Consider the following 235,875-nt stretch of genomic DNA (forward strand, 5'->3'; position numbering starts at 1 on the left):
CTGAAAATGTAAAGGATATATGCATTTTAACTGAATATAGATTTATCGCAATCAGTTATGGTTTTAACCTTAAGTTAGACAAATAAACATATATTATCAATACCCGGAACAGCTTTGATACTATCAAAGGATGTTTACGACAAGTTACGGTCTATGTCGATATAACAGCAATCCAACGACAAAAAAAAAAAGAAGAGAAAAGACTAGTAAGATGGAAAATATCATGATTTTCAATGCCAGAAAAGTGCGCAGAGAACGAGTCATAACAAATATCGAAAAACAAATCATCAAGACTGAAAATATGAGGGTCGTGACTTGGGACATGCACATACACATAAAGCATGGCTCAATAAGAGTTTGAGGCACTTGATCCTCGACCCACCTTTTTCAGTAGATCAACGGATTAACAATGAAAGATGATAGCAACTAACATTTTTTACTGGACAAAAACTTAACACTATTTGACAAAGCATAATCTGGATACAAGAAAACAAAAATGCATATTTAAAACTAGTGATCGTTCCCTTGCTATTAAAACTGAGGATAATAAGGGTATTCAACGCACTGAATACTTTGCCCGTGCGCCTATATCATAAGTGACATTCAGAGTATACTTTTCTTGCTAATTCAGAAATTATGCTGTCTTGTTGTTTTATTTGGTAAAAAGTTGATTATATTCTATGATACATAAAGGCAGGAAACTCGTTCGTCTGTTCGTGTTGTTAATTCTTTAGTTTTCTATGTTGTGTCGTGTATACTATTGTTTGTCTTTTTCATTTTTAGCCATGGCGTTGTCAGTTTGTTTTAGATTTATGAGTTTGACTGTCCCTTTGGTATCTTTCGTCCCTCTTTTGTCATAATAAATAGTATTCCAAAGATATTTTCATCTGGGAACATTTTGAATGTGTTGGCTATTAGATTCAAGGACTGACTGTACTTGTTGGTCTGTTTACATTGGACATTTATTTGATTTTTATAATCTCTTCATCAAAGTGTCCAGCTCAGACATTCGATTTTTTTTTTCGTCAATATGCATTTTCGTCTGATCAATGACAATAAAAGCAATGCAATCATAAAAGTATATTTTACATAAATTACAATAAACGGGAACTAAATTAATGATTTATTACACTTCATCGACGAATATTTTCAAATATTCTGCTCATTAATGTTTCAATTCAAAAGAAGAGAGGAGCTAAATTAAAGATATAAAATATTTTGTTGTTTTGTTACAATACCAGTTCTGGGAATTCTGTCCATGAACCAATAAAAGTTCTAAACAACCATATTGATATTGTCATTAATTTGAAAACTACTATACTGGACTTGTCAGCACATAACTCTTGTAATGCTAGGACTATGAATACAATCTGATCTTAGTGGATAATAACATTTTATTCAATTTCTTCATGCTATGCATAATTTTATTTTCTATATCAATAAACCAAAGGGGTGAACATAATAATATGTCGACAGCATTATAAAAATGAAAAAAAAACAAATAAATAGATAGACAAACTTGTCAACAAATAATATACAAAAAAGAAGTATTGAGCAACACAAACCCCATTAATAGTCGGGCGGGGGGATGGGGATGAGAGAGGTCAGGTGCTCTGGAAAGTAAATCATACTGTGCTACCATTAACTGACAATTTTCCAAAGAAATTTAATGAATATATACATGACATTATATATAGTCTCATCCATTAATGCTTCAAAATATTCTCATTTTGTTTGTGTACTTTTAAGAGATAACTCAAATATGTAGAATATTTGTCTAGCAAGTATAATGAGATTTGAACTATAAAGCTTCTTTTTGTATAACATGTCTATTTAAACGTAACAAAACTTTGTTATACATGTATCTTATATTCAAGATACACTGATTCAAAGCTGCATTATTGTGTAGATGATATTTTAAATGCATCTTTTGAATTGTTTTTATTGGTATCCTCTTTTATGTTACTCATTCAGGTAAAGCTGGGACTATAACTAACAATAATCCTGTTAATATAATATCATAGTATGTTCCAGTGTAAAGTTGAATTTAGACTAGGTGCGCTACACTCCATAAGTGTCTGAATCGGGATGGTGTCAACATTTCTGTATTCTTTTCATTCATTGGCAATATTTCTCTTAATTGTTTTGCTCAATATTATCTATTCTCTAAATTAAAGCTCCCCACTATTTTCCATTTTCCATTTTATTTATTTTTTTACTTTAAGTCTATATTCTTACCCCCCCCCTTTATTCTGCATCATTTGTTTGACCATTATTCTCTTTTCTGTTAGTCCCTTTGAGACACTCCTGTATTCAAATTTATTGGTTTGATATTATAAATTGAACATCAAGACTACCTGGTTAAGGTTAATCCAGAAACATGCACGTGTCCCTTTGTACCAAAACGGTATTCTACATATAAGGCGTTACTTCTTTCAAATTTTCTGTAATGATTATGTTAAATGACTATCCCATTACATCATACACGTAGCAGCTCGTAAAACAGCTTCACCTTCAAAATTTTACATTAAATTGTTTAAATCATTGAATTGAATGATAGAGTTTTTCCGTTTAAAAATCACCAATCCCTTTTACAAGATGCCCAATCCCCAGGGGTGACTGTAGAACAGAACAATGGTCACTTAGGTCATCTTCCAATCGGCAGTAAAACTTAATCGATGACGACGATGGACATACATGAACCTTTGTTCGTATCTTTGTGCTCGTTCTAAATATACATGGGCTATTTGCCACTGGACATTAAGCAACCAACCATTAATCGAACAATTAAATCTAAAATTTCATTTTCACATAATATATTTATAGTAATTCTTTATATGTTCTCTCATCCAACACTAACGCTTTTGTCTTGCATAAGTTTTTACAGAAAATATGTAAAATGTATTTTTTTTTATCAGCATTGTCTTTTAATAACAACAATACGTTATCGCCTATTGCAATATCGCCAATATGTCAAAAAGTTGTAATATATTTGAAGTATGATAATTATATAGATACTCTCACATTGATACCTGTAGATATTAAATAGGACCAATACAATTCAATTGGTCCCAGTTTTTGACAACTTTCTGTTTTCTTGATGTGGGTAAAATAAATACAAGAAAATTTGACCTTCTTCTTTGTGTTGTTCAGAAATAAAGAAAGGGAAGAAAGTTGGTTCAAAAGTATTTATGGTTGTCAAATTTTATCATTTTGCAAATGAGTACTTAGTGTAACTGTTGGACCTTCCTTCCTAAAGCTCCCCTTAATTTAACTAGCTTCTGATCAGTAGACCCCATTGAAGTCATTTTGTATTTCTGTGAGAATTGAGGTGAGAATGTGTCATAAAGAAGACCGAAGAGCTGAAAACAGACAAAAGCACATAATAAGTCTTTAACACAGCGAGAAGGATGGCTTCAGTTGGCCCTTTTAAAACATTAAAGTATACTAGTTCAGTTAAAATGGTCGTGATACATGTAAAAAGGTACCATTATTATGTATGATTGTTCGATTTTCTGACAAATTATCCCACAATGCTGATCAATCAAGTGACATTCCGAAAGTAACAAGGCACAGCTATCCATGTAATGTACTATAGATAAGCATTCTTTCAAGGGACAATATAGGAAGTTGTTTATTAAATTCCGATGTTTTAAATGTTTATACAGATCCTTCAGTTATCGTGATAAACTGTATTGAATAAATGTTGAGCTTGAGATAATTGTCAAAATAAATCATTTTCTACCTAGTTGACATGCCATTGAATCCCGCGAAATGATGTAGACCTAAAAATTTGAATGGTGGATTCACATGCAGTTATTAGTAATATCTAGACCTGGGAACAGTATATCTAACAATATACATGTTCCTGGCTAAACCTAAAAAAATACACATTTTATCAATTACATTTATAATTTAGGTATATAAAATACTAAAATCGATTCTTACCTTTAAAAATTCCAATCAAAAACAACAATGCAACATACATCCTGTCAATCAAATCAATTTCATGAAGACTACAATAATTCTACCTTCGATTGTCACACCCTTTTTCATTTTCCGGTTTTTAACGAACAACGTACTCCTGGTTGAAACATGTCAAAAGTGTATCGCACACAGACATTTAAACAAACAAAATACCGTTATTTTAATTATTGAAATATGTATTGTATTTTAGTATCGCTGCATGGTTCAATGATAAATGCACAAAGTCATTCATTTAACTAAATCAGCTTAAGTGAATGGCACATAATATATATTCCTCGGTAAAGTTTAAATGTCCCAATACTATAGTTTTGCAAATATTCCGTAAACAAAAGCGATCACGACTGTCTTGGATCAATTAAGGTGAAAATGTTAACGTTAAATCCCTTTTGAAAAATGGACATTTAAATTAATCGAACCTGTAACATGGTCATCATATCAATATTTATCTACCTGAACAGGTGTTTGCTAGTTAATCTTCTTTACGAAAAAGGTAAAACAATTTCTATATATCAGCATTGTCCCCCAATAAAAAAAAGTCGGACATGGTTTTAACATTGTGCTTTTGTTACATGTAGTAACTTACATTTTAAAGAACACACACAGCACATGTATATAATTTATATGAGTTATATTCAACTTGAACTGATTTTAAATCAGGGGTACATTGAAATCAATAATTAATGATTGTCGTTTCCAAAATTGAGGCAATTCTCTATTGTATACATCATGTACCTGCAAACGTGGGATTAACCATCGCGTTCGCAGATTCAATATCGAGTTTGTGCTAGAGAAGTTCGCAGTTACTTTTCTCTTTTCTAGCAAGCAATGTTCAATAGCATTACATCCTTATTAACCAACATATTATAACAAGTTTAACAGTATTCAAAATACAAACAAAACATTTAAATGGACAGAAATTAAACTTGATATTGTAATCATATATTATTATGCGACAATAAACTTTAAACTGAGTGTCGTAGTTTATACTGTGAAAACCTTTCGATGAAATGACACCCCAAAATTTTCTTTTATATATTAATACTAACGGAACCCAACCTTTTTAACCGCCAAAGTATTTCACGTGCATATATTATCCATATAATATTATACCCCAATATAAGAACCCGTAACGTTCAACAACTCTCACTAACCAGTTTCGAATATATAAATAGTAGTATAACTACAAAATGTATAACACAGGGAAACCCCCAAGTCTCAACGAAAAGAAATTTAAAAATGAAAACGACATCAAAGCCTTTAAAGTAAAAGAAGAGGGACGAAAGATACCAAACGGACAGTCAAACTAATAAATCTAAAACAAACTGACAACGCCATGGCTAAAAATGAAAAAGACAAACAGAAAAACAATAGTACACATGACACAACATAGAAAACTAAAGAATAAACAACACGAACCCCACCAAAAACTAGGGGTGATCTCAGGTGCTCCGGAAGGGTAAGCAGATCCTGCTCCACATGCGGCACCCGTCGTGTTGCTTATGTGATTACAAATCCGGTAAATAGTCTAATTTGGTAGGTCAAATTCATGAAAGGGAAGGGGATTGTAGTTACGACGTAAGGAACATATCCGATATCATTTGTGAAACGGTTATTCCATAACGGTCAAACAACTCGTGATGGCGTCCGTAAAATTTACGAAGGGATGATTTCAACTTCACCATTTGGAACTCTTGGTTTAATAGCTTCCTTGTGAGCAGTAACCCTCTATAAAGAAAATCATGATAGGAAATGCAAGCACGGGAATATCGTATCAATTGGGAGATATATACCCCGTATGCAGGTGCTGCTGGAATGTTGCTACTTAGAAATGGAAAGTTCACAATTGGAAAGCTGAAATAATCTCTTTTGTCGTAAAGTTTTGTCTTCAACCGACCCTCATTGTCAATTTCTAGATGTAAGTCAAGATATGAAGCCGACTTAACTGGATCTGTAGTATCCTTTATCTCCAATTCGATGGGATAGATGCGATCCACATAGTCACCAAATTTTGAATTGTTTAGTGAAAGAACGTCATCTATATAGCGGAAAGTAGAATTAAAGGATATTGCTAACTTCTTATCTTTCTTCCTAAGAAGTTCCTGCATAAAGTCAGCCTCATAATAATAAAGAAACAAGTCAGCAAGTAGAGGGGCAAAGTTTGTTCCCATTGGGATGCCGGCAGTCTGTTGAAAAAATACGTCCTCCAAACGTAACAAATATGTTGTCAATCAAGAAATCAAGCATCTTGATAATATCGGTTCCAGAGAATTTTTTGTTTGAATCAGAGTGATTCTTTACAAAGTAGAATTTATTCCTCCCTAAGACAAGATACTTGTATCTACGTTGGCTATTCTTTTTTATGAAGCAAAGTAATACCAACTCTTTTAATTTGTCTTTTAGTTTGGAATGTGGAATACTTGTGTAAAGAGTAGAAAAGTCAAATGTTTTGATACTGTTACAAGATGAAAGAGAGTTAGATTGTATGTACTCTAAAAGATCTTTGGAATTTTTAAGTATCCATATCTGATTCACGCCACCTCTAGAATAGGCAGTTTCACAATAACTTTGAAGCCCGTCTTTGATTGCTGATAAAATAGATGTTAATAATTTATATTTAGAAAGGGGTTTCGTGGAGAACTTGGAAGACCCAGCAATATACCGTTGTTTGTAAGGACACTTATGTAGTTGAGGTATCCAATACAGCGATGGAAGATCCAGTTCTTCATCTTTGGTTGAAATACCAAAGGAACAAAGAACAGACCTATGATTATCCAGGATTTCCTCTTTGGTAAGTGTCGTGAGGGTATATGTTGAGTTTCCAAGTGAACTGTCTATACCTAATTCGTTTATCAAGCAATTAATGTAATGACTTTTACAGACAAAAACGATGTTATTTGGGGCTTTGTCTGCGAGCAACAACATATTTATCATGGAGGTCGGATAGGTGTTTAGCAACATTTGGGTCTTTGAAGATTGACGTAGCATGGACATTGATGGGCTCATTCAGTTTCTTAATTCTGATTTGTATTAACGACCTTACTGCTTTAATCCATTCGGATAGAGTGTCTACGTCTTCCTTCTCGCGCTTAGCCCATTGCCTGGCATAATCCTCGACTGAATCCATCAAAATTTTATAGTTGTATTTCCAATTGATGGATTTAGGCTCACGGTATTTCGGACCTTTTGATAACACGTTTCGTAGAGAAGTGTTATTAACAATGTTAAGGTCACCGGTAATAACGTGGCCCGCAGGATTATATGTGAATTGGGAACTAGCACAAGTGCAATCAGGAGGTTTAGACTTGAAGTCGTCAATATCGAGATCCTGCAAAACGCGTTTGTAGTTGAAAATTTTAGTTGCAATAGGTTTGGTATAGGTATAAGAAATTATTGGTACAGACTGGTCTTTGAAATAAGGAGGTATTTTCGATTGAACTTATTTATGATGAAGGATATTGCCTAGGTTGACGCCATCGAGACCTTTGTTGGCAAAGGAAAGATGTAGAAAAGATCTTTTCTCTTTTTCATCTTTTCCAATGCGAACTGGCTTGAACAGTCTGTGACTATCAATATCCGAAATTATAGCTTGTAGTTTGTATTGGTTTGAATGAGGGTTTGTAACAGTGGATTCCAAACATAAATTGAACAGAGAATGAAGTTTTGAAAGGGGTAATGAATAAAGTTTCGTGCGAATGTGATGAATACCTAACGGTTTTTGTATGCATGGCAGAAGTCATTAATAGAGACATCATGCAGAGAGGGTGATGCATAATGACGATGACCATGACTACGTCTACGTCGAGGAGTCGAGTTGAAAATACTCAACACATTCATCGAGTTACACGAAGGACTAGATAGAATACCTATACCATCAGTTTTGTCATTGCATCCATACGGTGTTGCAGTTCCCAATTGTCTAATCCAGTAGTCTTCTTTACAGTAATATTTTAACATCCCAAATCCATTTTTAGAGGGCTCTGACCAGATCACCCTACATTGAGTTTCTTGGTTCAGCATGTTCTGTATCATTTCGGCGGGAATGTCAAACACACAGTAAAACTTGGAAATATTTCTGCCGTATACTATTACAGCTGTACAGTTGCTAAACAGCTTTATATATGTACAATTGATATACAGCTTTACAGCTGTACAGTTGATATACAGCTTTATAGATGTACAGTATATATACAGCTTTACATATATATTCATTTGTACATTTAATATGCATCTTAAGAACACATACATCAAGATTACTTAAATACTTGTACTAAAGTACCTCTAGACAATGCAGAAAAGTAAACGCATAATAATGCGCACATTAAAATTAAGTTCAAGAGAAGTCCGAGTCAGAAGGTGTAGCCAAAGAAAATAAACATAATGACAATAATATATAAATAACAACAAACTACTAGCAATTGACTGACATGCCAGTTACCAGACTTCAATGAAACTGATTGACAGATGATGTCTTCATCATGTGAATCTCAGGCACAATCCTTCCCGTTAGGGGTTAAGTATCATACCATCATAACATATATGAGAATAACATAACCTGTGTCATGCCAATAACTGGTTTTTAAATAAACGTGTTTAGTTCCGATGCACAGACCCTATAAGTGAATCAATATTAACGCCAAAATATGCAATATTTAATGACCTGACAACAGTATCGTAACTATATCCCTTCTTAATAAGTCTATTTACAGGTTTTGCTAGCTTCTGAGGTGAATACGTTACTGGCATTTTTGTACTTTATAAAGAATATTTCTATAAAAAAATTTGATGTGAAATACCTGAACGTATAAGAAGTCTACATATATATTTCTAACGACAAAATATTTTCATATTATTAACTTATGTTCTAAAACTTCTTTCTTTTAAATAAGTATTCTGAATACTTATTTAAAAGAAAGTAATGAATAATTCATTTAAGAAATGAATTTATAACAAGCGATTAGGAATGTTATTTTACACTTGATAATGACCGCGTTTTTATAGACCGATTACTAGTCAAACACAGAACTTACGTAAGTAGAAATCTCTGTGGCAAAAATTCATCGGAATGCCCTCACAGTCATCGCGATGTAAAAACCAAAGATGTTGACTGTATATGAAAAAAAAATTAGCCCAAAATAAAGTTTACGATTTTCGAAGCCTATCATTTAAATCGTGTAATGTAAAAATTTGTATTTCATAATAACAAGGTTCCACATATTCCAGTTTTAATTAAATAAAGCAAGCATAGCATCTATCTTTAATAGGCAAGGGTTACGATCCAAAGGATGGGACAGGATCATCAGAGGAGGGGCTGTATCGTTAGAGGAGGGGACCGGAACGTAACTTGGCTAACGAAGATCGGTTATAATACGTCAATTGGACAACAACCTAACGTTACAAATATCCAAAGAATATATATAGGGAACAAATAATTAATATAATAAGATGGGGTATATTTGCTAAAGAAATTACTCTTCACAAGAGACCAATCAGTTGACACAGAAATTAACAACAATAGGTAACTGTACGACCTTCAGTTGTGCGTATAGCCGATACCGCATATTCTGCCTCGAAATGACAAATGAAAAACATTTCTAACCTGAAAACTGACGGCCTTATTTATGTACTTATAAAAAAAAAATGAAAGAAAAACAAACATGTAATTCAGAAATAAAATTAACAAATCATACAGAATGTGGCGGAGTTAAACATGTTAGCGGAATACGAGCTCTCCTCTAACATGGAACAGTTGTGTAACAGAACAACATAAGCACGAGCTATAAAAATCAGTTTAAAAAGGCTTAACTCAACAGATGGAGAAATAAAAAAACATTCAACCAAAACAAACACACAGTAGACGTGGCCGGGTACTTGTTCACCCCACCAACAAAAGACATTATATACAAATCTGAGATTACTCGCAGTCACTAACATCTAGTTCACAGGCAAAAACAACTAATGAAAATCATACATCTAAGATTAAATTATCAATCAATTTTGCATAAAAAAAATCTATGTGTTTAGTTAAAGACGTCATCAAAAGTCAGAAAAACATGAACTTGTGCAATTCCAAGTTACAGGTATTGACAGATTGTAGAAACACGAATGTGTTGATGCATTCTTCAATATTCATAGTCTAAACAAGTTGTTAATGAATTAAACAGAAAGTTAAAATTGTCATTTACAACAAACCATTATTATCAGAAACAAACTTTCAGATGTGAAACAAGCCTTTTTCAATTACACTATTAAGAATTGTTCGACTTTTATTAACCCTATTTGGCAATTCTGGTTTATTCTCTTATTTAAAGTGAAGAACAGTTTCTAAAGTTTTACAATATATACAATGTACATGTTTTCCAAATCTGATGTAAACTTCATTTCAAATTGTTTCGTTTCCCTTTGGGGCATGATACGATTTCTTATTATTGTTGTCGTTTGTCTGGGACTAATAATGTCATGAAATCAAACCCGTATGTCTTTGCCAATATTTCTCATTTGATTTGTTAATATTTAGACCACTATATAAACTGTGCCAAACATACTTCCTTTATAGTACAATATATATATTTTAAGACATTATCTATAAATATATATATTCAGTTTGAATGCATTTCCATAAAACGTTTGATTGTTTTATATTTTATTTAACCAGGCGACAAGTCACGATACAGTGTGCATATAAGTGAAAGAATTGTTTTACTTGACATTTTCGTTCTAACACCTCGTATAAAATATACATTGTAATTCTTAATAATTGTAATTTGTAACAATGCGTTTTAATCTTCTGTTTTTAATTGTCGCTACAATTTCAATTTGCTTTATTAAATTAAGTTCGGAGACATATGAGGCTTGGTATCCAGAAAATGTGGGTAGAACAGACTTGCTCTGTCCGTCCAGTTGCAACATCAGTGAAACATCACTAGGAACCTCTGACAGTGGAGAAGCTAGAGATCAGTGTTGTGTGTGTAATGCAGTGCCTTCCTGGCAGCTTTATGGAGATATTTCTTTTCTTAGGGTGGAATACGTGAGAAGGGATGGCACTGCGCATCTTCTTGGAGATAGGGAAAACAAAACAAAGCTCGTTCATCACAACGGATTTATAACTTCGTTCCCTACAAATATATGTGAATTTCCTAACCTCGTTTTCGTTTCCTTACAAAACAATAAAATCTCGACAATTGGAAATATTTCGTGCATGATATCGCTTGACACGTTAGATCTGAGCTACAACTCAATACATCTCATCAACAATAAAACTTTCACTGGGTTATCGTATCTTCGAATTTTAAATTTAAATAATAACTATATTGCGACTTTAGAGCCGTTTGCTTTAATTGGAACGACACTGGAAATTTTTCGAGCAGATTTTTCTTCGAACAACCTGACCCAAATTGACATATCTAACTTAATTTCAGAAAAATATATTTGTAAGTATGACTTTTCAAAAAATAATATTACAAAATCGGTCAACGATGCGAATTTCTCATTAAATGGGTATAAAACTTACAAATGTGGATTTATTGATTTGAATAATAACAATTTTGAAAGTTTCGTTGACTTCAATGATCTTGGTATTGATGACATTACAAAATTGGGTTCAATTTTGAAGTGTGGATTTTCTATGCAAGCTATGAAATGGGACTGCGACTGTAAAATGGAACCATTTTTGGAACTATTTGATGACGTGTTATCAAGAATATGGCGCGATTTTTTTAACCTCACTTGTTGGAATCCACCAGAATACCGTAATATGTCGATGCCTGGTTTTGCGAAAAACGATAATCTCCACCTTTTAATTTGTAATATGTCGGAAGGTGAAGAAGGAAAATGTCCAAGATACTGTCATTGTTATGCTCAACCAAAGCTGAACAGGACTGTTGTTAACTGTACAGGTGTAGGATTAACAAAGTTACCTTTATATATGCCTGATAAGGAAAATCTTACAATTCTAATGGCTAATAACAGAATTGAAATGTTTGAATCAAGAAACTATTTCAATAGAACCCGTGTAATAGATATATCCGACAATATCATCAGAATATTTGCAGAAGATGCAGTATCAATGTTGAAAACTGACATTGTCTTAACTATGAATAACAATAGCTTCAAAAAAATACCGAGAGAATTTCAAAAATTTGATCCTTGCAGTAAAGTAAGAATGGGACAAGTTATCCTTGATTGCGATTGTAAGGATATTTGGATAGGCGACTGGGCGGAAAACAGAAATGTAAAACAATGTAACAATTTGACAGAGATTATTTGCAATACGAGGAATGGTCATATTTCTTGGATCCATTTGACCTGGAACGATATTTGTGGTTTTGAAAATTATGACCTTTTTAGAATTTTTTCTATCTTGTTTTCAATTGCACTTTTGGTAGCTGTGATTTCTTCAAGTGTCTTTTACACGTTTCGATTCGAACTATCGTTGATATTCAGAAAGGTTAGATCACGTGATCAGTGTCGTGTGAAACCATGGCTGCAGTACGACGTACTTTTCTCTTTTAATGAAGAAAACGATAAAGTAAGAAAATGGGTTATTAATATTCTAGAACCACAATTACAACTGGCCGGATATAAATCATTTTTGTCTTTAAGAGACACAATTCCAGGTACATTAAAAACAGATGAAATGATCTATAACATTAATCGAAGTAAGAATTATTTAGTTATTCTTTGTGATGACTACCTTGATGCTCAAGAGAAAGAAATGGAATGGAAATATATATGGCATAGTTTTCACAAGAACCTTGACCGAAATATAGTTCTTGTTAATTTTGACCAGCTAGAGGCTTCTGATATTGTTAATTCAAGACTAAAGGCATTTCTGAGGCTAACATTAGACATTGATTTTGCTAACAGGAATAATACCTTTCTTGAGGATATCCAGGATAAGTTAGGTCCGCCTATGCGTTATGGCCGTGTGTTGAGAAATGCTAAAACAAAGTATGTGACGAAAACAGAACATGTGGAATTAAATATATGAAAGAGTTTAAATTGGAAATTATGTTTTGTTTTATCGTTATAAGGAACATATTATATATACATGTATTATCATGTAAATTGTTTTCAAATAATTTACAGTCGGGGACTAATGATATTTCGGTTTCAAAAGAAAATTACAATTATAATGTTTTTTTTATAAATAATCATACTGCAGACTTGTCAATTCCTGGTGATGGATAGAAAGAAAATATAACTTTTGTATGAAAATGTTAGGATATCAAATGTTTTTATTGTGTTGCAATATTATTAAGGTTAACACTCTTAATATGCTATGGAGTGTGACAGTCAAAACTTGTTATGTTTAAAATCAAATGCTAAAAAAGATAGCGACCATGTTCCTTTTTAATAAAATTATATAGGTAAAAGATAACTATTCAAAAGAAGAAACAAACAGAAGTTCGTTCATCTGTCATATTTACAGTTAAAAATTGAGAATGGAAATTAGGAATGTGTCAAAGCGACAACAACCCGAACATAAAACAGACAACAGCCGAAGGCTTTCAACCTTGGTCTACAGATAACTTTCATCAACAAGAAATCTGGTGTAAATTTTCAGTTTACATACTTTGCAAATATATTCAGCTATGTAAAATCAGACAGGCTTTACATAATAATCTTTCAGTAAGGTATTATTCAATAAGGGAGTGTACGAGCGTGAATGTGATTTAGTGTTTTCTATTTCTTGTATAGAAAAGTTGCATTTGTAAACTTATAGATTCGCGTACACGTAAAATCTTGCTAAGAAAAGAAGATAAAGTTCATTTTCCTTTTGATTGTAAGAAATAATAGTATCAACAATCCTTGTTATTGTGAATTAATATTGAAACAATTGAGGAATAACCTACATATTGACGTTTTTACTTGTTTTGTTGTGTTACAGTCTTTAATCAGCCATTATTATATCTCTTGTTATTCATACTTAACCATCTGTAGATTTTGTATATTATTACTTTGATATAAGCTTCACATTAAAAGTCAGTATAAATTAAAATATAGAATCTCTTTTATTAGCCATTAATGTTGTTTGTTTGGGAGATACGGTGGTGGGTCTCTCCTTGCATATTATTATCATTTCACTGTTTAACTATTATGAGTTGTGATAAAATTATATTTAGAATTAACACTTAGCAGACATCGGAACAACAATTACAGATATTTAGCCGGTATATTTTCTGCATGCAAATAGAGGCGACAGTAGCTCGTTTACCGATGTTACCGATATATTTTCTGTATGTAAATTGAGGCGACAGTAGCTCGTTTACCGATGTTACCGATATATTTTCTGTATGTAAATTGAGGCGACAGTAGCTCGTTAACAAATGTTACCGATATATTGTCTGCATGTAAATTAAGGCGACAGTAGCTCGTTTACCGATGTAACCTATATATTTTCAGTATGTAAATTGAGGCGACAGTAGCTCGTTTACAAATGTTACCGATATATTGTCTGCATGTAAATTGAGGCGACAGTAGCTCGTTTACCAATGTTACCGATATATTTTCTGTATGTAAATTGAGGCAACAGTAGCTCGGTTACCGATGTTACCGATATATTTTCTTTATGTAATTTGCGGCGACAGTAGCTCGTTTACAAATGTTACTGATATATTGTCTGCATGTAAATTGAGGCGACAGTAGCTCGTTTACCAATGCTACCGATATTTTTTTTGTATGTAAATAAAAGCAACAGTAGCTCGTTTACTGATGTTACCAATATAGTTTCTGTATGTAAATTGAGGCGACAGTAGTTCGTTTACATATGTTACCGCTATACTGTCTGTATGTAAATTGAGGAGACAGTAGCTCGTTTTACGATGTTACCGATATATTTTTGTATGAAAATTAAGACAATGCTCGTTTACCGATGTCCAACTTTTGTCATTCGGTGTTGGAATAAAGATAACTATCAAAAACTGAGGAATTCGAATGAACTTCAACAAGAGCAAGACTTGGTGCCTCGACAGAGTAAGTGTCTCATTGCTATCGTTGCATCATCAGCAATGCAGACGAATTGACAGTCAAGATGTCATAATAACAGGATACACTTGGTTGGAATACAGAGCAGACGACCATACTGGTTCTTATGATCTAAGTCCACGAAAACATGTAGAGTTAGATCTGCTTTCCCTTCCGGAGCACCTGAGACCATCCCAGGTTTTTGGTGGGGTTCGTGTTGCTTAGTCTTTAGTTTTTAGTGTTGTGTCTTTTGAATTATTATTTGTCTGTTAGTTTTTTTTTTATTCGTTTGGCCATGGCGTTGTCAGTTTATTTTCGATCTATGAGTTTGATTCTCACTCTGGTATCTTTCGCCCCTCTTTTACGGTACATAGTATCAATTAACCATATTTTGATGGTGACCGATCGAAAAAAATACGATGTGTAGATTTCAGTTATTCTTCCTTATAGCTCTATGAGGGAAGCTATTGTGTAGGAGCGCACCACTGTTAATGCAGTCCGTTTAGTGTGAATATGCAAGCGCTTAAAGTATAAACAGATATACGTAAACACCATACCATGGTCAAAGGGTAAGCTTCTGCTCAGAAATTGGAAGTTAACGATGAGGAAGTCGAATCCACACGTTTGTGATAGATTCTAGTTTGGAAGTCTTCCATCTGTGCCAATTTCAAGGAAAATATAAAGATATGTAGCAAACCTCCTACGTTTGTTAATGCCGTTAATCTTAAGTTCACTTGGATATACGAGATGTATTCTAAAAGCACTCGTTCAAGTATTATTATTAAGTAAAAACTAAAATCACAAAAGTACTGAACTCCAAGGAAAATTCAAAACGGAAAGTCCCTTATCAAATGGCAAAATCAAGGGATGAAACACATCAAACGAATGGTCAACAACTGTCATATTCCTGCCTTAGTATAGGCATTTCCAAATGAAGAATTCAAAATTGTGGATTGAACCTGGTTTTATAGCGCTAAACCTCTCAGTTTTATGACAGTCACATGCAATTCTGTTATTTTTACAACGTCCCTGTAGTATTTATGTTATGCCACCACCACATTGTTTGATGCTTTGCCAGTCAGCATTTCATATATTTGATACCAGAAGATAACCCATATAACAGCTTGAAAGTGTAAAATGTTATAAGTACCTAGAAATTACTTTTGTATCTAGTGGTAAATTTACACAGTGTAAAGATGATCTTTACAAGAAATCTTTGAAAGCTTGTTTTGGATTACAACTGTTACTGTTAATAATGCCTAGCATCATCAAATCCTAGTGTCACAACTTTAATGCACCTTTTTTACCATACAATTAAACCTATTTTAATTTATGGCAGGGGAATATGAGGAATGTTTTAATCACTTCAGTTGCATGTAAGAAGAATATTTTAGAAAAGCTTTATTCAAAAGACATATCTTAAAAGTCACACACAACATTCATGAAGTATATTCTTGGGGTTATCAGAAAAGCAAGTAATTTTGCTGTTATATCTAAATTAGGAAGATTTCCTGTATATTTTTCAATTTAATTAGCAATGTTAAAATATGCTCATAGGTTAGAGAACACAAAGGATGGTTTATTATATGATGCATATATTTTCAATAAAAGGTTACATGCAAACAATATCACTACATTGTTTTCTAGTATTGACTATTTAATGACTTACGAAACTTAAATGTAAGTGTTGGCCGTTTATATACTATAGTTAATAATAAATTATGTACAAGTTTTCGTAATGATTGGAAGAATTTATAGAAAATACTGTTGAATCAGGTAGAGGTAAATTCTTGAACTATTTTTCAACTAAACATTTATTTTGGTACATAAAAATATCTACAATTAAAAGAGTTTAAATATAAGACAAACACTATTGTTGCGTATTTTATTTCACGAACATCCAGTCGGAGCCCAAGATATCCGTCGGGAGATCCTTCAGGAGATCCGTCCATGAACCGACGAGGATTGGTATATAAAGGCCGGGGATACCGTTACGTGAGAGCCAGAGAGCGAACATTTGTAGAGAAAGGATTACATCTAGTGCTATAAAGAGTGACGATTCGCAATGATACTATTTGGATTATTTAAGTGAATATACGAGTTTGATGGATACAGTAGTTTAGTAGAAGATATGTGCGGGTTAAAACATTACTGACAATCATTTGATGTATATTTTGATTTATGTGATTTTAGTAATAGAAAATATCAACTATTTATTTTGTTTGACTCTATTCTGCCTTGCTTATAAAGGTTCACGTTACAAACTGGTGGCAGCGGTGGCATCGATGATTCCGGAAGATGAAATAATACAGTACCTTCAGTGCAAGATTTATTATGTTTAAATTGTGATGGGAGATTCAAACGGAGACTATACGAAATATGGATTTCACTTGTGTTGATAGGGATAATAATAATCAATATACTCGACCTGGAATTTTTACTCCTACAAATGCGGGTTGGAATATTAATCCGCCCTACAGTCAGACGACACCGATGTTTGTTTCACAGGATCAGGATCAGACGACTCCGCCTAGTAAAATACCTTCTGTGTCGAATCAATATTCGTATCCGGTTATGACCAGTACACCAGTGACCGAGCAGCTTAATCATTTGAGCGGCAATAGCGGTAATCTAGCAGGTGAAAATGATTCAAATGGATGGAAAGGATTTTTCCTTAAATGGATTTTGGGAATTGTGTTCATTAGTGTATTGATAAGTGGTGCGGTAAATATGTATCCGTGGCACGAGTTCGTGTGCTGGTTAAAATTAAAAGACGTAAGAATACATTGTATGAACAATGTACAGTGCAGCCGATGGATAGAATTAATTTTACTCCTCCAGAAAGGACTTATCAGGAAAAAGATCAGAAATTGTCATTCGAGCCAGAAGAACATTTTTGAAGTGAAAATTCAGCTAGACAGTTGGAAATGCATGCGAAAGGAATCTTTGATGGGACTACCCAAGATGTTTGGTCCGACTTTTTGCGGTATTATGAGAACATTGCTACACTGAACGGCTGGTCAGATGAAAGAAAACGCATGGTTTTTCTTACTACATTGAGAGGTCAAGCAGAAGCTTGTGTGCATGGATTACCCACAAGTGATATTATTAACTGGAACTCTCTTTTACAGGAAATGGAATTTCGCTTTGGGCACTCTTATATTAAGGAATCGTATCTAGTAGAAGCAAAGTTGAGAAAACGTAAATCTAGAGAGACTTTAAGAGACCTAAGACAATCCATTGAAGACCTGTACAGACGCGCTTATCCTGCTAGTCCAGACACAGTTCAGGAAAATAGTATAACGACTTTCCTTGACGCCTGTGGTGAATCATAGGGGTTTAGACTATCAGTTAGACGTTCTCGACCCAAAACTTTACAAGATGCTGTGACGAGTGCCATGGAGGAATAATGTATCAGGCTTAGTAAAAGGCACACAAATTCGATGAGAAAGTCTGTGTATTCCGTTCAAACAAATAAAAAGGATCAATATTCAAGGAAAAAGAACGATAATTCACAAAGAGGACGACGCGTCCCAAATACCGCGAATTACCGTAAAGTGAAAGTGGAAGATATCACTTGTTATAATTGTGGAGAAATTGAACATTACAGAAGTCAGTGTGGTCGACTTCTAAGGGAAAATATTGTTCCGCCTGTGAAAACGGACGGAGACAGGGCAGTATCGCAGTTAAACGGAGCACGGTCGACCAGAAGGCCATGTTCCGACCGCAGCTCATATGAGGCCTAGCACACATGTGAATAGTGATATTTCCAGAAAGGAAATTATGTCTAGAGGGGATATATGTGAATGTGCGGGATATTCACTAGACGATTCTAAAAGGAATATTTTAAAAGCCATTCGCGAATCCCATGACAGCCAACCTGAACAGGAAAATCCGAATAGTGAATATTTAAAAACGAACGACAGGCAAGATAATGTAGCCGTGATAGCTAGTGTGAATGGAAGTTTAAGGATGATGATAGATGGAATGATTGAAGGATCCGCTATTACATGGAAAGTTGATACCGGATAAAGGAGAACATTTATCCCAGAACAGAGCTACTATAGTATCATGCCGGAGTGTAGACCTGTGCTGAGCCGAGTAGATACACAATTTGAAACTGCAGATGGAAGTACACTTAATATTTTAGGCACGGCTGTAATGAACATAAGTTTTGGTGAATTTTGTGCTGCATTTCTAATTTATGTTGGAGGTGTTATAATTAATTTATTAGGTGAAGATTTTATTTCTAAATATCGATGTCAATGGAATTTCGACTCGGGATCATTAGAAATTTACGGATTTACAACTCCGCTTGAGCAAGACAGTGTCAATGTGCGATCTAGTCGTGTTATAGCAATGGAAACCATAGACATTCCTGCGAGACATGAAATGATTGTAAAAGCTAAGCTCACTAGAGAAGTTTATGCTGAAAACAATTCAGAAGTGTTTGGAATGTTGTGCCCTGATAGTAATTTCATGAGGAAGTATGGATTGGCTATTGTAAGAGTTTTAGTGAATGCATCGCGTTCGCATATTTATTCGAGATTCAAAACCCTTGTGATACCGATATTATTCTTTACAAAGGCACTCATATTGGATTGTTCGTTCCAGCTCAGAAAATTGTGAGTGACATTGGATTGGTGGAGGAAGAGACCGTTTGTAATGTTCGTGAAATGGACACGGATCCACAAGAAATTCCACAGTATATGGCGGAAATGTATAGTAATGGAACAGAAAACCTCACAGAGGGTGAAGGTGAGTGCTTTAAGGCAACCCTGCTGAAGTACAGAGGTATTTTCTATGATCCAGCAGGAGAACCAGGAAAGACAACAATTGGTATGCACATTATCAAATTGAAAGAAGAAATTCCAGTAAAGAAACGCCCAAGACGAGTACCTCTTTATAAATGTCAGGTAATTGAAGATGAAATCAAGAAATTAGAGGATAAGAAACTTATTGAAAATTCTTATAGCCCGTGGTCTGCAGGCCTAGTTTTAGTGCAAGAGAAAGATCTTTCATGGCGGCTGTGTGTTGATTACAGAAAATTGAACGATAAGACGATAAAAGATGCCTATCCGATCCCTAGAATAGAGGATAACATAGACGCACTCAGTGGAGCAAAGTGGATGTCAGTTTTGGACCTGAGTATGGATTATCATCAGGTTCCGATGAATCCAGCAGATAAGGAAAAGACTGCATTTTCGACACCCAGAGGTGGGTTATACCAATATGTTACGATGCCATTTGGATTGTGCAACGCAGGAGTTACGTTTCAAAGGATTATTGAGACAGCAATGCGGGGATTGCAGTGGCATGTTCTAGTTTTGTACCTAGATGATATTATAGTGTTTAGTGAAACATTTGATGAACATTTGGTTAATTTGCAGAAAGTCTTTCAGAGGTTTTCAGATGCTGGATTAAAGCTAAAGGCTGCAAAGTGTAGTTTTTTTTAAACACGAGGTAGAGGATCTCGGACATATTGTGTCAAACGAGGGGGTGCGGACGGATCCTTCTAAATTACCGGCAATAGCCAAAATGGCGTCTCCAAAAAACGTTTCCGAATTAAGATCTTTCATTGGACTAGTTTCTTATTACAGAAGATTTATCATGGATTTTTCGAAAATTGCTAAGTGTCTTTTTGACTTATTGCAGTTAAAAGCTCACTGGGAGTGGACAAGTGGTTGTGAACAGACTTTCCGGTAACTTAAAGAAAAGCTTTCAAGGACACCTGTATTTGCATATCCAGAAATCGACGGAGAAGAGTTTATATTAGATGCAGATGCGAGTCATTCTGGAATTGGACCAGTTCTGTCTCAAATTTATCGAAGGTTATTATATAGATCGATGTGATTGATCACCTGTGTAGGATTTTATATTATATTCGTTAATGTGTGTTTCTGGAATAGGAATTCCACAGTCCTGGAAAGGGGTATTGTTGCGTATTTTATTTCACGAACATCCAGTCGGAGCCCAGGAGATCCGTCCATGGATCCGACGAGGATTGGTATATAAAGGCCGGGAATACCGTTACGCGAGAGCCAGAGAGCGAACATTTGTAGAGAAAGGATTACACCTAGTGCTATAAGAGTGACGATTCGCAATGATATTATTTGGATTATTTAAGTGAATATACGAGTTTGATGGATACAGTAGTTTAGTAGAAGATATGTGCGGGTTAAAACATTACTGACAATCATTTGATGTATATTTTGATTTATGTGATTTTAGTAATAGAAAATATCAACTATTTTTTTTTGTTTGACTCTATTCTGCCTTGCCCATAAAGGTTCACGTTACACTATGTAAGATAAAAATTAGTGCACACACCCTAAAAGTAGAGACGGACAGATATGCAGAAACCTTTATAGAACAAAGATTATGTTAGAAATGCACCTTATATAAAGTTGAATACGAAGAACATTTTATTTGTCAGTGTCCCCTTTACAACTATTTAAGAAAATAATTTTATGTTAATATTTTAATAGGTTGTAAACATTTTGAAAAGTTAAGCACAAGTGCAAAATTTAATTGGCTTTTTATTCAAGAAAACCTAGAGTTATTGAAACGTATTGCAATCTATATTATTAAATGATTTGAACTGAGAAAACTATCAATATAGTACAAATATTGATTTATTTAAGACGTTGAGAATATTTGCCTGTTAATAATAGATATAAATTGTTATAAAATTGAGAATGGAAATGAGGAATGTGTCAAAGAGACAACAACTCGACCAAATAAAAAAAACCAACAGCAGAAGGTCACCAACAGGTCTTCAATGTAGCGAGAAATTCCCGCACCCGGAGGCGTCCTACAGCTGGCCCCTAAACAAATATATACTAGTTCAGTGATAATGAACGCCATACTAATTTCCAAATTGTACACAAGAATTTAAAATTAAAATAATACAAGACTAACAAAGGCCAGAGGCTCCTGACTTGGGACAGGCGCAAAAATGCGGCGGGGTTAAACATGTTTGTGAGATCTCAACCCTCCCCTATACCTCTAACCAATGTAGAAAAGTAAATGCACAACAATACGCACAATAAAAGTCAGTTCAAGAGAAGTCCGAGTCTGATGTCAGAAGATGTAACCAAAGAAAATAAACAAAATGACAATAATACATAAATAACAACAGACTACTAGCAGTTAACTGACATGCCAGCTCCAGACTTCAATTAAACTGACTGAAAGATTATGATTTCATCATAAGAACGTCAGGCACAATCCTTCCCGTTAGGGGTTTAGTATTATACCATCATAAAATATATGAGAAGAACATGTTATGCTTTTTTTTTAATATGCGTGTGGCCATGATCAGGCTGTGGATATGTATATCAACATTATAGTGTCAATTATAAAAAATAGTGTAATAAACTACTTTGCTCTTCATGGGCCCTTAAATTGGAATAAAAATATCTGGTATCTTATCTTATCTTATAAATAAAAACAATATTGGAAGAAGATATTAAAAATATTGTATTCTAATTTAGTTCAGCAGTTTTCATTTAATTCGTAAGTTGGCCCAGTTGGTATGCCTTAATTCAGAACGGTTTAATATCATTATTTTTTTAGTGGGGCGAACGGTTGGCAGACCTTTATTCAAGGGGAATAAACTCCTTCTTATAACAATCATAAGTGGACGAGTTGGTAGTTAAAACAGATGATTTTCGGGCTCATTTATTGATAAGGTAAACAAATCTTTAAATCAATATGTTAGGTGTGACTTTCAAGTATTAGATCTGTTAGAAAATTGGCATGTTCAAATTTGTTTTGGGGAAAATAAACAAATATTTAACATGATAATTAATAAAATTTTGCAGTGTAAAAATATATCGCATATCGGGAACAATTTAACTCCTAAAAATAACTGGAAATAAAGATATTAAAGAGATATATGACAGAAACTAACTGTTATAAAATTATAAAACGCCAAACGGGTAGCTTGATAAATACCCGCCCCGATGCCTTTAACGCATATGATGCTATACGGGTTTTACCTGTTTTTGAAAGCTGTACGATGACATGCAATTGTTTACACCGCTATCATTTGTTTAAAGTTAAAATAATTGCGTCATGGGCAAAACATTTTCAAAAATAAATCTTCAAGACATCATTTAATATTCAACCGATATTTAAGTAAATTCATAATATGGTACGAACGGACCCCAGGGGCGACCGTGTAAGATGAGAATGCGTTTGTGGAGCGAAGCGGCACCGTCGACGTCATACATGTGACTTTGTCAGTATTTATATATTCTTTTTTATGTTAATATGCTTAAATCACGTAATTATATTTCTCTCCTTTGAGACTTTTATGCGAAAAATGAAGAAAGCACTCTGAATTTCTGACCGTTCTTATTTCATGTTTTGAAGAACGTTTTGCATCACTTGTTTACATCGTCAAGGGTGCTTTCATACACGCCCGCGTTCCAAGGTCGTCAACGCTATTTTTTAGATGACCCCTGAAAGCGACCGTTTTCAAGGCACTCGTCCTAAGAAACATGCGTTAAAATATGCGCATTGTTAAAGGGCCGAGCCACCTTAATGCCGTAATCTTTTCTTCTTTTTTTCATTACTTGGGCGAGTTTGCAAACCTTTATTCATCGGGATTAAACTCCTTTTCATAATAAGGGAGAGTTTGAAGGACCAACTTTCACGGGGTTGTACCCTTTTAATAAATGGGACGAGTAGAAAATAGGCGGTAAGGTAGAATGTTGGGCGATTTGAAATGGGGCGATTGACAATGGGGCGACTTGTCAAATCCAACCCTTATCAACATCCGGTGTATTTGTACTTTCATTTTCGTTTTGATACTGGTCAAACCCCAGTCATGTTTCTACAAAATTTTACTTTGTATTTGTCAGGATTTCTGGTAAATTACACCGCAAGCTGTTAAGTGCACACACACACGCATGATGAAAAGTAACAGATTGATTAATTTAAAAAAACAAGTCAATTTTTGAAACATATCAAATCAATCAGTAATGTCACTAAATTAAAGAATTTACTTAACTACATAGAGTGATGGTCTGAAAATTTATTAGAATATCACATATAGTATGAGCCACGCATTACCTGTGAATGGGGACAAAGTCTGTATGAATTATTTTTTTTGTAACTTAAGGTTCATCATAAGGAATTGAAAAATATGGCCGTGTTTACACCTCAAAAATTACTATGAGTACAGACAAACTGGTACATTCAGGAAAGTTTTAAGGCATGGCAGGAACTAGATATATAAAAGTTATATGAAGTCTACGTTTCAGAAAATGAAAAACTTACCTGCATTTTGATGTGCATTTTTTTCCAGTCTGCAGAAGATAGCAAAATAAACAAACACCCGAGTTTCATTTGATACGGTCCACTCAGTTACACAGTTTAAACCTGTTAAATCACCTATTATTTACAGGTGTCTATTGTCCATCTATTGTCCATTTAAATCAATACTACTCACAACATTCATTATATGAGGGGAGCTTCTCAATCGTTTTCACTACTTAGTTAATTTTTGCACCTTCTGAAGGAACGAAAAAAAATGGATAGCAAAATCTAGAAAAGTTAATAATTTTCTGAAACATAAAATGCATTTGAAATTTATATATCTAGTTCCTGCCATCCCTTAAAACTGTTGCAGGTGTATAGGTTAGTCTGTACACAGAGTAAAATTTGGGGTGTAAATACGGCCATTTTAGCCAAAAGGTTATGATGAACCTTAAATATTTCCTTGAGTTCCTTTATTTTACTAGAATACTTACAGTCTCCTGACAACAAGACCGGCAGAAGGAAGTAGTTTTCTGCATTCTGCGCAGATCTGGGAATTCAAAACACGTCATAAAATCATTTGAACGATTTTGAGTTCATTAGTACAATGAAAATTTCAGGAAATTTTTCTGATTTTTTTTCCTGATTTTTCTACTGTAATAGGGGTTCGTCCCCATATTATCCATATGGCTTCATGTTCAATTTAATTTTAATTGCATATAAACATAAATTACTGTGGATTCAATTTTAACGTTTTCTGTGCCATGGGCCGATTTTAGGCCGATTTGTATAAACTACGTTGACTGCCACGGGCCGATTTTCGGCCGATTTTTTTTTTCTTGACGTCGAACAATAGGTTTCAGTGACGTCGCTTTTTTTGTGTACTGTGGGAGGGGCTACGGCACGCTGCTTAGTTGCATGCAAAGTGCTTTCAATTTTTCATTAAGCCGTGTTGGCCATACTTTTATGCAATTTTTAATTTGTTTTAATTTGTGTGGATTTTCTGCTGATTTTTCTTTTTTGTATTGTATAAAAAAAAAAATCAAAGAAATATTACAGTTTCACTAAATAATGATAGCAGTCGAAAAACCAATTTTGATGCACTGCATGCGCAACTTTTATGGAATAATGATTCTTCAGAAGTACGCTGAATCGAAATCAAACAATACAACAAGCATAAAACATTCAATGAGCGAATTCCAATCCAAATAGAATGACCGATTAAAATCAATTTAAAAAACCCCAAATACCATCAAGAAATAGGTCAAATAGGGTAATTTCAAAAGTGCTTGTCATGCTCCTGGTACAGAGACATCTTTATTTGAGGGATGAGAATTCGATGCAATATACATGACTAATTTATGTAATTGTAGTGGGTTGTCTGAACACCTGCTATAAAATAAAAACATTTGATAAGAAACAAAAAATGTATTTTAATCATGATTCAACACATAAATGGTTGTCTTGACATTCCCGGTGAACACCTTTTCCGCAAACTCGACATACAGTCCTACTCCTCCTTCGACCCCCGTAACCATTTCTGTCTGAACATACATCGCAATCTTTTTCTCTGTGACCGGGCAACTTTCTGATCCCGTTTTTGTTCTTATTTTGTCTATTGTCGTCTTGGTTTTCGTTTCTTAGCACCATGTGATTTTTAGCGAGATCCTCTATCAGTCTTTGTGTGAAGGATAGTCTCGACAATTTCGGATTATCGGAAGTGTTTTCTTTATAAATAATGTATGCATTTATTACCATACGGTGCATAAGATTAAAAACAACCTTTTTCCAAACCTTTAACGTTTTTCGTCCATCATTGTAACTCTCTGTCATCATGTCAGCCAAATCTACGCCCCCCATAAATTTATTATACGAGCAAATCAAAGCCGGTTTATCATTTTCTTGTGCTGCTTTAGAAAAAGAGGATATGATTCTAACTTGTTTTCGACCATTCCTTTCTTTATATGCACATAACAGAATTCTTCCTTGTCTAATATAAATGCTCTCCTTTTCCTGCAAAACAGGATTCTTGATTGTGTTTGGCATTTGCCGATTAGGGCGTAATGTTCCAGTGAACAATGTTCCTTTTGCTAAAAGCTCTTTAGCCAGATTAATTGAGGAGAAAAAACTGTCAGTAAATAAATGATAAGCTTTGTTAAACAATCCTGCGGCATCTAACAGTTTGTTGACTACGTAAGCACCCTGTAACATTCCTTGTGGTGTTGGGTCATATTGTTTGCCTTTGTAAACACTGATTTGACAAATATAGCCACTGACGGCCTCGGCTAATACCCAAAGTTTGACTCCAAATTTCGCCGCTTTTGAAGGAATATATTGTATTATTGATGACCGGCCTTTAGATGCGATTAAGCTTTCGTCAATACTTAGGTTCTGTTTTGGAATGTAATGGTGTTTCGACTGTCGATTAAAAAGATCAACAAAGCACTGAAATTTTGATGTAGGTGAATAATTATCATCGTTCCGATTCGGTATTGTATTATTATCTACGATATGAAAAAATTTCAAAATGCTCTGAAATCGATTTCTAGAAAACATGTCACGAAACCAAACAGTATCCTGACTTTTAAATTTGGTGTTCAAATATTCTGTAATGGATGGTTTACGTATGAGGCCCATGTTAAGTATTACTGATATAAATCCTTTCATCTCATCTAAAGTTACAGCACCAACTTTAAACCAGGAATGAAGACGCGAAAATCTTCTTATCCTCTGCTGACTAGTGATGAAGTCTTGTGCATACCTGTAAAAAAATTGACAGTATAATTGATATGAAATATAAAAATAGTAAAAACAATCTTAGAATTAAAACATGTTAACATTCTCAAAGCGTGACTTAATAAATTATTAATTCACGAATGCTCGTAGCCCATTCGGTAATTTTCAGTGCTTTTTTGTTAAACGTCCAGCGTCAAATTAATGTGTATATTTAGGACAGTAGGACGAGAACATATACTCATACTAACGTTAAAAAAATTCCTCTACTTTGTACTAGTTCAGAAGACATGTCACCTCACTCTGACCTTTTATTGAATCAGCAAAATCATATACCAATTTTATATCTATATAGATATAGGAAGATGTGGTGTGAGTGCCAATGAGACAACTCTCCATCCAAACAACAATTCAAAAATTAAACCATTATAGGTTAAAGTACGGCCTTCAACACGGAGCCTTGGCTCACACCGAACAACAAGCTATAAAGGGCCCCAAAATAACTAGTGTAAAACCATTCAAACGGGAAAACCAACGGTCTAATCTATATAAACAAAACGAGAAACGAGAAACACGTATATATTACATAAACAAACGACAACTACTGTACATCAGATTCCTGACTTAGGACAGGTGCAAACATTTAGTTTATATTATATTATGTATTGAAACGACCGGGCAAAGTTAAGAAAAAAACAAAGGCAAATGTCTTCATAATCGCAACGTGTGCATTAATATATCGTACTGAGTAAACTTATGACTATTTTCATATGTGAAATGTAACATAAAACGCAACAGTTGTTGAAAATTTTACCTGTTTGTCTCTCTGACAATGTGTCGTAGAAAATCAAGTGTCAGAAACAGCAAGAAGTAGTCGATAGGTTTAGCGTCGGCAGCAGGGACATTCTGAGGGCCACTGTTCTCTACAAATCTTTGGTCGTGTAAATAGTCAATCTCCGGAGGTCTAACTCGAAACCAAGGATTGGCATTCATTGGAACATCATTCATCTCATCTTCAGATTCTGAGCTACCGCTTAAAACTTCAAAATCACCATCACTCTCCCCGTCTGAAAACTGCTCTGAATCACTGGAGGTGGCCATATTTGATTCACGAGGAATATGACGTCAACCGATATATTTTTACATGACGTCAAACATTAAATCGGGTGATATATTTTTGGGCCAAAAATGAACTTATTTGCGCCAATACTACTTCTGCGCCAGTCCATTGAAAAAATATAGGTACCATTTGCACAAATAAAAATATTCATCTAATTTAGCCAATATTTTGAATGTAGCATCTATTTGGTTTTTTTTTTTATATATTTTTGATATATCAACTACTTCCAAAATGATTTTTTCCCTTGTCTCGGCCTTCGTCCGGGCTTGGGATCGGAATTTTACCTACTGAGTTGAAGTCTACCGGAGCCATGAAAATTATTTTTGAAGGTCATTTAGATAAAATATGTTGCTTTTTGTTTGCAGGCGGTTCTTAAAAATTTTGAATATTAGCCGGTTCTATGTCTGATTCCGAGCCTAATTCACTAGGCATTTTGTTTGGATATCTTGCAAATTTGAACATCAATTTATTATTCGAACGAGCAAAATATATTCAATACAAAGTAAATAATGTACTTTCAGAAAATGTTTTTTTATTAGTACCAAAGTTGAAAGAATTTGACAAATAGTAAAATTACATGCAGAAAATAATTATATTCACCAACAAAAGAAACACATCAACTCAAGTGGAAAATTTTCAATTGTCTATGACGGCATTATATATTAAGTAACTGTGCTTGCAAATGGGCCCATACATTTACACAATGCTTGTTGCTGGGGTCATTTGTTTTAAGCCGGTGTATAGAGGAAAATTCTTCTTTTTCAAATTGTTTTCATTTTGTAGTAATGTTTCAATAGTTTCGGACCTTTCTCATCGATGTTTTTATAAATTGTTTGGAAAAGAAAAAACAAGGTGGAGAAAAAGGGAGACTAGTATTCAGTTTCAACAGCGTATCCCTTTTCAATCATTAATTTTTTAATTGCAAAGATTACTCTTCGTGTTTGCAATTATTTTTTCTTCTTTACTTTTGAACATTTAAGCCACAGTACTTGTATCTTGATAAAGAAAATGCGTAACTATAATTCTTCCGTTTTCAAAAACTCTCCGAAATTTGTTAAATTTTGTATCAGTATAAATTGTAAAAATAAGGAAATGTGTAATGATTGCCAATGAAACAACTATCCACTGTTTATTTGAACACTGTGGAACCATCTTTCAACTAAAAAAACAACGAAACTTACTTTTAGTTTAAACAGTATTTATTAATGATATATATTACAATGTTACATAAAGTTCAAATAAATGATTCGGAAACAAGTGTGAAAAAAACTTATATAAATCCGTCTCCCTAAACTTACGTTTGCCCATGGAATTTTTAAAAGTCATTTTTCATAAAAGTATTACCGAAAAAGAAAATAATATTTCTACGCATAGAGAAGCAAGAGGTCTCAAAATTGTCAATCAATCACTGAAAGACGTCATACCCTTTTACTCAAAATCTTATGACGCGACGTTATTGTTAACGTCATTGACGGCAAATATTCTTGTGTACTTTAGAAAAAAACAAGCTTGGCAGTAAACGGAAAGTTGCGGATTTTTTCCTGGCACTGAAAGGGTTAAAATTATTTATCATGATTATCAATGATTATTGCTAGTCCGAGATTAGATTACTGCAGGGACTTTTGTAGTCCAAATAATTATGATGTCTGGCAAGTGTAAGAAGGCATACCAGAAAAAAATTAAATGGCCTTGCCAGACGTCATAATTATTTGGACTAGGACTTTCTATATTAACTGGACTGATTTTAACTGATAACTAACAATGACTAAGCCGATTGTTTAAAGTAACCACCCAACATTTAACAATAAACTTAAGTTTCCTATCTCTGATATAAGATGCTAGTAGTTATTTGCATATTTCATAGTACATTGTTGTTGTATGATTATTATTGTTTGTTATTATAAAATCTGAATAATAGCCATTTATGATGACAAAAAATATAAGATTTTGAAAGAACGATGAATCAATAAACTAAGACGTATTGTTTTGAAGAAAGTCCCAGTTGTGTAAAATTATTTACAGATCAAACAAGATGGTGGCTACTGAAAATTCAACAAACAAAAACCTCAAAGTTCAGTGATTAATAATTAAAAAATGATTAGAGAAATGTTTTGAAAAACACCATTTTACAGTGACCATTAAATAACAAAATGTATAAAATTTCTTAAAATTGTTTTTTGTTAAGTCATAAGAAACGTATGACCGGTGAAAAATAATGTTCTTCCAATTCTTAAACCAATGCATACAAACATCATAAACTTAGTCTTCTGTGCTCGAATTTATCATTTTTTTCTTGTAAATTTCGTATAATCCTCAATTTTTTTTTCAATCGGTCAGTGTTGTTGTGAAAATATGTCAGGTAATTAAAGTTCGTGTTTTGAAGCCGAAGTTTAACGATTGTCACCTGTTTGTCAACAATTGATGAAAAATAAACAAAAAAGCATGGAAATTGAGCACGTGTTTAACATGTAAATTCAGATAATAGTACATCCATGCGTATTGTGGTCACCAGATTTTTACGAGATGGGTCACACCGAGGTCACCTTGCATACGGAAAATATATCGGGGGAATAGCTTGCTGGAAGGAAGCAATTCAAATAAAGTAAACTTCTTCTAAATATGAATAAATTAAAGAATTTTCTTCAGAAAAAAGAAGATGTACATAAGTCATGTAAGTTTTACAATGAAAACTATCCGTTGAGTTATAAAAAACATATGCATTATTTTTTTTTGATTTGAGGTTTCTTATGACTTTAAACTTGAACATATAGTTATGAAGAAACCCTTGTGAATGTGAAATGATTTTTAATAAAGTCACCAGACATCAGCTACAACCGAGACCAGTCTGATTATTTGTAAAGACATTCTTATAAGTGACCTTGCAGTCGCGTTAATATAGAAATTTCCTGATTTTTGGTAGGATATTATTTTTCATTGATTATACACAAACAGGTCAGCCATAATTTTAAATGTTCAACAAAGCATATGCTTGTATGCACATATTTGTTAAACCATAAAATCAAATAGTATGAAAAAAATAGTTTTGCCATAACACACAAACATATGAAACCACGAAAATAATTGAATCCACATCAATGTAACACATAACTATTATTTTTTAGGATTTGTTTGGAGTGAGCATGATTTTTCCATTGTTGTCAACACATGTGAGAGACTTGGGAGCATCATCAACTTTGGTTGGTACTATAGGTGAGATTTAACATCTTCATATATGAACAAAAAGTCAGGGGGGGGAGTTTGAATAGAATGTGTTCTTATGTATAAATGGTTATCTTACACAAATATTGCATTCACATATATATATATATATATATACAAGTTGCAAATGGTTTCGTAAGTTTTTATACATGAAAAAAATGTACAAAATTTGACAATAATCAGGTTCATTTTCATATTGCAACTCAATCACTTTGGCATTGTGACAATAATAATTTTCCTGGTATCTACAAATTTCATTTCTCTCTGTCTACACAAAATTTTCAACAAGAGTCAACAATCTATAAAATGTGTCAGAAACAGCAAAAGACCAAAACCAAAAGGTTATCAAACTCAACATACGGTCTTAATTAATAGACAGATATGATACACCATATTTAAAATCACTTTAATTGTAAAAGAGGAGTTAATAAAATTTAAAGTAATTTTCAAAGATCTGACATCCTCAAAGTGTTGAAAACTCACATAAGGATGTAACAAAAGAATACCTTGAAAGAATATCCTGACAGATCAAGTTTGAAAGGAGTAGGTCCGGTAAGGACCAATTTTGGCCTCAAATTTCAGGTTCATTTGACGAAAGATGTTGACCACTTTTTAAACACTTAAATGCCTATTTTATTTGATTCAATTAATATATGTGAAAGATTTTAACTAATTTAGTCATTAAAAACACTCCAATCAAGCTCAAATATGAAAAATCTACCAAATATGCTGAAAAATGTCACTTTTAAGATGGTTTTTGAAAATTAGTATGGCGTTCATTATTACTGAACTAGTATATATATTTGTTTAGGGGCCAGCTGAAGGACGCCTCCGGGTGCGGGAATTTCTCTCTACATTGAAGACCTGTTGGTGACCTTCTGCTGTTGTTTTTTTATTTGGTCGGATTGTTGTCTCTTTGACACATTCCCCATTTCCATTCTCAATTTTATTTGTCAAAAATGAAAGTGGCCGCATCTGTGTTCATCTTCAACCTTTATATATGTTATGTATTATCATCAAATACTACTTACATTTAAATATTTTGGATGAACACGAATGCAGCTACTTTCGTTTCACACAGAAACTGTCTAAAATATAACCAAAATGCTAGAATTATGAAGATTTCAGTAATTTAGCATGACTTAATGGTGCTAGTACTTGATAAATGTACATCGTATTGTCAAAAACAGCTCATATTTATGTAGTAGAAGCATTCTAATGTCCAATAAATAACTTAAAGTATACATTTTAACAATTTTGTAAAACTGCAATATTTTGGGGCCAAAAAGGGGTCTTACCGGGCCTACTCCTTTGGTGGTGTCACTATTCTCAAGATATTACTATTTATTATGTTATACAAAAAAGGTGTCATCCCTGTGTCCAATGGCCACATTTTCCATTTATTTGTAATATTATCTAGTATTAATTCAAACTTGTTTAGGGTGCTATAAACAGTTTCGTATAAAAAACTAGGGGTTATTCCCCGACTAAAAATAGACTTGGAGGGAAGTCCCTTTTTATCAACATAATTGGTAAAAAAGTATCATGTTTTTTATATTTGATTGTAAAAATAAGTTAATTAGCTTCAATTAAAACAGGTTGAATGATTAAAATAATTCTTAAAAATTAGATTAAATACACATGTTTTAAGGGGAGACAAACTGTAAACATCCTGTTTTTTTGGCAGTGAAAAGTGCAAAACTTATTTGCACCCACTGCAGCTCTTTTCGGAGCAGGCGAACGTAGCCTGAAGCATAAATTTTTAGAAAGACCAGGTAAAAACCTATGAAATTCATACAGTTTTGAATATGAAAAATGTGCATGTATTATGTCTGCATGGGTGTGCACATGGCCTGATTTCATGTTTTTTATGCATAGATTAGGCAATGTTTTTCCCATTTTCTCTGGATAAAACTTTTTGGTACTATTATAAGTACAATTTATTTTTATTTCATTATAAACTAGAGAAAATTCTGATTCTAATGATATCTAGTTTTATACAAGTATCTTCATTAACATTAACACCACTGTCAACGTATATTTGTTGCACCTAACAGAAGTTCCAGTGGAAACTTTATTATAAACAATGTCATAATACCTGTACCTGATGGAATAAATATTCTATACTATTTATTCCGTTAGGAACATCTACTGTAATATTTATTCCTGTGGAAGTTATATTCCAGAATATTTTTTCCATTAGGAACTTACATTATGAAGCAACTTCTATTCCGTGACACCACTAAGGGTCAATTATAGATGGTCCCTCAAAATATGACGTCATAGAAAAAAAACTGTTGATTGCATCCTTAAAGGGACAAACATATAATATAGTGAGGTTTTCGCCAAGAAATGTGTTAGTGAATGGACTAAAACAATTCTGAAAAATATTGTATGGCATATGTACATTAATTTTAAAGCATCAGTTTGGTATATATATTTAATGCAAATATTACAGATTTGTACATAGCAACCAGATATAAGAAAACCAGACTCTGTTCAAATTTTGAAGTTTTTCAGCTTATTGCGCTGTCATGATACTTTTATTAATTCTCTCCTATATATGGAACCAAAAGTTGCACATGCAAAGTGTTGATTTTTTCTTCTTTGGCCTGTACTACTGATTAGTGTAACATGGATTTTTTTTCATTAATTTATATTTTTTGTACTTTTTATAGTTAAAAGGCTCCAAGTATCATATATAAGAAATACACTTTCAATATTTTTCTCAACTCAGCTACAACTTAGTTCATATAATAATAGGGACAAAATATGTTTAAAGTAACTTTATTTATGCTTATTTTACAGTTTTTATTCTAATTATTCAAAAGAAACCCAATTTTATGTTTTTTCTTTTTAAATAAACTGATGACAATAGGATACAGGAAATGTTTGGAATATGGCAGTTAAACTATTTGCCACTGGCCAAAATACCACAACAATGCGACATATAAAATTAGCTGTAGTTTCACCATTCGGGGTCACAATCCTTAAAGTAAGACATCATATTAATCGGTATTGTGTACAGATTCATAAAAGCCGAGAAGTTTTTATATATCGCATACAAGGTTTTGCTTAAAACCAGGACTTATACTGCTATCATGGTCAGCTAATAACTTCACACAATGATTTTATTGTGACTTTTATCCACAACCTTTTGAATAATATGGGGTTAATCAATTATATTTCCCTTTTCATATGGGCTGTGGTATCATTTCTTGGTTCTTAGAGCCTTTGGCTAGTGCCTTTGACTAAATCATTCACTCCCTTTTTGAAGAACGAAAGAAACCCTTAGAAAATATCAATGTAGTTTTAAAAAATAGAAAAAGATAATAATACAAAAATGTATTAAAATTGATCTGGAGTTGTCTCCCATAGACCTAGGACTATATAATTATATAATTTCTCCAGGACACAGTGGCTTCCTAAATAACTTCAAGTTTTGTCAATAACATGGTTTTTACACTTGTATTCATGTTTTTAGTTTAAATATACTTGGACCGATATGGAAAAGATCATGATATAATCTATAAAAATTATATCCCTGCTGATCCTGCAATTTATTCAGTTACCTTGACTTTTATAATCTCCTATTATAGGGGCTTCATAGGGGATATAGGCTCTTAATCTCTATTAGTGTTCTATATCTACTTCACCTGACAGATCTGTGGATATAAAACACTAAATATATGAGCCTGACTAACATATGTACAAACATAATTGGTACAAAATATTTCCTGAAATATTAATAAAATTGAGAATGGAAATGGGGAATGTGTCAAAGAGACAACAACCTGACCAAATAAAAAAACAACAGCAGAAGGTCACCAACAGGTCTTCAATGTAGCGAGAAATTCCCGTGCCCATTTGAATGTTCAAATGTCAACCATCAGTACATGAAGCACAGATTATCTAAGATAGAGTCATGTATAGTTGAACACAAGTATGAATGAAATGTCAATATAGCCCATTTAAATGTTTACAACTGGTTCAGTTGTTAACAGTTCAGAATCCCTCAGAATCAAAATTATGTATTGGTATAAATACTGGTGATAGATGTCTTTATGTTTTTTTGATAGGGTTGCTGCCTCATCAACATTTATTGCAAAACTCCTTTTATACATATGATAAGATCCTGGTTTATGTCTAATTAGATCATATCCAAATTCTGCCAATGAACTGAGATCTGATTCTTTGCTTATACCAGATACTGGAGTTGGATGATATTCCTTGGAAAATGATATGTTATTACATATTTTTTTTTATTTTAAGAAGAATATTACATTTTCAGACTTAACAATGAAGAAAATACTTGTCTAAATGAAAGACATAAAGTTATTTTAACTGATATTTTATTATTTCCTTTTATTTTAAGGTTCTATCTATGGAGGAATACAGCTAATTTCCAGTCCACTTGTAGTAAGTTGAAATATAGTTTTACCTATACCTATTTTTATTTAATTTTCTTTGATCTTATATTGTGATAACTTTTCATATCATGCTACTGGAGTGATGTGGGTTTTTCTCAGTCAAGAAGAAAGAGAATGTATTATGTCATAGGCCTAGAAAAACAGCTATTGACAGATTAGCAATGGTTGTTCAAAATAAGATAATTGCATTTATGTTTTATTAAGGGTGTACTTAGGTGATCTTAGGTGAAATTAAATAAATCAAGAATTTAAAATTGATACTATAAGCAGGGAGAGTATTAATTAAGGATCAAATTAAGCTTAAAATATTGATAGGTCATGCAGCTTCTTTCCAAGATATTTGATTTATAAAATGTGGCGGGAAAAGGCAGACTTGGACTTTTACCTTATATTTGCATTGGTATTATTTGAGTCTCAAATCAAAAGAAAGAAAATCAAGAATCTGCTTAAATTTTGTCAAATGACCTTAATTATGTTTTTGGAAAATTAAAAATCTAATTAAGCTAATTTTGACATCATGAAAAGAACACTGTAGTTTAAATTTTCAATTCCATATCTACTCATTCAGTCATTGCTTACTACAATATGTTGTGGTAATAACCATTAAAACTTTAGCTAGAAATAAGGGTCATTTATTTAAAAGCAGCAATTACAATTGTTAATAATGAAGTTTTAGTTAAAATCATAATAAAAAAGCTATGATTACAAATGTTGTATTGCTTTTTAAGGGAAAATGGAGTGATGTGTCTGGTAGAAGATTTTGTTTGTTATGGTGTTTATTTGTTTTTTTAGGGAAGATGGAGTGATGTGTCTGGTAGAAGATTTTGTTTGTTATGGTGCTTGTTGTTAACAGCTTCTGGCTATGTTACACTTGCAATAGCCTCCACATTAACTTTTGTCATGTTAGCAAGAATCCTTAATGGTAGGTAGATGATACAAGTAATAAGCATTCGCGGATCCAGGGGAGGAGGGTGTGTGTTCCAGGGATTGGAACAGCCCTTTTTTGGCGGATCAATGCATTTGAATGGGGACATATAGTTGGAACACCCCCTTTATCCTGGGTTGGGAACCCCCCTTTTAAACTTTGCTAGATCCGCCCCTGATAAGTGATACTGAACAGATTGAACATGTCTCATTTTCTGTGTGAATTATGGATATGAAAATTTACAGGAATAAATTGAAGGTACATATGTCTTTGATGATACAAACTGATTTTTATGCCCCACAGAAGGGCATTATGTTTTTCAGTCTGTGCCTGTGTTTGTTCATTTGTCTTTCTGTTCCTTCATGCATCTGTCCAGCTGCAGGTTCAGGTGGGACATCCATGTACTATGGACACATTCTTGTTTTAATGAGCTGTTTTAGAAAGAGTGAAACAATTACAACCAAGTCCCAGTAACATACCTAACCCAACTTATGAAAATCCCCATGGGAGTTTTAGTGAGCCACAACAATTTCAAAGGTTACATTTTTTGTGTCTTAAATTCTAAAAACATCTGTTAATTTTCTTTTAATTTATACTGATGTTGAGAACATCAGCCTTTTCCTCCTTTATTTGCACGATTCTTGTACTTAAATTATTGTAGAAAAGATGAAACAGACTATGTAGCTAGAATACCAGGAAAAAAATTCTTGTGTAGGAGTATTAAAACAACTGTTGACTTTTCCAATTTAAAGATATGTACAATCATACATGTATAAAGGACATTAACCTACATTGAGTAAAACATATTTTAATAGTTCCAGTTTGACTCTTTCAGGGTTTAACATCTCATGTGCTTCAATTTTTGTTTTGCCAGGATTATTTAAGCACAGTCAAAGTTTAACCAAATCACTGTTAGCAGATATAACACCTATAGAAGAGCAGTCAGCTGTATTAGGAACATTTAATGCTGCCTCTAGTTTAGGGTTCATCGTGGGACCATTGATCGGTGGACATGTAGCAGAAACTTCAAATGGATTCCAGAAAGTTGGATTATTAAGTGCTTTTGTTTTTATAGCAAACAGTGGTTAGTATTGCCACATATTAAAAGATTTATTCTATTAGGAAAAATATTTGTATATGTAGGAAATATCTGCCACTGCACATTGAACAAACAACAGTCAGAGGTGTACACCAACTTACATATTTTCAAATGACACTTTCATTTTGCATTGAGCCCTTTCTAGCACTTTTATTATGCCCTGCCGTAGCAGAGGGGTCATTAAGTTTTACCCTTGTCTATATGTCTGTCCGTACATACAAAAGTTGGTTTCTGTTCTCTTACCATGCTTACTGTAGTTTGACTCAACCCAATCTTAAAAATCTAATACACAATGCTTATTGCCACAAATTACAGATCAAAGTTGAATTTTGGTGGTGTCAATTTACTCATTCAAGAGTTATGCCCCTTTACAAATAAGAAATTGCTAAATTTTTCGTTTCCGTTCTCTAGCTTAGGTTAGCCTTCCGTTCTTTAACTTAAGTTAGCCTTCCGGTCTGTAACTTAAGTTAGCCTTCCATTCTCTAACTTAAGTTAGCCTCAACCAAATGTTATAAAACTTATACACTATGCTAACTATCACAAAATACAGACCAAGTTTGAATTTAGGTGGTATCACTTTCACTGTTCTAGAGTTATACCCCTTGGTAAAAAGAAAAAAAAATCGTTTTGCTTTGAAACTTAAACATTCTTATTGCGATTTATTTATATACCAGAAAATTCAAGTTAAATACTTGTGACAATTTGTTTATCTGCTATTTTCCTACAAGTAATGTAATGTAAGAAATTCCTTTAGAAAATTGATTGGTACTGGTAAATGACTATGATGATGGTTTGATATTACCTTAATTGTGATATGGAAATCAACCTAGTTAAGACATATATATTCCATTGCTGAATGCTCACACCCACATTGCATGACTATCAAAGACACCAGTCATTGGTCCAGTGACATGAAAAATGTCATCTAAAATCAAATAGTTACACTTATTATTTTAATTTTCTTTATCCACTTTAATTGATATTTTTGTGTTTTCAGTGTTAATATATATGTGTGTAGAAGATCACAAGAAGACAAATTCTGAAGATGACAAATTAAGGCCTGAATTAGAAAAATCCAGAAAGAAAGTTTCATCAGCAGAAAACAACTTCAGTCCCAGAATATTCATAGAGACATTTCATTCAGTTAACTGGACAAAGCTGTGGGATCTATTCTTAATTAAATTCTGCATGGGATTTTCAATTATATTATTAAGAAGTAACTTTTCTCTAGTAATGAGAGAATCTTTTCAAATTACTCCAAAAACAATTGGATACTTGATGTCTTATTCTGGATGTGTATCAGCGTTTTTTGGCCTATTGGTAGGGCATATTGCCAAAATATATAATAATGATGCCAAATTGTTTATGCATATGGCAATATTTCAGGTTGTTACTTTATTCATGTTGTCAATCATCCATGAGACCTTTTGGTTGTATGTGTTATTTCTGACACCTCTTAGTTTTATAACTACTGTTTCAAGAGTTGCAGGAACAAGTTTGACTATTCAGCGAGGAGAGAGGAAAGAAATTGGGACATTGTTGGGTTTTAGTCAAAGTGTGATGTCCATAGCCAGAATGTTAGGACCATTTATTTCTGGAATAGTATTAGATATAAACAAATCTGGACCTGCTTTTATAGGTGGTGTTGTAACATTAATTGCTGTTCTAATAATGGTTGTTCGCCCACAAGGAATTGTAGAAAATAGCACAAAAATTGTGAAACCTGACTAAAATTTATCTTTCAGAATATGTTATATTGATCTCCAATTTACTGTTATAATTTTGTATTTTAAAAATTGATATGCAAGATTTACTTTTTTTGTGTATCACTCTGTTAAAGATGTTCGCTACTTTTTTTTTGGACTTTTGTCAGACGTTCAGAATCCTCTAGTTTTTTTCATGTAGTACTATTAATAAAAAGTTGTGCTAGCTAAACCCCACTTTCTTTTCTTTATTTTTATCACATATAGTGCTAAAAGCAATTTTTTGAAGATTTTATAAAATAATTTTCATAGTTTTAGAAAAAAAACTGTCAACATGGTCAATGTTTAATGTATAAAAAATCTAGAGATGCCAAAAATGTTCAATTGATTATTTTAAAGATAAAGAAATATGCCTGTTTTTTTGTAATATATAGTTCCTTTATTTATATACTATTAATTTATAAAAGTCTTTGTGAAAGCTCATTATTTTAAAACAGAGGAGAAACAACCTTAACTCAGTAGCAATGTGCAATACAGTGAAGGTCTAAGGTTAATTTTTGTAAATAAAATCTGGCGTACTAAATTATAATCCTGGTACATTTGATAACTATTGACGCAAAGAATTCAGTTTTCAAACTTATTTAATAGAATTAGGTCTTTCAATTTGCTCCATTTTATTGGTGACATAATCAGTGACATTTGAGCATTCAATCACATCCTTCCCTTCAACAGATTCTGTATTTATTACCATCATGGAAAAGAGCTAATTTGACTTTGTTTCCTTTAAAGTTTCATAGTGTGCATGTTTTCAGAGTTTCATTTTAAAATGGTGTTCTCACAGGTTTAAATCATATTTTATATATGTTTGAATAAAATGATGTTGGACCCTTGACTGACAGGTCAAGTACCATCTCAGATAGGTTTCACTGAAATTAGCGATGACTGAAGTTTTGATAAAGCATTCTTCAATCAATGTATACTTGACTTGTGAAATAATAACGGTAGTTCATTAACTTTAAAGAAGTTTTTAAGATATTGGTAAAGACAACTGCCTTTGCTACATGAAAAAGATGTTTTTTGAAAGTACACCCCTGCTACCTTTTTGTATGTTCTATTTGTGTACACTAAAAATTATTATAAGCTGAAAAGTTGATAAAAAAAACCCAGAATGAAGTGTTTTTATGTGTCTTTTTTGTAACTTTACTTTGTAAAGTAGCTATCATATTTTTGGTTAATTTCTAATATTTTGTGAAATTCCTGTCAGTTTATTAATTGTTTGTATTGTAAATCTCTAGTTTCCTTTAAAAAAAAAAGAATACAAAGTGACTATTGAAGGCAATTTATTAAGTTTGAAAAAGTTGTGCATGCCAAAATAGCTTTAACAAAATTTACAATTAACTAACCACAATTATATAGATTTCAACGAAAAGTTGTTATACGTAACTTTTAACAAATTACACATTTCGTAGGAAAACTAAGATAGCAAATTCACATTTACAAATATTGATCAGTAATTAACAGTTAAAATAGAAAATCAATACCATTTAAAAAAGATAAAAATAAAAAAACTCTATACTGAAAACATGGAACTACATTATAAATATGTTCCAGAGAAATATTCGATGATTCAACCAGTTTAGTATTTATTTAAAAAACTATATTTCAACAGCTAATTGGTCATATATATATGATAAAACATGACTAATACAGTAAATAGCATAGACATGACTGATTTGATATGTAACATGTCCCCTCAAATCTGACTGTTTTCACTTCTGAGATGGTTACATAGAAATAAATGAAATAAATGATGACAATATAAATATGTTTCAACTTTTTAAATTGTTTGAATGTGTTTAAAACTCTATTGTATTAGTTATTTATGCAGAGACCTTACACTTTTGGATATATAGAACAGCAGGTGTTGTAGGGAAATAATACTAATTGTTCATTTCCTGGAATACTTTTGACCCATGATTGTTGATAAAGAACTCGTAAGCAATATTTACTATGTCAACAAACATGATCATTTGAGTTTAAAGGGTGATGTATTTTTGTAAGTTTCTTGCAACAACCTTAAAGCTTTTATTTTGTTTAAATAACTTATTGGCTACTAGCTGTTGATTGAAAAAGCATGAAGCAGAAAATATTGTTCTTAGGTTTATTTATTATAACTCAATCATGGTGGAAAAATGTGTATGCACAATACTAAAAAATGTTGTTTCCTATAATTATATCTCCTAGCATCCTATCGTAATATCGTACCATACTGATAGATATTTTGAAATTTGAAAAAAAAAAAAAAAATATATAAACCTGGGACCATTTATAGTTATCATGTATTTTTCATTTAAAAAAAAATTGTTATATCAAATATATTTTTAAATTTGATGATGTTATATCTGTGATAAAACTTCTCAACATTTCATTTTTCTATAATAAATGATTGTTTCTTTTTAATTTGTCTTTTTAACAGTGTTTTCTCATTTATAGAATCGTTGTAGTAACAATACTAATGGTAATGCTGATATTTGACTCCCAAAGTAAGCAATGTTTACAAGAAGTTAAATCATAAAAATACAGAACTCCGAGGAAACAGAGTGATTCTAATTAAACGGCAAAATCAAAAGCTCAAACACATCTAACGAATTGATAAGAACTTCAATATTCCTGACATGGTACAGACATTTCCTTATGTCGAAAATAGTGGATAAAACCTGGATTTTAAGGCTAGCTTATCTTCTCCCTTTCGCATCGAATTCCAACAGATCACTGTAAGATCAGATTTATAAACATGATGCTGGTCAATTATTTACAAATATAATCTTTTAAGGAAAGAATGAACTCATTGAAGATGAAAATGTATATAAGATTTATACAGTTTATGGTTACGTTACTTTGTATATTTGGAATATTTAAGACGGTTAAAATATAGTCATAGTTTTTCCTTGACACTTTTCAGTTGTGAAGACCATATTTTGACCTCTAGAAATGTTTTGTTTTTATGTGTCTTTTGGTACATATGTTTTACCTGACGACTCATATTTAAAGGCATGTGTTATTTGCATGTGTATCAGACATTGTAATGTATAGCATCTCCAATAAACAATCAGAGCATAAAATACAATAACAAAGATCTTGAATAAGAGAGCAGACGGTGAACAAAACATGGAGAGGGGCAAAATTGTATCTCAAATCAATAGTAATGCCAAGACATCAACATGAGACAATTTCGCTAGTTTTGTATTTAAAGTAAGAGGTTTCAAGTTCAAGTGAAAATAGATAAGCTTAGTATAAATTTAATTTTTGAAAGACTTATGTCATGGATGTTATTTGAAAGATGCATCAGTATATTGATATTCGAATCAATATACCAAACAATGACCTCATTCTTTTCTCCTTTTTATATAATTAAGTGACTGCACTCTGTTTTATATTTAAGCATACACAAGATCAGCAATGTAAATAATTAGTCTCTCAGACATTAGAAATTGTAATGGAAAAAAGTAAAATCACAAAAGTACTGAATTCCGAGGAAAACTCGAAACGGAAAGACGCTAATCTAATGTCAAAATCAAATGATAAAACTCATCAAACCAATGGACAACAACCGTCATATTCCTGGTACAGGCATTTTCAAATGTATAAAATAGAGTATTAAACCTTGTTTTATAGCACTCAACCTCTCACTTGTATGGCAGTCGCATCAAATTTTCATTATATTTGCAACGATGCGTGAACAAACATGACATAAAAGGTAAAATAGTCAAAATATTGGTACAGCAATCATAACTGTGTCACAATCTCAAAAGTTATTGCTGTTCGTTTGCATAATGCCACAATAAACATTCTTGTTTAATTTTCTATCAAAACATTAAATGAAACGGTCATCATTGAATACAATTATTTTCGTATACTTTCCTTCAAGTCAACTCAAATACAATTAACAGAGGCTTATATCAAGTGAACAATCATCATAATATATAATTCGTCTTTGAAGTCACCACCTCCAAGTTAATCAAGTATGATAATCATTAATGTACTGAGGTTCATAGACCAGACCCAGAGTTTTGTCTAAGCTTTGTGTACTTGAGGTTTCAGAATCAGTTTTGTTGTCGAAAAATATGTCTGGAATATGGACAGATAACTGGGTTGCATAAGATCGACTTGGCACACTATTAGAATCACTACATAAGGTAACAGACCTTTTAGACCCGAGAGAATGTTCACTTGGTCTCAAGTTAGTAATGTTAGACCTTGATGAGTCTGACGACGGTGCACGAATAACCCCTGTGTCATTTATTGTTTCATATAGAAATTCTGGTGCTCTTTCTGTGTCTGTATCTGTTCCGTTTTGTCCATGATTTGATCGTTTCACTTTTAATACACCCACAACCATTAATGGTAGTATGAAGATGCATATAATTGCAAGCACGAAGATCATAATCCATAGGTAGATTGAAAATCCTGTAAAGAAAGATTTAATGTATCCATTAATTCGTCGTAATAAGGGTATTAAGATTCAAAATATGTAAGCATCAAAATCATGCGGAAATGACATGTCGCAGAGTTGGCTCAAAATTTGTTATAAAAATGTTCTAATAATTGAGATATACCAAATTCTATATCAAGTTCCACATACAATTTTGTGGTTGCTATGGTAACAGCTTGGACACTTGTTGGCTTTTTATTTATGTATCGTTTTGTTTTTGCTTATTTTTTTTAATGGAAGAACCTAATGCATACCTTGTGTCAGAGAATACTTACTTCAATTTGAACAGTAGATATAGGAAGATGTGGTGTGAGTGCCAACGAGACAACTCTCCATCCAAATAACAATTTAAAAAAGTAAACCATTATAGGTCAATGAACGGCCTTCAACACGGAGCCTTGGCTCACACCGAACAACAAGCTATAAAGGGCCCCAAATTACTAGTGTAAAACCATTCAAACGGCAAAACCAACGATCTTATCTATATTAAAAAAAAACGAGAAACGGGAAACACGTATAAATTACATAAACAAACGACAACTACTGTACATCAGATTCCTGACTTAGAACAGATGCAAAGTACACCAAGTTTCACCAAAATTCAAATGTTTTTTTTTTCATAAATGAATAAATTCAAATAAATAAATTAAAGCAATGTAAAATATAATTTGTATTCATATCATATATATTTTCCAACATTAAATATATCAAAAGTATTTGTCATAAGGTGGCATATTGAATTGCTATTTGTTTTTTCCCTTCTGTCTCAATTTTTCTTTCTTTCAAACTTTGAATTTTCTTTCTTTCAAACTTTGAATTTTCTTTTACTGATATTAAACACCAAATAACTTATTTACAAATGTTCTTACCGTTTAATAATAATATACATGTAAAACATTTTTTTTACCCATACCTTCTGGCTTTTGAAAGTTAATTTCCGTTGAATATTCTTCTGAGCCATTATTCTGTTGATATTCTAAAAAAAATCCGACATTATCTTATGTTAATACAATTTGGTGAGGATCCAAGGTTTTGGATGTAAGAAATATGCCGTCTACCCTCTTCCGCCACTGCAATTACTAGATTTGCCAAATTTGAAGGAAGTGATATGCATACCACTTTATCAATCTCTTTTTTAATTTGCATAAACTAAAAGCAGGATAGGTAAATCCATATTTAAGTAATATATCCAATGTTAGACGCGTCTGAATTTAAAACTCTATTTGCTTGACTAGTTGTAATAGATAACTGTGACTTTATTGTAAGTGTTGACCCCCACCTATTTCGGTTCATACAACGTTCAGACGCGATTGCAATTCGTTTTATTAAATCAAACTGTTCAATTGGTGAGCAATCGTAACTTCTGCTATAGAATAATCAAAGTTAAGTCACGAAAACATACTTAGTTTAAAGAACATAATAATCGAGAACACATATATTGGCAAGAATTTCCATATTGAAATCGAAAAGAAAGTTATGTATTCTTACATTAGTGTCCTCATTTAAATATTTCATCTATTTCTATGCAATTCATATATTACTGTGACTTTATTAAAGTGTTGCTCTTAACTAGAAACTAATTTCTCACATGATGCTAGCGCTGACATAACGTACCTCTAATAACTAAGCTGAAAAATAAAGACCTGGGTTTTCCATCTATTTTAGTGTCACATTTATAATTGCCTTTATCTTTATTGTCAACATCATTAATTTTCAAATTATACTCCGAAGGATTTCCAGTGATTTCAAATTTCCGGCTGCTACTCTCGTTGTATATTTTAGGACTCATTTGCCAGTCATCAGATAACACTTTGTTAGTGTCTAGATGTACCCATTGAGCAGACACATTATGTGCTAGAGGTGGACACTTCAAGGTTATTGTTCCACCAATGGTAGCCGAGATAACTGTTTCCTTAAAATGTTCACCTGTGAATATACAGATTTTTTTTTAAAGTTGATTAAAGTCGAAATTGAGTAATTATCTATATACTTATATGGTATTGCTATCAACTTGACTAGTTACACAATATTTATGTTTGCACGATAACCCGCCAGAATTTCCCTTTTTGCCATAAAGAAATATTAAATAATTTTAATTTTAGTTTTCTTTCATTGTTTTCGAAAAAGCAAAATGCACAAATTTGTGTAATTATTACAATCATTCATTTTTGTATACTAATATGAATATGTGTGTTTTTCCCATTTTATATGTTATATTCTAAGTTAAAGCTGATGGACAATTAAAAAGCTATGCTTTTGAAAGTGGATGACATGTACAATTGGACATATCCAACATTTATGTTATTCAATTGAAAACTCCTCACCAAGTCAGGTTAGTAACAGCTGCAGTTGTTCATTATCATTGTTCTTCTTTTGAGATGCTTTTGATGGATAATTTATTTCTCCTTGTAGGATGTTTTTTGTTAGTTTATTTTAGGTAATGTTAATGTTTGTTATTATTCATTACTTACCCATTGCAAACAGTGATGTTAACACAAACACAACAGTCGTCTTTGATTTCATTGCCTGAAATAACAATACTTATGTTTATACTGGTCATTATATTTAAGGACTATCGTTCGTCTGTGCATTCATTATTTCGTACACTAACATTCATATTGGTATGCATTAGAAGCAGGATCAATTTTCCCTGTTTACTATCATAATGAAGGATATCTTGAAATACCAAACCTGCCCCGTAAATCACGAGTTCCTAAGACCATAATTTTACAAAGCCCTTTGGTCGTACGGATATGAAGTGCAGTTTTTATTTACCTTGTACATGTTTTTTTTTACCTTTTTATGTCGTATTTTGTTACACCTTGTTGAAGGCGACTCAAGACTGATATATTGTGGTAAATTAAATGTTGAACCTTTAGCTGTAAAAAAAAATGAATATACTCCTCTCCAAACATAAGTTCTGGTCAATATACAAAATAATGAACGAAGGTGAAGGATGTATGCACTTTGATACATAGAGAAACAAACACGTTTAGCATTTACAACAATGTATTATTAGACTTTTATGTCGTGAATTATAGTTTTTCCACCTGAGACATATTTAGTTCAAAATACGTTTCAAGTTATAGATTTGGTCTTTTCAATTTTATCGGAGAAAGTGGTGTCAGCAAAGGCAGCCGATAAAAATTATTACATACCCTTTCTGTAAATAAAAAAGGAAGATGCACATATAATTTGTAGAACTTCAACAAATTGGCAGATTTTGTTTGTAATTGTATCAGACACTACAAAACTCTACATCATGTTTTTGATATGATAAAGTTGGTAAAAACATTTTTGATACGTTTGTTTTCCAAAATTTATAGGATTTCTACTTTCTGTCACTGACTTCATAAATTTTAACGAAATTTAAAGACACCTCTAACGACTCTGCCAGTGTTTCATGAAAAACTTAGAAGGCATCTGGTCCATGCTTTTAGTTCTAGGAACAAACAATTGAATTTAAGGGGGTGGGGTTGGGGGCGGTGTGTTTATACCTGAGACGGATTATATTTTTATGTAAAGTTAAGTGATATTGTGACGTACCGTTTCAGCTTTACGCACACGACGTATCTGCCAGTTTCATTGTAGATATATACCTAATAATGTTGACAAAATACTTCATGAAAAATGAACATCATCTTTTTATAAATGCATGTATTTCCTATGAAAGAAGCACCATACAACAATTGACACATTTTGTTCGGTAGGCTAAATATTAATGTGTACGTAATAATCTTTTTTAACAATGAACGTTGCGTTTATATTTCAAAATAAAGCAAATTTCAAACGAAAAGAACAAAAATATTCAAATCAAAATGATCAATAATATTATTGTTCTAAACGTCCATAACGTTCGCCCGAAATATTCAACTGTATCAAATGAAATATTATATTACTGTACCGTAACTAAATAGGTCTACCTATTCAATTTCCTCTCCAGAATCAACTGGACCGAGAAACACGTTTGTATCACACGTCGATTTCCTATCGATATATTTTTAATTGGCGATTTCCTTTTCAAGCCGGAAATAAATACGTTTGGTATATGATAAAGTTCACGTTTTTTTTTATTTCCCTTTCCGGAATTCAGGGATAAAACAATACCGTCATTTCTATAGTTACTTTGAATAATCAGAAAGATACAGTTGTGATACATGTATATCGGCGAAATAATTGACAAAAATGTATACGGCTATATCAATAAACAAAAATCAGAAAATAAAAGTTTATGCGAACGAAAAATCACACTACAATTGTATTAATTTATAACTAAAGAAGAATGTGTCCATAGTACACGAATGCCCCACTCGCACTTTCATTTTCCATGTTCAGTAGACCGTGAAAATGAGGTCAAACTTGAATTTGGAATTAAAATAAGAAAGATCATATGTTAGGGAACATATGTACTAAGCTTCAAGTTTATGTGACTTCAACTTCATAAAAACAAACCTTGATAAAAAACTTTAAATTGAACTTTGCACTATCATTTTTTTTTATGTTCAGTGGACCGTAAAATTGAGGTCAAAATTTGAAAGATCATATCAGTGGAAACATGTGTACTAAGTTTCATCAAAAACTACCTTGACCAAAAACTTTAACTGAACCGGAACGCACGGACGGACGAACGGACGAACGAACGCCCGGACCTACAGACCAGAAAACATAATGACCTCTTCTATCGTAGGTGGAGCATAATGATTAAACTTTGTAGACGAAACGCGCATATGGCGCAAATATAAAATGTCATTAGTTTAAACATATTTATTTATAGTGGATTGGGAAACAAGTTTTGCAACTTATATTAATCCCTCTCCACTTTGCGGGTGCGAGTGCTGCCTTGTAGCGGCATTAGCCTACTCTTTTTCGAAATCTACAAGGGTGTTTAAAATGTCATTGCTGGTATCTATGATGAGTTTATTAAATTTACAACCACTTGATCGATGATATCAATTGTGGAGTTTGTATTCTCCGAGGATATCACAAGTCCAATAGTCAACACTTCTGTTGACACGAGCTATTATTGATATGGGGAAATTATGAATTTCCTTTTTACCAAATTTAAAATTGAAATACTAAGTGTTTTCTACCTCAGGTAAATTATTGCTGTATTTGGCAAAAGTGTTAGAAATTTTGGTCCTCAAGTCTCTTCAACTTCGTACTTTATTTGGTTTTTTTTTGGTTTTGAGCGTCACTGAAGAGAATTTTGTAGACTAAACGCACGTTAGTCGCAAATATAAAATGTCAATCCTGGTATGTATGAGGAGTTTATTTACTACAATGTATATGGAGGAATATTTTTTACTTTTATCGTCCAAATCATTCTTTTGGGATGCAACTTTTGAGAAGTGGTTAATATGTTCAAAGGATCCCTATGCACATCTATACGAAACATTAATCAACAGATTGGAGAAGTACAGGACAAATAAACAAAGTAAGCTCGTCTAGCTGATTATATAACTCATCTGCTTAAATATTCAACTGTCAGCTATGTAACTCATAAATCATATTGTAAACTGACCTATAAACTTATACAAATATAGAGAGTATTTAGATTCGTAATCATTGTAAATAACAGGATAGCTAAATTATGATTTCGTTGTCCAATAATATAATGTTAAAACAAAGGATAATTTAGAAGATTAAAACACAACTTAAACTTTTTAATACTAAAATGTGAAAGGCCAAATTTCTTCTATAACATTCCATTCATAAAATTAAAAACCGGCCTCAATGTAACTATTGACGTAACTTTAGTTATTTTAATGCCTTTAAATACGACGGAGACAAACTCTTTCAGTCATCAGTTAAACTGAATTGAGGTATGGAGTTTGTATGTCAGTTACTGCTAACAGACCTTTGATAATTTATGTATCTTTGAAATTTTGCTTAGTTCATTTTGTTTCTCATTTTGACTACGGACTATAACTTTTTAAAACTTAGAATAACTGAATGAATTGCTGTGTGTTCTACATTGACTAGAGGCACAGGGGGAGTTACGATATCACAAAACATGTTTAACTCCGTCCCATTTTTCGATTTCACTGTCCTAAGTCAGGCCTTTCTTAGTTTTGTTTATTTATGCTTCATTTATGTTTCGAAGTTAAGCGTGATGTTAATTGTCGCTGGACTAGTACACCTTTTTGTTAATGGGCCAACTAAAGCCCACGTACAGGTGCGGGATTTTCTCTCTGTGTTTAAGACCTATTGGTGGCTTTGGTCTTTTTATACGCCCGTCCAAATGTCCAGCGTCCGTCTGTCTGTCCGGCGTAAACATGTCGCACCGCAATTTGAGAGCCACTTATCCAAATGTCATGAAACTTAACATATATAATTCTTATTTAGGTCAAACGATCTGTATACTTTTTGGTGAAAATAAGATTAGAACTTTTTGAGTTACGGGACTTTGTAACTAAATCAGGCTGCATTTTTCACATGCCGCGTCGTATCTAAAAAATGATTACACACTTCTTATTTATATTAATTTAAAGATATGTATACTTTTATTCAGAGTTATTGATTTTTTTGTTGGAAAGGGGTTTTCAAATGTCATGCTGTATCTCATAATCTATTTATGGTTATTGCATAAAACTGCACATACAAGACGACAGGCGTATCATGCGCCCATGGTGCAGCTGTTTATTCTGCTCTTTTGACGGTTCTCGTCTTGTTAATACATTCCCCGTTTTCATTATAAACTTATTATATTTCAATGGTGATGTAAGATTGGAAGAAACCCACTTTTTTGACTGTCTTACAACTGGAAAAGAATTGAAACAAATTCATTTCGGTATGTATAATGTAAGGTCTAAATCTTTTAGATATGCCAAATGAAACCTTTCTGAGATCACGCCCAGTTTTGATGGGGTTCGTGTTGCTCAGTCTTAAGTTTACTATGTTGTTTCTGTTTCTTGTGTACTATTATTTGTCTGGTTACCTTTTTCATATTAAGCCATGGCGTTGTCAGTTTATTTACGATTTACAGTTTAAACATATTTTATTGTTAAAAATGACAAAAAGATCAGATACAAGTTGTAAAACTTAGTAACAATTTCTTTTGATTTCTGAGTTTGACTGTTTCTCTGGTATCTTTCGCCCCTCTTTTAAAAGTCATTATAAATATAATGAACGTTGTATTCAATTTGGACCTGTTTATATACTTATATAACTGCGACTGTATCTTACATTAATTTGTAGGATCCTTTACTATAGATAATTTAGCTGATCTGTAAAAATAACATCTTCAAGTCTTATATATCATGTACTGTAGTACAACGCTAGATTAAAACTTACGTGGAAAGGTAATACCCGGCAACCGAAAGCTTCATTTTTTATGAAGGCGATCTGGTGTTTCAGAAACTTTGGTTCGAATCCCGGAGAGGGAAGAACACAACATTGGCGAAATTTTTAGGTTGATGTTTAAAAACCGCAATTTTTATACTTGTGCATGTAAAACAAATTTCGTTGTAGAAGGGTCTAAATACAGCACAAACAACATTTTGTAAAAGACATAAAAGTGAAAAAGTATATAGCACTAACATGATTTTCCAAAAGCCCAAAAAAGTGAAAAAGTATATTTTAACAAAACGCATTTGACTAATAAGTCGAACAACTGATGTTCTTAAACCCTGCTGACTGCCATTGTCGATTGCCAAATAAAATTGATCACAAGATGTACCAAAATGAATCTTAATATAAATTATATGTATATATGGTTTAATTCAAACATATTTATTTGTAGTGGATTGGAAAACAAGTTTTGCAACTTATTTTAATCCCTTTCCACTTTCTGGGAATGAGCCTACTCTTTTTTCCAAATCTACAAGGGTGTCTTTAACGTGCAATATATATGGCTCTCTCTTAACATGGGTCGGTCAATTATCGTCCCCTTCCAATGAACTATCATCGTTTCCTCAAGACCATACTCGCATAAGTTGTCAAGCGAAGCCGAAAATTTCAGGAGTCATCCCGAACGTTTGGAAGTCACTCAGTTTACTTTATGTTTGGGGAGAAGGCAATGCAAAACATTTGTTAAATAAAACGCTGAATGTCACTGATATATTTCGATAAGTACTCTTAAAATAGGAATATTCATATTATACAAATAAAGTTTTGATATAAGAAAAAATAAAACAATTTCTAAACAAGGTATATAATTTCACTTTTAAATTAATATGAATTCAGTACTTGCTTCTAATAAATTTCAGTGTACTTGAAATTATGGAAACTTTAAATGCAAGAAAATAGAAGTGAGAATTGAAACCGGCAAAGAAACAACAAATCAACCAAAGTGCAGAAACATGCCAAGGCAACCAATTTGTTTTCAACAAAATGATAAACATACAAAAAAATGTTAATGTCAGAAAATATCAACTCTTTTGTATGAGGCTGAAAAACTTGTTAGAACCCCCGAGTACAAAAAAGTTGATATTTTTCTGACATTGACATTATATTATTTTTATACTACAACTTTAATAAATAAGTGCACAGCTATTTGAATTGTAACAAAAATTTCAAACTTATTTTTATCACTTAATGAACCCATGACTCTGGAGAAAGTGTTCCATCATGAAATTGACATTGCACACAATATAGCTGTGTTACTATATTTAAGAAATAAACACAACTAGTTGGAGTTTAAAATCAAGCACCCATTTTTTGGCTGTCTTGTTAGTCATAACGCATACTTGTTAAGAAGGTCTGGTTTATTTCTTTTTTTCTTGATATTGAAAATGGATGACGACTTCAAACCAGGATTTATGACAAATGTAATGATATCAATTTTCCAGTTGCAAACTATCAAATTCTTCAACATAAACATATCCCATCTATTGATGTTTGATACCATATGTGGTTGTCTTCACTCACTTGCGATGTTTTGTCCTTTATCTTACCTTCTTTACATTTCTATGAATATGATTGGTTAAAAGCGTCCGCGTTGAGACCGTGTATATATTTCATATTAGGTTAGTAGGGAGGCGGGGTTTATTTCATACACGGTTAGTAGTGGTGTTACGTCACTTTATATTCCATATAAGGTTAAAAGGGAGGCTGGTGTATTTCATACACGATTAGTAGTGGTGTTACGTCACTTTATATTCCATGTAATGTTAAAAGGGAGGCTGGGCTTATTTCATACACGGTAAGTAGTGGTGAAACGTCACTTCATAAAAACAAAACGGTACTGAGAACAAGTCTTAAATGTTTTAACAGACGAAGAAATTGATAATTAAGATTGAAATGTATTCATAATACACATTTAAACCTAACAAGTTGTTATTTTTGGTATCTGTTTTTATAGGATCAATGGAAGTAGTTTCTGATAATAAATTATTAACCTGATAATAAATTATTCAAATAAGGCCTTCGAAAATAGTGGAATTAATTACTTTTGGAGTGTTAAAAACTCGTTGGAAGTACTTGATAAATTGCATGCTTATATTGGTGATTTTGAATCTGTTCAAAGTTTTGATTTTTCTACCCTGTATACCACATTGCCTCACATTCTCATTAAGAAAAATTTCACACACCTAATTAAATGCGCATTTAAAAAGTCAGAATGTGAATAAATATGTTCAAACTCTTTTAGGTCATGTTTTAGTAGCAATAAACAAAAAAACTATGTCAATTGGACATGCTTTGATACTATATATGCCCTTGAATTTTTACTTGATAGCATATTTGTTCGCTTTGGGGATTCCGTATATCGTCAGGTTATCGGAATTCCAATGGGGACTAACTGTGCACAACTTATCGCGGACCTGTTTTTGTATTGCTATGAGTTACAATTTAGGACAAAAATAAGCAAAGAACCATCAAAACAACATCTGATAAACAAATTTAATAATACTTTTAGATATTTGGATGATATTTTGGCTCTCAATAATGACGACTTCAGTATGTATATTAAAGCAATTTATCCAGTTGAACTTACTTTAAATAAAGCTAATACTAACAATGACCACTGCCCTTTCCTCGATCTTGATATCTATATCACTAACGGAAAGCTAAATGCTAAAATTTGTATTGATGTCTATTTATATAATGTATTATGTTTCATTGTAAAATACTAACATTAATATAATATTTTATTATATATTCTCCCTGGATGTATAATAATTGATATACAAGGATACTTAGCCTACTGCTGTAAGCTAGGTAAATTGTTAAACAGCATTTAGTGCAATAAAGATGATTTAATTGTGTCAAAAAAAATAAAATTACTAAAATTTATGATAAAAGAGATGATTTTTCATTTCCTATCGTTAATTTTCCATGTTTAGATGGTGACGTTCCCTTGTCACCATCTTATGGTGTTTATATTTTCCAACTTGTAAGATTCGCTAGTGTATGTAACAATGTTTTGGATGTTAACGAATAGACTGATTAAGAAGGTATATAGTTACGATACTGTTGTCAGGTCATTAAAGATTGCTTATTTTGGCGTTGATATTGATTCACTTATAGGGTCTTTGCGTCGGAACTAAACAAATTAATTCACAAACTAGTTGTTGGCATGCCACGGGTTATGTTATTCTCATATATGTTATGATGGTATGATACTAAACCCCTAACGGGAAGGATTGTGCCTGATGTTCATATGATGAAATAATAATCTTTCAGTCAGTTTAATTGAAGTCTGGAGCTGGCATGTCAGTTAACTGCTAGCTATATATAGTAGTCTGTTGTTGTTTTATTTTCTTTGGTTACTTCTTCTGACATCAGACTCAGACTTTTCTTGAACTGAATTTTAATGTGTGTATTGTTATGCGTTTACTTTTCTACATTGGCTAGAGGTATAGGGGAGAGGGTTGATATATCACAAACATGTTAAACCCCGCCGCATTTTTGCGCCTGTCCCAAAGTCAGGAGTCTCTGTCTTTTGTTAGTCTTGTAATATTTTAATTTTAGTTTCTTGTGTACAATTTGGAAATTGGTATGGCGTTCATTATCACTGAACTAGTATATATTTGTTTAGGGGCCAGCTGAAGGACGCCCCCGGGTGAGGAATTTCTCGCTACATTGAAGACCTGTTGGTGACCTTCTGCCGTTGTTTTTTTCTACGGTCTGTTTGTTGTCTCTTTGACAAATTCCCTATTTCCATTCTCAATTTTATCTTAATGCTAACAGTATTGAAAACTTGCTCATTTTGATAGGTCATTAGTCTAAATTTCACACGTTAAGATAGTCGGTCAGATAAATTCGTTACATGGCGAATCCTATCCATTGCCAAGTTATCGTACTATATCAGTTAAAAAAATGTATGTTGTCTAACCTTTAAACTCCAACCAGTGTTAAAAAGAGAAGGTTTATTGAAGAAATCATTTCCAAATAAGAAATCATTAACAAAGTTCAAAAAAAGTATTTCTTTGAAAAATAGCAATTGTTTAAATATGCTTCTCATTATGCAGATAGCAAAGAAATGTGTATCATTAATTAAAAACCGCTGCATTTGTTTGCACCTGTCCTAAGTCAGTAACATTGTTGACCGGTGGTTGTTTTTTGTTGATGTGTTTCATAAATGCTTTTCGTTTGTCTTTTTTCATAGATTATACCGTTGGTTTTCCTGCTTGAATCGTTTTAGACAATAATTTTGGCTTTTATAACAATTACTTTTCGATGTGAGTCAGCGTTCCGTTATTTTACCAACTATTGTTTACGCTTTATGCATTGTGACTTGGATGGAGCGTTGTCACATTGAAAGAAAATAAGAGTAATTGTGTACTGGAAATGTATGAATATTATATATATTAGTAAAATTACAAATGACAATAAAAAACTTTCACTCAACACAACATACATCATACACGTGAGTTACACGTTCAAAACTCATACTAAGTGGTTGATAATGATTAACATAAGGCGCCTCAGAAACAAGATCTAAGCTTGCTTCTACATTATATGTACTTGAGATATCAGAGTTAGAATCTGTAATGTTATCATTATTTAGATTTTTATCGACATTCAATGTATTTGGTATCGCTGAAGGTGATTCAAGTGAATACAATACATTTTGTACATTGATTGAAGAAGAAAGTGCAGAAGACCTTGCCATACCAAGATGATGTACTTGGAGTCTCGAAACAATTATGTCTACATTTGGTAATGCTGCTACGTGTGGATTGGTTACCACAGTGTCATTGATAGTTTCATACTGGGGATCAGTTTCGGTTCTTTCCAAGTTGATGTTATCATCTGATTCATTTGGATCTAATCTGATAAGTTTTAGTGCACCTGCAACTGCTATTGGCAGAATAACAATTCCAGATAAAACAGAAATGAAAATGACGAACCACGTATCAATAGAAAATCCTGTAAAAAGAAAGATTTGTAGTTGATAGAATGAATATAATTAATCTTGTAATTGACATGATTTTCTGTTTGATAGATAGATATATTAATTTTAAAGTACAACTTGGTACATATACATGAAATACAATACATAACAATTTTAAACATAAGCAGTCAATTAACATGTATATATATACCAACCAGCCATTAGAGGCTTTATATGATGCACTGTCATTTATTTACGAAAAATTATATAAATAAATTTCAAATCCGTTAATCCGTAATATATCAGCGGCTTAATTCTTATAAATTACAATGTAGTTTCAATATATCAGTTGTGTTTAATAATTAAATAAGAAAATAAGGATAAAAGTAACTTATTAATTTTGGTATGATAATGTAAGGGTTGTATGATTTGGAAATGTGGAAGATGAGAGTTGTCTCTCTTTGTATGTATCCACATTATATTAAAGAAAAAAATAGAAATTGAAGTTAAAGATAAAGAGAATGTGTGTTAAATAGTTTGTTGTGGGTAGTCTTGTATCTTTCTTATTTAAGAAGCTATTTGTTTTTATTAATAACTGTTTGCACTATATTTGTTGATTTGCGTTTCTACTTTTGTTTTTGATTTGGTTTAATCGATTATGAACATAGTCTATATGAATTTTGACCAAATATTGTTTTATAAAAATATGAATGGTGTTAATAGGAATTTGATCATACCATTTATACATAGATAGCACATTGTAACATAAACCCTTACTTGTTTTGAAATCTGTAATTAATTCATAAGTGGTTTAAATTTATATTTACAGATTTATTTTGGTAGATATTAATCTATAAGCATTATACCTTGAATCTTGTGATTGTAACTGTGTGTCACATTGTCTTTCGAAACAATAATGATATTCGTTTTGTGATCTAAAACTTCAAGCAAAACACATGTTTAAGTTCTACACAATAAGCCAGTTTAAACTAAATTTAAAAAAAAGTAAAACATTTAATAGCTTGGATAAAATAAAGTGAATTCTATATGATTATTCGTGTAATTCTTTCAGTAATTCGTATCGTACGATTTTTTTATTACTAACTTATTTTATTCACTTATTCTTGTATGTAAAACGTGAAGATCATATAACTATTTGTTATTTTAGAATGGATAAATGAAGTGTTTATGTTTTTATCATAAATTTTAATTCTACAACAAGTCATTTTATTTTCTGTCTACAGCTAGAAAAATAATATTATGACGTTTTTCTTAGCTTGATTCAATTATAATACAAAGATTTATTTATTCTTACTGCTTATTATCAAATTGATAAATCTGGACTCTGGTTTTCCATTTATTTCAGAATCACATCGATAAACACCTTCGTCGTCAATCTCAATGTTTCTGATTTTCAAATTATATTCGCCGGTACTGTGATTACCAATAATTTCGAATTTTGTATATTCCGCCTTGTTGGATATTTTAGGATTAATATCAGTGCCATCGGAAATCACTGTCTTAGTATCTATATGATTCCATTGGACATCAGAATGAAGATGTGACAGAAGTGGGCACTTCAGGGTTATCGTCTCACCAACAGATACATGGACAACTGTTTGATCTCCTGTGATTGTAAATATATGAATTTAGGTAATTTAGGGTTTATGTATGAATGAACCAGTGGTTGTTGGAGTTCTAGTTTATCTAAATTATTTGTAAAATAGATATCGTTATTAGATCCAAATGATTATCAATGATTGATTAAAAATAAACAAAAAAATTATGCATCAGCATAACGTATCAATTTAGATATGTAAACACCAAACGACAGAACAGATGGTATTTAATTGCAACAGTAGTATACTGCTTTTCAAAAGTCACAAAATATCTTGAGCCTATACATCGATAACAATTTGAAATCATTTCAAAACACTATCCATGTAAAATTAAGTAGTTCATCATTACAAAAGAGGGACGAAAGATACCAGATGGACAGTCAAACTCATAAATCGAAAATAAACTGACAACGCCTGGCTCAAAATGAAAAAGATACACAGACAAACAATAGAACACATGATACAACATAGAAAAACTAAAGAATAAGCAACACGAACCCCATCAAAACAAGGGGTAATCGCAGGTGCACCGGTAGGGTAAGACGATCTTGCTTCACATGTGGCATCCGCTGTGTTGCTTATGTTATAAAAATCTTGAAAATAGTCTAATTCGGTAGGTCACATTCATGAAAGGGATAGGGATTGTCGTTACGACGTAAGGAACATATCCGATATCATTTGTGAAACGGTTATTCCATAACTGTCAACCAACTCGTGATGGCGTCCGTAAAATTCCGAAAGGAAGGATTTCAACTTCACTATTTGGATTTCTGTACGCTTCAAATTCGGATAAAATTACATTAAAGCGGCAAATTCGAGGTAGGTGTTGTTTTATTTTCGATTATATAGTAGTAATCGAACATTTGTTGATTCATCAATTCAAAATGGCTGGTTCCTCCTTAGTTACGCCTGGTCAACTGTGGATTTGACGGCAACTTTTAGCCAATGAAAAAAGTTATTACATCCAAATTGCATTAGAATCACTTTTATGTAAAGTATCAAATCCTGGCTCTGTTCTTACTTCATATTTTACCTATTTTTCTTTAAAAGTTCACAATTTCTGCCTTAAATGGTCAGTGAAAAATTCTTGTAACAATGATATAATCTCCTTCTATATATCTAACATAATTTGGGTAATATATGACTAGTAGTATTTAAACAAAGCCATGTTTGCAAAAAATGTGTGTATGAAGTAAAACAGTCTGATATATGAATTTACTAAAAGTTAAAAGATCTGACTACTGGAATCCGTTTTATTTTTAAATTTTTTTTTTAATTTTTTTTAAACACAGTTTGTGTATATAAACAGAAGACCTTTATTATAATAGAAGAATAGCCTTTACAGGCTAAATTCTCTCTTAGAATACCCAGGAGTTAGGGGTGTTTCTTTGTTGTTTTCCCTTTCGACCTCAGATTTTCAAAATAATTTGGCTGTTTCTGTGAATATGGAATATTTAGATCATTTTTAGGATTGAAATCCCGATTGTTAGCATGAGGTATCTTTTGTATCTCTAGTTTGATTTGTTTTACGCCGCGGTCAAAAGAGATCCCATTCAAGTGATACGGCTTACTTTTAGTTTATCGAAAGAATAAAGACACTCCAACACCAATATGCATTACATATCTATAAGTTTAATTGACTGAGAAGAGTAAAAATAAGCACTGCTTTTCAATTAAAATTACTAATGAGTGCATGATATGTCACTTTTATTAAATGCACAAAGAATTAAATTTCATTCCATTGTATATGTAACTAACAGAACTATGACAGATGTTACTTTTAATACATGTTCAGAGCTGAAATGAAATAACTGCAAACACAGAGTTTTCGTAATTACATTGCAAATTATTCGTAAACGTTTACGAAATGATGTAAAGTTTAAAAATAAAACATAAGACTTGAAAAAATAACTACATGGCGCTGATTGGTACAGATATAGATAAAAAGCTACTGATAGTGTACTTACCATTCGCAAAACACTCTGTTAACAAAACTATGACAACTGTTCTGATTTTATTGATCTACAAAAGAAAAAAAGAAAAGTAGTAAATTGAATTAGAGTCAGAAAAGAAATACTTTGAACTGCATACAAAATTATCTTTTACCTCGATGAATATCTGCACACACGCATATATATATATATATACACTCAGACGTACTTATGAATATAATTATTTTATGTGTCTGTATCTTACATGAATTTGTAGTATCCTTTACTATAGATAATTTTGCTGATCTGTAACAATAACATCTACATGCCTTATATATCATGTACTGTAGTACGCCGCTAGATTAAAACTGACGTGGAAAGGTAACAAATGCCCAACGAAAGCTTTACCTTTGTGAAGACCAGGTGGTCGTGTGTCTAGCGGGACGGCTGCAGTGCAGGCGATTTGGTGTCACGATATCACAGTAGCATGGGTTTGAATCCCGGCGAGGGAAGAACCAAAAATTTGCGAAAGCAAATTTACAGATCTAACATTGTTGGGTTGATGTTTAGACGAGTTGTATATACATTATGTACACAGCCATGTATCACCATCATTGATGGCGATCCGATGGATACATCTGTTGTAGGGTTGTCACTGACTCAGACGTACTTATGAATATAATTATTTTCTGTGACTATATCTTACATTAATTTGTAGGATCCTTTACTATAGATAATTTAGCTGATCTGTAACAATAACATCTTCATGCCTTATATATCATGTACTGTAATACGCCGCTAGATTAAAACTGACGTAAAACGGTAACACATGCCCACCGAAAGCTCTTTTTTTGAGAGCCCAGGTGGTCGTGTGGTCTAGCGGGACGGCTGCAGTGCAGGCGATTTGGTGTCACGATATCACAGTAGCATGGGTTCGAATCCCGGCGAGGGAAGAACCAAAAATTTGCGAAAGCAAATTTACAGATTTAACATTGTTGGGTTGATGTTTAGACGAGTTGTATATATATATATGGAAGACCAGTGGTCTAGCGGGACGGCTACAGTGCAGGCGATTTGGTGTTTCGATATCTCAGTAGTAAGGGTTCGAATCCCGGCGAGGGAAGAACAGTAAATTTGCGAAAGCACATTTACAGATCTAACATTGTTGGGTTGATATTTAGACGAGTTATATATATATATTACCTCAGAAATAGATTTAATATTGTGGATATATTTTGAGTGACAGTTTTCTTCATTATTCAAAAACTTGTTTTGTTTAATTGATAAACAACAATGAAAGGGTGTTTATATTTCGTATTAGAAAATGAATATGACTTCAATACTAGTAATCTTTAATACAAAACATGATTTCTGTCCCATCTTGTTCGTTCGACTAAAGCAATTGTTTCTATTACGGTTAAAAAAAATCAGAACAACAAAACAAGACAAATAAACACAAAACGAAATAAAACAAACATTCAAACAAAATTAATTGTTCCGTGCAAAAGTTATATAATTAACTTCTTATTCTAATGAAAGTCGTATAAAAAATTTAAACCGCACTGTGTCATGTTCAAATTATCAGATGATTAAATAAACGAAATGTATCAACACTCATTTCTAAACAAACTGAGATCAATGCAAAACAATACTGAACATGTAATTACCTTCATATCACGTGTTGAAATTATTTCTTTCTTCATGTGGAAAATTGTCAGCTTTAAAAATAAAATAATTGCACACGTCTTAAATAATCAGCATTTTAAACAATTCACAATTTGCTAATACAAAAGCGGTTTCTCCATGTATATTATGATAGTTACATTCGTTTTAAAACACAACATTATTTAGACGTTATTGACATTTATCAACTCAGTATATTACTAGAACCACAAAGTTGGAATTTGAACACTTCCTCGTGACACAATTCATTTTTTTATTTTAATATTGTTATTTGTTATATTAATCTTATAACTTCCTTATATATGTGATTGAATTTGAAAATTCTGATATTGCAACTTTTAAACTATCTACTTGCAGCTAGTCCAGACTATCCGCTTGCATTTTTAGGTTCAAGTTGATTGTGGAATTTGAATAGGTTTGACTGAAACTTTGTATTCATAATTTTAACAGAGCAACTTAATTCAACTAAATCATTTTAAAATTTCTAAGAACTGCAACTCTCAGTTTTCAACTCTTTTACTTAAGGAATATAAGCCGATAACAGTCCATTCTATATTCAGACCTGTTCAAAATTTTAAAGAAAGAAAGAAAGAATTGTTCGAGGCTTATATCATACTTAAAACATTGTTTAACACGTCTAAAAGGGTAAACAAAAGAAAAAGCAAGCAAATGTTTATTTTCGAGTTTAAATTTTTTTTTTTTGAATAAACATCTTTTCATTAAGATATATCCTATATATTGGCCCCTTTGAAAAGTACCTCAACTTAGAGAAAAAAGTAGTCAAAATGAAAGTACAACTAAAGATTTAGTTGGTGAGTAAACGATACACGAAAGAAAAGGAAAAAGAGAAAGACGTAGAGTTATTCCTGTTTCTCCTTTTTCGTAATGATATTCTACAGCACACTGCTATTACTAAGTGAAAATGTGCCGCAATAAATCTACCCATTGAGTTTTAACCTACAATGACACAGTTATAAATTTTAAATAATAATAAAATTGTTTACGATTTTACAAAGAATTGTCATTTAATTCATGTACAGCATCATCATTCATTTTACCAGGTGACATGTATATAAAAATAGAAACAGATACATACATAGAGAATATTTTCCAGAAGAAAATGTCGAAAATAATGATACTAATAATTGTGATTGTGTCTACTTTATTAGTGCTAGCGGAAAGTAAAAGGTAAGTATATGAAACATTATTTTAAATGAAAAACTGATTTCACCCACATCATTAACCTGTACATCGTTCATTTCTGTAATCGGTTTTATACTCGATTCTTTTGTTTTCACTGTTATTCTTTATACTTTTGAACCCAATCGTCGTCTATTCTTTATATTTTGCTCATTATGTATTTTTGCCTTCATGCTGAGAACAGGTTTTAAATCTACGAAACACGACTCTCATTGTGTTACTCCCAGTGCATTGTTGTAAAAACATAATCATAAAACGCGTGCCTTTTCTATATGACCAAATATATCCGAGAAGTACGGCCCTTAGTTAACAGTAAAACACGTATGTAATTATTTCAAACAGAATATAGATTAAAAACAGATTTGCTTTCAGTATTTGATATAGCTCCTTGATTGAGCTTGTGCTTTTGCCTTTTGATTCCGTTTTGAATTTCCCTCAGAGTTAAGAATTGTTGTCATTAATGAGTCTTATGTCATTATGTAGACGAAACGCGCGTTTGGCGTATTAAATTATAATTCTGGTACCTATGATTACTATTTTACACCACTGGATCGATGCCACTGCTGGTGAACGTCTGGTCCCTGAGGGTATCACCAGCCCAGTTGTCAGCAATTTGGTGCTGACATGAATATCATTTATATGAAAATCAACTTGTTTTTGAAATATTTTTGTCTGTTTGTAACACAACTTTTTGGAATTTTGGGTCCTCAATGCTTTTCAACTTTGTACTTGTTTTGCTTTGTAACTGTTTTGAAATGAGCGTCACTAATGAGTCCTATGTAGACGAAACGCGCGTCTGGCGTATTAAATTATAATTCTGGTACTTATGATTACCATTTTACAGCTGACATTATTTTTATGAAAATCAACTTGTTTTTGAAATATTTTTGTCTGTTTGTAACACATTAAAATCGTTTATATAATACCACTACAAAAGGATTATTTGTCGTCCAGTAACAGATGATCTCTGTGATCTTCAAAGATTTATTGTTCAGTAAACTCATTATAGATACCAGGATTAAAATGATGAACTATAAAACCCATATTTGGTCTACACAAAAAGCATTACTTAAACTCAATGAAAAAAGTAAGCGAGCAAAATAATAGGTTTTGCCAATACGAGCTAAAGTTATCGTTCCATTGCGAATAAAATACTAAGTATTTTAAAAAAATAAACAGTTTATTTATAATTTTGACCACATGAATGATATTTGCAGATAATACAGAATTGCTGACTACCTACTTGTGAAGTGATACCCTTGAGGAGTAGGCATTCATGAACAGCGGCATCTACCCAGTTGCTGTGAATGAATTCATTATTCATATTAGGACTTCAAGTGACCTGCGTTTCATCAGTGACTTTACAAAAGACTTATCAATGATTCCTCACACAAAAAGGTGAAAAGCCAAACATAGTACAAAATTGAAGAGCATTGAGACTCAAACATATGAAAAGTTTATACAGCTCATGTAATTCTTTGGATCAAAAATACTAAGTACAATAATTTTTCGAAAAAGTAAAAGATTTGGAAACAGTTCATTTTAACTTTTATCATATTATGGATTACCCACGTCAATGCACAAGTACTGACTCCTATCTGGAAGGAAACATACACAAGCAGTTTTATCAACACTTGTATCAACATTGGTTAGGTATGAAAAGCGTTGATTTCCTAATGTACATTTTCTGACCAGAACTGTTCTATATTTATACTTTCCTATTTAGGTAAGTACAAAATATGACAGTTTACTTTGTCAGTTTATTATCGATCCATGAGTTAAAATGTTCCTCAGGTATGAATCGCCCCTCTTTTAAATTCTCCGGAGTGGCATATTATATGGATTATGCAAGTACGCAAAGTAGCCACATACGGTTGGAACTATAAGTTTAATAATACGTCTCATGACAGTTGCATCCATAGAAACTTACAAAGAACCACTCAATTAACAACTGCGTCATCAGGTATGAATGTGGTACGAATGGCAAATCAGTTAGCCTTATCTAACATGTCCTTAGGAAGAAGTGACACTAAAACACTCCTGGTAATCACATCTTAAATCAATGTTCGTAAAATTACATACTTCAAATGTGTATACATGATTCGAGTTTACAGGTTAGATTTTAAATTTCAATAGATAACAAGATGCATATGGCATTATTATATATAGTAAATCAATTGAAAGTCAATGCAGACTACGTTTTACCGTACTATAGTACATGACATATAGATCATTCGTAAGTTTTAATAAGTTTGAAAATTTGGAGGTTAGCCAGTTTCTTATACCAACGGGGTCTATAAGCATTTATTTAGCAGGAATATTATAAAAGTGATTCTGATTTGTTTGTTCCGAAAAAGGTTTTTTCAATGTCTATAACTAATTTGACATTTTTGATTCCAGACGAAAATTGTTCTACGCGGTTTTTGTTATTCTCCTTCTTTCGACTGAAGGAAAAATCAAATTTATCCGAACAGTTTAGGATTAAAAATGAGTAATAGAACAGAATAGTAACAGAAATGAAAATTAAATATAATATACAAATGGCATATATTGCTGACATGAAAATAACATTTCTTTAAAGGATTTTAACAGATGAAGCATAGTAAGATGGATTAGGATTATGTGCAACGTTTTATTACTCAAAAAAATAACCAATGTGAAAATGTGATATAACGTATCGCGTCAATTCAGAACGATTGCTCAATAGTATGACTTTTGAATTACTTTAGAATAAAGTGAGTGTCTGTATATGGAATTGTGAAAAATAATTTGTTTGCAGAAAAACAGAGAATTATTTCATACAGAAAGGTAAGTCTGAATAGTTTATTGCTTACCCTTCTGGAGCACCTGATATCACCCCGAGTTTTAAGTGGGATTCCTGTTGCCTAGTCTTTAGTTTTTCATGTTGTGTCTTCTGTACTATTATTTGTCTGTTTGTCTTTTTTAGTTTTAGCCATGGCGTTGTCAATTTATTTTCTATCTCTGAGTTTAACTGTCCTTCTGGAATCTTTTTCCCTCTTTTATCGGTTTAACCAACCAGGTAAAATGCGTATGCTGAAGTTTTTACAAAGTTTGCAAAACCAAAATCATTATCTTATCTCATTTTTAATGGCTATATTAAATGTAATATCAATGTCGACAGGAATATATGATCACAAATGAAAATCTCGCAAGGAATTACGAGATTAAAATGCGCATGTGACGTAAACCCGAAACAAGGGTTTATAATATGACCTGGTAATTTATCATAAGAAATGAAATGCAAATCTCGTTATATCTGCGAGATTTTCTTGCGCATGTAAAATTAAACCGGAACCAGGAAATAAGTGTTTTAGTCATACTTTTCTTAATTATATGACTAACCATTTAGATATGGAACCACTTGGAAAAGAATTTTTTGCATATTTGTTGTGCATATATTTTGCATACGGCAGGTATGTGTAGACAAGACTTCTTAAAATATCCGATCATATGTTACATTCGAAGCTTGTAGTTCATGAAATAAATAACTGTGAAAACCAAAAAAAGAAAGTTTTTTTCAACCTTGTTTAATGGCAATAAATCAAGGCGACAGTAGTGCAAATTTGTCTAAATCCATTTAAAAACCCCAAATAAGAATATCTAAACAAATTACGAGGATTAGAAACAATAAAAACATATCGCTAGTGAGCGTGGACACACGGACAGATAATATCGATACACCATGCTTTATGTCGTGTCGATCTTGGAAAACTTTAGTTTAAGTTACTGAACAATTGAGATATTCAAACGTCACATGATGGCACAAAGGGATATTTTACTGCATATATTCTACTTCAGGTTGTATCCTTAATCTCAAATTCACTTGAAAAATATGAAAGATAAATGAACTTATCATAAATATCGTAATTGCAATTGTGTACCGAAGACAAGCGAATCGTTTACAAAAGACTCCACCAGTAATATCAAAAAGTACAATTTTGCGTGACCTAAAATGAGATAAGACTTTTGTGTTTTAAAATGTCATCATTTGAAAAATTAAAAGAAATGCTTTCTTGTATTCTTTATACGAGGTTTGAATTTCAATTTGAAATAAAATACATTAAAGTATGTTGAAATGGAAAATGAATTTTCATTAGAGATTTTCTGATTGTCATTTATGCGTTGGAATCTCTTTACGTGATTTGCAGCACAATAAGTACCACTAAAATAACAGATACTGTCTACCTTATTGTTACACCTCAATTCGTTTTTTATTTTTGAAGTATTAATTTTGCTCAATCTCTAGTTTTATGTAAAGGGTTTAAAGGCATCATGTTTCAACCAAGAATGTTTCATAGTTGTTCTTAACCTAAAGTGAAGCGAATATGTATAAAAGTAGAGGAACACGAAAATATATGCCTTTGTTTTCTTTGTATTGTGTAAATTTGGTTGATGTTATGTTTATAATTAGCGAACTAGACTTAAAGGATAGAGTGAACTTAACTCATGAATTCTGGTCTGCAATCTTCGACCGTAGGCGTCCGTGAACTGTAACAAAAATCGTCTCCTCTAAAACTGCAGGATAAATTGGAACCAAAATATACACAACTAATTTAGTACCAGTAATTTTGATGTACAGTTCTGACGCTGCATATTAAATGTACATCTGTAGAGCTGTATATAAATTGTACATCTGTTAAGCTGTATATCAACTGTACAGCTGCACAGATGTAGATAAACTACATTCGTAAAGATGTATATAGACTGTACATCTGTAAAACTGTAAACAAACTGTGGATAGATATTGTATAACTCAAGATTCAGTGGTAGAATCTATATGTAGTAGCGTATACACAGATTTAAAAAATTGCAGTAAATGTACATTATTATGGAGTAACTTCAGGAAGAAGCCTTGTCATTTATTTGATTTTTTTGTCAGATTTTTCGAATCTTCTGGTTTTATCCATTTGAATGCCCTGCAAAAAGTTACCCGGTGACCCTAATTTTTCTTTTTGTAAATCTTTTACATGTATGATTTTAGTCATGTGTAAAAGTCTTTTAGAATATTAACTACTTTTCAAAAGTTTTTTTGAGATATTCAAGTTGTCAATGATAAAGCTATTATAAGTCTAGAAAAAATATTTTCCAGCCAAAATTTCAATGATTGACATCAACTCTCTGTATGCATCAACCAACAACTGGCAACATAAAAAAATTAATGTGATAGAAAAACTACTCTAACATCAAAGTTAGTTGCATTATATTACAAATCACTTTAAAATCTTAATCATCCCAGTCCTTCTTGTTGGTTGCTAAGGAACATAAATTTCCTTTAGCAACCAAGGAAAAAATTACCTCAAAATGACCAAATGTCAATTATGAACAGCTCATTTATTATGGCAGATAGCTTACAATAGTTTTTCATTAAATGAACAACAGAATATGCTTGATAAATATGTATTTATTATAGTAAATCATATATGGTGAAATACAGTATAGAATATCAGAGCTAATAGCTTTTTTACTTACTGTGGATCTAAAGCAAAAAGAGTCAAAATTGGTCCCTAATTTTTTTTTTTTGCAGAAATATAACCAAAACATGACTCGCTTCAATTAAAGATTAAGTATTAAACTAATCATTTATGAAGAAATATCTCTGAGCAAATATATTTTAAATCGATGACGGATAATTCAAAATGGGTCATATTATGGGTGTAAACTGTTCATGTAGGCCTATTTCTCATATGTTTGCTATCATACCAGACAACTTCCACCATATAAACCAACTAACATGTTCTATTGATGTTGGTGTTTTTTAAATATGTTTGTTAAATTGACTGAACTATGGTTGACAATAAAAAAAAAAACTGAATGCAAACCTTAAAAAAGAGGGGATAAAGGGGGTGTGTGTGTGAAGTGACAATTTTTTTAATTTTTTTTTAGAAATAGAGAGGTTCTTAAATCAAAGAATTTTGGGATGAATGCTTAAACAGATTTTCTTTAATTACAGAAATTAACAAAATGGGGCCATCACTACATTGTACTAGGTTCATTATATTTATTGAAAATTTGGATTTTATGTTTAAAAATTGGGGATTTGGAGAGTCAATTCATTTTACAGTGTTTACTTTGAGTAAGTTAGTAAAACAGTGTTTTGAATCAAAACTGAATATATAACATAGTATTTTTTTCTCAATTCAATTAAAATAAAGGTAAGAGGACAAAATACTACATCTTTTTTGAAAAACCGTAATTTTGAAATGACGTGTACTTTAGGCAGATGGTACTTGTAATAAGTATAAGTGGCAGCGCTACTGTTGTTATTTCGTATTCATACTTCATTTATTTTTATTTTTAAAAGAAAAAAGGTTTTGGTATTTTCTTTTAAGTGTTTTTTATATATATATATATATATGTTTGAACGTGGTTTCAATTTAAACTCGTATATATATACAATTGCTAATTGCCTTTATAGATATTTATCGTCGTTGAACCAACATGATTAATTCCGCATGTATTCAAGTTATTTTTAATTCTAGTGTTAACTATAAATCATTTTGTTTTGACGGTTTGAGTCAATTCCCATTTAGTTTCACATAAGTATATGTATCATACAAATGATACAGTTGTAAAAATCTTTTTAAACAATATATTTTATAAACAAGAATAAGAAAAATGAGAAATGATACAGTGCTTATGCCAAAATTAGTAAATTGGTCTTTATATATGCAAAATACTTTTATTAAAGAGACTTACATGTCAGACTAAACTAACAGGCAGATGGAAATGTTCTTTCTTCTTGAGCAAATCTTTCAAAAAAGTAAAATACTTCTTTTGAAAATTCCAATCACAATCCAGCTCTTTGAAAATTGATACAATGCATATGAAATGTGAAAAAAATAGGTTAATAGGTAAATTGAATAATATTCAGGCTTGAATAACTTGTATAATTCGCTCGTGTATGTAATAATGTTTTTTTTTCTTTTTACGAGAGAAATTTTATGTATAACTGAAAAATATTGCACCAGAGTCAAAACATGTACTTAATTTTATCATCGGTATAAGGACATCATTCGTAAATATAGCTCAACATGCAAACTTCTTATACATTCAGGTATTGAACATCCAATATTTTATGGAAATATTCTTTATAAAGCACAAAAATGTCAGTATTCACTTCAGAAGCTGACAAAACCTTTAAATAGACTTAAATTAATTGAGAAGGGATATGGTTACGATACTGTTGTCAGGTCATTAAAGGTTGCATATTTTGGCGTTTATATTGATTCGCTTATAGGGTTTATTTAAAAACCAGTTGTTGGCATGACAAGGATTATGTTCTTTTCATATATGTTATGGTGGTATGATACTAAACCCCTCACGGGAAGGATTGTGCCTGACGTTCATATGATGAAGACATAATCTTTCAATCAGTTCAATTGAAGTCTGGAGCTGGCATGTCAGTTAAGGTAGCTTTATGGTATACCACCATCTTGGATTGTACAATCACAGTACAAAATCGGTCTAGTTATTTGCCTAAATCTGCAAATTTGGAGACAGATTTGCAAATCAATGGTTAGACTGTTTTTTTTCTATTTAAGGAAAACTTGTTAATTAATCGTATTATACAAAATATTTTAACAAATAACATTTTTGGGGGGTTTAAAAATCATTTTTTTCAAATGGGCCATTTAAGGGGAAATAACTCTTTTAGTACAAAATTTATACTGGGCTAACAGGGAATTTTTTTATTTTTACTTGTAGCAAGAAAATTCTGTCTCAAAAAATATGTACTGGTGATCTACCTTAGTTGCTAGTAGTCTGATGTTATTTATTGTTATTTTGTTTATTTTCTTTGGTAACATCTTCTGACATCCGACTTCTCTTCAACATAATTATAATGTGTGTATAGTTATGCGTTTTCTTTTCTGCATTGCCTAGAGGTATATATAAGGGGAGGGTTGGGATTTCACAAACATGTTTAACCCCGCCAAATTTTTGCGCCTGTCCCAAGTCAGGAGCTCTGGCCTTTGGTAGTCTTGTATCGTTTTTAATTTTAGTTCCTTGTGTACAATTTGGAGTTAAGTATGGCGTTCATAATCATTGATCTAGTATATATCTATTTGTTTAGGGTCCAGCTAAAAGACGCCTCCAAGTGCAAAAAATTCTTGCTGCATTTAAGACCTGTTGTTGTCTGCTTTATGATCGGGTTGTTGTCTAATTGACACATTCCCAATTTCCTTTCTTAATTCTATTGAGTATTCTAACCGTTTAGAAAAATACGATCGCCCATTGTTGAGTTTTAGAACAAGACTTTACAAAAAAGCCTATGCATTAGAAATTTATTATAGTATTTCCCTTTCCTTGCTTAGATATTTATTTTCCTGAGGTAATAGGAACAACTTCACAAGTGGTTTTTCTTTTTCTGAGCTCTATTAGGCTTTCAATATGTTTCAGATGACTGATACACGATTTATTAAGTCAATTTCTGGCACAAGTGTACCTTGTGTTTCATAGTTGAAAGTTTCAATACTTAGAGTTTCAATGTGATATTTCAGTGTAATAAATTTCACAAATTATGTCCAAAAATTGTTTTAAAAATGGACAGTCAACATTTATAATTCAGTATGTCACTATCTGTGGAATACTTCAATGATAATTGTTGTAAAGCTGTCAAATAAGGAATAGAGAGCCAGAAAAAGTATAATCAAGTTGTCTCCTGAACGTTATTGCTACTACAGTTTTTTTTCTGTCTCTTGAAAGAAGATTTTCAAAAAAGGGAAATAACTCATTTTTCTAACGAAGAAGGTTCATTAAGACCCCTATTTGGCCCCAAAATATAGCAGTTTTACAAAATCGTGAAAATGTTATCTTTTGGCTATTTACTGGAAAGTAGAACGCTTCTGCTACAAATATATGGCATGTTTTTGACATATATCGGGTACTTGCAGTTGATCATTCTAATTTACTGAAATCTTCAAAATTTTAGGGTTTTAGTTAAATTTTAGACGGTTTCCGTCTGAAATGAAAGTGTCCGCAATCGTATTCTTTTATAATATTGAAATGTAAGTTGTATTTGATGATAATACATAACATATATAAAGGTTGAGGATGAATACGGATGCGGCCACTTTCATTTTTGACAAAAACCATCTCAAAAGTGACTTGTTTTGCATATTTGATAGATTTTTCATATGTAAGATTGAAACGGAGCGTTTTTAATGACTTAATCAGTTAGAATATTTCGCATTAACTATTTGAATCAATTGAAATAGACACTTAAGTTTTGAAAAAGTGTCCAAAATCTATCGTAAGATGAACCTAAAATTTGAGGCCAAAATCGGCCCGTTTCCATAAGAAAGGACTATTTTATCATGAAAATATTCATATGAAATATTTATTTACAAATAGAACCTTAAAACTGGGGAATTTCAGGGTAAATTACAATGACTAATATTCCTCTACTGACAACTTTCTGCAACATTTACCCAAGATTGTTTTTGTAGCATATTGTTGACAAAACATCCATAATTTTATATTTTATAGTCTTTTATGTGAAGATTTTAGCGTTTTCAGTAAAATCAGATGTAAAAAATCACAAAAATTGACAAACATCCTGCCGATTTTTGGGTTAAGTGTACCAAAAAAAATGTTTTTATTCGAAAAATTTGTCAGTTAACAGTTTAAATGATTAAAATGTTCTCTCATACCCATGAAAATAACAAAAAAATATATGTTTTATCTCATTTTTACCATAAAATACAATGTTAGCCATTTCTCCTTGCTACATACTAATATATACATATGATGTCACGTGGTTTCCATGGATTTCAGATTTTTTTAATTGATTTTTTTAATTTGACTGTTAGTTTGGACCATTTCAACTTAAAAAAAAAATAATCGAAAAAAAATAATCTAGGCAAAATTTTTCATATTTGGTCTATTATTACAGAGAATTGATGTTTAAAATATCTCGAAAACAAAAAAGGTGACCTATATATTTGTTTTGCTCTTTGTATTCCTTTATCAATCCCCTGTCTATATCTATACCTAAAGAAAGTTGTGGTCAAGTTCAGTGAGAAAGTACGTCACACTTAACTCCAAAACAAATAAATGAACTCAAATTAAAAAAACACACAAGACTATGAGTTATATTCTATACTTCACAGAAGAATACGCACACAGATCAGGTTGTTCGAACCAGGCTGTAGTTTTATTCATCTCTTGAAATAACATATATGCATTTCAGAGTTGGGGAAACAAACAATAAGATTTGATTTGAAAGTTTTATTGATGTTGTTTGGGTTTTTTTTTTTTTTTTTTAATCAGCACCTACAATGAATTGCATTCGTGTGAGAAAAATCTCTATTATATAGCAATTTTACCTGACCATATCGGAAAATAGGTATTTAGTCGGAACTTAACACGTACGTGTGATTTGTTTAAACCGGTTTTCGATAAAAATATACGAAGAAATGTCAAAATGTTTAGGACATAATTAAATCCGTATTTCGGTAAGATTGTGCAAGCATACGATTTTTATTGCGTCTTACACTTTGAGAAGCGAATAATCTGTAACTACTTTATTCAAATATTCTGTAAAAACGTTAATTTTGAACTATAAAAGTCAAGTGGCTAGAGAATTTTTCCTGAGGAAGTTTAAAAAAGTGCAAAAAAATATTTTTACAGTGGGTTAGCTTTTATTAGTCTTCACTATCTATAGATTAACAACTTTTGGTTATATTTATAATTCAGAATCATCATTGAAGGTGGAGCGCGATTGCGCAGTTAATTAATTATATGGATGTGCCATTTGTATGATGAGTGACATTCCGTGGTATTATGTGCCAATTCGAAAAAGTTATACGAGAATTGTCTCCCCTTAACAGGTTCATTTTTTTTATAATTATGTTTAGGTTTCTGATATAATTTTGAATAATTACAAAATGAATCAATGCAGTATATTTCAGTTTTTGTTATTGATGTATCAAAACAATTGATGTACGAATATAATTTCATAAATTTGAAACGTTTAAAATTTTTACATACCAATATAAAGAACTTTTTATCATTTTTCAAATAGACTATGAATAAAAATTGCTGAAAATTATTTGCCTTCATGATAGATTGATTGGGAAATGAGCCAGAGTTATCTATTTGTGATGACGGAGAGGGACTAGCAAGCAAATTTTGATTGCAGCTAATTCATTATTTAAACAAAGTTCCACTATAAACGAATGTTATTCTATACATATATAAGGACTTAGTTAGCTAAATCTACAAATTTTACTTGAAATTATGAATTTTTTATTGCAATAGATTAATATGCTACTCTATACATTACTACTTTGAACATAATCTTTTCACATGTTTTATATGCTTGGTACTGATGTAATATTTATTGCAATGTCAATATAATCAAGTTGCAACGTCAACTTGCTTCACAATCCGGGGTTAATAGTTGATTAAAAGTTTGATTTTTCAGGAATTATGTAGAATCACTAAACTGATTAGTGATTATATATAGTCCCCGAAAATGACCAGTGATGTTACATAATCACTGAACATTTTACTAATTAATTTTTATTATGATTTCGGGGATTATCAATAATGAAAAAAAAGGAAAGGTTTTACCAGTGATATTTTATTTAACTGTATAACAGAAGACAATACAAAATGCATGTTAATGAATCATTCTGATTCAAAAAAAAATTCTCTGATTCCGATATTATCAAGATGCTTGATTTCTTGATTGACAACATATTTGTTACGTTCGGAGGACGTGTTTTTCAACAGACTGTCGGCATCCCAATGGGAACAAACTGTGCCCCTCTACTTGCTGACTTGTTTCTTTATTATTATGAGGCTGACTTCATGCAGGAACTTCTTAGGAAGAAAGATAAGAAGTTAGCAATATCCTTTAACTCTACTTTCCGCTATATAGATGACGTTCTTTCACTAAACAATTCAAAATTTGGTGACTATGTGGATCGCATCTATCCCATCGAATTGGAGATAAAGGATGCTACAGATACAGTTAAGTCGGCTTCATATCTTGACTTACATCTAGAAATTGACAATGAGGGTCGGTTGAAGACAAAAGAGATGATTTCAGCTTTCCAATTGTGAACTTTCCATTTCTAAGTAGCAACATTCCAGAAGCACCTGCATACGGGGTATATATCTCCCAATTGATACGATATTCCCGTGCTTGCATTTCCTATCATGATTTTGTTGATAGAGGGTTACTGCTCACAAGAAAGCTATTAAACCAAGAGCTCCAAATGGTGAAGTTGAAATCATCCCGTCGTAAATTTTACGGACGCCATCACGAGTTGGTTGACTGTTATGGAATAACCGTTTCACAAATGATATCGGATATGTTCCTTACGTCGTAACTACAATCCGCTTCCCTTTCATGAATTTGACCTACCGAATTAGACTATTTACCGGAGTTGGAATCACATTAGCAACACAACGGGTGCCGCATGTGGAGCAGGATCTGCCTACCCTTCCGGAGCACCTGAGATCACCCCTAGTTTTTGGTGGGCTTCGTGTTGTTTATTCTTTAGTTTTCTATGTTGTGTCATGTGTACTATTGTTTTCTGTTTGTCTTTTTCATTTTTAGCCATGGCGTTGTCAGTTTGTTTTAGATTTACGAGTTTGACTGTCCCTTAGGTATCTTTCGTCCCTCTTTTAATGACAAGGAACACGAAATTTAATCCTAAAAGAAATAACGCAACGGAATTCTTCTAAGATCTTACACCAATAATCCGTTCACGGCTGCTGTACCTTTTTGGGGTATCTTCAAACTTTAATTCTCTTAGACATGTCTTAAAATCTGATTCGATATGAGGATAAGTTTTTTTTTAAATGTGGATAGTGTAGTAAAACTGATGCGAATCAGGTTGATATGCAAGTAGAAAAGCAGGGCAAATGTGCAAAAGTCGGTGTGAGACTATATTCTAGTGTCATACCTTGACCTTTAATTGTTTATTATTATGCATAATACCTGACATTTTTTCTAGTGATTATACATATATCAGTGTTTATACATAATGACTAACCAGTAATTCTATATAATTCCTGAAAATTCAGGGATTATGTAGAATCTCTGATTAAACAAAGTCACTGTTACATACATATGCTTTAGTTTAGATAGTATTTATTAATGAGAAATTAAAATAAAGTATCACAATGGAACAAGAAATTCAAATAGATATTTTGGTAAAAAATAAATTGGCAATACATTTATCTTACCACCTTTAGATTTATAGGGATAAGACTGTTCAAAGGACTACACGTGTTGACTTCATATATAATTGATATAGGGTGTCCTAAAAAGTATATGGTTATTTCCCATATAGAATAAGATACCATATTTGGTGAGTAAGGAGTTAAATAATAAAAAAAAAATAAACAGAAGTATCATCTTGAACAGAAAATATGAAAAATGCAAATATATTTTTTTTCGTAGTTGAGAATAGTACTTTTGTCAGAAAACAATTTTTCACAAGGATATTAAGATTTTATCAAAAAGACACGCTGACGTATATTTTCCTTAATTTGCCGATAAAAGTATGCGACAATAGAGGTAATTTGTGTAGTAATTAAAGAGATCTATATCAATTTCATTCTATTATCATATAAAAAAGAAGATGTGGTATGATTTCCAATGAGACAACTATCCACAAAAGACCAAAATGACACAAACATTTACAACCATAGGTCACCGTTCGGCCTTTGAACTATGTATTCTGAGCATTTGATCTTCGTCTATTTAAAATTTTTGAGTTAATTTTGAACTTGACAATATATAACGATAATTTCTATTATCCTTGTATACGAGTTTATGTGTGGGAGATGAATTGATAATATTAGTAACATGATATGTTTGTGACATAATACGATATATATGGGGTCAGTAATTTCATATGGGTTGGGAGCGACGCTCGAATCTCCATATGGATTTTATGATCCCGTGTATATCGTTTTAGGTCACTAGAACACCATGTTACGAATTTATCTTACCGATTGTCTTCACATGTGGTATTTAGACTTTTGGCCAAGTGATTAGGTCTCCAATACAAAAAAATATGTTTGAGAACCAACTTTATTTGTCTATACAAAAACAAAGGCATACAATTATAAAGTGTTAGCTTTTAATCTGTTTTATGAATGTATTTCAATCGTTCATTATCAGTTTCTTTATCTGTTTAAAACGGTCAGATTCATTTTTTGTTTTCAAAGGGAGGTAACCCCATATGGAAGCTTACCATGAATTTGTTAGGGCACCCGAAACCAAATACATATATAGTCACCACGTGTAGTCCGTGAACCAATCATATTCCCATAAATATGTAATAGGTAAGAAAATTATTCTTATTGAAATATATAATAAAAAGGTCATAACATGAATGGCATGTTTCATATTGGATGTTTTATCAACCCATGGTCAATGTTAGCTGTCCTCGAATTATTCTTCGTAACTCAAATTCTGTTCCCTTTTCACGAATTTGACCTACCAAATTAGACTATTTGTCGGGTTTGTAATATAATGAGCAACACAACTAGTGCCACATGTATTTATAATTTATCAATACAATTACGCCTACTGCCCCAATATGGAACCCTACTAACATAATATGGAATATACATGCGGTTGTTTATAACCAATTGTTTTCCTAGAAATGTATAAGTGTAAGATAAATATGCTTACACCAGCAGCTACCATCGTTTCATTTTGCATTTCTAAATCAAATATTTTATTTGAATACACTCAACACAACTCTTTGTTAATGAGTTCCGTTTAACAAACAATAGACCTATCCAAATTTACTTGATTTGTGAATGTTTGCTTCTTTGGGAGGTCTACGAAAAGTTATACACTATTAAATTAAGAGCTCGGGACAAGCTCCTCGCTTCCGATGGCGAAATGCATACCTTTTCTCTGACAAATCGATACTTTATTTTCATCATTGTTCAGCAACACATACATGCTTTGTCTAAGTTCTGGGTCAATAAAGTCATGCTTAATTAAATAGTATTGCTATACTTTTCTGATCAGGGAAATTCATCTAACATTAACCAACAACTCAGTGTTTTTGTTAAATTAGTTATCATGAATATTCTAATAGAATATATATCTTTATGCACTCATTACGTTTAAATTTCTGTCAACAAGATTTATTTCCATACTTGAAGGGGCACTAGAAGTCAAATTCATGAGCACCGATTTAAATCGGATTCTCATATTTTATTCATAGCCATGTAAAACATTTATCCAAATAAAAAAGTTCAAAATAAATAGTAAACAGCGCATGGGCTTGATAATATATAGCTTCGTTTTGTGTGTATTTTTGTCTTGAATCCATCTGATTGTTTATCGAGGTAACCTCTAAAGACCTTCGATGGTCACATAAGCGATATAAACATAAGTAAATATATAAATAGAAAAAGACTCGTGCAATTGGATTTTTCTAGGTCAGATTAAAAATATACGTTAGTAATACCTATATTAGAATGATTTTTCGTTGACGAATTAGTCATTCAAATGATTAACCTTTGTTTTATTTTCAATGCTTACAAAGCATGCACAATCCAAACGTCATTTATCTCTAGCTCAGGGGTTGTTCATCCACGAATTTGGCTCAGTAACCTGTGTTCTTTGTCGGTTAGACGTTCTAGTTAAGTTTTCAGTTTTTCACGTAACGCGACAGATAGATTAGATTTTAGATTGTTTTACTTTTATTGTTTGCTCGCAGCAACTTTTGCACTGTTCAACCGTGTTATTTTTTAATTTTAATATTTTGTGACTAATTTCAAAATGGAGACAAAAGTTCGATATTGACGATTTTCACTTTTATCGTTTTCAATAATTTGTTACATCTTCTACTGCGTTAATGAGATTTGAACATCGGTAACAGAGTCTCAGCATCAAGATTGATGGAATTCTATATTATTCACTGTGTGTGTCAATCTGTCTGTCTGTCAAGAATTTCGCTCAACGCAGAAACTCTATCACTTTTGAAAGCTTTTGAATATTGCAGTTATATATATTATGTAGATATGTATGGGAAATTGGTAAATATTTTTTGGGAAATAACAGAGGTTTTGTATTAAAATCATTAATTTAATCAAACATTCTTTTTGTGGTCGAATCTTAATAAAATCCTAAATATATTGATATGTATGATTCTCCTAATTTCCGGTGTTTAAAATAAAACATTGTGAAGATGAAATTCCGCCAAAAATTCATCCCATTGAAAAAAAAAGAACATGTACAAATCATAACGATTTTATCCTTGTTTTGAGCAATATTTACATGTAATCAAAAGTTGAAAAACAATCAAAATTAATTGTTGTTTAGTTTAAAAACATGCAGTATCTCTAACCTTATCAATTTACGTGAAATAATGCAGTGATCAATTTGCAAAATGTATCTACTGTTAACAATAATATTAAAATAAGTGGCTGCCAAATTACAGTAAACACGGATTAATTGTTAAAATGTAATACAGTTTGCCAACTATTGAAAGGAGTAGGTCCGGAAAGAGCAGCAGATTTTGACCGCAATTTTCAAGTTCATCTAACGAAAGATTTTAGACACTTTTTAAACACTTAAGTGTCTATTTAATTGATTCGATAAGTTTATGTGAACATTTTAACTGATTTAGTCATTAAAATGCTTCAATTTAAGCTAAAATATGAAATATCTATCAAATATGCCATAATCGTCACTTTTTAGATGGTTTTTGTCAAAAATTGAAGTGCCCGCATCCGTGTTCATCCTCAACCTTGATAAATGTTATGTATTATCATACAATACAACTTACATTTCAATATTAATAATGAACACGAATGCGGTCACCTTCATCTTAGACGGACGCCGTGTAAAATTTAACTAAAATGCTGAAATTGTGTAGATTTCAGTTGTTAAGCTTGACTTAATGATGCTAGTATCCGATATATGTGCAATTTATTGTAAAAAACAGCCCATATTTATGTAGCAGAAGCAATCTGCTTTCCAATAAATAGCTTAAAGATAATATTTTCACTATTTTGTAAAACTGCTATATTTTAGGGCCAAAAAGGGGTCTTACTGATCCTACTCCTTTGCAAGCAAGCACGGGAATATCGTATCAATTGGGAGATATATACCCCGTTTGCCGGTGCTGCTGGAATGTTGCTACTTAGAAATAGATAGATCACAATTGGAAAGCTGAAATCATCTCTTTTGTTGTAAAGTATTTTTTTCAACCGACCCGCATTGTCAATTTCTAGATGTAAGTCAATTAATGAGACAGACTTAATTGTATCTGTAGTATTCTTTATCTCTATTTCGATGGGATAGATGCGTTCCACATAGTCACCAATTTTTGAATTAGTGAAAGAACATCATCTTCATAGCGGAAAGTAGAGTTAAAGGATATTGCTAACTTCCTTTTTTTTCCTAAGAAGTTCCTGCATGAAGTCAGCCTCGTAATAATAAAGAAAACGAGTCGGCAAGTAGAGGGGCACAGTTTGTTTCCATTGGAATGCCGACAGTTTGTTGAGTAACACGTCCTACGAACGTAACAAATATGTTGTCAATCAAGAAATCAAACATCTTGATAATATCAGTTTCAGAGATTTTGTTTTAATTTTTAATTTGTCTTTTAGTTTGGAATGTGGAATACTTGTTTAAAGAGTAGAAAAGTCAAATGATTTAATACTGTTACAAAATGAAAAAGAGTTTTATGTACTCTAAAAGATCTTTGGAATTTTTAAGTATCCACATCTGAGTCTGGCCACCTCTCGAATAGGTAGTTTCCACAATAACTTTGAAGCCCGTCTTTGATTGCTGATAAAATAGATGTACTAGTAAATGATTTAGAAAGAGGTTTCGTGGAGCACTTGGAAGACACAGCAATATACCGTTGTTTTTAAGGACACTTATGTAGTTTAGGTATCCAATACAGTGATGGAAAATCCAGTTTTTCATCTTTGGTAAGTGTCGTGAGGATATATGTTGAGTTTCCAAGTGAATTGTCAATACCTAATTCGTTTATCAAGCAGTCAATGTAATGAGTTTTACTTTCTCTGCGGGGACAACAACATATTTAAAGATTGACGTAGCATGGGCATTGATAGACCCATTCAATTTATATCAACGACCTCACTGCCTTAATCCACATGGAAAAGTGTCTACGTCTTCCTTCTCGCGCTTAGCCCATTGCCTTGCATAATCCTCTACTTAATTAATCCATCAAAATTTTAAAGTTGTATTTCCAATTGATGAATTAAGGCTCACGATATTTCGGACCTTTCGATAACACATTATTAACAATGTTGAGGTCACCGGTAATAACGTGGCCAGCAGGAATGGGAATTGGGAATAGGAATTGGGAATTCGGAATTCGCACAAATGCAATCAGGAGGTTTAGACTTGAAGTTGTCAATATCGAGATCCTGCAAAACGTGTTTGTAAATGAAAAATTTAGTTGCAATAGGTTTGGTTTAAGAAATGATTGGTACAGACGGGTCTTTGAAATAAGGAGGTATTTTTGATTGAACTAATTTATGATGAATGATATTGCCTAAGTTGACGCCATCGAGACTTTTGTTGGCAAAGCAAAGATTAAGGAACTTTTCTCTTTTTCATCTTTTCCAAACATAAATCGATCAGAGAATGAAGTTTTGAATAGGAAAATTTCGAATCTTGAAAAGTTTCGTGCGAATGTGATGAATACCTAACGGCTTTTGTATAAATGGCAGCAAGTCATTAATAGAGACATCATGCAGAGATGGTGACGTATAATGACGATGACAAATGACTGCGTCTACGTCGAAGAGTTGAGTTGACAAATATTCATCACATTCACCGAGTAACACGAAGGACTAGATAGAATACCTATACCATCAATTTATCATTGCAACCATAAGGTGTCGCAGTACCCAATTGTCTAATCCAGAAGTTCTCTCTTTGTCTACGGAGAGTCGTTGATGGTTTAATTTTTGTAAAATGCGAACTGTCATAGAAACGATGGAATGATCGGGCTGATTGAAATGCTGGAATAGAATGTCGTTAGCATTGAGATTAATGTCTGATCTATGACCGCACATACGTTTGTTCAGCCTTCGTTTCGTTTCACCGACGTATACCAATCCGCAAAGGCTGCACTCTAATCCGTATAAATATTTGCACTCTAATCTAATAAATGTTTAGTTGTGGATGTTCTAAATACCGGCAACGATAAACAAAGTTTATCATTCTCACAATAAAATTAACGGTACAAATTTTCTTGCACCAGATGCGCATTTCGACAATACATGTCTTTTCAGTGATGCTCATTGCCAAAATATTTGAAATCTAAAGCTTATATAAAAGATGAAGAGCTATAATCCAAAAGGTCCAAAAAGTATAGCCAAATCCTTGAAAAGAATCAGAGCTTTGCATGAGGAAGATACATTCCTCAATTCATAATAATTTCTAATATTTTGTAACGTACCAGTATATAAACTTTGATATTCAAAAAAGGAGATCCTTTTCTTTTGGAAAACTACCGTCCAATTTCTAAATATAGATTCTAAACTTTCAAAAATTATTAATGAAGATCAAACCAGTTAAGTTAAAAATAGATATATTTGGTTTAATTTGAGACAAATTCTAGATGTAATAGACTACGCATACTCATACAATATTGAGGGGGGCATTAGTTTTTGTAGATTTTTCAAAAGCATTCGATTCATTGGAATGGGATTTAATGTTTGGGACATTGAAACATTTCTGGTTTTTTTTTGTTGTTTTTTTCAACGTAACAATATCTTTATTGCAATCTTGCTGTAACAAATTACTAAGTTTACAGCTTTAACTTAGTATCCCTCATGTTAGCTTACCAAATAGTTAAGGGAAGCACTATTTGGCAAGGTATTATTTATTCATAATATTAGTATTCATAACATAAAATTTTCACAAAATATATTCTATAAATTAATGTGATTATACACATACATAACATTTTGTTTCTCTTTTTCATAGTATTTATTTTTTCCGGAATCAACAGAGGGATTATGGACTGGGAAATTGAAATCTTGCAAAGATAACATTGTCGGGATAAAGTGGGGAGATAAACCTATTAAAGCTTGAGGGGTGTTTTTGGACATGACAAAGCAAAATTTAAATATTTTAACTGGAATGGTAAAATAGAAAAGATGAATAAATTATTCATGATATGGGTCAAACGAAATTTTTTAATTTTAGGAAAAACCCTAATTATAAAGTCTTTGATATTGCCTTTGTTTACTTTCTTGGGAAGCGTCTGTCTAACTTCAGAAAATTATCAAAAAGATACAGAAAACAGTAGCTAAAAATATTTTTGGGATGGGAAACCAGACAAGGTTAACAGAAACATGATGATTGGTCCATATGAGAAGGGGGGTCTAAAAATGTTAGACTTAAAAGTTATTTTGTGGCTTTAAAATCATCATGGGTAAATATATTGATAAATAGTAAACTTAAAATTTGGAAATTATACCATTTAAATACTTAAATTTTTCAAACAATATTTTGTCAATATTTAATATGAACTTTAGTGATATTAAATCTTTAAGATATTTTAAACATATTCCTGCGTTTTTAGTCCTGGTATCTATGATGAGTAGACGAAACGTGCGTCTGGCGTACTAAATTATAATCCTGGTACCTTTGATAACTAATTATTTTAAAGAAGTAATAAAGTCTTTGAATTTGATTGGCAGGGGCAAACTAAACAACCATACACATTTGTCGATATTAGAAAGAAAGTAATATGGGGAAATACATTTATAAACCAATTATATGTGAGAACTGGATAAGGAGTGATCTAATTTACATAGATGAAATCTTAGATGATAAAATGTCATTATCGAAAATCTACATTCTAAACAAATTAAAGTTCAAAATAAAATGGATCGCCGAATTTCACAAATTAAAAACATCTTTACCAGCAGAAAGGATTCAAGTTGATCAAACAGAAAATTCTGTCAAAACTACATTTAATATTCAGAGAAATAAAATCATATGGAAAAATAATTTAGTCGAGACTACATAAATGTTATAAAACTCTTTAATAAGTATAAAACTAGAGTCGCCAATAAAGATAAACAGATGGCTTAGAATCCTACCAATACAAGAAACTCTTAATACATACAATCTAACTCTCTTTCATCTTGTAACAGTATTAAACATTTGACTTTTCTACTCTTTACACAAGTATTCCACATTCCAAACTAAAAGACAAATTAAAAGAGTTGGTATTACTTTGCTTTATAATAAATAATGGCCAACGTAGATACAAGTATCTTGTCTTAGGGAGGGAAAAATCCTACTTTGTAAAGAATCATTCTGATTCAAATAAAAAATTCTCTGAAACCGATATTATCAAGAAGCTTGATTTCTTGATTGACAACATATTTGTTACGTTCGGAGGACGTGTTTTTCAACAGACTGTTGGCATCCCAATGGGAACAAACTGTGCCCCTCTACTTGCTGACTTGTTTCTTTATTATTATGAGGCTGACTTCATGCAGGAACTTCTTAGGAAGAAAGATAAGAAGTTAGCAATATCCTTTTACTCTACTTTCCGCTATATAGATGACGTTCTTTCACTAAACAATTCAAAATTTGGTGACTATGTGGATCGCATCTATCCCATCGAATTGGAGATACAGGATACTACAGATACAGTTAAGTCGGCTTCATATCTTGACTTACATCTACGAATTGAAAATGAGGGTCGGTTGAAGACAAAACTTTACAACAAAAAAGATAATTTCAGCTTTCCAATTGTGAACTTTCCATTTCTAAGTAGCAACATTCCAGCAGCACCTGCATACGGGGTATATATATCTCCCAATTGATACGATATTCCCGTGCTTGCATTTCCTATCATGATTTTCTTGATAGAGGGTTACTGCTCACAAGGAAGCTATTAAACCAAGAGTTCCAAATGGTGAAGTTGAAATCATCCCTTCGTTAATTTACGGACGCCATCACGAGTTTGTTGACCGTTATGGAATAACCGTTTCACAAATTATATCGGATATGTTCCTTACGTCGTAACTACAATCCCCTTCCCTTTCATCAATTTGACCTACCGAATTAAGACTTTTTACCGGATTTGTAATCACATAAGCAACACGACGGGTGCCGCATGTGGAGCAGGATCTGCTTACCCTTCCGGAGCACCTGAGATCACCCCTAGTTTTTGGTGGGGTTCGTGTTGTTTATTCTTTACTAACAGTTTGAAGTTTTTCTATTTATAAGTCATATTATGTATCCGGGCAGAGAACAAAAACTGCTGATGTCTTTAGTATTTTTGAAAATAAATTTAAAAAAGAATAGATGCATATGAATCAAGATGTCCAATGTTATTGTCAATTAGAAAGATTTTTTAGCATTGATATATCTCTGCATAAGACAATTATACATCCTTTATATTATTTTTTATAAGTTAATAAGTTGGATCAGCTGTTTTTTTCCTGGATAATCAGTGGAGTGTAACAGGGTAAATCAAGAGAAGTTTGGACTCTTGGTGATACAGCGCATAGACCCCGTATATACAGTATTAGGTCACTAGCACACTATGTTACTAATAGTACTCTCTTCTTTACAACACCAACTGTCAGCTAACGTTTATCGCACTTGTCTTGTTTCTTGAGCTTCACTTAATAATCTTCAACCGAAATATTTGTTCTTTTCTTGGTTTAAGACTTTTAGTGGTTTGAATATTTTAACCTGAAACAGGTAATGCAAATTTATTTTAGGAAGATAAGACAACTAAACGATAATTCAATTCATATTTAATCGTTAAAAGTAATTTGTATTCAAGAAGGCTGGCAGCAAATGTCATCTGCATCAAATACCAACACATCATGTACCGTGTCTTTGAATAATATAATTCATAAGAAACAACATGGTGCTATGTGAATTACAATCTGGGAACTTTATCCAAGACTTTATATATAGTGTATAATCATGAAGTATTATATTGACAATATAATACATCTATGTTCTAATTAAACATATATTCCTTTTTCAGCAACAGTATTGAACGGTTGTTCGTCCAAACTTCACCGGCCATATTTAATAAACCTGTAGAATTATTCTGTAAGATACATGGAGATTTTAACACAAGACTAAACAGAAAATGGGTGAGAGGTATTGACCCCCTGACGTACAACAACTTCTCTATTGATGATTCAAAATACAAAGAAAGATTGACAGATATTGGATTTGGCCTTCAAATACTGAATTTTCAGGCGTCCGACCTAAATCAAGAGTATGTCTGTGTGTATGGTTTTGACAGATGTCAATCTAATTTGACTATCAACATGGGTGAATTTGAGTGTAAGTATATTGCATAGGTTCATTTATAGATAATATCTTTAGGAAATGACAATACATCTTTTATCAGACGAACGTCATATACAATGCCAATTAACAGAATGTCAATTAAAAAAAGAAATTGTAGGTGTGAAATGATAATTAAGTGATATGAAATTCAAAACAGCAATGTCATAACAACACTAACTACACAGCTTTGCTGAACATGAAATATTCTTCTTTTTTTCAGTCTATCTATCATGGGATTTTAAAATCATCCTAACTCTTAGACAAGGAGTCATTTAATGTTAATACTAGTACATGTCAATTAGTGACTCAATAGGTGTATAAAATTACATGTTTATTGACCTGCTTTGTTGGTGTTATGTAGCTTTTTTCCCTATGATTGTTTTCCTCCAATTTAAACTAGCATGTTCCGAGGAAACTTGGCAATACGTATAAATAGAGCTACATTCCACCAATGTCCATCAAAATTGCACTGCCATTTATTGCAAATGTTACCGTATCATCTGTAGCAATAATTAATTACAGGAATAGTAATATATTATGTTTTTCCGCTCCAGTTGCACAGAAGAAAATTTGAAACAGATTTTGGTCGTTTTATTAAAATGTGTCTCACTTTAAAGGTCACTGAGGTTGTTAAGAAGCATATTTATTTTGTTACAAGATGCCGTTCGAGATCGAGAACAAAAAACCCTCATTCATATATTGGCGTTATCTAAATATTCTGCCTTTTCATACGACTGACATGCACAACCAACGAATATTGCATGGGCTCATTTGGTCACGTTACGCTGATTTGCAATTCCATTCCATTTGAGATTGAAATGTGAAATTGGACGGATATGGAGTCATGTTAAGGTAGCAATACACAGTTAGGAGTTTAGTTTCGCATTATGGCCCCTGTGGATTTTTCAAATAGGAAAGTTATTGTGTAATAAAATTCATTTTTAGACAGATAAGTGCTAATTTGGCCTTCAAAGATGGTTTATAAGAGCATCAATATTATTTTTTACATGTTTTATGGGCTGTTTTCTGTTTGACAGTCTGTATTTTCATAGCTAGACCGGCCATCGGTCCAGAAATTAATGTACTGTTTACAAACACTTTTTTTTCTACGCGAACTTTTTGACGCAATTTTACAAAAAAATGAGACGAAAGACATATGATTTCCATTGGATTAGCTGAATGATATATGTACACAGTTTCAGAAAAGATATTACTTCAAGCGATTGAAATTCTACTTTTAGCCAAATTTTGGGGAAATATGTGACATCTTTCCCGCCCCCTTTTTGCAATATTTTATAACAAATAAATGCAGATTGTTGCCATGGATACACCAAAAAGAAATTATATTTTACCATTTTATATACTGTAAATAAAATCTATGGAAGATTCTAATTACATACATATGCCCATATATGACACAAACAGTAAGCTTGATATTGCAAGAAAGCAATGACAAGGGAATGGTAAAATTCATAAGGGCAAATTTTAGTATTTTTTCCTAACTGTTTATTGCTACCTTATGGCATACTTACCAAGCTCAGAATTGTATAATTTAAGACTTTTCTTGCCACAAATCTATTCATATTTAGATTCAAAATCAACTTCTGAGTAAAATAAGTGTTTAACAATGACAATATGTGTCAATTTTATTGTTTACAGTCCATAGCAACCAAAATTAGACATTTTGACACTAGGCTTATATTTGTACTCTATCGGCTAAACACTTGTTTCTGATGGATTGGGCTGCCTCTAGTAGCCCAAGTATTGAACGCGTTGGTTTTTTTCTTGCGAATATATCAAATTATTGTTTTTATCAAGATTTCATGTTACATTTGGCATATATTAAATGTATAGTTAAATGAAATGTAAGAAATTGATTCCCTATCACCAAGTTTTTTAATCAAGTCTTTGGTATGCAATAAGCATAAAGATTAACATTTTTATACTTGAATTGCTAAATTTTGTACAATGTTGCATCATCAGAGATCTTATTATGATATTCAACATTAAAAAACTGACATAAGAGGTACAGTTTTTAAGATTTGGGTAAAAATTGAGGTAGGGACAAGATTTTACACTTTGACTTGTCACCTTTCTTAAAATCAGTTTTTGTCGCGTTTCAGTGTCAACTGCTAACCTTCATAACATATTCATTACTCAACCAATTTTCAAAAATTAAAGGCCATTTTACTAGTTTTAGCTAGCAGAACTCAGGAAATAAGTTAAAAGGGAGAATTTGAAAAAAAATATTTACTATTAAGGTAGCAATACAGTTAGGAGTTTAGGTTCGCATTATGGCTTTGTGGATTTTTCAAATAGGAAAGTTATTGTGTAATAAAATTCATTTTTAGACAGATAAGTGCTAATTTAGCCTTCAAAGATTGTTTATAAGAGCATCAAGATTATTTTTTACATGTTTTAAGGGCTGTTTTCTGTTTGACAGTCCGTATTTTCATAGCTATACCGGCCATCGGTCCAGAAATTAATGTACTGTTTACAAACACTTTTTTTTCTACACGAACTTTTTGACGCAATTTTACAAAAAAATGAGACATATGATTTCCATTGGATTTGCTGAATGATATATGTACACAGTTTCACAAAAGGTATTACTTCAAGCGATTGAAATTCTACTTTTAGCCAAATTTTGGGGAAATATGTGACATCTTTCCCGCCCCCTTTTTGCAATATTTTATAACAAATAAATGCAGATTGTTGCCATGGATACACCAAAAAGAAATTATATTTTACCATTTTATATACTGGAAATAAAATCTATGGAAGATTCTAATTTCATATATATGCCCATATATGACACAAACAGTAAGCTTGATATTGCAAGAAAGCAATGACAAGGGAATGGTAAAATTCATAAGGGCAAATTTTAGTCTTTTTTCCTAACTGTTTATTGCTACCTAAGAAGGCAGCACCACAAAGTACCATAACACGCATAACACGTATAGTATAGCCAATGCGATGGGACCCCTCCTATTATAAGCAGTCATGTATCCAAAACTATATAAAGAAATATTTTATCAGGGTGTATCATTTGGTTCAAAAATTCCAACAACTGTTACATGGACAATTCGACAACTATTTTTCTTCATTTGAGCTTCAACTAAAATTTTGGTATACCATTAGCGATTATGACCAAAGGAATTCACGTAACAAACCAAGGGTTCACACAGGATAATTGATGGGCTTATCACATCAGACTATGATTCAGATATGTATATAAATAAAGCATCTGACATTGAAATTATCCTTAATGATGATGATGTGGAAACAACAAATTTATTAACAGAATGACTATCATTCTCTAATTAATAGTTCGATACCAACTGACGTCACCGACGTCACAGTACTACAAGAGGGGGGGAATTAGCTTATCATGCTTTTAGAAGGTAGAAATAGACCTGATTCGGGTTTCCTTACTTCACACTGAGAGGGGTCACTGGGATCATGACTTTATTTTATGAATAATTAGATCAATCCGGCTATAGGACACCGGTTATACAATCATGTTCGCTCTATAAATACACTTGCATTGACAATCAAAGTGCTGGATATCACTCATGGAAAGATTAGAAGAGTAGTTTGCATTATTTCATATTAAGGTATGGTGGGGAAAATGAACATTTATAAAGCACTATTGCTGAAAATTGCATTTACAGCAGGTCTTTAGAACGAAACTTGCTTTTCCAGTATGAGGATAAAATGAGTTCAAATTAAATAATATGAGTCTCTAAATGTGCACAATTTTATTTAAACTGCAGTTTATATCTATTCGAAATTATGTTGCCGGTTCAGAATGTTTTAAAAAAAAACAAAAAAAATGCAAACATTCTTCTAGTAAATGTTATCAACTACATATCCTTGTAAGACATAAATTTAGACCAACAGCTAAAAGCTTTAAAGTGCCAACAAAAATAATCTAAAAATGATGTTTTGGGGCATTTTGTATGTTGAAACAGAGGTTATCATGGCATTGAAAATTAAAAGTTTTAGATAACCTTTTAATCAGATTTTAAAGCATTTTTCAACACAGGGCATTTTCATTTTTTTTTTCAATGTAAACTAATTAAAAAACTTATTTTATTGAAATGTGGATTCTTTCTTGATTGCAAACATATATATTTACTTCTAATAAAAATTCAAATGGCTAAAAAAGACATATTGATTGATGGGAAATAAACTAATAAACAATGGTTTGTTATAATTAAAATCTTATAAATTTTAAAACTGTTTCAAGCCAATTCCTGATAAAAAAGTAAACTAATCTAAATTGTTGATTAATAACAGATGATTATTGGAAATTTATCAAATAAATCATAGGCCATACTTGAATACATCTTTTACATATTCATATTTATATTCATATTTCATTTTTTTAAGATCTTGTTAATCCATTAATCATTTATCTTTCAGATATAATTTACAGAATCACTTTATGTTATGTAGATCAAAATAAATTGTCAATGAATAAATCTATCGTCCTTATAAATATCAAACATCTAATATACACATTTGTGTATTCAATTATGAGGTCAAATACTTGTGTATTAAGAATAAGATGCATATTAAAGTGGTCTGTATAATTATGTTAGACAGAGGTTGATAGGTAATGTGGTCAATTTCATTGGCAGTTTAGGAGGTGGGGCATTGTAATTAAAGGTCCACCTTGTCTCTGATTGTTTAGTGATAATGACAGTTGTCAATCATACTAGTGGAATCAATTCCCACTTACCTATTCAAAATGATTTTAAAAAAACCTGCACATCAACACACCTTAATTACATACATTCTTGAATGAACTGCTCCAATAATATACCCAGTTTTTTTCAGTTATTTGTGTATTATGTGCACATACACGAGAACCATAGGGAACTATATTTTAGTGTAAATACATTTAGTAACAGTAGCTAACCTGTCCTGTTGTTATGGAGGGTGGTGCCTAAGTAAAAATTTAGATTCTAATCTTTCCAAAAACATAGCAAACTTGTAGCAATATAAAAATGTGCAACAATATAAAAATACGAGTAATGTACCACAATAGATGTCCGTAGACAAAAATGGAACAATTGTGCCTGCAAATTATTGATTAAAGTTTTCCATCTCTTACAGTACATCCAGTAGAAGAAACAACCACGACATCATGGAATTTTACAGTGAGAACTGTGGACATACACATAACATTTTCTTTAGTATTCCCTATTCCACTTTGCAAAGTGATTTTAAATGTAAGTTATTTTGAACAAATGGATAGATATATCCATACATCACTTTAAATGTTATGGAATGATTCTAAGAACTTATTCGAATCTAGGGTATACGGATATTTTTAAAAATAAAAAAGTATAAATGAGTCACATTTAGTCATACACGTGTGCCCGTAATCAGTGGCTACTAAAAATAAGAACATCATTATAATCATGGTAAACCTTTAATGGTTATCTTTATCTTGAGAAAGTAGCTTATTTGCAGTAATGCAAAATACATTTATGGTCCTAGCTCAAATATAATGACAAGAGACCTTAACACAGTTAAGTACCAAGAGTTGAATTCATTCTTTAGAAAAGATCTTAATTATCATCAAGTTTTATTTTCAATGAGTGTCGTAACTACATCCACGACTCAATTCATACCTTCTGAATATAATGGATAACACAAAAAAGCTGATAAAAGTTTGCAACTGTTTTACAATTACATAACCAATCAACATAAAGTTCCAATAATGTTTTGTTTCGCAGGTACTTTTTTTCGCGAATTCTGTATTTCAAACACGTTCGGGGGTAAATATTTTCGCGATTTTATAATAATTGCCTTTCAGTTGAAAGGTTTGATTTAGATTCCCATGTATTTATTTTCGTGATAATAAACCAACCGCAAAATTCGTGAAAATAAATACACCGCGAAAATAAGTACAATTACAGTATTTCATTCGTCTTTAAGTCATTGCTTCACTACTAAATTATCTATTCTGCTTTTGTACATTTGCTAAAATCAAAACCTTGTAATATTTTTTTCAAAAAAGGTCTTCGAAAATAATGGTGTCAGAGTTTTATTGGATGCACTGGATAAATTGCTGACCTTTTTTATGTACTGTTACAAATCACAATTTATGTTTAAAATCAGCAAAACGACATCGAAACAACATCTGAAACAAAACTGAAACATTCACAACACTTTTAGATATTTGGATTTTGCTTTCAACTTCTAGTATGACGATTTCAGTGTGTTCACTGAAGAGATTCATCCTCTAGAACTAAATTTAAACATAACCACTACAATTACACTGCTCTTTCTTGGGTTTTGAGACCAATATCTCATACGTGAAGATTCACGACAAAGCAGATGACTTTTCATATTTCATATTCATTTTTAGATGGTGGGATTACCTTGAAACACTTGTATGGTATTTTTATATCTCAAATTGTTCGTTTTACTCTTATGACACACCATTTTTATTTAATTGGAAGCAATCTGAAAAATTACTACACCAGGGTTTTTGATATAACTAACTTCTCAAAACTTTTTCTTAATTTTACCATCAATACAAGAACATAATTCGTTAAATCATTTGTAGATAATTGTTTGTGATTTATTGTTTTGTTTGTTTTTGTTTTATGAACTCATCCATCGAATAAAGCATTTTGATACGCCTGAAATATTGTGAAATTTTTGTTGTTGACCTTTTCAAGCTAACTGGTTTTAATATTTGTTCATTGCTGAAAATATCACACTTATTTGGTTTTTTTTGTGTATTCCTGTTTTAAAATATTGACGTCAAACTCATAGATCGATAATAAACTGACAACGCCATGGCTAAAAACATAAAAAGACATACAGATGATTAATAATACAAAAGACACAACATAGAGATCTTAAGACTAAGCAACACAAACCCCACCAAAACCTGGGGGAGATCTCGGGAGCTCCGGAAGGGTAATCAGATCCTGCTGCACATGTGGAACCCGTCGTGTTGCTCATGGTATTACAAACCTGGTAACTAGTCTAAGTCGGTAGGTCACATTTGTGAAGAGGGAACGGGATTAATATGGACTGTGTCCTAAAATGATACGCAAGATGTTCTTATATAGATATAGGGAGATATGGTGTGCGTTCTTTATTTATTTAAAACTGCCAAACAAACATAAGCCTTAACGCCTTTAATTATTAAAACAGACTTTTTAAATGTAATTCAAGTAAACAAAGCAATTACATATATCTATATAAAACAATTTTCATCTTTCAGGACAATGATTTAACCATGTACATTATGACAACATCAAAACAAATTGGTTTGTTTTACTTTGCAACTGTAAAACTGGAAAAAAGTATTGAATCAACATGTCTGAAAAAATTACAAATCAAGTGCACCGTAGGGAGGACAGAATTCGTTGTTATAAATTATCATGCCACTACCAAAAATGCTGGTATGTTATAATTAAAATACCAATTTTGTTTATATCATTGATTGTTCGAATATCAACGAGAAAATATAAAACTCGGAGAAATAAAGACGAAATGACGAAAATGTTTAAATCTACTTACTTTTTTTTGTAATTGTTCTTTATTGAAAGTTTTGTTTCTCACATTTACAATCCTTATATCTTTCATTAGTTTATCTATGCTAATATTCATTATAACTCATTGTTTTCTGGCATGTGTTATTAACGAAAATAGACTTATGGACATAACTAGCTATGGGATATTATGAATAATAAGTTTTGGGTCCAGGTCAATAATAATGAAAATGTGGTTTTGCATTATTTTTAAAGGGATACCATTATGAGCTGTAACATTTCTTAAGCAGAAAGAAAATTGCAAGAATAGTAGATATTTAAGAATACTAATATATTGAACCTTAAAAGAGAACTTAAAACAATAAATGTGCAGTTCTGTGAGCATCATTTGCCACGCCAAATTTTTACTCATTTTGGTTTTAACACTGTGTATTCAAACATACAAAAAATACTTGAGTGAACATGTTCATAATTTTTACTTACATACCTCTTTTTTTTTTTTTTATAACGCACACTTTGTATGAACAAAACAATAAATGTGCAGTTCTTGGAGCATCATTTGGCCACGGCAGCTTTTTACTCATTTTGTTTTTAACCCTGTGTTTATTCAAACATACAAAAAGTACTTCAATGAACATGTTCATATTCACATACCCCTTTTAATAACCCACATTTTTATGAACAAACATATGTGTCATTAATACTCTACACCTTATTAAGAATAAATGTTTACATGTAGTATTTATTTCCAGGCAAAAGGCAAGTTGAATATGGATATGTGTGTATTCTTATCGTATTGATGCATGCAATTAATTCAGTTTCATGGAACAATTAGACTAGAACAAGTAAGTTACATCAAACCTTGACCAAGCTTGTCTGGGCTTTTAAATACTTCGCTGTTAACAAGATAGTGGGCAATGATTTTGCAATATTGAACTTATGTAAATAATAATAATTATTATTATTTTTGTTTAAAGAACACAGCATAACAAATATTTTTGCATATCATATTTATCAAGTATGTTTGCCCATGTGAAGATTTTTTTATAATCATGTATTCCTGTAAAAATACACGTGTGGTTTATTTTTTTTCTCCACTAAATTAATCTTTATCTTGATTAGGCAACGGAATGAAGTACTGAAAGTAAATTAATAAATGAATTCTTCTGCGATTCTAAGAAATATCAAAATGTGATATATTCATAGGACTGTTAATGATCGCAGAAAAACCATACAAATATGAACACTACAACAATAATGATAACAAACAAAGGGAGCTAACAACACATATATTATTTGTTTAGGGGGCAGCTGAAAAACGCCTACAGGTGCATGATTTCTCGCTGCATTGAAGACCTGTTGATGACCTTCTGCTGTTGTCTGTTCTATGGTCGGGTTGTTGTCTTTTTGACACATTCTCCATTTCCATTCTCAATTTTATGATATCTAAGTATATCAACTTCACATGTGACATCCGTTGTATTAAACTTTCATAAAATTGATGCGTTGAATTCAGATGCAAAGACTATATAATTGAATCAATATTAAAGCCAAAATATGCAATCTTTAAATGACCTGACAACTGTATTGTAACTGTATACCTTTTTAATAAATCTGTTTATAGGTTTTGTTAGCTTCTGAGGTGAATACTGACATTAGTATGCTTTGTAAAGAATATTACCATAAAAGATTGAATGTGAAATACCTGAACGCATAAGATGTCTGCATGTTGAGTTTTATCTAAGAATGATGTCCTTGTACCTGCATTCTGACTTTTTAAATGCCCATTTAATTAGGTGTGTGCATTTTTTATTAATGAGAATATGAGGCAAAGCGGTATATAGGATAGAAAAATCAAAACTTTGTACAGATTCAAAAAGCTGTCGCACAGATAAAAAGTTGAGAGCGAGCTGGAAAGATATTCTTACATTAGAATTTCGGTATATCAGTTCATGTTATCATACTGTGAATTACCTCGTTTATCAAACTACAACGATTATAAAATACAATTTGTTGGGTTTAAAAGCGATATGAAAAGAGAACAAGAACTGCAAATATATGAGTCATAGAACAACCCGGTCTTGCACAACCCCTTGAGGTGTTATAGTTATTTCAGATCTCTTTTCATTGTGCAATACTCATAATATATCTTAATATTAATGTGAAATAGAATAAGCTTTCCGTTTTCACACATCACTTATCACGGTCGTTTTATATTTAACATGGATTCATGGTGTCCATTCCTATTTTTGTATAATTTGGTTTGCTGCTGAGTTCGATATTTTTTCTTTTTTCTGTTGCATTTCGTCGTTTTGTTGATGCTTGACTTCATTTATCATATTTTAAGTATGTTTTTACATGGCCTGACCTTATATCTGAAATCTATGTCTTACATAATCCTGAAATGTCGCATTGCTAATCATTTATACAAGTCATTAACAATAAGTATTATAAAGAGACAGTTACGATAGTATGAATAAAAAAAAATCGAGAATGATATAAGACGATATGTAAAGGCAACAGTAGTATACCGCTGTTCAAAACTCATAAATCCATGGACAAAAAACAAAATCGGGGCAACAAACCAAAACTGAGGGAAACGCATTAAATATAAGAGGAGAACAACGACACAACATCGAAACGCAACAGCACACAGAAACGGACCAAGCAACAGACAATACACCACGAGAATAACAAATATAACATCAAAAGCAAATACATGAATATGGGATAGACAAGTACCGTGCCACGTCTTATCTCAAAAATAAGAGAAAACAGAAACGAACAATATTATAACAATGGCCATATCCCTGACTTGGTACAGGACACTTTTAAAGGGGAATAAAAGTGGTGGGTTGAACCTGGTTTTAAGGCATGCCAAACCTCGCACTTTAATGGCACAGTTAAATATAACATTGAAATGAAAACAAAAAATGACAGGACTATTATATATATAATTGGCACCGAGGGTGAAATTACTATCATTTGAAGAACTTTTATTGTGAATATGGATTGTTATACTGGCTAATTTATACAGATGAAAGATGACACTGTTTTTTTCATAATGTTGAAATTTATATTTAGATGATAATTAAATAAGCAAGAAATATAATTTTTATCGGCATTAACTTAACATGCATGTTCACACATAGATACGGACTTCATATACAGGAGTGTACTCCTTACGTAGGATCTACTCCAAGAGCGTTATGAAGAGGAAAGATTAAAATTGAAACTCTGTAAATGTTATGGACACCATCACGAATTGCTTGATTTACACAGTGTGCCTTTGTCTAAACTAAATAATGACATAATAACCACGTCTAACCTTGTGGTTTACCATCTTGTCTGCAATATGGTACCGAACGTGACCTTTTCCCGACTGTCTTACCAATGTGAATTTACATCGATATACGACGTTTCTCGGTATTATATATAATCATGTATATTTATGGTGCGTCCGTCGTGGTTTCGGTTGGATAATGTGTTATGTCTTATCGTTTATAAGTCCAAGTTAGTAACAAAATAGCCTTTTAATACAATCATTGTCATGATCGAGTTATTGAACAGCGGTATGCTACTGTTGCCTTTATTATATCCACGAAAACATGTGCATAAAAGTGTATAGTTTTAAATTGTGAACTTGCTTAGCACCAAAGAAGAGTATGAAAGAAGAAAATCAATGATTATTTAAGTGCAGTGTCCGAAAATTGTAATTGCAAAACATACATTTGCTAATTGTTTTTGTTTTGTTTTTTCATTTCAGATCACTAAAACACATACTTCGGCATGCTGATTAAGTCAAGTTGAATTAAGAAAATTTGCCAAGGATTTTTGTGTTAGTGTGATTAACTTTTAAAGTTATAGATTTAGAATAGTGATAGTAAAAACTGTTTCTGAATAGTACAAATCCAAATGCAATGCATTACTTTTTTTTTCTTTTCATAAATTGCCCAGTATCAAGTCAGGAAAATGGCCATTGTTACATTACAGTTCATTTCTCTGTGTTTTACGTTTCCAGGTGTGAATGCTTCATCACTCAATAGGAACTAAAGCATTTCACACTGTATACATTACAACAATTCATGTTTATTTTTTTATCTTTTTTTCTCATTAAATTTTTTCTTCATCTACTTCTCTCACCTTTTTCATATTCATATATTCATTACAGAGCATGCAAGTATTTATATTTATGTATTGTTCAATAAGTGTATTATTTTTGTAAAGGAGACAGATTTGTTAAAAGCAAATTGCTTGTTTCTGAATCCTGAATATTATTTCCTTTGTATAATATCGTACACCAACACGATTATTTATTTGATACAAAAAAGGTAATACAAATACGGATATTTCTTAGAAATGACGGTTATACTATGAAAGGTACGGTCATCCTTTATAAATTACGTTCATCCTTTCGAAATTACGGTCATCATTCTCCCAATCACGGTCATCCTTATTATATGTTACGGTCATCTTGAAAATATTTTAAAGATGATTTACGGTCATCTTAGCGAATATTTCAAATCTAATTTCCCGTTCTATACACGTTCCTCGGTAGAGATTTGTGACTTCCGTTTGAATCTTTTATAAATTTACATCGTGCCAATGTATGATTTGTAAATAAAATGATGTAGAAACACTTTAACAGACAATAAAAATACTGACCTAATTTTTCGTCAGACATCTTGGGATGACCGTGAATGCAGTTACGGTCATCAGCTTTACCCCGGTGGTTTCGGTGTTTATTTGTAGTTTCATATAAATTAAATCGCGTTGATGGCTGATATCTCGAAAACAAGCACATTGACCCCTAATTTTTTTAATTTTTTTTTGCTTTTTAGATTCCTCAATTTATTCCATATCAATACATACCAGTTTTATGAAAAGTTGTTTACTTCAGATTTAAATTAAACTAAAAAAAAAAAACAACTCAAACACTTACATATTTGTACTGTAAAACCAAAGTATAAATAAGCAAAAGGTAAAAATTTTAATTTGTGCAATTCTGTCTTTATAATTTGTTTATTTATTATCTATTCTTAGTCATATTTGTTTTCTGTTCTTTCCTTATTTATTTTGTTTTTGGTTTTAAATGGTGTTCATTTTTGTTGTATTGTTATACATATGTTGATATTGTCATTGTATTGAACTATTGTAAATTAAATCCAGTCAAATGCATTATTTATTCATGTTTTTTTTGCAACTGAAGATACCACAATAAAACTTAAAATAAAGCGGTGCATCCGAATCGCTTTTCTGGATTACCCTTTATGGCGAACGCGCAAACCAAAACATATAAGATCCGCAGAATGTACTTAGTATACAGAAAAAAAATCACTAGGAGCTTTTTCACAAAAAGGATTGTAAACATAAGGAGGAAAACCGAATTCGCCTACATATCATCTTTGCAAAAGGGGGATAGAACCTTATATGTTTTATGCCCCACCTACGATAGTAGAGGCATAATGTTTTGGTCCATCCGTCCGTTTGTCCCGCTTCAGTTGTATTTTTTTTGGCCAAGGTAGTTTTTGATGAAGTTGAAGTCTAATCAACATAAAACTTAGTATACATGTTCCCTATGACAAGATCTTTCTAATTTCAATGCCAAATTAGAGTTTATATCCCAATTTCACGGTCCACTGAACATACAAAATGAGAGTGCGAATGAGGCATCCGTGTACTGTGGACACATTCTTGTTTTGTAAGTAACTTCTTATCTCAACAACGGTGAATTTTAGTTAAAAACCATGTTAATACCAAAATCACTGACCATTGCTGACTGCTGAACTGAAGTTATTGTTTTCGAATTTTATTTACTTGAATTTTCAAACTATTGCTTTGATTAGTCATCATTCTGTCCCTGTCGTTGAAGACACTTTTGCCATTCACGACTGATCGGACATTAATCATCCGATTTAAGACAAACTAGTTTTTAATTTTCGTGCACTAACACTGTCAGGCTTAGATAATGTTCCTTCACTCTGTATTGTTGTTAAGATGGTTAAATGTAAGCTCTGTTTAGATTCTGAAACCAGCGTATGATGCAATTCAAAAACTGTAACGTTGAAGCCCAGATATTCTGTGATCGTAATTTCGGTTTTTATAAAAAAAACAACCCAACCCAAAAGTCAACAGCTAGGTATTTGGCAATAGAAGAGCATGTTTTCATAAAGTATGAGAGGTGTTAAGAGCACAAACATTGGACTGGTTGCAATAATACTGCTGCAGATGTTTCTATTTGTAGAAATGCGGATTTTTATTTGATGCGCTACTAATCCGAAATCATTAATATATATCTATAATTCGATCAATCCCTTGTTTTGGGAAAAAGTATTGATGATACGTTGCTTTGAGCATAGTATGCAATTAGCTTACACTTCACAATTGTTTTAGTCTTCAGTCAGGTTATTACTTGGTCGACAGTATGATTTCAAATCTCTAAATGATTAGAATGTCATTCAGTTTTCATCGTAGTAATCTTCATTGTACTGATTTAAAGTATAGTGAAGAAATTGATATCGAGGTGCTTGTTTTTTCTTATGCTATGTTAGTCTTTTATGTTGTCTAAGCTGGTTGTCAGCAACTTTTAAAAATTTCTTTTAAGTTATTTTGTTTGCTTTTTCTATAAATTGCCTTAAAACTTATGATTTTTCATAATGCTAAATGTTAATTTCTGTGTCACTTAAGTCTCTTGAGAAGAGTTATCTCATTGGCAATCACACCACATCTTCTTTTTTTTTTTTATCTAAAAAGGTCATACATAGCGTACAGGGTGTATGGCTATTTTAGTATGTGAAACTTTATTTTGTATCTGATTTGCATTTATTCAATTTCTGTCTTCTCCTCATTATAGTAGCGTATAAGAGTTTTGGTAAAGAAAAAATGTCTCATTTTAGTATATATACTTGATTACACCATACAAACAATTAAATCTGGAACTGAAGAATACCACCTTGGAGAGAAGAATGAAATAAAGGACATCTCATGGGCAAATCCAGTAAAGCCTGAGAAAAATGTGACTTAGACCGCAACCATTTGATTTTGATTTGGGGGGGACGGGGGGGTGTGGGGTCTATGGATTTTTTTTCTGGACAAACTTTTTTTTTCGCCTGCAGGGGAAAACAATCTATTTTTTTCGCCGACAAGTTGAAAACAATTTTTTTTTCTTCAATTTTAGCATTACATATGATGGCAGCTGAGTGTGAAACAAACAATATTTTTTTTTTCAGAATCAAAAACAAATATTTTTTTCTCCAAAAACTGGAGAGAAAAAAATCCATTGCCCCCCACTCCCATGAAAATCAAATGGTTGCTGCCTTAGTATGTGTTGGACAAAGAGCCAAAGGTAAAATGGAGAAATAATATGTTGAGTCTTAAGCATAATGTTCCTCCAAATAAATAATGAAAAAAACCCCAGTAAATTAAACTGTTAAAAGAGGTCAGAATCCAATCAATTTAGTTAGAAACACATGTACATTCAATGATTTTAAATAAAAAATATAGTCAAAACTATCATTGATGTTTATATCAGGTCATTTGACTGTCAGCATGGTTAATCAGATGGCGCCTAGACTAAAATACCAAGTAAAAGCTGGTATATATTATTAAGTACATGCCGTGTAAATGTTTATTTCAGACTTATTGTAATTTGGATTAATTTTATAGGATATTATAAATCAAAAATTAAAGATGGGAATTTGAGTCAAATCTGTGAAATTGAATATGACATATACTAACAGATTATTACACTTTGGGTAAACTATGCAAAATCTTCTAAGTTAATAAATCATGACAAATCATGACATCTAGGTCTGGCCAAATAATTGTCATGGAAATGTGTTAAGCCAATGCAAAGTTAATATAAAATTGAGAATGGAAATGGGGAATGTGTCAAAGAGACAACAACCCGACCAAATAAAAAAACAACAGCAGAAGGTCACCAACAGGTCTTCAAAGTAGCGAGAAATTCCCACACCCGGAGGTGTCCTTCAACTGGCCCCTAAACAAATATATACTAGTTCAGTGATAATGAACGCCATACTAATTTCCAAATTGTACACAAGAAACTAAAATTAAAATGATACAAGACTAACAATATGACTGTATTCATAACCCAAAATCAAATGAGTTCTTCCTGACTGAACTAAATACCAACTTGAACAATTTTTATTGAGAAAAATTAGCAGAAGAGACAACTCAAATGATTCAAAACTCAATGTGTTTACAAAAATCATTTATTTCGATTGATCTTATCATTCAAGACATTACTGTGTTGAATAAAGAAGCTTTATCAAACATACTCCTGTTTATAAATATAACATGAATATTTCAAATGAAAATTTTCCTGGAATACAAATACCGATTGCAAAAAATTTCAATAAACATAAAGAGGGTTTCTTAATAAACAATTGACAATGACTTAAATAAGGTTTAACAGTTTTAATGACATGAAGAAAGAAAACTTTTATTTCAAATTTTGTCATACTCATAAAATATATTTTCTATTAAAAGAAACAGTATAAAATAACTCAAGTAAAATCAAAATTGTGTTCAATTTTCAAGATAATTACATTCATTGGTCAAGTTTTAAAAGAATCTAATCTAGAATAAATGTACTAAAATGTCTAAGTTTGAATTAAGTACAGCAGTGAACTCTGATATCATATTCAGTAAAGAGCTCTCAACAGCTAATGTTTGTATTGTTATAAGTGAACCAAATCAAAACTTAAAAGTTTCATATTTGTACTAGTATTGCAGTCAGTGTTATATGAGACCTTTTGATGAATACCATATGTAGCAAAATATATTCAAAATAAAGTTGATGTTTTTATAAAATAAAGATAAAAGTTTATTTTAAAAACTTAATCTATCATACAGTGTTATAGGCTTAATCATGAAAACTTAACGTGACCACTTTAGAATTTAAATAAGGTCAAGATCTGATGACATTGACTTGTTTATATTCTTTCAACATTAACTTCCTCCTTACTATTTTTTTGAATTTTTAAAAGTTTAAATTCTGAATTAAATTTTAATGTTTTTTGCAATATTGTTAATGCAGGTTGAAAAACAATAGGTCTATTTAACCTATCAAGACTTTCATTGAATGCAATAGAAACATGATTTTCTCATTTCATACTGTTCCTATGATGCAGACTCATCAAATTCAATTGATTTCTTTACTTAAAACATTTGCAGTAATGCAAACTGGAATATAAAATCCACAAGTATTCCAATCGTAATTACCTTTATCTTGAAAATAATAATTGGTATTAAATAAATAAATAAATAGCATAAACAGTAAATAAAATTATCAACATCTTTCCATTGTACATGTATAACATGATCATAACAGAAATTTTCATTGCACATTTTGCATTAAATGCATGATAGGTCCACATATCTCCCATGCTTGAAATTGTTGTGTGAATTCACTTAAAAATAATTTCCTTTTAAACAGGGATCATCTTCAGCTTTTGTACAGTTTGGTTAGAAATTTATCAACATTCAACTTCTTGAGATCAACTGGTGTCTTCAACTGCAAAAAAAAAGAACAAAAATTTTAAAATGATTTCAAAATAAATATTTAAAATTAGTTTATAATATTTGTTTGACTCATGTAATATGATGTATGCGTGGAATAAAACAAAATACTAATTCAATGATGTTTGTCTAACATTGAATGAAATGATATGCTGCATATATAAATTAAGCATAGGTTCCGTGTTGAAGACCGTAACTTGACCTATAATGGTTTACTTTTATAAATTATGACTTGGATAGAGAGTTGTCTCATTGGCACTTAAACCACATCTTCTTATATCTAATATTTAACACTATTATGTTGACCTCTAAATATTTGGGACTTTTTGTGATCTTGTCTCATTGAACTTTTACCCACATCTCCATTCATTCAAACTTTAGGTCATAAAAATAAACTACGTCACAATTTTCAAAGAAAAGATAGCCTAATTACTATTTTTTTCGTTTAAATTTGACATCAAAATACAAGGACCTCTAGATCTTTTTGGTGTGTCTTTTAATAAACGTTCTTACAATATTCCAAGTTCCAACAGTGTTTTATTTCTTATTGTTGGACAAGTAAGATGTTCTATTTGTAATGATTTTCTTTCAGATTTCATATCTTTGCAAATGTTTTCCGAAAACCTAGCATTTGTCCCAGTTATCATCACTGTTAAAACATTAGTTTTTGTGTTTCAATGTGTGCATGATTTTGTGTTGATCAATTTATGGCAATCTTAATTCTTTCTTTGTCTCAAACAAATATTCTTTTGCAAATTTTTAGTTTTCTTTTCTATGGTTTACTCATTTGTAGACATGTTCCAATGTAAGGTGTTTCACTTCATTTCTTCATTAAGGTGGTACCAAACACTTTAACTAAAACTAATTTGGCTTGCTTAATTCTCTTAAAATTTTGACAAAGTATTAACTTTGACCCTTTGACAAAAATATAAAAATTTCAAAAAATTTGAACCAACCGTTTTATCAGAAAAATTACACTGGTTATATAGCAGTTTGACAAAAATTTATTTTGATCTTTGTAAAGCTTAATTTCCCCCTAACAACACAACATCATTAAAACATTTAGCTGATTTTATAGAGTTATCTCCCTGTAGTGTTAGGTACCACCTTAACAGTTAATAATGTTAACTATATGAAATGTATGTTAAAATAACTCAACATGCTAAATATTCAATCTTTCCATTGTTTATTGCTACTATCATGACTTTCGCATGTTTAAGGTATCTTATCTTTCAATGTGTATGACAATATTTGTATTTTATATTGATATAAATATTTACCTTTCTTGATTTAGGTCTAGATTCTGTACCCTGTAAAAATAATATATAATGTAGAGGTAAACATGACACCTATATTTCTTTAATACAGATTCACCATATTTTTATGAGATTTAGAATTATTGAAAATAAGCTTCAATTATTTCTAAATTACTTTGCATGAATACACTACATTTGTACATTGAAAACCTCTAGACTGAGATCTGTATAGATTGAAAATAATAATCAACAATGAATCTTTAGAGTAAATTAGCACAAAATGTTAAGTCGCAAAAATATTTCAAGTAATTTTACCGTTTATGGAATCATCTTTAATAATCAACATTTTGAAAAGATGAAGGCTTGCTTGTGTATTAAGTGAAGTATTTACTTTGCAAGTTTAATACTTTTATATAGATAACATTCATAACTTGCCTAGTTTCAGGAATAATTTTTGAACCAGATAATCAGGATATGTTCTGACAACCTCTTACAATGACCACCATTTTGGTGTTTTAAAGTTAAAAAAACTACTTGGCATTTCATTAAAGATATTAAAAAAAAAATCATGACTGTTTTTCTCATTTTTCATTTTTATACATGTATGAACCTATCTGAAAGTGCTTATCTTTTTCTTTCTTTTTTTTCAAAGGAAGTTATTTGTAATAATTACCATTATATTATCGTCTGATTCTTCCCTTGGTCTCTTGTTTCCACTCTTTATCCTATCACAGTTTCCATCTTCCTGTATGTCCGTTAGGTTTCTCTTTACTTTATCAACCAGCTGTGGAGATTTCCCACAACTTTGTGCCGTGGAACTTAATCTTGGACTTCGTCTTAAATTTGTGAATTCACTTAACGTTTTCTTGGGTGTTCTTTTAGTCTTTGAAACCTTTTCCGAAGCCTCAGTATTTTTTTGTTCGTTAGTAGATACAAAGTACAGACCACTTCCACATTTCATAGAAGCTGTTATCCTTTTCTTTGGAGGAGTCATTATATATTTACCAGTCACTGGAGTATTGCTAGAACTATAAATAGTTTCAGATTGTCTGTGCAGTTTAAATGTTGTTGGTTTTGAGGTAATTTGGCTCGATACTGGATCCTTGTTTGATATTGTTTTCTTGGGTGAACTCTCATCTACTGATGTACTTTTTTCATAAACTGTTACATTTGGTGAATTCACAAGTGTATTGTCACTTACATCACCAGAAATATTCTTCCACGGGTTTTCCCATTCGGCTTCAACATCAATATCTGAACTACCAGTTGATAACTCATTGTCACTATATTGTGCTTTGACCAAAGTTTCAACAGCTTTTGTTTTACATCCAGATTTATTCATCATGTCCATATCTGCCCTTTTAGCCATTGTGTTAATTTGTTCAACCTCTGAAGAACAAGTGTCATTAGAACTATCTTTTGTAAGATGGATATCATAGAAGACGGGCATTAACGGTGAACCATCAATATTACCAGTACCAACTGATGGCTTTGGCATAATATTTCTTAATTTACCTGGACTAGATGCTTTAGAAGATGAGGTAGTTTTCCGATCAACAGAATTTTTTAAATTAATATGAGTATTCAGTGGTTTCCCTGAAAATTTGTCATTCTTTGGATTTAAACCAAACTGACCAATAAATTTCTGACATGAAGGAGAAACATTGAATCCTTGATAGTCACTGGCTAACTGGTCAATAGGTGTCCGTGCACGAATAGGGAATTCATTATGTAAATGTCCTTGAATAGGGATTTGTGACTGAACAGAAGCCTGACTTTCAGTTTGTATTGGTTTAACAGCAAAACTCTGTGAAGAGTTCCTACTTTTAGTTTGAACTGGTTTTACATTATGATTTTGGGATGAGTTCTGGTTCTGTCCATCTTTCAGTGGTATTTGAATAATTATATCTGTACTATGTGGTCTAACATTCATCACTTGTCCATTGTTCATGTGAACATTTCCGCAAGCATCTGGGATTAAATCATCATCAGTTGAAATAAAATTGTTCACTTTGTCTCCCTGTACAATTGTAACATTTTCTTGTTGTTTTCTCTGAAATCCAGCACTATTCCCATCTTCACTTTCAGTTTCACTTAATGGTCTATAAATAGATATGTCTTTTTGACCAATATTCAAACCAGAAATGGCACTAAAATTTACACTTTTGGTTTCACTTATAGGTCTATAAATAGATGTGTCTTTTGTTACAATATTCACACTGGAAATGGCACTAAAATTTACAACACTAGAAGGTCCCATTGGCTCATCAGCAGTTCTTTTACTAGACTTGATTTTTGGAGTTAGGATATCTCTTGTTGGATAAATTCTGGCGTCATTTTCTGTCTCATTTCCAGAATCAATTGCAATGACATCAGGTATTATCTGTTTCATAACCATTGCAGATTTTGCTGGTTTCTTTCCCCTTTTCGACTGAGTTACATTTTGCTTCTGTTTTCTTTGTTTTTGTTTACCATTGTTTACAGTTAAAGGACTAGAATAAGACTTAGCATCAAAATCCAAAGGTCTTATGTGTACATTTTGTGTTCCAACAAAATCTGATATCGGTGTTGCTGTGTAAATGGCTTGGACCGGTGGGCTGTTTGGAATACCATTTAAATTAGGAGTAGTAGTATGCTGAATTATGTTCATCCTATCACCTGAAACTTGTTTGACTGGTGATTCTAAATAATCAGAATTCGGGGTATAAATTATATTATCAAATTTAGACGGAGGTGTTCTCGCATGCATTACATCTGTACTGGCTTTTAGTATCTGGCCCATTTCATTTTCATCTGCAACATGTTCCGTTACCCTTTGAACAGTTGGTGTCAAAACTATGGGATCATTAAGCATAAAATTGTCATTACTATTTCCATCCAGCGTTGGCATTGACAGAATTGGAGCTATTGGTAGTGGCGATATTGTTCTTTTATTCATACGAATTTTGGAAGATTTACCATAAGGTGCCAAATTTTTGGAGATGGTTGGAACATTGTCAGGAATTATTACTGTATTCGTGCATTCAGAAAAATGTGTATTCATTTTAAGAACACGACCTAAACATGATGGTCCAAGTTTTATAATCCCTGAAGGCGTCTTTTCTTCAATAGTGCTAGTATTTTTCAGTGGCACATGTCTAAAGTCCTTTGAAGTTGGAGAAATACTACATAGAAAGGTTTGTGGTTCCGATTGTGAGGTTTGTTTAGCATCAGATTTCTTTAAATTAGATAAAGGTGTTTTTCTTGAACTCTTCCCTGACTTTTCTGAAGGAGTTCTAATAGGAGTCTGTTGAGATTTCCCAGCTTTTTTTCTCCCAGTAGGAGTCTGTGTGATTCCTGAAGATATTTCATTTGTCTTCTCTTGTACACAATCCTTTCTTTCTTTCTCTGGGGATGCAATCTTTATCAATGCTGATAAATCTAAAAGTATATAGATAATAAAGTGTCTAGTCATTAGAAAGGGCAAACATATTTATTTTGAATTGCATTTAATCCAGAGCTATATTTTGTATATATAATATCTAAATATGGAATTTTTAATTGATTGTTTCCTGTCATATGCTTATGCTTTTGGAATGGCAATAAAGAGAAGAAATGTTAAGTAACATAGAAACAAAATCATTTCAACAGAAAGTCCAATATGTATATTCAACTAATCAAAAAATGAAATGTTGTCCTTTTTTTCAGCTGGTCTTTCCTTCTATTTATATTCCTTCTGAAACTGATCTTGTGTTAAACCTTCCTAATCAGATCTTTTTTTGTGTGTTAATCATTTTTGAGTTTCATGTGTATTTCAATCAAAATCTAGTAATCAATCATGAAACTAGATTGAGAGAAAAAAAAATATCAAGATAACTGACCAACATGACCAAAGAAACATATTTATTTTATATTGCATTTAGTCCATACGTTAGCTCAACCTTTGGAAATTTAATTTTACACAATTTTTATAAATTTTTAAATTATAATATTAAATGGATATCTAAGGGAATACCCAATTAAAACATGTTAGTAACGATTTACAGTCCTGATAGATTTAAACTGGCAGAATAAATAAATTGCTAAAAATATGTGTTGGTTTGTAACAGTATAATTATGAGTGGAAAAAAATTTCAACATGTCGGGGGCTTCCATATATACCATTTCTGAACTTGCATAGTGTACAATATACCTGAAGACCATTTAGAAGCTGATGTAGTAATTAAAGGTGATGATTTAGTCCCTTTGTTGTCATTCTTGGGCTTGAGAGGATCACATCTAATCTGTGGTCTGGGTGTGAGCTTTTTTTCTTTTGGTTTACCAGCTATTGGGGATCTAGTGTCCTTACTTTTGGCTGTGCTGTTTTTGGAATTCTTCTTCACAGGTATTTCTATTGCATTTTTTGAAGATGGTGATGTCTTTTTACTATTTTTTGGAGACTTTTTTGTTTTATTAGAATCTGACTGGACCACTTGCTGTGGTGGTAATCCTAAATAAGATTCTACATTATGCACTGATGCTGAGTCTTCTATTTGTTGACATTCCTTTTTATTTTTTGATTTGGAAGACTTTTTTTGTGATTTGGGTGATATTTTATTTCTATTAGATGGTGTCTTTGGAGATACTTTCTTGTTCTTCCTCAGTGATCTGGTATTACCATTTGTTTGTTTTTCATTGGCTTCTTCCTGAAACAAAAGATCAAGAATGTTAACAAATAGAGAATTTATCCTACATGTAAACTTCAATCTAAAATACAGCAATCCCACTGTCTATGAACAATCAAATAAATCATTTTCCCCAAAGAATAGATATATTTTGTTACCCCTGTACAGAGGTGAAAAATCATCTTGATCTACATTATCTATAAAGTAGGAATTCTAATCTATTCAGACCTCACCCTTAAGCTTAATAATCAGGTAGATGTATTTTGATGCTATTGGTTCATTGGATGTCTGTCTAACTGTCAGATGTTTTCCCCATATCATTCATATATATTCAAGATCGAAAAAAAAAATATGTATCTTTTCAGCTTTTTTATGTAGTTTGGTGAAAAGGTTATTTGTTTTAAATTATCGTAACTAATTAAATATTGAATTAAAAGATTTATTACATACATGTATGACATATTATGTCATTATTTTATCTAAACACCACTTCTGAGGGGGGGATAGGACCTTTATCAGGACTCCGGGATCGGGTGTTTTTAAGCTCGGGATTTTGGGATTGACCCTTTCGGGATCCGGGAATTCTTTTTTTCGAATTTCAGGACCGCAGGATTTCGTGTTTTTGAGCCCAGGATTTCGTATTTTTAAGCCCGGGATTTCAGGATCAGGACCCTTCCTACCCTCCCTCACTTCTAAATCTGATGAACAAACCTGGCTTTTTGAAAGCTCTGACAGATTTTCTTCAAATGAAGAAAACAGCTGTTTAACATCTGATGGTAGTCCTTTAAATGTTTCAGTGGTATCTTCCATCTGTACTGTAAGAGGACTCGCCCTCTGTCCAACTGGTGTACTACTGTTCTCTGTTGCTGCTACACCCTTCACAAATGTTATGTATGAAGTAGATTTTGATACTGGATTAGAACCTGTTGTCACCGGAATAGACTGGTTTGATGGTGTACTGATAGCAGAAGAAATGTTATTTGATGTAAGGCCTGTGTTGTTTGATGGAGAACATATTATGCTTGCAGATGGCAATGGGTAATTTGATGCTGATGATACCAGATTTTGATCTGAAGTCAATGATACAGATGATGTTAAACATTTTGATGATCCAGACTGGCTGACTACTTCTGGATCTATTGACTCTTGATTTAACATGGTTGATGAGGATGATTGTAAACACACAACAGATCTAGATGTTGATGTAACAGAAGTTGACTGAGATGTTAATTCAAGTCTAGAAGCTGTTGATATTGTCACTGTAGGTGTAATACATGATGATGTTGAAGTGTGAACACTTGAAGAAGTCATATTTGAAATAACAGAAAAATCTGTTGGAGTATTTAAAGTTCTCGTGTGAACAGATGAGTAACTTTGTAAAACTGCATTTATTGAATCCTCACTGACATATTTATTCTCAAAGCTTTTCTCAAAACGTGTTTTAGTTGTCACAATAGGAAATGATGGTGTAAAGTCACATTCAGCGCTATTGATAGGTTTAAATGCAGAATTTATAGTTGTATTATCACATGAAAGATAATTTGCCGTAGTCACTGGTAATAAAGGTGAGACACCAGACACCATACTATGGACCTCATCTAGTCTATTATCTGATGAATAGGAACCAGCTCTGGAATCTGAAATTAAATAAAAATACTCAACTTTACATGAGTTTTAAGGTATAAATGACCTAACAGTCTGCCATCTAACTTCTTTTTAAAAGTCTTTTACAAATATTTTGACATAACATCTATTTATCATTAAAAAAATGAATATTAAAAAAAATAAATCTACTGATTGAAATGACATAGATGCTAACCAGCTCCATCATATGGTCTCTGGTTGAAATTTTTTGTCATAAGCTATCATACCATATTCTCTTATTGACCATCAAATGTAGTCATTACTAATTATAAATGAGAATCTATGAATTGTTGTCACCAGTACTAAAACATTTACATCATAAGATGTGGGTTTTTTTTTTAATTTCAAGTCAGTTCATGAATATATGATCAATAATTAGTGTCCTCACTCATCATTATAAACTATTAGAAAAGATTCTCAACCTTTAATATATAACAAAATGTTGATGTCTATGTTCATTAAAACCCAAAGTGATATCTTTAATCTAAAGAGACTGCAAAATATTAATACAATTTCATAACTTTTTTTGTTCAAATAATTAGATAATTTTTGTGGCTGATAGGCTAAAATATAAGACTACCCCTATTCTGTGAGTTGAATAATTTATATGTTTTCAATAGACCACTTACGAGTCTGTCACCGGAAAAAAACCCCATCAATTATGTGCGCCTTTATGACGTCATTTACCAGATAGAGGGGATTGCATGTATCCCTTCACTATTAAAGTTCATCAACCGTCTTAGTGATCATCATTGTACAGGATAAACTAGAAATGATGGTTGTTCTGTATGTACTTAATCACAATTCCCTAATGAAAGCAGTGTTAATTGCCAATTTTGAGAATTCAACTTGCCGAATATTTCATGCAATACAACATCATAGTTTTCCTACCAGTTGCTCAACATGAAAACAGAAGTTATGATGCTCCGAAACGCATGAATGATGTTCATTAAAATCAGTTTTTGACAGAAATGCATCAAACTCAAAAGTTGTCTATTGTCCCTAAAGGGTTATATAGACATTTGACCAGCTGATAGAAAATTTGTTTAAGAAAATGGAAGCTATAAAATAATGAACAATTTTTAATTTAATTGTCCATTGTCAAACGTGTGCATGCATTAGCCTTTTATTCATGCAGCAATTGTTTCAAATGCTTACTGGGAACTGCTTTTTACTTTTGTTTTTATTATTATTTACCTTCATGAAATAGTTTGAACAATGAATCAAACACAGCATCTCCTTTGGTCATATCAATAACATCATTAATCTGGTCACCAGTCATCTGGGTTTCCTGAAAAAATACCAACATGTATATCATGTATATGTTAGTTTGAATAAAGAAATCATTGTTTTGTAAATGCTTCTTTTCGAGGGAACATAAGAAAATTATCAATATGAAAAAGTATAAAGCCTAAAATAAATAAAAGATAGATCTTTTTCTAAAAGAGAATACATATATTTATACTGTAAACCAACTTATTTACGAGGATACTTTATTTTGTGTTCAGCCCTTTCTAGCCCACTTCATAGCGATTTATTTTTGCGATTATCTAATTCAATTTATGTAGTAAGATAAGGATATCAATTTTCACGATGATTTATTTTCGTATTATTTATCTACTGCGAAAGTTGCGAAATTAAATCGCTTGCAAAAATTAGTTGGTTTACAGTATTCAAAATCAGATTTAAAAAATACAACATGTTTCCTTGATCCAATACAGAGCACTAAATAATTTTGTAGGAATATTTTTGATACTATCACTATTCTTAAGTCAAATAACAACATCAAAACACATTAATATTGATCATGTTGATAGAAAGTAAATCAAGTGTTATTCAGGAGAGGCTGAAATTATGAATTAATAAATAAATTTGGTGTATTTACTGTCTTCTGATTGGTTAAAATTATTAGTTTTATTTTCAATGTTGTCAATTTTGATAGTGACACGCCCACTCTGACGTTGTTTATTCATACGCCAACATGTGTGTACATTATTATTGTTAATATAAATAATATAAAAAGTTCTTTGAGACTTATTTTTGAAAGAAATTTATTTATAATGAATGGCAATAATTTATTTTGATTTTATTGAACCATAAAAAACTAATTTTTGACTCTTCACATTTTACATAATCCTCTTTGCAGATTATTCAAAGTGAAGAGTCAAAAACTAGTTTTATGGTTCAATAAATTCAAAACAAATATTAGCCATTCATTAAATGTTTTCTTGAGAACTTTACAAAATTGTAAACCAAAAAAATTGTTGAGTTATCTCCCCCTGAATGAAAAAAACCCCACAATTACCTCCCATGGTCAAATCACAAATTCTTTGGTTTGTTTTTATGCTAGGTAAAGAAAGCCTTTATTTCTAAAGAAAATATATTCCAATTGCCAATGTTCTTTTTGAATTATATTGAATCCAAAAGAAAGTTTCCTACACTGTGTTTTTGCTAGATGTATTGCTACATGTATTTGTATCCATCTGATGAGTTGAGCCTTTTTCAACTGATTTTTATAATTCGTTCTTATGTTGTACTGTTCCAGGTTAGGGGAGGTTTGGGATCCCGCTTACATGTTTAACCCTTCCACTTTCTGTATGTATATGTGCCTTTCCCAAGTCAGGAGCCTATAATTGAGTGGTTGTCATTTGTTGATGTGTTACATATTTGTTTTTGGTTAATTTTTTTGTTTTGTTTATAAATTAGGCTGTTAGTTTTCTCTTTTTATTTTTTTTACATGTGTTATTCCAGGGCCTTTTATAGCTGACTATGTGGTATGAGATTTGCTCATCGTTGAAGGCCTGAAGATGATCTAAAGTTGTTAATTTCTGTGTCATGTTGTCTCTTGCGGACAGTTGTCTCATTGGCAATCATGCCACATCTTCTCTTTTATATTAGATGACTTCTAGGTTTATTATAATTTGCTATATTGCTCTCTCTGTGATGTATACCAAAGTTCTCTCTTTCTTGATACATACATGTGGATCCAGTATATCTTCCAAACTAGTTGATGGTTTAGGTGTTCCAGCTCCCGATTTCTGACTAGTATCGTGTATTAAAATGACGTCCGACAGATTCTGTGATTTACTCAGGTCAGAACAGTTGATTGTCTTGTTTATATTTTCTGCTAGCTTCTCATGTAGTAAAGGGTTGTTTAATAATTGCTCTAGAAATTGCTGTAAAAATTTAAAGAGAATATTAAAAAATTATAATAATTCAACAAAAGGACACAAAAATTCATGAAATAAAATAGATTGTACCTTGAATCAGATCATAGTCCATAGAAAAAAAAACTTACTATTCATATCATCACAACCTTAAAATATTCATCTTAATAAATAAAGATTTATTTACATGTATATACTTTCAACTCTTATTAAATAAAATAAAGTTTACATTGAAATACAATGTTAGCAATAAAAATGTTTTCCATGTTTAACCAAAAATGTTATTTTTAAAAATATTTATATAGTCATCAAACGTGTTCCCCAAACTATCTTTGCAGGTGAAAGAAAGAGCAGAGGTTAAATGCATTATTTGTACTGTGGAGTTTTAAAGTATTTGATATCTTTACAGTCTTTTGCGTTTCTGGATGTGTCAGCAAACACATTAAATATTGTGGTATTGCTCTTTAATGATGTATAGTTGATGATTTTGAATATAATTTGCAGACTTAAACATTTGATCTAAGTCAATGGTATTTCAAATGATGTCAGATTTTCAGGGTTTTAATTTGATTTGTGTTGGAGTTTAATATGTAAACTCAAAATGTGTTTATCATTGTAATTTTGAAAACAAAGTTAGCAAGTTTTTTGGTTAAAAGATAGAGAATTGAAAATCAATGTATACGAAAGAGGCAATGATTCTGATAGTATGAACTAACTTACTTTTTTCTATTTCTTTTACTGTTTTGTTAATTATCCTACATGAAAAATTCTGACATTGTTTAAAAGAATGTTTTCAAATTGATCATAATGCTAATAAACCTACAGTGGGAAATGAATCATGCAGGGATCCATCATTGCTGTTACTACTGTCATTCAGATGTGGTAAACTCGATCTTCTCTCTGTTATTTTATCTCCATGGGATTTTCTTTTTGGTGGTCTGAAAAATATTTGATTATAATGTTAATATATAGGTAATTTTTAGACATGTATTTCTAACAACAGATTTTGTCTTTATTATGAGCTGATAAATTCAGTTGTTTGTCTTCTTTCAGAATATATATATAAATTTCATTAAAAATAGATTTGTTTAAAGCGTTGACCCATGTAAGAATAACAATCAATAAGGGGAATTGTGTTTTAAAATCAATTATTCATAATATTATACAATTCTAAACATTTAAATTAGTTGTTTTTTTGGCCCAATTTGAGCATGTAAACCTGTGTGCGTACACAAACCTTTTTCTTCTTGGAGACTTTCCTTGCCCTTGTAGTCCATACTCTCTTATTTTTTTCCCTGGTGTTTTCATTATAGGCAAGTCATTAGGTGGCACAACTTTCCGAGGAGTAACTGGAACCACTGAGTCAGCATTTTCTGTCTGGACATCTGGAAGCTGAATTACAGCAATATCTTCTGTGGTCTCCTGAACTGGATCATTTCTAAACAAGACATTATCCATTTTGTTTTCTCTGACTGTTTCATTTGGCTTACTACTTGTAACTAAATAAGATAATATTCAATATTAAGTATTTTTGTTAAAGACATTGAAAAACTACCAAAATACAGAATGGAAAAGTTAAATGAATATATATTTTGTTCTACCATGTTAGGTGCAGTTCATGTGTTTTTATTTAAAATGGTTGAAAAAAACATACCTTATAAAATCTCATTGCTGATAAATGTACATTTTTTTGTACTCAAGATGTACATGATTTGTTTTAACTGAAACTTTTTCATTGTATATTTGTTCTAGAATTTTTATTTAATTACTTAAAAAATAATTAGGTATTTTTATTTTTCAATTCATTACAGTAACAACTGGTAATTGTGTTTCATGTGTATTTTATGACAACCTAATTGATGGAAACCTAAAATGTTCAGTGGCAAAAATTAATTAAATCGTATTGTCACCAATGGTCCATATTGTAAAAAAAATATTTGCAGATGCAAACCTAAATGCAAGATTGATGGATTGTGGGGCGTCCTTGAATTCCTTCATATAAAATCTGATGCAAAAAATACATTTTTATCTTAAATTCTTCATCATCAAATATCTAACTAAAAAATACATATAAAAACTTGTTCAATATATAATAATTATACTTCCATACCACTTATATCTCTGTTATTTTCTGTCTGTAGTGGAGAGGATGGCACGTCTGTGTTCATTCTTTCCGTTAACAGGCCTACCCTGTTTAATTTATCACAGACTGGTATTGTAATGCCACTTGTAAACAAATTCTCACAAGCCAGAGTCAAATTTTCTCCACTAGATTTATCACAAACTATTAATATTTCTGTATCATTAACATTTAAAGCAATTTGGTTGGCTTTGATTATTGAATCATTAGTAGTCAAATTCTCCTTACTTCCTTCACTACACACTGAATGATTAGCCAGGTTCACTGTTTCATCCGGCACTAAATTCTCTTTACTTGGTCTATCACAGACTGAGTTTTGGATTACTTCCCTTGAAGTATCTTTATCAATAATAACATTCTCTCTAACTGATTGAGGTAAGGGAGACAACTGTGTATCACATTCCATATCATCATGGAAACCAGCTCCATTATCATCACCAACATGACTTGATAGATTGTCATTTTCTGATGGCACACGATTTGTCTGTATAGTATTTATTATTGTAGAAACTATTTCACTGCTTTTATGTACAATTTGATCACCTCCAATACTACTTACAGTATCACCTTCAATGCTACTTGAGGTAATGGAGGTGCTATTGTTTGTCGGTAATATTTCATTTATTGAATAAGTGGAAGAGATAGCAGACGGTGAATTAGCATGAAGAGATGTGTGACTAGGTTTTACTGTTTTTGAAGGACTTTTCAATATTAATATTTGAGTTCTATTATTACTTGAATGCTTTTCTTGAGATTGGACTTCTGATAATAATTTTTCATTTTGACTTTCATTTGTGTTACTAAGTGACTCTTTTGGAACTAATAATGTACTTATAGGTACTGGTATTCTTTCATTTGAACATTCAACAGGCACAATTGTTCTATTTTGAATAATTTTCTGTGACCTTTGAGAAGATATCTTTAAGTCTGAGGCACTGACACCAGCTGTTTGTCCACTGTCCCCCTTCTCATTAACTCCATATTTTGCTATGACATTTGCCCTTCTTGTGCGTGAGGTTTGACTACACCCCTCAACTCGTAAATTTTTGTTTAGCGTTGCTCTTTTCAAACAAGCAGTTACTGAATCAAGCTGATTCCATAATGCATTCAATCCAACTTTCTGATTGTTCACATCTATAAAAATAAAATTAAGATTTGATTGATTAGTCTTTTCCATGCTTCCCAGTACATGAATTATTACAAATTATGTGTCTAAAAGTGTGTGAAAGCATCTTAATAGTCACAGTCACAAAATAGAACAATAAAAAATCTGTTGAGAATCAAAAATTCGATGAACTTATAGAAAGTTCAAAATCAAACTATTGGACATAAATGCATGACATGTAAAATGCCATATTAAACATTAATTCATTATTGTCAAATAATAATACAAATGTATGTCTCACTACGTTACCACACTTTTAAGCTGTAAACATGGTAAACAAATGGTAAAATAAATGATAGATTTTCAGCTTGATAAATGTGAGAGGCTATTTTATACAAAAATTGATTTCTGTTTAATACTCATGTACAGCACTTACCCACTAAATAAAACTGTGCAAATTTCTCAATAATTTGTATAAGAGTAAATCCACTTATCGTCAGTGGATAATGTCTTCCTCTTTTCATTAAGGCCACATACTCTTGCAGATGAATGCATTCTTTCATGAAAGTTTTATATGTAGATGTGTATCCTTCACTTTCCAAAAAACCTACAAAAAAACATCAATTTAATGTCTGCCTGGTTTTATAAGCATTAAAATGTTAAATACATACAAGGCTGTACATGAAAAGGATGGAATGTGAGTCATAATGACTGGGCATGACATGCCTTTTAGAAATAGGGCTCTCCATGGTTAGTTCAGCCATATTGGATAGGGGGCAGATTTTTTTGAAAGAGGTGGAAATAGTATGTAAGTATGGGAAATCCTATGCATGTTTCTTAGCAACTGCTCTGTTTTAATGATGTGTTCCCATATTTTTCACACCGTTTTTACCTCCATTGTGAAAATCTGCCCCCTATCCAATATGGCCGAACTAACCGTGAAGAGCCCTTTTAGACCAAATAAACTGTTATCACAGAGATATGTCTCGCTTTTTTGTAATTTTGATTATGCAAATGTTAAAAAAAATAAAATAGAAACACTTTAACATCATGAACATGTAAGCCAATGCTTAGTTACAACGCAAACCAAATACCATTGATTAATCATATAAAGGAGTTCCCTCAAACAAACCAATACTTGTAAACTAAGCAAAATTTCAAAGTCAATACACCATAACTGAGGGGATTGGGGTCAAATAGTCTCTATTATAATGAGATGGGTCAATGCTAATACAACTGCATACCAATTATCATTGACCTACCATTGGTGGTTACCCATAAACCGACCTAATCACAAACAAATACATGAAAACTAAACAAAAGTTTCAAAGTCAATAGACAATGTCTGAGGGGGCAGGGCCAAATAATCTCCATTAAAATGAGATATAATGCATGCCACTGTTTACACAACTCATTGACCAGCAGACCAATAATCATTAACTTACCCTAGTGGTTCCCCATAAACTGACCGAATCACAAACTAATACATGAAAAGTAAGCAAAAATTTCAAAGTCAATACACCATGTTTGAGGGGTGGGGCCAAATAATCACCATGTTAATGAGATGTGTCAATACTGATACAACTACATACCATATATCTTTGACTTACAACCAGTGGTTCACCCTAAACTAGACCTAATCACAAAATAATACATATACACAGAAAAAAGTCCCATGAAATCTAACTTCAGGAAAACTATAGATCATGATTTTGAAATTCCTATGGAGATTGGCATTGAAATGGGAGATAACTCTACAATAATAGCAGAAATATCAACAATAGAAATTGATACAAAATTATAAATTTACACCCTTTTATTCTTATGCATTGATTCTTGATATTTTAGCCATCATTATAGTATAACACACAACTCTAAAGGTGATTATAAATTTACACCCTTTTATTCTTATGCATTGATTCTTGATATTTTAGCCATCATTATAGTATAACACACAACTCTTAAGGTGTTTTCATATCTTTTATCAAGCCAAACCTAGAGTCCATAATCCATGTGTTGACATTTTATTAGATTTTTCAGCATGTCAAGGTAAAGAATCTCAATTTTATCAAACTTATTAAGCATATATTCCTCTTTTTGTGGTTAAAAGTTTATTTAAACAAGGTAGATGCTAAACAAATATAATTTACAGATACAAAAATGTACATGTACAATGAACAAGTTATAACCAATATTTATATAAAATATTCACATTATTTTTTCAAAATGGTCACATAGCCATAAATTTTCATGGTGCAAAAATAAATAAAAATACCTATCACACTTCGGTTTTGTACATTTCAAGAACAGAAGATTATATAATACAGTCAATTACAAACTTATAATATATCAAAGACAAAATATCATTCATTTTTTACTTTACATGAATTTTAAGAAATTCAACCAAAAACTGTAATAAAAATTAAATAAACCCCTCATTTTAGCAAAGCTATCTCCCATTCTGACATTTCCAATGTTAATTTCCATAAAAAAAAATTCTGTGTATATTAAGGGCTTAATACTCTAGATTAGAACTAAAATATTTTCTGTTGCAATTAGTTTGAGGTTCAAACTTAGTTTTTCTGGACTATATATGCCCCCAAAATATAGGGTGACGGGTCAGGTCATGATTATTTTTTTTTCATAATCATCTCAAGATCTTTAGTCTAGAAGTTTTTTTTACAGTTAATGCGGTTGTTCAAATGTTTTAGAGTGTGGTTGCATTTCATAACTGAAGGCCTTGCGCAAATGCAAATACTTTAGATCTTTGTGCAATCAGTTTCTTTGTTGAATTATTGAGATGAAACATTAAACTCTAATCAGAAATTATGAGCCAACTTAGGAAAAATCATTAAAGGCATGTTTACATTTCCAAACTTGAGAATTTTTGTGTGTTTATAGTAAAAAAAAATTTACTTATACAAATTATTTTTTTAGAAAATTAAGGGAAGACTATAAGCATTATACATGTTATAATTCACTTTTTTAAGCATTTTTTTTACCTCTTCAAGTAAATAAAAATTACTTTAAAAGATTTACAAGTGGTACCCTAGTCCAGATAATTATGACGTCTGGTAAGGCTATTTTATTTTTTTCTGGTTGTAAGAAGGCGTCCCAGAAAAAAAAAAAATAGCCTTGCCATGCTTGCCAGACGTCATAATTATATGGACTAGTAGTACCCCTGACTGATTGGGCCAGAAAAGCTATGATTAAAATCTGAAATTTTCAAAATTGAAAGGCAGTGACTAGGAATTGGAAACTATTTGACTATTGACTCTTGTATCCTACCGTAGTCTAAGATAGTTCATCTTGTCAGTTCGTTAGGTTTTTGTGTTTGAACTTAACAAACGGGGAAACTCCGCATTGACGTCACTACGCTGCTTCCGGCGTAGAAAAACAGTACAGAATACGTTTTTCTGCTCTTTTGAATAAAAAAAAACATTCAAAAGGTAAGTTTTCATTGTTGTTCTCAATTGTTGCTAAAAAATGCCAATTTTCTTATGCCCGTTTCAATCCCGACTTCCGAATGTCTAAAAACATTCTAGAACTTCACAAAATCCCACTGCCGGCCTCAATTGCTTTGTATACATTCCATTCAGCATCATCAATCTCGTGGCAGGCAATACAGGTCAAGCAAATCGTATTTTTAGGAATTTTAAAATGACATGCTCCTTACGTCTGACGCGATTTTCCTGCGAAAAAAGCCAAACCAAAATGAAAGGAAAAATATGTGAAAAAACGATGTCCATGCCATAATTTTGTACAGGAATATAGAGTAGGTTAATAAAAAACAATTTACATTTATTTTTCATAGAATTTTCTTTTTATTCATAATAAAAAGATCGATATTCTGACCATCATGACTGTAGGTCAATATTCATACAAAATTCCATTGATGTCAAAAAGGATGGCAAAAAATTAGATTTCCTGTTGAATAAAACCCAAAATTATTGCAAACTATTTTGAAGCAATATCCCACAAAGAAATCACGTAATTGCCGTAGACTGAAAAATCCCCTAATTGACAGTGGAGCAATCTGATTGGGTATAACGAATTGACATAACGTTATTTTGACGCCATTGAAATTTTAATGTAAACAAACAAGGTCAGAAGGTTCAGTATGGGAGAGCATCGTACATTTAGTTACTGACAAATAATTTTGAGTTACCAAGCTTGACAATGCATGGTTATACAAAATGAAAGCCAAGTCTACAGAAAAAATAAGCCTTAGGATAACGACTTATCATTACACCTGGATAGCATAGTTAATCTTGGCAAAATCTCAAGCATTTTCTTTCATGAATACATGAAACTGCAATTGACGAAATATGTTTATCAGGTAGCAACTGTCTCATTTTAAATTGAAGGACAAAGATTTTTTTGGGGGAAAATCGCTGTGATGCGTTGCATTTTTGTTTGTAACCTGCAAAAATTATTGTTAAAAAATATTATGCAACTTATCAAGCCTTGTGCTTATGCTAATTTCACGTACCCAATACCAATCTCGCTATTTCAGAAGGAAGAAAATGTGAGGTTGTTGTGTCCATTCTCAGTTTTGTTTCATTACAACCTAGGGTAAAAGATATTTGATACGCATTTTTGATGTAAACTGTAGCTGTCACTTGTAAAAATGGCGGGCAATGTTGTTCGCCGATTTATGGCAATGTCGCAAAACTTAGAGAAATTCGTTTGTTCTACCTTTCTATGAACAAATATAATAGTCTCAGTAACAGTGTGTAATAAATGCAAAAAAATAAGATATTAATTATTGATTTTATCATAATATCACTCATTACAAAAAATCCAGTTAAAGTCGTAAAGTAATCTTCTATCATTTGAGGTCAATATCTAGGCCGAAAGATTTTTTTTCGTAATGTGTACTTTAGGTTAAAAAATGTAAATGTCACTTCAAATTAAAGGGAGGCACGGATATTCTGTAGAATTTTCTCCATATTTTCAACATAGATTTGCATGTGCCTCATCACAATATTATGGAATTGCAGGCAAGCATTTTTTATTTTCTTAAAAAGGGGGATACATGATAGGGGGTCTCATTGGGGGGTTCTAATCCTGGATCCCGTGTATACTATGCATGTAAGCAATTTTCATTTTTTTGTAATTTCCTGTGTCCCGCTAGACTTCATTTCCCATTTCCACAGCACAATAATTTGACTTTCATGTGTGATGGGGGATAGGTCCTTTATCGGGACTCCGGGAACAGGTGTTTTTAAGCTCAGGATCTTGGAATTCTTTATTTGAATTTCGCGACCTCAGGATTATGTTGTTTTTAAGCCCGAAATTTCATGTTTTTAAGACCAGGTTTTCGGGATCAGGACCCCTCCTACCCTCCTCATGTGTCATGCTTACAAAAAATGTTCAATTCCGTATCATGCTTAGACCCCAATGAGACCCACATGATATATGGTCAGATCATATGTCTTAGTACTTTGCATGCTTTTTCAATAGAAATCGTGAATTCATAATTCATTCTTTATATAACAAAAACCCATGAGATGATGATAAGGGTGGTAAGGTTGGTACAAAAACAGTAAAAATTCTTGCCAAATGATGTTAACGTTAATTTTTGCTGTATGACAATAAAATGTACACTTTATTTCAGATGCATAAAAATTGAAAATTTTGATGAATCAAGATTTTATCCAAAAATAACGTTAACAGTAATTATTTGAGACTTCTGACGAAACACCATAAGGATATTTTGACAGTCACTGTAAATTTTATAATGACTGTTTGACTGACAATAATGGGCATTCATACCCTCATGAAATATATTAGAGATCCCAGAGTACAAAAATAAAGTAAAAATTGTACAGAGGTGTGCTGCTTGTTTTGTATGTCACCATTGTCATACTGTTTGTGAGCGTAAACATTTTACATAAGGGTACTTTTTGTGTCAACAGATTGAATTTATCCGTCAGATTCTGGCATTTGCTATTCAACTCACTTTCATGTACCTTAACAACAGTAGCATGATAAGTATTACATCCATGATAAACTATCTTCAATGGCCCTAACATTCTAAGCACCACCATTATATAGTGTTTACTATGTTCAATATTTAAGAAATCCATTCTACAGACTCATTGCAAATCTCTTATACAGTTACAAGTGGTAATTTCTTTCAAAAAACAATATATGAATACAATTGAAATTGTAGTGGCCTGCAAAACAATTTAAATCAGTAGAGAACAGTTGACACCAATTGCCCTCCACAACATAAAGTAACTTACTATATTTCAATGTACATAGACAAGAGACAAAAGACAATACTTATTAGCACAAACACATTTACATGAAATGGTTATGGCATACAGAATTAAGACAATAAACTGACAATAGTTAAATTGATTATAATTATAATAGAGTGACAGTGGTATTAACAGCAAAGAAAAAAAAGACGATTAATATCGACAGTTAACACATTATTAATGTTTATGAACAATTAAAAAAAGCACACAAACAAAAATTAGGTTGCATATTACAAGTAAAAAATTCTGAATGTCTAAGGGACATAACTCGGCCAATTATATTTTTTTACCTTGATACAAGTAAATAAAATTCACTTGTATATAAAGTATTCTACAAATTTACTCATATAAGTATATTAATATTACTTCTTCAAGAAATTAAAAATAATTTGTACAAGCTTAAGTAGTACCCCTGACTGGTAAAAGCATCTGTGTTCCCCTTTTAAGCTATATTTTTTTATTTTCATTTTCTCATGTCTCATCTTCAGGGAATGGTACACTCTTTATCATAGACCAGACCCCCAATGGACTAGTTCCTACTGTAGTGTTTGATTGGAATGATGGCTTGTTTGACGTGACCTGGGCAGAGAATAATGAAAATGTACTTGTAACTGCATCTGGTGATGGTGGTATTGTTGTGTGGGACGCTTCACAACCAAGAGTAAGTTTACATACATTTGTAGATGCATGGCATTATTGAAACCTAATAACAGAATTCTTCAATTCACAACCAAAAATAATTTTTGATGTATAGTTAAAATTGAGAATGGAAACGGGGAATATGTCAAAGAGACAACAACCTGACCAAAAAGCATATAACAGCTGAAGGCCACCAGTTGTATGTTTTACAATCAAAAGTAAAAATATCTGTTCAAGTGTTAAAGTTAGTACATGTATGTCCAAATGAATTGCTGATAAGGCCTAAAATAAAATATTGTTTGTTTCCCTTATCCCAACCGACCCTGCAAAAACGGTGCAACTCATTAAATTTTATTGTCAAAACAAAGTCGAAAATTATTTTATTCATTTCAGATTTTTCAGCTTGCAGCATCGTCCAATACTATGATACTATTCTGAATTTTTGAAAGAAATAAAATGATTTCCCTACCTACCTACCCACACCTTGCTTGGTAGGGTTGGGATTGGGGAAACAAACAATATATTAATTTAGGCCTAATGACAAACATTATTTTGATTTTCATTACATAAAAGACAAGCAATCATTCAGAAAAGATCTTGTATTGATTTGAAATTTACTTTTTCTGAAGGTTAATATCATGGTTATGGATATACAGAGTTCAAAGTTCTTTATTTCTAAATAAGGATCTCCAAAGGGACATATAATGACAACAAATGATACACAATTTTATACATTCATAACACATTACTGTATAAACAGATATACAAATTTTAAAACACAAATTGTTCATATGTTGTTGTTTTGTAAGAAAAAAAAACATTGATGAAAAGTTATTCAGAAAACTAAAACTACAGTCAGGGGTACAACTTACAAAAAAGGTACAAGTATTGTATACTTGCCATCATGATTTTTATTGCAGGAGTGTATCAATTACTATTCTGTTGTACCTTGATTTATATTTTAATTATATCATGCTCAAACTGAATGTATTAAAGAAGTTTTTCTGTTGCAGGGTCCTATCAAAGCATATAAAGAACATACTAAAGAGGTACATTATGTAATAACATTGGTTATAAAATCATAAATGATAAATCTTGTAATTTATTATATAGACAAACAGAAACGTCAAGACTAATTAAAAGCAGATCTGTTCTAAAAGTCAATAAAACCCAAACCTTAAACAAAGACTCCAAATAAACCGAATTGATCCCCATAAGATTTTCAACAAATATTTCTCATACAGGAAATGATAGCAAAGAAAATTTGCAATAGTTAATTGCCACTGTAGATTACATGTATAATATCAGCAACAGGGCTGCCATAATTGTTACATTTCTTACAATGAGAACATGAAAAACATTTTTTTTAAGGAAATTACATATAGTAGTAGGTCCTGTGAAGATAAAATAATATTCATGAAGAAGAAATCATATATGAAAGAGAAAATCATACACAAAAGAAAATTCATACATAAACATGATATAAGAAAAATTTTACACGAAAGAGAAATTGTACATCAAAGAGAATTTTTTTTAACATGAAATAGAAAATTATACATGAAATGGACAATTATATCATACATGATTATTTCCAGGTTTATTCAGTACATTGGAGTCAGACAAGAAATGAAAACTTTGTTGTAAGTGGTTCATGGGACAAACTGATCAAACTGGTATGTTTATCATGGTACTGTGGATTCATTATTATTCGTTGGTTACCAATTTTCGTGGTTTTTGTGGGTACAGTTGATCCACGGATTAAAATGTTCAACGAATTACATATTTTCTATAGGATATCTATACAGCGATTACTAAAACCACGAAATCAAATACCCACGAAAATGCAAGTTTTCCTCAATCCACGAAAATTGATACCAACGAAAATAAACGAATCCACAGTAATAGGTGTTACATGAAATAATAGTATTCATAATCGTGTTCTATATGTGTTACAAATCCACTTACAATGCATATTGATTTCTGTATATAAATATAAGAAGTGGTATGAGTGCCAATGAGACAACTCTCAATCCAAGTCACAATTTGTAAAAGTAAACCATTGTAGGTTAAAGTCTTCAACACAGAGCAATTGCTCACACCGAACAGAAAGCTATAAAGGGCTCAAAACAAATTACTAGTGTAAAACCATTCCAATGTGATAACCAACTGTCTAATCTATATAAAAACAAAATACGACAAAACACTTGTAAACCACATGAACAAAAGACAGTATGTATTGTAATATCCCTTAAATTGACTTTAAAAAACAACTAAATCCCCAGTATATAAGTTATTTCTCTTGGTATTTATATTCATCTGAATAGAAAATTAATTCTTTTTTCAATAGACATTATATCTACAGTAAAAACAGATGATTTACTGATATTTATCATCTTCTATTTTTCAGTGGGATATTGGGCAAGCACAGTCACTTGCTACATTTTCAGGACATGAATATATTGTATATTCTGTCAGATGGTCTCCTCATATCCCAGGATGCTTTGCTTCTGCATCTGGTATGTATATTTTTATTGCAAAAACACATATGATAACATCAAGTTAACAAACGCAACATAAGTGGATTATATAGTGTAGTATTAAAGAAACTTTACTTTAGTGTAGTTGAACAGTTAAAGTTGTGGATAATTGTCTCATTTGCAATTATACGTAACATCTCCTTTTGTTTATTTGGATGTATTTTAAAATAAATATAGGAACTCTGTTGAGCTTGATCTTAATCATTATTTAAAACATGAAATGAATTTTGTTGAATTCATATAAAATTCATTGAAGGGTTCAGATTTAAAATATTTTGAGTAGCCAAACAGATTAATATCCAACAGTCATAAGGACTGTATTGTTTCTATCAATGAATATAAACCCTCTGTTTTTTTTAAGCATTTGTAGTCATCTTCTACCCTGCCTAAAAAAATAATAGGAACAAGAATTTAAACAACAACTTAACTTAAACTGTTGTTTAAATTCTGGTTCCTGTTAGGATCAGACAATTAATGAGTTATTTTAAGCCATTAGGGGTTTCTTAAGTTTCTCATATAGAGAAACCTAACTAGGAAGCATACGTTTCATTTTAAATCATAATGCCTCTGAAAAGGAATGACAGAAAGTAGTGTTTTACAAACCCAAATTTAAATTATTGACCCTAACATTATTAAAATTTATGAGATTCCAATATTTCTTCTTAGCTTAAACACCAAGAACAGATGAGTAAACTGTTGAACTATAAAAGTTGTAAAGATTGTTATCTATCATCAGGTTGTTGAAAAAAAAGTCAAGATTGAACAAATCAAAACTAATTATAGTCATGAAAGTAATTATAGAATTTACTTTTTTTAACTTTTTTTATTATTTCCTTTTAGGAGATCAAACACTGAGAATATGGGATGTCAGAAAACCTGAATTTCCTTCCAATGTTATTCCTGCACACAATGCTGAAATCCTTACTTGTGATTGGTCAAAGTATGATCAGGTAAAATCATAACTAGCCAATACATGTATTAACATACTTAGCATTTACATTGCTTCTATTTATGTTTAAATGTAAACCAGTTTATTTAACATATGTTGGTCCAGCACACAGGGCAGATGATACTAATGTTTTGTGACATTATAAATATGGACAGAGAATTCACAGTTCCTTTATGTAAAATGTCTTACAAGTTGATATGATTATTTCCTCTCAAAATAATTTAGAAAAGCACAATTGCATGTTTGATTTTTTTTTTTTTTTTTTTTTAATATAACGCTGACTGATACAGAGATATATGTATAACTTGAAAATATATTTCATTTTACGTAATACTGAAATGAAACCTATTCATGTTACCTTTTTGTATAACAAAAAAAATAAACAAATAATGCATAATACTTATATTGGATGATAGTGTACAAACCAATCATTCAGCATTCTTAAACTGTATTGACCTCATCTACACTGGAGTCCATTAAATTTAGGGGGAATGCAGCCAATTGCCATGAATCAATTGTAAATGACTTGCATCACAAAAAGTAAATATCTCTGAGACTAGTTTTAACTTCTATACAAATAACAACAATTTATTTCATAAGAAACTAGACTGAAATCTACCTTATGGTTGCATAAGAATAACTACAAATATGCTTCCATAAGAAACAACTAAATAAGGGAACATGGCATTTTTATTAGTGTTAAGGGGAGATAATCACATTAAAAAATTTTTTATTTTTACTGTGGTTATCTCCCCTTAATACTCATGAATTCCTAAATCATTTTATCTAATAAATTGTAGGTTGTTGGTTTATTGGTAAAAAGGTATTGCATCCTATTTAAATAAAAATCAAATTTATTGAACCATTTTATATGATTTTCTTGGTTTAGACATGTAATTGGGAGTTAGTGGGTAGAGTGACGTAATATTCTGCAGTCTGTTACCTTGTGAAGTAACACATTTAATACCTGGCTCAGCATGCCAATTTATTAAACAAAATGGTTCTTATTCATATCCTTTGTTTGCCACTGCACATTAAACACCAATCTATCGCCAATTTTACAACTAAAAAAGGTGTATTTAACCCATGTTATTACATCATTTTTCTTCTGGTGTTCTGACAAAGATATTACCCATAATCCTTTTGATTCTGAAAAGGTCCCTTTCTTGTCCTTTAATTTTCTGTCTGTTGAAGAAACATAATAAAAAGTTACATTAAGGGCATCCGATACAGTTTCTCGATTAAATGTCATTTTTATAATTTTGTAATATGTTGTAGGCCTTGGCGAGTTATAAAATAAAACACAAAATAAAACATAGGTCACCGTGCTTGTTTGCGAGAAAATTGAGGCTGAAAATTGGGGATTTGTGCAATTTTGTAAAAAAAAATGGCAATGTTATAATTTTTTTGGAGCAGATATTTTTCGTCGTAAATTATTAAGATCGGGTTCAATCTGAAGCTGTGATAAATGACAAAAAGGGAAAAAATAAATCACTACACGAATAACTATGCAATTATTCAAGCCTTGCTTGACATTGCAGACCAGATGCTCAAAGTGGTATTTTTTTAAACCTAAAAAAATGGAAATAAACTGTTTCTGAAAATGTCATTTTTATCATTTTTCTGCATAAACTGCATTTTGTCATGCTTTCTCCAAATCTCAAATAAAAAATATAGGTCACCGTGCTTGATTCCATGATAAACGCGATTTATCCTAAAAATTGCGTCCCCCTTTGTAACCTCAACGTTAGCGCCAAAGTGCACGACGTCGCTGAAAGACAATTCCAACGTTATCTCTGCAAATTACCGGCGACATTTTTCAGATGTATAAATATTGCTTGTAAAGTACTAACTCTAAATTGGAAATATTGTTTCCGGAAAAAAAACCATGTGAATGATAAATACCTCTCTCTGTTTGTGGTCTAAGTGAGAAACATCTCAAGAAAAACTTTTTTTAAAGTTATTACGGACTGTTGATAATTTTTACGGCTTTTGAAATTAAAGACTCGGCAATTTAGAACTTGACATACAGTTACATGTACTGTACACACTCATGTATTAATTTGATGTATCAATCTATAAAATATGTTGATCTCTAGATGTTGTTTTTTTTATTTTGTTTGATGTGCTGCTGTTTCATTACAATACTCCTTTACATCCGTCTATTCACGTTTTAATCACTTTTTATAATTTAACATTTATTCATAAAATCTAACCTTTTTTCGGGTCATTGATTACAATTGAATAAAATTGAGAGGCTCCTAAACAGTTTAAAATTCACAGTTTGTATAGCTCAAAGACTATGCGGTATGGGCTTTATTCATTGTTGAAGACCGTACGGTGTCCTATAGATAACTTTGTTAATTTCTGTGTCCTGTTTGTTTCTGGTGGAGAGTTATCTCATTTACAGTTATGTTATATTTTGTGTTTTATGTTGTGAGAAAACAAAAACAAAATCTTATAAAGGAGATTCTTCAATATGCTAAAAGATGCTTTTGTCCAGAGAGAGAAACTATACAATAATTTTGATTTTTTTTTTATTCGGAAAAAAACGATTGAGTTAATAGCGAGAGGACTGGACAAAGGGGCCTATTACCTATGGGTAATTTCATTGGTAATTTACTATATATATTTTTCACCACAGTGCTACACATTGCAGGGTACATACAATATCGCACATGCTTTGCATCTGTCTGTCCTTCCGGTCCTTGTGGTTAATTAGATTTTTCAAGTGTACAATTCTTGCCAAATTTCTATGAAACTGAAATCGTATGGACACGTTCGAAAATCACTGCATATCAACTATTCGTTAAAAGAGTCAGTATGACATTCGGAAATATTAACTATATCGGAAATTGCATTGTATTTGCTGTCATTCCGTCATTTCTATAGTGGGGTATTTGTAAAAAAAAAAGGTCAAGAATAAACATCTGTGCTACAAGCTCATGATACGCCCGTAGTCTAATGAAAAAACCCATAATGCATGTTTTTAAAATAACACGGGATGTTACAGGAAGTTATTGGGAGTATATCCTGACTCATTCCTTATCCTTATAAATAAAATTTGAATACAGATCGTTTAACCATCCTGAAAAAATAACCATGTTAAGTTTAATGACATTAGGATAATATGATATACTGTACCATATTTACGACGGACAGCCGGACGCCGGACATTTTTATACCATACTACGTCAAATCAAAATGTTTATGGGCGTATGAAAATATTGTTGGCTACTGCCTTTAGAAATTTCCTCGGAGTTCGGTAGTTTTGTGATGTTACTTTTTGTTTGATAGAATACGTGCTACGTGGAGGTAATATAAACTTTGTTCTTTTATTAAAGTTGTATCATTGTTGATATTAGCGGAATACCATTATTTATCTAACATAAATAAATTGAATAAATTGTTCAGTAATGAAGTTTACTTCTTCGTGTAAAATATTCGGTATCAGTTTTAAAAAAGCATTGTTGGTTTTCTGTGCTGTAATAAATTGACAGGTAATCGGATCCGGACTAAATCATGGTTTATGAAGGATAATGATATATTTGCCACTGGACGTTAAGCAATCAAAAATCAATCAATACATAGGACATAGTCTTGGTATATAGCTGGCATTTAAGGTAGCGCCTTCCCCATATCTAAATGATAATTGACATGCATTATATTACTAGTAACACCAAAAGGGTCAGTCATCTTGGGATTGCTTTACTATACGATATTTTGTCAAAGATCACACAGAAACGGTAATGTTTTATTTCTTATCATTTGATTAGCCTGTTATCCTGTTAGAATCAAATGCACTTATATTAATGTTGTAGAAGTTAGCATGCGGGAGAAGCAGAAATTGGAGCACCAAAACATTTACATTACGTTTCTTATTACGGAAAATTACACGCATTACGTCCCGCAAAAAGTGACGTTTTGCGGGAATTCAAACGCTTAACGTCGCGCCAAGAGTTAACTCCCTTGAAACTGTATCGGATGCCCTTAAACAAATCAAATAAATAAACTGTTCTTTTTTTTAAGAATATAGTATTTACTGGTAGTGTAGATTGCTCAATAAAAGGTTGGGACATAAGAAACTCTAGAGGACCCATCTGTGAATTACGTGGACACCAGTATGCTGTTAGAAGGATAAAGGTAATTTAATATTTAGTTTCATATAATATGTTTTTTATCTATATAGCAATTTTGTTAACACAATTCAACCTGAGGTTCAGATTCTATAAGGTGGGAAATGTGTTCCAAATTCATTGAACTTTTTGTTTTAATAAAAAGTTACCATGTCAAATATTCCAGACTTTTCTCTTTAGCAAACAATTGTAACTCAATTTATTTCATATGATTTTACTGTATTTTCCTGACCTTCTTCAATTAAAGATTATTTGCTGTGCTGATCATATGATTTGAAAAAAAAATTCAGACTCTCTAGTGTTGTAAATATTTTGTGCTATCCTGTTCATATGACTCTACTTTTTTTTCAGAATTCTCCATTGAGTGATGATTTGTTTCTATCCTTTTCATTAGACTTTACTGTATTTTTTCAGACTTCTCCATTTAGTAAAGATTTATTGCTGTCCTGTTCATATGATTTTACTGTGAGGTAAGAAATCCATTTTAATATTGAACAGTTACAATATTCTTCCTCCAAGAGACCAAATGTTTCACAAAAAACATTCCTGTCAAAAGAATATTACATGTTAATCTATCTATACATGCTATACAATTAATCCTTTTTGGATTATATTTATTTATTTTTAAACTTTTTCACCCATTGTTTACCATAGTTTTAGAAATAACATGATGCAAGATATAAAATGGGAACATTTTCTTATATAAGATTCTTCATTAAGGTGGCTCGTGGGTACAAAAATTTTAGCAAAAAATTAATCCTTTATTTTTTCATTACAAATTTTGTTTATTACACAATTAGTTGTTACTTTATGATATGGAACAAAAAACAACCCCAAAAAATGATTTGGTTTGGCCCCAGACGACTTTAAAAATTGAAAAAGCTCCAAATTATCTCCCTTTGGTGCAAAAATGCCATTTTTTGGCCTTAAATTTGAAATATCTTTTTTAACTCAACGGTGACCTATATTTTTTATTATTGTTTTCAAATAAGCTGTACATAAACTAAATAATTGTAAAATTTAAGCGATTTCTTATATTAGGTTACTTTTTTATTTTGATATTTCCTATTTTCCTATTAGTTCAACAGAAAAAAAGGACATTAACAAAAATGTATGCTTCTTCCCGAGGCAGATTTTAGCTTAAATGAACGGTGACCCCATTTTTTTAATTCATTTTTCTTTAAGGTATATGATAAAGTTCATTTAAGAAAAAATATAGCGAAATCCTATATTAGAAAACAAAATTCATTTATACCCAGGAGCCCCCTTAAGTCAATTCACTTGATGAAATCTTTTGTGGCCAAAAATTATATGTGTTGAAGTATGACATTTCTCCTAGCAAATATCCAGTTTGCCTGATGTAATTTAACATCTGAAGATTACAGCTTTGCACATTATAAACCTCTGTTTATGTGAAATGACAGCCCTTATTTAGCAAAATGTTATGTAAATTTATTCAGATGTGTCAAGCTTATAAATCCACAGAACCGGTAGTGTTAATTTATTTAAAAAACATTCTTTAATAAATAAATAATCTGATATCAAATATATAATTATAAGGAAGTAAATACATGTACTTTAAAAAATCTTATATTTGTATCTTTGAAAAACTGTTTCATTTAAATCTAAAATTAGTGTTTGACCAACTGTAAAAGTGTAAATATTATACATTCTGTTTGATATTTTATGGTTTAAATTGGCAAATTAAAAATCATCAGAATATCTTCAATTGCATTTACTTTTGTTCTAGATGTTAACCAATTTTTTTCTGTTTTTACAGTTTGACCTGATGATAATTGGTTTTGATAATAGAATATTTTTAAAAATGACTTTTTATTAAGGAGCTGAATTCTTTTTCATCGTTTGCTTTCCTATCTCCCTATTTTTTTGATATATTTATCAATGAACTCACAGGGGAGTAAATGATCCTTCATATGATGAAGTTTTGTTTAACTAAGTGAAGAACCTCACTAGTTGATTTATATTTGGTATTATTCACACATAAAAATCTGTAATAAACAACTTGCTGTATATAGCAGATCTTTCATGATCTCTTTATAATTTATTTTCAACTTTTCTAAACTTGGACAATATAATGCTTGACATATTATTTAAACAATTTTTGAAGACCATATGTTGGACTGTAGATTTGTTTTTTGTATTTATTTTTGTGTTGTTTGGCTGCTGTCTAAATGATGTTTACCTCACAGCTCTTTTATTCAATATTAAAAAGTAATATTTTGTTTATTTTTTCAGGACATGGGAGATAAGTCACTCTGCTCCTTTAGAGACAATAGAACACCATACAGAATTTGTGTATGGCATAGACCATAATTTACATAATCCAGGACAAATAGTGGACTGTGGTTGGGATGAAATGGTCAAAGTTTATAATACTAAATCATTATTGTCAGGTGTCAGATAACACTGGGACAAATCATAGTACTGTGGATTCATTAAACTTTGTTGGATACCAGTTTTTCATGGATATTGTGGTTACAGGGGAACCATACATTCAAATGCTCAGGGAACAACAAATTATGCAGACTATAGCAAAATTATGAGATCAAATATCAACAAAAATGCTAGTTTTCCGCAATGGAAGAAAATTGATACTAATGAAAATAAATGATTTTATATGCAGAGTAAAAGATAAACAGCATTTTTGAAAATCATGTGTTAATTCTGTTAGTGTCTGCACTAATGATGTTGTCCATTTGTATGAATGAAAAGGATATGTTGAATGTGATCCAGGTACAATTTAAGCCATTTTTTTTTTTATGAAATGAAACAAATAAACAACCAAAAACTTTATGCTAAACAGATAATATATTTTGTTGAGTGATTATGATTGAATGATAAAATAAAATTATTTATACATGTATATTATGTTGTTAAAATAATAATTTGCTTTTCAGGCACTGAACTTTAGTGAGAGAAAAAAATATATCAAATTAATAATTTGTCTGTGATATTTTGTAAGTTTGATTTTTTTAATAAAGCTTATTTTCAGGCTTTACAGCATCCAGGACATGTAATATGTATTGTGTAAAATTTTATTTAGAATGATTTAAATCAAAGAAAGTTGAAAACAATTTGCCAGAAAAGAAAGATTTCTCTTTAAAACTTTATTATCTACTGAAAATTATCAGTGATTGATCCAAAATGGAAGGTGGGGGTTTTGGGGGTATAAATCACCTCATTGTTCGGATGATCAATGCATTTGAAGTGGTACATATGCTTGGAGTTTTTACCCCAATTTCATGGTCAACAAAACAGAGTAAAGGATAGTGTGAGACTCAGAGGGACACCTGTATACTATGGACACATTCTTGTTGTGTAAAAGGTGTATAGTGTCAAAAAGGTCTAAGGTTCTTGACTTTGTAAATACAATAACTGGAGGTACAGATGCATTACAGTACATTCGTGGCAAATAGTAGCTAGACCGAAATGTGATATTGCATAAAAGTGCACATTATATTCTATGAAGGATCACCTATATTTGTGCAAAACATCTTTACTCTATGGATTTTAATACTTTAGAAGCCTCCACCTTTATTTTAAAGTACGTTTGAATTATTTTCAGTATGCAGCATCAAAACTACATTAGAAAGATATTTTCTGAATATAATTATAGTTTAAGGAAAATTAGAATATTTGTATTGAGATCTTTTCCCTCCTACTTTTTCAATTGTCTGACCTGTAGGGATTTTAACCTTTAAAGGTTCATTGTGGTGCAGAAAGATCAAAGAAATTTTAACCTTATAAAAAGTCATTAAAATTTGATGTTACAATATGAATCAAAATGAAGCGTATTCCTATTTCAAACATAATATGTGGTCAATTTTCTCCATTTCATACTATTTTGATTAAAAAGTGTAAAAGATGCATTACGTGTATTATGTACAATGTATGAAATGAAAAAGCAGGATACAGACAAAAGGAAAATTACAAACTTAATGAGAAATTTAGACAGAATTTAATGTATTATGGCTGGCTCTCACTTAGAATTCAATGTGAAATTCTGAATAGAATTTTTTTTTGAATATGTTAGGAAGTCAGGTTTTTTTTATCAATTGTGATGATATCAAAGTTTATTTTTCACTGTTTAGTTTTAGGCACAGTGATTCAATGGTGTTGTATACTACAGCAAAAAAAATATGCAGTCGTATATTGGTATCACGTTGTCCTTGTTGTCGTCATTGTCCAACGTCACCGTCGTCTTCAGCGTCGTCTACGGCATTTTGTTTCATGACAATAACTTCAGCATAAGTAAATAGAAATATATGAAATTTAAACACTAGGTTTATAACCACAAAAGGAAGGATGGGATTGATATTATGGCTGCACACTCCATTGGAGGAAACAATTTTGTTTGGAAAAAGGGGGGGTGTCAATTTACAACAGCATAGTGTATTGCACAAAAGCAAAAAAATAGGGTCACAATTTTATTTTGAGGGGGTTGGGGTTCAATTCAGAACAGCATAGAGTATTGCACAAAAGCAAAAAATATAATATAGTTCAAATCATATAACCAATTTTAAGTTCTTTGAATGCAGGTATTATGTGTTAGAAGGCTATTATGTGTCAACTACTTGATTATAATCCAAATTCAGATCTGTGCCAAGCGCGAATATTGTGTCCATTTCTGCCCCAACTGTTCAGGGTTTGACCTGTGCGGTAGTATCTAGCTGCGCTCGGCGAAGCAACTTATTCTTTTTTAACAAAATTATAAAAAAAACATTCTGAGGCTGAGTGTATCCCTTCACAGTTGTCTTGAAATGTCTAGGTATAGGAAAGTAGACCCTTCTTAAAAGAAAATGTCATCATTTAATGTTTTCTCACTTAGTTACACAACATATCTCATTAACCAAATACAGAACTCTTACATTGACAGATTCCAATGAATTCCAGGGGTTTCTTAACAGAAGCATGTTTACCAATATGTTTTGACACTCCTGCATGTGTATAAACAGTTTCGTTAGAATCTTTAACATGTAAAATATGTCTAGTGTATTGAAGATTGACTGATGCTATTTTATAAAGGAAGTGATTTGAACAAAAATACACGTAACTTCTTTATGGTACATTAAAAAATCAATGTTGAACTTCATCTATTTAATTTTAAAGAACATGGATACTAACATTTCATGTACTTAAAAACTCCATCAATATCTTTGTATAAATATGCTGGCCAGTTTAGGAGGAAGTAATTGACTATTGATTTTCGTTAACCCAGAGACATATAATATTGTATTATATGTCTCTGGTTAACCTAACTTTGCAAAATAGTTTTATAATTGTTTTGAAAGGTCAACTGTTTAAAAAGCAATATATACTACTTGAAGCTTCTACGATTGATACTCGAAAATTTACCAACAACAGTGAGAACTTCAATCGCACTATCATTTTCTATGTTCAGTGGACCGTGAAATTGTGGTCAAAACTCTAATTGGCATCAAAATTAGAAAGATCATATCATATTGAACATGTGTACTATGTTTTAAGTTGATACGATAATCGATTTCAACATCATAAAAAATACCTTTACAAAAAAACGGCTTTAATTAACCTGAATCGGGACAGACGGGCGAACGAACGAACGAACGAAACAACGAACGAACCAACGGACAGACGGACGAAGTGACGCGCAAACCAGAAAATATAAATAGGGCACACAAAATGCTGGTTCGTAAAGAATAGAACTCTGTAATAATAAATCGTTGTCTCTGTTATAAATCACACAATATTTGGCTGGTTCCTATTGGAGCATCTTTACTAACTTTTAAATGAATGTATCAAAAGAATTTCTAAGAGTACTGGAAGGTTTTTGTCTTTCCAAAAAGAAAAAAAAATAGTTGAGAAAAAAAAGTAAATATTTATGAAAAACAAACATCGTCTGATTGCAATATCGTAAATTTGTCAGTATAAAACTCTAATTTAAATGAAACTTTTAAAAACACACTTTAACGAATTGTTTAAAGGTAAAATTGTCTATATTTGTATTTGAATAGGATAGCAATAATATTAACTACAAAAATGTACTTTTAAGTTTAAAAAATTTACCTAGTCTAGACATTATCTAGCATGACGTTCCCATTTGTAAACAACAATATATGTGTCTGCTGATTACAATTCGGTTCTTAGACATAGCCATCTGTGATTTTACTTGGCTTTCATATATTCGTCCTTTGAGCGTTCCTTGTGAATGTAGATTCAGAAACTACTGCTTCGAACGCACGGAATCCATAAAATGCTAATAAATTCATTTTTGTACAGCCTTGAATCGATACCGCTGCTGGTGGACTGGCTATCAGTCATTGATGGTATCATCAACTCAAAAGCCATGTAGTACTTGGGCACTGAGATGATTTTTTTACAAACCTATCTAAACTGAAATATAAAAAAGAAGATGTGGAATGATTGCCAATGAGACCGGCGACTCTCCATGAGGGACCAAATGACACAGACATTTACAACTATAGGTCACCGTACGGCCTTCATCAACTAGCAAAGCCAATACCGCGTAGTCTCTTCTTCTGTTAGGAGTAATTCAAATGTGGTGTCTATAAACACGAAAATAGAGAGAACACAAAACAAAACTGCATGACTATTGGGCAAACCCACATATTCTGCTTAATTTTGAAAGACGCGAAAGACAACATATAAAGAACACTTTATTTGTGTTAACCTGTTCTGAACATTTAAGGCTGCACACCGATTTATGAAATTGAAAATAAATACGAAAGTTTAATTTTACTGCATTGCAGTTGAAACATTTAAAAACAGATGTTTGCCTTTCCATTAAATTTTTATACTTGGACAGACAAAAATTGAAATTTTAGTGTTGTGATTGCGGGTGGATTGAAGAGTATGGATAGGAAATGGGTACATACTTTGTGTATCACCTCCTACGGTTTTCAACCCAGATTCATGAAACTTCGCAGGAAGTTTGCACATACGTTTCAAGTTGTGTATACCTGCTATTATTGAAATATTTGAGGAATATTTGTTTATTTGTCAAAACTTGGGAACTTAGTTATTTGTCAGCAAAGTTTATAACATAGAGTACACGATTCCAAAAGACTTCATACATAAATTGTGCAGTATGTTAACGTTGCGCAACTGCTATTAAGGAATTGCCCCCGGTTTGAAGATTATTTTCCCGGCTTCTTGGCTTTATGAGCATGATGACTGAGTCTGTGATCTTGACACTATGAACAGTTTTTGAACACTATTTAAAAAAAAACGTTGCGTCTCCTTGTTTGCTTTGTATTCATTTACAAGACATCATTTGAATTACTGTAATATTCACCTTCTTTTTTCTCTCATTTTTTGAACTTTTTGTGAAAGTCCCTCCTATCTCTCACGCTAGCTACTACCATGAACCTTTGTCATTCATTTAAATGCATACATGATACCTACTCAAACGTCAATAGATGATAATGAAAAGAAAACTTAACCTGTTTGAATAATACCTAAAACAGAAAATATATACTTTAAACGTGACCTAGCAATAACGTAATTGACTAAAAATATATTTTTTGACATATTTTTCGTAACCACAGAATGATAAACAGCTGAAGAAAATGACACAGAGGATTACTGTTATTCTGGTGATTTTGTCAGTTTTTGCTGTGACTGATGCTGGAAGGCGTACAAAGTGAGCATTACATAAATTATAAGCAGCTAAATAAATATATATATATATATATATCTATTGTTTCAACTACCCATGCCTTCAAATGAGAGAGAGATAAGATTGGATAAAATACAAGATTAAAGGTATGAATACACTTGGATGCGAGAAAATCTCGCAGTGTTCGGAAGTTGTTTTCTGCTCTTGTTTGGTCGATTTTTTTTCTATGCACACGGTCCCATTTCCATTCTCATTTTTATTGAAATATTTTAAATAAAGTTTTTTTAAATATTTTTTAACTGAATTATTGGAGATTTACTTTTTAATTTTGTTTGACAATTCAATTTGTGTTAAACTAAATAATAGGTTCACGACTTTTACATACATGTAATGGATATGAATACAGAGAAAACAAAATTCGTACGCGGAGACAAAGACACTTTAATTCCACAGCCTAAAGATCCCTAAACATTCCAAGAGGCCTGTTCCTTTTGTACTTTTTTTATTCATCAGAAATCATTCTGAAGAAAACCGACAAGTAAATTAGAAAAAAAGACGATTTTTATTCTTCACAGCAACTGTTCTATTTGTATATTGAATAAAAATACATCACGTGACCCTAGTATAGCAGTTTGCAGTGTATAATAAACATTCGAAAGTGAATTAGATGTGACTGCATTTCACTAGGATACCAATAATATTCAGGGTATTAAACTTGGTTTAAAGTGATTTGATAAAATTTTATGTGTGAGATTCTGTACTTTTCCTTTATTTAATTTTCTTGTTGTTCGGCAAAGCATGAAAAGGGTGTAACACAGAATATATGTTACCATTTGTTGATATATGTGTATATTAACTGCAGGGTTGAATATCCCATACATATAACTTGTTATAGGCGCTGTTCGATATAAGAACAATTCATAAAACAATCAAATGACAAATATATAACTTCATAGTTTAGAATATTTGCGATATAGCTATAAATGTTTGCCGTTCACATACACGAAATACGTGTAGCTGAAAGAAAACATGTACTGTTCAGTCGTGTTTACAGACGTATATTTCTGGTTCGACTGTGACTTTCCATGTTTTGTTTTGAATTGCTTTTTTAAATACCATAGTGTCTTCCTAAATGTTCACTCAATCTTTTAATGAATAAAATGAGACAGGTTACGAGCCAATGTGCCAACAGTTTAATGTCAACACTAACCAATAGATATCTCGAGAGCAACATACAGCCTTCAACCATAGGTCTTTCAAGTTTCAATAAATTTTAATTGTTCATCGACTGATACTTGTTGTACTTGCTTTTATGATAAATTGACTGAGGCTTCTTCGTGATCAAGCAAAAGTGTTAGTTGAAAAAAAGATTTGAAAAAGAATTTCCGTATTTCACTTATATATTTTCTTTACACTTTTACACTGGCAACAGAAAACGCAGGCAATACATTGGGTTCAACGAAACGAAACTCTTTACGACAATGGAAAAAAAAAAGATTATGGTTTTGCCAATATTATGGCTTTGAAACATACCAGACCTTATTGTAATCATGAACCACCCGCTCTCCCTATGTTTGTAGATTAGTCCTTTTAATTGTGAAAACACGTAACCCTCCTAGCCTAAAGGTATTTCGATACGCAAGGGAAAAGGAAAAGTTGAATTGATTTGGAACATGACGGTTTCACAACTAAATACAATAATATCAATTCATTAAGGTATTTATTTACCTTTAAACAGTTGGGATTTTTTTCTTCTTGTCATGATGTCATAAACCTTGAGAATGTCGCAAAAAGTGTTACTTATTCTGGTGTTTTTGTCAATTTTTGTTCTGGTTATTGCTGGAAATCGTAAAAAGTAAGTAGAAATTACATTCTAATTCTTTGGATTGCTAGATTGTATAGCTGACTATTTTTTTACAGCGATTTGCCTTCTTCGTTTTCTTATTTGATTGTTTATTTTTAACTATATTCTAAAATTATTGCAAATATTGAAAACAAATATTACTATGTACTTCAATGCTCGGATACAGTACCGACTTTGTATTCTCTTAACTGACTTTAGACGAGAAAAAATATTGTCTGTTTATATGTAATATTAAGATCAATCAAAACAATAAATCTCCTCAACTTCAGGCATAGATGGCCTTATAGCCAGATAGTGCCAAAAGGGTTTGGACTTTTTGTTTCACTGCTCTTCAACTTCGAAATGTTTAGATGCGAGTGTTGCTGATGGGTCTTTATAAGTAGACGAAACTCGCGTCTAGAGTAATGAATTATAAACCTGGTATATTTTATGAGGGTTTTTGACACCCTTTTTGCTATATAAAAATTATGTTATTTCAGGTAGTTATTTGGTTAAATACTTTATAAGCTTTCAACAGTGTTACTGAAAACCTTAAAGGACAGATTAACCAACAATGAATTTAATTTATCTATAACACCATCTCTTCATATATTCTTGGTCCTCTAGATTAACAAAAATACTGAGACACACAAAAAAGACAATTACACAGAAAACATATTCAAATAAATCTGATTTTATTTAATATGTAAAAAGGTGTTAAAAACTATAAACACCGAACTCGGTGTTATAATGATACGTGTTAATCTTTAATATTAAAAATGAATCTACATTCAAATTCATCTAGAATTATGACACTGCAATTGTAAAATAAATAAATGGAAGGTTCACAATAATTCAGAAGTATGTAAATTTATATGTGGGATAAAATCCTTGAGAATAAATCATTCACTTCTTATTTGATGTCTTGGAGAGACAACATTGTGTTGAAGATCTTAATAATCTCATATGCAGAGGTGAGAACACAAAGTGTGCATGAACAATGTCTCTTACACACTTAAAAATTCATATGAACTTAACAAAAAGAGGTTCAAGGTCAGTAGCGGTTCCTGGGGTCGAATCCCCTTTTTCAATGCATTTGAAAGGAGACATATGGTTAGAACCGACTTTATCCTGGGTTTGGCCCCCCGTTTTTTTAATGGCTGGATCCGCCCCTGAAAGCATTCGTAGTTGGATTGTTCGTATTTAAAACAGCAACAAAACGGCAACTCTTTTTTACTTTCTTTATCTTACGAGAGGTTATAAGCTACATGTAGATGTAATCAAAACTACCATGGAGTTTTCTTTGGAATTAACTGCTACTGAACAGATGCGTGATTTATAGTAAGAATGTATTTGTGTAAAATAATCAGACAGATCTATAGTACATAGATTTCAGTGTTATTCCTCTGGACAAATTGAAATGATAAGATAAGGTCTATTTGCGTATACATGTATAACAATGTAATTTTCTGTGTAATGGTCACCATATCTTTTTTTCTAAATTTAAAATGTCAATGTCTTTTCAAATATGACAGACACTTACAGCTGTAATTGAATTAGATACAAATATCAGCATAAATATAATAAAATTGAGAATGGAAATGGGGAATGTGTCAAAGAGACAACAACCCGACCATAGAGAAGACAATGCATGTATTAAAATAACAAATAAAAAGCACATTTAAAAGAAAATATATTCATTTACGGACTTTTGACATGATTAAATTATAACGGGTGTTGCAGATCTTCTATCCTTGGTATCAAATGTCCGGAGTTAAATTAAAATTAGTTTTTCTCATAAATATAAAAATCATCAAAATGTCCGAAAAAGCCTAAGCCAATGACGACAGATAAATGTTTAAATTTCGTGGGTAGTCAAGGTAGTTAACATCCCCTAGTATTTTTTTGTCACTTTTTTTTCTCTTTTCAAAATTTAGATGACCGCTGATTACCTATATTCACAGCGTGTCTAGACTATGGACAATTTAAAACGTGTCATAACACAATCTACTAGCCCTCAAATATGTATTGTTGTCTCGACTCTGATTTACAAGGCCTTTAATTCACATTAACTTAGGGTCATGTTAACATAATAATAGTATCGGTCATTTGGTCTCAGAAACAGTACAACAAGTGTGTTTAGCAATGATAATATCACTTCTTATTATATATTCTTGGTTAAATTGTAATTCACTTTAATTACACTAAAAAGGGATATACGTTTCTTTAAATAATTATATATAAGTACATAGACTGCTTTCAGTAGCTTACTTCATTAATTGTAAGCATTTTTTGTGTATATTCAGTATTGATATACTTGTACCAGTGATATTTTGTCTGTCATGCATAAATTGTTACAGGTGGATTTTTTTTGTAAATGGATTAGCATTATGCAATTCATAAGTCGTTTTTGTTCGACTCTTCGAGACGAAAACGAATTAAGAGTAATGTTGCTCACAAGGAAGCTATTAAACCAAGAGTTCCAAATGGTGAAGTTGAAATCATCCCTTCGTAAATTTTACGGACGCCATCACGAGTTGGTTGACCGTTATGGAATAACCGTTTCACAAAGGATATCGGTTATGTTCCTTACGTCGTAACTACAATCCCCTTCCCTTTCATGAATGTCACCTACCGAATTAGACTATTTACCGGATTTGTAATCACATAAGCAACACTACGGGTGCCACATGTGGAGCAGGATCTGCTTACCCTTCCGGAGCACCTGAGATCACCCCTAGTTTTTGGTGGGTTTCGTGTTGTTTATTCTTTAGTTTTCTATGTTGTGTCATGTATACTATTGTTTTTCTGTTTGTCTTTTTCTTTTTTAGCCATGGCGTTGTCAGTTTGTTTCAGATTTATGAGTTTGACTATCCCTTTGGTATCTTTCGTCCCTCTTTTAACACAAACCTACACGTCAGATTTTGATAAAAGATATATAATAAGGACTTATACGATTATGAAATTTGATTGGTCGGAATAAACGTAAATGAAATAGAAAGTTACTTTTTGACACACGAATAATGACAAATTGTCACTGCCACCATAATATTTTACGTTGTCTCATCATCACTTCATTTTGGGATTATTCTCAAGGATTTGTCTTTAAAAAAATTATGCCAATGCGATGTAGTGTTTTAATTTCTCATGACTTTTTGAGATATAAGAACTTAGTTTGGAAGCGTCGATGACGAGTCTTCATGTTATAAACAAAATGCTAGTCTTGCGTACAATATTATAAGCCTGGTATCTTTGATGCGAAGTTTTTGTATTGTTTCATTCATCACAATTCTATGCTGGGTTTAATGTCAATAAACTATTTCATACAGCATACATGAGCTTCACAAGAAGAACTAAAAGGAGCTAGCATTGTCTTTTGATTTCACGACCCGCTATTAAGATGATGTCCTCTCAATAAATAATTCAAAGTTTGGTGACCATGTTGAACGCATCTATCCAAACGAACTTGAAATAAAAGATACAACAGATACAGTTAAATACAATATGCCTTATATCTATCTTACATCTAGACATTGACAAAGAGGGTCGGTTGAGAATAACACTTTACGACAAAAGAGGTGATTTTAGCTTTCCAATTGTGAACTTTCCACTTTTATGTAGCAACATTCCAGCAGCACCTGTAAATGGAATATATATCCGCAGATATGGTAATCAAGCTTGCATTTCATACCATTATTTCATTGATAGATGGTTGGGTTGTTGTCTAATTTATTTCTAAAAATGAGCGAAAAAAAAATATGCAACACACAAACAAACGACAACCACTGTTAGATTGACATGTATATTTTGGTTTGTAGCTTTTAACTGACTGAACCAGTTCTGCTCATAACGGGTGATACATCTATAACTGGAGTTTATTTGATGCAGTAGATATGAAGATACTCATACATTGGCATCACAACCATAAACCGCTTTGTATCAATAAACCGATAATACAGATTGGCGATCGGCAGTCGTAATTCCTGTCCTTCATCCAGATTAATCCACTGCAAAAATAACCCATATGAATTATAACCAAATCGCTCTAGTCTAAAAATGCTATATTTGCTACTGACAGCAAACACTCAGTCCATTATAAATAATAGATATAACCTATTTCTAAAGATTTTTTGGAAAGTTTGTTCTTTTGAAAGGACAATATGTCCTCCTGTCATTTTCACAAATAATCATAAATTTACTATCTAAAATACAGAGTGAGTACATACTTAACATAGTTTCACTAAACAGAACACATCCTATGACATACACACCTTCCCAGCTGGTTTTGGAAAATAAATAAATTCTACCAATCCATTAGTTATTTTATTTGCAAGATATTGTGTTTTTGTCCACTTTTGTCATTTTGCATCTAAATGATATCATTCTTCTACAAATTGCCTGAAACTGAACAGACAATGTGCGGAACTTTGTTTCAAAGTTTAAGTCATTTTACAAAATGACTATGTATTTTTAGTCATTTTGTACAAATTGCATGAAAGTTCAGTCATTTCACAAAATGCCTAAATTTAAAAAATGCCTGTATTATATTTATATATATAGATACAGGATATATTTACCGGTTATCTCTGGAAAAACCTATTAGATCATACCTAACAGAACCGGTTTGTGGTAGTCATACTCCTGAATTAGAACAGTTTTAAAATGTATTAACATAATAAAAATATATTTAAACAAAAGAAATTAAAACAAGACACAAACCTATTTTTATCTTCAAAAGTCTGTCAGGTAAAACAAAATGTCTATCATTCATTAATCTGATACGAATATTTTGCAAGATTGGTTCATATTAACATGTGACATAAAGTCTTAGTATTTTTTTCATTTGACTTAATTTATGCATTATCTACACATTGAATATTAATATTTTACGTAATGTTTTATATAATCGATTACATATAGTGTATGTCTACTGAACTATAAATGATACATTTTTGTTATAGGTATAAATTTCTAATTTGAATTGATTTAATCTGCAAGTCCTATTTACTGTTTTTTTTCTTTTTTGATAAAATCGAAACAGCAAAATTCAGATGGTTCACTGAGTTAATTTGCTAACCGTCCATCCCAAACCATAATATAACTAAACATGCCTGGCATCCAAGATGAAAGCTTTCCTTTCAGACTTGTCTGTAAGATACTATTTGTTGTTGTTTGGATTTTGCCTTACATGTTTTTAGGTTGTTGTCAGTTGTCTTACTAGTATAACTTAGGCCTTCCGTTTTAGTTTTATCTTGCATTGTTGATAATTGTGTCCATTGTGCTATATGCTGGTGCCCTTACTAAACGCAAAAGGTGTTGCTCTTTGTTGAACGCCGTACAGTGTCTTTAGTTGTCTAAATACTCGTCTCTTGGTCTCTGATAAAGTTGTCTAATTGTCAATAAAACCTCATCTTTCCTTGTATTATAGTATGCAATTCTACAGGATAGATTTTTTTTGCGAAGAAACTTAAGAATACTTGAACAGTAATGAATAATATTGATTTCAACACTGTCCCTGAATTCAGATACACGAAAATGACAGTGTCATTAAATTTTCTAATCGTATATCATTATTTGTGCAATATTTGTTTTTAAAATGTTGTGATGCTTCTTCCAGTGAGTTCTGTAGAAAATATCACATTTGTTAATAATTCATTTAAAACTCGAGGCTTAAATTTCTTTACTGGGATAAAATGCATTTTAAACTGATAAAATGAGAGCTAACTTTCTTCAAAGGCGGTATTATAACATTATAAAATGATTTAAAATCAATAAGAGAAAAAATGTATGCATAAGGAATGTGTACACTGTTTGTAAATATAGTATTGAGACTTGCTAAGTACATCTATAAAAGATCTGGTAAAACAATATAAATAAACAAGAAGTTGAAGACCAGCCGACCATCTTTTATTTAATGTGTGTGTCTGTGATTGTGTGTATTGTGGTCGCCGGTTTGTTCTTATTTTGACGTATACCTTTATGGAATAAATAAGGATCGTCGGTATCTTAAGATTTGTTTTGACAAGACATACCTAAACGAGATGGTGTTTAACAGTTAGTTAGATCATATAACACACGTGCAATTGAAGTCAACACAAATATCAGACTTAACATGACATCTTACAGTTAAAGATCAGGCGTGCATTTCAAGCAAAAGCTACACAATATAGATAATATAAAAAAGAAGATGTGGTATGATTGCCAATGAGACAACTATCCACAAAAGACCAAAATGACACAAACATTAACAACTATAGGTCACCGGACAATATAGATAAGAACATTTATCCGTTCTTTTTATCATAAAGACAGCTTTCAAATAGATATATGAAACGTTATAAAGTATATGCATATCGAAGCAACCGAAAATGTAAATCATGTAAGAAGCGTCCAGCAGAAAGTCTCTATAAAGGGAATGGAAAGCGAACACTAGAAAATTGAAAGAGACGGAGTGATATCAAATTAACCGAGGTTAGGACACGACAATCATTGTCATGTTCTATTTATTAGATCAATATTATAATAATTTAATTGTTAAAACATACATGTATGTTCATTCACATGATTTTAAAAATAAGTGTTCTTTGAAGCGAAGCCATTCAAATCAATTAATAGGTAAACCAGGTGACATGTAGAAAAGTTAATAATGTAAGACTTATATACCCGAAGAAAATGGCGCAAAGAATTCTTATAATTCTGGTGATTTTGTCGGTTTTATTTATATTGTCAGAAGGTCATTGGTGGAGGAGACATCACAAACGACCGTGAGTTAAACAAATTAATTTTGTTGTTGTGGTTTTTAGTTATTCTCTTGATAATACAAACTCAATGTACTTGATGTTGCTGTTTGCGGACGTTACGCAAACACATCATTAGATTATATAAAAAAGCTAGCTAACAAGTACTATAATTTTTAGATAATTTTGTGAATTAAGAAGCAATTGAAATACATCATTAATGATGTAGACAGTGTATTTGAAAAAAAAGGAGCGTAATATATGTAAAAATAATTCGCGCAATTTCTTCTAATACATTTTGCAGTGTTTAAAAAAGAACTGTATGGGTTACAGGAAATAGCACATATTTCAATTAATGTCTTAATATTGATAAGTCAGTATGATCCAAATTTTGACAATATCTGCCTCTAATTATATTTTGCGTCATGGAATCACCAGTTTTATGGTGAATGAATGTTTCTGTCCAGTAGCGGGTAGATGTAATCATAGTGCGCTCATTATGAAACAGTTCAAAGTACTTGTCCCTAAATATTTTCCGTGCTCTGCGATAAAACTAGATGTAGCCAAGGCTCCGTGTTGAAGACCATACCTTGACTTATGATGGATTACTTTTATAAATTGTGACTTTGATGGAAAGTTGTCTCATTGGCACTCATACCACATCTTCCTATATCTTTGTAATATGTGAAATACTCCAGTCTTTATTTAAATAGCTGTTGTTATTTTCTCTTCTTCTTCTTCCTCTTGTGGTATACTACTTTACATATATTATTTCTACAGTAGTATTGGTAATTTTTTATATTATTACCGACTACTAAGGTAGTATCTTATACTTAGTATAGCAAATAATAATCGATGCCAATCCAATAAATTATTTACACTTGTAACACTATTTGTTGTTTATAAACAAGGTATATGATACTTTTTATTTATTTTCCATTAACATCATTGATTTCATGCCTCAAGTTTAGAGCATAGATATCAATAAATTGCAATTGGCTTCGAACTAGCTCCCACCAGGGACCTATATAGACAGTCTATATAAGTCCTTGCTCCCACTAACTCTTAGATTAGTACTTCATGTCTTTGTATCTTTTATCTTTTTGTTATTCTTTGTTTATCATGCCTTTTCTCTATCAGACGAGTCAACTTGAGCTCTGAAGTGTGTGTCCTTGTGTTGTGCTGTTCCAGTTTGAGAGGGTTAATCGGTTAAAAATTGTAACTCCGGTTAAAAATTGTAACTCAGTTGTAATGATCGTTATGGGTTATTATTGTCTGTTCTTTTGTATCTTCTATTATTAATAGTTTGTCATGAATAAGGCTCCTGGTTTTCTCATTTGAATTGTTTCATAGTTTGACATGTCGGTCTGTTTAGGAGAAACCATTTATACTTGATGCATATAGGTTTAAGTATCAGATTTTAACCTGTCAGTTTATATGTTTTCAATGTTCTTAGAAACATATTTTCCGTATATTAAACACGTTTGCAGTTTCACTTTGTGAATGGCTATGATTGTATAACTACATAATTAGCTGAAACCATCATAACTTCCAAACAAGGAAGTACGATTTCATTGGTTAACTAGATATAAATCTAAGGCATGAAAATACGGGAGATTTAAGTGCACTTTACAGAACTTGAAATTTAAATTGTAAAAAGGAATTGAAATTGAAAGTCAGAGAAACTATATCAATGTTCATATTCCATCTAATAGCCGGTATTGTATTGCATTTTTTGGAGGTCATTAATTAGTCACTATATATATGATATATATTGGTAATTTGATTTGCGAAACAGACTTTTTATCGACTCCGCTGTAACTTAACGTTTGCTCTTTTTACATTCTGTTTTATCCAATAAAACACAAGAGACATATTGTTTGTTTGTTTTTTCTTCGTTTATGTTTGTTTCATTTGAAATCATTTAATTCGGAAACCGAGTTTTCTCATTTTAGAAGTCCGTACGGTTACGGCCTGTACATGATTTCTTATAAGTGTAGTTATATCCATTATATTGAACTCTGGTGGCGAATTTTCTCATTGCCAATAAAATCACATCTCCTTATTTGAATGTTAACAAAATTGTACTATTTCACATAAGAAGTATAGAATAATATTACACTTCATTTCATGTCTTATAATTTGACGACTTTTCAAGATTTTTCAGGTAACGTGGGTTTTTCCGAGAAACATATACCATATACTACATGGTGCATCCTGGTTTACTATCTAATTAATTCAATGAATTATATAATAAAATAATATTAAGATTGAATTATCATAAATTCGTCACACACACGTTCGGTTTACCCACAAGAGCCATAAGGTCAGTTATCAGAACATTAATTTAAACATTTGTAAAGGAATTGAAAGTCGAAGAAGGTTTATGGATATACATGCATTAGCATTGAAGTGCATTAATTAAAAGGAAGGATACCTTTTCTCCTTTTTTTTTTTTTTTTTTTTTAAATCTATCTAGGAGTTACAATAAACATTGTGTTCATTTCGATGAACTAGTAGACATTATTGTTTAGGGGCCAGCTGAAGCCCTCCTCCGATTAAGGGATTTTCTCTCTGTATGTTAATGGTCGGATTTTTGATTCTTTAGTACATTTCCTGTTTCCTTTCTCAATTCTTTTGATCTTCACACATTCTCATATTCATTAACACATGCACATAACTTAAGCTCATTCCGGATTTTTTTTTTGGTTTTCCCGTATTGACTTAACCTTCAGAAGCCATGTGATCTTTTGCATTATCTTTGCATTCGTAAAACTTTTGGATTTTGATATCCATCTTCATTTTGTGAAGCATAAAACGAAACGAAACTACGCTTGGCTCAAGTTTAAAATCGCAATAAAGTATTTTTTTCTATTTTGACAAAATAAATCATGGCTAGCTATTCCGAATCTTGGGTGAATCAAGTTTTTCTTTATAAATGATAATCTAGGACACTATAAAAATACGATGTGGTATATTACTATCGAGTTAACTCTCCATTAAAGACCAAAATGATGGTCAACTATAGGTCACAATATAGCCTTCAACAATGAGCAAAACCCATTTGACATATCAAGCATTAACAGGCCCTGAAATTACAAACGAAAAATAATTCAAACGAAAAAAATCATAACGGCCGAATGTTTGTGTATAAGAGTAAACGAACATGATTATACATCAAGCAGGCACATACAGAATATGGTCGGGTAAACATGTTTGTGTGCTCCTCTCCACCAAAACCGAGACGCTACAGCATTAGAACAACTTATAAAAATCAATTGAACTGGACAGAAAGATTTATTCTAACTGCGTTGAATTTTCAATTGACGTATAACAGCAAAAAAAGTTTGGTTTACATAAGTAATAATAAGGATTTTATGTCACGATTAAATAACCGGGAGGTAGCTTAGAAAACATTTGACGCATCAACTGTAGCTGTTCCGCTCTTTATTTACCCCATATCAATCTGTAAGATGCCTTAATCTTGTAAAATAATGCTGAAATCTTGGCGAATACAGTTTGTTTTTATTAAGAAGGTGTGACCTTCAACTTTCTCATACAATGTTTTGTTCGACATGTTTTCATTGTGTCTGTTAGACCTTTACATGTAACGAAAAAACAAAATTTGACACCAATTGGGGTTTTGCCAATCTTCCTCATAAGTTCAAATATTTATCATTTTATGTAAAGTTAAATCACGTTTAAATCCACCTGTAAGAAGATTTGAAGGTTTTAACAATTATTTCACTGTGTCTATAAATAACATTATATAAAATAAACACTTGGGTTATAAATGAAATAATTGACACATCATAAACGAAAGAAAATAATTATGAGTGTAGACAGTAGAGTATACATTTTTAGAATGGTTATAAACTAAAAAATATATTCTGAGAAAAAATATGATAGGAAAAGCTTACTTGTATGGCATGGTATTGGTTGCAAAAATTTGATATTTTTCATTCAAATGCAATATTTTTCATTTAATTGGTATATTTTTTCATTTATATGCAATATTTTTTCATTTATATGCAATATTTTTTCATTTGTATGGTATATTTTTTCATTTATATGCAATATTTTTTCATTTATATGCAATATTTTTTCATTTATATGCAATATTTTTCATTTGTATGGTATATTTTTTCATTTAAATGGTATAATTTTTCATTTATATGCAATATTTTTTATTTTAATGGTATAATTTTTCATTCAAATGGTATAATTTGTCATTCAAATGCAATATTTTTTATTCAATTTGTATAACTTGTCATTGTAATGCAATATTTTTCATTCAATTGGTATAATTGTCGTTTTTTTATTTATATGCAATAATTTTTATTTATATGCAATAATTGCATTATGGGAAATTGTTTGACGTCACAAGGTCAAATTTGCAACAACGTTTGTGATTGGTCGATATAGTCGGGCAGCCCCTGCTTGACTCACATGTTGAAGTTGGCACGTTCTCTATGAACTCCCCTGGTTTGATTAGCTGTTGATATCTATATATGAGAAGGTAACGTTTTGTATAACTGTTTGCATTCCCCCTTTCTTTCTCAACACGAATGCATGACCAAGAATTAAAAAAACGCGTCGCCCCACTAACTAAATCTTGCGTTCATGCGAGTACGGCATTGCAGGCTGATACTGTTAGTGTTACTGTTAGGATTATGTACCCTTGTGTTGATTCAATACTAAACATATGGAAAGTTTATAGAAAATCCATAGTCCAAATAATTATGACGTCTGGCAAGGCTATTTTGGTCGCAGGAAGGCGTCCAAGAAAAAAAATCAAAATAGCCTTGCCAGACGTCATAATTATTTGGACTATGGATTTTCTATAAACTTTCCATATGTTTAGTATTGAATCAACACAAGGGTACATAATCCTAACAGTAACACTAACAGTATCAGCCTGCAATGCCGGACTCGCATGAACGCAAGATTTAGTTAGTGGGGCGACGCGTTTTTTTAATTCTTGGTCATGCATTCGTGTTGAGAAAGAAAGGGGGAATGCAAACAGTTATACAAAACGTTACCTTCTCATATATAGATATCAACAGCTAATCAAACCAGGGGAGTTCATAGAGAACGTGCCAACTTCAACATGTGAGTCAAGCAGGGGCTGCCCGACTATATCGACCAATCACAAACGTTGTTGCAAATTTGACCTTGTGACGTCAAACAATTTCCCATAATGCAATTATTGCATATAAATAAAAATTATTGCATATAAATAAAAAAACGACAATTATACCAATTGAATGAAAAATATTGCATTACAATGACAAGTTATACAAATTGAATAAAAAATATTGCATTTGAATGACAAATTATACCATTTGAATGAAAAATTATACCATTAAAATAAAAAATATTGCATATAAATGAAAAATTATACCATTTAAATGAAAAAATATACCATACAAATGAAAAATATTGCATATAAATGAAAAAATATTGCATATAAATGAAAAAATATTGCATATAAATGAAAAAATATACCATACAAATGAAAAAATATTGCATATAAATGAAAAAATATTGCATATAAATGAAAAAATATACCAATTAAATGAAAAATATTGCATTTGAATGAAAAATATCAAATTTTTGCAACCAATACCATGCCATATACTTGATGTATCTTATTTGGGATTATCAAGAAAATATAATATTATCATATTCAGCTTTGCATGTCACATCGATGAAACACCATACATAATGTGGAACGCCCATCTCGTATTCCCGCGTTTGTTCCCGTTAAACTTAAAAAAAACCCAAAAAAAACATCATACAAGAACTATTAAGTTTTTATACCGCAATCTGTTCATTCAATATATATACCTTTAAGAATTATCGAGTATAACATATATATATATATATATATATATAAACATGCCGTGGTTATGATTTAATGCCAAGGCCTTATGAACCGAGGTTAAATAAACGGACATCATTTAGAATATCTATATAAATACAGACAAGGATGTATGCATTATTTTTGTTTACAAATAACTTAAGTACGTCTGTTCTAGTAGTGTTATTTAAATCTCTGTATCTACTGGTCCATAGGTTTGCAAGTCACGTTCTATAATCAGCCTTTGTGTTGATTATCACGATTTGAATTGTATAAGCTGGTATAATTATACCCATATGGAAATTTATTTGATACTATAAATATCTACTTCAATATGTAAAGTACAAGAAACACAAGTAAATCATTAACACAGTGATAAAAGACCACACAAAGACTGGAATAAAAAATGAATTCGAATAGAACGATCGAGGCACACATGTCTGACATAAATCATCTTCATTCACCTGGTCTAATTTTGTCTCGTTATACAATTGTCTCAACAGCAACACAAATCCAAATTCAACAAATATCTATAGATAGTGTAAGATTACGACACCACCAGAAAATAAGATACATAGACACAAGCGTTCAACATTTGTTGATTTTCTTGGCAACACCCCCATCAAGCAAGTCATGATAGATACGCATGGTCTTGGACATTTTTCTATTTGAGGATACATATTTCATATACAGTCGATGCTAAAATGCTACATAGACAGGGAAAGTTCACAACCGGAAAATTTACACTATCTCCTTTTAGACAAAACAAAGTAATTATCAAGAGTTAATACCAATCACTTCTATGTTACTTTTGACAAGTACATGTGAATCGAGTACACTGTCCCTTCATATGATGTTAATAAGGAATCTTTTGACTGATAAAGTAACTATAAATCGTTAAAAAAACATGTTTATGAATGAATATGTTAAAAACAAGATTAAAGAACAGTTAAGATAGACAATGTTTCCATGAAAGGTGTACTGCGCCAGAATGCTATTTACAACTTTATCAATTTGTATTTTTTGTTTATTTCAGACACAGACAGTGTCCCTCACGTGATGATGAAGATCATGTGTGTTGTGATTGGGAGATAAAAACATATCAACAGACAATCGAGCGCTGCAGGAAATGTCAAGTTACACCTACTGACCCATCTGATGTATGTTACTACAGAAAAAGATACAGGCAAGGAATACTCATTGTTATTAAAATTTGAAATAAGAGGATGTGGTCAACGTACGGCTGACCTTTTACAATGAGTAACACACGTATCGTTTAGGAAGTGTAGAATTAAAAAAGTTCCAGGCGTGCAAAATTTGAAACATTTGAAAAGTGAAAACAAACGATACGGTATGGGCTTTACTCATTTTTGAAGGCCGTACGGTGACCTATAGTTGTTAATGTCTGTGTCATTTTGGTCTCTTATGGACAGTTGTCTTATTGGCATTCATACCACATCTTCTTTTTATACAGCAGACAACAACCAATGACAATCAATGATATGGATATAAGCATTAACGTGTAGACATAAGAGACACTATCTTATCACCATGAGGAGAACTCAATTAAACAATGATCAACAATAACATATGTGTATTAAAAAATACTAGCAAAACAGTTCATATACAGCAAGACAAAATCAAATGTAGTGAGGAACGTAAAAAAGTACCACTTACGAATCGAAATTTCATAAGTTAAAGTCAGAAATAATTGCCCAACTTTCTATTGCGAAAAACAAACCAATAACATAGATACATTTTTTTATTGTAGTTATAAGATTAGACAAGGCTGTGTTGATCGTGTTACGTATAATGTGACCGAGTCAACATGTACACCAAAATGTTGTGACGGGTGGACACTTGACGAATATGGCCAATGTTCGATCAGTAAGTTTTATAAAATGTTTGATTTTGTTTCCAATTTTGTTTTCTTATATTTTGATAATAGGGTTTCGACAATTAAAATTGATGAATCTTAACTTTCAAACACACATTTAATGCAACTTAACATAAAATAAGGAGGGAAATATGATATCATTGCCAATGATGCAACTTTTTACAAAAATTCAAATTGAGTAGTTGTAAGCAACAAAAGACAACGATTTAAAGTGACATTAGGCGATATGGAACACGCCTGTTTTTTTTGTGTTTTATTTTTGGTTTTTCGTTTACATCTATATCTTGGAAAAGTGAGGCGTTAATGGTCTATTGTATTGTCCAATATTTTTTGGTGATTCCTGTTATCATTTTCATAATATTTAACGCGTAAAGTAGTAAAACATACAACTTTACTTCAACAAGTTAATCTACAGAGTCTAACTTTTAATTCCTTAATTTACTGTTGTAGAAGCAGATGCAAATACTCAACAAATTGCCTGTGAAAATGGCGGGTCTCCTGCAGGTTACTATTGTTCTTGTCCGAACGGATTTTCCGGGACACATTGTGAATCTGGTATGTATAAATTATCATAAATCCATTACGTTATTGCCTGTTTGTTAAAATAGAGATGTTTATGTAATTAAATAATCTTATGTATAACAAAAGATGATCTGAAGTCTTCGAGATATCTTTACTCGAAAAGCACTAATGTAACCATACAATACCATGTAATTGGTATATTTTGCTATGTGCCTTTCCACGTTGACTCGATCTGTAAAATTGGTTGGGCGCAATGGTAAAAAATAGACACCTTGGTGTTTATATGAATTGGTAAACCTATGAATAATTTTTGTATTATTTGACATTTTTTACAAAGCAGCAAAAAGTTAAACTGACTTGATAATGCAATGGAATGGTGACAAATATATGATCTCCTTCACTTGTTCCTTTGAGTGGCTGTGTATGATTTTGTCAGTTTTAATGGATGTTTGAAAGTACCTCCACAATTTAAAAAATAAAATGAGACTCTAGGTGCTTGAACTTCACGCACTAACTTGTTGTCTCGATGCAGCCAGTGAGTAAAACTTGGATGTAACATTTATGTATTTGTGCCATACATACTACAATAATATTCAAAACAATTACACATTTTATTTCCCCTTTATTTTCAGCTGTTTGCACGCCTCATTGTTTGAATAATGGAATTTGTTCCGGCAGAGATGGAGAAGCTGTTTGTGTATGTCCCGATGGAAGATATACCGGGAAACAGTGTGAAACACGTAAGTTTGGTTGCCCAGAACACATAAGGGCATTCGTCTGTGTTTGTATGTGTGTGAAAATCTTCCCAAAATGTTATTCTTTGACACAAAACAAAAGAGCGTCAAAAAGATATTATAGACATTTATTTGAAATGCCAAATTTATTCAAAACAGGATTATTAGCAGCCTAATAGATACTATAGTGGTCAACATGTTTACATATAACGCAAGATCTTGATAATAGATGTGATTTTCAACCTTTATACAGTATATAGCGAGTAAATATCAGTGAATCGTTGAAATTTGATATAAATTTCTTTAAATAATGACATTTCTAAAAGTTTATATGGTTTCTTATTGCAGCTGTATGTAATCCTGGGTGCCAAAATGGCGGAAGCTGCATTGATGGAATATATAGACCAATGTGTTCCTGTCCACCTGGCTATGAAGGGGAGTCGTGTGAGAAAGGTAGGTATGACATGATATGCTTCTTTGAAGTATTTTTACATACATTTTGTTTTTTTCTAGAGAGTTAAATCCGAATCAGTATTCGGGAATTGCAGCTCTCAAATGTTTACTTTGAGCACTGCTCATCTTTCCATATACATTGTAATTATGTTTAAAATGCGGTAATCAACTCTCGAATGGATATATGCTTAAATATGATGTTAGCTTTAATCGAGCCTCTAATGCGAAAGTGGCTTTGAGAAATCACATTTAACAATGTACAAATTAAGGAAATGGCAATTGGTTTTTCATTTGTTCGGTTGATTGTCAGCGTTTTTCATGTTTTTATAGATGTATGAATGTACTTCCACAAATTAAAAATGAAATATAAATTACGCTGCTTAAACTTAACTTGTTAACTCGTTTTCCCTATGAAATCAATGAGTAAAACATGAATAAAATATTAAATTTTTCGTAACTGTAAGTATTTGATGATAAGAACTATTTTATTTTGCTTTCTTATGTAGCTTCCAAGATAGCGAGCACATGTTAACCCATCTTATTGATTTATATTTTCTTCTCCAAGTTAGAAGTTAACTCATTTAATTACATTATATACGAGTAGTAAAACCAACGATTCGAATTGTTTTCATAACGCATCTGAGTAGGAGATTTCCATCTTGATAATCAAAATTCCATTGTATCTGTCTGTTACGAAATATAAGGAAAAGGACAAGGGATTTATACATTTTACTTTGTAATTATAGAAGTCAAAGATGGTGAATGTCCTGTAGCATCAGGTGCAGGAATTTGTGCTGAAATGTGTACAACCGATTCTGGATGTCCAAACGAGCAGAAATGTTGTGTAAACGGATGTGGTGCTCACCAATGCACGGCACCAGCGGCTACAACATGCACTTATCAAAGTGAACATTATCCAGTCGGTCACCGCCGCCAACAAGATTCCTGCACAACCTGTTTATGTAAAGATCCTAATAGTAAACAACCATGGGAATGTGTTTCTATTAGTTGTCCCAGACTTCCATGCTACAGAACAAAGATGATCCCTAACTTGTGCTGTCCGGTATGCGACGGTAAGTGCACGCCAAGAGTTATCTACCTTAAACCGTGTGGAACAATATAAAACTCGTGAGTTGTTTATAAAGATTGTTATCCCACAAATGCTCCAATGAATTCATGTTTTTTTTTACTTAAATAGAGACAGGTGATTACATTTTTTGTCAATGTCAGCCTTTGGTTAACATTTTCCCCTTCAATGATTCTATTTCTAGGATGGTAGATATTGATATATGATTTTGCTTACTTACTTTTAATAACTAAGAGTGAAGTTAATATACATTATCCCGATAGACAACTATAGAATAACTTTTAGCTGTGTGCTTATTTCTTTCTTTCTTTTACGTTTTCTACTACGTGATCCTTTGTTGCTTTATACATACATTTTGTAGCTTTGAATGCACATGCTTTCATGTTTGCCCATGTTACTTGTGTAAGAAATCTCGAATGATTCTGTTTGTTTTGATCAACCTAATTACGTTATTTGAATAATCTAAAATTACTATACAAACACATTAAGATATGAGAACAAACTATAGATATTGATTTGATTAACATGAACGTGTCTTTTTGAATTTTATCGTTTACATAAGTAGTATTCTTTTTATTTTTTTAAAGAAAAGTACATCAAATAGTTACTGTACAAGCACAATATATGTATATATACATAAGTGTTTGTTTTTGCGAGAGTATATTAGTAGATTAATACATTGTAATTGTTAGAACCTGACAACTCAAATGATTATATTTTTGTCGATTAATTGGATAGTTAAACCTATATGTAAAGAGTTAAGCAAAATAGTATTAAAACAATTTTATATGTGTAAAAAATAAGTGTATCAAATGCAGTCTAATGCAACTTTGTGCATTGAAAGTTAAATTAGTACCATTCGATTGTTCCCTGGTTTCTGCTTGATTTTCTCATTGTAAGAATAAGTGTCTTTCCATATACCAGATATGCCGACCACGACTACAACAACACCCGTACCAACCTCAACAACGCCAACACGAATGCCGACCACAACCTTGCCTTCCACGTGTATGGAGAATGGAACACGTTACCCAATGGGTGCCACTATAAATAGAAATAACTACTGTGAACGTTGCACATGCGTATATACTGCATCTGACAATGGAGAATTGTATGATACCACAAGCTGGCAGTGCATGGTGATAGATTGTTTCTGGGATTCAGCATGCGCCAATTATACAAATATTCCTGGTCAATGCTGTCCTATATGCACCGGTAAATGCTACATCATCATAAAATATACTCACACAGTGTAACATGATATATATTTGATACCGGGTATTGGAAATACTTACACTCACTTTGCATGATTATAAATGGAAAGGTGTCGCTGGTAATATGTGTGTCCCCTCCCCATTATTTTTATTATATATTGCTCTTGAATTGTTAAAGCAATTGTGGTGCTTATCGTGGCTTTCAAATATTTTACCTTTTTCCTCATAGTTTTACGTCTTTGTGATAAGTTATCATCGACACTTTTTTTTAAATAGTGAGGAGGAAAAATGATGTTGAAGAAAACGAATTGAAAATAAAAAATAGTTAATTCATATTTCGTTAAGTCATTGTAAGTATCATTTACCATTTTGTAGTTGTGTTTCCTAATGTTTTGGTTTATCTTCTGTGAAAAGTGATCGAATATCGTGAATTTTTTTATTCAATTTTCATGGATTAATGCCAATTATGTCATGTGACCAAGACATGAATTTTTCCAAATTCGAGATGCATGATCACCAATACTAACAGTGACACTTTCAACGTAATATATAATAATGAAATCAAAATATTTAAAACTATAAAAAACAGTGTAATCTCAGAACCATTTAAATTGACAGTACATTTAACCTAACAAAGTACTGAAAGTACTTGTAATCCGTATTACAATACCTATACTAACAATAGTAAGTGTATCATTCCATATTTAATTTCTTTTAATCTCTCAACATATAACTACTTATCTCTATTCTATTAACCTAGTTTCAGGTATAATTAAGTTTAAAATACTGAAATATTTTATATAAACTTCTTTATTTTCTTACAACATAAGAAGATGACTGAGACCAATACATATTTTGTGTTTATAACATAATAATATAGCAATTTGTATCCATCACAAAAGCGATTATTTTGATAAGATTCATCATGATAAATATATGTTTTTAATTTTAAAGACATTTTCTTGGGGTTCATATAGCATTCAACTTTTAGTCGCCTAAACTGCGCATCTTACTTTATTCATTCGGTATGACCGTACGAAGATACGATATTGACAATGAACCTATCACTTACTTACTACGAAGACGTCCATCATGATATTTTTTTGTTTAATATAAATGTTCGTGTTTGAACACAGTTATCGTAAATAAAATGTAAAATTGGTTGTCATTGATATACCATCTGTTGATAAATTCATATACACAACTCTCGACCTCTTCACCTAATCAAATTCCGCCTTTCGCAGTGTCCTAGTTTGTTGCCTAATTTCTAATATTTGTGCTACGTGTTACAAAATGTTATACCTCATATGCGACACAATTTTCTCAATTTGTCTATTGTATAAATAGGGTTTTGAGATAATAATAATGAACTATTAAAATTATATTATCGATAATAAACATGATCCTTGTACAGTATATGTGTTCGAAGATAATGCTTCTCTATACTTTGCATAGTACAATATACATCAATGCCTCCTATATGAAAATTTATAACCTTCTGTACGGTAATTGATTTTGTAGGTAACAAAAATGAACCTGTTACATTTATTGTGTACTATAATTGCAATTTTTTTATTCATTAAAATATTGACTATAAACGTCATACACGAACTTCAACATTTCTAACTCGATTAACAGATTACTTATCCACTACCACTACCATGAGACCGCCTACAACCAAGACGCCAGGGGCTACCTGTTACAGAAATGGAACGAATTTTGTGATCGGCTCTGAAATACGAGGAAACAATGGTTGTGATAAATGCATTTGTGATTATTATGGACAAGATTTGTTCCCAACATGGAGCTGTTCACCTGCAGTCCAATGTCTTTGGTTTCCCTCAAACTGCACAAATATTACGACTGTTGGATGCTGTCCAACTTGTGCCGGTATAACGCAATATAAATATGCTTGTGTTTGTATATGGCAATATTTGTAGAAGTCGGTCAATATCGCACTAACGGATTCAAGCATGTCGCTTCTATAATCAGTTTTATATAATAAAATCCTAACGGTACAAAAAAGAAAGACTTCATTAACTAATGCTTTAAAAAATGATTATTAATCAATATATGTTCATAAGAAAAAACAAGAAAATGACTGTCAGGCATATGACAGTTGTTATATTTTCGTTTCATGTGATTTAGCCTCTTATTTAGCCATCTTCTTCGGGACTTTCCGTTTAGAATTTTCCTAGGGAATTCGGTATTTTTGTTATTTTACTTTTTCAATACTCATGTTTTAAAAATGTCTAGAAACTATAAATATTTAGACCTTTACGTTTTCATTACTAAAGTTGTTCGAAAGAGGTTTCAGAACGTGTGCATAAAATAATATAACGTACAATTCGTTGTAGTTTTCTTGTAAAAGGGAAACAACTAGAATTTAAAAAATAAATGTTCAAACGCCAAGTGCCTTTAAGATATGACATATAGACACGTTACCTTTATGTCGCTTTTATGGAATCCTCTGGCATAGTTTATAAGTTAATTATTTCTATTACCCGAAGTAAAGTATACCGAGCAATAGAAAATATCAAAGCTTTTGCTGTGAAACATCCAACCAAATAACAATAACCCTCTTGCATCAAAAATGGTTATGGCACATGCATTTGTGGTTATAATTAAAAGTATTGGTTGACAATATGGACATATTTATCGACAGTCCAATGACATTGGTTTCCTATGGACTGCACAATTGTTGCACATGTTTGATGCTGTCAAGTGTATGCCAGTAAATTGAAACTTTTATATGCTTTAAATGTTTATGAATCAACAAGTTTGAATTGTAGGAAAAAACATTAAAATTTTTCATGAAAAAACAATACAATAATGTGCATGCCCGTAGCCAGGATGTATCGAGAAGAATAAAAGGGGTATTTGGGTTCACAAAGAGCCTTAACTTCAATCTCAACCCCAACTTTAATAGTCTTGGTTAATATTGTATCAATGGGGGCTTGTCTCTTCAATACCCTGTCTACGTGGTATTATATTAACTACACTTTTATCATGCTCCTAATACCTTAAGATTGGAAATGGTCATTTTTATAAATTTCCTGTTTACAAAACTATGAACTTTTCGAAAAACTAAGGATTTTCTTATTCCTGGCATCGAGTACCTAAGCTGGCACAACTTTTTGGAATTTTGGGTCCTCAATGCTCTTTAACTTTGTTCTTGTTTTGCTTTACAACTATTTTAATCTGAGCGTCACTGATGAGTCTTATGTAGACAAAACGCTCGTCTGGCGTATCAAATTATAATACTGGTACCTTTGTTAATTATTGGCCAGTTCAAATAAGGCTTCATGTTTGTGAAGTAAACAGTGGAAACAAGTTATTTTGAATAGTTAATTAAGCCTTGATATACAAAACTTAAAGGCTGCAATAATTTACCAATGTTCAAATTGAAGATAATTAACAAAACTATGGTAATAAATAAAAGGGTTAGTGCATGAACTTTGGTGAATATTATTCTTCGTAGAACATATACAAACCTTGCAAGCTTGTTTAGTACAACTTAACACTATTTACTAATAATATATACTATAATATTAATATATTAACTATATAATATTAGTAACTAATAATATTCTTGTAATGCTGAACACTAATACGTGGGAAAAGTTGGAATTTGTTTGTTTTACTGCATTTTAAAACAGACGCAAATACCAATAATAAAACTAATGTCTTTTCTACTAATTGACAAAACTGCAATTATTATTTTATGTTTGGTTGTGAAGATTGAAACAAATATATGTATAAATTATTTATATACTTTTTTTAAGTATACATTTCTTGCATCATTACATATTGTTATGCATATTTCCTTTTGTTTACAATTATCGTCTGTATGTTGTGTTCCAGAATATTTAGTTTCATCTTGGTTGATATCTTTTAATTTTTACTAACCAGACAAGGATATTAGTTCATATAAACCTGTCCTAAGGGGATAAATGAGGATGCGACAAATACAAAATCATTATGATAAGCACGTTGCGGTACTAGTTAAAAAAAATAAACAAGCATTAAGGACACCTCAATTACTTATATATCAGCTTATATGTATTTAAAAAAAAACTGTTTTGCTGGACTCTTATTTGAATTATAGATGTTCCTACAACAAAGGCCCCACCAACAACCGCCAGTCCGCCACGTAACACTTGTACAAAGGACGGAATTGAATATCCAGAAGGGTCTGAAGTCGGCACAGATAGCTGCAACGCTTGCATTTGTATTAAAATGGGAAGACAAAATCCGGAATGGACATGTAGGATTGTTGATTGTCCTCCAATAACATGTTTATCACAAAAGAATATTCCCGGGCAGTGCTGTCCTGTCTGTGATGGTAAACAAAATAAGTTATATCTTACAAAATCCCTCTTTTTATTTCTTCAAGCTTTGATATCTTTCTCCCCCTTTTCTGTTTCATTGAAGAGTTGTAGTAGTCATTGCTTCATGCTTCAAGAATCATATCATATAGTCGGAAACGAATACAATAAACAATCATTATAATTAAATGTCAATGCACTATACACACTTGTGAAATACTCGACAATGAAGGAACTGAATCCTCTTGGACATTTTGATATAATGTTTTGTGTAAATGTAATACACTACAAACACTTAATCTAACCCTTTCAATGGGTGTGAAAGCGTTGTCCAATTTGTAAATGCGAAACTCAAAACAAGTATGTTTATATCATCTATCATTTTTTTTATATGAATGTAGATAAACCACCAGTTGAATGCGGACCCATTTGTGAAATGTTTTGTGAAAATGGATTTCAAACTGATGAGAAGGGTTGTCCAATATGTGCATGCAAAAGTAGGTTTTCTATTCCAATGTATTTAAAATTTGAGTTAAAAAGTACATTGTAACTGTAAGAAGAAACCATACCGTAATTTCAGATAGTCAATGTATCTTTTAATGATCAAACGTTAGAGACTTAAACGAATACAATAAATCATCATTATAATTTAATGTCATTGCATTATATACACTTGTGAAATACTCGACAATGAAGGAACTGAATCCCCTTGGACATTTTGACATAAAATTTTTGTAATTGTAATACACCACAAGGATCATGTTGTCTGGAGTAGTCGAATAGTGAGCCAGAAATTGGTATCGTCTTTACATTTGTGTGAACACCTTATGTCCTTCAAATGAAATGACTTTTTATGTGTAAATCACATAACCAATATCGGTTAATGATATATTATAATAAGATTAGAAAATTCATAAAAATGTTTAAGATAAATGATATATTAAATGTATGGTCTGATTTTGAAAATACAGCATGTAAGTTGTTATATGAAAATATTTGACAAAACTCGGCAACTTGAAGTTAAACAGAGGGAATGGAATATACTAGTTGTCTGTTATAGGACATATATGCTTAAATCAATATGTTTTCTTATCTTGACACTTAGGGGCGACATCAAAAGATCAATGTAAGAAAAAAAAACTTAAATCAAATAGTTTGGGGGAGGGGGGGGGGTTGAACTGCTGCAAGATTTGGTTATCCGACATTGGTTGTTATATATATCTATATGGGTCAAGAGGGAGGTGGGGGTGGGTGGTGTTGAGGGGTGTCACTGTGTCAGGGAAAAAAACTATGTGAATTAAGTTTTTTATCCTTCATTTAACTTTTGATGTCGTCCCTTATTTAATGTATATTGAACATGGCACAGTGCTGTTTGCATACATATTACAGAAGTTAATAATGCACATGGTGTTTATCAAATAAATATATAATCATAACATGGAACATGGATAAAATCTGCATGCATGGGCGTTTTTGAAGTTTTATGGCACATAGCCCATATCTGTTTGCATGTATATCATTCAATTGAATAATGTGCTTGTTTCATATCTGCATACATGGATATATTTAATATGAGTATGTACATGGAATATATATTTATGCGTAAACAATTATCAAATCAATAATGCACATGATCCATATCTGAATATGTGGGCAGTTTTTGTGTCACATGGTCAATAGCTGCGTGCATTCAATTGTACAAACAAGACACAAAAGCAATTATCGGATATTTGCTTTATTTTCATATCTTATTTTAATTTTAATTATTTTATAATTGCCTTTTTACACATTATATGAGTTCATTCATGTCATAGATAGCTTGAACACCTCTATGAAACGCTTCTTTTCCGATGCACTATGAAACCCCCTTTATCATCTAGATAATTATTCAATATTTCATTTTGTTACAGATATGAAATGTAATCCTCCATTTATTTTTTGTTTTTTTTCCAGTTTCAGCAACCTATGTAGGCTGTTTAATGTGTGTTTAGTAGTCACCACCGTCTTTGCACTATATATAGACTTTCATTTAGTGCTTAGTTTTTAATACAGATTCCGCCATCGTATGTTGCTTCTGAAGTGTCTTTTTATTAAGTTTCAGATTTTACAATTTTTATCCTAAAAAAATAAAAACTGATATGACTTTGTCTTTGGAACTGCTCACTATATTTATATTCTCGTTAATACACCTATGGTACCTAATTATAACGCTGATTTATTTTGCTGTTACGCGATTATTGACACTAGTTTTTTGTATTGACTACTTTTCATAACACTTAATCTAATCCTTTGAATGAAGGAGAAAGGGTTGTCCAATTAGGTAATGCAAAACTCAAAACAAGTATGATATAATATATCTATCAAATGTATTTTTTTTTATATAAATGTAGATAAACCACCAGTTGAATGTGGACCCATTTGTAAAATGTTTTGTGAAAATGGATTTCAAACTGATGAAAGGGGTTGTCCAATATGTACATGCATTTCAAGTAGGTTTTTCTTTTCCAGTATATTAGAGAGTTGAAAAAATCAATGTTAATGATATAAGAAACAATACCGTAAAATCAGATAATCAATGTCTCCTTTAATAATCAAACTTTAGAGACTTCATATATCATAACCATCTTCTCTGCAATCTAAAGAACGCATGCTTCAACGCTTTGCTCTTCAACTTCGAACTTAATTTGGACTTTTTAAATTTCAAACTTTCGAATGTCACTGAAAAGTCTTTTGTAGATGAAACGCGCATATACAAATTTTCAATCCTGATATCTATGAATGTTGATTTGAACGATGTCAAACATTTATGGATACATCTATGTAAATGTTTACTTTGTCTCGTTAGCAACTACCACAACACCAGCACCCACAAAAGTCAGTCAAAGCTGTACATATAATGGAGAAATTTACCCCATGGGTCATCATATCTGGAGATCAGACTGTATGATGTGTACTTGTTATTTGATTAACGGACAGAAACCAGACTGGAGTTGTATGATTAACGATTGTCAAAAGCCAAATTGCAGCAATCCAGTCAAAATTTCGGGTCAATGCTGTCCTGTTTGCCCTGGTAAATTACTATCTACGAACACAAAATGTCAAAGTTTGCCATTTTTGAAACTTTAGACTGGTTTTTTTTGTCTTTATAAACGATTTAGGTCCTCACTTTTTTTTATATTTCATACAAAAAATATTATTTAAAATGATGTCTTACTTTGCTTAATTGACCGTATATAAAATAGAAATTGCAAATCTTCATAGGGATACCTTAATTTTCTAATTCAACTAATCAAATGTACAAGCCTTTCTGACAGCTGCACACATTTACATTATGATACCATAATCAAATTGATTTAACACTCTTCATCTCAAAATATTTGTTCAATTGATATAAAATTGAACATGATGCTCGGATTGTTTCAATAATTTCATTCGATCATAGACCATAGTTTTTTTAAGTAAAGTTATTGTACTGAATAAACTGACTACACTTGGCTTGTTTGAATTGCTTCAATTATATGCACTGCTTTGCTTTTTTCTCAGCAACATCCACACCGGCCCCAACTACACCTAAATCATCAATATGCTCCTTCAATGGTATACAATATCAGCACATGAGCACTATTAAACAAACAGATTGTAAAACATGCGTATGCCAATACCAGTATGGCGGATATTTAGATTGGTCATGTCGCACAGAAGCCTGTGTGTACTGTGAAAATCCCAGAATGATTACAGGACAGTGCTGTCCGATGTGTGATGGTAAGCTTAAGATTACGATTATTCAAGTAATCTGGCGTTGAGTGTTTCATTCTTCTTGCTGCTTTTTAATGCTATATAATCAGTTTGAATTTATGTTCTGTATTTAGCATGCTTTATACTTAGTATTGGCAACCAGACAGTATTAGTATTAGAAAGTCTGTCTAAATTTTAATCGTATCCTTAGTAGATATTTCAAAGCTTATATTAGTATTTCAATTTTTATGGCTAGATCCTTTTTACCTTAATCATTGCTCTATCCGAATGAATACCAAAATAAAGTTTCAATAATCTAGAGTCTTTGCCTTGTGTGTTACTCTAAACAAATTGTTTCTTTGTTTTTTAGATACAACACCAACACCTCCACCTCCAACAACTGTTCGACCTACTCTTCCTCCGAATACTGGTAAGCAATTAATATTCTCTCTTCATCTCTCTCTCATTTTGTAGAGGAGACATGAAATGTATTTGCATTACCAGCCATGTCTATAATAATAGTTGATGAATAGCATATGTTTTAAAGCGTTCACTTCATTTAAATTGAGCATTCTTGTGAAATTGGCATTCGGTTATCATTGTCATTTTAATGACCCTCTTTAAAAAAAAGTAAGGGTACCTCTGCCTGTCTGTCCATTCGTCCATCCAATCAATAGTTTTCGACGCATCTTTCTCCGGAACTACATTACAAGGATTTCTGAAATTTGGTGTCACGGTTTACGGGTCGGGTATACCATGTGGTACGCTTTCAAATTCATAACTCACCATCTTACAAAAAATGACATCCACGTTGAAACTTTTCATCACATTTTTCTCAGAACCTACATTACAAGGATTCCTGAAATTTGGTTTTATAGTTTATATTAGTCGGGTATACCGTGTAATACGTCACTCACCATCTTCATGTTTTCCGTCAAGTTTTTTGGACGGGGGTATCATCAGTGAGCACAAGCTCGCAGTTTTTATTGTTTAATCAAATTTACTGAAATACTGGTCTGAGAATCCGTTTTACGGATTGAAAGTACTTACTGTACGTAGTCAAATGTTTGTTTCACATAGTGGTTCAAGCTTAACAATAAAAATAAAGAAATATTTAATAACATGAAAATATCACAACCTTATTTTTGTTTATGTAACATCATGGATTTTCACTACCTTTTAACATCGAGTATTGCAAATGAATTAAAAATAATTTTCAATAATTTTACTGAAATGAATGTTTAGTACGCGTACATAACAGTGGTATAGCTTGTATTTATAATTGTGACTGCTACATCGTTTCTTCCTAGTCCATACAAAAAAAAGTAAAATTACAAAAATACTGAACTCAGAGGACAATTCAATCGAAAAGTCCCTAATAAAACTGCAGAATCAAAGGACAAAACACATCAAACGAATGGACGACACCTGTCATATTCCTGACTTGGTACATGCATTTTAAAATGTAGAACGGTACCCTCACGTGTTTTTCATCTGCAGGACTAAATGCTCATTTTTGTGTGCGTATAACACATGTTTAACAACAACTATAACTTTTAAGCAATAATCCAACGATTTTTGAATTCATAGATTATCTGCTTATTGAGGTACATGTGTGTATATCTTGTGTATATTGAAGTTATCTAAGTGTAAAAGTGATAAACTTTTAACTTATTGCGCAAAATGAAGAAAAATCTACTTTATACAATTATTCTTCCACATGATGAATATCTTATTTTATGTGTTATCAATCAGGGGATGACATTTCCGATTGAATTGTTAATTTTTGTTTTTGTTTAATTTTTATAATTAAACGGAAGCACATTATATATCATTGAAATTAATTAACAAAATTTGTCATAAATAAAGCATATGACTTTTAAAAAGTAGACCAAAGTAGCTATAACTTTGCATACATTTATATTTTCAGGACCTTCGTTTAAGCATTGTCCAAGTGGTACACTGATTGTCAATACACATAGAGAAAAGTTTATCGACATTCGTAGATCTGTGAACCTGACTGTTGCCGACAATTCTGGAAAAACATACAAGATTCAATACTCCAAGGAAATTATCGAGGCTGTTCCTTGCTCTTGTGGCAAAAATATTCATATTATTACAGCCCAGTCTCATCCCCCAGATCAGTATGGACGGTTTGCATCATGTCATATCACGGTTCATGTTGTTGGTAAGTTTAAATGTTGTTGAATTACTTAATATGTTAGAGGTCGAAACCAAAAAAGGTTAATATAAAACAATTGCCAATTGAAATGTAGATAACTTGAAATTACATTCGTAATACAAAACAGGGATTACAATTCTATTTTTACTAGAACACACCCGCGAAATCGCGGGCATTCAGAGCGTAGTTTAAAGTATGTAAAGTGTTTTTGGAAGAATTTTGTAAAATATCAAAGGACTGGAAAATTTCAGCAAAAATATCATTAGTCATAGGTTATTGGAGGGGGATAGGAGGGGTCCTGATCCCGAAATCCCGCCTTCCCGGGCTTTAAAACATGAAATCCCGAAATCCCTGGCTTACAAAAAACGAAATCCCGAGGTCCCGAAATTCAAAAAAAAGGAATTACCGGATCCCAAAAGGGTCAATCCCGAAATCCCGAACTTAAAAACACCCGATTCCGGAGTCCCGATAAAGGTCATATCCCTCCTCTTATTGGGGACAGGAAAATGCTTTTTTTTATCCCTCTTCCTTTATTTCCAATATTCCCATTTTTTTGGTTTTCTATCAATTTCAATAGGAACATACATTTAGAATGTTATGAACATTCAAGTAAGGAGCCTGTAATTCAGTGGTTGTTGTTTGTTCATGTGTTACATATTTGTTTTTCGTTAATTTTTTTGTACATGAATAAGGCCTCTAGTTTTCTGGTTTGAATTGTTTTACATTGTCAATTCGGGACCTTTTAAAGCTGAGTATGCGGTATGGGCTTTGCTCGTTGTTGAAGGTCGTACGGTAACCTATATTTGTTAATATCTGTGTCATATTGGTCTCTTGTGGAGAGTTGTCTCAACATGGCAATCATTCCACATCTTCTTTTTTTGGGGTAATCAATTAATTTTGTAAAATATTTAATGACTGGAGAATTTCAGAAAAGGTATCAAAAGTTCACATGAATATTTTTAGAGCTTATCTGTATATTATGATATTCATTACTATATAAATATAGTGTATTTACTTTCAATTCTAAGTTTACTAATCGATCCATAGTGGTCATTGATATAGTATACAGACCCTCTCTATTTAATAAACTCCGTGACTGCCGTGGATAGTAAACTTGAAAATGATAGCAGATAGGATTCTGAAAATACACTTTATTCTTTGTATATGTATGTTCAAAGTATACAGAAAAACGTAAACCGGAAGTCTAATCTAACTTAAAATTTCGTCCAATGACGGGACAATATCTGGATGCCTTTTTCTTGTTTTTCTCCAAAAATAACTCAATCTGAATAATCATATGAATGGATGACAAATGGCAATATGCACTGTACCTATAGGACACAGAACCGTGTTGATTAATTTATTGTGGAAAGAAAAGAAGCGACACCCAAAACGAGGTCTTCTCGTTTAATAGTATAGATAGGCCCGATATGATTTCTGTAGATTATTTATAATTCATCTATTGATGGTAGTAGATGTTGATTTGATTTCAATTGCTATACGATTACCGATGCTCAAATCCGGTAAATTGTGAAATTAAGTCATTTTAAATCTTTTTTGTTTTTGTAACACCATGTTGTCGTTGGGTTTGCTTTCATAATTACATATACCCTCACATCTCCTCGGGATTTTTTTAATTATTAAACATTTTACATTACAATGGGTAAGATTTAACAACAATTGATGAGAATACGTTATGCAAATAGTTTGTCATTGATGAATGGACAAACTATTTGCATAATGACTTGTACTTAACTAGAATTGCCAAATATAAATCTGACTTTTTTTGTTTTATCAATAACATGATAGCAGAATGTAATAAGAAGTCTTAGCAGCCTGAAACGAACGCAGAAGCTCTGTTCAGCATACGTTTTGAATGTCGAGTAGTCAGTTAGAATCCCGTGTCTGAAAAATGGGTTTTTGCCAATTTTCAATTATTTGAACATCAAGGTTAAAATACCAATACACAAATGGTCGAAAATACAATGATATTCAACCAATCACATATTTTTGGTGTACGGTTATGTATGAAATGGTGAAAGTGATAATTATTACCGTTTTTTCTTTCTTTTTTTTCATAGAATATTTTGTTCTCATCAAGTTGTTTTCTCGATGACGTTTACACTCACATCTTTTTTTACTTATGCTTGCAGACAACCATCCACCAATGTACAGTACATGCCCATCAGAAATCTCTGCATTTGAGGACGAAGTAATTAGCTGGGACAAACCAGAAGCTTCAGACAACGTTGGCATCAAAAAAGAAAGTTTTATTTCTGATTATGAAAACAATAGCAAATTTCCAGAAGGCTCCCATCTGCTAATGTATGTTGCTGTTGATCACGAGGGTAATGTTGCGGCTTGTCGTTTCCTCGTAGCTGTCTATAAGAGAGGTAACGAATATTATCGACATATTATCGGTATGGGATTTGCTCATTGTTGAAGGCCGTACGGTGAAATATAACTGTTAATTTTAGCTGTCATTTGGTCTCTTGTGGGGAGTTGTCTCATTGGCAATCATACCACATCTTCTTTTTTGTAATTAATATTTCATTGATTATTATGGTTTTCCAATTTTATTGTATTCCTATAAATAATTTCTATAATTCAAATGTTTCATAAGGCAACTTCTAAGATATACAATAGACACTTTAACATATAAACCTGCCTAATACTGATTTTGCCGAAACAACATTTTTCTGACAATATGTAAAAAGATAATAGTTTATGTATTTAACTTCTAAATGATAAGTTTCGATCAATTGATCTTAATATGCGTGCTTAATTTTTTTTTAATTGTATATAAATCAGGTTTAATTATTCTTTATACGAAACAATATTCAATTTTGATTTTATTTTTTAGGAACATCTGATCCGACTATGCCTAATCAATTGAAGAGAGAAGATGAAGAAAATAAGAAAAATATGATTATATGTAAGATTTGACACGATAGTGGTCTAATAGTTTTCTAGTGAAAATTAAATACAAATTGAACTTTGCGTTCCACTGCCATACAAGTGAGAGGTTTAGCTGGCTAAAAAACCAAGTCTAATCCACCATTTTTCAAATAACAGAATAACTGTACCATGTCAGGAATATGACAGTTGATGTCCATTCGTTTGATGTGTTTGAGCTTTAGATTTTTTAACATTTAATTAGAAATTTTACGTCTTGAATTTTCTCAGAGTTTAGTATTTTTTCTGGTTTGACTTTTTGCATTTTAGTCATTAGAATCAATTTTGAATTACAAGTTATTTGGAGAACACAATTTAGATGTAACTATACAAACCACATACAAGGATATGGTCTCAAATCTTCTTTCTTTTACGTCTTAACCATGTTGAAATAAAGAATTGCAAAGATAAGAAAAAGACAAAATGAATACCGAAATTAATTCCAAAAAGAAAGGTGAAAGATCAAAAACGCCAGGGACAAAACAGCCAAACAACAGTAAACAAAACACAACATAGAAAACTAAAGACTGAGAAACACGAATCCCAACAAACTCCGTAGTATCAAAAGTATAATTAACACGGCGATATAACAACAAACTTCAGTAGACTAATTAATAAGCTTATTTGCATAAAGGGGGCTGTAAAAATTAATAATTCTAAAGTATAGTCTAAATTATTTAAGCACGACAAATGCCAAATAAAAAACAAACATTATATTTTGCAGTGCCTGTGATTGGTATATTAGCAGTATTGATTCTAATGATAGCAATTATTCTAACAGCATTATGCTGTCGTCGGTTGAAGAAAAAAGAGAATGCACGTCAAACTGGAGGTGAACAAAATGCTTATGACAATGCTATCTATTCAACTGCCACTCCACCCAGAACTCCTCCTCCATCTTACAGTAAAACTGGTGGAATGAAAATTCCACCAAAGTACGTTTTGGGAGATGAAAAACCACCTCTGTATGAAGAAATGGACGTCAAGGTGTTCACGAAGAAGGGTGTACAAAATCCTGTCTACGACTCTTCTGATGAACTTGAAGTTAGGAACATAAAACTGAGAATGAGAGACGAGGCTGATGCTTAAGTGTGAAGTAAAACAGAATGACATTTACATTATAAATTTGTAGATATTATAGGTAGAAAAATACACGTTTTTTATTACATTAGTGCAGACAGATCCCACTATTTTTCACTAAAAACGTTCTGTATTTTAACTTTTTAAGTATTTGATTAAATATCGTTCATAATATTTGTCATCTAATAAAGCAACTCTAAATTCGATCTGTGTAAGCATTTGTAAGAAATTTGGCGAAATCTGGTTAAATACATTTTATTATACTGTATAGAAGACATACAAAATGATTTTACAAGATGTTATCTGACATTTCTTTGTGTTCTTTCTGTCATGTATATAGCATGTTATAATATTTTCGATGTAAAATAAACTCAAAATGCCTAATATAACCTCCTTGCTTTTGTCATAAATGTAAATGGAAATCCAGATAATTTTTTGTGAGATTTCACTTAAAGACAAATGAATTAAATAAAAAGTACTTATATCATAGATGATTAATTAAATATTAAGAAAGACAGCTTAAAGTACTATACCATTAAACAGTGCGAAATTAAAATTTAAAATTGAGCAAATATTGAATTTATGTTATTCCAACAAAGCGTTTTAAAAAGAAAATGTTCGATTAATTTAAAACATCTTAATACTGATAACATACTTAATTAAACAAAAAAACTGTATTATAACTTTTTTTACTGTTAACACGCATTATATATATATATGTATATCCCCATTTAATATTTTTTGTTACTTTGTTTTTTTACCTGATACGTTGTTGAAAATTGAAGACATCTGGTATGTCTTAAGATATTGTGCTTTGAAAGCAACATACTCGTTGACGCTTTTATCACTTGTTGTATCTATATTTTTATAAAATAAAAAAACCTAACTTTTCTTTTATTGGTTCTAATACAAATATGTTTTACGACGTGGTTGATAATTTAACACGTCTGAACTCGTCAATTCCATACGTGTTTGCTGAAAGTAAAATACAAAAAAAAATACAGAATTCGCAGGTAATCAAAAAACTTTTGTCTCTTATATCGAAGTCAAAAGATCAACTGAATGAAAAATAACAGTCCTATTTAAGACTTGGTACAGGCATTTCCTTGTGTAGAAAATTGTTAATCAAAACTAGTTTTAAACCAAACTAAACTTTTCTCTTGTATGACAGTCGCATAGAATTCCATAATATTTACAACTATGTGTGAACAAAACAAACAGACTTATTTGGTTAAAATGTCAAACACTGTTATTATCTTCATCACTATAAAAAAGAAACAACCATATCAAGTTGCTGAACCATCATTATCGGCTCAAAACTTATCAAAGTAGGCCCTTCCGAAATAAGTAAAATTTAGTTTCATTTATGCAGACTACACAACTGACAACTTTCAACCTGCATATTAAAACGCAAATACGAAAACAAACTAAAAACTATACAATAGAATACAAAAGCAGTCTAAAATGTCTTTCGTTAAATTTAACTTTAATTCTAATATGACGTGCTTCTTTCGCTTTGTAATCAAACCCATGCTCGACAGCCAATGAAATGTGTTTGCACATGCGTATACTGACTACTGCAAAACAAAAACCCAACATAATTTCAATTTGGCATACATTTAATATATATTTCATTTACTTTCAATACACTTTCAAGCACTTAAATTATGCACGTAGTGTTACTAATAAATATAAAATGTGCTACAAATGGCAATTGACATACTTGACATAAATACAGGAACGTTCATGTTGGCTGTACAAAACCCATCCCTCTGAAAAACACATTGCATGATGTCTGCTTGTTTACCAAAATCATAAGAGAACCTCTTGACAGAGCCTACACCAACGTTCTACACTGATACACATTGGACATGGAAATTACCGTAATTGTCCAAATAGGAATCGAAATAATGGATGCAAGCTATACATTATTGTAGTTTGAACCTGGCCAGGCATTATATTCGTGGTATTTTAGATCTCACTATCGCTCGGGCAAAAATAATCACGATTAGAATGCCTACCCAGGTTAAAATCACAATAAAGTATAGCTTGCATCAACTATTTCTTTTAACAAACCATGGAGTTATGCAAATATTAAAATCACAACAAGTCCAAGGAAAATTCAAAACGAAAAGTCCCTAATCAAATTGCAAAATCAAAAGCTCAAACATATCATGTTGACATGAATATCAATTATATGGTCATTTTTATAAAATTTCTGTTTACAAAACTTTGAATTTTTCGAAAAACTAAGGATTTTCTTACCCCAGGAGTAGATTACCTTAGCCGTATTTGGCACAACCTTTTGGAATTTTGGGTCCTCAATGCTCTTCAACTTTGTATTTGTTTGGCTTTTAACTATTTTGATCTGAGCGTCACTGATGAGTCTTATGTAGACGAAACGCGCGTCTGGTGTATAAAATTATAATCCTGGTACTTTTGATAACTATAGTCAAACAAATAGACAACAAATATCATATTACTGACTTGGTACAGTGATTTCTTATATAGTAAATGGTGGTTTAAATCTGGTTTCATGACTAGCTTAACATCTCACTTGTATGACAGTCTTATACAATTTCGTTATCTTGACAACGACGTGTGAACAAAACAAACATACACAATAGGTTAGAATGTTAAAAAAGGGGGACAGCAGTCAACAATGTGTTATTATCTTAATCACTAAGACATAGTAAAAATGTTTGGTATACTAGATAACAAGGTTACTAATTGTTATTCCTGACGGATAGTTTTAGACCTTTTCCTAATTTCATTACTGTGAACATGGCTTGCGTTTTAAAAAAACATTTTTATCAATTTAAATGTATAAGCGCATAGACGACACCGATGTTTTTTTTTTTTTTTTTTTTTTTTTTTATCACAACGGGAAGTTATAAATACGAAAAAATTAGATGCAAACTATGAGCCATTGAGTCGGTCCTATGAAATATACTTAGTTTGTCTATGTTAATGTAAAAAATGACAGCATAATTATTCTGTTCAAACACTGTTGGGGGCAATTTTCAGACTTTTATAAATATTTGTATTAACCCTGTATCTCAAACACATTGAGATCCAGTGTGCATGCATATAGTATGGTTTCACTTGCTTAGACTTGTTTATATGATGAACTTAATTTTTGTGATTGTATACTGAATTACTAATAAGTACATCATATAAACAAGTCTATCCCGCAATCGGAGGCGTGATTCAGCTGACCCCTTACCAAAAAATGTACTAGTTCAGTGATAATAGGCGTCATACTAAACTCTGAAATATATAAATAAACTAAAATTAAAAGTATACAAGACCAACAAAGGCATAAGGCTCCTGATCTGGACCAGGCGCAAAAATGTTTTTTTGAGATCTCAACCCTCCCCCTCACATACAATACAATCATCAAAATTTGAGTTTTTATTAAGAAAACTTAATCAATAAAGCAGAAAGTATAATTCTAACTCCTATATTTTCCGGACAAATCCCTGAACTTTTTTCGTCTCTTATAGATAACAAAGCAAGGTGTAATGCAAAACACACAAATCTATAAGGAAGAGCAAAACAGTGGTATTTTAGAGTAGGACAATACAAAGATTTGTTTACTTCCAATCATTAACCTTTAAAATGCTGTGACTTTCTAATTAATGCATAAAAAGTAATAAAAGAGGTATATATAGATAGATAAAAGATTAATCTTTCAAATGAATGCAATACTTTTATAATGCAATTATTATGTAATCAATTATTATGTAATTAGTGGCAAAATCTTGGTCAATCATTGAATGAATTTAGCTCCATCATCTCTTTAACTGTACAGAAAATGTTAACGAAATCTCAATCAACATATCATGGAATTCAAAAGGGTGTCTCAAATTGTTCCTATGGTATTCCGTTCTCTCAAAAATTTCTAATAAGTGTTAACATCCTAACCACATAAAAGAAGATAATGTTTAATTAAGTGTAAAATTTGTTCTATACATTCTATCTGAAATCTGAGACACACTTTTTTAGACAATGGCCATAGGAACGACATTTAATAAAATCAGCCCTCTAGGAATACCTATGCAGAAGCTAATGTCAATTAAAAGAGGAAACTTGGTAAAAAATATTTAAGACACAGTTAACATTATAAAGTTTACATAATTGTTGCATAATACTAACATTGAATTAATTTGAAAGAGTAATATGTCTTTTTAATTTTTAGCCATGGCGTTGCCAGTTTGTTTTTGATTTATGAGTTTGACTGTCCCTTTGGTATCTTTCGTCCCTCTTTTAGCTATCCATAACTTCCACTGTTCTAAATTTGCAAGCATTATTAAGAAAGTTACAGCATTTTAAAACGTAGGAGTTGGAGTTATTAAATCTTTGTATTGTGCTACCTTAATTATGAATAACAAAGAAGCTAAATTCATTCAAGTATCAACATCACAAGATAGCAACTAATTACATAACAATTAATTATGTAATAATTCTGTCATAATGAAATCATCACAATTTAAAAGATTAATCATTCTTCTTTCGTTTGGTACATCATTTATTAAATTTAAAGAAGGATGAGTGGAATTACATCAGTTTAAAGATGTCTGATTGGGGATGAACAATCTCTGTATTGTGATACCGTAAGACCGCTTCAATTTATATAAAATTTTCTTCATAGGGATTTAAAAAAAAGGTCTTATAACACTCGTTTTTGTCTAATACAGGTGGTCTCTTAAGCAGGTTTGACTGTACATGTACAAATATATGTGGTGTCTACTTATATAGATACGAAGCTCATATATATATGCTATATTATTATATTTCCCATTACATTGGAAATTTATGTTCAGCACATATATAACACAATCCAACCGTTTTCAATTGATATTTATTGCACCACTTCATGTTTATTTTACTACCAGTACTTCTATCAAAGGTTATGCTCACTAGAGGGGGTTATATATTCAATATAACTAATGGCCCATGGTACTTCTATCTGTTGAAGGGACAATTCAAAAATCATTCAACTTCAAATACTTAGTATTAGAGCTTTCAAAAATAGGACGATGGATGTCGTGTAAACAATTCATGCCAGAATCCTAAGTTGATAAATCAAAAGTATACATAACGTCTATATATATATATGACATATCAGCATTCGACTGGGTATACAATGCAAAGAAAACAACTGTATAAATGTTCAGTTTCCGAGCCACTAGACCACATCTATTTTGATTAATCAAGTGTTTGGTAATCAACTGCATATTTGAATACAGAGGTGGGAATCAATTGACGATGAATAGATGCAACTATGCGTTCTAAACGATGGAGGTTCTTCCCAAACTAACTTTGTAACTGTTCATTTCCAAAATGTTGGGATCTTGATATATGCCTTTAGTATAATTCATTCATGTACTTATTAAGTATTTATACATATATTAACTGTAACAAGCTAATTTAAGAATTATATTAAAAAGCATATAAAGAATAGCAAAATAATATATAAAGGTTAAACTGAAATTGGAGATGGATAAAAATAGTGGTGGAAGGGATACAACGAGAGGCAAAAATACGTTAGAGAGAAAAAGATACACGAAAGAAAATGAAAAAGAGAAAAACATAGAATTATTCCTGTTTCTCCTTTAATTCGTGACGATATTCTACAGCATACTGACATTTCTAAGTGAAATAGTGCCGCAATAAATCTACCCATTGTGTTTTAAACGACTATGACATACTTATAAATATTAGGTAATAATAATATTGTTTACGGTTTAAAAAGAATTGTCATTGAATTTTACGTACAGCGCCACCATTCATTTTACCAGGTGACATGTATATATAAATAGAAAATCTTACAAAACAGTAACATACATAGAGAATATATTCCAGAAAAAATGGCGAAAACAACTGTACTGATAATTGTTATTGTGTCTACCTTGTTAGTGCTGACGGAAAGTAAAAGGTAAGTACATGAAATATTATTTCGTATAAATAATTAATTTCACCCAGGGCCACTAGTTTGCAAGGTAAATTAGCGGCAGGTAATTTTGACACCATGGTCGGGAATTGGGAAAAACAAGATTTTTATCCATTTATTTGTTGGCATATGATGAGTATCGATTCACAAAAGCAGTTAATCTAAATTTATATTATGATTTTTTATATAACGGAATTTTAAACTGATTTAGACGGAAAGTCTAGGGGTCTTCTTAATTTATGTTTTCAATAATATTAAGGTCGTTTTTCTATTTTTTATCATTAAGAATAATGTTTATTCTGTAAAATATTCATGTATTTGATTTTATTATAACTAGATGATATCAGTATTCTTTACCTCAGAGTTCTGTACATATTCATTTCTGTAATCGGTTTTATATAAATCAATTCTATTTTTTTCACTTTTATTCTTTATACTTTTGAACCCAATCGTCGTCTATTCTATATATATTTGCTCATTTTTCTCTATTCATTATTTATTTTGGCCGCCATTCTCGGTACAGGTATTATTCCGCGAAACATGACACTCATTGTGTTCTTCCCGGTGCATTGTTGTAAAATAATAATCATAAAATCACCTGACTTTTCAATATGATCAAAACAATCCGGGAAGTACGCTCCTTAGTTTACGGTAAAACAAGTGTGTGCATATGCATGTACTTAGTATTTCATTTAATTGTTAATATTTAAAAAAAATTGCTTTAAGTATTTTATATCGCTCCTTTTTGGAGCGTGTGGTTTTGTCATTTGAGTAAGGCATTTCGTTTTGAATTTTCCTCAGAATTTAGTATTTATGTTATTTTCCTTTTTACAACCGTCCTGTGCAGCCATGTTTTAATATGAAAAGAACTAAATTGTTTCTAATTTTCAAATGAGCATGAGTTGTGCCGTTTTCAGCTGATATTTGTAGTTTGTTGTAATGTGGCACTGTTACACCACTGTCCCAGATTAGGGGGAAGGTTTGGCATCTGCAAACATGTTTAACCCCGCCTCTGCAAACATGTTTAACCCCGCCACATTTTTGTATCTACCTCAAGTCCAGAGACTGTAGTTCAGTGGTTGTTGATTTTTGCTGTACATTTCCATTGTGTTTCATCATTGTTTGTACATAAACCAGGCCGTTAGTTTTCTATTTTGAATCTTTTCGCATTTGTCATTTCGGGGTTTCATTTAAAGCTCTCTATGTTGTATGAGTTTTGCTCATTGTTGAAGACTATATAGTTATCTTTAATTGTACGTTAACTTCTACATCATTTCGGTCTCTGGTGGCGAGCACACCACATCTTCTTTTGTTTGTGAAAATCATGTTTCGCATGTTTATCTTATATAAGATATAAACAAATCATAGAGTTAACAAAATGGAAGTCCAATTCGTTTAAATTACCAATCTATGCGGATTTGGTTGTAAAAAATATATTTGAAATGAAATAGAATTGCACTGAAAATGTGCAAATTATTTATTGTTATGTACCTTTAAAAATATTTCTTTTCACGCTAAAAATATATTAGTGTTGATTACGAAATGGTAACTCTTTAATATTGATTTTTATGTAATAGACCTTTCTAGTGATACTTGCGGCTATATCTGTCTTTTTGTTTTCATTTTCTATTCAATCTCGCGCAGAATGATATCTAAGATATCACTCGGGACGTTATGGTTGTATTGTAAGCAGTATCAAAATTTTACTTTTTTTGTTTAAATATTTTTATACTGTGATATAAGGTAATTGCAACATGCTTACGATGTAAGATTCACTCGCACTGCCCTATAACTTTCCATTTATTAACATGTATGGCCAACACTCTGTTATGCTTATATTTTGGAAATGCGTAATTTGACGATGTTTCAATTAAGATTTACTGACGTCTTTACCTTTGATATATTGGAGATATGCTAAAAGAAATTGATTCTGAAAAAATGTTCTCTATATTAGTTCAAATGTTTTGTCTTTGAATAACAGCGAGTACTGTTATGTATGTTTTTTTCCTGTCGTTTGTCTTCTGTAAGTAATTTTTGTTTGTGCTAATATCATCTGTAGGATTTGTCAAGCACTTTCATCCTGATAGTGTCTTTATGTTGTACTGTTTAATTTAAATAACAGGTAAAGGAAAAGAGAATTACTTCGCCAAAGGTCAGATACCAGAAATGTTATGATTGCCATGGTTTGCGTTTGCGTTTATTTGTTTGATTTCGAACATGAATTGAGAGCCTTCTGTTTTCATTTTTTAATGTTTTAAATTTTATCATGTCAGGATCTTTATAGGTTACTATAAAAAAGAAATTTAACGGCCTTAAGGTGACTAGAAGTTGATAACATGATCGTTCATTATCGACTGGATAATAATGGTCGATCGACCGAAATTTCGTTACCCACATACTAATACGAAAATGTATATAAAACCACATGCTGTTCTAGTATAAAACGGTTTTCATTAATGAGACATTTTATTTTGTCCTTTGTGTATTATCAAAAGAAATTATAATTATCTCACACAATAATTGTGAACATAATATAACATAAATTTTCAAACTGCTGATCTCCTTTTTGCCCGGTCAATACACTTTTTATGACGTACATTCTCTAATTATCTTTTTTTACCAGGCGATACACTGTTTATGACATATATTATTTATCTATATTGCCTACTACGTAAACAAAAAGATAACATTATTATTTTAGAAATAGTTCTTTCATGCCATGCTATATGCTCGTTTGTATATATTTTGTACTTCGAAGCGGAGCTATAATACACGCTCGAAGGGTAGTGATTTTGATTTGGTGAACCGAAAATGTTTGAAAAATCAACAGTGCTACGAAAAAAACGAACAGATTTATTTAAAATTTACTTTTAGGATGATTTTATTTAATTTCTTTGCGAGTAACACCAACAAGTATGTCTATTCTGTTATCATCCTTTTTATTCAAAATTGTACACACGTTGAAATTTCAATTGTGACGTCAATCAAGTGCAATCATATGAAAAAATAATTAAATATGTGTGCGATTTCATTTTTGACCAGTCGATACACTGTTTATGACATACATTATACACAGTTCACATGCTATACATTAAAACCATGTTCAAAACATCTTTTTCTACATAAAAAACTGCCTGTACCAAGTCAGGGATATGACTGTTGTTATCCATTCGTTTGATGTGTTTGAGCTTTTGATTTTGTCATTTGGTTATGGACTTTTCGTTTTGAATTTTCCTCGGAGTTGATTTATCCCAAACAATATAATTTGTATAACAGTGTATCCGTCGTCGTAACTTCAAATTCTCATTTCACGTCTTTTAAGGTCTAAAACATAATAAATGAATGAAATTGGTCTTCAAATGTCGACTTCATTATTTAAGGATGACTGTAATATTTCTTCTGTCTATGAAGAAATAACATAAAAAATGTGGTGCACACTGAATAACGCGCGTAGCGGGTTATATAACAGTGTGCACCACATTTTTTATGTTATTTCGAATAGACGGAAAAAATGTTACAGTCATTTCTTATAATTTAATTCTTAATCCATTTTAAACCGTAGAAAAGCATGAAAAAACGTTGATGACGTCACGATCACATGACTAAATTATGTATATGAAATTAACTATTAAAAAATCTACAAAACCCTCATAATAAAATGAAATAAGAAAGCAAATGCAAACTCTTTACCTCAATTTGAAAAATTTTGAATAACAAATGAAATACTCGAACTATATCTTTTTTAGCTATATACAGGTGACTAAACTATTTGAGATTTTGCTCATTGTCTTATATGTAATGTGTTTCCCTCGGTTTTGTTTTCTGACATGGATTTTTTTTTTTATCGATTTATGAGTTTTGAACATTTGTATACTACTGTTGACTTTATTTAAAGGGTGAATTGTGACCTATAATTGCTTAAATTATCGTCATTTTAACTATTTCGTATAGTTGTCTCATTTGCAGTTATATTACATCTCTTTATGTTTTATTTCATATTTTCATATTTTCAGAAATATAGATACAATCAATAAAAGTCCGGATATATTAAACTCTATTCATAAGCAATCGTCATACACTTATATATAAATTTCTAATCAATATCTTCTGTCTTTAAAGTTAACAGAAAAGTCAGAAAATGTTATTTACCAAGGCCAATTAGTATCGCGGTTTAAAATCAAGAATATTTTGCAAATAGGTTTCCCCGGTTATCGTTGTCGAGATACCGTCTGAGGAAATTTGTCATTGTGAGTGGTGAATGTGTATTGGAAAGGAATCATTTGCCTTTGCATACACAAAAGGGATGGGCGGAGCATACCATTAAAATCAGGAGGCATGATCTGTGCTTCTTGTGTTGTTTTACAGTTTCTTGCCGTCCATTATTTTTTCAAAATAAAACAAAACCAGACAAAAATAGATATTAAAACAAAAAAAGCATTAACTGTTTTTTATTCGGCCCATTTGGACATATCTGATTGGAAGCCATATTATCAATATTCATGTTATCAATAGTTAAATTCGTCTGGAATCGATCAAGACAAGATTTTATCATATTACTAATAACATGTGTAAAGGAACTTTACCTTATTACGATCTGAAGGTCGAAAATATTTTATATATACTATCCGTGGGTTTTATTTTTAAATTTCTTTTCAAAGAAAAAAACATAGATTAATGCTTATTTAACATTAAACCATTTAATTCTTATGACATTCAAATGAGGAAACAACTCCGGTTTATAAAATGGTAAACCCTTCGTTTTACAGATACATAAACAGATCTTTACGCACGAAAAACTTACTGAATCCTACTTTATTTTTTCTGTATTACATTTCTTTGTAATAATGTGCTTCTACCAGTTTAAAAACATGATAACTACATGATTACTTATTTGTTTGGTAAAAAACAAAAAGAAGAATAACAATTAGATATTTCAAACTGCTTATTTCAGATTTCCCACCTTTTATCTGTGCTTTTTAAAAAATACAAGAGAAATTCATGACTCTTCTGTGCCCACTAAAAAATTATTTTGACTTATACATTGAGTATTCATTAATAAACTACCTGACGAGTTTGCAATTATTTAGGTAATGTCAATATGCCAAAGAACGTAATGTTCTGTATCTATTGAAGTTCATTAGCAGATTCGAAAACCTTGTTGATATATTCCGTATAAACTTAACAAGTAAAAAGTGATGGCATTTAAGTATTGATTCTAGGTAATGATGTTGTTTATTATCTTAATTATGCGTTAATATTCCCTTTTTTGTCATTGTACATTTTAAATCTTTACTGTATATCCACATTTAGTTATACATTAATGAATCGGTGTTTCTAGCCATTGTATCATTGTGCTATGGTCATTTTTCAGTTTCCATTGTTGCTATTTGTACTTTGTCTATGTGCCATTTGGTTTTTCTTCATTTTTGTTTTTTTGTTAAACAGTTATATGTTTTATAGTGATTTCAACTATATAACGATGTCGACTGCTGTACCCTATTTTGACGTTTTTGCCTATTATGTCTTTTTGTTTTGGTTACACATCGATGTCATTATAATGGAACTCCTCTATGCGACTGCCATACAAGTAAGAGGTGTAGCTAGCTTTAACTCTCCAGCTATCGTTCAAAAGTTTAAAAAAATGCCTAAACATTCTGAGCTAATTTAAAGGAGAACCTGATTGTGGGATAAACAACACACAATGAATGCAAACTAATTAGACGGAAGTTTCCAAAGGGACACTACAACTAATTATTCGAAAAAAAATACTGATAACACCCTGGCTTACAAAGAGGGAAAACAAGCATACAAACAGTATCTTATATGAGGTGTAGAAATTCAAATATTTTGATACTATTACAAGATGAATGAGTCTTAGATTGTATGTACTCTTAAAGATTTATGTATTGCTTCAGTATCCATTCAGGTTCATGCCACCTCTAGAGTATGTAGTTGTACAATAATTTTGAAGCCCGGATTAGATTTCTGATAAAATGTGTGTTAATAGTTTAAAAAGATCAATAGAAAACATTATAATTGTACAAAGAAAGCAATGCTATTATCAATTAACATTAAAAACAATGTGATCTGTCTATTGTAGGCACTGCGGACGCTGTCCATCACGAGATGATAAAAAACACGTTTGTCGTGATTTGGAGAAAAAAACATACCAAGCAACGGTGAAATTTTGTGGGAAATGCCAGGGGACATCAGCAGACTATTCACAGTTTTGTCAATATTTAGATCCCAAAACAATGATGTAAGAATACTTGCAGACATTGTACATTTATATATCATTAAGTGAACCATTTGTAACTTAAAAAAGAGGTTTGGGGTGGTATGTTTTTGTCTTAGTCAGAAAATCTAACACTTTGAGGTATGAGGAAAATCAGGATTCAGAATTAAGAATTTTGTTTTGTTATCTGCTTTACCACAATATTTCTTTCATTGAATTTAGAATCAGATTTTTTTTCAGAAAAAAACACATACACACGTTGAAACGACAATCGAACGTGAACTGAAATCGATGTGGTTATAAAACATAAGAACGAAACTATATATCTGGGAGACTATCCCGTAGTTTTCTGGCACTTGCTTCAATATCAAATTGCAAAATTAATATTTGGTTTGCACACATCTTACAACATATATTATTGTTGTGTAGCTTTGTAATTGCATAGATCTAAAAATGAAAATATTCTGAACAAATGGAAATACGTTTGTTTCCTTAATACATAAGCTGTAAATAATTGAATAAACAGACGATAAAAACAACAAAACAGTAACTCATTGCTTTGATTTTTTTTAACTAGCAGAAAAAGAATACTCGAAATGATATGGTAAGACAATTGTCTTTGAAAAACAGATGTAAAGTAAAAAAAAAATGACCTAAGATCACTATCAATTTTGTAGAACACTTCTAAATACACAAAATAATGCGTTTTCTCAATAATGTTTCTACTGTGTACAGTACTACTTGTGGGGAAATTTATTTCAAACTTGTAGAATACTTCATTATTCAGCTCTAACTGATAATGTGGACTTATTTATGTCTATGGATTTACTGTTTTTTATAATCTTTTTTCAACTGGACTCAATTACTTTTTTACCTTAAAATTCATGGCCAATTTTTTACAGTATAAATTCCCTCTCCCTTACTTATTGTATTATACATCAGACATGGAGTAATAAATGAAAAATCAAAGAGTGTTACCTTGTCCATACAAAAGAGATAACGGGTAATGTAGAGCGTCAAAAATTTTCTAATGTCAAATCCTGAAAAAGTAGAAAACTTACCAATTACCTTAGAAAAATAACAGGTTTTACGTAATCTTACTTAAGTAATAAATTGTATTGATTTATAAGTATTAAAATTGAAAGTGAAAGGTTAATATAGCTCCAAATAAAACAAAAGACAATTTCAAATAATCAACTATACTATGTGATGCTTTGAATCATTTTAAATCTCAATGATTGAAAACAGTATTGAAATATTTTTTAACTATTTCGTTTTAGATTTGAACAAGGTTGCATTAATTATAAAACAGTTGATGTCACACTTCTATTTTGTGTAGAAAAGTGTTGTGATGGATGGACACGTAATGAATATGGACAATGTTCCATCGGTAAGTGAAACGTAGGTTTTTAATTCAGCCTACCCATTATGATGGTTTGAGAAATTACCATCAGTTGGTCGTCAATTCGATTTTATAGATTTACTGATCGCAAAAGTATGAGTTATTCAAAATACTAAGCATTTTCTTATCCTCGGCATAAATCATCTTAGCTGTACTTGGCACAATTATTGGAATGTTGGGTTCTCGAGGCTCTTCAACTTCATACTTGGTTATTTTTTTTAACTTTTTTATCTGAGCGTCACTGATGAGTTTTATGCAGACGAAACACGCGTCTAGCGTATACAATTACAATAATATTATTGTCTTTATTCCTTTTTTGATAGATAGCATAATGAAACGTATCTATTAGTGCATTTTTTTTAATTCTCATTTGATGATTTGAAATTACAAATTTCTGTACTTCTGAAATTTAAATCTCCAGCTTTTCAAACTTGACAAGAATGATAATTTTGAAATATAAAGTATTATGGAAAGTCTTAGAATCTGTACTAGGATTCTTACTTGTGAAAAGTTGTCTTATTAGGAATTATATTAAGACCTCTTCTTATTTTCGTGTTGGCCTCAATAACTTACTTTTTGAAGAATTTTCAATAAAGCTTTCCCAGTTTTCATTCAATCAAACCCCCATCCTATGGTCGGTTTATGTCGCTTTGACACGTTCCCAATTTCCTTTCTCAATTTTATTTATAAAAAAATAAATTAGAATATTTCTTACACCGGTACGTTGGTACAAGTTAAACCTAAAGTATCTAGTATAGATTTGTAACGTTAAAGATAACAACGGATGACAGACGTGAGTTTTTTATTTAAACTATAGAAAAAATCCTCAATGTGAAATCAGTACAAATAACATACATAATAACGTGGGATTAATATCTTTTATTAGCTAATGCATTCATTGAAACTAAATCCTTTAATTGCAGAAGACGACGATGATGATGATGATGATGATGACGATGACGATGATGACGATATTATTTGCGAGAATGGCGGGTCTTCCGATGACGGACATTGCTCTTGTCGTGATGGATTTGTCGGGAAACATTGTGAAACGCGTATGTATACATATCTAGTTCTAAAATAGGATGAATTAATCTAGTTGTGTAATTTTATATCATCTAAAATAGTTTTTCAGTGTATGTCAATTTATTACCAAACTAGATACATTCTGGATTCTGTATTCCAAATATTTTCTCTTTTCAGCTGTATGTTCACCTCAATGTTTAAATAACGGAGTATGTACAGGGAGGGATGGGAAAGCTGTGTGTGTTTGCTCTGAAGGAAGATTCAGCGGGAAACAGTGTGAAATACGTAAGATTTAAGACATACTAGTAACTTAAATCTTTATTGTTACATCTGGTAGCAAACAAAGAACAAATATAAATGCAAGCAAAACTATTTTCTCTGAATGACAAATATATTTGTAACTTGATTCTTAGATCAAAATTGCTTAAATCATTACATTGAAGTAAATATTTCTTAATTTATAATAAATTTTTTAATAGTTTCTGAAATTATAATTGTACTTTAGCTGTATGTGATCCTGGGTGTCAAAATGGCGGCAGCTGTGTAGTTGGAACATACAGATCAATGTGTACCTGTGTACCTGGTTTTGAGGGAAAGATTTGCGAAATGAGTATGTACTAGTACGCTTAAAGCATCATTTATAATGTTGACATGAATGTTCATTAATTATCAATTTGATATTAAAAAAAAACATTCTCGAAATATTGAGGATTGTCTATTCCAGGAAAAGATAATCTTAGCTGTATTTGTCAAAATCTTCATTTTAAGTCCTCGATGCTGTTCAACTTCGCACTTTATTTAGCTTTTTAACTGTTTTAACTCGAGCGTCACTGCTGAGTCTTTTGTAGATCAAACGAGCATCTGGCGTACATAATTTTAATCCTTGTATCTGTGATAATGTTAACGTGAATAACTTGTCAATTTCTCTATATGAGAATCACAAATGTACAAATGTAAGCGCATAAAGTATCTTTTGAATGGCGGCCGGATAATTTCTTTCAAGAATTGTTTAGTAAACCATATGTTTTATTGACGAGTTACTTGCTGAAAAACATATGTTCACCGTAAATAGAATATGAATACAAGCTATTGGTAAGAATTTTCAAGCATGATGAGTGATGCATACTTCCGCGTGGACATTTTGTATTATACATTGATACACTATATTCCTATGACCAGAAAAAAGCAATTGAAATTTCATAGTCATCTTATTCAAGATCATAGAATAATTCTTACGAAAATAAAATATTCTTTTGGATTGAGCGTCACTGATCAGTCTTTTGTAGACGAAACGCGCGTCTAGCGTAAATACAAAATTTGATTCTGGTATCTATGATGAGTTTATTCATTATCTAAATGTCACATCTATTTTTTAATCTTCTTATTTCTTTTAGCTAAAATTTGTTACAATTAAAACTAAAAAAAAAAGTTCTGGTGTTTCGATCAAACGTAAAATGATGACATCTATGTGGACACAGAATTTCTTAATTACTTATTACACTTTTATAATGATCATTATTAGGGATGTCAATGGATATTCGAGTACTCGAGTATCGCTTGGTAGTACCGAGTATCAAAATGATACTCGACTAATCGGTCTCCTGTTATAATGTTGTCGCTTTCTTAAGTTTAAACAAAACAATATTTTTATTGAAAACGCTTCACGGGAAATTATATGGTAATCGAAATGACTACAAGTTAAAATACAATTCGAATGGTTGAGTTTAAATGTCATTTAAAAGTTCTCCAAACAGAAGTACGTGAATGATAAATCAAAACGAGTATTTTTCCATGGCTTACACTTTTAGCTTATCTTAGTCCCTCCCACATCTTTGTACCGTCAAAACATGTATTTTTATCAGCAGGACTGTTAGTTATCTAATCAATTTAAGAAATCGCTACGTCCCTGATAAAGTTGACAAGATAATATAATTTAAATAGGAACAATTTTGTTGCACCGTGTATCGACCCTCTACAAATGATTAATAGCATCCTATCATCACCCCTTTGTTGATAATTAAATGTGTTTTTACGGTTCTAAAATATTGTTGTTTGAGTTACACTTTTTCTATAGATATTGATTAATTTTTGTATTAGATTATTACCAGTTTACATAATTAGTACAAGCAGTAAATGAGCTTTTAAATTATGGTATAAAATTCCTTCAACTATGTTTTAGTCCTTGGTAATAATGTTGAGAATTTTACGATCATAAGATAACGACCAACAATACAGAACATGGGTATAATTTTGTGTTTCCCTTTATGTAAATGTTATACCGAGCGAGTACTCGAGAATCGTTCAGTGAATCCAACGAGTATTTGATTTGTAAATCTTCACCGAGTGGACATCTTCTAATAATTGTATTTTGAATATTTTGAATGACACATATTTGAATTGTGCGCTAGGATGCTTAAGACTGAAATTACCTTTACTTAGAATGGAAGTGCGAGAAGTTCCATTAATAAGTTTGTTTCGTTTTAACAGGAGTAAAAGATGGCAAATGTCCAGCTCCTACAGGCACCGGAATCTGTGCTACAAAGACATGCAAAGCAGATTCAGAATGTAAAAATGACCACAAATGTTGCAAGAACAGTTGTGGTTCCCTTCAATGTATGGCACCAGCTCAAACAGAATGTACATACAAAGATAAACAATATCCAATCGGATTTCTTCGAAAAAATGATTCCTGCACGAGTTGTTTATGTATAGATTCTCCAAACCAGTGGAGTTGCGAACAAATGAGATGTCCACCGTTGTCATGTGATAAAACAAAACAGATCCCAAATGTATGTTGTCCTGTTTGTGACGGTAAGTACAGACAAACCTGAATTATCTGAAACAAGAAGTATGATAGTTATTTTTTCAGTAAACATATATTTAAGGGAATAATGGTAAAGTTACAATAAATATTTTCAAACTGTATAATATAACATGATAAATTTTAACACGTTTTAAAATTTGTTTCATTTCTCGAGCACATGAGATCAACCCTGGTTTCTGATGGGTTTCAAGTGGTGTATTCTTGAATTTTCTTTGTTAAGTTTTGTAGACAGTTGTTAGTCTTTTTGTAAACAGTTGTTAGTCTTTTTGTAGACAGTTGTTAGTCTTTTTGTAGACAGTTGTTAGTCTTTTTGTAAACAGTTGTTAGTCTTTTTGTAGACAGTTGTTAGTCTTTTTGTAAACAGTTGTTAGTCTTTTTGTAGACAGTTGTTAGTCTTTTTGTAAACAGTTGTTAGTCTTTTTGTAGACAGTTGTTAGTCTTTTTGTAGACAGTTGTTAGTCTTTTTGTAGACAGTTGTAAGTCTTTTTGTAGACAGTTGTTAGTCTTTTTGTAAACAGTTGTTAGTCTTTTTGTAGACAGTTGTTAGTCTTTTTGAAGACAGTTGTTAGTCTTTTTGTAGACAGTTGTTAGTCTTTTTGTAGACAGTTGTTAGTCTTTTGTAAACAGTTGTTAGTCTTTTTGTAGACAGTTGTTAGTCTTTTTGTAGACAGTTGTTAGTCTTTTTGTAGACAGTTGTTAGTCTTTTTGTAAACTGTTGTTAGTCTTTTTGTAGACAGTTGTTAGTATTTTCATTGTTTTATTTATTTATTTTTTATTTTCTGGAGCAATTTGCGAACAAAAAGAGGAACGAAAGATACCAGAGGGACAGTCAAACTCAAGTCGAAAATAAACTGACAATGCCATGGCTAAAAAATAATTTCAAATAGACAAACAATTATACACAACATAGAAAATTAAAGAATAAGCAACACGAACCCCATCAAAAACTAGGGGTGCTCCGGAAGGGTAAGCAGATCCTGCTCCACATGTGGCACCCGCGATAAACTGCTGGTATAAACAACAAATGACCTTTGTTAAAAGAAAAAGTCCTTCACAACAAAATTGATGTGGATGAAAATTTTAAAAACACTGATATAAAATGATTCTAAGTGAAAGTGATTTGCATTGCGTTCAGGTAACATATTCATGCAGAATGAATAAGCTTCTTGTGCTGTGCAGGTTCTAGAAAACTATATATTATCATAAGATTTAAAGGCAAATGTTTAATGAATGATTGACAGAAAGGTTATTTTTCTGGCGACTAGTTAATTCAGAAGAACATTGCTTTTATCGGCGTTATATACTTAATTATATTATTGATCGAGATTTTCAAACCATAGAGAAAGCTTGGAACTACATTTAAGAATACTATTTAATCTATATCATGTCCAAAGTCAAGAGTTTTGCAGTGAATGGCTTTTGTCATATGCTAAGTTACCTCCTATTTAAATGAATGTTATTATGATTGCATTTTTGTTGGTTGTATCTTTTATTTGTTCTGCATTCCTGTCATAATGTTGTCTTTTTAGCAATATTTCTAACATTGCCATTAAGCGCGTGCTGAGGCTTGGTATAAAACCAGGTTCAACCCACCATTGTTTCTGAAAATGCCATGTATTAAGTCAGAAATATGGAATTTGTTAACTAATAATTCGTTTTTATGTATGTTATGTATGACTTGATATAAGCATTTCCTTATGTAAAACAAATAGAGGATATGACCTTATGATATATTTGGTTATCTAGCTATATTAGCTAGATAACCAAATATATCACTTGTATGACGACAGTCGCATCATTTCTTACATTATTGGCAACAATGAGTTCCAGAAACAAAACAGAAATATACATGCAGGTAAACATGCCAAAAATAGGGGTACTGCAGTCAACATTGATTTATAATCATAATCACTATAGCAGATACAAATCTGTCAACAGAGAAAAACAAAATGGCATTTAGACAAACCACCTCAGCTGAAATGAATGGCAATAATAAAGAAATGACCACAGTACAACCACTCATTAGCAGGATGCATAGGTAACCAACAACGTATAAAGGATATTAGCAAAACTGGAATAAACAGTAAAGATTTATTATGTACAAATACAAATTAAAGAAAAATATAACACATAACTAATAGGATACACAAATCTCAGTTAACTTACCTATCTGTACGTCAAGACAATCATTTATTATTTGTGAAGTTGCTACGGAACTTTGATCAACAAGGTCATGTTATCTTCTTGCAAACCTTTTATTGAAAAAAGAGGCATTATATTTTACATTGTATTAATTCAAACAGACAGTGTTGCTCATGTTCTGAATGGAATTTGTCATCTCAGCTAGGCTCGATCTCTAGTAAATGTGTTGGATATGGAATATGCCTATCCTTTCGGGTCATATATCAGGTCAAAAGCTTTCAGATATGATTTTTGTTTCATTTTATACGCATTTTGTGTTTGGTTATTTTAGATTTGATCGCACAGGATAACTACCTGTATATTTTTTATAATTTTTTTTTATTAATGGATTAACAGGCATTTACATAAATTATCTATAGTGGCACATAATAAAGCACGCAAGAAAAATAAGCATAATCAAGCAAAAAAGAGTAAACAAAAATAACTAATAATACGATATGATATAAATATGGATGAAGTATAACATTTTCATAAAAAAATATATATTGATAAGGGAAATTTCATTTCAGGCACATCTATATAAAATAATTCACTATTAAATTAATTAATGATTTTATCCCAGGGGTTCCAGTATATGTTATAATCTTTCACACTCATATTTTTTTAGGAAATATGTTTTTCTAAAATCAAATTTTCTTTGATATAGTATTTAAGTCCCTCTATATGAGGTTTTTCCTCTCGCATCTTTGATCTGTATATAAAATACTTACCTACCTGTAATGATAATAGAATCGTATGACTCGATTGGTAATTGTGTTGTTTTCGTTATTGATTTAAATATAGTTCAACAGTAGGTTTCTTATGACTTAGCAGAATTTATATGATGATGATTTATCAATATTTTTTTTAATCGCCATGTGTCACATACGCACGTTGGCAATATTTCATTTTAAACATAAACAACTGTTTGTAATATTATGTTCATTTACTATTATTTCAGACAACCCTACTTCAGGCAATGGTAAGCACAGTCATATATGGAATCCATTCGTTTTGTATAAGGAATGAAATTTTACACCTACACTCTTTTAATTTATTTTCAACGAACGAACACACTGTACTTGATAACGAAAACATCAATAAAATAAAAAAGAACGAAAAAGGTATAAGGTTTAGTAACACAGATAAACACAATATTCAATACTTTAACAATAAACTTGTAAAGACTAACACTTCCTTTAATCGTAACGAAACTATTTAAAACGTTAGCCAATTCATCAATACAGAATTCTTCAGAAAAAATAAATATACAAAAGAAATGCAATAGATAGTATCGGCTAGGTTATAACCAACTACATGTATTTATAAACCTCGCTTTACAACATATGAACAACCCAAGTTGTCAAAGGGAGATAACAGAAGCTAAATAATAGAAATGTGAGTATATCATATATTATAAATGTAATATTCTAGTAAGTAGCATATCAACCTGTCGTAACCGTTTAAAGAAACTTATAAGGATTGATACAACAATCAGTACAATACGTTGAAAGTAAAGAACGTAGATCAGTAGATATAATAAATGACATTGGCCAACTTGTAGTTTAAATGGGCTGAAATATTATTTTCAAACAACTATTTTTGTTCTTTACGTATACTTCACTTTGTTTTATAAAAAGCAAACAATAACACAATAACAGCGATGGGTATACAAATAAACTTCTCTTGATACATGTAGCAAATTAAATTTAATAATATATACCTAATGTGAGATTCCAATTGTATGTCCATCTGTAACATAATTTTGCAGGTCCTATGTTTAGACATTGTCCAAAAGGTAAACTTGTCATCCACACGCACGAAGAAAACTTCATTGATATTCGAAAGTCTGTAAATTTGACTGTTGTCGGCAGTTCTGGACGTTACAAGGTTCAATATTCCAAGGAGGTTGTTAAAGCAGTGTCGTGCTCTTGCAGTAGAAATATCCATATTGTCATAGCACAATCTAAACCGGATGCATACGGAAGAATTGCGTCATGCCACTTTTCTGTTCATGTTTTGGGTATGTTAACTGTAAATACTTATGTTTATGAATGCCTATCGTTAGTTGAATTGAATGTTGCTAATTAAAGTACATTTTCGTGCTTATCAATTATAATATTATTTATGTCAAATAAATACTAATCAATTTGGTTGCTTATAATACCACGATTTGTTTTCACTGTTATTAATGTAGAAAATGTATGACGATAATAACTAAAGGTAAACTGTCTTTTAAAAGATTTTTTTCATATGGTGCTTGTTGAAAATTTCGCACAGCTTATTAAGACTAGGAATTACTTAAACCAAATAATTATTGTTTGTTACAAAAACTATAAATGATAGTTTGATAGTTTATTAGAGAAAACTCAGCCGCAGAAGACTGCGTAACAGGAGCATATTTATATACACAAAAGTAATTACAACATAGTTCATAATACAAACAGAATACATTTTTAAATTATACATCTTCAGAAATAAGTTCGTGTTTATTACAGTTTTAAATTAGACAAGCATCTTTTCTACCTTTTGAATAAAAATTGACAGCTAAGGCAGTACATTACTATTACTATATTTAAGCATGCCAAGTACTTTTTTTTCATTTGGATATTTTAAATAATATGGAGGTATGAACTTCCCCCTTAAATCCTTAACTTCACAGTTGGTACATTTACATATATAGTGGTATACATCTCCAAGACCAGCTTTACAGAGTGGACAAATCCTATCATGTCGTGGTACATTTCTCCATCTTCCTGTTTCGATGGGAAACTTTGTATTACATACCCTTAATTTACATATGTTTACTCTATGACCCCGTCTTAATTTTAACAGATATGTTTCCAAGCAAAACTCTTCTTTAAAGTGTAGATAAAACTCCCCCCTTGATGAATTGAGCAATCTGTAGTATAGGGCCTCTAGATACAAATTTTCAAATAAGGGCAGTCAAGTTGAATGCATATGGACTTATTATTTATGAAATGTTATGTTTTATTTTATCAATCGCAAATAAAGTTTTATATATAATGAATGAACCAACAATTGTTTTATAATTATATAAAGTAGAGGAATTTTTTCTGTGTGATTCTTCCATAAAGGGGATGCGTCAAAGTACATCAGTGCATGGTTTGTTGTCTTTTACATGAACATAGATCGCTATAAAACGCCTTAGAGTAAAGTGGACGTATATAAATAAAGCACAATTTAAAAAGAAATAATACTATGTGTTTGTAATGTTTTGTTGTAGATAACCATCCACCAATGTACAGTTCATGTCCAGCAGATATTGCTGCTTTTGAGGACGAAATAATAAGTTGGGACAAACCAGAGGCTACAGACAACATTGGTATCAAATCAGAAAAAATCATTTCGGATTATGAAAACGACAGTAAATTCCCCGAAGGAACACATGTTGTAATGTATGTGTCAGTAGATCACGAGGGTAACGTTGGAGTCTGTAGATTTCTTGTGGCCATCTACAAAAGAGGTGAGTTACTCTCTTTCTGTTTTTTTATATACAGCCTGACAAATTATTATAACTTATTGTCATTTTACTTGATCGTTCTGTGTTATAAATGCTAATAGTTTAAAAGTTTAAAAGGTACCAGGATTATAATTTAGTACACCAGACGTTATGTCTTCATAAGTCTCGTCAGTGAAGATCATAAAGCCACACAAGTTACTCTCTAAGTTTAAGTTTTCTCAATCGTATATAGAGAGAACTCGTTGATGCCATAAGCTATCATCATTGACGCTAATGACGAAAACAATAGCGACAAACAAATTTACATTTTAGTCGGTAAATGATTTTGTCACTGACAAACTACATATGTTCAAAACTTATACATATGCTAAAATTAAGGTATGCGATTCGATTGAGTGTTTTTCTCTAGTTCGATATGTAGAAACATTATCAATAAAATGAATAGCAATCTGTAGTATAGGGCCTCTAGATACAAATTTTCAAATAAGGGCAGTCAAGTTGAAATTATTATGTTTTGAATAAAAAAAAAGGTGAACCAGTTTTAAAATGATACTTTTGTAAGATAAAAAAAAACAAACCAAGCAATCATAATTCATTTCAGGAACCAGCGATCCAACAATACCCAGTGAACTGAAGAGAGAAAATAGAGACAATAGTAAAATGCACATTACAGGTGAGGATAGTGTTGCGCTAATATATAAAAATAATTTTCAGTTACTGGAAGCAAGATAATTAAAACAATGGCATGTCTAAAATAAAAATTAGTTAACATTTTGTTTTGTTTTAAGTTATTATATATAAAAGTTTATTTTATGAACATTATTAATGTATTCAACAATAAAATTGAGAACTTACTAATTACTAAAAAAAAACCATCAAAATTATAACCTTCTCTCGATGTACACTGTTACACTCAACCAGGGAATAATCAGCGGATTGTATATGCTCCTGGTACGCAGTCTTCTGCGGCTGAGTTTTCACTATGGAACTATATATATCTTAACATCTCATACTTGTAGCCTTTTCATCAGGCGAATTGGATATGCAGTCAAACATTTTCTTCCACTAATGTTAAGTCAAATGACCGTAGACGTGATTTCCACATCCATAAGTAAACAGACGAAGGAGATAAAGAGGAGACAATACAACATTAAAAGTAAAACAATACAGAGAAAATTTAAACATCAAAATCATGAGAGAAAATATTAAAGACATGAACAATAATCCATAAAATATTGAAATAAAGGAATGACCTACATAATCTCTGTCAAAACCGGCGTTCAAAAGATTTGATCTTCTATGCTTGTGGAGTTATATTTGAACATAAGCCGGAAATAACTTCAGAAAAAAACCTACGTTAAGGGCATTTTGAAATTCTAAAATTATATATAGAATCGGTTTACATAATTTTCTACATCGGTTTTGATGTGTGCAATTTTGCTAAGCGTTATGTTTTATTTTTATATAAGTATCTGTGGTTGGACTACTGGCTGGTGTCGTTCTTCTGATTGGTGCTGTTTTATGGGCATTATATTGTCGACGAATGAAGAAAAGAAGCACCGAACAGCGAACCGGAAATGACAACAATGCATATAATAATGAAATCTACGCAACTACACCTACTTCCGGATCACCACCGCCATCTTATGGCAAAGCAGGAGGAATGAAATTCCCACCAGAATATATATGCGGAGATGACAAACCCCCAATTTATGAGGAACTGGATGTCAAGGTGTTTTCAAAGAAAGGCATCTATAATCTGGTGTACGACACATCTGTTGATGTAAGGGCCATTGAAGTTCAGGTGCAAGAGGAAGAATGTCATAAAGAATAATGAGAAATCGTTGAGGTGATTTTACTTTTGATTTTTTAAATTTGAAACTATAAAGTTTTAGACATTTTATTTAAATATATTTTTATTGATTCAGTGCATTCTTTTTAAAAAACTATTCTATGACAATCGATGTTAATATACTCACAAAATTTTGAGAATGCCAAATATAACAAAAGATTAAAAATTGAATTAGATTCAATTAATGTGCAATACTTTTACCAAATAATCAACTCAAACACAACTCTGTACGGAATTGAAAATTCAACGAATATATTCATTAATGTTTCTATACGAGCTTTTCTGTCTTGTTTGCTTGATTAAATGAATGTTTATTATATCTTATATATTTGCCATTAAACATAAATTGTTTGTCTTGTTTCAAATATTAAATAAATATTTTAAAGTTTCTTATGTCTCTTATTATTACAAAAAATACTCAAAAGAATGGATACATGATACGTACATGATTTAAGATAGAACAAAGCATGCTTGATTTTCTTAATATCCTCCATTATACTGAAGATTTACATTTTATAACACAAATATACTAATTACAAGAAATGAACAACATAAAATTTCAGACTACAATTAAAGCACACACAAACAACCAAAGAAACACAATGTTACGTATATACATATGTATATCTATATGCTAAATTTGTTTACTAAGTAGTTCAGATATTTTAGTGACCAAAATTAAACCTATATGCTCAGACAATTCCCCTTTAAATTGTCCGTACAGATGAAATATATGATCTGCCAAGCAAAAAATCATGTTTCTTAAGTTGTCAGAGTGAACAGATTGCATAAAATCTGTAATACCACCAAGTAAGACTACTATTATATCGCTATCATGTTGCTGAAAAAAGCGTACAGATTCCTGGACTGGTAAAACATCAACAATTCCGTAAAACATGTTATTTCTTGCATTTAAAAGTTCTTCACAGTATAACATTAAGTGTTGAACGACATCTGTAGAATAACAACCACCTAAAGAGCACTGGCCATCCTTTATTGCTATTGAGCCAAGTTTTACCATGACTAATAGTTTATAATTCAAATGTGGATAGACAACGGCAAGACGTAAGATTCTGTGAATAGTTAAACTGTTTTGGTTTTCGTATTAACGACAAATGCTTGTTCAATTTTTCTATTTCATCTGTAAATCTGTGACAAATAATTAACCTACGGGCAACCGCAAAATCTCATTCGTTTCAGTTTTGAATAAATTGCTTAAGAATATATATGATTATAATTTACTTCCCAACAAAAACATAATAACATCATTATCAGAAAGGAACTATATTTGTTGACAGAACATTTTTAACTTCAAGAATAAAATACCAAAACATAGTATGAACACACATTCTCGCATTTCTTCTAAACATCAAGTCAAGCATTGTGGCATTCTTTACTATGTAAAAATAACCGCAGTTGTCCGTCAATTTTAGAAAGAATGTATTTCATAGACAGTTATCGTAGGGTTCCGCATAGATCTTAGTTAACTTTATCCTGTGAAGATCTCACTGCCGCCACTATGGTAATTCTAGAGAAAAACGATTATCTATGTTTCCGAATGAATGTCGTCGACTGTGCTTTATTTTATCATTCAAAAAGGGTAAGGGGTATAATAAAAATCAGGGGCCTGGTCTTCGAAAGTATCATAAGATATGTTTAAAAAGTATAAAATATAAGAACGAAAAATGAAAATATGAACATATAAGTTATTACTATTCTTAATATTTACGAATATTTTATGTTTCTCATTATCATGAACCTGAAATTTTACCAAAAAGGAATTAAAATATGAGTTGATAATTTCTTTAAATTAGTTTGTAATACATGTTTAATCTTCAACTTCGCTTTCGTGTTTCATCATACATGCATTGTTATTTAACTATGAATACATTTTAGATTCGGAACATCGAGTACCCACTTAACGAAATGCCCGTGCACATAACGTACATATAGTACTATTAGATATACTAGGAACAGAATAATATGTATATCTATTGTACAAAACCATAAGTTAAATAGAATTCCAAATTGTATGTCGCAGGAGATTCAAATTTTAATTCAAGTAGTAATAAAATCTTTACTATTTGGCTAACCGAGAAACACAACAAATATTTTTATTACAATTTATATGAAATTATGCCAAAAAAGTCATGAAAAGTAATTTAAATTTTAGTTGACAATCATAAGATCATCATAAGTCATATCACGAGGAGTCTTATGCCTCGTTCACACGTACATTTAATTCAAATTGAACTCGAATCGAATGCGAATCGAATTCGCTAATCGCGTTCACGCACTCTTCGTTTTTGATTCGAATTGGCTAATTCGAATTAACTAATTAACTAGAAATACGTTTTTTTTAATACAAATTAACAGTTAACGTCGTTAGAACAGTAAAGCGAATTTGACGTGTGAACTCAGCATTAAGTTTACGACAAAAGTTATGACAAATCGTAACTTAGGACACTTTCGAAAACATATCTTACGACTATGACATGTTCTAAGACCGCCATAAGACATGTCTTAGTCATGAGATACTTTCAAAAACCAGGCCCTAGAATTAAAAGGGTCAATCCCGAATTCACGGAAAAAGTCCTTCTGTCCCTCTTCGTTATTATACAAATACAAAATCCCTATCCCAAGGATTCTATATTTTGAAGACCGTTATGAATTGAAATTAATGTTTTTTAAGGATATAATTATCGTATCAAAATATCGTAGAAGCAGATCGTCTAGGTAGTTGAACTGGCGGTCTTTTATAGCTTGATCTAACTTACCTTAAAAAAAACAATTCGGCTATCGATATTTTTTGTGATTACTTTTCATATTTTCACAAATCTTTTTAAAAGATTAATATTTCTTTTCATTATTTTTGCGTATTTCATAAGTTTCCAAAGCCTTTAATTACGTAATGTATAGTTGTGTATTGACAATGTGCTTCATAACACTTTGTTATCACCAATAACGTTTCTTATCACGTGAGTTAGTATAGTAACATATACATGTATTTGAATAGATTTACCGTTAAATTTTTATCTTCGTTTATTATGAAAGGTCGTCCATTTTGAATAGTTTGTAGTCCTAATTTTTTACCGTTATGTAACTGTTTATAAAAACTGTAATAGAGAGAACATGATTGGAGTTACGAGTTCAGATCATCTCTTGAAACACTTTTTGGTGGTAGTTTTGTGCTCATTTTCGTTTTATTCAGGGTAAGTAAACGTAACACAAGAATTCTCACATAACATTTCACTTCATCTTTTCAACTTTTTTTCAAGAACAATCGTCAGTTGGTTGTCTCAAATGTACTGCTTGACAAAAACAATGAAATAGATTAAAGGTATGTGTACTCTGAACACTAATAGTTTAGTGTAATGCGTCTTATCAATTAACGTCTGGTGTTAAATGTGAGACGTAAAAGATTTAGCTAGCTTTAAAACTGGGTTTAATCCTCAATTTGTACATAAAACAATGACTTACAGGTCAGGAACATGGACCGTTGATTCCGTTCAACTGATGTGGTTCGAGCTTTTGATTTTGTAAAGGAATTTTCGTTTTAAAGTTTATTTGGAGTTTGGTATTTTCTTTTTTTTTTGCCTTTTTTTCGTTAACTTGTCTATACTTATAGTTCTTTGACCTATAATATTTGTTTACTTATTATAGGATCCATGTTGAAGGCTGTGCTTTTACCTATAATTTTCAATTTTTACATATTGGGTTAAGGATGGAGAGTTGTGTCATCGGTTCATAACTGTTTCTTCTTTCTCTTTTGTTATATACTAGTAGATAAGCCCGTTGATTTTCACGTTTGATTGTTTTTACACTAGTAATTTTGTGGCCCGATTTAGCTTGCTGTTCGGTGTGAGCAAATCACTGTGTTGAAGGCCGTTATTTGACCTATGATGGTTTACTTTTAAAAATTGTGACTTGGATGGAGAGTTGTCTCATTGGCACTCATACCACATCTTTGTATATCTAATTGTGACTAAAATGTAACATCTATAAAAGGTCAATAGTGCAATGAAAGTTGAAACCTTAATGTAATGTTTTGAGGTCAGAAACTCGTCGTACTGTCCTTCCGACAATGATATCGGTAGACGTGATTTGTCAAAGACCATCATTTACCAGATCAACATGTAGTGACAATTCAACATCAATAGAATTTGATTTTCCAACGTCATTTGTGAGACAGGTCTACGACTGCAACGTCAACTGTGAATCAAATTACCGAATGCCATTTTGCACAGATCTATGGCAAACATGTTTCCCTTTCACTGAACTGTCAAAGAATCGACTGCAGAAAATCATTTAAAGCCTTTATGTTCAACCACGTAATTGACAAAACCCATTGTAATGGGTGGAAAAACGACAAAATAAGAAGATGCAAAACAGAACCCAAAACGTGCTGAACAGAATTGATTAAGCTTTCTGACAGACAGTCATTGCTTTTAACGGTGACGCGTTCATTAGTAAGGGGAAAACCAGGGTTTTAGTGTATACCACAATATTTGAACATTGAAAATGACGCATTCAATTCAACTTTCGAACTTGCATTTTTTAAAACATTGAAGTAACTTTCCGTTCATAAGTTTGTTTACAAAAAATATATACTTGAAAATGGGAATTAAAAAGAAGAATCTAGTGTTGCGTTTCTAAAGTTGGTCAGTATATAATGGTGACTTGGATGGAGAGTTGTCTCATTGACGTTCATGTCAAACCCTCTTATTTCTTTCAATACACCAGCACAGTGCCAGAAAAACGAAACAACTTTTAATGTCCCCAATGCTTATTTCTATATTTTACTTCACGTTCATATGTATAGAGTGCATGTAACATTTGTGATTCTAATTAAAAAGCACACGCATGTGAACATTTGCATTCATGAATGATTATTCATAGATTTAGTTAGAGGATGGATAACTCAACAAAGGAACCATGGATAACATATCATAGTATTTCCTTTTGAAGAAATTGCGCTTCGAATATCATTACAGTACTGTTGAAATATGAAGAAAGTGAACTTTATATATCTATAGAAAATTATAATATAACAAGAAATATATAGAAAAGAAGATGTGGTATGATTGCCAATGACACAGAAATTAACAACTATAGGTCATCATATAGCATTCAACAATGAGCAAAGCCCATTCCGCAAAGTCAGCTATAAAAGGCCCCGAAATGACAAATGTAAAACAATTCAAACGAGGAAACTAACGGCCTAATTCATGTAGACAAATAAACGAAAAGGTCCATTAAGGTTAGCACTAAAAGTCTAAAAGGTTAAATAAAATGTTAAAAGTCACTTCTAGCTTGGTATTTATAAATACTAGAGAACGTACGTGATGAGCTCTGGATAAACCCCCTGTACAATACCCAAGGATAACCAATGAGACAACGATCCACCAGGGATCAATTGACGAAGATGTTATCATAACTTCCTTGATATCATTAAAATGTTTCGTTTAGGTTAAGGTAATATATTGATTTTAGTTATCTTAAAAAATGGGTTTGATACACATTTTGTTAAGGTCAAGTTTACTAGTAATTTTGCACAATCTTTATACTCAACATAATCATACACTATCATCGTGATGAATGTTATCTACTTGGGGAAAAATAAATTCTTTATTTGTCACTTTTGTCTCATATTATTTCATTATTTCATAAAATCAAAGTGACCTCTAATACGAATGGTTTATATATGTGTCCTCATGTCTCCTTGATATCATACCATATCTCCTATTATGTGTATTTTACGCAGTAGTATACAGGAAAACACAAATAGAGCAATCTGAATTGGAAATGTCCCGAGTAGGGATATATGGAGTCATTTAAGATAAATGCAACTTGTCTTCTAAAATTATATCAAAATGATATTAAGAATTAAATATCATACAGGATGGTTTTAAAAATGTTGGTCAATTTGCACAAAAAATCATTTCTCTCGTCGAAGATGCCCTAAAAATCCTTCAAAAAACTCTTATTGTTAAGATATTTCCTAGTGAAAATAATGCCAGATAGTGCTTCAAATGCAGCTTTTCCAATTTTTTTTTTATTTAATTTTTATTTTTAGGGTAAACTCGTTAAGCTGTAGTGACAAGAATTCCGATGATAACTACCGCTGTGATAAGATCATCCCTGGAGGAAGAAGATGTTACTTGTTAACAAAAATTCTATTTGGTTGCCCGTAAGTTCTATATTCTGATGTTTATTACACAAAAACTCTATTTGGGTGCCAGTAAGTCCTACATATTACACACAAAATAATAACATGTTGCTTTTTATTATCAAACACTCTATTTGGTAGCGAGTTAGTCCTACATACTGATGTAACACAAACAAAATAATAACATTACCACTGTATCTAATTCGGATAAACATAAACAACAAATGAGTATGTACGCGAAGTCCTATACTTATGTACTTGTATAAAACAACAACATTGTCACTGTATCCAATCCGGGTAAACGTTAACAACAAAAATATGTATGTAAGCTTAGATAATTGAAATAACCAACCAGAGCGTAGTTTTCATTAAGCTATGAAATGAAATAAATTTTAAATGATAATAGAAATAATTTTTGCCCCAGACACTTCTTACAGAGAATACGAAAAACGTCGGCAAAATAACGAGTGTATCAAACTTTTTCATCTATTTTCCCGATATTAACGGTTTCTCAAAATTAAAAGCTCTGAAGACTTATACCTGGCCAGAATATAGACAGAAAATGATTTTAAAAACTTGAATCCCAATTTCTTATATCAAATATCATTGAAAATCTTATCTCGAATGATCTTTCGACATGTTTGTTTGTTTTAAGACGCAATATTGTACATAAATACGTTTATATCTATAGTTTTTAATAAATATACAATTGGTTAGGACATGTTAATACTTTATATGTCAAACAGGTAGAAACAGATAAAAAAGAGCAACACACAAATATTTTAATCGAAGGAAGACAGTCAAAAACGTTAAACAACAAAATGGAACAAAAAAAGAGTCATAAAACAACTAGATAACCATTTAAAACGTAGTAAACTGAGATTCCCTGATAGTATACGAAGAAAAACTAAAGGATATTTACGAAGACATTAGAAAATTCGGCCAACATTCCGACAAAAATGTTTATTCAAAACAATATGAGAACATGGTAGAAAGACATTCTGCTAAATGTGAACTATAAAATTCACATTTGTCTGAAAATACGCATTTTTTTTGTATCTTCATTGAAGTCGGGGAAAACAATCACGATTATTTTTTTTAGTTGGAATTAAAATGTAAAATTATTCTATGATTTATTATATAGAAATGGTCACATACTGTGCCATGTTAACCATGTTTTGTTTACCATATCGATCAATATGTACACCACAGTGCTGCGACGGCTGGAAAGAGGACTCAAATCATCGCTGTACAGTGAGTTTACGTATGTATAACATATCACATCAAACAAACATTTTTATACAAAAACTCAATATCATCTAGTAAAAATTAGGAGATTTGTTATGATTGCCAGCAAAACAAACATCCACCAATGTTCAAACGAAGTGAATGTAAACATTTATCATGTTTAAAGGCAACCATACGATCTTCAACAGTGAAAAAACAAAATCGCATAGTCGGCTTTAAAAGGCCCCGATATGACAGCCGTTTGGAATAGTTCAATTGAGAAAACTTATAGCCGAATTTATAACAAAACAATTAACGAAAAACAAATATTTTTATTATGACAGACATGAACCAAAACTGACTACTGAACATAGAATGTGTCGGGGTTAAATATACTTGAATGCGTCTTCCCCGTATTATGATATAGTGGAACTTAAGAGCAAATTATAAAAATAAATGGAAAGAGTTTAAGATACAAGGAGAAAAACATCTAACATGAACACAGACCGGACGTAGCAGGGTATTTATACTTTCCTAAAAACATACACATGGTTCAAATCCGAGAGTATTTGCATGCAGTTACTGACAACTAATTCAAAGCCAATAGCAACACATAGATACAATCATGTTTCGAAGAATAAATCATACATCCAACATGCAATAGGTTTAGTCTAAAGACGTTATTTGCAGTTAGAGAAAAACTTACCAATTATAGACTGTCAATAATAGGTATCGACAGATTGCAGTATAGTGAATGTACATATGTGTGTAATAATAATATGTAGTATGATTTTGATTTACCCACTGATTTCAACTCATTTCGATTCAAACTCTTTTTTTTAAATGCGAACTGAAGATACGCCCAAACGAGTAATTCAAAGAGAATATTGAGAAAAAGAAACAAGAAACAAGAAACACTCGCCCAATATGATAACATGAACCGACGAAACCACTAAGCTACATGCTCTTGACTTAGAACAGGCACAGGCAGAATGTGACGGTTAGGGATATTTGTGAGCGACGTGCCCTTCCCAGACATTGAAAAGTGGTGTAAAAGCACAACATAAGGACTGTTTTTGAATTATTATTTTAATTTCAGGTTCCTTGCCCGACGTGCACTTGGGAGTTGATCGTACTAGCGTTAACGTTCCGACTGTTATAAGTATGTTGATATTTTTTATGTATAGAAAATAAAATAAAATGCATAGATTTGGATATACATGTGCGTCCACAAATAGGCAAGGGAGTCTATAGGTCAACATAGTACAAGTATAGACTTCTACAAATTAAAAGGTTTCTCCTTGAAATGTCAAGCTCTAAATCATCTCGAGTTTAAACTTGTGAATAAATTAAACAGAAACTATGTATCCAAAATCCACCTTTATTAAATATTCTGCAAAATGACTAAAATATTAATTACATATACTAACATTATTTAAAGAAGCCACAATTCTAACATGTACAAATGTAGAAATTTATATTAAAGCAAGTCCACTTGCAAATCGTAATCTTGAATTAGACCGCCGCAAGTGCTGAAGTTACGAAAATGAAAAAAACCTACAAGTATGACATGAATAATTTATTTTTTGTTCCTCTACTTGTATAAAACTCACATAATTTGATATCGTAAAGTGAATGGTGTTCAATTCTGATTTCAGGTGCCACTGTTGTTGGTTTATTATTCATTGTCCTGGCTATTATGGCATTCGCCATGTTTCGAGTATGTAAAGCCCGACGAAATTTACGGGGTCGATTGCAAAGGAACATTCGAGGAAGTGCGACCAATATGCAAAATTACAATTCTCCAATATTTACTGTGTATAACAATGAACCACCACCGTATGATGTGGTAGAAAATTCGAAACTACCAGAGTACAGTCTACACGATAATCCACCAAGCTATGAAGACAATGATCAAGCGTCAGGTGACAGTCAACTACCAATATCAATTTCAGAACATAATAATGATAACAACGAACTTAATAGCACTAGACGAATTTACACTTTGGGGCATTTGCCAGAACCTGCTCAAAATGACCATAAATCCAGCTCCGAATAAATTTCTGACGTCATGCAAATGCAACAATCACTTTTTTTTTTATTACATTCTTTGATTTCTAATGCAACATGCAGTGAAAGTTTGGCTTCGTGACCCAATGACAGACCCATATGCATACAAGTTTTAATACCGTTACCTGTATTGTATAGATCCATGAAATCGTGAATTTTCATGAACAATCTTGATTAACAATAAAGAAATGTGTATTCTAGAGCCGACGGTTTCTTGTATACGCGTACAGCTGTACAACCTTAAATACATGTACATACTTTTTAGAAACAATATATAAATTTTTATCATTTATTATAAATTGAATTACATGAAACCAAATTAAAAATAAATAAGAATATTTCATTGTAGTTAAAAGCTATTGCCTAGTCATGTGCAAAGCGACTATACATATAGTAAGTTCCCTTTATGAAAAAAATCAAAAGAAATGCATAGCATTTGTATTAAACGTTTCTCGACGCCCCAATTTCAACAATTTACATTTTTTCATAAAGGGAAACGAAATTGTAGGAGGAGACGTTTCGTCTGCACAATATTGACACGTGACCATTATAATTGATATTGCTATATCAACCATTAAACAGTTTACGAAAAAGAAATATGAAAAACATGAACCAACGACAACCACTGAACTATAGGCCACTTACTTGAGACAGACACACGAAGAATGTATATGTGGGGGGACATGTTTGTGAACACAACACTCCCCGTACATGCGACATCAGTTTAACAGCAATACAACACACGAACAAACCATAATCAGTTGAAAATTAAAGGCTTAACTAATAAGATGGATTCAAATATTGGCACATCTACCAACAACACAGATTGGACGTGGACGGGTACTTATACATCACAAAAACAAAATACAAATATTGCAGAACTTATCAGACTGTTATCTATATTTTTTTGTAAAAAAAAGATTAAGTTCGTTGGTGACCAAAGGCACAAAAATACCTATACAGTTGTATATTAACACATTAGGTATTTACTCAATCACTATCAACAGAATAAACATAGCCAACATGAAGCGTTATGAATTATACTTCACCTTTTATTTTTTTTTGTGCAGTTACTTTCAAGTACGGAATTATTATGACGGCAGTTAAATTATTTGAATACCATTCACTTCGACAAAGTATTTCTATGAATACGAACACCAGGTTTAAATATTCGGCACGCACCAATCTGTTATTATATCGTATTTGGAATTTATCTTTAATTCGAAGTAGTTGTAAGAATGAAAATACACACACATACATAAGAATCAGAACAATGTTAATTTTTTATAAGCAAAACTTCAATGAAAAAAACAAACAACACTTATTTAAAGTACAAAACTTTTCAGACAAAAAAAATGTCCCAATTATCGAGCAAATATGTGTCGAATGAATATAATATGAACACTTTCTGATTCATTGGGAACAGTTAGCTCTGTTAAGTTTGTATCACGCCCCAATAGAGTCCGAAAATTATACTCCATTCAAGCATTAATACTCCGAAAAATTGGCTTTATTTCTTACTACATTTATATATAGAAGTATATGATGGTATTAAGTTAACATGTTAACGGTACCAAATATTATACACCAGTATTTCGAAAACTAATGTCTCCTCAGTAATTTGAAGACCAAACATTTCAAAATCAGAAACCTAATGCAAACATGAGAAGAGTTCATACATTAGTATAATACTTGAAGCCGTTTGCATCACCGGTACAGCTGCAAGTATTGTCAAGCAAGTGATTCAAAAGAATCAATGAAGTATGGCAATACGTCAATTTGGAAAATACATGTAACAGGGTCTGATGAAATCACAAGTCTACGTGACGTAAAATGTACAATTTATAATCTTTGATTTATCCACAACAAATATTGATACAGATATTGAAATGGTTAATCACATTTGATTATATCAATTTAACACAACATATGTTCACCTTTGTAAAGATGACAGAGAAAATTACGTTTGTTTTTATTTGTTTCTTTTTCTGCTGTAAATTTCTTTTTGTTGGGTAAGTAAATATTTTTTAAGAAATTAAGTTCGTAACAAATTCAATATTCAACGAATGAAAAAATGAGAGAAAAAATAATAAAAGCGATAATTGTAAATACTTCCTACTTAATTGAAAACATTTGTTTACATGTATTTATATACTGGGGATTCATTATTATTCGTTGGATACCAATTTAAGTGGATTTCGTGGGTACTGGCGAACCACGAATTCAGTATATATATTTTTATATTCCAAAATGTCCCACGAACTGCAATTTTGTATAGGGTTGTATGCAGACTTTGACAAAACCACGAAATCAAATATCCTCGAAAATGCAAGTTTTCACCAATCCACGGAAATTGATACACACGAAAATAAATGAATCCATAGTAGCCTTTTGCCTTTTCAGAACCTAAAGGGCTATAGATAATAACATTGTTCATAACCCAAAATGAAAATAACGTTGCGTTGTTGATTTAATTTCTTTTTGTTTAGAACGTCTGGACCAACCACAACAATTTGGTAATACGTTTTTGAAAGTATTACCCGGAACGCATCAGTCCTGCGATTCTGAAACGGTTGCTGTATTTTTATTTTTGTTTCCTTCTTTATAGGTTTGTACATTAATCAGGTCGTCTCTTTTCATGTTAGATTTGTTTTTCATTTGTCATTTTTCGGGCTTTAAAGCTTTATCATATTTTTTGTTGCTGTGTGGGTCTTGCCCACTGTGAAAGGCCGTCCGACTACAGAGCTGATGATACCAGCAGAGGTATCGACCCAGTGATGTAAAATATTGAAAACAACACGTTATTAACTTCTTACGTCTGAAGCGCTATTCTGGTTTTACCTTCACCAGGAACGCTCAAAGCCAAACATTTGAAATCCGAAGATGTATAAGTACAGAAACCGTTGAAGAGCTTTATGTCAAAAATACCTAAAATAAATAACACATAAATAAACATAATTGCTGTCGACTAAACAAATACCTCAGCTATATTATAAATATATTACTAGTATGACATTTTATTTTCAAATGACAAAAAACTATTTTAGAGTACAAAACCCACACAAATGACACTTGCTTGCATGCTAGCCCTTTTCAATCTTATTTATTATTCAGGACTACAGCAGTAAGTTGTACACCGGCTGGAAACAACCCACATATGTGTGGCGATTTAGAAGATGTGACACAGTGTATTATGTATCCAAGCAAAATCATAAATTGCACGTACGTAGAACATACAAAATTCAATCATATCTTTATAAAATGTTAAATGAAAACAACGATGTAATTATATTACCTTACAATTTATGTCATAAATTCTTTTAATTGTATCTTTTCGCTTTGCTTATTTTTATTTTATTTATCAAAAAAGTAAAATCACAAAAATACTGAACTCCGAGGAAAATTCAAAACGGAAAGTTCATAATCAAATGACAAAATCAAAAGATAAAACACATTTTATAGCTAGCTAAACCTCTCAGTTGTTTGACAATCACATCAAATTCCATTATATTGACAACGTATCAATAACCAACAAAGAACCCAAAAGAAGGGAAGAACTTAAAATCTTCCTAAATACATATATACATAATATACATCAGTAGGATAATTGACTAAAGCGAGTGTTATCTGTAGTTCCAAGGGATAACACACCCTTTCACTTCACTTCAAAGTCATAGCAATCGATAAGCTGATCTTTGATTTGACGATCAAGGCCCAAATTTACAAGTCATATTGAAAGATGAAAAGTACTTGTGTAAACAAATGAGTTTTGGATACGTTATAGTTGTTCATTGAATTATGATAGATTAAATATGAAAATCTTTACTCCCATACGACAGAAGCTTTGCATCTGAAAATGAAAGATAAACAGTAACATTACTTTCTATTGTACTTCTGTGTTAAAAAAAAGAATTTCGGATACGTTATAATTTATTGTTTCAAAGTTTAAATATGAAAATAGTTACTGTCATACAACTTAAAAGTGCTTATCAGTATTGGTTAAATTATACTCTTTGTCAAATAACAGATAACTCTTGATAAAGGGTAGCCTTAGCTCACTTTGAAACGTTTTCTAAATATATTTCGCAGCGCAAAAAACAAATGGCCATTTTGTGATGTGACGAGAAAAATTTGTGTTAAAATTGGTACCAGGTGTAAACCAAAATGCTGCGATAAATGGACGATGATAAATGGCAAATGTTCAATTAAAGCAGGCAAGTCAACTTACCTGGTTATTATTTAATTAATATTTTTCAAAGATGAAGACGATACAAGAGGGACAATCCAGCAAAATTTGTAATTCGCAAAGGAACCAAAAACACCATGGAAAAATCAAAAAGAAAACACTATCGGTAAAACTAAGAAAATAGCAAATCTTGCTCTGTCTCTATGTTGTGTTTTGTGTACTGTTTTGTGGGACTTTCTGGTGTCTTTTTTTGTGTTTTGCGATTGCATTGTCAGTTTGGTATTGACTTTTGAGTTTGAATGCTCCTTTTGTATCTTTCGCCACTCTTTTATATGTAATGGGGAAATATTTGAATATAGCATTAAGTTCACTATCGAAATAAATGGCGATTAGTCTTTTAATATATAACTAGCAGGTTCCAAGGAATAATCAAGCACAATTGTTAATAAAATCACAGTTTATTGACGATGATTTATTCACAGTGTTTGCTGACTGGTAATGAACCATTCATATACTATGTTTAAATGTATCATCAATTGTAGGTCAGCATGACACGACAGATGACAAGACAGATGATGTAAAACACAGAATTAAAGTTACAGCACCGACGATTGTTAGTAAGTTGGAAATAAACAAAGATTGCAATGTTTTTAATTTACTTTGAATGAAAAAAATACATATTTTGTTATCGTTCTTTGGTATTGCATGCTCAGTTTCTATAATGATTGAAAACAATTATGTCTTTTTATGTCATGGTAATGATATTTTTATTATTTTATAATGAGGCTATCATAGATATTCAATAAAAAAAATGGTACAAAAATACATCAGCATATATCGAATAACTAAATAAATGTCGAAAGTCTCCGAACATTTGTCCTTATTTTTTGCTGGTTTGCTTTTTTGTTTGTTTCTATGTTATCATATGTGTATATATTTTTTTATCGTTATTAAGATTATAACACAATGTTTTGATTGCTATACCCCTATTTTGACAGTTTTACCTATTATATCTGTTTGTATTGTTCAACCAATTTTTTACATAGAAAATGTTCAAACACATCAAAAGAATGGATAATAACTGTCGTATTCCTGTAGAGAAGAACGACTCAACTAGACACTTAATGAGTTTAAGGAGTTTTACGGTTTTCAATATTGGTAGACAGATACAAATATATTTGTCTCTACTAACGAGCAATATGTTTTCTTGATCTTTGAACTTTAAAAACATGAATTGTTATGGTATTTGTACTTTTTTTGTTCGATTTCGAATTCAGACATTTTTAGGACGACTGATGCATGCATAACAGTATACGCTCACCCTATTACGTTCACTCACCGTACTGTTTCTTTGGTTGAGGTCGTGTGATTCCAATCGTGTTTATTTTGTTACCTTGATTTATGTCTTTATAATTTGAACATCAGAAGACTGCTGTTGCCTTAACTAGCACCTTCTCTTGGGTAGGTATTATCACAGTAACTCTGACGCCCGGTTTTTGATTGCTGATAACATAACGTTAAAATTGAAAGGAAAATTCGTAGAATACTTGACATACTCAGAAATATATGATTGTAAATGGTCATTAACACTCGTGTACTTAGGGTAACTTGTAGTGTGAATGAATTAAGATTCAACTATTCATCTTTGGTTGAAACCCCAAGAAAATATTATAGAAAGTGACATGATTGTTTCTACTTGGGTTTAAGAGAGAATTGTCAATACCTAATTTCTTTAAAAAAAACAATGTATTTATTGGAATTAACATACAAAACTGTTTCATGACTTTGTCTGCGTGTACAACATACTTTGAAATAGAGATAGGACTGGTCTATAGGACAATTAGGCGCATGAAAATAGAGAAAAAATAGCAGGAGTTATCATAGATTAATTAAATTTTATTTCTGACATATGACAACGACTTTGACCTCACAACCTTCAATGATTTCTTTCAGTTCTAGTTGTAGTCGCAGTGATGTTGGTCATTTTGATAGTGTTGGTGGCTTTGATTAAACTCGGTAAAGCAGGACAATACCTGACTCATAGCAGATCGCCACATATCAGACAAAGATCTATCCAAAGAACACAAGAAAACGCAACTGTGTTTACAGTTTACAACAACGAACCACCACCATATGATGTTGTCGTTAATCCAAATCTTCCAGAATATAGTCCACGTGATATACCACCATTATATAGAGAAAAGGAAGACACACAAAGATGAAGCTTGTTTTTTCAAGTGATGGAATTATAATTGTCGCCTTCCTAGATTGCTTCCAATTGTACACATAATTTGTTTTTCTTATTTTTCTTTATATCATTTGCATATAAAAGTATAAAAAAGATGACACATATAACAATCAAATGCATAGCGGTTTCTATCATCAGAATTTTGAGTTATATTTCTGGAAGGGTTAATAGACAAAAGTATTTTATAAGAATTATACCAACTAAGTTCTGTAAAATGCAAAACTATTGTGAAAATGATCATAATTATCTTAAAATTTTGTATAACGTCTATACAATTCTGTAACCTATAAATAAGTATTATAAGGACTTAGACTATATAAACAACAGAACTCTTTCCAGTGTCATCGGAAATTATTATTAATTGATGTTACTTCAATATCGAACCTGTTCTACTATAAGCTTTATATTTAATTACGTAAATTGTAGATGCATTTTTGGTTTGAAGTTAATAGACTGTCGGCTGATTCCATACTCCACTTCCATTACTTAGATTCGAGACTAGTCTAATTTTTTAAGTCCAAATCAAGTGTCCGTAATAGCTAAATGAGAATAACAAAAAAACGTATTCAGCCATTAAATCAATGACTTTTTTAAGGAAAAGCCTAAGAGATTAATATAAATTTGATTTTTTTAATTGGTTTATTTTCTTAATTTTACCGCTTGTAACATTAATGTGTGTGTGTGTGGGTTTGGTGAATACATGGTGCTCCAGTCGTTCTCCGTTTTTCTTTATATGCGTTTTTGAACATTGGCTATAATAATGCTAGGAACGAATCGCTTTCCGGTTAAAACAACCATTCCGACTACTTGTTTTATACAAATATTTTTCATGGCCTATACAATTCAGTTAAAAGAAGACATTAGTGCGATCTATGAATGTTTTTTCTCATATTTAATTGTTCTTTAGGGGGTCCGTGATTAGTTCTAAAATTAAATCGAGTTACATAAATCTTAGTTTATACGATTGCCATTAATTCATATAATATATGTTCTTGACTGTTTCCAATTATATTGTCTGGTTATATTTCTTTTAAAAAATCTCCTAAAGTGTTTTGTAATTTGTTTATATATTTTGTAAGTGTTTTGCATTTGTTTGTTTTCTGTTCATTTTTTTAATGTATAAATTAATACAACTGTGATTAATATATGTACAAGATGTTCTTATACCACATGCCAATAAATTGAAATAACCAAAATTAAGTATTTTTAACTTTTTAATAAATCTATTCAGAAGTTTCACCTTAAAATCAAGTTAAAATAAAATGTATTTTTCTCTTGGGCTGGATAAAAACATGTTGTTGTCGCTGTCATAGTATTTAGACAATATTAGAAAACAGTTATCTTGCATCACTTCCGTTGATTTTTCGAATACCCGTAACGTTGTTATTCACATGACTTCATAGTTATACACTTTGAATTAAAATGCGACTGTAAAAGTCAATAATGATAGGTCATGCTGTATAATGAATAAGATAACTCATACATCAGAGGGTGATATAGCAGATTGGCATTCCTCGAAAAATCATAGTAAGCATTGGCTTTGCCTCGGTTGATAATGTTTTCACGAGATAACAATCTGCTCTTTTCAGCTTTTTCTTCTTTTTTACGCTAAAGAACCTTTTATTCAAAGTGCTTTACGGATTCCTTTTTTTAATGACAATATACTAATGTATTTGTGTCTTAATCGGTTTCATACATGTAAATAAACTCATCATAGATACCAGGACTAAATTGTGAATATACGCCAGACGCTCGTTTCGTCTACAAAAGACTCATCAGTGATGCTCGAATCCAAAAAAGTTATTAAGGCGAACTAAAGTACAAAGTTGAAGAGCATTTAGGTTATACATAAAAGGAAACACATGCCATGCAGGAATTACCATAAACTATAGAAAAATGCAACAAACCACAAAAATATCCAACATCCCACTACTCTGGAAATAGAAATTAAATCAAAAGAAGTAGTGAATTCAAAAAGGAAAGTCCGTAATCAAATGGCAAAATCAAAAGCACAAAAAGACCTAACGAATGGATATTAACTGTCATAATTATTCCTTAATTAAACCTGATTTCATAGCTGATAAACAACTTACTTGTATTACAGACGCATGGAGTTTCATAACATTGACAACGATGTGTTAAGAAAACAAACGGACATTATAGCTAGAAATGTCAACATAGGGGTACATCGTTCACCATTGTGTTATTATCTGAACTACAATAAGAACTTAACAAATATTTAAACAAACATTTACCAAGGCACAATAACACATTGATGTAATGCATACAGAGCCGCGCCATATGCAACAAAGACAAACAAAATGGCATATAGACATAGCATATTAGCAAAAATGTTAAAAGCATACACAAATAATCATAGAAAATGACGGGATGTTTAAGTACAGAGCCACGTCAAATGAATTAGACCGAAAGAGACTTAACAGTTTTGCCTCAAATTCCCGTTGCGCTTTGAGGTTGCCGAAGTTCTAACGAGATAATCCGTGACTAAGGTCATATCATAGGAAAAGCGATCAGTGAAATATAGTACGAAAGGACAATTTTTGAAAAGCAGATCATTTCTGAAGATTAAGATATGATTTTTGATTTACAAGAAAGTCCACGTACACATGTTTTATAGTTAAACTAAACTATTCAAGTACATAAAACATATTCAACATATTGTTTAAATCTGAAGTACGATTTTGATACGGAGTGTCATTAAGAAAAAATTGACGTGGAAAGCTCATGATGTCAAACATTTTCATTCATTGTGAAATTGAATAAAATATAAATCTCCTTTATAACTGCTCACGGGTTACATTTATTATGTTATCTTAGTGTGTCCAAGTTACCAAATTTAGGGTCATATCATATCAACTGTGTATAAAGATTAAAAATACAACTATAAGGTCATTTGGTTTTATTATAATTCTGCTATGATGAACTTACGTGAATACAGTGTTTATGTTGTGTATGCTGCTGTCATTTTGTCAGGTTTTAGGCACTTTGCTAGGAGGTATGCATTAAATAAAATGAAAGCTTTAGATAATGTGTCTCGGTTTAAATAACAACAAAACACAATACAATAATATACATTGTCATAACGGAAAGGTTTTAAAATCAAAATGCAATAATCTTTGTTTGCTTATATTTATACACCACTACAAAAAAAACCAAATATGATTTCCTGTCCATGAAAATATTTGTTGTCTTTTTCGTATCCGGTTTATTATTGCTCCAAAATTTAAATCAATTTACTATAATCAATGCGTGGTTTGCTTGTTATCGGTCAAACCTCAATTATGGGGTCAATATTATTGTCCTCAGATGTCTTTAAATAAGTCGACGAGTAAATAGATATGTACTACATTAAATGTAATGTCCTTATATCAATTTCATATCTTTAAGAACTACTGACAATATTGTTGAATAGTCAGTGGCAACATTTACTTCGACACTTCTGTTTAAACGTCACAACTATATCAAAATACAAAATGTTAATATGTTTTACAAATCTTGACAAACAATTTAAAAATATTTTCACTTTCCAGCGGACATGTTTTTTTAATTGCATGATAACAACCGTTGGTAGGAATTGATCGTTCAATCTAGCAGCAAATATATATCTTTAAAGAGAAGTTACACCCATTTTTCTATTGTTTATTTTTAAAATATGTTTTGTATATGGATAAATGTCTGATAAGAAAGCGGAAACATAATTAATTGAGTATCATAAATGATTCATAAATGAACAAACGATGTGTATAATGACAGTTTCAGAGCTTCTTCTAATTTCAAAATATCTACAATAGAACAACAAGTTTAATTTGCTGGTATAATATTAATTTATTAATTTGAATATTCTTTCGATCCTAAATTCTATACTACAGTAAAAACAATGTAAAATGATTTAAAAAAATCCTCGGGTTTGTTGGATAAATCCGCATAAATCTACCTTTCAGCATCGTAATGTGGAAATGTCACGTTAACTGACTTTTAAAACACAAACATCTTTACTGGTATATATGCAGGTGGACTCTAGCAAAGCATAATTTCGACCCCTACCTACAAAGCACTCCCTTTTTTGAATGACAGTTTAATTCCAACTCTATACCAGTCAACAAGTTAACTATCAACAAACGATCGAAATGACACAAACATTAACAACTATAGATAACCGTACGGTTACATATGTTTTTAAATAATAATATTGCCTTTTGATCGATTTGTGCTTCTATAGGTAAGAATCTGGATAAGATGTAAATACTCGGATCTGGTGTACATATCGGTAATGACGTAATTCTTTTAAGCAACTGTTTTTGGAACTTTTCTAATTTTAGTAGATTCGATGAAGTAGGTAATATAACTTCTAAACCGTACGTAAGAATAGGTTGCATAAAGGTTTTGATCAGATGTAGTGATGTAATCGGATCAAGTCCATTCTCACCATGTAGTCCTGCTGACTTTAGACTGTAGACGGCTCTCCTAGATTAAATAATGTTTTGTTCAGTGGTTTCATTTTGAGAGTTTTAAGAAGATGTTTCAGAATATTGAAAATCGGAAAATGCTACGGCGAATACTTTAACGAAAAGATACATAGACCATGGACTGTAATACATGGAGTTAAACACCTACAAAATCAGCTGGCCTACGAGAAATTGTTGAAAATGTTGACATTTAAATTCTCAAACGGATCTATAGACAGACCTACATGTTCAAATTTAGTTTATTTTTCCGTCAATAGTTATTAATGTCGTTTTGGGCGGCGTATACACTGTCCGAAGTTGATAAACCTCATGCGTGAGGGGATCGGTTCTGATTTGGGACATCGTGAATGCGGAAGGGGACGTGAAATCATATCTATATTTTCAAGCTTTGAGTCGTTGAAATTTGGTTAGACTGTTCTTGAACATTTGTGTGCATAAAGACACCTATGATGTAGAATATGAAATATTGAAAGGTAGGTCTTATAATATGTTTTAATAAGAAAAAGGAAAAAAGAAAAATGATGACGATTAACAATAAAATGTTTTGTTTTCCATCTTACACGAGATTGCCGACTCTTGATGCATCAATAACGTTCATATAAAAAAAGAAATTGTGGTACGATTGACAACGAGACAACTCTCAATAAGAGACTAAAATTACACCGAAATTAACTAATATAGGTCACCGTACGGCCTTCAACAATGAGCAAATACCATACCGCATAGTCAGCTATAAAAGGACCCGAAATGACATATAAAACAATTAAAAAAATAGTAGTACTTATAAATATTCATGGAAAGTATGGGTACCGACTGATTACACTGACTCTGACAGGTAAAATGAAGGGGTCGTCTCAAAATAATATAATATTAAATAATCAGCTTTTCAAGCATCCATTTAAATTCAAGGTGAAAAAAAGAGGGAGTCTGATTTTTTTTTTCGTGTTAAGTGTGAGCACTTTTTTTTTAGTTATTCGACGCTATCAAACAAACTATTTCTTGTTTAAATTAACAATATACGATATGGGGATATGATATATTTTTTAAGACACCCTATATCAAATATATATATTCCACGTGTAGTTTATTAACTAAGCATTTCCCCCATAACTCTTTAGAAGGTTAGAAAAAAGTATATACATTTATAGTTTATATAAAATGCATTCTGCCATAATCTATCATCTCAATCTTTCCATCAATAAGCTTTACACATCTAGAATGTCAATATTGTCGAACAATGCTTAGATAGAATAATTGCGACATAGAGATTTAATTGACAATCGATCACATTCTGATTCCTTATACTTTAAATTATGTTTAGTTCCACGCGTCTGGCGTATTTAATTATAATCCTGATACCTTTGATAACTATTATCGGCATAAATTGTGTCAACATGGAAGACTGTGTTTCTTGTAAAAAAATGGTTTTTTTTGTAATTAAGGCAAAGAACACCAATTAAAAATGCTTATTCTAAATTAAATCACCTGTCTGATTATCCCAGTTACATGTTGATTTCTCACATTCCATAGTAGCTATATGACCATCGGTATTACAGCTACACAATATACATACATCATTGGTCGTTGTATTGGTTTCTCCCACAGTCCGATATACATTAAGATACCAGCAGTGGTGTTTAGACAGTTGTACACGTGTACAATAGTTGGAGCAGCATACTTCTCTTTGTTTGCAATAAGTATTGTCTACGCAGGATTCATTTTCTTATTTTTCTTAAGATATAACGAGTTGAAGGACATACGATATATTCAGTATATCCAAGCAACGACACAATTTAAAATACATTTACGGAATTCTTTTTGATATTAGAATGACGTAAATTATAACTAGATTTAATAAAAATGATCTAGAATAAATTCAGTACAAAAACTTGATACATGTAGCCGTAAAAGCAAATGCAAAATCATTTGCAAAACATATACATTTTTAACCTTTTTGGATTCGAGCGTCACTGATGAGTCTTTTGTCGGCGAAATGCGCGTCTGAACGGTTGCGTACCTTGGTACCTGACTGCAAAGGAATTTTGCTAAAACTACATTCTGTACGTGACAAAAACCTGTCAATCGAGAAATCGAGATTTGTTTCCACTATATATTACAAGGGTTTTCAACAATACTATTCCTGAAAACATACATGTACTACTCAATTTATTTTAAAATGATAAAAAATAAACATATAAAAAACTATATTGTTTCAATTTTGTTTTATAGTTGATTTATTATTAAAATGGACATGGCTAATTTATGGGTTTGTTGTTGAAAACATTCATCGTACGGTATATGAACGTGCACATTGTCATATTACCGTGTTGCCAAAGTCTTGAAAAAAAATCAGTGACAAGTCAAATTCATTTATGCAACAGTTAAGAAAGACGAGGGCGTTTTTTGATTAGACAAAAAGTGAATATTCGTAGTCATTTGTGATACGGATATTCAATAACGGTAAATTAGTATATGATCGTGTCCATTCACTTTCCAAAATGTTGATTTCAATTGTATTATAAACCCTATGTTCAATATATTACTTATCGGCAGCATCTCTCTTTCAAAGGAGTTACCACAAGCCTGAGAATATCGTATCAACTTAGAGACTTCAGGCACTTCAGAATTTTGCTTTACAATAAAATTAGCAATGGAAAAATCGAAATAGTATCTTGTTCTTTTGTCGTCTAGTATACAAATGACCCTATTTGTCGATGTCTGGATTGATATCAAAATATGAAACAGATTAACTGTGTCTGTAACAACTTACCTGTTATGGTCTAATAGTATAGATGCGATACCACAGTGTCACTTTAAATTGTTTAGTAGAAGGACACTAACCATATAGCGGAAGTTTATACTAAATTAATTCTTCTTCATAAGTTCCATTACCATTCTGTATCGTACAAATGAAGAACGAAGTCAACATGGAGGGGAGCATGTTTGTTTCACTTAAGTATACCGGATGTATTTTAAAAAAGAAATGACCCACAAACGTATCAAATGTGTTGCTAATCATCAAAAACTAAAGAATTAGGTCGTACGACTTTTGACGTGACTCGGTATTTATGTACCCACCGATCGGGGTTTTGACTTTTGACGATTCTGTGTGGGTCAAGGCGTGCGATTCGGACGCAATAGATTAGTACAGTGTTTTTCATTTTATGTACCCTTGTTTTTATATTGTACTGTTATATATACACAACGTCTCTTTTTATCCAACTCGTTTTGTTTCAATTATACGATATATTTCAATTTTCATTATTCGTTTTGCTTCGTTTAAATAATGTTTGTAAGTTATCACCGTGTTGAACGCCACATGCGGGATGTCGGCTATGTTTGACACGGGTGGCGGTTTTGAAGCGGAAAAATCTATCAAGGCAAGTTTAAGTATCAAAGTTTCTTTTTTTTAAATCATTATTAGCAAATAATGTATTGCACGGAAGGAACCGAATCAAAATCTATTTCCAGCAACAGAAGCAGACGTTTTCCGTACTCTGTTTTATCAAACGCCTCTCCCTAGGTTTCTGTGTTGAAGATTTTGAGGCTTTGTATGCAAGTTTTAGGGTAAACAACTGCTTTGGACTATATTTTCCTGAAAGATTTATATATAAATGAATTCCGATCATGGAATTTTAACCCAATATCAGCTTCTACAAATGACATATTATCCCTCTTCATGTTCCACAATTTGTTTACTTTGAGGATTTTTATCTATGTTTATCATTAAAACGAACACTACTTAAATGACTAAAATATGTGCCAAACGAAATACCTTAAGTTGTTATTTGTCATCATAACAAAGTACGTGTATTTGAATTACAAAGTATCAGATAATATCGAATTATATCCAAATCTATTCCTTTTTTGGAACAAAAATTCCCTGAGACCAAAATCTGTCGCCCCGATCGACACATTGTATTATGATGCAAAACTAGTTTTAAAATCAATAATTATTTACTACGAAGCTAGCATTTGGTTACAATTTCATGAAAGGAATTTATTTATATATATAATAGTTATCAAATTAAAGGTACCAGGATTACAATACTCTTACAGGACAAAATCGCCAAACCAGTTTATTACCCTAAACTTGTATACGAAGCATCAAAATCCTCAACACAGAAACAAGGGAGAGGTGTTTGAAAACAGAGCACTGAAAACGTCTGCTTTTGCTTGCTTGAAATAGATAGTGGTTCGCTTCCTTCCTAGCAGTACATTATTTGTAACTTGCAATTCTCAAAAAAGAAATGTTGATACTTGAACTTGACTCGATATATTTTCTCCTCTTAAAACCGCCACTTCGTGTCATGAAAAGCCGACTACCCGCATGTGGCATTCTACATTTATTGAGTGTTGTTAGCTTTACGCGTGGCGTTCTACACGATGGTTATGTTTGCAAAGTTTTTATGAAAAGAGATTTTTTTTTATATATATAAAAAAAAAGATGTGGTATGATTGCAAATGAGACAACTATCCACAACAGACCAAAATGACACAGACATTAACAACTAAAGGTCACCGTACGGCCTTCAAAAATGAACAAAGCCCGTAAAGTCAGCTATAAAAGACCCCGATATACAAATATATTAGCTATAAAATTTACATTACACTTAATATTAACATTCCCCCATTCAAATCAGAAAGTAAAAATTTTACCGTACGATTTTTTCTTGACTAAAAGTGTCTTTTTACGAAATAGGTATTGACGTGGACAGATCATTAAATCAAATATGGAATTCCCGCTGATTGTGAAATATATAAAACACCTTTATCACACCTCACGAGATGCAAAGTGTGTTATCTTATTGTGATCATGTTATCAAATGTAAGGTCATATCAACTGTATATATGGATAAAAATAAAACTGAATGGTCAATTATTTTCAATTCAATTTTACGATGAAGAACGTACGTGAATATAGTATTTATGCTGCTGTCATTTTGTCAGTTATTGGACAAACTGCAAGTCTGAGGTATGTAATCCATGACATAAAAGCTTTAAATGATGTGTCACAGTTTATCAATAAAACATTTGTAAAACCAAAATACCATAAAATTAAAAAAAAATACCTTAACGAAAAGTTTTTTTCTCTGTATTTACAAAAAATGCGATGCACTGACTGTTTTGGCTGACACTGATTCACCATTACAATATACAAATGTGATTTCAGGTCAGTGAAAATATTTGTTCTCTTTATCATATTCGATTTATTATTGCCCGAAATCTAGATTAGTTTTCTATAACCAATGCGTGGTTTTCCTGTTCCTGGTCATACCTCAATTATGTTGGCAATATTATTTTTCTCTGATTTTCCTTAAATAAGTCGACGAGTAAATAGATATGTTTGATGCCATTTCATAATATCAATGTCTGAAAGACCTACTGACAATTGCGGCGTCATTGACGTCCATCACATAATTTTACAAATAGTAAATCTGTTCAGCCAATCATGACAATTAATCTGAAAAAAAACCTCACTATCCAGTAGACATTTGATTTTAATTGCATAATAACAACCGTGGATAGAAATTGATCATTCAACCAAGCAATAAATATAAATCAATAGGAGAGCAGTTACACCTTGCTACATTGCTTATTTTTTATTTAAAAAAAATGTTTTGTATATGGAAACGATATGAAAGTCAATCCATATTACATTGAGTATTATAAATGATTCATAAATGGCAAAATAAATGAACAAAAGATGTTTATAATGACAGCTTAAGAGCTGTATCTCATTTCAAAATATCTACAATAGAACAAAAAGTTCAATTTCATGTTATAACTTACGTCGTAATTACACTCCCCTTCCTTTAATGAATGTGACCTACCGAATTAGACTATTTATCGTATTGGTTATAACATGAGCAACACGACGAGTGCCATATGTGGAGCAAGATCTGCTTACCCTTCCAGAGCTCCTGAGGATCCCCTTAGTTTTTGGTGGGGTTCATGTTGCTTATTCTTTAGTTTATTATGTTGTGTCATGTGTTCTTTTGTTTGTATGTTTGTCTTTTTCATTTTGAGCCATGGCGTTGTCAGTTTATTTTCATTTTATGAGTTTGACTGTTCCTCTGGTATCTTTCGTCCCTCTTTTACATTTAAAACATTTCATTCATTCATTTGACTGTTCCTCTGGTATCTTTCGTCCCTCTTTTACATTTAAAACATTTCATTCATTCATTTTACTTTTCTTTCAACCCTAAATTTCATACTACGGTATACACATATGTTCACGGGGACTTCTCTAATGCAAAACCTTCGGGTTTGATGCAAAAATACGCATAGATATATTTTTCAGCATTGTAATTTGATAATGTCACGTAGATCTTTACTGATATGCAGGTTAACTATAGCAAAGAATAATTTCTACCATCATCTATATTACTCCCTTTTTAAATTGATAGTTTACTTCCAACTCTGTACCGTTCAACCAATTAGGTAGATTCCATCATTCGTATTGGCCTGAATACTATTGAAATAGTTGTCACTGAAATATAATTAATCAATCCATTAATTTTTATTAGTAATTTTAGCATGTCCTGTGGTCCAGGAGTCGACGATCCAAACTCGTGCACTCAGACCAGTAGAACTCAGAAATGTTATCGGTACAATGGTGAAACAAAATGTGAGGTGACAACATTCGCATGTCAGAGCATGTGTTGTCCAGGTTGGGAAGTAGGCATGAAGGGGAAATGTGACACACGTGAGTTTATACTTGACAGACAAGGTCAAATATTTAAAACAGGAAATTATGTTTAAATTCAGTTTATATAGTGCTAAAATAAATCCCTCTCTGTAATCTAGGTAAATTCTTTTTCAATCAGATTTCATGTATCTGCAACAGTTGCAGGTTTGCTACGGAGTAAGTGCATTTTTCACTTAAAGAAATTTATGGTTTGGTTTGCTAGTTTATGTTAAAGGAAAGTTCATAAAGATTGGGTGTTGTTTTTTGTTTGCAAATAATATAGTGTTTTTTCTAACAAATGCCAATATCAGTTTACTGCATCGTTTTTATTCTAGATCAGAAGTGTCTTGTGTTCTATACGATACAGTTTTGAACCTCATATGACATTTTAATGAAAATTTGTATAAAGGCTATTATTCACCTGATTAAATCAAATATGTAATACAAAAAGTATCTTCATTGTGCTACTTTTTGAGTAAAAGATTTCAAACCTTCAGATATTTACAAAGATTCGTACTGGTTTTTGTTAAATTATTTGTAATTTCTGTTTTATATAAGTATCCTTAAGAAAAATTGGTCGAAAACATATTGCAAATATATTTCACATTGTGTTATTATTTGGAAATACTGATTTAACTCAAACATTGTCCTAGTAACTTGTTGTATTTCTAGAATTAATTATTTCACAGCAATCAAGAATTTCCAATGCTCAGAATCATTAATCAACAGCACCAAAAGGCACGGAAGTGAATATTGCGTAGACAATACTTATTGTAACCAAGGAGAAGTGTGCTGCTCCAACTATTGTACACGTATACAATTGTCTAAACACCACTGCTGGTATCGAAATGTGTATCGTACTGTTGGAGAAACCAATACAACGAGCAATGATGTATGTACGGTATGTAGCTGTAATACCGATGGTCATATATCAACTATGGAATGTGAGAAATCTACATGTAACTGGGACAATCAGACAGGTGATTTAATTAAAAAAAGAATCTAAAAAATCATTAAAATTATACCAATCAAGAGATATGAATATATTGTATAAGGTGTGACAGGAATTGAAAGGTTTATTTTGCCAGTTCTCTAAATCAATGAAAGGAATGGATTGTACCTTTAGCCATGGAAAAACAACAGCAGATAATAGACAATGGCTTCCCTTACAATGCTCTTAATAGTTATCAAAGGTACCAGGATTATAATTTAGTACGCCAGACGCGCGTTTCGTCTACATAAGACTCATCAGTGACGCTCATATCAAAATATTTATAAAGCCAAACAAGTAAAAAGTTGAAGAGCATTGAGGATCACAAGCAATTATCAACAAGCACATAAGCAATTTATTTCGTTAAAACATAGAACACATTTTGATTTTATTACAAATCTTCTGTACAGTCACTCGGATTCTGTCTTTCAAGTAGATCGTATAATCGACAACATCTTCAACTCGGATCAACTCTATGTATGCTTCTTTTTTTATGTAGGGATCAGATCTTATGGACAGGTTCAGAAAAAAAATCAATCAATTAACAAAATTAATGTGTTTTTATTTATTTTGTAGATATTCCAAAATACTATAAGCGTAAGTTGACCATGTCGATTTAACAATCACACTTGTATAAGCTAAGTGTTATGTACACAGCAGAGGCACAATGAAATGTATCCGTTTCATGTATTTTACAAAGAGTTGTCTATCTATATTAAAAAAGACATATTACAACAAATATGGAACTTGTATTTTTTGACAACTTGAATTCGCTTCAAGTTATTTTAATCAAGCGTACATAAATAAAATCTTTATATCAATTGAACTAGAGAAACTTAAATCTAACATGCATCGGTTGATTAGACAAATAAACATATAAAAGTTTGCATAATTGAACCGTTGAACAGAGGGGACTTTGACGTACATTTGTACGCCTACCATGACATATCAAGCAACAAAAATAATAAAATTACGAGATACCGAGCATTGTGGGAATCAGTGAAATCATTGTCATATTTGGAGTAGTGATGATATTTTTAGTGTATTCTTTTAGAAACATAGCGGTTTTTACATCGCGGGCAGTATACACATGGCAGTCAATGATGATTTTATTTTGTATATGGTTTGTATAAACTCCATCTGTTTCATTGCAGCTCCAGTTATTTATAATATACCAAAGAAGGGACAGATGGTATCAGTGTATGTTTTGAGCACAAGCAATTCTGCATATCTTGATACCAATTTTATATATGCTCTGGACTTTGAAGGAAACATGATGAAAGTTTATGTGTCAAAGAATACATTTAAACACTGTCTGTGTACTAATTCTACTGAGTCCGTCATTGCTAAGTCAGTACCTGACAAATTTGGAAATTATAATGAAACCACTTTCCTGGTTAATATCATCGGTAAGTCTGGCTATAGAAGCACCATATGTGAATTTTACTAAGAAGTAATTATATTTTCAGATAACGATATTTGGTATCTTAAACCAATATGAGGATTCAAACAGAAGGGGGATAAAAACTCTCATTCAAAGAAGGACATACAACAAAATAGTTTAAACATATTCTATTTACTGCAATATGCAAAAAGGGATGACACATAACTTCAAAATTATGCATTATTCTCCCATGAACAATTTATAACATTAGAATAATATTATTGTAAAGAACATTAATTTCACACTAGGAAAGTAAGCCTTTATTTGTCTCGGTTTTAAAAAAGATAAAAAAAAAGTAGCAGTATGTGTGAGCAGTGAAAGATTCAAAATTGACTTCAACGCATACATCTATAATTATAAACTATACTCCATACCAAATATTGTGCTGATATGAGGCAACACATTAAATGAGGTCAAATGTAAAAGTGCATGACAATCATTCATGGAATTCACGAATTTCGTAATGTTTTACAACAAAGGTATTGTATAAGTAGACTTTTTAAACATATTTATAGATATAAGTGCTACAGAGACAATTTTGATATATCAAGGATAATTCCTAAATCAAGTTTTGTTGATTGCGTTAATGAAATACCGTTCAATATTAAACTTATTAAATCTTTGCAGATAGATTTGAGCCAGTCTTCCATAACTGTCCACAAAATAGAGTCATACAATCAAATGATATGTTTGGATGGACAGCGCCTACCGTTACTGATAATGTAGGAGTTCAGGAAATTGATGGACCAGTCTTACCACAGAGGAACACAACCACTCTGGTTCCCGGAACTTATACCATGGTATACAAAGCCAAAGACTGGTCAAAAAATACTGCAACGTGCCGATTTACAATAACAGTTCAAGATCCACCAGGTGACTTATTTTATCTTATTTTCACAGAAGAGATAAATCAATTTGTCAAAAATGCATTATAACATATTGTTCAGTGAAACTTCACAAGCAGTACAAGGAAAAGGTAAAAATATCAAATAACAGTCAAAATCAGTCCGTCGTGGACACGCAGACCATAATAGAAGTGAAAAGACGACATGAAAAATAAGCAGTCCAATAAACGCTTTACTGAAACCTTCTGAAGAATAAAAATGAGTAAGATGAATTCAACCAAAAACTAGTGGTGATTTCACAAATAAAGTTCATAATTTGATTGAAACCTAGAATAATACAGTTCATTGAAATGGTTCCTTTTAGAAGGAAACACATTTAACATGATTGTTCCTGCTCAATTTATTAACTTCATTCATATTTCTCCTGCTTACAGTATATTTTGTCTGATGTTATATAAGTAATAAATATCAGTGTATTTCTTCAAACTGTTTTTAAAAGGAACAAAACAACTACAAACTGTCATCTGACTATATTTCATGGTAGTTTATTTTTCTTTTTTTAAATTTAGACGTAAATCCTAAGCCAGCGCATGAGCATAAAATAAGTGTTACCCTACTGATAATTATTGGTAAGTACATTGTTAACATTACATGTATTAAGTCAGAATAAAAACAAATAACACATTTTAAACTTCGAATTATTTATGGTGTAAAGGTCAAAACGAAAGTCATGAAAAAAAACCTTCACGACTGTAGTGAGGTGATTGGCAAATAATAGTAATTGGATGGTTCTATCCATATAATAGTTGTGGACGAGACCGAACTCTAGTTAGAATGCTTGCCTAATAACTGTCATAGTAATGTTAATTAACTTTTAGTGTTTCATTATATACTAGTAAATGCACAGCATATATTAATTATTGGAAGCAACTACTGCAGCGCTAACGGCAGTGGCAAGCGTTAATAGTCAGGCGCATAAACCAGTAGATCAGTTGGTCCGAAACCCCAATTGTCGTCTTCTGATACGAATATAGTCCCTAGTATTGACAGTGGGTTACTTGCCATTAATCTTAATACCCCTTCCAACTTTATATCTCCATGTGCAATGCCTCAAATTGCAAGTAGGGGGTGAAATTACACTGTAAAAAAAATTGTGTCCAGAATTTTAAAGGAAAGTAGTGATTTGGTCCAGCTGATAAAGGTTAAAAATTAGCACTTCGGAAGCTGTCAAAAGATTTTAAGACGCCCTAAACATAAAATTGTTCATATTTTGAGTTAGAGCCGATGAATTTTTCCATAATTTTGATATAATTTGTCCCATAAGTAGTTCAACACACTGTAGACGTTTCTTTGAGAAAGCGCAGGTGGGATTTTTTTATTTTCATTTATGTTATAAAAGAAATGCACTACGAACAAATTGTGGTCTCTGACCAGTTGAACCTTCAAAAGGATGTTCATTTACTATTTTTGTGAATAGACTTCAAGATAACGCAGGTGAATTGGATTGCCCGTGTGAAACTAGTACATCACAAAACAAATGGTTTGAATCCGAAACATTTAAAGTACCTTCCAAAATGATGCATTGATACCAATGGTTTTACAGTAAACGTGCAAAATACTTAATCTTAAGATTTTATTATGATTATTTCAATTTTGGTATGTCATATGTTGTTTGTTTGCAGGTGGAAGCTTAGCAGCTCTCGTAGTGATCGCATTAGTAGCGTTTTATGTATCCAGTATGTGTCGTATAGTGAAGACATATTCTGTTAACGAGAAAAAGAAGATACCCTCTAACGAACATGGACACATTTACGGATCAGTGAATGATAATGGTAAATTGTAAAAAGAATTTTGAATTAGGTAGGCAGCAGAAGACGACAGAGAAGACAATTCAAGAAGGAAATGTGACCTTTACATGATGTTTAAGCATAATAATAAGCTTCTTTATTTCCAGTTTTATGAACAAATGTTCTCACTTACATGACAAATTAACTGTTTAACATTTCTAACAGATAAATGTATATAATTACTGATTTTCTAACTGGAACTTATTTTTTGTTGGTCAAATTATCTCTTGCGATAGGCTTGAAAATATTAAAGAAGAAACGATTTGTTTTAAATTTCGTTTTAAATCATTTTTACAGTGCTTATTTGGTATCATTACTAGTGGACGCCGGGAGTATCACCAGCTTTGACTTCCTGAGGGCCAAGTAGGACTCTGCTATTATTTTTTACAGTCTATTTGGTCAAGCTCTTCACCTATGCAGGTTCTTGTACATCCTTTCAAATATTCTGTGTTAAGAGTTTCTGATGGTTTAGTTTAAACATATTTATTTAGTTCAAACATATTTATTTAGTTTAAACATATTCATTTAGTTTAAACATATTCATTTCTAGTGGATTGGGAAACAAGTTTTTCAACTCATATTAATCCTTTCCACTTTGCGGATGCGAGTGCTGCCTTGTAACGGCATCAGCCTGCTCTTTTTCGAAATCTACAAGGGTGTCTTTAACGTGCAAGAGATATGGCTCTCTCAACACTGGTCAGCCATTTATCGTCCCCTTCCGACGATCTACCATCGTTTCCTCAAGACCATACTCGCAAATGATGTCAAGGGAGAGCCGAAAATTGAGTCCCTTAAATTTTCATCCCGAACGGGAATCGAGCCAGAAACATTTGTGTTAGTAGACCGGTGCACTAACCACTGCACCACCAGGAAAGCGCTTTGGCCGTTTAAAAGTGTTGTTCGATTTTAATTAAAACTGTCCCCTTTTACAGTTAAAATATCAAACGGCATGCAATCCAAGACTTTAATGAAATCACTTGCTTACCAACTTTGCTTGGTTGTTTGCTCATGCATTGTAACTAAGATTGACACCTAAATTGAATGCAGAGATGGAGTAACAGTTTGTTTACTATATAAAAAAAGAGTTGATTGAACAATGGATATTATATTGGAAACAAGTTTAATATTCATAAAGTTAATCTCAATTAGAGCTTTAATGTCCCGGTCTTGCTTTTTAAAGGTATTTCCTTGACATTTGTGATTTTTCAGTTCAGTTTCTGTATTAAAACTTGGAAGTGTAGACTAAATTTTTACTCTATTTAGCTTCATATATGGTCGTCTGGTATTTTTTAATCGTTTCCTGCATTGGTACTTTGAAGTGCAAAACTTTATCATCAGTTAAAAGAAATGCAAACACAATTTAACTTTACAAATTGAGTAGGCTCAATTCGCTATTCTTTTATTAACGGTTACCCATGCTTGTTCACCAGGGATTTATACATCACTGATGATGCAATCGTTTGACTCTGAACTTTCCTGACAAATGTATACATACGGTCTAGGGGGGAATTCATAGATTAAGGTTGGATTTTTGTATATACAAGGCAGATGATGCACTTTCGAGCGCTGTCGTTGGAAGAGAAGGGAATCTTACAGTATTTGATAATTTATGAATAAAACTGTATTGTTTACGTTCAAGATATTTAAAATTAGAAACACAGGATATATTTTTTTTTGTGAAATATTCGAAAATGTCCATTGATGCAATAAACAAGCCTTTGCATTTAATTTCTGAAACAGAAACAGATCAAGAATAATAATGTACTAACATCGAACTTCCTGTTTTGTCCAGGTTTTTATTATAAAAGGGGTAAATTAAGAAAGTGTAAGTATTGTCGCCGATGAAAGACAAAATACCTCCGTATTTATTAACTATCTTTCTGTAAATTCAACTTTTAAAAGATAAAGTTACTTCCCCTTTTACATGTCCGAAAGCAGTACGACGTAAAAATTAGTAAAATCACACCAATACTGAACTCAGAGGAAAATTCTATCGGAAAGTCCATAATCACATGGCAAAATCAAATGACAAAACACATCAAAAACGAATGAACAAGAGATGTCATATTCCTGACTTGGTAAAGGCATTTTCAAATGTAGGCAAATGATGGATAAAACCTGGGTTTGAAGCGCTTAACCTCTCACTTTGATGACAGTCTCATCAAATTCCGTAATATTTACAATGATGCGTGAACTAAACAGATAACAATGATAACTAGCTACCATCAGTTATTATCTAAAATATACTTTTAGGGGGCGCGTCTAGTCATTAAATTTCTAAGAGGCGGTTAAAACCATATGTCATCATTCATAAGCATTGCTCGTAATAACGGGAATTTCAACCTCCTAATTCTCCTCGCAGTTTAATTTCGCTGATGACTTTTCTTTTTTTTTAGATGTCTTTTGTGTTGGTTTTTTATTGGGTGTTTTTTTATTTGCTTTCGTGTTTGTACAGTTTCTATCTCTGCTGAAGTCGCACCACACAAAGACATGTTGAAACGCATGACTTTAAAATTCTTATTAAAGATATATTCTTCTATTGAAATAAATAACCAGTGTTTTTCGCCAATTTGTGAGTACTCTTCTAAAGACATGTTTGACAAACTACAATATGTTTCTTTGATTCTTCTACACTGTTCAATATTTTAAGATTAACTTCGTCATGAACAAGAAAGGGGAAAAGAAATAAGTTATGAAGAGAGGATAAAAGTGAGATGATTATTTTATGAACATTTTATAACTTTTACATTACAACTGTAATTATAGCAATGACTCAATATATTAATCAACAATGTCCGTATTTTTCAAGAAAGGTTGCGTACCTTGGTACCTGACTACAAAGGAATTTTGCTAAAACTACATTGTGTACGTGACAAAAACCTGTCAATCGAGAAATCGAGACTTGTGTACATTATATATTATAACGGTTTTCAACAAGAAGTATCAGAAAACATAGATAGTACATGTATTTCTCAATTTTATAAAGAAACATATTGTGTCATTTGGTTAATGTTGAATTATTATTATAATGGACATGACTAATTTATGGGTTTGTTCCTGAATGCATTTGAATCATCCTGTAAAATAACGTGCACTTTGTCATATATTTTCGCTGTTAACTTTAAAGAATTGAGCGTTCTATATGGAATAATTTAGATTTGTTCCCGACGCGCAAATAAAAACGCTCCACTTTATAAATTAAAGAATGAATATTCAATGATATTAAAAACTAATCCTAATGTCGATGATGGTCTTGAAACAATTTGAAGTACAAAATAAAAACAACACACACATTACAAATCACATGCAAAGCCCTTTTATTGATTTAGGACCTCTAAAATATTTACACTTAAAAGTCAGAGATTAATACATACGTATGAAACGATAGGAAATGTAAAACTAAGAGAACGTGAAAAGAATATAAAATTTAACTATGATCAACTTTGTATGAGGGAGTTTGAACCTTATTTTTTTTTATGCCCGACCTTCGATAGTAGAGGTGTATAATTATATTTTCTGTTCTGTGCGTCCGTTCGTTCGCTCGTGCATCCGTCCGTTCGTCCGTCCGTCCGTCTGTCCGTTCGTTCGTCCCCGTCCGTCTGTCTCGCTTCAAGGTAAAGGTTTTGGTCAAGATGATGATAAAGTTAAAGTCCGAACAACTAGAAACTTATTAATTTATTTTTTAAAACAAGTATGTGATAACTATGTACCAGAGTACGTTTTACTGAGCTGGTGAAACCATTCACAGACTAACCAATCCCAGAAGTGGTCCTGGCTCAGTGCTAGAAAATAAAGACTAAGCAGTATAAATGCGTTTTCGTAGCGCTTGTTACATTTACCTAAATTTAAATCAAAGAAATAAATAGTCAGTGGTATTAATAAAAACTTATCAACATGTTGATGATGTTCTTAATAACACGGTTGAGGTACAAAATGAGAATAACATTATAAATTGCATGCAGCCGAAACCCTTTTCTTGATTCAAGACCGCTCAAACCAGAACATTTTAAATATATTAAAGAAGGTGTGGTATGATTGTCAATGAGACAACTCCCACAAAAGCAACTTCAAGTATGTTCGCGAATGAAAAAAACAAAACAAATATGCATCGTATATATAACTATGCAGACTATTACAATTTGAATTGCCGATCTCATCAAAGTCCACAATACATGCAGACATAAAAGCTTACACAATATCTCGTATTTTCTAAATATTAATTGGTGTGAAAACCTACTTAAAATATTTTTTATCACTTTTTTTTTTTAAATATATCTATAGATATTAACGCAGAATAGTAGGATACTAGTCCGATATATTTAGAAAAAGAAGAAGAAAGATAACAGAGATCAAACTCAATGATCGAAAACCGACTACGCTATGGCTAAAAAAGAAAAAAGACAAACTCAGTACTCAAGACACAATATAGAAAACAATAGATTAAGCAACATAAACCCAACCAAAACTGGGGGTTATTTTATGTGCTCCGTAAGGGTATGCTGATCATGCTTCACATGTGGCACCCGTCTAGTTGCTAATGGTATTACAAACCTAGTAAAAAGTCTTATTCGGTAGGTCACATTTGTTTATAGGGAATGGGATTGTAGTTATGACAAAAGGAACATATCCGATATCATCTGTGACACTTTATTCCATAATGGACAACTAACTTGTTATGGAGTCCCTTAAGTTTACGATGGGATGATTTCAAATTCACCAATAGGAACTCTTAATGTGCAGACGGTTCAATCATTGCAATTATATCATATGAATGAAACATTCAATATTCAAAAAGGTTTGCATAAGGTTGGGAGATTTTCGTTTAGGCTTCAAAGTCGCTGATCCACTTAATAGAGAATCAAATATGGTAGAGGGCGCATTGCATTCACGCCAATTTTTACAAAG

The 235,875-nt window shown here is 31.6% G+C and overlaps 10 protein-coding genes across 23 annotated transcripts; 7 read left to right on the top strand and 3 right to left on the bottom strand.

The window, feature by feature from the left end:
- Positions 1-23,750: 23,750 nt before the first annotated feature.
- LOC134688057 (major facilitator superfamily domain-containing protein 9-like) lies at positions 23,751-39,473 on the top strand. Its single transcript, XM_063548524.1, has 6 exons — positions 23,751-23,827; positions 31,192-31,279; positions 35,664-35,707; positions 36,511-36,640; positions 37,518-37,727; positions 38,740-39,473. The coding sequence occupies exons 1-6, from the start codon at positions 23,786-23,788 to the stop codon at positions 39,471-39,473; spliced, it is 1,248 nt and encodes a 415-aa protein (XP_063404594.1). The 5' UTR covers positions 23,751-23,785.
- LOC134686409 (piggyBac transposable element-derived protein 4-like) lies at positions 25,654-28,050 on the bottom strand. Its single transcript, XM_063546078.1, has 2 exons — positions 27,764-28,050; positions 25,654-26,977 (listed from the first exon to the last, which is right to left on the bottom strand). The coding sequence occupies exons 1-2, from the start codon at positions 28,048-28,050 to the stop codon at positions 25,654-25,656; spliced, it is 1,611 nt and encodes a 536-aa protein (XP_063402148.1).
- Positions 39,474-43,346: 3,873 nt separating the features above from the next.
- Positions 43,347-44,935, bottom strand: LOC134686455 (uncharacterized). Its single transcript, XM_063546119.1, has 2 exons — positions 44,851-44,935; positions 43,347-43,912 (listed from the first exon to the last, which is right to left on the bottom strand). The coding sequence occupies exon 2, from the start codon at positions 43,887-43,889 to the stop codon at positions 43,464-43,466; it is 426 nt and encodes a 141-aa protein (XP_063402189.1). The 5' UTR covers positions 43,890-43,912; positions 44,851-44,935; the 3' UTR covers positions 43,347-43,463.
- A 17,642-nt stretch (positions 44,936-62,577) lies between these two features.
- Positions 62,578-199,153, top strand: LOC134688335 (sushi, von Willebrand factor type A, EGF and pentraxin domain-containing protein 1-like). 2 transcript variants are annotated; one of them, XM_063548944.1, is made up of 12 exons: positions 62,578-62,635; positions 185,862-186,020; positions 187,277-187,386; positions 188,322-188,453; positions 188,602-188,709; positions 188,930-189,034; positions 190,912-191,235; positions 194,391-194,411; positions 195,201-195,452; positions 196,677-196,916; positions 197,515-197,586; positions 198,383-199,153. In XM_063548944.1, the coding sequence occupies exons 1-12, from the start codon at positions 62,580-62,582 to the stop codon at positions 198,745-198,747; spliced, it is 1,944 nt and encodes a 647-aa protein (XP_063405014.1). In that variant the 5' UTR covers positions 62,578-62,579; the 3' UTR covers positions 198,748-199,153. The 2 variants fall into 2 exon arrangements, with proteins under 2 accessions (XP_063405014.1, XP_063405013.1); XM_063548943.1 differs by lacking the exon at positions 62,578-62,635 and adding an exon at positions 179,580-179,746.
- LOC134688333 (protein NPAT-like) lies at positions 101,978-121,683 on the bottom strand. Its single transcript, XM_063548929.1, has 12 exons — positions 121,499-121,683; positions 117,443-117,613; positions 115,872-117,035; positions 114,999-115,260; positions 114,585-114,699; positions 113,573-113,770; positions 111,792-111,885; positions 109,662-110,587; positions 108,479-108,971; positions 104,981-107,727; positions 104,332-104,361; positions 101,978-103,046 (listed from the first exon to the last, which is right to left on the bottom strand). The coding sequence occupies exons 1-12, from the start codon at positions 121,551-121,553 to the stop codon at positions 102,978-102,980; spliced, it is 6,324 nt and encodes a 2,107-aa protein (XP_063404999.1). The 5' UTR covers positions 121,554-121,683; the 3' UTR covers positions 101,978-102,977.
- On the top strand, positions 121,838-134,469 carry LOC134688336 (peroxisomal targeting signal 2 receptor-like). Its single transcript, XM_063548945.1, has 9 exons — positions 121,838-122,009; positions 123,764-123,936; positions 124,928-124,963; positions 125,510-125,587; positions 126,322-126,430; positions 127,292-127,401; positions 131,430-131,543; positions 131,951-132,006; positions 133,793-134,469. The coding sequence occupies exons 1-9, from the start codon at positions 121,907-121,909 to the stop codon at positions 133,959-133,961; spliced, it is 948 nt and encodes a 315-aa protein (XP_063405015.1). The 5' UTR covers positions 121,838-121,906; the 3' UTR covers positions 133,962-134,469.
- Positions 139,080-174,697, top strand: LOC134688334 (cysteine-rich motor neuron 1 protein-like). Of its 12 annotated transcripts, none has more exons than XM_063548932.1 (19): positions 139,080-139,199; positions 154,655-154,804; positions 155,390-155,505; positions 155,966-156,070; positions 156,670-156,777; positions 157,120-157,224; positions 157,971-158,297; positions 159,236-159,526; positions 161,164-161,415; positions 163,634-163,870; positions 164,255-164,350; positions 166,244-166,342; positions 166,699-166,923; positions 167,397-167,615; positions 167,959-168,018; positions 169,519-169,776; positions 171,924-172,163; positions 172,634-172,705; positions 173,450-174,697. In XM_063548932.1, exons 1-19 carry the CDS (start codon positions 139,126-139,128, stop codon positions 173,812-173,814), a joined length of 3,399 nt encoding a protein of 1,132 aa, XP_063405002.1. In that variant the 5' UTR covers positions 139,080-139,125; the 3' UTR covers positions 173,815-174,697. The 12 variants fall into 12 exon arrangements, with proteins under 12 accessions (XP_063405002.1, XP_063405001.1, XP_063405000.1 ...); XM_063548931.1 differs by lacking the exon at positions 139,080-139,199 and adding an exon at positions 140,833-141,030; XM_063548930.1 differs by lacking the exon at positions 139,080-139,199 and adding an exon at positions 147,615-147,782.
- Positions 199,154-201,766: 2,613 nt separating the features above from the next.
- Positions 201,767-207,291, top strand: LOC134688058 (uncharacterized). The gene is made up of 4 exons (XM_063548525.1): positions 201,767-201,977; positions 204,842-204,955; positions 206,079-206,198; positions 207,261-207,291. The coding sequence occupies exons 1-4, from the start codon at positions 201,898-201,900 to the stop codon at positions 207,289-207,291; spliced, it is 345 nt and encodes a 114-aa protein (XP_063404595.1). The 5' UTR covers positions 201,767-201,897.
- Positions 207,292-210,142: 2,851 nt separating this feature from the next.
- LOC134686456 (uncharacterized) lies at positions 210,143-214,817 on the top strand. Its single transcript, XM_063546120.1, has 5 exons — positions 210,143-210,243; positions 211,346-211,453; positions 212,321-212,445; positions 212,960-213,034; positions 214,371-214,817. Exons 1-5 carry the CDS (start codon positions 210,161-210,163, stop codon positions 214,637-214,639), a joined length of 660 nt encoding a protein of 219 aa, XP_063402190.1. The 5' UTR covers positions 210,143-210,160; the 3' UTR covers positions 214,640-214,817.
- Positions 214,818-224,007: 9,190 nt separating this feature from the next.
- Positions 224,008-231,243, top strand: LOC134686457 (uncharacterized). Of its 2 annotated transcripts, none has more exons than XM_063546125.1 (8): positions 224,008-224,127; positions 225,692-225,861; positions 226,533-226,823; positions 227,411-227,431; positions 227,989-228,243; positions 228,906-229,151; positions 229,693-229,752; positions 230,806-231,243. In XM_063546125.1, exons 1-8 carry the CDS (start codon positions 224,024-224,026, stop codon positions 230,964-230,966), a joined length of 1,308 nt encoding a protein of 435 aa, XP_063402195.1. In that variant the 5' UTR covers positions 224,008-224,023; the 3' UTR covers positions 230,967-231,243. The 2 variants fall into 2 exon arrangements, with proteins under 2 accessions (XP_063402195.1, XP_063402191.1); XM_063546121.1 differs by having other exon boundaries at positions 224,014-224,127; positions 225,683-225,861.
- The last annotated feature ends 4,632 nt before the right edge of the window (positions 231,244-235,875 follow it).

The sequence above is a fragment of the Mytilus trossulus genome, chromosome 10 (genome assembly GCF_036588685.1).
Source record: "Mytilus trossulus isolate FHL-02 chromosome 10, PNRI_Mtr1.1.1.hap1, whole genome shotgun sequence".
NCBI lineage: Eukaryota > Metazoa > Mollusca > Bivalvia > Mytilida > Mytilidae > Mytilus > Mytilus trossulus.

What these genes read in the sequence shown, in the direction of transcription:
- LOC134688057 (XM_063548524.1), top strand. Translation starts at nt 23,786, where the DNA reads ATGTTTCTACAAAATTTTACTTTGTATTTGTCAGGATTTCTG. An exon ending in AACTTTGGTTGGTACTATAG is followed by an intron (nt 31,280 to 35,663) that starts GTGAGATTTAAC and finishes TTTTATTTTAAG; the next exon opens with GTTCTATCTATGGAGGAATA. An exon ending in TGTTTTTATAGCAAACAGTG is followed by an intron (nt 37,728 to 38,739) that starts GTTAGTATTGCC and finishes TTGTGTTTTCAG; the next exon opens with TGTTAATATATATGTGTGTA.
- LOC134686409 (XM_063546078.1), bottom strand. Translation starts at nt 28,050, where the DNA reads ATGGCCACCTCCAGTGATTCAGAGCAGTTTTCAGACGGGGAGAGTGAT. An exon ending in ATTGTCAGAGAGACAAACAG is followed by an intron (nt 26,978 to 27,763) that starts GTAAAATTTTCA and finishes ATTTTTTTACAG; the next exon opens with GTATGCACAAGACTTCATCA.
- LOC134686455 (XM_063546119.1), bottom strand. Translation starts at nt 43,889, where the DNA reads ATGATCTTCGTGCTTGCAATTATATGCATCTTCATACTACCATTAATG.
- LOC134688333 (XM_063548929.1), bottom strand. Translation starts at nt 121,553, where the DNA reads ATGGACACAACAACCTCACATTTTCTTCCTTCTGAAATAGCGAGATTG. An exon ending in AGCTTCTAAATGGTCTTCAG is followed by an intron (nt 107,728 to 108,478) that starts GTATATTGTACA and finishes ATATACTTTTAG; the next exon opens with ATTTATCAGCATTGATAAAG. An exon ending in CTAGACCTAAATCAAGAAAG is followed by an intron (nt 103,047 to 104,331) that starts GTAAATATTTAT and finishes TTTTTTTTGCAG; the next exon opens with TTGAAGACACCAGTTGATCT.
- LOC134688336 (XM_063548945.1), top strand. Translation starts at nt 121,907, where the DNA reads ATGTCACTTCAAATTAAAGGGAGGCACGGATATTCTGTAGAATTTTCT. An exon ending in ACAATATTATGGAATTGCAG is followed by an intron (nt 122,010 to 123,763) that starts GCAAGCATTTTT and finishes TCTCATCTTCAG; the next exon opens with GGAATGGTACACTCTTTATC. An exon ending in GGGACGCTTCACAACCAAGA is followed by an intron (nt 123,937 to 124,927) that starts GTAAGTTTACAT and finishes TTTCTGTTGCAG; the next exon opens with GGTCCTATCAAAGCATATAA.
- LOC134688334 (XM_063548930.1), top strand. Translation starts at nt 147,691, where the DNA reads ATGGCGCAAAGAATTCTTATAATTCTGGTGATTTTGTCGGTTTTATTT. An exon ending in TACTACAGAAAAAGATACAG is followed by an intron (nt 154,805 to 155,389) that starts GCAAGGAATACT and finishes TTTTTATTGTAG; the next exon opens with TTATAAGATTAGACAAGGCT. An exon ending in ATGCTGTCCTGTTTGCCCTG is followed by an intron (nt 166,924 to 167,396) that starts GTAAATTACTAT and finishes CTTTTTTCTCAG; the next exon opens with CAACATCCACACCGGCCCCA.
- LOC134688335 (XM_063548943.1), top strand. Translation starts at nt 179,679, where the DNA reads ATGGCGAAAACAACTGTACTGATAATTGTTATTGTGTCTACCTTGTTA. An exon ending in CGGGAAACATTGTGAAACGC is followed by an intron (nt 188,454 to 188,601) that starts GTATGTATACAT and finishes TTCTCTTTTCAG; the next exon opens with CTGTATGTTCACCTCAATGT. An exon ending in ATGTTGTCCTGTTTGTGACG is followed by an intron (nt 191,236 to 194,390) that starts GTAAGTACAGAC and finishes CTATTATTTCAG; the next exon opens with ACAACCCTACTTCAGGCAAT.
- LOC134688058 (XM_063548525.1), top strand. Translation starts at nt 201,898, where the DNA reads ATGATTGGAGTTACGAGTTCAGATCATCTCTTGAAACACTTTTTGGTG. An exon ending in TCATTTTCGTTTTATTCAGG is followed by an intron (nt 201,978 to 204,841) that starts GTAAGTAAACGT and finishes TTTTATTTTTAG; the next exon opens with GGTAAACTCGTTAAGCTGTA. An exon ending in AAAATTCTATTTGGTTGCCC is followed by an intron (nt 204,956 to 206,078) that starts GTAAGTTCTATA and finishes TTTATTATATAG; the next exon opens with AAATGGTCACATACTGTGCC.
- LOC134686456 (XM_063546120.1), top strand. Translation starts at nt 210,161, where the DNA reads ATGTTCACCTTTGTAAAGATGACAGAGAAAATTACGTTTGTTTTTATT. An exon ending in AGCAAAATCATAAATTGCAC is followed by an intron (nt 211,454 to 212,320) that starts GTACGTAGAACA and finishes TATATTTCGCAG; the next exon opens with CGCAAAAAACAAATGGCCAT. An exon ending in CAAATGTTCAATTAAAGCAG is followed by an intron (nt 212,446 to 212,959) that starts GCAAGTCAACTT and finishes CATCAATTGTAG; the next exon opens with GTCAGCATGACACGACAGAT.
- LOC134686457 (XM_063546121.1), top strand. Translation starts at nt 224,024, where the DNA reads ATGGTCAATTATTTTCAATTCAATTTTACGATGAAGAACGTACGTGAA. An exon ending in GAAGGGGAAATGTGACACAC is followed by an intron (nt 225,862 to 226,532) that starts GTGAGTTTATAC and finishes ATTATTTCACAG; the next exon opens with CAATCAAGAATTTCCAATGC. An exon ending in TATTCCAAAATACTATAAGC is followed by an intron (nt 227,432 to 227,988) that starts GTAAGTTGACCA and finishes GTTTCATTGCAG; the next exon opens with CTCCAGTTATTTATAATATA.